The following is a 288,358-nucleotide window of genomic DNA, read 5'->3' as shown; positions in this document are numbered from 1 at the left end:
CATCGTATATATCAAATCCCAAACAGACACCATCAAATAAGGAATATTCTTGAATATGTTTTATTGGTGATCTTTACAAAATTGACCCTTTCAAGCCATTTGAAGGAGCACAGGTGCATTCAAAACGTATGGGGTTCCTAACAGAGCATTGAACAAAAAACAGGCAAACAAACACAAACAATTCATCTTTCCATTTTAGGTAACAGACAACTCATTATGTTGTTATGCATTTGAAAAAGTAGAAAATAAAAGGGTACTAACTAAAGGATCATCTACGAACATTCACATGCATATCATAGTCAGGTACCATGTTATTTATCAGAGTAGTTTAGTTATGACTACTACAGTAACACCAACATGCAGGAATAGAATAGTGGAGATGCCAAAAAGAGTGAATCTCAGAAAAGTCTTGGAAAGGCAATTGTGTATTTCATTACAAACTCTTTAAACATAGGGGATATTCTGAAGAACGTGTGATAATGTGGAGAAGTGTGGCTCACTGGTTAGAGCGGCAGACTCTGAAGCAGAGATCAGGCCCAGGACCAGGGTTCAAGTCCCGACGTGGCAGGGTCTTGGGCTCAATGTCAGCGGACTCGATAATACTCGGACTCGATAATACTCACCTCTGCGCCTACTCTAATCATGGGTCCCACGCTGCAACTCTGGGCAATAGCTTGCTTAATCTCCACAATGGCCCATACAACACTGGGATGCTTGGCTTCACCTTGGGGGTGCCCAGGAGGGGCATCTCACAGGGAGAGCCAGGAAGGGTTCCACAGCGTTAAACAGCGCCGGGACGCCCCGTTGGGGCAGCTGTGCGCTTTACAAAATACACTACATTTACAAAATACACTACTACATAATTATCGCAAAATAAGCTTAACGCAACTCTTCACATCGCAGTGTATCGCGGGAAAATAACACTCTGTTAATGTATTCTCAACACAGTGGTGCCATGCGATAGTCTCATGACAACGTGTCAAATGACCGCGTTAAAATCAACGTGACACCCCAAAAATGCAAAACACGGAAAAAGTGGTGATGTCCCAAACCGCGATACAAAAATCAGCGATAATCAGCGACAGGCATGCAATTCCCACACGTCATGCCAAAAAATGCAAAATGAAAGCAGAAAAAAAACGGTGAGATGACAATGTACGAGTACAACCCTACATCCGTGATGTAGAACAAATGTCCATTGTCGCGCATCAAATAGGCATCTCCTCACAAACAGTCACAATGTACATTGACATGCAGTCTGCATGTAAACTGCGCCAATGCGGAAACATTCATGGAACACACTGTGAAACCGCATCTCCCCTTCACATTGCAGAGGTACAATCAACACCTCCTGCACACAGACATGTCATGTCTATGATCAATGAAGTATGAAAGTATGGACGAATGTAGGGGCAGTGAGTACCCCTTACGTACATGTTGCTCATGTTGTGGGACTTGAGCCACAGGGTGCATCCCTGCATCATGGTGGTACATATTTGATCCCAAAAGAAGCCCTGTTGTCACTTGTAGGTCACAAATAACAGCCTATATATAATGATTTGGGACACATATGAAATGCTGAAGAGTGGAATTCAGTACTATCTGTGACACACAGAACTGGCATTTCGAATACGTGACACCCTAAACAGCATCTCTGTACAAAGGTGACCATTTATTATAAAATTATGAAATTTTTAGCACTACATGTCGCACTTACACTTGTCTGAGTGATGTGATTGTACAGAGGAGTGACATGCACTCAGGGAATGTGTCTTAGAATGTATTTATTTTCACATGCTTTGTCTGTAGTCATTTTGTACTGTCCCATGATTGCTAATGAGTATCACAATGTGACATGCTCATGTCAAGAAATTGTCAATGATGTTGTTCCTTTGGGCTATTCCTGCTGCGGCTGCAGTGGGGTGTGGTCCGCCTGCCTCATCTTCCTCATCATCATCACACCCAACCATCCCCTCTTCCCAGACCTTAACCCAACCCGACCCCCCAACCCAATCAGACACTCTAATCAACGCCAAAAATCATCACAACCACCTATTTTCTTCCCCCTGCCTAGGAGACAATACCCAAAAGCAACACCACCCCACTCAGAAAAGATCACACTGTCGACTAACCCATATTGAAAACCAAATCGACATTATAATACAAGGCCTGAATCTTATCCTCACTAACCTCTCGACACTCCACAACCCCCTCCCTAACACCCACCCCACCACCTCCGCCCACACCCCCACTCACCCCAGGACTACTATATCACCACCCTCAACCTACACACACGCCCCCGCCCCGCCCCAGGCCTGGAGACCTAACAGAGCGGCGAAAGCCATGTCCTCGGAAGAAGCGCTCGAACTAGCCGCCTCCTACACAACCCACACCACCCACTCCCCTCAATCCACTATCCAAGTAATCACCGTCTTCAGAAATGACCTTCCCCCCAAAAAACCCACCAGACCCCCAGCCTCCCGCATCACCATCCCTACCATTCCACTAGGGAAAGACTCTCCCCAGACCAACTGCCTGCTCATAAACTGCAGATCGGCCATGAAACACTCTACAGAACTAGCAGAAACCATCCTCAACCATAATATAGACGTAGCCTTCATCACCGAGACCTGGCTAAAGGACTCCTCCACGCCCATCCTAGACACACTCGTCCCTCCAGGCTTCTCCATCATCAATAAAGATAGGAAGGACCAAAAAGGCGGAGGAGTGGCAATCATACCCAACAACAACTTATCAGTGGTCGAAACCGTTGCCTTTAACTACAACTCCTTCGAATGCCTTACTACCAACATTAAAATCACCAACAATAAGCTACTGCAATGTCACCTAATATATCATCCACCCGGCAACAACTCCATATTCTCGGAACAACTATCAGACCTGATCGCTCACTGCTCTCTCAAAGAGTCCAACAGCCTCATTCTTGTCGATCTCAACATCCACTGGAACAATGAGAATAACGCCACAATACAATTATTATTATTATTATTATTATTATTATGTTTCTTATATAGCGCCTGAATTGACCCCGAAGGGGTATCTCCGCGCTTGCCTTGGGAACCCGTCCTGGCTTTTCCCTGTGAGATAGCCCCTACAGGGCATCCCCAAGGTGAAAGCCAGGCATCCCGCCGCGGGGGTCGTTGTGGAGATTAAGCAAGCTTAATGCCCAGAGTTGCAGAGTGTGAACCCATGATTAGGTCAGGCACCGAAGCGAGAATTATCGAGTCCATGGACATTTGAGCTCAAGACCCTGCTGCGTCGGGAATTGAACCCTGGTCCCGGGTCTGACCTCTGCTTCAGGGTCTGCCTGCTCTAACCAGTGAGCCACACTTCTCCCTAAACAAACTTCTACATTCCAACAACCTTACCCAGCACTGCTCAAAAGAAACACACAACAAAGGGTCAACCCTAGATGCCATCATCGCCCAACATGATGCAATTTCTATAGACCACATCCTTCCAGTAGATTGGTCAGACCATCACCTAATCCTATTCCACCCCACACAACGGATCCTGCAACAAACACCCATCGCTATCCCCCCTACTTGGTCCAGGAACCTATCTCAGATCAACACAGCTGAATTAGAAGAAAGAATAGCCTCCTCCCTCCCAATCCCCGCGGAAGGCCTCTCCACCACTGAACTCACAGCACATTACAACACTACCACATCCGCCATCCTAGAACAATTGGCTCCACAAAAACAAAAAAGACCCAGGAACATCCCATCGAGAACCTGGTTTAACAAGGACATCAACAAAGAAAGAAGACATCTCAGAGCTACAGAACGTCAGTGGAGAAAGAACCCCTCCGACAGCAGTCACGAGGAAATTATAAGAAGCACATCAATAGCGAAAAAAACTTCTTCTTCTGCCATGCGCTTGACAAAGCTAAAAACAGACCAAGAGAACTCTTTGATATCATCAAAAAACAAACTTCCAAACCATCCACTGTCCATCCCCAGCCCTAAAAACACTATGCAATAACTTCGCCACCTTCTTTAATGAGAAAATCACGAAGATTGAACTATCTCTCGACATCAGCGCCCAGCAGCATAACAATAACAACCTAACAACAACTGAAACCACCTCTAGCACCCCTGTCGCACCCGCTTGGTCCTCCTACGACCACATCCACGAAGCCGAGATCCTCAATCTAATCTCATCCTCCAAACCCTCATCACACAACCTTGATCCCATTCCCTCCCAAATGGCCAAAGACTTGATGGTCACCCTTGCTCCACTCTGGTGTGAAATCATCAACAGCTCCTTAAAAACTGGCATCGTCCCTGACTGCCTCAAAATCAGACAGGGTACACCTCTCCTGAAAAAACCAGGCCTTGACGCTAATGACCTGAACAATTTTAGACCTGTCTCCAGCCTCCCCTTTCTAGCCAAAACCCTAGAAAAATGCGTGCTACGTCAACTAAACAACCGGATCGATAACATCAATCTCCTAGACCATAACCAATCAGGCTTCAGAAAAGGCTACAGCACCGAAACCGCAATCCTAAACATAGTGGATGACATATGCAACTCACTGGACTCAGATCACTGCTGCCTAATCATCCTCCTTGACCTGTCGGCGGCCTTTGACACGGTAGACCACAAGCTGCTCATCAAGACCCTCAAAGAGCGAGTAGGTGCGGACGATGTGGACCTCCAATGGTTCTCCTCCTTCTTTCAGAATCGCTTCCAAAGAGTTAAAATCAAATCCTTCACATCTGACCCTCTCCCCGTGACCAGAGGGGTCCCCCAAGGATCTGTTCTCTCTCCGCACCTGTTCAACATATATATGGTACCACTAACCAACATACTGAAAAAAGCCAACATCCCTTTCCACCTATATGCAGACGACACACAGATCTACATTGAAACTTCTTCCTTCAGTGACATTCTAAGGCTCAACAATACTCTCAAAGTAGTCCAAGACTGGCTAACGACAAACCACCTTAAACTTAACCAAGGAAAAACCGAGATCCTCCTCATGTCAAACAAGGAGGATAACACGCAAACCAGTGAATGGATAAAAGCTATTGATGCCCTTGACGGAAACCCCATTTTAGCTAAATCAGTTAAATCACTGGGAATCACCCTCGACCACAAACTATCAATGACGAACCACATCAAGAATTCCGCTAAGAGCGCCTTCCTCAATCTGAAACTCCTCAACAGAACCAAACCACACATCCCACAGAAAGATCTCAAACAAGCCACCCAATCACTGGTGCTATCCAGACTGGACTACGGGATCGCAACCCTCTCAGGAACAGCTTTATCCCACCTAGCACCACTCAAAACGACCCTCAATGCAGCTGCCAGAATGGTCTCCGGTACAAAGAAATTCGACCACATATCTCCCGCACTCAGAGACCAAAAATGGCTACCAGTGGAAATGCGTGCGAGTTTCAGAACGGCCTGCCTCACGCACAAAGCCTTACACACAGGGAAACCAGAATACTTAGCCTCTAAGCTCAAGAAAGCTGTCCAAACCAGAACTCTCAGAAGCTCAAACTCCCTCCTACTCATCCCACTGAAAACTCGGAAACATGAAACTGCAGCCCGCTCCTTTGCAGGCAACACTCCAAAAATTTGAAACTCCATCCCAGTGGACATCAGAACTATCCCATCCTTCCCAGAATTCAAGACCCGACTAAAAACCCTCTACCTCAACCGGGCATTCCCGAACTCAAGCATATCCTGAAACACTGACTACCTCTAAGCCACTACCTCAGCCCCCTCAGGCACCAAACAATTTTAATCATTATTCTTGTATGACTTATTGTGCTTTATTGTGTTACCCCTGTTGTACCCTCTCCCACTGTAAAGCGCTCCGATACCCCCGGGTCTGGCCAGCGCTATAGAAAACTTCTAAAATAAAATAAAAATAAAAAAATAAATCTTACACACAATGTCTAAGCTGTACAGGAGCCTTCCACCTTTGATGTCCAGGCACCTGAAACGTGACTTCAACACGCCAAATGTGTGTTCCACGATGCCCGTGGTGCGTTTGTGGGTACTGCCTCTGAGCCTGTGTGTTCGGACCTCGGAGGGGTGTCATCATCCAAGCACAGAGTGCACATCCTTGATCACCTGTGACAGTGCAGAGAGATATGAGTCAATAATTCGTCCTGCATGATGTGTTGGCAGGCTCACTGGTACATTGGTGTGTGATATGTGTGACTTTGTGATTCCTGTTTGACATGTACTGTTTGTAGCAAATGTGCGGCATCAATGTGTATTACCTAGCCTCACTGCTGCTCCTCCATCCCCCCGGGCCTATTTACAATTGTGTGTAGCACAGTTGCATCACTTGCACTCCTACGGCACACCATTGTCATGCCTGTCTTCGCATGTGCACAAGCCTGCCAACCACACAGTGATGTTGTGTGCTGAAGGCGGGCAGCCACATGTGTGTAGGCCTATGGTAAGGATAGGGCAGACACAGATGTAGATTCATGGCTGGCTGAACTCGCCATGCGTTTGAGGGTAGACATTTGGCTTATGCTGTGGTAATAGCGACACACACAACAGTTGGCTTGTATGATCCCTGACCCTGAACTGACTTGCGCTCCCTCATTTACCCCTTCGGCCGAGCCCGCACTCCGGGGGCATGCTAAATAGCAACATTGTCCATTGCGGAACGGGTAGCGCCGACAATACAATAGAGACACACGCATTAGTTACTTCCTTTTCAAGGCCTAAATTTAACCACGCCCAGAGCCCCGGGTTGATTGCCCACACCCCTAAGCTGGAATGTCGTAAGCAAGTCCACTCTGCTTATGCTCACAGGGGGGTAAAACACAGCTACATGACCCAGGTCTACCCCACTGCCTGAGGTGACATGGTTGCGTCGCTGTACACAGCACAATGTAATGTGGTAGGGCCCTGGGCCCTCATGCATACATAATGACCACATGGACATACTAAGATAGTTTGTGGGACTGGCTATGGGCACGTGCACCCGGCCCCTTTTATTGCCAGGGTCACATGTCCAGTGATACCTGTGCTGAATGGGTGTGGGGTGAGTCTAAGCCACCCCTCAGGGGTTGGTTGGTGCTGGCAACAACAGTGATTAGACAATCAGACGTTCAATGTTCAAATAGCAAGGATCCATGACTTGAGCTGTACAGAGTTAGTGGCCCTGGATGCACTGCAGCTGGCACAGGCACACCGCCACGGGATGGTGACTTGCTTTGCACTGAGGTAGGGCCACGCGAGCTGAGCGGGTCCTCATCGATGTCGAAGGTGAATGTCGCGAAGGGTTGCGGGGGCCAGTGGAAGGTGTCCTTCCAGGGCATGATGCAGAGGGCAGAAGCCGGCAGAAATGGAATGCTACAGAATCATTTTTACCCCCTAGTCAGTATGATGATGAAGACAACCCCCAGGCCATAGACTTGGAGGCTACCAAGGTTCAACCAGAAGGTGTCCATGAATGGGCACAGACTTATTGGCGCCGGAGCTGAAAGGGTATGCAGTCTATGATGAGGCCTGTACAATGATATAAAGTCTGCCATGAATAAATGAAGACTCAGTTCCAAATGTGTGACCGAATCAACCGCAGTGTAGGCCGTAGGCAGCGGACAGCAGGGGTACACAACCACGTGTCGTTGGTTTGCGATGTTCAGAGTTAGTGGCACCAGAGCTGAAAGGGGATGCTGTCTGCAAGGAGGCCTGTACAATTATATAAACTCTGCCATAAATAAATCAAGACTCAGTTCCAAATGTGTGACCTACTCGACTGCTGTGTAGGCCAGAGGCAGCAGTCATCAGAGGCCCACAGCCACGTGTCGTTGGCTTACGATGCACAGAGTTATTGACGCCAAAGCAGTTGTTGGTAGTGTTCAATCAGCTCCGTAACGGTGTTCCTTTTTCCTCCGGACTGAAACGTGTCTTTCTCATACTCCAGTCCTTGTGTACAATTATATGAACTCTGCCATTGAGAAATCAAGACTCAGTTCCAAATGTGTGACCTGCTGTACCGCAGTGTGTGAAGAAGGCAGTAGTCAGCAAGGACCACATGTGTGGTTGGGATACTATGCACAGATTCGGTGGCATCACATCGAAGGGAGTACAGTGATATCAAACGCCCCATTAACATATGAACTTGGCCATCAGGCTATCAAGACTCAGTTCCAAATGGCTGACCTACTTGATTGCAGTGTAGGCCCGAGGCAGCGGTGGAGTACGTCAACTTGTAAGGAGCGCTGGGGGCCTGTGTCGCGGAGGCTAGCAATGGTCTGGGGAGGCTGCCAAGGTTGTGGGCCTTGGGCTTGGATCTTGCACCAGCACATGGTGGGCCCTCTTTGACACACGCCAGTATTGGCATGTGAGCAGTGAGGCCTGGGTGGGCAGGGGCGGACAAGACGGGTTCGGGGACCAGCGGCCCGGCGTGCAGCAGGTGTACAGGATAGCAGGCAACACTGCTCACAGTGTCAGCCTTGTGGCGGGGTGAGAGGCGCCGCCCTGGCAAATACGTTGGCCATTCCGGAAGAGAACCACGCCCAGAGCTACGTCCTTTTTATTCACACCCCTACGCTGGCCTGGGGCACGCCGGGTCAACTCACTCTGCTCACGCTTACAGGGGGGGGGAATCAACAAGCTACATTTCCGCGATCTTCCCCACTGCCTGGGGTAACATGGTTGTATCCACTGCCCCCTACACTCCAAACACCAGCGGTGTATGTCAACATGTACATGTCTGCGGTCTGCATATTGCAGTCTGGCCAAGACATCCACGCCACACTTGGCATTGTGTAAATTCTCAAACATGATTCACTAGCCTCCTTCACACATGCCTGGTTCCTACCTCTAACCACCATCTGCTATTGTGTGGCTGAGGTGCAATGCCGTTGATGGCTCATGTACATGGCTAGCCCAGGTTGCCACAATAAGTTTTGCTGTCTTGTCTGGTGAGTGGGCATGTTGTTTGGCATGTTGCATGTGAGTTTGTAACATGCATTACCAGAGTTGTGAGTTGCATGATTGTGGAGTTGGGGGTGTGTGGTGTGTTCATTTGGTGCTTACCAATGAGCAGTGCATTTCCGTAGGTGCCATCTTGGAAGCCACGGTTGATGATGGACTATCGGAAGATGTAAGGATCATGCACACTGCCTGGGTAGTTGGCGTACGACATTGGTGAAGAGTCCCTGGTGGGCCACTATTGCCTGCACATTGATGGAATGAATGTGCTTTCTGTTGCGGTAATTGTGTGCAGTGTCGGCATAGGGCACAAGTAGGACATGTGTGCAGTCAATTGCCCCCACCACTCGCAGGAAGCCAGCTATAGCGTAGAAGCCTTGCTTGGTCTCCAGCTGTTCCTGCGCAGTTTGAGGGAAGTGAAGGTGCTGGGGTACCAAGCTGATGATGGCCTCCAAGACAGTTGTGAGGAACTTTGATAGGTCTGGCTGCGAGACTCCTCCGACTCTGGCAGTTGTTGGTTGGAAGGTACCAGAGGCCAACAGATGCATCACAGCCAGCAGCTTTGTTTGCGGAGGAATGTTGGTTGTCCGCTGTGTTGGTACCGTCAGCCTGTGGGCAATGATGTTCGGGATGTGAAGGATGGTTGTCCTTTTGAGCCTGTAGTGGGCAATGACATCCTCTGGTGTTAGGTCTGTGAGGCTGGTGCATTTTCTGAAGGTCCGCTGTCTTTGTCTGCGCTGCCTGTGTGGTAGTCCGGAGGGGGTGTGGTGGGGTCCGGGGGGGGGGGGGGTTGTGGGCCAGGGGGTGGTGGCGGTGGGTGTTGTTGCCCTCTTGGGGCTCCGAGCTGTGTGATCAGTAGCTCCATGACATCTGTTGTTCCTGTGGTGTGGCTCTGGGTTGGGCTCCCTTTTATGGTGCGAGTTGTCGTCTGACTTTACACTTTAGGAGCCGGTGTTAAATCCCTGCTGCTAATGGGCCTTATTGCCTGTTTTGGGATCTTATCGTCGATCTGGCTGGTAGTTGATAATGTTGTAAAGTGGTATTTTTGCGTCTTTTTGCATGGGAATGCCTACTCTGCATCTTATTAGCATTAGTTGCTGGGATCATCTGTGGCGATGTTTTTTGCGGCTGCTATCGCAGGTTAACCGGTGATATCGGCTGTTAGCTCCAGCTTGTGAATGGGGCAATGAATTTATCGCTACTTTGGCTGCGATAAAGTGCCAATAACTCAGCGATAAGTCTTTGACAATATGCCCATAGTCTTTCATTATGCTGCCAGGGACTTTGCACATCTAACACTGAAGACTGAACAAAGTCACCAGTGATGAACTCGCTCTCAGAAGAAAGAGGGAACAAAACCCCTAAGCAACAGTAAGAAAGATGTCAAGCCTCCTCAAGTCAAGACCACTTTTTCCATTAATACCTGGTGCCATTCAAGGTCCAGGTCACTGTGAAAGTAGAAAGTGCGAAGGGAGACACGTCCTAACAAAGGTGAGTGAATGGGGAATGTGTAGCATCAGAGATTGGGTCACGGTATGGAGTAGGGCGAGAATCTGGTTCAACATTAGCTTAAAAGTTACGACTCAATTAGATTCAGGGCTACGGAAAAAGGTACAGCTATATTGCCAGTTAGGGTTACATATAGGATTAGGGTTAAAGAGAAGAGAAGTGAAAGCAATGCATATTTAAGTGAAAGTACTGAGAAGTCAACAACTATAAACACCTTCTCAGCTTAGACCTTGACACCTTACCGATCATCAATTGGAAAATAGGCACAAATGTCTCAAATTGTTAAAAACTGATGCCTATTTTTTATTATGAATGATTATGCATTCCGTTCAACTTAATGCTAAAACGATGTTTCCTTTGCATTTTTTTCAAATACTTCTTTTGTGGTGAACAGGAAAGGCCATGGGGCTTCTTCAGTCTTTATGAAGAGGTCCAAATGCCTCCATGCAGATGCTGCTGTTTATTACAGAGATGTGTGTGTTATGTACAGGAGGAGACAAGGACAACCTGAGGTCCAGTTGCGTGCATCCAGCCGTGGGGGCTACGGCTTTGGGGAACAACACTCTCTCCCTGCTGTGTGGAGGACGGGCGCAGCCACCAGCTCCCTTATCATGCCATGAGGGCAACGGCCACGAAACCACAACTCCCAGGTGCCCCAGGACCTGCGTCGCACTTCCGACTCCACCACCTGAGCCAGGAGGTGCTACAAATCACCAGACCGTTTTCTGCCCCGCGGGACTCGCGCAGGCAGCGCCGGGCTAAGCCCGGGCAAAGGGCGGGCAGTCTGTGGCAGTCCGGGGCAGGACGAGGCTGGGCTGGGCCAGAGGCTCTACATGTTGCGGATGCCATCAACCCCTGTACTGTGAGAACTTGTGAACAATTTTTTACTTAGTGTATTTTAAAGTTCGTTGTGCCCCAGGAACTGGCATAATCGTAATCTTATTGTATTGTTGAATTTCATGTTAGCTTTCGGCCACCAGTAGTAGTTTTGTCTTAGTCATATTGTATCTTATTTTGCTTTTCTCTTCCCTTTTAGTTATGTCTAAATCAAAACCTGCGAACAACCCACCGGTTTTGGCTACACTTGATAATTACCTGGTCAAGGTGGTTAGTAAAATGAATAATGATAGGCGATTGTCCTTGGGGTTAGGAAGTCCGCCTCTGTCACCTACCCCACTACTTACATCAGCCCCAACAGTTCTGGTTGACAGTTATGGCCTTAATAATCCCAAAGCTACCGATAAGGAAATCACAGAACAACCGGTGTCAAACCAAGTTGTACTGGATGACTCCACTGACACCTCAATACAATGTTCCCCGATCCCTGCCCCCAGAGTGGTAAGGGCCTGCAGAAAAGTCCAAACCAAACGAGGGGGAACGCGTAACACAAAAAGAAGAGCAGTTACGCCTCCTAGAAATACTATTGAGGAGGGGGGAGTCTGGTTAAAGATGGCGCAGTTACCCTGGACATTGGGCAATTCCAACCTTTTGGTAAGCGCCATTGATTCCAAGATAGAAGGGATTATTAAACCCCTGGTGGCAAAACTCGACCAGCTTTCTGATGAGGTGATAAGATAGGGGGCCTTTTTGAATACCCATTTGGCTTCAGTTAGAGGTACTAAGACCCAAGCTGAGAGCAATGTTGCCAGTGTTAGCAAAGCTTCTGCGAGTAGTTCTAAGGCCCCAGTTGAGAGCATCAGCAGTAATGTCAGTATAGCTGCTGGACAAGAGGGTGGACCATGCGTCAATAAGATTACCACACAGAGTGCTACTTCTGCGGCCTGTTTGGATAAGCAAGCTGTAAAACTAGATGAGAGCAAAGAGGGATGGACTGAAGTAAAAAGTAGGCGTTATATTAACCTCCCACCTGATTGTATACCATATGTGGTGGTCTTAACTAATGTACCATCATATGAAACCCATTCGAGCCAGGGCCAACAAGAATCCTATGAATCATTAAAAAATAAAACTGTTTCCTGGCTGAATAGATAATGTGGGTTCCCAATTGCTTATTCTGATTAGGTGTTGACCACCAGAAGGGTTAACTGGATAGGGAACTCAAGAAAGAACTGCAGGGGCGACTGCGTCATTGTTACTTTTAAACACCCACAACATGCCGCTACCGTCCTGCTTAGAGCAGCTTCCCTACCGATTCTTGATAATAGTGTGTGTGTGTGGTCACTTGGTTTCTTTTATAGCCACCTTAACAAAGCCCCTTATGGTATCAATAGTACCAGGCTTTAAACTCCTTTGCATAGACCACTATATGATATACCGATCCAAAATCGATTTAATACTCTAAACTCCTTGGTTGAAAATGACTGACTTGCCCAGGATGATCAGTGTAAATCTGACGAAACCCGAAGTGCCCCTGCTATATAAGGTGGTTGATAATATCATTGCACCAGAGTCTAATGTGGTGGCCAATTTAAATCCGACCACCGAGAGTGGGACCCAGTGTTCTGGTAACGGGAATGAGGAAAATGGTACCAAGTGCCCTATGACTTTGGATGGAATAGGAATAGGGGCAAAGGGATTACAATTATTAGCTGGAACGTTGCAGGACTAAAATCTAAGTGGAATGTTCTAGGCTGGTCGAATTTTATTAACACCTATGACATTCTTTGTTTCCAAGAAACATTGTGTAGGGAAGAAGTCAGTTATGCGGGATTTGTTTCCTATAATCTGTCAGCACAGGGTACTGGACCAGGGAGAGTGAAAGGTGGCCTATTGATATTAGTTTCTATACAACGCCCAATAGTAATTTTTTTTTTTTTAAATCTGTTTTATTGGTACACTTGGCATACAGTTACATTTCTTGTGTGCATAATTCAAAGGGGAAACAACAATTGGAGCAGCTCGTACATCATCCATGCGAATGTTGGCGACGGTTGAAAGTCAATAAATGCGCTCGTTGTTAAAGAACTCCATCCGTTGTCATGGGGCGGTCACTGCATTCACCAAACCATTCGCTTCACTGCTACTGTACTGTGCAATGCGCCCTGCCTACCTTACTATAGTGCCTGACCTCACCCGTCAGGGCGGGTAGCCTGATGGCCACCCGCACCCCCGGTGTTCGTAACCCGCTGGCTAGTGATATAGCATGATGCCCCTCAGTGGTATGAATAACCTACCGGGCTTGGTTCCGAGCAGCTTGTATGTGCGCTGTGGTCGGCTGGGAGGTTCAGTGGTACGCCTCCGTGAGGTAGAAGGTTGCGGCAGTGGTTTGTATGTGTGCTGCACTCCTGTGTTTCGCCGCCGTGTATCAGAAGTGGAAAGTGTGAGTGGGGAAGGCAGAACCAGCGTGGACAACTGGGGGGTGTCCTTTGCCGTAGATGCCACCAATTCGAACTGGGGGAAACAGGAGAGTGGGGGAGGGTGTAAAGAATCCGATCTCGGGGTAAGGGGGGGGGGGGGGTGCTGCAGTATGGGTCCTGTCTAGGCAGTTTCGGGTGTAATAGTCTCGCAGGGTGCTAGCCTCGAGTGTGCTCGGGGAGGAGGTCCTAGTGTTATGTGGTTGTTCCAGGTCTCGGGTGGGGGCGTATCGGTGGGGTCGACTGTGTATGTGGGCTCCGCTGGCAAGTGGGGGGGGGGCAGGGCAAGGCGGGATGGGCAGAGAAGTTGGGGGGGGGGAGTGGAAAGAAAAGGGGGGGGAAGGTCATGGGGACGAGCGATGGACTGCAGGGGTAGTGTTACATGCCCGTATGCGTGTGGTTCCCGATTCTACCCTTTTTGTCACTCCGCAGCCTGTGGCCCGGACATGTCCCCCCCGTTCCACTGGGGAGGAGCCATCTCCTTACGACACCCCTTTATCGTGGCAGGCCCTGGTGAACGCTCTCAGGAAGCCCTCCCATGTCTCGGCTATCGGTATGGCCCTCCGCCCCGCCGTCTCTTCCCTACGTAGCACCGTGCCCTCTGCGGTTGCCCAGTAGATGAGGGAGGCACTCCAATGTTTCGTCAGGGGTGGTTCCGCGGCCTTCCAGTGATGGGTTATGAGTCTTTTGGCGGTTATCAGCCCCAGATCCCAGAACCTCATGTGTGCTTTGTTATGTTTCGTCCTGGTGAGGAGGCCCAGCACACAGGTGTCCCAGTTGTGACATAGGCCCAGCGCCGTCCCTTTTGTCAACAGCGTGTTAACATCATGCCAGTACGTCCGTAGCTTGGGACATGCCCACAGCATATGCAGGAGATCCGCGTTCAGTAGTGCGCATCGCGGGCATTTGGAGGTATCCAAACCAAAGTAGCGGTTAATCTTGTCCGGGGACAGGTATGCCCTGTGCATGATATAGAACTGTATGATTCTGAATCTCGAATTGCGGGGAACGTGTTGCGGTCCCTCTAGGATCCTTTCCCACTCTTTATCCGACCAGTCCCTCCCCCTGTCTGTGGTCCACCTGTCCCTGAGCGACTGAAGGGAGGCCGTTGTGTGGGATCTCAGCGCCTGCGTTAGCCAGTGCACAACGTGCGATCCTGCCCCCATAACGTGCAGGTATTGTACTAATAGGTGTGTCTCGGGTTCCACTGACATATCGCCCCAGTGTTCCGTTAGGACCCGCATCATTGATGTATGCATCAGGAATTGTCCCGCTGGCAGTCCTGGATTCTCCACTAGCCCCTCGAACCGTACCAGGGCTCCGTCGTCATATAAGTCCGCCAGTGTCTCAAGCCCCACTTGCGCCCAGTCTTGTAGAACGCCCAATAGTAATAAAAAAGTTTATCACTGTGGGGGACCACGTTCAGATTCTTTGGCTCGTGGAAGACAAAGGGCGTAATATCCTATGTTAAATTATTACAATAATATTTTTGATAACACCAGGGTGAAAATTGTAACCGACCTGGCCAGTACAATTAAAAATTTATGTCTAGAAGGGAATGTTACTTTTGATTTTATTTGGTTGGGAGATTTTAATATTACATTATGTGAACTGTCAACACAAAAGGTCTGTGGGGTCACAAATAATGCTGGATGGGACGATTTGCATTTTGGACATAACAGCTATGGAGAAGCATTACATAAATTCATGGGCTGCTATGACCTGGAAATTATGGATTACATGAAAGATGCAAACGGCCAGACCATTCCGACTTTTAAAAAACGATATTCTAGCTCTGTTATTGAACATGTGATTGTTTCTTCCGATATTATCTCGTGCTGTGTACCCCCCCCCCCTCCCCCAGAATCGAAGAAACTACATTAAGTGACCACAATTATATCATTCTGGACACAACTCTCTGGGGTAGTAGCTTGGTTAAAGTAGGGATCACAATCTCTAATGACGAGCCACACAGACCTAACGGAGTCAGATTAAGATGGGCAGGGGACAAGGCCCATGACCTAATCAGCTCTATTGTGAAGGCTAGTTTGGTAGAAATTATTTTCATTCTTGAAAATGGTGCTGATTATGAGAAGATTTTAACCTCTTTTCTTGGCATTAATAATTCTATTGATGCCAGGTTCACTAAACACAATATTGGCCAGCGCAGAAACGACCCAGGCTGGTTCAACCATCTATGTACCATCTCTTTATCTAAACTTAAACAGGCACTTGCAAAAAGCCCAGGGACACTGATTCAATCATAAAATTACGAGCGGATTACAAGCTCGCACTGAAACAGAGGAAGAGTGAATTACAGCAGCTGGCCTGGGATTCTCTCAACCAAGCAGCGGAACTATCCAATAGTACTCTGTTTTGGGCAACGGTCAACTCTCCTTTTCTTAAAGATGAAAAAATACCCAAGCTGACCTCTAATGTCCAGAGCGAAGGGTGGGTTACTCACTTTTCTAATATCTTTGATTCTAATGGAAGTGTAGCTGATGAGGTTGAACTTGGCATACGTGCGAGCAAGGGGGCAAAGCCCAAGGCCCTGACGGGGTGCCAATTGATGTATACAAGGCAGCACCTGAGATGTGGGGACCTCTTTTGGCTAATGTTTTTACCGCAGCTATGTGTTCTGAGGCTCCTAAAACTTGGGCAGAATCTATCATTGTCCCGCTCTATAAAAAGGGCAGCAGGTCTGATGTGAAGAATTACTGCCCCATTTCTCTTCTTGACTCCTCAGTTAAGATCATGAGTAGAGTCATGCTTGTCAGGTTAGAGGAATGGGCCGAGCGAGAGGGCATACTGGCTGATAGCCAGTATGGCTTTAGGAAGAGCAGGGGTACACTCGATCAGTGCATCAATCTTGACTTGCTGATCGGGAAATATACCGAAGCAAAACCTGGCTCACTTTACTTATGCTTTGCTGACCTGAGCTGCGCCTTTGACATGGTAGACCATTCTATTTTATGGTCAACCCTGTTACAGTTGGGGGCTCCAGAGGGCATAATTTTCTTTCTCACCAGGTTGTATGGGAACCTACAAACTTGTGTTTGCTTTGGCACCAAAGGTGAATGCACCCCAAAATTTAGTGTTAAAAGAGGTATTAGGCAGGGCTGTGTATTGGCCCCCCTACTTTTTATATTATTTATTAATGGGATCGATGCCATTCTGAAAAAGATTAATGCAGACGCCCCCCAGATCAACGGCGTCCCTGTACCAGTGTTATTATATGCCGACGACGCCGATCTATTATCTAGAACTCCCCTGGGACTACAACGTTTGATTGATAGTTTTTCTACCTTTATTAAGGATAGGAAACTACTAATCAACAAGGGGAAAACATATACTATGACCTGTGGGGTTAAAAGTAAATTTTCAAATGCCTTTTTTATTGATAGCGAAAAGGTGCAGCGGGTAGATAAATTCTGCTACCTTGGTATTACCTTCTCCAAAGATAGGAAATGGACAGAAGAATGTAATAATATTCGGAACAAAATGGCCAAAAATTCCTTTGGTGTTTTTAGATTTGCTGCCAAGGTTGGGGACCGACGAACCAGGGATATGCTTAAGATTTATCAAGCAAGATGTGTATCCATTGCATTATATGGGGCGGGTGTATGGGGCCACAGTTGCGATAATAATAATTTGCAAATTGAGGAAAATTCCTTCCTAAAAAAGCTCCTGTGTCTACCACCTTCGGCCCCAACTGAGTTAATCCACCGGGAACTAGACATAAACTATTTGATAGACCTGTTATCCCTAAGGCCACTTATGATCTGGCGTTCAATTTGGATTAAGGCGGAAAAATCTTTTAATAGGTCTATAATACAGGATTGCTTGACACTAGAAAAACATCTTAAGATACCTTGGGTAAAATATGTTGTTGGTTGCTTTTCCGAGATATTTAATCTGAATATCCTGCTTGACCTAAGTGCAGCATCTAGGATAACCAAAGCTGAGCTGAAAAGTAAATTTTTGGCCTTTAGGGCAAGGAAGCAGGCTTTAACCTACGATACCTTGTCAACTGTTATGTTCTACACTAGATATAGTCTGGTAGAAGGTTTCCCGTTGTATTTAACCATGGTGACCAGGCCATCCCACAAGTTTGTACTTACCAGACTTAGATTCGGTATGGCACAACATTTGGTGACTTTCCCGTCCATTAAGAAACATCCGTCGGGGCCATGTATGTGTGATGGCGTTTCTACTCAGAGCACTTTGCACTTTCTATTGTTTTGTAAACTGTATTCAAATTTACGCATTGCTTTTCTGAAACCAATGTTTATAAAATACGGTGTACGTACAGTTAATCAGGCAATAATCTTAATCTTTAGTCTGGAATCGGCCGATATTTGTTTTTATACAGCCACGTTTTTAAATTATTGTGTTAATGCCAGGAAAAGCATGTGTTTTTACTGAACTATATCTGTAACATTGCTTGTAAATCTTTTTTTTTAAATTGATTCATTTGTTATTAGAATGTTTTTTATCCTTATGCTTTTATGGTCATTTTACATGTGCTGAATAAAGCTTCATGAATTGAATTGAATTGTCAAAGACACACTGTGAGGCACTTCCGCAAATCAAAACACACTGCGAAGGGAGCCACTGCATCACTTATAATATGGGAATAAGTAAAATACCGATGGCGCAAGGGGCTTGTAAATAAGCCTGCATCTTTATCACAAGGGTATTCTGATTGGTTGCTAATGTTGCGCTCGTCGAGCTGAAATTGGATCCTGAGTTTGGCAATCTAACAAAGGGCTAAGGGGCATATTATCAAGAACAGTGTTAAAATGATCGCCGCTTTAGCGGCAGGAAACTGCTTCTAAAGCGGCGATAATGGGCTTGATAATAGGCCCCTGTCAATTCCCATAGAAGCCAAGATTCTGGTGTGAACCTGGGCTTCCATGGGAATTCACAAGGACATATTATCAAGCCCATTATCACCGCTTTAGCAGCAGTTTCCTGCCGCTAAAGCGGCAATAATTTTAATGCAGTTCTTGATAATGTGCCCCTAAGAAGTTGTAAGTGCAGGAGCGAGAGAAGATTAAACAAGATGATAGAAGGTAGAAAGGGTTGTCCTGCCAAGGCAGTCAACACAGAAACACAGGGCTAGCTGGGAAAGTTGATGTCCTGCTGAGAAGAAAGTTCAGAAATCTGAACGAGAAAGTTTTCTATTGATTTTAAGTGCGTTGGGGCCACTGGAGGATTAAAACCAAAAGGAAATTGATTGTTTCCAATACTATTATCATTATTGGTGAGCTTATAAAGCATATTGGTTACTCCAACATAAGTGTCCCCGTGCTAGGACATAGCTGAACCCCAACAACCCTCCCAAGCTGCCACCGAAAACGTGGGCATCCAAACCAGCTGACACCTTACCACGGAATTCCTCCCTGTGGAAAACGGAAGAGCCATGTTTTCAATTTCTTACGAAACTGAGACTCTGACTCAGTTGTCCTAAGATCCACTGGAAGCTCATTCCAGGCCTTACAATACTATCTAAATCTAGAGAGCTACTCAAACAGATGTCCCTTGTTTGATTTTGTAAAAACTTCATAAATAATGAGTGGCAAATAATAAACTAATACTGTGCACCGCCCTTTGGAAAAGGTGGCTCAAGAGGGCAGATTGGGCTCAGACCAATCTCCAGGATGGTACAGAGCAGGAATATCGTCGTAAAAATATCGACTAATCTAAATATCGCTGCAAAAATATCTACAGGAAGAAATATCGATGACAAAAATATCGTCTGACCAGAATATCGACAGACACGTAAGTAATATCGTTAATATTAATATAGTTGTAATAAATATCGTTTACAAAAACATAGTTTACAATAATATCGTTTTTTAAATAATTATAAGTAATGTAGTGTTTTTAATGAATATTTGTAATCAAAGTAGTATTTTTAGTAGTATATTATTATTTAATAATGTATTTTCAGTTGAATTTAGTATTAATAGTTCTGTAGCGGGTTGTGGGTTTATAGGGGAGTAGGGTGGGAAGTAATTTAAATATAATGAAATAATACATTCATTAATGTTTTAAATGAATATAAATAGTGTAATAAATAATAGTTAATTAATTTCAATTAGTTAATTGAATAATAATTATGTAATTAATTATGTTAATTTTTTAATTAATTTTAGGTGTGTGTACAGGATTTTTTTAGTGAAAATGTTTTTGGGTAAAGGGGTGTTTTTAGGGTTCAGGGTCAGTTTTCAGTTTTTGGGTAAAGGGGTATTTTTAGGGTTCAGGGTCAGTTTTCAGTTTTTGGGTAAAGGGGTATTTTTAGGGTTCAGGGTCAGTTTTCAGTTTTTGGGTAAAGGGGTATTTTTAGGGTTCAGGGTCAGTTTTGGGTTTTTGGGTAAAGGGGTATTTTAATTATATGTATGTATTATTGTTGTTATATAAAGTAATGTGTAAAATCAATTTATATGTCCACATTTATTAAGTTTATAATTAAAAAGTGTAGTAAATTTTTTTTAAATACTTAAAAAATAAAAGTAATGTAATGTATTTTGTTAATAGTACTTATATTTATTTATTATTTAATGTAATTTTAATTATTTTAAAAAGTCGATATTTTTTACATCTATATTAATTACAACGATATTTTGGAGTCGATATTTATGTACTTACCTGTTTAAGTATAGGGTGTCGATATTTTTGTAAACGATATTTTTACAACGATATTTATGTCAGCTATATTTTTGTAATCGATATTTTAACACCCTACCCTCTAGGATACTCAAATATACTACCTGAGCATTCTATATCTATATATTTTTTTAACATTTCCGTCTGTATTTACCCATATTTTTTTTTGGGCCATCTTATTGGTATTTATCGTTAATAATTTCGTGTTTTGAGAATAAACAGAGTCGTAAAATGGTACATTTCCACATGTATTTAACTGATGAGCATGCTCTCTTACTTTGATGCCTGTCTCGTTTTAGCACATGGGCCATCCAAATATAAAGAAAACATTACACCTACAGGTAAATATTACCATTATACTTCATATATATGTTAACATATGCTCTGTACACAATAGGATTGTTGTGGCTGTGAGGCACTGATAACAAAACAAAGAGCTGCAATGACCAGGAGAAGGATGCTTTAATGAATATTAATGTCCCTCCGAACCTCCCACCTCCCCAGGTCAGCAGCTGTTAGGCAGAAATGTAATTTACTGCAAGTGGGATGTCCAATCAGAAAAGCTTTGTGGAGTGAATTTTGCCTCTGAAGAGAAATAATGTTGGAATGTTTGAAAGCTAATGAATGCAGTCAACATTGAGAATTGAGTGTCTTCATTGTAGATGGCCAATGAAATATTGTTTTAAACTTTAATGTGTGTCCATCGTTTGGTGGAGCACAGCTGCTGCTGGCGAAATTGATTGAAGAAGTACTTTTTGTCATTATTAGAGCAAGAGGTAAGGATGCGGCCTAGGCATGTATGCCAAAGTGGCAGCATAAAAATACAGGATTTTTTTAAAGCAAATAGAGAGCCTTGGATACCTCTTTAGATTTCAAATAATGTAATTCTACGTGCACCGTATTTTTGGCCTCCCACGCTGAATTTCCTGCTTTTTACACTGCTTCCAGCACTCCGCCATTACCAAGGTCTTACTGCCAATAACCCATAGTCAGACACCCTTAGCAGTATATACATGCTTACATGCAATAACAGGAGACCAGAAGCAAAGGTAATGGAATCATGTATGTGCAATCCCAGGCGAACCAGCGATGATAAGACTTAAGATGTCTGCCTGCCTGCTTGGCCATCCACCACCAGGACAATATTACTTTCAGATCTGATGCTGATGATTGGTACTTGACCTGCATCTGGACCCAACAGTCCAAAAAACGGTGTGCCTCATTTATGTAAAATGACGCATCGCTGCGTGAAAACAGCGATGCGTCACTTTTCACTGCGCCCTCCTTGCGACACCAATGATGCGTCATATTTACAGTCTGACGCATCATGGCGCAAGGAGTTACAGATACGTCAGTATTTCTGACGTATCTGTATGGTGCAAAAGTGACGCATTGCTGGAGTGTGTCACAAAAGTGATGCAACTTCAGCATTGTGTCCTTTCACATGGGGCAAGCCCCATGTGAAAGGGCCTGCGTCGGTCTTACGCCTGCTGTGAGGCAGGCGTAAGAAATTGACGCATTTGTGTTCTCGAAGTAGCGCAGTGAAATCTTATAGATTTCACTGCGTCACTTCTATGACCCTTTTTTGCATCAGAACACCCCCCCTGCATACATTATACCTGGCATACGTATAATGTAGCGCAGGGGTTTACAAAGTGACGCATCTACTTAGATGCGTCACTTTGTAAATATGGTGCAACAAGGCACATTTTTTACGCTGCTGGCTCGTCACAAAAAGTGACGCATCGGCGGCCTAAAAGTGACGCGCGGCCTCATAAATGAGGCCCTGTTATGCTAATACTGAATAGAGTAATACCAGGCAAGCCCCTCAGTTCTCAGGTTTACAACCACTCCCAGGAATAACAGTGCATGTTTGCTTTCAAATGACATGATTGTGGTTTTATGTCAGTGACTGCAGTCTGGTAAATGTAGTAGAGCAAGAGTTTAGGACAAATACAATCCTAAAATGTGATCTTGATAGGTACTTTATATACATCTCTTTTTCAGGAAAATTGTAGCTGTATACATGGACGAGGGATTTTGCTTATCATTCACTGTAAACTTGGGGGCATATTTATAAAAAAGGAAACTGTCACACAATGGGCTGCCTACCGCCAATACAGGCACCCTTGCACCATGCTATGAGGGAGCCTTCGTTGCATTCAGGATTGCAAGGGGCACATTCATCCACAAAAACCAATCCCCCTCAGGCCTTCTCATCTATCTGTGGGTGATGCAGAATGATGTCCTTCCCAGGGCAGAGTAACACAGCGCTGCATTTGGCACTGTGTTGTGTTACTCCTGATTTATCAACCACACAAAGCACTTTACGAACTTGGACCCGAATGCCTCAACACGCGACTCTCCTTCTACAACCCCCGCCAGCTACGCTCTTCCAATCAAGCCCTCGCTGCTGTACCCCGCATCAACAAAACCACCATGGGAGGAAGATCCTTCTCCTACCTGGCGGCCAAAACCTGGAACTCACTTCCCATTCACCTTCGCCTCACTCAGAACCACCTAGCATTCAGAAAGCAACTTAAAACCTGGATATTCGACAAGTAACTCCCCACCCTTCCTCAAGCGCCTTGAGACCCTCTGGGTATGTAGCGCGCTATATAAATTAATTGAATTGAATTGAATTGAATCAAGGCCACATAAGGTGGCCTTGCATGGCTTGATAAACTGAATTTTGGGGTTGCGTCGCGCATCAACCATGTTGTATGGTGCATGCGTGATGCAACCCCATTTATAAATTTAGTCCTGGTTCTAATTCGATGTGTAAATGATTTAACCATGTTCCATTGCCCTCTCCTCATACAGAGAACACATGATCAGTCTACTTTTGTTCTCTAGTTTGAAAGTATTTGGAACTGTTGTTAATGGTTTCAAGTACTGTGTCCTTCACCCTCAGTTGTACAAAAGTGTCATAAACTATCCTAACTATTTATAATTGATATGTTCTTGATTTTATGAATACATAAGAATAGTTTCTTTATTTTGATGGAAAAGTTATATTTCTTGTGTGTCTATTTCAGAAGCATTGATTGCAATGCACAGGGTTACCAGTACAAGATAGCCACGCATCTGGAGTTTACATCTAGCAATGCTGCTCATTATGTAGCTAGTCTTTATTGTAATATGTGGGATGAGCTTTTATATGTCACTACAGCAAGAATATTAAGCCAGAATCCAGTTCAATACATTGTGAAAATTTGCTACAAGCTTCATTTCATGCCTATGTTGACTGGCTACCAATACTGATTTCCTTCCCAATAAAAGTACTTCTGAAAAGGTGCACTGTTTCAGAAAAAATAGAAACTTAGGTTTGGCAAACCTGCACCCTATGAATGTTCGTATTATTATATAGTGCATACCGCCATGGTCTGCTCCAGTGCGCACCTTTAACCCCTTCACTGCGGCGGCTATTCTGCCGCAGTGCTATGGGGGCGGGGGGCAGCGCGGCGCGCCCATGCTGGTGACGGAACCGGTCCGTCAGCAGCAGCGGTTGCGCTGTGCTCATGACGGAGCGGTTCCATCACGGCCCGCCCGCTCAATGGAACGCTCAGCGCAGGCGCGGAATCCGCGCCGCGCACGCGTGCCGAGTGGGCCGTGACGGAACCGCTCCGTCATCAGCACAGCGCGACCGCGGCTGATGACGGAGTGGTTCCGTCACCAGCAGAAGAGGGGTTAAACGGGTACAATGGGCATGGAACTGGTTAGTGCACGCTTTTGCAGATAATGCACTGTCGCCTGGACAGTAGCAAACATTATTGAATGAGGACTGGCTGTTTGAAGCAGCCAAACCTCGTTTCACAGTGCAAGTTACGCTCCGCCTCCTTTTGAAAAGTGGAAGAGATTCTCCTTCAGGCACATGCAGTGATTTTCTACTCCTACTTGCACAGGAAGTCGGCAGGGTCCATGGGAACCACTTTCCACACTTGCATGTCTCACCCTCTGGGGGTGAAGTGACTATTGGTGCCCTCTTTGTGGAACGCAGTCAGTGCACTTCCTGACAGTTTCATTGCCTCTGCATGTGAATCCATAATATGGTCCAGGTGCAGAGGTGAAGTCTTTCCCTTATTAGCATGGGCCCACACCCCCATGCTAACGAGGGAATGCCCATTTAGAATTGTGAAGGCCCTATGTGTGCACTACTGCGATCTGTATTGCAGACAGTGTCGCATAAGGAACTAGGGGGCATATTAGCAAGGAACCTCGTTAAAATGATCGCCCTTTTAGCGGCAGGAAACTGCCAATAAAACAGCGATAATGGGCTTGCTAATATGCGTTATAGAATTCCTATAGAATCCCAGGTTAGATGTCCCGCACATCTAACCTGGGATTCTATAGGAATTCTATATTGCATATTATGCATTTATCGTCAGTTTCCTGCCGCTAAAACAGCGATAATTTTAACGAGGTTCCTTGCTAATATGCCCCTACATCCCCTTGTATAATAGCAGTGTGCCCCATGGGCACAGACAACAGGTGCACTTACCCGTTCCACCCCAGGGGCACATTTGATAATATGTTCCTGGGCAACAACAGGCCCGGCCTGTGCAGGGCATTATACCGGGGCGGTGACATCAGGCGGGGGAGGGTCAGGGTGGGGGGGGGTTGTAAAATGCGGGATATGGACCATTACAGGTAAGTAACAAAAACATAAATAAAACAAATTTCGTTGCCTACGCTGCATCGCCAAATGTGATGCAGCATAGGCAACGAAATTCGTTTTATTTATTTTTTTCGTTACTTACCTGTAATGGTCCATATCCCGCATTTTACAACCCCCCACCCTGCCCCTCCCCGCCTGACGTCCCGCCCCGGTATAACGCCCTGCACGGGCCGGGCCTGGGCAACAATAAGAGAAGGCAGAAAGTCGTGGCTATAAGAACAAAAGAATTATGGGCACAATTACATAGAACAGAGCTAACTTTAAAAGCTGGATCTCTCACTCGGAAGAATTGTCATTAAAATATGAACTCTGTGGATGACAATACCTACTTGCACCTTGTATCCATTGTGATCACTTGATGGCTGCATACATGGAAGCAGAATGTTGCTTTTCCTTCACTTCAAACTTAGGGGCATAGTTAAGAAAAAGTAAAGCAGAGCAGCAAGTCACCTTTCACGAAGTGAAATTGATGTTTTTTTTTATTTACATATATTTAGTGACATTTAATGCTAGTGAACCACTGAAACAGTTGTTCTTCTAAGTAAGTAATTACGCCATTCAATTTTTTTGTAATGCTCCTTTGTTACATTGAGTGAAATGTGCTGAATATGTCTCATCTAAAGTAATACAAGCATAAAATGAGAAACAAACTAACAGTAATCTGACCACTGTTGTACCTCAAGTATTATGTTTGTGGTGGGGCTGGGAGGAGGGTACATTGAAAATAACAAAAAGAGCAGACATGAGAAGAAGAAGGCTGACCCCATGAATTGCAAAGTCATTTTGAATGCTCAATCTCACTGAGGCAGCATCTGTTGGATGAAAAACTATCAGCCTGATTCATGTACATGCCGTTTTGCGTGTCCCTAATAGCGAATAATAGCGACTCGCTATTGAGAAAACGCAAAACGGCATTCATGTACTTTTCGAGGAAAAAATAGCGACTCGCACGCGGGCGCAAAAGCCGTTAGCGACATACAAAAAACGCAGAATAATCGCTATTTCCGGGCACCAGCGATCGGGATTGCGACTCGCAATCCCGATCGCACGGGATAGCGACTCGCAATCCTGATCGCACGGGATTGCGACTCGCAATCCTGTGCAATCGGGATTGCGAGTCGCATTCTCGCGGGATCCGGAAATACGGGAAGACGCATTCCGAGCACCGTGATGACATCACAGCCAGGAAGCAGCCAAATCCCACCCCCAAACACCACAGTGACGCTATCATCCGAGTGTACACGACGGAAAGCTGCCGCTAAACCGCCGTTAGCGACTCCCAACCCGGCCGAAATAGCGACCGCCATGTCTGACGATCCTCTGCCTGGCCCCAGCAACAGCGCTAGCCGCAAGCGCAAACTGAAGTTCTCCGAGCAGGAGCTGGAGAACCTTATAGAAGGGGTGGTGGCCAAACACGACCAGCTCTTTGGTGCCAACTCCAGGAGGGTCCCAGAACAGGAGAAGCGGAGGATCTGGGTGGGGATTGCCTCCAGCGTGAACTCTGTGGGCGTTGCGGACAGGTCGGTGGAGGAGCTCAAAAAGCGCTGGTACGACCTCCGAGGGCGTGCCAAGGAGAAGGTGGCGGCGCGCCTCGGTGAGTCATCAGGCACTGGAGGTGGTGGACCGACTGTCCCACCCAACACCCCCCTGGAGGACCAGGTAGAGGACACCTTGGAGAGGGAGGCGTGTGTTGGCGTGACCACTCTGGACTCCTCCCGCCCCACCCAAAACACCCAAGGTAAGTGGCATGCGACTGCGACCCTGTCCCCTATGACCGTCCCTGCCCAAATAGGCGCACTCATTGGCCCTTAATCATGCCTATGTTGTGCATCAGGAAATGCCCTGAGGCATTGTGGGAGACGTAGTATGTCCACAATGTAGTAGTACCACAATGCGGCCAGAAAGGTTCCTAAGCGCACAAATCCACAGCCATCCAGGGAATGTCACCCAGCATGCATGTAACATCTGCACGTCTGACAGTCACATGCCCCTAATGAGTATCCACTTACCCTCACAGGTGCGGATGATAGCAGTGACAGCGAGAGGCTGGTGATCGTCGAGGAGGCCCAGGAGGAGGAATCCCTACCCGCTACCCAGCCACCAGCCCCTGCCGCTGCGCCAACAGCAGCAGCCAGGCCCCCCACCTTACCTGCTGCAACTTCTGCAGGCCCACCGGCTGCCAAGGCCAGGCCCCCCACCTTACCTGCTGCAACTTCTGCAGGCCCACCGGCTGCCAAGGCCAGGCCCCCCACCAATGTACCTCCAGTGCCTGCCGCACCTGCGACACCAGCTGCTACAACACCTGCAGCTCGTCCTACACGATCTGGGCCAGCCACATCCGCTACACAGCGGCCGAACAGCAGGAGGGGCAATGGGCATCTCCATGCCTGCATGAGCGTGGAGCGGCAAATGCTCCGTCTACACCAGCGGCAGTCGCAGCAGCAAGGAGCCATCCAGCTCCAGCTGCAGAAGATCGGCCGCAATGTGGCGGGAGTCGGCCAGCGGGTGGACCGCATGACGGCGGCCATTGAGCGCATGACGGCGGCAATGGAGGCCAATACTGCTGCGCTGGGGAAGCAGCGCAGTGTTGCACGCAGGCGACACCACCAGCTGTTGAGCCAGATGTCGACCTATAGTCGCTCAAATTATGTGGCAGCAAATGCCACCACCCAGCTGTCGCGGCGCTCTATGACCCAGCAGCACCAACTGGTCCAGTGCTGCGAGGAGATTACCCGGGTGCTGGAGCACTTGACCACCGCCGTGATCCCACTGCTTACACCTGTGCTACCGGCCATCGTAGGGGGAGATGATGCGAGTGAGGCTGCCTCCAGCGTGAGCAGCAACTCTGCCACGCAGGCCCCCCCCACCTAGGCGCAGCACCAGGGCTACGCCTGGTCCATCTGCCCAGGATGAGGATGAGCCTCAAAGGCGCCTGGGAAATGTGCACAGGAAGCACCAATGACATTGTGTTAGGGACACAGGCGCAGGCTGAAGCTAAGCCTGCCATGAACCTTAACATGCAGTATGCTGGAATACTGAATTTTTTTGTAAATAGTTGTTACCATGACCCTTTTCTGTTGTGAATCAAACAATTACATTTATTTTGCTGCACACATTCGCCTTGTGTAATCATTACATTTTGCATGCAATTGTGATATGTGGGGTGGGGGAAGGGGGTGGGCTAGAAATTGTTAGCTGTGATGTGGTTGCGACGTCTGTGGCCTTCAGCTGGGTTCTCCCCGCGTGCATGGTGCGCATTTGCTGGTGGCCGGTCATCCCCCTCAGATTCACTGCCTGAGATGTCAACTGGTATCCGGCGCTTGGTTGCAATGTTATGAAGCATTGCACAGACAGCCACAATGCGGCAGCACGCTGCAGGACTGTAATACATGGCCCCACCTGTCTTGTGCAGTATACGGAACCTGCTCTTGAGCAGGCCAAATGTCCTTTCAATACAGTTCCTTGTCCGGATGTGCGCAACATTGTAGCGCCGTTGCTGAGGTGTGGCAGGGTTGAGGTAAGGGGTCAGGAGGTATTCCCGTAGGGCGTAGGCACTGTCACCTGAATGAGAGGAGCAGATGTTGATTGCCTGTGCAGCGCAGTTACTTCATAGCAATGTGACATTGTCGACAAAGTGTACTTACCAAGTAGGTGTCCTTCCCCAAACTCTCCCCTGATCAGTCGTGTGTGGAGTCCGCTGTGCCTGAAGATGAAGGAGTCATGGGTACTCCCTGGGTACTGGGCCACAATGTCAGTGATGATGCTCTTGGCATTGCAGACCATCTGTATGTTGAGGGAGTGGTAGGACTTTCTGTTGCGGTACATATACTCCGTGCCAGCTGGTGGGCAGATGGCGACGTGGGTACAGTCTATGCAGCCGAGGACATGGGGAAAATGGGCAACATTATAAAATTGTAGTTTAGTGAGGTCCAATTCCTGTTGGCTCGTGGGAAATGTGATGTGCCGGTGGAGCTGGCTGAGCATGGCGTCAACAAAAGTGTGGAGGCAGCGTGACATGGTGGGCTGGGATATCCCCCCAGCAGCGGCTACTATGCCCTGGAAACTGCCGGAGGCCAGGAGGTGCAGGCTGCACAATACCTGCACATGTGTGGGCACAGAATTGTTTCGCCTTGTTGGGTGCTGCATGATGGGGTCGAGTTCTTGTATCAGCCAGGTGATCATTTCCCCATTCAGCCTGTATTTTGCATATATCTGTTCTCTGGTTTGGCCCAGCAAGGTGACCCGCAGCCGGTAAATCCTTGCCTGCCTCATGCGTCTCCTCCGTGCTGCTCGCTGTAGCCTTCGCCGCCTCACCACCATGTACATCCCAGGCATTGTGGAACGCCTAATGCTGCAGCTGAATGTCCTTATGTGTGATTGGTCAGGCCTGGACCTGTTGGTGATTGGCTAACAGTTTTTCAAATTTGCCTTCATCATGGCTTTTATGGTTACCACCTGCTTTGAGCTGTCCTTAAATTGCGCCGCGCAAACGTGCGATTTTGCGCTTTTTCGCTAATGTATTTCTTTCATGAATGCCGATTGCGACAATATTGCGTTTCGCTAATCATTTCGCAGATTCCGCGGTTGGTCGCTATTTCCGTATCGCTAATGCTCGACTTCCCGGAGTCTGCGACTATTACTGCGTAATCGCTATTCCAATCGCAATTATTTTTTAGCGATTTCGCTATTTCGTACTTGAATGCCGATTCCGTCTTTTGCACCCGCAATTGCGTTTTCGCAGCCATTGCGGGCGCTATTTCGCTTCATGAATCAGGCTGTAATTTACTAAAATTGGATTGCTGAATCTAAGAGGCCTTTCAAGTACTTTTTTTATCTTGAAGGAAAATGTTTGACAGTCAATGAATGCAGTAAGCACATATGTTTGCACAAGACCAGTCCAATAGATCTAATAAGGTTTAGTGGTTTTACATCATTTACTAAAATTAGAATCTCAGTCTCTCTTCCTTTTTAAAAAAAACATCTTCCTAATTTTGGGAGTAATCATGAAACGGATACAGTCCGAAACTACACTCTCCAGTCTACAAACCAATGAATCCAGGTGGTAGCCAGAATACTGGGTGGGAGGGATGCCAGTTTAGGAAATTGAACGAGGAAGGTGGTGCCAGTAGTAATACAGATTACTAATAATTAATTGGGTCACTATGCTCAGGGACCACTTCCTTGTCTCCTTCTGTACGAGATGCAGATAGATAGATAGATAGATAGATAGATAATAGACTAAAATAAACAGTATGAGAAACTAGATACTGCAAATAGACATGCAATTTAGTTATAAATTGCAAAAAGGTGCAAAAGATAATACTCTAGAAATAAATTCCAATTCCTCACCACTATCCATCTGGAGATGGTAATGATGGATCAAAGTGTTAGGAACTGCCTGAGAATCTGCCCTATCTTCAGCCTCAGAAGCACCCTGAAGTTTGACCCGAGAAGCTGACGTCTGTCTTGAATGCAAGAAGGAAGATCAGACCCTTCTATAGATTAAGCAGTTGAGTTACACACCTGACACTTACGCTGAAGGACAAACATAAGGTTTAAGACTCTTCCATGGCAGACCCAAAATTAATAAAGAAGGAGTCACAGCCAGAAATTCAGTCATCCTACTGAGAGAGCGCAATTTGAATAAAATATATAAGTGCACCATAGGTACAACCCAGTTGCACGAATTCAGTTAAAGTATCTAAAAGTGTTGAAAATATATAACCGCATATACTCATGAGTGTTTAGTTAATATAGGAAACATATACAGAGTGTGGAACTAATGTAGAAATGCGTGGAAATGTTTAGAAATGTTAGAAGTGTTAATCAGATTCCATGTTATGTAGCTGCTACTGAAGAAAATGTAATGCTGCTAAACGTAGAAACGCAGGCCTCATGGCAATGTATGAAGAACGAAAACATGCTTTGCAGTTCACACATAACAGATTATTACTTCCATTGTTATTTTGAATATTATTAATCATGCGTTAGAAATCATGTTTGTATAAGTGTTTCATATAACCAGAGTGTATTAAATAGAATTGTTTTAGTTTAAAGAAATAAGGGTTCACTGAGTGTAAGCCACTGCAGGAAATTTAGTAGGCCTGGAAAGATAAAGTGGCTCCTTTGATCTGCACGTGTTAGTTAAAGTCGAGTCTCGTTAAGAATAAATTACCAATTCTGTTCGAAGTTTTATGGCCTGAACAGATAAGTGAAGCCTGGAATTTGGGGCCCAAGTTGTGGGTGTCTGTCTGCAGGTGTGCGGGGGTTCCAATCAAGAGCGTGATGAATAGAGCTCTGTCCGGGGAGACTGGCACAGGCCTGGAGGAGGGTTCAGGAATGTTCTGGGGGGTACCAGCGTGCCGGAGAAGAAGCCTGGGAAGCAAGGCCAACGCTAACAAGAGGCCCAAAGGAGTATCATCATGGAAAAAGCCAGAACCGAGACCACGTGAGATGTGTACGTGAGGGGCGTCTCAGAGGGGCGTTCCAATTACGATTGTGATTTTGTATTAGGGACAGCACCCTGGGGAGGAGTTAGAGCAGATGGCCTGAGGACCCTTAGAGAGTGGATGGGTAGGCAGAGAGGGCATGACTGCAATACACAGATTTTCACCAAAGACTAAGAAAGAGTGAGTGAACTTCTTTGGAAGTCACCACGGCTGACAGCTTTTTAACCTAAAGATTCTGTTAAGTAGGGATGTCACTTAGTCTAGTGTAGGGACAGTCTAACCTGTTTCTTTCCTTTCTGTAAATGACACTTAAGTTACAACTAGTGTCCATTCTTGTGAATTTGCTGATCCTTGAGCTTGTTCTGGTAATATTTTTCTGTCGCTTAAGATCATTCAGAGAATTTATGTTCGTTTTAGTGCCAGTATATCTGATGAACCTTTTATTGAGATGTTTGTATATCCAGTTAACTTTGGCTTTATAATAAAATCTTTAAAACTGAATGGTGGTAAGTGGTTCTTCAGAGTTGTGCCAAATTATTGGTTTGATTAACTTGGTAGTAGATTACTTTTACTCAATGACAGGCAACAAAGATTCAGTCGACCTGATTGGGGATTTAGATCTAGAGTGATTAAATAGGAGATCGAAAATCCCGCCTTCCCAGTTGGTAGCTATAGAGGATGGTTGCCTTCTTGAGGAAGGTGATCTAGACTAGGTTAAGATTACCCCGAGGCCCCTAGAGATCGAGAGATGACCAGCAGAAGAATCGCCTGCCGAAGAAGGTGCTGACGGCGTGAGAGAGAAAAGCAGCAGAGTCGGTCGAGAGTGAGTATAAAGGGCCATGCGTTGTCAGATTGCGGTATTTGTGTTGTATTTGTGTTGTAATGTCATGCGGAGTTGAATGCCTGTAGTGTGATTGAGGCAGGGTTGTGAGCGCGCGCAACCTGGTGAAAATCTTAAGTTCAGAGAAGAGCTTAAGTGGTTCGGGTGTATCAGACATCCAGAGTAATTGTCAACCATTGTGAAGGGGGTCATGAGGTACCATTGATCGCCCCGCAGGACCGTGATAGGGGGAACGAAAGAGTGAGTGTGTGAGTAACGGACGCTGGTCGGAAGTTACTGTGTGTAAGTAACCTATCAGTTGAGGCGATCGTCTAGACGTTTTACGGAAGACGTTTCGTCAGTTGAGGTGACAATTACAGTTAGACTGTGGGCGTACAGTCAAGAAAAGTGATCGCTTGGTCAGAAGTAATCATTTTTCAGAGTATGAATGGGACGTATGCATGACCGGGAGACGAGCTGAGAAAGGAGGGGAACCGCTGCGAAGGGGAGACGAGTGACGTCAGAGAGAGCCGCGCTGTGATAGGCCGGTTGGTGTAAGACCGCGCTGGGATAGGCCGGTTGTCAAGAGCCGGGAAACCCACTGTGGGTAGCTGTGCGCGGTATAAGTTTAAATAAATAAATAAAATAGGTCAGCTAGCAAGAACCGCGCTAGGATTGGTGGATTGTCATCAGGAAGTAAATAAACGTAACGAAGTAGAAAATTGTGAATTTGATCATGAAATGCTTTAGGCGCTTGAGAACGGTCTTTAAAAGAGAAAATAGAGAATCGGTGGACGGGGAAGAGGCCCCGCCGGAGGGTACACCAGCTCATTACATGGCTACGAATGTTGGGTTGCATACTATACTGTGGATCTCTGAGTGGAGTAAGATGACAGAGGGGAATGAGGAATTGACGTTCCCGAAATACGGAACGTTTAGGTTAGAAGCATTGAACCAGTTGAAAGCAGTAATGCTCGCGACAAGACCTCTACCCAGACCAACACAGTTTGAAGCCCTCAATGCGTGGTTTAGGGCGGCGTACGACCGGAGCTTGAACAGGTGTCAAGAAAGAGTGAAACGATCGGTAAGAGCAGTGCAGGATGCCAAATGGGATGAAGAAGCTAAAAAGTCGAGAGTGCAGAGAATCGAAGTAGAGAAACTGTACCCAGTGATAGAAGTCACAGGAGAAAAGAAACCACTAATGGAGGATGATGAGAGCGAGACAGAAGACAGCCTGATAAATAGGTTATTAATGGGCAGACCACATCCGTACAATAGAGAGATGGAAGGTCCCGAGCTCCAAAGGGGGGACGGGGCTGGTACAGGGTAAAATAGACCACCTCCAATAGCAGATAGAGGATACACCAAAGGTGAGGAAATATCTCAGCCTAGTCCAGTACAGAGAGTAGTCGGAAGGTTTGTGGTACAAAAGGTGCCAGAAATGGAGCATGCTAAGTCCTACCAATTGCCAGACGCTCTCCAAGTACCTGTTACTATAGGTCCTATAGTGTCGATTTATGACCCAGAGAAAGCACGGGAAGAGGAACAGGCACGGTTGGACAGGGAGAGAGCAGAAATGGAGAATAGGAACAACATGATTAATTCTCAAAGGCAGTTGACAGGACCTCGAGATTGGAGCACCCCATTAAGTCAAACGGGCGATCCCATAATAGATCAGGGGGGTCAGAGAGGACCGATGGATCTGAGGGGACCACGACCGAAGTCCTTTAAGGAATTGAGGGCTGACCTGAGAAAGTGGGATACCAGCACGGGAACCCAGAGTAACAGGTCAGGAGTGGAAGCTGAATGGGGAAATCGAGCTGATAGAACATTGTCTCACTGTGGGGATAGCGAAAGCGGTCAGGAGTGCGACGACAAGAGTAAAGAGAATAGAGGGGTTACATGCCATTCCCTAATGGAAACGGACAGGAGCAAGAGCATAGAAGTGCAGAATGTGGAAGGGTGTCTGGTCTCATTCAAAGTGAGGGAGACCGAAGGACACCAGAGTACCGGGATAGCTTTAAGTGCACTCACCATGCACCTGGCGATAATAGACAACATTGGGATCGCGGGAACATGGGGAGTTGTGAAGGGTCCTATCATGTGTTGAGTGATACTAGGCAGCAAGGGAGTTGTGAAAACAGAGAGGACAATGGAAGGTCCTATCATGCATTCAGAGAAAATGAGCAGAACAGACAAAGTGGGACCGTGGGAAACCGAGCAGTGTTTCACCACACGCCAAGGGAAGATGGAAGAGCATGGGACCTAGAAAGATGGGAACATGGGAGGACTCCCCATAATTCACCTGAGCCTAGGCGTAGGACTCGGAGCTGGGATGGGAGAGATGTCAATGGACACCCTAAGAAAGACATACTGAGAGCCGAGGTAAAAGCAAGAAGGCTCGATGTAACCAGTTTAAAGTCGGATTTAGATGAAATAATAGATGGAACGTTGCCCTTGGAGAGGATTGACATGTACGAACAAGATGAGGTACTGTTTATAGCAAAGGATATTACTCGGAAAGCGAGAGCAGTACATGAGAAACTATCTGAATTAGCAGACAAGTACATGGTGGACTTGTCGAGAACAAAGGCATTACAGGGTAACCATAGGTTGCATTATTCAGATCAGGACCTCGAAGAAAGGAGAACAATCGGATTAAAAACACACATCAGAGAACTGATTACAGGGATAAGGACATGGAGGGATCTGGATAAGTGGGAAGAAAGGTGGTCCAAGAAAGGAACCGTTAGACGGAGCACAATTGGGATGTCCCCAGAGGGAGGGCTACAGAGAATGGAAGCTTTCCCTTTGCGAGAAATAGCGAATGGGAGCTATGTGCATGTGCCATGGAGTAGGGGAGATTTAGCTGCATTTACAAATTCTTTTCCTAAGCTGAGAGAGAATCCTGTGGAGTGGTATAAGCAGGTAGAGAGGTTTGTAAAAATCTCTAAGGTATTGTGGGTCGACCTGAACACCCTGTTTGACATCGTAGTACCAGGAGACCTGTGGACAGCATGTAAGGTTAGTGTTGAATGGCCCACATCTGAACCGGAGAGGGATGCTCAGACTAATGGACCGTCAGAAAAAGTCATGGAAAAATATGAAAGGGTAATGACTTGGCTGAAAGATAAGGTGCCACTGCAGGACATAGATTGGGTCAGAATAGATCGAACCAGGCAAGAACCCAAAGAGACAGTACATGAATATTATGAGAGATTATTGAAGGCGTTCAAACAATACAGTGGACTAGATGTAATGGATCCTAAAGAAATAGGACAGTTTGTATCGAAATTTGTCTTGGGATTGAGACCTGATATTTGCTTGATGATTCAGCAACATTTGATTTGTTGGCAAAACAAACCATTAGATGACATTTTGAGATACACAAGGTACTGCAGTGATGAGATAGATTCCAAAGCCAAGAAACTTAAGGAGAAGCTGATGATGGTGCAGATGCAGTCGGCTGGAAAGGGTGGACAGCAGCAACAGGGAACAGGGACCATGGGTAGGAGACAAAATAACCAGAATAGGGACAGTGAGGAAAATTCCAATTCGAGACCTAGGTTAGACATTGCGACATTGAAAAAGACGACCAGGTGTCACCAGTGTAACCAGGTGGGACATTGGAAACGCGAGTGCCCCTATAATCTTGAAAATGGAGAATTAGAAATAGAGGAGGAAGAGGTTCAAAGCAGTCCGAAAAAGGGGACAGCGGTATACAAAGGAAAGGTGGTCAAAGGGGGGACCCCGGCTCCTCGAGCTCAGTTCCCTCAACCACCTAGAATTTCAGCAGGGGGAAAGACCTATAGACAAATGCCTCTATTTGTAGGAGGAGAAGAGTGTTACTATGTTGATCCTCTAACTGGACAGCGGGTGGATAGAGAGGAGGACTGTACCCTCGGGGCAGTTCTAGAGGTGGTCCAAAGGGGACCATACGTGGAGGCTGAAGTGGCAGGATGTCCTACGACCTTTTTGGTGGACATGGGGGCCACTCGATCCACTCTGAGATCAGCAGTGATTCCAGGTCTGCCAATGTCAGGGGAAACAATACAAGTGGTAGGAGTTGCAAACAGGAGAATGGCTAACCCTCTGACAGAACCAGTACTAGTGAAAATAGGGAAATACAGCGATGAGCATCAGTTTGTGGTCTGTGACTCTAGCCCTGTGTGTCTGTTGGGAAGAGACTTATTGTGCAAACTAAATTGTACGATATACTACACACCTCAGGGAGTAGAGGTACAGACTAACGATGATGATGCCGACTTTAAAGTTGCAAATTCCCAGATGTGCGTGGAGCTGTATCCCACCTTGACGGTGGAGGAGCTTCCATGGGACTTAAGAGGTGCGGTGTCATCAGAAGTGTGGGATTTCACTGGGGAAGATATAGGACTGATCAAAGGGGTGGAACCAGTGAAAATCATGGTAAAACCGAATGTTGAATATCCGAGAACACCCCAATACAAGTTGACCCCAGAGACGATAGCAGGAATAAAGCCAGTGATTGACTCCATGATAAAGCAAGGAATACTGAAAGAAATCGTGGGTAGTCCATGTAACTCCCCGATTATGGGTTTACAGAAACCTCGTGGGAAATTCAGAATAGTGCAGGACCTTCGAAAGATTAATAACATAGTTGTTTCATGTTGTCCAGTGGTACCGAATCCATCAGTGATATTGTTTCAGATACCATTCCAAGCTGAGTGGTTCACAGTGATAGACCTTTGCCAGGCCTTCTTTTCAATCCCATTAGATGAGGAGAGCCAATTTCTTTTCGCTTTTAAGATGGAAAATCGCGTATTAACATGGTGTCGTATCCCACAGGGGTATACAGAAAGCCCATCGATTTTTAACCAGCTGCTGAAGAAAAATCTCGAAAGTCTAGTACTGCCACAGAACTCGGTTCTAGTCCAGTACATAGACGACCTACTTGTTGCGTCAGAGACTGAGGAAGCTTGTAAGATAGACACCATCACCTTGTTGAATCATTTAGCTGAGAACGGACACAAGGTGTCCCGAGCAAGTTACAGTACTGTTTGACAGAAGTCCAGTACTTGGGTCACAGAATTGAAAAAGGGAAATGGAAGGTGTCACCAGACAGGATAGAGGCGATCATGAAAATGAACTCGCCAACGACACAAAGAGAAGTCAGGATGTTTCTAGGAATGGTTGGGTATTGCCGACAGTGGATAGCTAACTTTTCCCTGAAAGCAAAACCCTTACAAAAACTGACGCACAAGGAGGTGAGTGATCCGGTACCATGGGACAAGGACTGTTTGATGGCATTCTTGCAGCTGAGAGAGGACTTGTGTCGTGCTCCTGCTCTGGGAATGCCGGACTACGATAAACCATTCTTGCTTTACTGCTGTGAAAGAGAAGGTTGTGCTTTGTCAGTTTTGGTTCAAATCCATGGAAATGCCCGTAGACCAGTTGCATATTTCTCGGCTACTTTAGACCCAGTAGCCGCAGCGTTGCCCGGATGTCTCAAATCCGTTGCTGCAACGGGTGTCAGCATTGAAAGGTGTGAGAATATCGTTATGGGACACCAGTTAGTGGTGTATGTACCTCATTCTGTGGAACTGTTAATGACCAGGACCAAGACACAGCATCTGACAAATAGCAGGCTCACGCGCTACGAGCAAGTCATTCTTGCTGCAGAGAACGTGACCCTTAAGAGATGCTATGTTTTGAATCCTGCCACTTTGATGCCACTTCCAAATGATATAGAAGATGATGAATGTGAAGATCACGATTGCCTTGATGTGACTGAACTATGCACCAAACCGAGACCAGATATCGGGGATGAGCCATTGACTGACCCCGATGAAATTTTCTTTGTTGATGGCTCATGTGTAAGGGATGATATCGGTCAGTTGAGAGCAGCTTATGCTGTTTGTACCATTTCAAGAGTTGTGGAAGCCGCTTGCCTGGAAGGAGTACACTCCGCTCAGGTAGCTGAATCATTGCATTGACACGTGCCTGTTTAGCAGGTAGCAAAATTCGAGTCACCATTTACACCGATAGCCAATATGGTTTCGGGGTAGTTCATGACTACGGACAATTGTGGTCTCAGAGAGGTTACATGACCTCTTCAGGCTCACCTATCCGAAATGGGGAATTTGTACGCCTATTGTTGGAAGCATTACAAGGTCCGGCAGCAATTGTCGTTGTCAAATGTACAGCTCATACAAAAAATACAGATTTTTTATCACAGGGAAACCGGTATGCGGACGAAGTTGCACGTTATTGTGCAGAGCAAGGATACTCTTTCACAGAAGTGGAAGTGGGAGGGATACAGGAAAAGACAGAATTAACCATGTTGTTAGAAACTGTAGATACTTGGGATGAGTTAAAAGTCATACAAGAAAACGCAACAGACTTTGAGAAAAAGACATGGGAAACTGCAGGATGGGGTCCGTTCAATCGGATGCAACTAGACTTCATTGAAATGCCAAGATGCAACCGCCTTCGATACGTTCTGGTGGTTGTCTGCATATTTTCCAGATGGGTCGAGGCTTACCCTACACGCAGGTGTGACACACTCACAGTAGCAAAGTTATTGCTTAGGGAGTTAATACCGCGCTTCGGGGTGCCGGCCTCTTTGGAATCAGATAGGGGAACACATTTCAACAGCGAAATTGTGAAGATGCTCTGCTCGGCCCAGAATATAGACCAGAAATTGCATTGTAGCTATCGACCAGAAGCTTCGGGAATTGTGGAGCAGATCAATGGCACAATAAAGTCCCGAATTGCCAAAGTTTGTTCATCAACATCCTTAAGTTGGCCTGATGCCCTGCCACTGGTCCTTATGAGCATACGTAACACACCAGACAGAAGGACAGGACTCTCTCCACATGAAGTGTTAATGGGGAGGGCTATGAGACTGCCATCAGTGCCAACTGCAGCGTTGTTGAATATCACAGATGATCTGATCCTGGACTATTGTAAGGGACTCTCTGACGCCATTCATTCTGTGTCTCTTCAGGTGCAGGCTGCTGAAATCCCATCATCCCAAGACTTGTGCCACGACCTGTGCCCTGGGGATTGGGTCGTGGTGAAGAAACACGTCAGAAAGAATTGTTTAGACGTGCGTTGGCGAGGGCCCTACCAGATCATCCTAACATCGAATACTGCTGTTAAGGTCGGAGGGCTGCCCAACTGGATTCACGCCTCCCATACGCGGAGAGTTCCAGCACCCCTGGAAGAAACAGCTCCTCTCTCGGATGAGAATCCAGCCGTGGACGAAGAAGCCATAGAGGGGGCCATCCAAGCTGTGGGGGTGTCGGAGGAAGCTGGGAGCGCGTCGGACCAAGTGGAAGAAGGGCAAGACGACAGTGAAACTGACATTGCCACAGAAGGAGAAAATAGCTGTGAATACGAAACAGACACTGATCAAGCTGCAAGTGATCAAGAGTCGAGTGTGAGGACAAGGAGCAGGATATCAAGGCGTGAAGAGACCAGTTGGCCTGAAAGAAGAAGGAGGCCGAGCCTAAGGTCAACTCCAGAGAGAACCCTTGCTCCCATATCCGAGGACTCAGACTTGGACGAAGGTGCACAGAGCTCAGAAGCGGAAGGTCCGAGGAGAACAAGGAGAGTGCGTGTGCCCTGCAGAAGATACGCCACCCCTGAGTGGACCTACCTGGCAGCAGATGTCTTATGCGCAGAAATCCGGGAGGGTGAGGGAAGTGACAGTGACCAGCCTTGAACCAATCATAACGTTGGAAGTGAGATTGTTGGTACCTGGAGTTGAGACTGAAGGGTTGCTAACATTCACTATCCCCATCCCTCCGTATTTGAGCAGAATTAGAGAACTGGTATTGAACAGATTGGAATTTCCGACTTTGGGTCATCCAGTACCAGCACATGAGGAAACCATCCTTCGTTTAGAATTGTTAGAATATGCGATTAGAGCCGTCGGAACACGGATCATCGTAGACACCTAAAGACTTTGTAAATAAACAAGATTGAGAAGATAACCTAGCGCCAAGTGGAAGAAGAGAAAATTTAGGGACTTTCATTTAGTTGACGGAGAAGGGCTAGGGTTGTCTGTTGTTGCGATGCAAAAGACTGATTGCAAAAAGAGATTGCAAGCTTCCTACAGTGTGGTTCAAAAGACTGAATGAGCAAAAAGAGACTGCAGAGGAAATTAAAGAGAAAGAACCTTGCTTTGAAAAAGAGACTAAGAAACTACACTGTCTGAGAAACATGGAGGCCGGCAACTCGATCGCAAAACGAAATGCATAATAGGTACACTTTTAGCAGGAGTTATTCTCCTTATAGTTTTAGTAGTTACTGTATCATATATATTAGGACATGAAAACGAAACGGAAGCTACAGAAGCAAAGGTTGAAGTGACATCAAAACCTACTATTGCTAGTAAAAAGGAGGACAATGCAATTCAGGAGAAAGCGTTGCTAGCAGCAGAAGCTCGTAGATTACATGTAGATGAGTCACAGGGCAACTTTAAATCAAACGCTTATGCCAAACTACTGTATGAATACATTGACGCTATGGAGGCGAAGGACTGCTATGTGTGTATGAAATTGCCAGCTTCTGTAGACGAAGGTATCAGGTATCATCACCTTCCATTGACTTATGGAATTTCATGTAGTCTACTGCTTAGTATATTTTATGGACGAGATAGCTTTGAATATTATTTTTCAAATTACGATTCAGTGTTACCAGAAGTCCCGAACTACAAACAGATGAATAAATGGGACTATTACAAGAGTGAAGATAGATTGGCGAAATTCTTTATTCCTGGGAATACCCTAGATACTTCACATGCTCGTTGAAATAATCTGACTTGCAAAGTGTCAGAAATTGAGAAGAAGTTTATAGGGCAAGTGGATGACCGTTACAGGAGGCAAAAGATTTTGAAAATGTCAGGGCAATGGAAAACAGATTGGACCGAAGAGGAGAAGGCACACAAGAGGAAGGGTAGTAACGGTCCAATAGCGTTAGATCGAACACAGAAAGGGAAGTTATGTATACACAGAGGTAAAACCTATTATGAAAATGTGTTTGTGGGAGAAGTCAGTTGTGAACATACCTTCCAATTAGAATATTACACGAAAGACTTCTTAAAGGAAATGCAAGTGATTCCTAATGTGTATTTTGTATGTGGAAGAAACGCCTACGTGAAGCTACCCGACAATTGGTATGGCTCATGTTATTTGGCAATTGTCTTCCCCAAAATTTACCATGCCAAAGATTTGGAGATCATTGAGGGAAAAGCTCAAGCCAGAGGGAGGAGGGATGTAGGTGATGCCGAGGTAGTTGGAGATGTATTCGGCGCTATGTTCCCTCTTCTAGGATTGATACTTAATGATGTCAAGATTAGGAGATTAGCAACAGTTGTAGATAGATTATCTGCCAATACTGCTAGATCATTGATGCTGGTGGAAGGAGAGATGCAATCGATAAGGGCAATGGTTCTTCAAAACCGCCTTGCTCTAGATGTCCTGTTAGCCAAAGAGGGCGGAGTCTGTAAGGCTTTGAAGGTCCAGGAATGTTGCACTTACATTCCAGACAATTCAAAACCTCTTGAGAAGGGTATACAGAATATTACTGAGATCCACCAAGAAACTGAAGACTTGACAAGAGTAAAGGTGTGGGAAAAAGTGGGTCATGGAATGGGTAAAGTTGGAGGTTGGTTCGCCAATCTAGGGAAAAGTATCATATGGTACATTCTGAAGCCTATCATCATAATAATGATTTGCATAATCATACTGTGGGGGTTAGTGAGATTGTACCAATGGTATAGGTCAAATAGGTTGCAAAGATCCATGAGAGAGCAGGAGCAGAGGTTAGCTGCCATGCAAGATAATCAATACAGGAGTCTAAGGGCTCTGGAAACGATAAAGAGAGGGAACCTTGCTGCTGTACTGCAAACGGGGCATATTTAAGAAAAAGTAACGCAGAGCAGCAAGTCACCTTTCACAAATTGAAATTGATTTTTTTATTGATTTAAATATATTTAGTGACATTTAATGCTAGTGAAACACTGAAACAGTTGTTCTTCTAAGTAAGTAATTACGCCAATCAATTTTTTTGTAATGCTCATTTGTTACATTGAGTGAAATGTGCTGAACATGTCTCATCTAAAGTAATACAAGCATAAAATGAGAAACAAACTAACAGTAATCTGACCACTGTTGTACTTCAAGTATCGTGCTTGTGGTGGGGCTGGGAGGAGGGTACATTGAAAATAACAAAAAGAGCAGACATACGAAGAAGAAGGCTGACCCCATGAATTGCAAAGTCATTTTGAATGCTCAATCTCACTGAGGCAGCATCTGTTGGATGAAAAACTCATTTACTAAAATTGGATTGCTGAATCTAAGAGGTCTTTCAAGTACTTTTTTTATCTTGAAGGAAAATGTTTGACAGTCAATGAATGCAGTAAACACATATGTTTGCACAAGACCAGTCCAATAGTTCTAATAAGGTTTAGTGGTTTTACACCATTTACTAAAATTAGAATCTCAGTCTCTCTTCCTTTTTAAAAAAAACATCTTCCTAATTTTGGGAGTAATCATGAAACGGATACAGTCCGAAACTACACTCTCCAGCCTACAAACCAATGAATCCAGGTGGTAGCCAGAATACTGGGTGGGAGGGATGCCAGTTTATGAAATTGAACGAGGAAAGTGTTGCCAGTAGTAATACAGATTACTAATAATTAATTGGGTCACTACGCTCAGGGACCACTTCCTTGTCTTCCTCTGTACGAGATGCAGATAGATAGATAGATAGATAGATAGATAGATAGATAGATAGATAGATAGATAGATAGATAGATAGATAGATAGATAATAGACTAAAATAAACAGTATGAGAAACTAGATACTGCAAATAGACATGCAATTAAGTTATAAATTGCAAAAAGGTGCAAAAGATAATACTCTAGAAATAAATTCCAATTCATCACCACTATCCATCTGGAGATGGTAATGATGGATCAAAGTGTTAGGAACTGCCTGAGAATCTGCCCTATCTTCAGCCTCAGAAGCACCCTGAAGTTTGACCCGAGAAGCTGACGTCTGTCTTGAATGCAAGAAGGAAGATCAGACCCTTCTATAGATTAAGCAGTTGAGTTACACACCTGACACTTACGCTGAAGGACAAACATAAGGTTTAAGACTCTTCCATGGCAGACCCCATGGCAGACCCAAAATTAATAAAGAAGGAGTCACATCCAGAAATTCAGTCATCCTACTGAGAGAGCGCAATTTGAATAAAATATATAAGTGCACTCTAGGTACAACCCAGTTGCACAAATTCAGTTAAAGTATCTAAAAGTGTTGAAAATATATAACCGCATATACTCATGAGTGTTTAGTTAATATAGAAAACGTATATATAGAGTGTGGAACTAATGTAGAAATGCGTGGAAATGTTTAGAAATGTTAGAAGTGTTAATCAGATTCCATGTTATGTAGCTGCTACTGAAGAAAATGTAATGCTGCTAAACGTAGAAACGCAGGCCTCATGGCAATGTATGAAGAACGAAAACATGCTTTGCAGTTCACACATAACAGATTATTACTTCCATTGTTATTTTGAATATTATTAATCATGCGTTAGAAATCATGTTTGTATAAGTATTTCATATAACCAGAGTGTATTAAATAGAATTGTTTTAGTTTAAAGAAATAAGGGTTCACTGAGTGTAAGCCACTGCAGGAAATTTAGTAGGCCTGGAAAGATAAAGTGGCTCCTTTGATCTGCACGTGTTAGTTAAAGTCGAGTCTCGTTAAGAATAAATTACCAATTCTGTTCGAAGTTTTATGGCCTGAACAGATAAGTGAAGCCTGGAATTTGGGGCCCAAGTTGTGGGTGTCTGTCTGCAGGTGTGCGGGGGTTCCAATCAAGAGCGTGATGAATAGAGCTCTGTCCGGGGAGACTGGCACAGGCCTGGAGGAGGGTTCAGGAATGTTCTGGGGGGTACCAGCGAGCCGGAGAAAAAGCCTGGGAAGCAAGGTCAACGCTAACAAGAGGCCCAAAGGAGTATCATCATGGAAAAAGCCAGAACCGAGACCACGTGAGATGTGTACGTGAGGGGCGTCTCAGAGGGGCGTCTCAGAGGGGCGTTCCAATTACGATTGTGATTTTGTATTAGGGACAGCACCCTGGGGAGGAGTTAGAGCAGATGGCCTGAGGACCCTTAGAGAGCGGATGGGTAGGCAGAGAGGGCATGACTGCAATACACAGATTTTCACCCAAGACTAAGAAAGAGTGAGTGAACTTCTTTGGAAGTCACCACGGCTGACACCTTTTTAACCTAAAGATTCTGTTAAGTAGGGATGTCACTTAGTCTAGTGTAGGGACAGTCTAACCTGTTTCTTTCCTTTCTGTAAATGACACTTAAGTTACAACTAGTGTCCATTCTTGTGAATTTGCTGATCCTTGAGCTTGTTCTGGTAATATTTTTCTGTCGCTTAAGATCATTCAGAGAATTTATGTTCGTTTTAGTGCCAGTATATCTGATGAACCTTTTATTGAGATGTTTGTATATCCAGTTAACTTTGGCTTTATAATAAAATCTTTAAAACTGAATGGTGGTAAGTGGTTCTTCAGAGTCGTGCCAAATTATTGGTTTGATTAACTTGGTAGTAGATTACTTTTACTCAATGACAGGCAACAAAGATTCAGTCGACCTGATTGGGGATTTAGATCTAGAGTGATTAAATAGGAGATCGAAAATCCCGCCTTTCCACTACTAAGGTAGATAGATATTGCCTGTGAGCATCAGGGGTATGAAGCGCCTGTTACTCATCTGGTCAAGGTTCTGCTGGTCAGAAGTAGGGCCCAGCCTGAGAACTATTCTATCGGGAAACAGATGTTTGATAGACAGAAGCCAGTAGTGATAGCTGTAAAAAGTGGACTTTAAAAGAAAAGAAATAGAAAGGGATTTCTTTAAAAGGCTTAAACGGAGATTTGAAAAATATATAAAGTATGTATAAAAAACTGAAAATCCTACAAAGGGAAGAGATATTTGGATATGGTCATGCAAACAATAATGACCTGGTCCACATAGGCAGTGTTTTATACTTCCTCAACAAATGTACAATGTGTTGCAGTCATTTACAACTATTTCCCCTTTCTTAAAGGTCTATGGGGTAGAGTGTACACTGTTACCACGCCAACTTTAAAAAGCCTCCATCCCTTCTAGGACAGTCGTGATTAATAGACAACAGACAGTAATGTGTACTGTGAAAAAAATGTGAGAAAGCAAGATGACCCCTCACGGGCGAACCACCAACGGGGAACCTGGTAGGTACTCACCAGTGTAGCCCTGTTCTCATCATCGGCAGTCATCAAGCTTTAAAGAAATGTGTCCCAACAACATAAATGTGTAAATGCAATTAAACTGCTGTGGAAAACAGTGTAAAAACACTCAACAAACAAAACAAACAGTAAAATGCGAAAAGATAGGGAGCTGCACGTGATTGCGACCTTTATTCTATTTCTTCCTGCAGCCTATCTATTTAAAAAACAGGGAGTGGCTATTAATTATTTAACCACAAACCACACGCCAACATGTTTCATTGCCTTGTATACTGTAGGCAATTTCTTCAGGGCATTAATTTTCTTGCCACTGCATCAGTGCTGGACACGCCATTATTCACAACTGTAAAAAAAAAAAAACATATAACATCCTCACAACATGCCCATAAAACTTGAATTCAATCAGACGTACCAGCTGTACAGAAACAAGCACAAAGCTTCTCATATTTACCCCTACGATGCCAAGGTGACTCCTACCGGCCGTAAGGAAAGAATTAAAACAAAGGCACAACCCCTCCTGTGAGTCGTCCAAAGTCTCCTGTCGTTTTCTGACTGCAAAAAACATATAAAAACATATCTATAAGGTAGATACCTACAATGCATGAAAATGCGGTAAAGCCCCATGCTGCTGTCCTGACCATGCTCTTAATCTACCTGGATTGTGCTGGACACCCCCCTCTCTCCTTACCAATCTTAGGGGACCCACGCATGTTTACTCCGCCTGTTAATCCTTGGAGAACTTACGTTGTTCTTAAAACGCTATCTCCGTTTGGAATCCCGTTGGGGACGCGCCTACTTACGCTAGAGGACGCGTCTGCCATTTTGGATAGGGAAACTCCTCATTGATTTCAATTCCACATACCGTACGCACCCGCTTACGCGAGAGGACGCGTCTGAGATCTTTAAACTTGCAGTATTTCGCTCGGTAATGTGTATATATCGATCGTGCAATTTCTCATTACTGGGTGTACCTGCTTAAGTGATTATAAATGATGGCAAGATCTCGTTATTTATTTATTTATATTGTTACAGCTCACTCAATTTTTAGAACTCAGCATAGCTCTTATTATTTTTAAAACGGGTGCAACTGTCCCCACGTGCTTCTGCTATTATCTTGCTGCTGATTCTCACATATTAAAAAGATGCAAAGCTAAAACAGAAGGGGGTCTGCAAGTGTACTGTGGTGGCCATCTTAGATTGTGTTTATTTACAACTCCACCCTGGACTAGCTTGTTACTTAAAGGATGCAGGTGCTGTACAGATGTTTAAAAATGGTATTATTAGACCAAAAGTGTAGTTTGTTGTCACATATCTTTCATTACGGCTGTTTAGCAAACAACTATAGTAGTACCTTGCCTCAAACCCACATGGTAAATGGGGGAAAAGTTCCCAGATACGAATGCTGTGGGGGCATACAAGGAAACAAGGGAACAAGTATTGCATTTAACACCTTCACCAATATCAATAACGAAAAGCCAAATTGTACTGTTGTGGTAAAGGCATGACAGATTCAAAACAGATTTTTAAAATAAAGTTCATACTGGCAATGGAGGAAATACGTGATCATTAATGCACTTTATTGCATTCCAAAAGTTCGTTTAATCCCAGTTTTTCACTTTTCTCTTGGAAAATCCATCTCACCTCTTTAGATATCAACAGTCTTTCCACGCTCTGGGGATCGCCCACCACTTTTTCAAGGACTGTCCAGGTGAATCCATGTCTGGTGGTATGGCAATGCTGGACTAGTTTTGTGGTTAATTTGCCCTTTCTTATCGTGCTAAGGTGTCCCTGAATCCTTGTTTTTATTTTTCTTGTGGTTAGGGCTATATGTTGCAGCCCACACTCACATTGCAACCTGTACACCACATTAGTCGTGTTACAGTTGCTAAACTGTCCCAAAAACCACTCTTTGCCTGATCTTAAAGTCACACTGGTTGTTCTCTTAGTTAAGGGGCATACAGAGCATGTCCCACACGGAAAATGTCCTTTAGGGATAGAACTTACTCACATGTCTTTTGTAGGTGGTGCCCGAGTGTGCAACAACTTATCCTTGAGGTTGCTCGATCTTTTAAAAGCAAACCTCGGGGGGGGGGGGTATTTTGAATTCTTTGTTTGAAAGCAGCGACCAATGTTTGCGGATCCACTACCTAATCCTGGTTGCCAGAGGGTCATAGAATGAATGAATGAATGAATGTTTTTTTTTTTTTTTTTATCCTCATTTGTGTGCATAGCTCCAATCTATCAAAACCAAGAAAAAAAACACCACAGAGCAATAAGCCGACTGGTCATGTACTGTGCTAACTCAGCTTATAGCTGGTAGGGGAATTTATACAACGAGAAGAGAGGCCAGTTCCCATCAGCACCATATACACTGACCAAGCTTAAACCTGCTTTAGGCGGTACCTTAGTTGATAGTGCCCTAATTATCGAGACCCCTTTAGTACCAAGACTGTTAGTCTTGCTAGCTAAGATAGGCAATGCGCACATTAATCATAGGACCTGGGGGAAAAAAAAAAAAAAAAAAAAAAACCCAGGCGTAGTCGCGGCTATCCAAGCATGGCCCAGAACGCTCTGCTATTCGGATTTCCTACCCTGGCTAGATCTAGTTTGGAAATTTGAAGGAGTGATGTTCGCCATTCATGTACTGTAGGTGGTTGAACATCTTTCCAATGTCTACATATCTCCCTACGTGCCGCTAGAATGGAATAAAATATCAATTTGGTTGCTGCGTTACAGGTTTTACTTTTCAGACCAAAGATAACAAGAGCGAGGTCTATAGAGACATGTTCACCCAAAGATTGTGATAGCTTATTCCTAATAGCTTCCCAATATTCCGATAGATTTGGACATTCTAAAAACATATGTATATCCGAGGCTGCAATTAACCCGCATCTAGGACATAAGACTGGACCTGTTAATGAGAACTTAGTTAACCTATGGGGAGAATAGTATGCCCTATGTATGGTAAAAAGGTGGTTCCTACGAAGCCACGAAGGTTTAACTAGGTCCCAAAGCAATGAACAAGAAGCAGTCCAAAGCTCTTCCACATCTAAGCCTGGCATTAGTTCTGCCCACAGTGTTGTCGGTAGCGGAAAGTTGACATCTATTTCATCTAATATTTTATTGTACCAACGCGATATTTCTTTCTTTGCCACTGGGCTGTCTAATAGGCAAGTTACCAAATCGCTAAAACCGCCTTTAGGCTGCTTGTTACTTCGCGTTGGCTGCTCTTTATATGACTGTGCCCAGCTGGAAATCTGGATATATTTAAATCTCGACAGACGTGGGCCTACTTTATTAATTAGATAGTCCCATGGGAGTAAAGTCCCATCCATAAACAAGTCATCCCAACTATTGATACCAGCTTCTATTAGCGGATTATTAAGGGCATCTATTGTCCATAAGGGAGGAGCGGGTAGGTTCCATATCGGAGCCTTCGCTGAGTAATAGCCAATCTTTATCGCTTGCCTAACTTTGTACCAAGTAGATACAATCCCTTTTAGAACTTTCAATTTTATCTTCTTAAAGAATTTGGGGTCGCCAAACTTAAACAAAAAACCAACTTGACTAACTCCTTCGCATTCCAATAATATGGAAAAAAGAGGGCCCATCCCTGTAGATGTAGGGGTTTTAAGCAACATACGCATGTGCGATAGCTGAAACGCCCATGCGTATATTTGAAGGTCTGGGCCAGCCAGCCCTCCCTTCTCCCTACGACGCCTAATTTTTTTCCACGAAATTCTGGGACTTTTACTATTCCAAATAAAGCTGGTGATCGCGCTCTGTAGTTTTGAGATTAGTTTTGGATAAAAAAAAAGTGGAATTGAATTAAACAGAAAAGAAACTTTCGGTAAGATACTCATCTTCACCAAATTAACCTTACCCAAAACAGAGAGCGGAAGATGAGACCAATCTCTCATAAGTTTCCGACACTCTGCAGCTACTTTGTTAAAGTTAAGAGAAGCAATCGCGTTGATATCCTTAACTATGTTCACCCCCAGATAACGAATTTGGTTTTTGGATGTCCCGTTGTTATCAGTTGTATTACTATTCCAGGACATTGACTCTGTCTTTAGGGCATTCATTTTATATCCTGACACTTTTCCAAATATAAGGGCCTGTTCGATTATCTCTGGGTATGCTTCTTCATAACTTGTAGAAAAAATCATAATATCATCTGCATAAAGTGCCACTTTCTTATCCCAGCCACCATAAACAAAAGGTTTAATGAGTATACTGTCTCTGAGAGTTTGAGCGAATGGTTCTATATATACATCAAAGAGAAGGGGAGACAGGGGACAACCCTGTCTGGTTCCTCTCATGACCTTGAAGGGCTCTGTCAAGCCTCCATTAATCAGCAGTGAAGCAGATGGACTACGATATAGAAGATTTATCGTCCTCCGAAATCTGTCCCCCACGTTGAACCTCCTCAAGGCCTCCGACAGGTACAACCAATTCACCCTGTCGAAGGCCTTGGTGGCATCCAAAGTGAGGACAACCAGAGGAATTTCCTCCTTTATAGCAATATCCATTGAACCAATCAATTCATACGTAAGCTCACAAAGCTGTCTCCCTTTTATAAACCCCTTTTGGTTCGGAGCTATGATATCAGGAGCTACCCGGCCCAACCGATTAGTTAATATAGATGTAAAAATTTTATAATCGGCGTTTAGTATAGAGATGGGCCTGTATGAACCACAATCTGAGGCGGGTTTACCAGGCTTCAGGATGAGGGTTATAGAGGCATTATTCCAAGACTCCGGTGGTAACTCGCCATCTCTAAGAATTTGGTTAAACAGAGTAACCAGGACTGGTGAAACCTCTGAGATAAGTTTTTTGTAAATTTCACAAGGCAAACCATCAGTGCCTACAGCCTTTCCCCTCTTTGCTTTCTTTATGGCCTCCTCTACCTCCGTTATGGTTATTTCCCCGTCCAAAGAACAGGACTGTTCTGTTGTTAACGATGGAAGAGATATACCCTCGAGCCAATTAATTATTTCATTCTGATTAGGCTTAAGGTCGTCCTGATATATAGATTGAAAAAAATTTCTGAAAACTGCTCTGATTTCCTCATCCCTGGAAAAGGTGCCCCCCGCTGATGTGACTGAAGATATGTTGTTACGGACCCGATCAGATTTTGTTTTCCAGGCAAGTAATTTTCCTGCCCCCTCCCCATATTGGAAATGCGAGAGTTTACTTGCCTCCCATCTCTGTATGACCCGTTTCTCCAAAATTGCAGATAATGAAAGCTTCAGCCTATCCAATTCTGCGTGTTTTGCGGCAAGGATGTGATTATCTATAGGAGCAGTGTTGTCTATATCGTTCTGTACTGTCAAAATGTTACTTTCAATGGAGGTAATTTCGTCTGTATACTGTCTTCTACGATAGGCTACTTTATTTTTAATGAGACCTCTTAATGTACACTTAAACGCGTCCCAAATTATTCCTATTGAGGCTGTATCTTTGTTGGTACTAAAGAAGTATCTTCTTTCTGATTGTAAAAATTCAATATCCTCTATTGAAGAGAGTAGAGATCTGTCAAAGGACCATATTTTTGTAAGAGGTGTCGTAGCCAGTTTTAGTTCTAACTCAACTGCAGAATGGTCAGAGAGATGCATTGGAGTGTATTGTATTGAAGTAATGTCTTCAGCTAGAGCTCTACTAGTGAGAATGAAGTCAATTCTGGATCTATGTCTATATTTCCAGTTCCTAAATGAGAATTCTTGCCTTTGACCCTCTCTGAACCGCCAGATGTCAATATAGTCGTATTGGTTCATTAAACCTAGCAGACAATTTCTGGATTTAGAAATGATTTTCTGCCTACTATTAGGGGATTTATCCAGAAGTGGGTTCAAAGTTATGTTGAAATCCCCCGCTATAATCACCGGGTCTGGGAAACTAAGCAAATGGTTAAAAAGGGTTTCCAATACTGAGGGGTCATCTATATTTGGGCCATAATATCCCACAAGTGTTAACTTGGTGTCTCCTAGTTCTATTGCTACAATAGCCCATCTCCCTCCAGTGTCTACTTTCTGCTGTTTTATCTTAAATGTAACTGATTTTTTGAAAAAAATCGAGACCCCCCGTGTATTAGAACCTTGTGTTGTTGAAATCGAGGATTCTATCCATCTATTCCTTCGAACCAACTCGAGTATCTCACTTTCAATTAAGTGAGTCTCCTGGAGGATAATGATTCCCGCATCGATATCTCGAAGATATTGCATGATTTTATTAGCACGAGGTTTGGTGCGGAGACCATTAACATTCCAGGATAATATTTTAAGTTTACTCATTAAGTTGTAAATTTAAGTTATTCGTTAGAACTGACAGTAAGAAGAAAAGATTGGACAATTCAAGCAGATTATTGCTGTTTGGCTTAAGATGAATGAAAAACATAGCTTTCAAAAACTTATTTACACAAAAAGATTGGAGCTCATTTTTAGAAGTGTGGTTGTGCCCCCCTACCCCCCCATACCCTCCCCTCCTCCCTTCCCCACCCTGGGAAAACCCCGTACTCACCAACTGGAAAATTTCCGGAAGTAAGTGCCCCTAGCTCTTCCCCATCTCGCCACCACGTGCCTTCCATATTTATAGTGTGACTCGCCTTTACACTTTATGTTTATCTTAAATGCGAGTATAATTGTTGTTTTTTTCCCACTCCCTAACTTTACCCCTTTTATTCCCTGTTTTTTTTTTTTTTTTGGATTGAGAAAGATTTAAAGTTTCCTTTAGTAGAGTGATTATGTAACGCTTAATATCCGAACCTTCGCTCCCCTCAGGAACATTCAGGATGCGTATGTTACTACGCCTCACTTTGTTTTCTAAGATCTCCATTCTCTCTGAGAGGGCTTGATCTTCTTTCCTTATTTTGCGATATCTTCCGTGGTGCCCTCGGCTCTCATCGATATTTGGCCAACTGTTTCCTCCAAAGCTTGAGTTCTCAACGTCAGATTGCCTAATCTCTCATCAAGAGACTCGCAAAAGCTCCTTATCTCTCTCTGATTAGAGGCTGACTCAGCAAAGCCTTGCTTAATCTCTGCTGATAATGCCGCAAACATTGTTTGTACTGAGGCTACGGATATAGTTTCTACACATGATCCAACTGCATCAATTAATTCTTGAAGTGTTTTCAAAGGAGTTTCAGAAAATATTCCAGCCTCAAAGTTATCTTCAATGTTAATATTAGGGATTTCGATGGGATCCTTACTGCCATCTGCTGGAGGAATGGGTAATAACGTTTCATCCACTGCCTTTAACATTTCAGAGTTTATTGTAGCTTGGTCCGCTGTATTTTTAAGCGTTGAACTCTCTACCTCAACCTCATTAAGTGGACACTCCTCTGATTGTAATGTATGAGACAAGTCGATAGTAGCAGTTTGATTATCTACTAGGTTGGCTAAGGTCTCGGGGGACAAAACTTTCCCTTTGGTTTCCATGGTCTCTGAACCGGGTTTGGAAATATTGTTACTAGATTGGGATTGATCTTTTCCAAGGTTCAAGATTTGAGGGACCACCTTGAAATATGAGCGCAGAGATGGGGTAATTCTGGGAATGGGAGCAGTAGTGGGTTTCGCTGTGGAACGTTTCCTTCCCCTTTTTGCTTTAACCTCAGTCGAAAGATAAGAGGATGTTTCCTGATCTGAATATGGTTTTGCGCCGGATTGTGGGCTTTTTCCTAGCTCAGAAACCTTCTTATCAGCCTCTTCTTCAATATCTTGCAATGCGCTTTTTACTTTCTTTTTACGGGATACGCTGGTCCCCACTAAACCCTTTACTACGCTCTTACCTCTTAACTTCCTAGCAGACTCTGCAGCACTCATGTGTGCCAAAGTTAAGCTTGGGGACGTGCAATAACTTCTGCTGTTTATCACCTCATTAACGCTGTTTTCACTTACTGTAGAGATTGCAGAAAATTCGTTGGACCCGCCCTTTTGTGAAGCACTTGTGTACGGGAAGACAAAACCGCCGTCTGATTTATTGCCCGGTGAAACGCTAACTCCAAATGTCAGCTTATTTATGTGAGAGGCTCCGTTAGCGCTGGCAGCTCCGAGAAGACATTGAATCCGTCTCACTCTGCAGAGCTCCAGGGCGTCTTGTTTCCACCGTTGCAGCGCAGGTGAGAGCTCAGCACGAGAAGGGCGTTCACCTCCTCGTTTGCCTCGTTCGCCTCCGCCGCAGCTGATTGAACTGCCGTGTCTGCCGCGTCCTCCCTCCTGAGCGCTGCGCCTTGCGCTGGGAACCAGGCACATCGAGGTAGGAGCGAGATTTTTTTCACACGAAGTAGAAAAATTAAGTCTGCAAAAGGTGCTCAAATAAGCAAAATAGTCTTGTATTCCTTAATAAAGTAAGCGAGTCGAAGTCTGCACAGCTACCGGCCAGGCATCCGGGGGCGAGACGGAGCGGAGCACTGCTGCAGTCAGCCGACTGCCGCCATGTTTTCCCCAACAAGGAGTCGTTGAATGAATGAATGAATGTTGGATTTATAGAGCGCGTGGTTACCCTGGGGCGTCCCAGCGCTGTACCACTGGGGAACCCGTCCTGGCTTCCCCTGTGAGATGGTCCCTTTACTGGGCATCCCCAAGGTGCAGCCAAGCATCCCCGGTGGTGATTGGGCCGGAGTGGAGATTAAGCATGCTATTGCCCAGAGTTGCAGCGTGGGACCCCATGGTTAGAGTGGCACCGAGGTGAGATTTATCGGGCCCGCTGACATTGGTCCTGCACCCGGCCGCGTCGGGAATTGAACCCTGGTCCCGGGCCGACCTCTGCCTCCAGGTCTGCCGCCTCTAACCGTTGAGCCACACTTCCCCACGGTCATCACGACCGGAATGCAGTTGTCTTTCTTTTTCTGATTTACTTCCAACAAGGCACTCCTGGGGGTATTAAGTGCCCTCTTTTTTGCCTGTCTGATGATTTTCGCAGGGTACTTCCTTTCTTGCATATGTGCCCTCAGGTCATAACACAGCTGGATATTGGAAGCAAACCAATGCCGTCGGGGTGGATGATACTGTGGCTACATACAGCAGGCATTTTCATTTTTTAAAACACACCACCGACTGGCCACTAACAACCGTCTGGATTTGTCAAGCAGTGTGTTGTGTGGCCTGCATTGCACTCCTACTTCGCTCTCCATCGTGTAAGCACCAGCACCACGGTAATGTTGAAACAGGGCAGGTGAGAAAGCCGACTACTGGGCAGAGTACCTGGTTGGCATTTGCACCAACAAAGTCATAACCAGATTAAGGAGCTACTAGGATACCCGATTGCGGACTCGATGGCTCACATTCTGCTGGGCCTTCGGGACCCGGATCTCGAACATCAGACTAGAGCAGACAAAAAAATACTGTGGCTGTGTCTTGGTGCTGCCAAGCTTATGCTAGCTGCAGCCTGGAAGAAACCGGGAGCCCCGGCGATCTCCCAGTGGCATGCAAGACTATGGGCGGTTGTTGAGTTTGGAGCGCATGGCTGATATCTTTTTGGGAGATTTCAAGAATTTCATGTTCTGCTGGGGCCCCATGGTCCGCTTTCTCTCTAAAGGGCTGCCATCAGCAGTTTGCCCGTCCATGGTACATGCGCTCCACTTATTCCAGGTGTGAACATAACGAATGATTGAATTAATGATTATGAATGTTGCCACCACCACTGGGGGGGGGGGAGGGAACGGGAGGGGGAATGTTCAAGGGGTTCTTTGTTTGTGACGCCTGGTCAATAGCTGAAGCGACAAGAGGCCTAACACAATAAATATTGCTCATGTTCTTTTGCTGCCTTCTGCACTCGTAGCCACCCACCTTGATTCGATTATAGACCCTATGAGGCGCTACTGAGGACTGAGGGGAACTTTATGCTCCTACTATGGCAGGTTCCTACGGGCTACACGTGGGTAGTTCTATCTGCAGCATGCTTCTGGTCGCTCATCTATATGATTGCCCCATGCGAGGGAAGTTGTGCGGGATTGTCGCATGTATTTTTTTTCTTTGTCTTCTAATAAAAAAAAAAAGAAAAATCATAACCAGGCCCTTGATCTATCCTTGCCTAAAAATGGATGCATTGGTCTTTAGCACAACTGGTACTCATGAGCTCAAGCGCTCCAATACTTTCGGGTCAAGTTTGTGCTATATAAAACTGCAAACAAAAAATATATGTCTAATTGTTGAGCACTGAGCGCACCTCCATATATTTATATTTGACACCGGTGACAGCCAGCTTTTTGGTGAGTCGATTAATGGAGAGATTTGTAGATTTTGCTCCTCCAAGTTAGAAAAGTGTTGGTCCACTTTGCCAAGCATAGTGTCTTCCATTTAGACTCTCACTCATTTGATCCAGCCATTACATAACCATGTCTTATGTTTGATCTATTGTGCTTAAATTCCAAGAAAAGGATTTTCATATCTTCTGTTCTTGCAGCAGGACGTTCAGAGCGGGAAGCCTCTTTATTTGGTAGTTCCTGCTCCATGTATCTTAGTGGCTTCTTTCAAGCATGAGTTTAGTCTGTCAGCTTTGCCCATTTTGAGGCACAGGAGTATCACTTTTGGATGTTTTCACTGTAGAAACATGCCACACTGCTCACACACAGTTCTTCAATGATGCTGAACTTTGCCGTTCTCAGCATTGGTAGCAGAATGGTAGCTACAGGCATCGCCCAGCCATGCAGTGAGTTCATGAGGGATATAGAAACTGCCACAGTAGTTATGCAGCGTACTTCATGTTCGGCAAAGTTGGGAACGTCAAAAAGTTTATATCCTGCAAGCTCTGTTGGAGCAGCATCCAATGTTCACGACAGCCCACTGTTGCCTAAAAGTGCTGCCTCGCAATCTGTACCGCTGGACCAGGGCTACCACCTCCAAAGGTGTGATACTTTGTATATGGCGGCCTTGCCAGTCATGCTGTGTCTTAGGGGACTCACTCCCACTGCCGTCAACAAAGCAGGGGGAGTAATGTGGTCGCGTGGAACCCGGTCCACAGGCAAAGAAGCAGTTCCTTGACCAGGCATGCATGGCTTATAGTATGCTCTACATCGAAAGTGCTGAGATTGATAGAGTCCGCAGTATGTGAGGCTCAGATCAATTAAGTTTAACAGTTTCGGGGGTCACTTGGACTGCATCAGCCACATCAGTAATCCTCTCATGCCACTGGGAAATTACAAATGTAATACCAGAGAGGAGATCCCAAGCTACCATCTTGGCTGCCATTCCCCCTCCCCCCCCCCCCACACATCCCAAGTACCATACCTTGTGGGCTACATGGCTTATATAGGGATGACTTACTAATATTTAAAAGGGAAGTCTTTACCTGTAAAAAAGGTTTATTTTGACAGTTCACACTGTAGCAGTCAGGCTACAGAGACCAGCCTTAAGTCATTGTTTTACTACCACCATAATGAATGGCACATTAGTTGCTCTAGTTTCCAAGTGGTATTTAACTTCCAGGTCTGGGTGCACTTTCTACACCATAATACTAGGGACTTACATGCAAATATAGCAATTAGGAATAAGCCAATTTAACCATTTTTAAAAGACGAGCACCAACACTCTTCTCCAGGGTAGCAGGGGTTACGTGCACATCCACCCCAACCCACCTCAGCGCCTTGAGACCCTTATGAGTGAGTAGTTGCATTGAAACCTGATTGGATGATTGATCTTGTATTCGTTTACTAAGCTGAACTCAGGTCTCTCTTGAGACTGCCTCATTGAGTGTGATAATCGAAAAAGTATCCTTTATTGGCTACAGTAGGCAACATCCAGCTAGTGCAGAGGTTTTCATGAAAAAACTCAACAATGTATGTCAAGATCGGCATTAAGTTACCTTTAATTACTTTAACTTAGGTAAAAATGAATGGTCTTTTAGGTTTTTGCAAGGTTAAGGCATTGATTTCCTTGCAGCAAGGTTACATTGATGCTCCTCCCTCTCCATGGAAGCCAACCCCTAAATATGTGTAGTTAATAATAGATTTCAATTTGTTGCCTTCAAAGTATCACTGACCAGCGTTAGTGTTGCTGAAAGGAAACTTGTGTCCAGGCACCTTGACCTTGGTCTTTTCAATGGTAACTTCCAACATCTACTTTTTTCAATATTTCTCCAGGGAGTTTAATAACCTTTTGGAGCCCATTGTGCATTGTAATGAGAATTATGAAATCTGTGGCATATTGTAAGGTCACGGCCTACTTGCACCCTAGTCTGGTGAGATGACTATTGACCTTACTCATGCAAGGCCCCATATCTGATAGTTATAAATTAAATAGAGGGTGTGCAACACGCACTGTTGTTTCAGTGTCTGATTTGAGTTGATCTTACAAGATACAATTCCCTACAGACCAAGCTAATTCCGACCCATGTATTAGAATAAAGGGCCTGAATGGCTATCAATAATAGTGGGATAACTTTGGTTTGGTGAATTGATAATAGACCCCTCTCAACTCACCAAATGTGACCTGTAAATCTAGCAAAGCTGGCATGCAGGTACTTTGGTCAAATTAATTCTACCATATATGAACATTGAGAGAGTATGCAGATAGTCAGAGTTGGTGTGAACTGATTGACTGCTCATCTGATATCAGGGCAATAGTTGATTATTTTCCACCTACCAGAAAGCTCTTCCAGTAGCTCATTGGCATAGTATTTTACCTCTATTTCCAGCAGGGCTATGAGGGGATGACTGGAGCAATTGTAGTGTATTCCTTTTTGTTTTGGCAACTACCATGATTGGGCAGTATTCAAGTAAAAAAGTAATGACTAAGTAACAGGATTTGATAAAGTTCCAGTTATCTGTACTTACCTTAAACGGCAGCTGGTGCACTTTTCTGCCCTGGGCACCATTTAATCTGCAGCCCTCAATCAGACTCACAACCTGGATTGCATCAAATTGCGGGCTGGAATCAGGGCTAGAATTTGTTGAAAGCTCAACAATCGCTGCATTTTTATAACAAAGCACTGCTTGAGATGTTTTTCCCAGGAATCTGGAAGAATTTGAATTGCCATCTTATTTTTGTTAACCTTATTCAAATTATTAATGTACTCCTAAATCCTATAGGTGTCATTAGGGCCACATACTAGAAATCAGATCACACCATAGGTTGCCGTTGTTTTCCTATTTTGCCTCCTAAACCACTTTCCTATTATCTTTTTGTTGGTTTGTGCTCCTCATTGGCTACACATATAGCCCCTTGATTGACTTTTAAAGTTCTCATTTTATCATTCAGGTCTCCTTCTATGATTCTTAATCCCTACATGTACTACGAATTACTGAATCCATTGATCCCCAACCATTGTTTGGCATTAGTTTGGTATATTACAGATGATACATTGTCAACCACTGAGACCCGGATAAGGCATATATGACTTTGTGTCTATTTAGAGGCTCTGCGGTAATGTTCGAGTGTGCCTATTTTCACAATTTGTTGCACTTTAACTGACAGTTTCCCATTTCATGCCCCAGTTTTAGAAATGTGTCCTCCTTGCTACTTTACTGTGTATTTTAAATGTCTCAAGAAATGTGTGTCATGATTTTAACAGTTGCATGCCCAATTTTTCACGTGTATGAACTGGTGCCACTTTATCAGGATTCTGGCAGAAAAAAAAGAACAATTATTGGCATAGCCAATAGATCTCGCCTTTGAGACCTTGTGTTTAGCCAGAACTTTTGGCTATGTTGTAGAGCATTGTGGCTGCTGTGCATCATGTGGAAAAGTTATAATAAAAAGTGTTAAGTTTTTTATTTACCTTTATTCAAACCAAGACAACATTATATACAACTGAATAACCTGATTAAAAAAAGATGTTAACATAAAAAAATGTCTTCTAGTTTTCTTGTACTTGCACTGCTGGCAACTTCTTCCTGCATGTTCTCATGCTTGTTTGTTATAATTGTTTTTGTTATGGGGGAGCGGGACATAAATAACGGGGGAGTGGAGTTTGTAAAACTGTAATTTAATTAGAACACGAGCAGCGGACGGACAATAGGGGAGAATCAACAGATGCCATATACCGAGGACAGGCTGACGTGATGCTTAGGTGATGTTTAGGTGATGCTTAGGTGGTGCGCTGATTTAAAATGGTGGTGGTGAGTGAAGTTTGGTGCTCAGGTGGTGCCACTATATGGTGTGGATTGGAGGTACGTTGTGGATTGTGGAGTTGTGTAGTTGAAATATGTGGTTTGGTGTATAGTTATGTGTTGAGTATTGGAAATGTGTGGAGTTGAATTGTGTGGCCTGGAACTGTGGTGATGAGTGAAATGATGCTTAGTGAAATTATGTCATGATGTGGAGTGCATTTATGTTGATTGGTGGTATGTGGCATAGACTGCATTTATGTGGAGAGTATTTATGTTGCATTGAGTAGACTGCAATTATGTGGCGTGTAATTATGTGGCACCGAGTGGTATTATGTGGAGTGTATTTATGTTGCATTGAGTAGAGTAATTATGTGGCATGTAAATATGTGGCACTGAGTGATATTATGTTAAGTATATTTATGTTGCATTGAGTAGAGTGTAATTATGTGATGTGTAATTATGTGGCACAGTGGTATTATGTGGAGTGTATTTATGTTGCATTGAGTAGATTGTAATTATGTGGCGTGCAACTATGTCGCACTGAGTGTTATTTTGTGGAGTGTATAGGTTGCATTGAGTAGAGTGTAATTATGTGGCACTGAGTTGTATTATATGGAGTGTTTTATGTTACATTGAGTTAGGTGTAATTGTGTGGCTTGTAACTATGTCGCAGTGAGTGGTATTTTATGGAGTGTGTATGTTGCCTTGAGTAGAGTGCAAATATGTGGTGTGTAATTATGTGGCACTGAGTGGTATGTGGAGTGTGTTTATGTGGCATTGAATTAGGCGTAATTATTATGTGGCTTGTAATTATGTGGAACTGAGTGGTATTTTGTGGAGTGTATATGCTGCATTGAGTAGAGTGTAAATATGGGGAAACATCCTTTACAACGCAACTTTTACAATGCACTGCAATTACGACGCAACTTTTACAACGCAAGTCATTACAACGAATTGCACTGGAGGGCGCTCTAGGATAGGGAATAGTTTAATTACTATCCAACACCTTCCCTACAATCCACTGGAGTTGGAATAGTAAATTAAACTATTCACTATCCAGCACCCCCAACGCAAGTCATTGTAACGACTTGCGTTGTAAAAGTTGCATCGTAATGGCATGCGTTGTAAAAGCATGCGTTGAAACGCCATACAACCCTAAATATGTGGTGTGTAATTATGTGGCACTGAGTGGTATTATATGGAGTGTGTTTATGTTGCATTGAGTCAGGTGTTATTATGTGGCGTGTAATTATGTGGCACAGTATTATGTGGAGTGGATTTATGTTGCATTGAATAGAGTGTAATTATGTGACGTGTCATTATGTGACACTGAGTGGTATTATGTGTAGTGTATGTTGCATACAGTAGAATATCATTATGTGGCGTGTAATTATGTGGCACTGAGTTGTATTATATGGAGTGTGTTTATGTTGTATTGAGTTAGGTGTAATTGTGTGGCTTGTAACTATGTCGCACTGAGTGGTATTTTGTGGCGTGTAATGTTGTATTGAGTAGAGTGTAAATATGTGGCATGTAATTATGTGGCACTGAGTGATATTAAGTGGAGTGTGTTTATGTTGCATTGAGTGGAGTGTCATTATGTGGCATGTAACTATGTCGCACTGAGTGGTATTTTGTGGAGTGTATATGTTGCGTTGAGTAGAGTGTATTCATGTGGCATGTAATTATGTCAAGCATATGTTGAGGTTAGGGACACTAGCCTCTGGACTGGGCTCTCCAATAATAACGAAAAACAAAGTTTTCTCATTAGATTATTCAAGATTTATTCCATTTCGAACACTTCAAAATTGTTCATTTAAACGTGGTATTTATTATTCTTGCCAACATAATAGAAATCTTATGTGGTGTAATACGTCCTTATGTTAATCCATGTTTTCAAAATACCCAATGCATTTCGGGTCAAACAACAGCAATGACCCTTCGTCAGGGGTCTAAATAAAGGAAATCAAACAGGACCAAAATTAGTCACCCCACATAATGGCCGACAATTTAAAAAATATACCATGTACCATTGCTGTAAATCTCACTTCGTGAGAAAGAAGAGCGAAAAAACGGAAAAAGTCGTGATAAAACAAGAACCCAAATGTACCAGATCAAGAATACATAGCGCTCGGTTTAAAAATGCATGGACGAGCAGAAGAGTGCTCCACCTTTATACTGTGAAAAAATCATAGCGCTTGCCACTGTCACTCAATCGAAAACATCAGCGTTCCAAAACAAATCACAATAGTCCCAGAACTTACATGCTTATACTCGCGTTCGCGCTTCCATAGATTTCGGCAAGTTTACAACTAACCAACTACCTTCGTTCTAATAGGATAATGCGTGTGTCACGTGATCGCGGTTGCAACCAATCGCGTTGCGGAGCCGTGGTCACGTGAGGGGAGTATGCTGGCTTCAAAATAAGGAAACAATACCGCGATAATATCGGGGCTTAAGCACAAAAATGCGTCTGTAAACACACGCTTAGCGCTGAGCATGCATAGTGACAAAAGGTGCGAAAAACATAGGGACTCAGGTAAACTAAAATAAAATAAAATAAACGAATTGAACATAACGTATAATCAAACCTTACTGCATGCAAAAATCATCCCATAGCATTTTGACACATATTAAGGGAAACAGGACCTGGGCACAAGTCAATGACAGTGTTAAGTGAGTCATAAGACCCACGCATACTCAATGCGATCGTTCAAACCCATGGGCTGGGAAGAGTTCAGTTTTTTAATCCATTGGAACTCTGCTCTTAGTCTTTGTTTCATGGGATCCATGTCTGGGCGCTGATGAATTACCTCGATTACCATGAATTTTAGCTGTGATATTTGGTGATTCATTTCTTTCCAATGGCACGCTATTGCTGACTTGAGATTGCAGAGTCTAATATTGCTTTTATGTTCCGTGATGCGGATTTTCACTTTACGTTCAGTTTGCCCGACGTATACCTTGCCACATGGGCACTTTATCACATATATACAATTTGCTGTGTCGCAATTACCAGAATACTCCAATTCAATGGGAAAGCCTTTGGTTGGATGCATCATAATGTTTCCACAGATGACGTTGTTGCAATGAATGCAATTAAAACATTTGGACATTCCTTTCCATGTTTTTTTCTCTTTACTTGGAGTGTTCAACACTTCTTTCAGATTTTTTGATCTTTGATATGCGAAGGTCACATGATCGTTATATATGTCTTTCAAATCAGGTTCATTTTGTACCAGGTGCCAATGTTTATTGATAATTCTTTTGATTTTCTCTGAATCTGACGAGTATTTAAGTACACATACAGTTTTTTGGGTGGTTGGTTTAGTTTTGGGTGTCAATAAATCAATCCTCTTGATTTTGTCGACTTTAGCTATGGCTTGTATAAGAATATCATCCGGATACCCTCCAAGTATATGATCTCTTTCGAATTTTTGCATGAAAATATTCGCGTATGACATTTGCCTTTTTCGCAATACACACGACTGAAGAGAATAACATCGGATGAAGAACAAGCTAAAAAATCAATCCTGCAACAAACTGCAAAGTATAAACAAAGAGGGTATCCGGATGATATTCTTATACAAGCCATAGATAAAGTCGACAAAATCAAGAGGATTGATTTATTGACACCCAAAACTAAACCAACCAACCAAAAAACTGTATGTGTACTTAAATACTCGTCAGATTCAGAGAAAATCAAAAGAATTATCAATAAACATTGGCACCTGGTACAAAATGAACCTGATTTGAAAGACATATATAACGATCATGTGACCTTCGCATATCAAAGATCAAAAAATCTGAAAGAAGTGTTGAACACTCCAAGTAAAGAGAAAAAAACATGGAAAGGAATGTCCAAATGTTTTAATTGCATTCATTGCAACAACGTCATCTGTGGAAACATTATGATGCATCCAACCAAAGGCTTTCCCATTGAATTGGAGTATTCTGGTAATTGCGACACAGCAAATTGTATATATGTGATAAAGTGCCCATGTGGCAAGGTATACGTCGGGCAAACTGAACGTAAAGTGAAAATCCGCATCACGGAACATAAAAGCAATATTAGACTCTGCAATCTCAAGTCAGCAATAGCGTGCCATTGGAAAGAAATGAATCACCAAATATCACAGCTAAAATTCATGGTAATCGAGGTAATTCATCAGCGCCCAGACATGGATCCCATGAAACAAGGACTAAGAGCAGAGTTCCAATGGATTAAAAAACTGAACTCTTCCCAGCCCATGGGTTTGAACGATCGCATTGAGTATGCGTGGGTCTTATGACTCACTTAACACTGTCATTGACTTGTGCCCAGGTCCTGTTTCCCTTAATATGTGTCAAAATGCTATGGGATGATTTGTGCATGCAGTAAGGTTTGATTATACGTTATGTTCAATTCGTTTATTTTATTTTATTTTAGTTTACCTGAGTCCCTATGTTTTTCGCACCTTTTGTCACTATGCATGCTCAGCGCTAAGCGTGTGTTTACAGACGCATTTTTGTGCTTAAGCCCCGATATTATCGCGGTATTGTTTCCTTATTTTGAAGCCAGCATACTCCCCTCACGTGACCACGGCTCCGCAACGCGATTGGTTGCAACGGCGATCACGTGACACACGCATTATCCTATTAGAACGAAGGTAGTTGGTTAGTTGTAAACTTGCCAAAATCTATGGAAGCGCGAACGCGAGTATAAGCATGTAAGTTCTGGGACTATTGTGATTTGTTTTGGAACGCTGATGTTTTCGATTGAGTGACAGTGGCAAGCGCTATGATTTTTTCACAGTATAAAGGTGGAGCACTCTTCTGCTCGTCCATGCATTTTTAAACCGAGCACTATGTATTCTTGATCTGGTACATTTGGGTTCTTGTTTTATCACGACTTTTTCCATTTTTTCGCTCTTCTTTCTCACGAAGTGAGATTTACAGCAATGGTACATGGTATATTTTTTAAATTGTCGGCCATTATGTGGGGTGACTAATTTTGGTCCTGTTTGATTTCCTTTATTTAGACCCCTGACGAAGGGTCATTGCTGTTGTTTGACCCGAAATGCATTGGGTATTTTGAAAACATGGATTAACATAAGGACGTATTACACCACATAAGATTTCTATTATGTTGGCAAGAATAATAAATACCACGTTTAAATGAACAATTTTGAAGTGTTCGAAATGGAATAAATCTTGAATAATCTAATGAGAAAACTTTGGTTTTCGTTATTATTGGAGAGCCCAGTCCAGAGGCTAGTGTCCCTAACCTCAACATATGCTTGATTTTCTAAGGCACGTTCAGGCTACGTGCGACGACGAGGGCACCCACCAGGAACTTTAAAGTTAACTTTGTTGAAAAAGTGCACTGAGTGCTCAGGATAACATTATTTGTCGGCATGTAATTATGTGGCATGCAGTGGTATTATGTGGAGTGTGTGTTGCATTCAATAGAGTGAAATTATGTGGCGTGTAATTATTTGGCACTGAGTGGTATTATTTGGAGTGTATGTTGCATTGAGTGCAGTGTAATTATGTAGCATATCATTGTGTGGCACTGAGTGGTGTTATGTGGAGTGTATTTATGTTGCATTGAGGAGAGTATAATTATGTGGCTTGTAATTATGTGGCACTGAGTGGCATGTGGAGTGTATTTATGTTGCATTGAGTAGAGTGTAATTATGTGGCATGTAATTATGTGGCACATCGGTATTATGTGGAGTGTATTTATGTTGCTTTGCATAGAGTGTAATTATGTGGTACTGAGTCGTATTATGTTGAGTGTATTTATGTTGCATTGAGTAGAGTGTAATTATGTGGCTTGTAATTATGTGGTACTGAGTGGGATGTGGAGATGTGGAGTGTATTTATGTTGTATTGAGTAGGGTAATTATGTGGAGTGTAACTATGTCACACTGACTGGTATTATGTTGAGTGTATTTATGTTGCATTGAGTAGAGTGTAATTATGTGGCACAGTGGTATTACGTGGAGTGTACTTATGTTGCATTGAATAGAGTGTAACTATGTGCTGTGTAATTATGTGGTACTGAGTGGAATTATGTGGAGTGTATTTACGTTGACAGGTTTAATTCATTTAAATTTGGACATAAAAAAGACATTAAGTTGTTGTGTCGAATACTTATACAGATTAACACCATTTGCCACATCTAAATAAATGAATACATTGAATGAAAAACCAGGGCAATATTATTGGGCAGTTCCATTTCGTACAAGGTACACCAGTTTCATTTAACCTATGAGAGGCTGTTCTCTCTGATTGTCCTAGTTCACTCTTTTGACACGAATGTTCACAATGTGCTAACCGTCCCCTGTGTCAATGTGACTGTTTGGCTAATATGCCCTTACCACTTGTTTGCGTAAGTTTCAGAACATTACACAGGTGAACTGAGCATTTAACAATATTATGCTGAAAATCCTGTGTACTTTTTAAGAATAGCAATATTGAATTTGATTAATATTAATGCCCACAGTATACTATTTGAAAAGAGGCCAGCCTGTGCTGAGGTAGGCCTACCTGACCGTACAATATGCAGTATTGAGATTTCCACAAGACTTTATTTTGGGGTAAATAAGTTGTATGCCACTGGAGCTTCTTATAGAGTTAGCCTGGCTTAATCGTTCTGATGATTGAACTCAAATGTGGGAATTAATCTATTTCAGACAGCCATTCTCTCTCCCCCTCACCCAGTCTGTGAGCACATTTTTAGAATAGCCTTCGGTCTATGTTTTGTCCTATTTTCATCTGCTCCAATCTCAGCACTTATTTCAGGATGACTGTCATGCGGGAAAGCGCTTCCCAGGGCACATGCTCCAAAAAACCATGTGGCACTAATTAGCAGACAAGCTCAAGTGAAAACCCCTTTCCATAAACATGCATTTCCGAGTCCATTCTTTCATAGCTGGGAATTCTGCCACTCTTTTACCAGAAGATATTGCCGTATTTCCGGTAGTACGTGCTTTATTTAAAAAAAAAATACGAAGACTTGAGGTGGATTGTGTATGCATGCTGTTAAAGTGGCGCCTTTGATTTAGTCCTCTTGCTATGAAAAATGTTTACTTTGCTGGTATAAATAAACAAGTACCTCCTGCATACCAACTGAGGTTTCCTTTTCTTTGAGGCAGGCATGGAGAAATGAAAACAAGCACTGCTGCTAAAGTTAAAGCCCCCCACTGTGTTTAATTATCCATGATGAGGGAGGAATGCATCTGCCAGCCTGTGCTCCTCTGCTCGCTCCCGAGACCAAAATGCCATGGGATTTGACGTTTAGACAAAAGGCGGGACATGCACTCGCCTTTGGCCAATTGTGTGCTTTAATTTCACGCAATGGCCAATACAAGGTGTGTAAAAAAAAAAGCCACTTGCACAAGTTTGGTAAAAGGCTGAAGTGATTCCAAGAGGTTATTTTCTAGAGCAGCGCATGCGCTGCACTAGTCTTGACCTAAAAAGGAGATCTACCCATCATCTGGTCCACTAGTTGAAACGTTTGGGTAATAAGATAAATGTATGCTCATTATGTCCAGCACATAGAACATCCAAACAGCTGATTAGTTGCTCCAATTCTCTTTTTTCTTGGTGGACTGTGGAAATAAAATAGATATTTGTGAGGTTTACTGAGGTAATCTGACGTTTACGGCCTACAGTCTCCGCTAGTTGTATCTTAATGGCTAGAATCTGTGCTTATTTTAATGCCAGTGTTTTTATTTTCAATATGAATATCTGATGAAAAATAAATAGCAAGGCCACCAGAGGGATAGCCATAGTTACTTACTTAGTAGCTCTATTATAAAATTTCACATAACTTAGACTAGATTAAGTCTTATGTGTCTACATCTCCTGAAGCACAGCACGTTACATTTATCGAAGGAAGTCCTGCACATCACTTTCTGCAACAATTCTTACCAAGCCCCTTATGTTACAGGAACAAACTGTTAGACCATCAAAGTTCAAATTTGTTGACTTTGATTTAGTTCCTTTAGCAGCCCTATTTGTTAGCGCATTAGCCAGCCAACTCTATTCAGGTATCTGTGTGGGCCCTATTTACAAATATATCTTTCACTTTTGAGTTTAGTACTTTTTGCTTAGCCACAAAATCTGAGTGCAAATTACTCCTTTAAAAATATGCTAGTAAGCTTAGCACCACACACGGCCAACCACGGGTACCACAGCACCTTCCCAATGAAAATAATGTAGGTAGGCAATTAAAATAAAATACCATATGAAACAATGTTACAATAAATGATTTTAAATAATTAAACATATGAATAGAATGTAATGCTAAAAATATGTATGAAAATATTATAGAAATATGTTATTTAAATATTAAAAAACCTAATATCCTAGTCTGAATTTAAATTTAAATGTAACAATAATTGTTTTTAAAGTGTCACATTTTCTTTATTTTGTTCTACATTTAAAACAATATTTATTTTCAAGTTTTTTTTTCTTATACTATACCATGCAGAGAGCTCTGCTCCAACTCAACTGTGGAGTCCTCCTATGGTAAAGTATAGGGAAATTGAAAATATATATATATTTAACTCAAAAAGAAATATGAAAAATATTTCTTATAAGTATTAAAGCATATCTATTTTGTAAATTGCCATATAATTATTAAAACATTTTTTATTATAAGTTTAACTTTTAGATTAAAAATAGGGGTCTTACTGCTGCCTCCTAGTGGTGGTACACTGTGTGCTGCCAAGCGCCAACGCAGGAACCGTTGCGCCATGGTGCAAGGGTGACTGCATTACAGGTAGGATTGTTTTTGTGCAGAAAGGGACACCTTCCTGCACAAACAGTCCTTAGCTGTGTTTTCCTCATTCTATATGTGCAGCAAAATGCAAAAAATGTGGAAAAGTCAAATAATGAAAAGAAAAAAGATATTTCTCCTTGTTATACCTCTCTGGGGAAGACATAGCATGTTGACACATAGCCAGGTTTACAAGTCTTTGTAAATCTGGGAATGTGGATGCAAAGGAAAGTCCACGCTCCACCCATGGAATGCCTTCTATATGCAAGGTAACACAAAGCAGCACTATGCACTGCCTTGCGTTACTTTTTATTTACAAATTCACGCAAAGCCAATCAAAGTGGCTTAACATGTATTAGTGAATGAAAATTATTTTGCGTCTGGTCCTCACCACAAATGTGGCACAACCCTGACGCAAAATCTTAGGAAATCTTTCTCCCAGTATCAATTGAAGTTCTTATGGTCATCGATTTTGATAATCTTCTAGTTACTAGTTATAATATATATATTTTAGTGGCTTATCTGAGGTACAGGTTGAGAAGCAAACTTGCACAAAAGACAACATGGGATCACAGGAATTTCTATCACTCAGAGTAAAAAAACCTGATGACAGTTAAAAGACCTCTCAGTTCGGCCTAAATTCAGTCAGGGAAGCGGGATCAGAATGAGCCAAAAACAAGCCACAATTGTGTTTGAGTGAGCGACACCTTGAAACAATGATGTAGTTTCTTCTCATCATATTCCAAAAGGTCCACTCTTGACCCAGAGTGAAATCTGCCAGCGGCGGCTCCTCCATTATGGCGGAGGAGCTTTGCACCACCTGCTACAACCACACCTTTACCACGCATGCCTTTGCAACACATTTCATTTTAAAGGCATGATTTGCACAGGTACGTGCATGGCAAAGATTACACCCGAGCCCCCTGCCCTGAGCCCTAAAACTGGGCACCCAGCCCCCCCACCCTGAGTCCTAAAACTGGCCCCAGCCCTTAAATTTCCCCAACCCCCACCCTGAGCCCAAAAACCCATCTCCTAGCCCTAAAAACTGCCAACCCCCAGCAACTACCCCTACCCCCGCCACCCGCCCTGAGCCCTACAACCAGCCTCCAGCCCTAAAAACCACCCTGACCCCCGCCTTGAGCCCTACAACCTGGCTCCCAGCCCTTCGTACCATGCTGCATACCAATCTTTCCTGTTCTTACTTCCATTATCCCCACTGATCCACTCTGACTCTAGAGTGCTAACTGCCTTTGCCACGCATATACGTGGATAAAACAACAGTGGTAACACTTGTGGGGTAACGGAACGCTTTGTTCTGCCTGCGTTGTAAATGCCATTTCCCATCCTGGAAAGGCAATTGAGACTGCTCTAGCTGCAGAATTGGAAGTCAGTGACTTGCCATGATTCTTTTTAAAATAAAGCTGCCTTTATTAAAGTGGTTCAGAAAAAGGGGTGGTGATGAACAGTGTCTGAATTAAGCAGACCACTCTTACCCAGTCCAAAGATCAGGGCTTGATCCATCACAGTTTTTTAGCTAACTGCACCATCCCAGCTCAGAACTTGGCTATATGCAAATTAGTCTGACCCTGGCCCAGTGCATCATGGGAACAGGGCAGACCAAACTACCAAGCCAATTCTTATACTGGGAAGGAAACAAGCTACCGGGGACCGGTTTCTGGCATTTCAGCCGTCTTCGGCCCGGCTTGCTTGAATCCTGATGGTGCAATGAGCTAGGGACTCACATCTGAGTATACCCTTCCACGCTTATGGTGGACAAAAATGATTCAGAAAAGGGGGTGGTGATGAACAGAGTGTCTGAATTAAGCAGACCACTCTTACCCAGTCCAAAGATCAGGGCTTGATCCATCACCGTTTTTTAGCTCACGGCGCCATCCCAGCTCAGAGCTTGGCTATATGCAAATTAGTCTAACCCTGGCCCAGTGCATCATGGGAACAGGGCAGACCAAACTACCAAGCCAATTCTTATACTGGGAAGGAAACAAGCTACCTGGGACCGGTTTCTGGCATTTCAGCCGTCTTCGGCCCAGCTTGCTTGAATCCTGATGGTGCAATGAGCTAGGGACTCACATCTGAGTATACCCTTCCACGCTTATGGTGGACAAAAATGATTCAGAAAAGGGGGTGGTGATGAACAGAGTGTCTGAATTAAGCAGACCACTCTTACCCAGTCCAAAGATCAGGGCTTGATCCATCACCGTTTTTTAGCTCACTGAGCCATCCCAGCTCAGAGCTTGGCTATATGCAAATTAGTCTGACCCTGGCCCAGTGCATCATGGGAACAGGGCAGACCAAACTACCAAGCCAATTCTTATACTGGGAAGGAAACAAGCTACCGGGGACCGGTTTCTGGCATTTCAGCCGTCTTCGGCCCGGCTTGCTTGAATCCTGATGGTGCAATGAGCTAGGGACTCACATCTGAGTATACCCTTCCACGCTTATGGTGGACAAAAATGATTCAGGAAAGGGGGTGGTGATGAACAGAGTGTCTGAATTAAGCAGACCACTCTTACCCAGTCCAAAGATCAGGGCTTGATCCATCACCGTTTTTTAGCTCACTGCACCATCCCAGCTCAGAACTTGGCTATATGCAAATTAGTCTGACCCTGGCCCAGTGCATCATGGGAACAGGGCAGACCAAACTACCAAGCCAATTCTTATTCTGGGAAGGAAACAAGCTACCGTGGACCGGTTTCTGGCATTTCAGCCGTCGTCGACCCGGCTTGCTTGAATCCTGATGATGCAATGAGCTAGGGACTCACATCTGAGTATACCCTTCCACGCTTATGGTGGACAAAATTGATTCAGAAAAGAGGTTGGTGATGAACAGAGTGTCTGAATTAAGCAGACCACTCTTACCCAGTCCAAAGATCAGGGCTTCATCCATCACTGTTTTTTAGCTCACTGCACCATCCCAGCTCAGAACTTGGCTATATGCAAATTAGTCTGACCCTGGCCCAGTGCATCATGGGAACAGGGCAGACCAAACTACCAAGCCAATTCTTATACTGGGAAGGAAACAAGCTACCGGGGACCGGTTTCTGGCATTTCAGCCGTCTTCGGCCTGGCTTGCTTGAATCCTGATGGTGCAATGAGCTAGGGACTCACATCTGAGTATACCCTTCCACGCTTATGGTGGACAAAAATGATTCAGAAAAGGGGGTGGTGATGAACAGAGTGTCTAAATTAAGCAGACCACTCTTACCCAGTCCAAAGATCAGGGCTTGATCCATCACCGTTTTTTAGCTCACTGCACCATCCCAGCTCAGAACTTGGCTATATGCAAATTAGTCTGACCCTGGCCCAGTGCATCATGGGAACAGGGCAGACCAAACTACCAAGCCAATTCTTATACTGGGAAGGAAACAAGCGACCGGGGACCGGTTTCTGGCATTTCAGCCGTCTTCGGCCCGGCTTGCTTGAATCCTGATGGTGCAATGAGCTAGGGACTCACATCTGAGTATACCCTTCCACGCTTATGGTGGACAAAAATGATTCAGAAAAGGGGGTGGTAATGAACAGTGTGTCTGAATTAAGCAGACCACTCTTACCCAGTCCAAAGATCAGGGCTTTATCCATCACCGTTTTTTAGCTCACTGAACCATCCCAGCTCAGAACTTGGCTATATGCAAATTAGTCTGACCCTGGCCCAGTGCATCATGGGAACAGGGCAGACCAAACTACCAAGCCAATTCTTATACTGGGAAGGAAACAAGCTACCGGGGACCAGTTTCTGGCATTTCAGCCGTCTTCGGCCCGGCTTGCTTGAATCCTGATGGTGCAATGAGCTAGGAACTCACATCTGAGTATACCCTTCCACGCTTATGGTGGACAAAAATGATTCAGAAAAGGGGGTGGTGATGAACAGAGTGTCTGAATTAAGCAGACCACTCTTACCCAGTCCAAAGATCAGGGCTTGATCCATCACCATTTTTTAGCTCACTGCACCATCCCAGCTCAGAACTTGGCTATATGCAAATTAGTCTGACCCTGGCCCAGTGCATCATGGGAACAGGGCAGACCAAACTACCAAACCAATTCTTATACTGGCAAGGAAACAAGCTACCGGGGACCGGTTTCTGGCATTTCAGCCGTCTTCAGCCCGGCTAGCTTGAATCCTGATGGTGCAATGAGCTAGGGACTCACATCTGAGTAAGAGTGGTCTGCTTAATTCAGACACTCTGTTCATCACCACCCCCTTTTCTGAATCGTTTTTGGCCACTATTGGTGTGGCAGGGTATACTCAGACATGAGTCCCTTTCTCACTGCACCATCAGGATTCAAGCAAGCCGGACCGAAGACGTCTGAAATGCCAGAAACCGGTCCCCGGTAGCTTGTCTCCTTTCTGGTGAAGAATTGGCTAGGTAGTTTAGTCTGCCCTGTTCCCATGATGCACTGGGCCAGGGACAGACTGATTTGCATATAGCCAGGTTCTGAGCTGGGATGGTGCAGTGAGATATATAACGGTGATGGATCAAACCCTGATCTTTGGACTGGGTAAGAGTGGTCTGCTTAATTCAGACACTCTGTTCATCACCACCCCCTTTTCTGAATCGTTTATTAAAGTGGACCACAATCTCTTGGTTCATCAGCCAGCAGCAGTAGGTCAGCCTGTGGTTTGCCTTTCATGGTTCTCTTTTTTCTCAAGTGGACAGATGAAAATCCTGAATTTCCCTCCTGTAGGTTACTCCCTCTCTTCTATCGCTTTCAGTACCTAATTACAACCACTTACACAGCTGATAAAATCCTTTCGAGTGTAATATGTCTCGTACATGAATGATGCATTTACTGTCCGTCTCAAGAGCAAGAACTGTTCCTTAAAATCAGCCTCAAGGTATTCCAGTGAGGATGAGTGCAAACTTGATAAACCTTAATGCTGGCAAGACTTAGGTCCTAATATTTGGAAAATATGGCCTGTGGAAATCAGAATGTTGTCCTGCACAGAGGGGGCTTCTCCCCTACAGCAGAAATTAACACTTTGGCCTGCACGGATGTGGGTCTGTTACCCAACAGCTCTGATTATGGATAGTACCATGTTCAATAATGAATTTAAGAACTTATATTTTGACTTCACTAGAGATTTATTTGTAAAGATGGACAGTCAATGAAGACGTAAACACATTAGCCAAACTTAGAGTTCAGAAGCATTGAATAATGCCCACGAAAAACAACCTGACTATACCAATCTCTACCAACTCTGATGACTCCTGTGCGGAGTTTACATTCTGACTTAATGTTTTGCTCTCTGTTCAGGGATATTTTTACAAATCATGGGGACTGTCATGAGTGCTACGTTTTCACCCAACTAGTGTTCATGATCTATGATGGGGCACTGCTACATATAAATATTTGCATGGTTGCATAAATCTTACTACTAATGATTTGAATTATACCATGGAATATGGCAACTTTGGGATCAGCTTCCTGATTTTTCACTTTTTTAACGAAAAGTATGCCCTTTACTCAACAGTGTAGAAAACGACCACAAAAATGAATTCTCTATTCTAATACAGGGGCTAGAATACCAGAAATGTGAGTGATATGCTGCTAAATGGATAATTTATCTTCTTTTTATTGTTGAAACCTTCAATAATCCCCAAGCACAAATATTAAGACAAGAAAGAGATAATGAATATTCTAGACAACTATAACAACCCACATTGATATGGCACAACAAGGAGTATTAAATGTAATACCATGTTTTACTTCTCACATCAAGCTGTTAATGTAGCTAAAATCTAGGATTGATCCATGTGGAAAGCAAACTCCACTCTGTTAAATAACAATCAACTAAAGCTTACAACCAACAGCAGCTTGTAGGGGGTGATTTGAATCCAAATTATTGTAAGAATGTCTTGCACCAGTTAAATTAAAACACAAAGGTGGTCGCATAGTGTTTAATGGAGATCTTGGCCTAATAAAATAAGCATGCTTGTGGAGCTAGTCCTTTCACTGGTTAGTTATGTTCAGAAAATCTCTTCTTAATACCTATGAAGTGATGGAAAAGTAGCTACCATATACACAAAATTGCTATGTTAGAGAGTTGGAAACATTATTGGTATATGTGAAGATTGCCCATATATAAAATTGAATGATTTTTGCCAGTGAGATCATGAGACATTTTAATATGGATTTTAGATATGTTATGTTTTGTCCTCTTCATTACTGCTTGGCAATTACTAGCAATAGGAATATTGTACAAAAGGAATTTGCCACATAACAGGGCCTAATAAGCACACTGCCTTTCTGTACCACCTTATATAATTTTCTTCCTTCATTGTCCCTGCTGTTATTGCAGTTGTCCAGAATCCACTTTCCAGAAGCAACTGTGTTTGTTAGATAGCTGAAAATAGAGAATCCTGTGTGATCTGAGACAAGCCATTTGTGCCCCTGGCTTGGTGCACTAATTGTCGCAGGTCAAAGTAGAGTTTACCTCCCATTATTATGAGGCTGATCCAAACTAAATAAACAGCCATTTATCTGGAGCCCCAAAAAACCCAACATAGGGCCTCATTATAATGGTGATCGAACCGCCACCAACAGCCTGTCAGTGGTTGTACGAGCGAGGATAGCTCTTTGGGCCAACCGTCGCATTACAATGTGTGGCGGTCAGCTCACAGCTGACGGAAGCACGACTGCTGCCTCCGACAGGATTTAAGTTCCCAACAAAGCGGCAGTCGGAGCTGCCTCTGACCATGACGGTGGTGCAGAGTCAGGCAGTGCAGTCCAGATTTGGATATCCCTTGCCGACAGACTTTACATTGCGGGAACACCACCATGTAAAGGCTGTCAGAAAGGGTCATTGGGGGGCCCAAATATGGTTCCTGTCCCTCATGCAGGGGCAGATTGTGGGTCCCCATGTACCTCCATGCACCATGTGTCATGCACCACATGGTGCATAGCACGTGGTTCATGGAGGTGCAGGAAGTGCTCATTTACACACCGGCTTGTGCTGCAACACTTTTCATAGGCCGCAGCACAAGGTGCCGTGTACATGAGCACTTTGAGACCATCAGCTCTGCAGTCACATACTAATTGGGCCGTCGGAACGCCACCTGCTTGTCGGTTGGTCACATGACCGACATTATAGAGGGCGGCAGTCTAACTGCCCACCATCGAAAATAGGCCCATAGTGAGATATCCCCATTTTAGGCAATCAAAATCATGGATCCTAAATTCAGGACACTGGCGACACCACCCCAGACTAAGTAAACACACTTTCAGAACTTTAGGGCACTATTGCCTTCCTTTGCCTATTAAACAGTACACTGTGCATTGTTTACCACATTGTTTTACATTGTGTGAGGTCTTCACGAACCCTTGGGTTATAAACCGTAATCATTATCACTTCGCAACAAAGTAACTCTGGGGCTTAATTAGAGTTTGGCGGATGGGATGCTTTGTCAAAATAAGGGTCATAGGCTATAATGCACTCATAATATGGCGATCAGGACATTTGCTGCATTTGTGATAGAGTAGCCCATCTGCCAAACTCTAAATAAGGCTCTCAGTTTTGGTCAGAGAATTTGAGTTCTCAATTTTACATCATAGTGCACTGAAGTCAGTTAGTCATCGCAGTAATTTCATTTATGCAAACATTACTCCTCCTTACCAATACTTACAGAATTACCTTGTAGAAATGCGTTGTTTGCTTTGAGTATTGCATCAATATACACCATAATTTAAGGATCTGAAGCAGGATCGAGTAGTCATAACCCCTGATTATACAATTAAATTAAATTGCATTAGTGTTTGATAATATGCTGTGTACTTGCTATAATTTCAATTGCAATAAATAAATAGAATAAATAAATAAGACGCTGTTATTTGCTTCAGATCGGAAGTTCCAAAAAACAGACAGGAAAATTGCTATAGGGCTGGGAGATCAAAAATACTGACCTTTATCTCCTTAAACAGGAGATAACCACCTTTCAAACTATGATCGCTGGAAAAAAGTAAGAACAGATAACACTCGACGATTCACTGTAGTAAATAAACTTTAATCATGCATTCAATGTCCAATTACCAACCTCCAGTTACTTAAGAATTACACAATTGCCTCCCTTTGGCAAGATTTACAAACATATTAAAAGTTTGAGTTTACATTGCCAATTCAGGTAACACTTAATTTCGTTAGATGTGATTGCCAAAGCATTGATAAAAGATTACCGCACATTGTTTATTCACAGTGTTAAATCACTATACAAAGATAGTACTGAAAGTACAAATATAAGTGCTATTGCACTCTGTAATACTGTCACTTCTCCCTCTGACACATATGCAGCTGTAGCTCACAGCAGTAAAGTCAGTGATTTGCTAAGGCAATCTTTACAACTACAGAGCAGCTTTAATTCTTGTCTTTTGGATATATACACAAAAAGTAATCTTGCATTGAATAGCCTTCAATGAGTACATGTTTATTATACATTTAGGGAAGGAAAAAAAACTATAGAAGAGTGGACTCCATAACAAATAGTTTCTTATGAAGCTACTGAATACACATATAGTACAGATATATTTGGATACACACAGAGCAATTTGAATGAAATAAGTTGCTGTTTGCTGTGGTAATGACACATAGAGGGTAATTTCAGTCCAGTGAATTAAACAAATGAATTGAGTCTGTGATTTATGTTTTGCACTTTCATGATATGCAAATGATCCACATTGTCCAGAAGACTCAAAGCTAAGTTTGGTCTTCAACTATGTAGATGATATTCTGGCTTCCTTTTGGTGCCCCTGGGACTGCCATTGCTACAATTGGTCTTAGGAGTCATGAAGTCAGTGGAAAGAACAGAGAGTCAAGAGGGTTTCTTAAGGGCAATATCTTATTTAACCCTAATTAACCCCTCTTATTTAACCCTGGGTGGTTTTCCGCACTCCGCGTTATGCGGAGCTTGCGGAGTTCCCAAAAACTCCGCTCCGCTTAGCGGACATTACTTTTTTCATCGCTCACACTCGTCAACGTCAGGCTGGCGAGTGCGAGCGTAGAAAATCAACCTCCCGGTGAGATTTGTCAACATGGGCGGTCAGATTTATTATTGCTAGTGGTCACATATGCTTGCGACCATGCGCATTGAGAAAGCTGCCACTCGAGTAAAAAATTTACTCCAGTGGCAGAAAGGAAGCAGCCCCCACTTGCACAGTGCAAGGAGCCATTCGTGATGATTGTACAGTGCGGACAAACATCCGGCACTGAAAATCACTGCGAACAGCATCTATTTAACGCACTCCGCCGCTCGCAGAGCCCCGCAGAGCGTGGCTGAGGTTTTTATGCACTTCGCAGAGTTTAGCATAGCAGAACTCCCCGAACTCCGCCCAGGCTTAATATTATCATTGGGTAAAAAGTATGAACTTCTGGAGATGAACTTCTATGTTATAATATTATTTGAAGTTTAAAATCTATAAGTAATAGGGTTTTAATTATTCAATCCATATGTCAATCAAAACCATGAAATATGCTAAGCAACTTATTTATTCTACCTAATACTAGTAAACTGAGATCACATTGATCAGAGAGCAATTTTAAACATTGTCCTAAAGAAGGCCTGTGCTGGAATTAAGAATGAGACTCAAGCATGTTTCAACGCTCCATCTCATTGCACCAGTAGCTCTGACCCCACAAAGCTTGGAAAGTTCTTGTCACAAGCAAATGTGCAGAGAGCAGGATGACTACATCTCGTTTTAACTCCTCAAGCCTAAAAAACTAAATTCTAGAAAAAGCTGAGTTTATTTGAGGATGAAGACATCAAAAAGTGTTACTGATTGGCGACACTAGTGATATGAGAAGCTTTGACCATTAAAGAACAAAGGGGCACATGGTAATGGATGAAGAGAGGTTTTCATGCCTTGTTTTTTTCTTGTGCAAATTCTAAACTGATAGATCGACCAGGTAGTTAGTATACAGTCGCTGCAGTGCAACAGAAAACATTTTGTCATGACTCTTGCTGCTCACCTGATGGGCCCTGATAGGATCTGGTATAGATGTGGTCAGGAAATGAATGTTAGAGGGGAAGGTGAGGACTTCCAATTCCTACTGATTTAACTCTGACACTGAAATCTTTATCCTTGGAGGAGGCCTTTGTGAGAGGTTTGTGCAATTGGCAATGGAGACATGAACACACCAAGGGAAAGAGGAAAGCGGATGCAAAACACAACATCATTCTAATCCACACAAATTTAAACACCGGCTAATGCTTTGCTATGGTAGATTGTAATAAAACTATGGTAAGTGATAACAATGTAAATCCTGAAAGCTTTACAAACATAAATCTATAAACAAGACTTTGAAAACTAAAGACTAAATAAAAGTTTCCTACGCATAGAAAACCTTAGTTGTGCAAAAGAAAATCGTCACAATAAATATAAAGAAAAACACTGGATTGTGAACCGTTTGCCACAAATGTGCTGCTCAACAGACCTTTTCCTTTTTACAATCAATTTGCTTACCTAGAGTTACTATACAAAGCATGGGAAGAAAGTTGGTAAGAAAACTGTGTTCTGATCTTTGCAGAACATATTTGCCCAATATGCCATTCTGGTTTTATTCATTTGGTCATAAGCACCAGTTTCCCTCGTGCTCATACTGTGCATCATGCATATGACAGCCTCTTCCAAAATTCCATTACATGGTATTGATGTAGTCTCATCCTCATGTTTCAATTCCTTTCTTTCTTGACTCCACAGTAGATCACAGTTGTGATTCTTTTAGGCAAAGGGAGCTGGTGTTGTACACAAGGAGTCTATGTTGTCTTTCATAAAATCCAATTTGATTAAATATGATAGAGCAACACAAAATGATGTTGTGCGCCATCTGTTGAAAATAGAAAGGAATGGGCCATTTGGAAAATGTTATCAGAGATTTTTTTAAAGTACATAAACGACATTTCACTTTGCGCAGCTCATCATTAAGTATACATTATCATTCACTAAACAGAACAAAGCATACCTGAGAACTCTGTTTAGTGGTAATGTTTGTTTCTTCAAGTGTATAAATATTTGTCCCATAAAAACTCATAAAAGGCTCACTATGTAAATCTATGTTTTCTCATTAATATATGATTCAAGATCTAAAGGGGTATGTTAAAACAAAAACATTTATGAACTAGACAAAAATAATAAAATCTATGCCTTGATATGAGTATGTTATGCTAACATTTAGTCCAAGTTTCTAGAATGTCCCATATCCATCTCCACGTGCAGCAACCGCAAAAGCTGGGTAGGCCTCATATGTAGCAAATGTCGCTAGATCTTGTCCCAGTGCCACCGCTTGTTTCAGTTGTGCAGCTGCCACTGTCGCTGTCGCATTGGTGATGGCATATCCTGTCGAGAAACGGGATGAAATAAGAATGTGAATAAGAAAGTCTTCTACCACAATCCACCTATCACAGCCCTTGCACATGGAGACATTTCATTGTAGTTAAAACACTACACATCGTTTTCAAACCTTGAAGATACTTTTGCACATACAGAACGTCTTCAGATGTTCTTGTATCTATTCTGATCCCACAGTTACATAAGGCTAGAAGAATGAATTTGTGTTCAATTTTAAAGGAAAATGATTTATCTATTGTTGTTGTACACCTCACAAATTAATATTGCTGCTGGCTTATTTTTAAAGAAAGTGATCTTTTATTGATTTTATATTTTATGTTTCCGTATGGTTTTGCCATGTGCTTGTCTTAGTTTATATGGACACATATTGTCTAATAAATTAATTTTAATTTTTTTATTGCAATCACATTCCACAAAATCTAAAAGAAGAAAACAATAAAATCTCCTGCTGCCACAACGTTGTGGCCATGTGATTAGAATAAAAGATGTAATTTACAATAAAAATAATTACTGCATATATTTTCAATAGAACAGTACTAACTAGCCAGTGTACTTAAAAGCAGATATAGAAACCCATTCTAGTATTGATGGACAACGCTGAAAAATATGCCTCGTTTTGGTGCACATTAAAAATGTATTTGACTTTAAATTACGGAAAACTCAAGAGATAGTTTAACCAAAAAAGAAAGACTAAAACTCTGATGGAAAGAAGAGTAGGCACACCAGCCCCGGGCTTTGACGCATATGTTGTTTTAGATGGATGTGCACATGTGATTTCCAGTATTCAACACACTGAAAGATCCAGGAAGGCACGCTCACTCAGGCATTCAGAGAGAAAGTGCAAAGGTTTATTCACCCACGACTCATTTTGGCTCCACAGAGCCCAGATAACATGATATTAACCATTGAGTACGAAGGTATAAATATTGCAACATACAAAAACATAGACAGGGGACAACAAATAGGGGCTAAAGGACCACCATTTTGAAACTGTGCAGCCACACAGATATCAATAGCAAATAGTATTGGATCCAAAATCCAAATCTTTCTAAAGAAATACTTTTCAAACTGAAAAAAAATAAATTGATATTGCAGCGTATTGATCTCCAACAGTCAAATGTTACTTCAAAATGTCATACAACAACCTAGTATTGCGTCATACTGAACACGAAATACTAAGCCCAAGTTGGCTAGATTTCCAAATTTTGATCCAATATACTACTATACATACGAAAGTTACAGTGAAAGAAAAATTGCCCAGATGAAAACATGGCCACATAAAAAAACCTGGCCGTAGGGCAAAAAAATATCCTGCATCAATGTGCAAAATATCTATATTGAAGCATGCACAGATAGTCAAATTAAATGTATTATATAGGGAAAAGAATATTGGTGGGAAAACATTATTGGTAGAAAAAACACTAATTGGTTCAGTGAAAAGTATGAGTACTCAAAATTAATATACATAAACAAAATATATCCTTATGAAATACATGAGTACTCAATGTAATATACCTTACAATGATAAACCAAATTTAACATCAAATTTACCAAAATCTTGTGGATTTACATATTGTAAAACATGTGGATTTACATTGAGTACTCATGCATTTCATTAGGATATATTTTGTTAAAGTATAATCATTTTGAGTACTTACTTTACAATGAACCAGTTATTAGGATTTTTTTATATCATATATATTTATATGTTTATTTGTTTGAAGCAATGGGTAGAGTTTAGGGTTAGTAACATGTTACCAGGGTTCAGGGAAGGGTATCTTTACACATCCATCCACCCCATCTCTCCATCTCTACCTCACAAGTCTGTCGTCCTTTCAATCTTTGCCTCTGTAGCATTTGAGCCTCTCCTTTTCTACTGCAGGAGGGTTGGGCAGCAGATCAGGAGGCGCAATACCATTGATGTACTGTGGTGAGTCAGCAGTTCTGAATGCTAGGATTAACTTTACAAAGCAGAGTGTTATTTTCTGCTTATTCTCGATCGAGCACCCTTAGAGACACTTGTCAGTCAGAAAATTGTACTACAGTGCCAAGTAGTTTTTGAGTGAGCTGAACCGAGTGCACATGATGTGAGTACCAGGAATGATAGAGAAGGGAATGAGTTTAGCCGACATGGGCTGTAGTAAGATAGCTCTCTGGTCTGAGGGAGTCCTGTCTGATAGCTATTATGCTAGCTCTATTTCAGCCCCTCCACCCACTTGGAAAAGCACAAACCACAGATACAAGACTTTGTGGCGTTCCACCACTCTGTGTTTGAGCAAGCTTTCTTTGTAGAGGCGCCAAGGAAGAACATGGTTGCAACCATGGTTCTGACATAGAATGCTTATAAGACCTTGTAGAATCTAACCCACCTCATGTCATCACCCTAGTAATCTGATTCGCGTTATGTTACATCTATAAATGACAACCAGATTTGCATGTAGAGTGAATAAACTCAGTGAAAAAATGGTTTGAACACATCCACAAGAGGAACACTTGTTCACTTTCCTCCATAGTACCCCAGTTGGTTTTGATTCTGGCCACTAGTCTAACTACATTTCAGGAGCACTGCCCCATCCTTTTTATTTCTTTTCCTGAAATTGTCATTTTCTGTTATCCTGCTGTTGTTACCCCGTACTCAGTTATGTTAAATGCACTGTTCATGCGCAACAGAATATGTAGCAGACTCTGGGAAACTCCCCCCCACTAAGCTTGATATCACCATACATCCAATGCCGAACACCTAATTTAAATTGTGAGTTTATCATGAATTAGACAGCTGAGGCAAGAGACATGCGCCCCTGCTGAGCTCCTCTTGGCCTCACCCACATTCATGGGCTTGGGCTCCCCATCAGCTTGCCCTGTTTGTTTTGTTTCTTCTATAGCTGAGAGTGGACCTCTCCTTGCTAACATCCATGCTTAGTGGGTGACATGGGAGAAGGACACACAACAAGACCCATTTTTGCCATCTATGAACTAAAGAATAGGCTTACGTCTTAAGAAGCAATTTCTTCCTGGTTATTAATAAATCCCACTCAATGTCCTCTGATTCTCTACCACCTGCAATTGAGGTTATTAAGTCCTACCTCTGTGTGCTATTCTGTTTTCACATGTGCTATCCTTTTTGTAACATCTATGCACATTGGTTTCACTCCTCATATATCTACACGACAACTGGATCAACTGTTTTAATTATACCTGTTTTGCCATTTGCATCTTAAGTCTTGCTTAAAATGCATTTTGCATTACATGTGCACTGTTAAGCATTTTATATCTGTTTTTATTCTGTTGTATAACTTTTATGGTCATTCATTTGACTAAATAAAGACTTTATCTCTATCTATATGACTAAATAATAGCTTTATTTTATGAGATGGACTTTGATGGTAGGCACCCATTGGAATTTACTGAGATATCTCAGCGTTCAAGTTTGATGAATGTTAACATAGTACAGAGTCAAACATTCCTGAGCTAACTCACAAGGTGCATTCAGAAAAAGCTTATGAGCAGGTCAATGAACGTCTTCATGGATTTGTTGCTGAAAAGGCTTTGTTCATTTACTTCTAGGTCGCCATTTTGAGACCAAAGGGGATTGATGTTGAGCGGAACCCCACTACCACCGTGCATTTGCTCAGTGAGCTATAATTTATATTCAGACGTTTCATATCAGCTCCTATTGTCTATTGCCTTTGGCACCTTGAGGGAACGAATGCATTCAGTGTGGGTATTGAATCATCCGATTTGCTTTGTTGTGCCTCCTTGTCTAGCGTTTCAGAACATTCTTAGAAGGGCGAATCGCCGCATGCAACCTCAGTAGTTTTACTAGTTTTGCAAGTAAGAATCTTTTTGAAACAACAGTGTAAACATATTGAGTCCGATATTGCCATTTATCACATTTTAAAGCAATCAAATTCACACTGAAAAATTGTGTAAATAATTCAAGATCAAGGATAAATAATCAGATATTGAGACACACGAGACAAACATGTTTGTTTTAAGAATGAAGTAGGTCAATATATCAGTGAAGACTGATATCAGGACAACTGTCAATGGACCTGCAAGGCAAGTTAGACTGATAGGGCATATTTGTCAAATTAGACCCTGCTTCCCCCTGAAATGGCTGATCAATGGTGGGAAACATCTTGTTTACTAGCATTTTTCAGGTGTAATCAATAGCTCTACAGAACCCCATTATTTTGAGCAAGTATCACCACAATTTAAAGTATATAGCAGAAGAATAGCTTTGTCTTATACAGGTGGCATTTAAGCTAGTATTGGTTGACCGCTGTTCATTCAAATACTCTGTAGATGCTGGGATAGACACTACAACTTTAAAAAACATGCCACAGAAAGTCACTAATTTAAAATAGCTTGTCAAAATATAATCAATCTAGAAAACTCGGGCACAGGACATGACAGTTTTGTATAATGCATGACACCAATACTACTGTTGATCCTTTTTACGTCGAGCGTGAGCCAGTGCTTAAGCGCTGCTCTGTGGAGAGTTGGGGTAGTTTAGTATGGAGAGAAGCTCCACCCACTCACCCACCCTTACTTTTCATTGGCTTGTATGTTTGTCCTTTGTAAATGCTGTCTTTTGATTCATTATGAGGCTTGTTAGTCCCTCCTTTGTAGGGCCATGTCTTCATTTGTAACCTCATATGGCTACTGGCCCCATTACTTGGTTGTTACACAGTACTGTACTATTTTCTTTATTGAGTTTCTTCTACGTTAGGCACAACAACGTGCTTTTCCTCTACAGTGATTGTATTTGTGTTTCGGGAGCGAGCAGCAGCTAGCATGCTGTTTGTGTTCCTTCATCTATTAAGCATATTGCTCCAATTTTATTGTCACCACAGGCGCCCACATGGGAGCTATAAAGTTGTCCGCTGGCATGAAATATTGCTTTTAGCCTCCCAATTTGTTTTCAGCCCTGCCTGCACCCAGAGCACAAAAGTAGAGTTTTCCTCCCCCCACCCTTTCCATTTAGGCCCTTTTCCTACAGGCGATGGCCAGGATATAATGTCATCACATCCTCAGCTCTTTTTTGCAATTTCTTGTGTGGGAGATTCAGGCAGTCCTAGCAATAGTCCATCATTTATGACGCTGGGACCTCAGAGAATAAGCCTTTCACATGAGGATATCACAAAGATACAGTTCAGTGTGGAGTACATGAACAGTCATGGGAGCCGGCTGCATGGCTCATGTGCATGGACAAGGGCATGCCAAACTCCTTTGCTGACAACAAACAATGCCCGAATAAGATTAAAAAAACACTGGTGCAAAAATCCAGCAACTTCTTACTAGAAATATTTTTTCAATTTGTGTGCTAGAGAATTTGAGAAACCGGTTGTGCCAGAGCACAAAGCGAGTCAACAGACTCGGAAACTGCTAAAAAAAAATGGACGGGGCAGTTTTGTTTTACCACTGATTCAACAAAATGTATACCAAAGAAAAAACATTGCTTCATTTGTAAGGTTTTCTCTAAAAAAAATGAGGTAAGTTCATTCTGTATTTACTGTTCCTGTTTTATAAAAAAGAAAGCAGGCTGGTTTTGCTTCAAACACAGGAGGTCATTATGATGGCGGGTGGATCGCCACCGCCCGACCGCCGGTGGCGATCCACCCGCCATTTCTTATTGCCAGGCGGAACTCGGGCACAATATGGTGGCCCATATTAGGATGCCTGGCTGTTCTTGCCTTCCATAGAAAGGCAGGTGGAAAATGCTTTGGGGGCCCATTGCAGGCCCCCTGGTGGGCTGCACTTGAGGGTACCTATGGTACCCCCCTACATTGCCACGCACAAGGTGGCAGGCACCGTGCAGTGCCTCCCACATTGTGAATGGCAAAGTGCAACATGCCATTTTGGCATTTTGGCATTGCGGCGGGTGCTGCTTACAGCAGCACCCTCCGCAATGTTAGGTATACAGGATGCAACCGCCAGGTGGCGGTCGCATCCTAATCGGTGGTGCGGAACCACCACACAGCTGGCAGTCAGTTCCAGGACTGCTAGGTTCCGCCCACCATCCTAATGGGGCCCTAACTGTCAACCCCTCTCTGTGTTAAGTGAATGAAAATGCATTTGTGAGAGTTTGAGCTATTGGCATTATAAATGACAATGCCTTTTATTTATGTGTTTTGAAGACCTGCAAGCGGTGCGTAACCACACACTTTGTACTTATAGTCCTTGCTTATGAGAAGCAAGGCTGGCAGTAAAAGAGGTGCCTTGCTTCTTGTAGGCAACGACTATAAGTACAAAGTGTGTGATAACACTCCGCTTGCAGGTTTTCAAATCACATAAACAAAAGGCATTGTCATTTACAATGCCAATAGCTCAAACTCTCACAAATGTGAGACCTATTACATTGGAAATTCTTGTTCATTTTGTCAGTGCTTTACCCACAGAGCATGGCAAGTCGCCTCTAGGATGTGTTCAGTCATCTTTATAAGTCCAACAACAAATGTGGAACATCAAGGTAGCCTTGAAACGGGTTATGCAATTACTATGCCGTCTGGGTGCATAGATTTTCCTTCAAAGTTGTATTGCTTGGTAAAGCCTGTACTTGTGCTAATGAAGACAGATTCACAGCATACTTTGTCTGGATGTTTAAACACAACATACAAATGGCATGCCAACAACTGTCCAAAGCTCAGAAAACAGATTTTTGTTGGTGGGGGCATCGAGGCATTGTGAGATATGTTAGGAACATCCTCTTCTTAAATTATGTGCACATGTCAGGTTTAATGAGATATGCAAATATACCCCTCATAATGCAAACTGAATGACCTTGCATAGAAATCCTCACATCAATCAGCTGCAAGGCTCTGGTATTGCTACCTTACAGTAAACCCAGACAGGATCAAACTCAAACATTAATATAGAAGTTAGAATAGGAATTTGTTTTTAAAACGTAGTTAATTGAGGTATAGAAAAAATGAACAAGACATGTAGAGGGCCTCTGCACAGTTCCAGCCATATAACCACAGGCATTATCAACATCATAAGAATAGCTGACATATACGTACCATATCTGTTACACAACTAGGCAGATATCTAGTATCTTCAGATTTGCAACATGACGATATAAGTGACAATGCAACATGAGATAGTGTCTATATAATAAACTCCCCTACCTCATCCATCAAAAAACATATCTGCCATACCATTCAGTACATCACCATTTTACAATTACCAGTAATAAAGAATAGCGAAGGTCTCATTGTCAAACTTTCGGAAAAGAGAATACTGCTTGTCAACATTGTTTGAACTATGCAGGAAAGGAGGGGGAGAACCCCAGGAGACAGCAGCCAGCAACCTATGGCACAGGGTTAGTCAATGTCCTCTCCCTGTGTATTAAAGACTTCCAGCATGGGATCCCACTCCATGGCTATGGGCTGCTTATGTATCCCCCTGGCATTCCTCTCTACGTAGCGAGGAGCCCATCCCAAGACCTCCTCCCACCAACTAGCCACCAAGGGTGCAGGGGAGGACTTCCAGTAGCATGTTATCTGGTGCTTGGCAAGAAGAAGTGCGAAGCCCGCAAATCGTGTTTCAGTTTGTAATGTTTTAAGCCTAAGGTATAGTCTCAACTCGCCAAGTTCTACTGTGTCCCAATGTGGACACCCTGTAAGGGATACAAGAGACTCCGTAATTTCCCCCAGTGAGAGACAGGACCACACCATGTGCAGTAGATCTGTGCCGTCAGTACGACAGCACAGGAATGAGGAAAAAAGGGGAGGGAATATCCTGTGCAATTTCAAAGGTGTTAGGTATGCCCTATGTAGCAATGATAACTGAATGAACTTGAACCTTGCGTTTCGGGGTATTAAGCTTGAAATTTCCAGCAAGAATTCCATTCCTTGCCATGGAGTACATGGCCAAGTTCCATTTTCCACTTGGCCCTCAGCTGTGTAAGTGAAACATGTAAGTTGGAGCATGGACCCCTACAGAGCCATTTGACAAAATGCCTACCAGTTCCCATGTCATGTACTGCTTGAACAAACGCATGTGTGGTTGTCTCTGAACTTGTGGGTGACCAGTGTGTATGAATATAACGTACAATGTTAGCATTTGTCATGCAAAGAGTAAGTGATTTAAAGCTTATCCCAGAATGATGAAGGGCATTTGGTGCTCTGGAACCCTAGTGGTTCCAGAACCACTTCAGAAAACCAATTAAATAGCCCCATTTCATGTCAAATGTGCAATATTGTGCCACAGTTTTCATTTGTTTCAAGTTCAAGTTCAAAATTTGTATAGTGCACTACTCACCCAGAGGGTCTCAAGGTGCTTGAGGGAGGGGGGCTACATTACTTATCGAATATCCAAGTTTTTAGTTGCTTTCTGAAGGAGAGGTGGTTCTGAGTAAGGCGGAGGTGGGTGGGGAGAGAATTCCAGGTTTTGGCCGCTAAGTAGGAGAAGGATCTTCCCCCCATGGTGGATCTATGGATGCGCGGAATTGCGGCGAGGGCTTGATTGGACGATCGTAGTTGGTGGGTGGGGGTGTAAAAGGACAGGCGCGTGTTGAGGCATTTGGGTCCTAGGTCGTAGAGGGCTTTGTGTGCGTGGGTGAGGAGACAGAACGTTATTCTCTTGTTGACGGGGAGCCAGTGGAGGTCTTTCAGGTGACCGGAAATGTGAGCTTGGCGGGGGGTGTCCAGTATGAGTCTGGCTGAGGCGTTTTGGATGCGTTGGAGTTTTTTCTGTAATTTGGCTGTGGTTCCGGCGTAAAGGGTGTTTCCGTAATCCAGTCGGCTTGTGACCAGTGCGTGGGTGACAGTTTTTCTTGTTTCGATGGGGATCCAGCGGAAGTTTTTTTGAGCATGCGTAGGATGTTGAAGCATGATGATGAGACGGCGTTGACTTGTCTGGTCATCGAGAGGGAGGAGTCTAGGATGAAGCCCAGGTTACGTGCGTGGTCCGTAGGTATGGGTGCGGTTCCTAGGGCCGGTGGCCACCATGAATCGTCCCAGGAAGAGGGGGATGAACCTAAGATGAGGACTTCCGTTTTGTCCGAGTTTAGTTTTAAACGGCTGTTCTTCATCCACTCGGCTACTTCTTTCATTTCTTCGTGTAAGTTGGTTTTGGCGGTGTTTGGGTCTTTGGTGAGGGAGAGGATCAGCTGGGTGTCGTCTGCGTAGGAGATGATGTTGAGGTTGTGTTGGCGCGCAATGGATGCGAGGGGACTCATGTATACGTTGAAGAGGGTGGGACTGAGAGATGATCCTTGTGGTACGCCACAGATGACTTCGGTAGCCTCTGATCTAAAAGGGCGGAGGCGGAGTCTCTGGGTTCTTCCAGCGAGGAACAAGATGATCCAGTCCAATGCTTTTCCTTGTATTCCGACGTTGCTGAGGCGTTGTATGAGGGTGCTATGACAGACTGTGTCGAAGGCTGCGGAGAGGTCAAGTAGGATGAGGGCAACTGTTTCTCCGTTGTCCAGTAGTGTTCGAATGTCGTCAGTAGCTGCGATGAGGGCGGTTTCGGTGCTATGTTTGGCTCGGAAGCCGGACTGTGAAGGGTCGAGGGATTTGTTGGATTCGAGGAAGGCGGCGAGCTGACTGTTGACGGCTTTCTCAATGACTTTGGCAGGGAATGGGAGGAGCGAGATGGGGCGGTAGTTCTTAAGTTCAGTGGAGTCCGCTGTGGGTTTCTTCAGAAGGGCGCTGAGTTCGGCATGTTTCCAGCTTTGCGGGAAGGTAGCAGAGTTGAGGGAGCAGTTGATGACGTCTCGGAGATGGGGTGCGATAATGGAGTCTGCTTTATTGAAGATGTGGTGGGAACATGGGTCGGTTGGCGATCCTGAGTGAATGGAGTTCATCAGGCGGATGGTGTCTTCAGTGGTGATTGGGTTCCAGGCGCAAAGGTTGTTGGGGGATTAACCGGAGTTTACTGTTTGCGCGCTTGTCTGCAGGCTATGTGCTACCCCACCTTTGGCATGTTAATCAGTAACCTCAGACCTAGGTTGCAGAACCTCACTGACCACGTATTTCTGAGTCAGGGTTGACGGAGAGTTCATGAGGGGCGTGTATGATAATACTGATCCGATTTCGTTCTTATGTGCGAATGTATCATTATAAACATTGACATCAGTTTTATCAATATTAGCACTCCTATTCATTGTATTGTATATGATTTCTAAAGCAAATGGCTACCCGTAGGCATCCCGCAGCTAAATGAGCCACCGTTTTGCATCTAAGCCAATTGGGGGCAATATGACAAGATCTTCCTTAGTAGGGGAAGAGCCAGGATTTGAGCTGTTTCTTAAACCGTGTCTCCTTGTCTAAACTTCTTACTTCAAATGGCAGTGAGTTCCAAAGTTTAAGAATAAGGTGTAAGATGGTTCTTCGTCCCCATCTCGATCTGTGAGTTCGGGGTGCCTTCAGGAGATGGGCGGTAGAAGATCTTAATGCTCTGCTAGGCGTGTATGGTGTTAGACGTGCCACCGCTCATTATAAACTCTACAATTATCTTTTGCGCAGGCAATGACACACTTTGGGCCCCAATATGATGGTGGCTGGATTGGCACTGCCTAGTCGGCTGTGGCGATCTGCCCACCATCTGTACCTGATTTACCCCCTGCCATATTAGTATGGCCGGGGTACGCGGCGGACAGAAGGACCGTCCAATGCTTTTCTGCCGGCTGGCAATCGTTACGATTGCCTGCAGTGCGGATTTGGGGCATAATATGGTGGCAGTGCCGAGCAGACTCCGCCATCCATATTATGATGTGCAGATTTAAAGGCCTTTCCATGGTGGCGGAAATTGCTTTGGGACGCATTACAGGGCCCAGGGGGGGTGGGAGGATGGGGGGCTGCACTTGGGGGTTCCTATGGTACCCCCAACATTGCCATACACAAGGTGGCAGGCACCACGCGGAGCCTTTCACAATGTGCATGGTAATGAAAACCATGCACTTTTGCCATTGCGGACGGAGCTTCACCCAACAGCACTGTGTGCCAGTGTGGCGGGGGCATCCTAATTGGCCTCGTGGGACCGCTGCACCTCTGCCAGTTTGTCCCATTTTCCGTTATGGTCGCTGGTAGACAAAGTCCGCCCGCCTTCGTAATGGGACCCTTAGGGGCCCATTAGGATGTCGGGTGGATTGCCCCCGCCAGGCTGACGGTAGCCACCGCCGGTCTGGCGGGGGCAATCCACCCGACATCCGCAACTGAATTCCCCCCACCATATTAGTATGGCGGGGGGACCGCGGCGGACGGAAAGACCGTCCGCCGCTTTTCCGCCCGGTCGCCTTGCGGCCGGGCCGGAAAAGGATTAATATGGTGGCGGTGTCTAATAGACACCGCCAGCCATATTAGTATTGGCCAAAAGAGATGCCTTTCCGTGGCGACGATGCCGCCACGGAAAGGCATGCGGTCTTCACTCTGGGGGCCCCCTGCAGGCCCCCAGGGTGAAGGAGGGTTGGGGGGTGCACACAGGGGTACCTGTGGTACCACCCAGCATTTGCATACACGAAGCAGCAGGCACTGCGCGGTGCCTGCCGCTTCGTGTATGCAAATGCATGCATACATTTTTAACATTGTGGTGGGCGGTGCAGTGAGCACCGCCCGTCATCCTAATGGGGGCCATAGTCTCTAAACTCTAGTTTTAATAGCGTCTTATACAGATGTTTGAAAACAAATAAAGCCAAAGAAATAAGATGACAACCATGGGGACTAGAAGACAAGTATAAACCCACAAACTTCTTATTTGCTTTTATTTGAAATGTATAAATATCAAATGCTATCAGAGTGAAGCTAGCCCGTAAAGAGAAATGTAGCAGGAAACACATTATAAATATTCTTTGGGTCAATGTAGGTATTCAGACAAAATATTGAGTTGAAAATGTCGACTTGCACAAATATTGAGTTGGAAATATCATGACATAGAAATATCGACAGCAAGAATATCCTGGTCTAGAATATTGAATTTAAGGAAAGAAATATTGTTTAAAAAATATGGAAGTCATTCATAACGTTTTCAAAAAATTTGGGGCCCATTAGGGCTCGTGAGCAAGGGAAACTATCCCGAAACGCGTTGAGTTTATCTGTTGCCGTTTTTGCTAAAATAAAACGTTTGGATGCATTTGGGCTCGTGTTTTTTCATACCTGGAGGAGCGTGTGGAAATACGAGGTGATTGCAGGGCTCGCCACCCAGCACGAGCCCCCATCGTGAGAGGTTGAGTCAAGGCGGCGTTTTCCGCGTTTGCGGAAACCAAATGATTTAATATATATATATATATATTCCAAGCACACTGGACGCAAAAAGATTAAGCAATTCCTCACATGCACCACCAACTATGTCATCTATGTCTTAGAATGCCCCTGCAATATCAGGTACGTTGGTAGCACCACCTGCATGGCCAAAAAGAGAGCTCTAGAGCATCTCAGAGCTATTACCAACTTAGATACCAAATATCCCATAGCCAGACACTTTAAGGATTTCCACAATTCCAACAATTCCTTGCTAAGATACTACGCAGTAGAACAAGTGAATATAGGTAAACGGGGTGGCAACAGGGAACTGGCCCTCCGTAAAAGGGAGTCTAGATGGATAATGGAGCTCGAGACTAGATACCCGGGGGGGCATAACATGGATGAGGAACTGGCAACTCATCTACATAACGAATAATAGATGCATACTGTGTCTGTAATTAATGCTTGTTCTTATCTGCAAAGGTTTACTGCAGGACAGCCATCATGTCCTACTGTGTACAGCTGATCTTTATTTCAAATATCTTGCAAATATTTTGTGTATCAGATATACTCTTGTACATATTTTAAAACATTTTAATCTTGTTTATGTTATGTCTCTTTCAGGAGAGTAGGATGGGGGACTGCACTCACTTCCTCACTTCACCACGGCCCCTCCTTTCTCCAGTTTGAATGGAAGATATCACGTCACCCTGCTTAAGATAAGACTCTCACCTTGGGCACTTTTTTCCTCTCTTTTTTTGAACTTATTATATTCCTGGTTTACATAGATGGCTGCGAGGCAATTTTTCGCCTCTGTACCATTTTTTCAGACACTAAGGCACTAGACCGAATGCACATAATATTGGAATGTAATTTGCTCCTTACCTGGGAACTATGAACTGAGTACTAATAGGGTAACGTACCACTGAGTTCTGTTTTACCTCGTTTATTGGTATTCAATTAATTACCAGCTGAGTAATATGTATACTATTTACTATTTACTGTGGTCAATGGTCCGTTTAAATGTCTTACTTAGACCATATTGTCCAGTATCACCACATGAGTTGTTTTTAGCATACTAGGCGCAATGAAATCCTCTGTTAATTTTCCTAGTTTGCATGTATTATCATTTGTTGCATTGGTTCATAACTGAGATTTCAATCATGTTTTGCTTTGCAACTTATCCATTCCAATATGGGCGATAATTATTTGCCTTGTATGCATTGAGGGAAACGCACATCTTCTATGTTTACCATTCCTGACAACATTCACTGTGTATTTAAATTGTTCATCACGGGGAAAAGGTTATCGTGTGATCAAGACACCTTGGTGTGTCGAAACGCGTAGCGAATTCCGGTGAATAAATAACTTTGACTGAATCTCCTTGAGTGCGCGACCTTGCTTATTGGCAGTATTGTGGATTGTTTATATATATATATATATATATATATATATATATATATATATATATATATAAATATATATATATACAAAAGCAGAATCCAGGTAAATGAATACAGACAAGCCCGTAGTTCATCCGAAAGTTCTTTATTCGGCTAGCACAAAAGTCGAGGGATAACGCATTGTTCTTGGTCACTATATATATATCCTACAACACTGCTGCTAGAGCGATCCTCAGCCTGACAAAACTGGCGCCGTCGGTGGCAGCAGCCGCCACACTATTATAGAACCTGCTTCTGACTGTACTCTAAGGGTACTGACTAGCGGACTTCCGCTTTCGTATCCCTGATATTAAGTCTATAGGCTGCTGCCTTATAATCGTCCTGGGAGATCCCGTGTGTTACAGTCAAGGGGCTTCCTCGAGTTCTGTGGTACGCGCTAGCGTTTGGTTGGTGGTAAGCCTTATGTTCAAGTGCTTGTAGTGAAGGATGAGGGAATGAGGGAATGGTGGGAGGATAAGGTGAGTGTGTGATTGTGTAGAGTTGATAAGAAAGTGAAATTGATTCTCATGTGAATAGTGCAAGGCCATCTAAGGTGTTTAGAATATCAGCTGGGACGAATTGCGTCCCTGAGGTGATTCCACAATTGTGGTTACTCTTCACCCCCATGTGATGAGTTAGATATTCTAATCCTATTGTAGTCGTTGGCCCTGTCCGTTAAAATGTAATGGTGGTTAAAATTTGACATCGTGTGTCATGAACATACTCATCATGCTACAAGGTTGCCTTAGTAATCATTCCCTTTTCTCAAATACCTATATGTGAGGAAAACTCCTCCCCACAGTTCCGCCCCCTAGGGATCTTGCTATCTAGATCTATAATATATCTAGACTCTTTGACCCTTAGCTGTGTTTCGCGATCGCCACCCCGTATGTGTTTGGGGATTTTATCAATGCCATAAAATTTCAAACTACCATTGTTGCTATTGTGGCTTTCTTCATACTGCCGAGCCATCGGATAATTGTGGTCCTTGTTTGTTATAGCACGTAGGTGCTGTAGTATCCTTACTTTCAGTGGATGTTTGGTGCTGCCTACGTACCGGAGGCCACAAGGGCACTCCAGTACGTAGACAGCAAACTCACTATTGCCTTTAATGGTTTGCCTAATTTGTCTTTTTTGTCCTGTGCCCGTTAGAAAATTTTTGCAGGATTTGCCATTGCGGTCCACTTTGCACATGCTGCAAGTTGTGAATCCATTCGGTATGTTAGGCCATTTTGTCTGTGGGGTTTCTATGGGGTAACTATGTACGAGTCTGTCCCGAAGAGATTTCGCTCTGTGGTATGTTACCTGGGGTCTTGAACCCACATATGCTCCTATAATGGGATCTGCTATAAGCAAATTCCAATGGGCCCTCATGATCTTTTCTAGTGCCCACGCCCTTTTACTGAAGTTTGTAATCATGCGTGGTGCATTGGGTCTACTCATTTTGCCCAACTCTTCCCTTTTGGGTGCGCTTGATAATGCCTTAAATAGGAGTTCCTCATGTGTTAGACCTTTCACACTGTTTTGCGCTATCTCTAAGGTCTCATCACTGTACCCACGTTGTTTAAACCATCTGATCATGGCCTCTTGTTCCCTTTGGAAGTCAGTGTCAGTGCTGCGAGCCCTCAACAACTCTCCGTATGGTATACTTTGTTTGAGAGGTGTTGGGTGGTGGCTCGCCGCATGGACCACTGCATTCCCTGCAGTAGCCTTGCGGAACAGGCGGGTGGTGATGTTTCCCTCTTTGATCTCAACTGCTACGTCTAGGAATTCACAATAGATGTTACTTATATTGTATGTGAAACGTAAGTTGAGGTCATTCACTCCTAGATGTTCAATGTATTCCTTTGCTAGCAATTCGGGACCATTCCATATTATGAATAGGTCGTCAATGTACCTGACCCGCATCAAGATGTGGTCAGTGTACATTTCCGATTCCTGCGACCAGACCAATTGCTCCTCCCACCAGCCTAGGAACAAGTTTGCTAGGCTGGGGGCAAAACAAGTTCCCATCGCGGTCCCTGACCGTTGACGGTACACAGCCTTCTCAAAGAGGAAGATGTTCTCTTGTAGGCAATATAGCATCATGGTTTCTAGCATTTTATTATGCTCCCAGTGGTCTATGTGTCTACTTCTTAGATAATACATGCATGCTTCAACCCCTTTCTCTTGGTTGATGCACGCATACAGAGAACATATGTCCATGCTGATCATCAAGTATCCCTCCTCCCATCTCATATCGTGTAATCTTCTCAGAAAGTCTGTGCTGTCTCTATAATACGAGTTCAAGTTAGACACATATTCTGAAAGAAGCATATCCAAGAATATGGAGGTGTTCTCCAATAGGCCCCCATTTGATGAGACTATAGGACACCCTGGTGGTGTACTGGGGTACTTGTGACTCTTTGGGAGGAAGTATATACACGGAATGCGTGGTTGCTCCTTCCTCAGGAATTTGTATTCATCTGTGTCCAATAATCCACTGTGGTACCATCCCCCTAGAAGCACATGATAGTCTCTCATTGTTTTCCTGTATTGCTCCCAGTTTATTAGCTCATAGCACGTTTTGTCTGCTAGTTGCCTCATTGCTTCCAGTTTGTAGTCCTTATAGTTCATAAGTACAACATTGCTCCCCTTGTCGGAGGGCTTGATCACAATTGAACTGTCATCCTCTAGGGTTTTGAATGCCAATCTATGTCCATTCGTTAGATTGTCCCATTTTGAATTCTTGAATTTGTTTCTCATTTTTTTCAAGTCTGAGATAATCGCTGTGTTATATGCCTCAATGTTGTCAAAAGGGACATTAGGATTATACCTGGTTTTCAGCTTGAGGCCACTGTGTTTGATTTGTTTGTTCATGACACCACAGGCCCGTAGAATAACATGTTCATTCCTCTCATTAATGTCTCCGATTTCCAATTCATACATATCTTTTAGTAGTTCCATATCCTTAACCTGCAGGTTCATATCAGTATTCTCCGATGTTCTGGCACCTGTTTGTTTAGATTTGGAGCGGATTTCATACATTTTCATTAGTTTCAGCTTACGAACGTATAGAAATAAGTCAACCCTTGTATCGGTATAGTTCAATACAGTACTAGGGCAAAAAGAGAGTCCCAACTGTAATACAGATAGTTCTGTCTGCGTAAGGTGTCTCTCCGACAGATTCACAACGGTTCTGTTCTTCTCCATTATATTCATGGACAAGTTCCCCATATAGTTTTTTTGTGTTTCCTTTTTAGTCATCTTCTTCTTCCACAGTCCCTCGACCTTTTCCTTTTCCTCTTTTGGCACCTCTGCCTCTTGTTTACCCCCTGGTTTGTGGTCTGTTTGGTTGGCTCTGATCCTTTTTCTGTTTGAGTATCTGGAACTCGTGGTAAAAGGTCAGTGGTTGTGATCCTAAATGGACCCCTGTATTGCGTTCCTCTGAATCTGTGTTGATATCAGAACTGGACCCTGTGGATACTGTAGTCGCTCTCTTATCGGACCAATTGGCTCTTAGATTTTTCTGTGCCCAATCGTATCTTTTAGCATACATGAGTATGCGTCCTTCCGCGTAGTCATGCTTGTCCCTGAGAAATTTTTGCTGTTTCTTTTGTTTATTAGTATCCTCGTAATCTTGTAATTTCTTTGGCAATGTTTTCATTAATTCGTCCAGATTCTTGTCCGTTTTCAATTTCTCCAATTCAATTCTTAGTGCCGCTAGTTCCTTTCTTGTTGCTTCTAAATCGATCTGCACATATTTAACAAGCATTTCCAGCATGCCTCTGGAGGTTTTCGCCATGTATTTTGCCCATTCTGCTAGTAAGTCTTTGTTGGGATTGTCATAGGTTGGGACTATGCTGATTCTTAGTCCTCTGGGGACTCTTCCAACTTCCACGTAATTGGTAAGTGATGCTACCTCCCACCATTTATTGATTTCACGTTTGCTCAGTCTCTCAAACAGTGCTAATTTTTGTTTTAGTGTGGAATCGCCACTTGCTGGGGCAATATTGGTTGTGGTTCTCTTCTGAGCCGTATCCTGCTCTTCACTAAAAAGGGATAATACCTCGGCTTCCCTCGTTTTATCCCATTCACTCATCGTATACCGTAGGACTTCCTCACGCCACAATAATTACTTGCGGCTGTCACGTTTGTCTCCGTACATCAATCTCTGGCGGGCGGTATTATGCGCTGGGGCAGAGGCACTGTGCTACACGCTCTGGATGTGTTCCGTTAGCAGACCCCTTATTGTCAAACGCGAAAGCCGCTACTTCCCACACCCTTTACGCAGCAAGACACAGGCTTACCCGTGATGTTCTTCTCTTCTCACTTCGTTGGAGACGGCCGGAATCGCTGCAACTTTTTCTCCAACAACACTGCTGCTAGAGCGATCCTCAGCCTGACAACGCTGGCGCCGTCGGTGGCAGCAGCCGCCACTCTATTATAGAACCTGCTTCTCATCCACCTCCGTTAGCTGGACACAGAAAACGGCACACCAGGAAAATCCAGCACAAAACCTTTATCGTGCACTTAAGGAACAAGGACAACGCGTTTCGGCCTTTGCCTTTATCAAGTTACCACCATTTTGGTTTGTAACATTTTTAAGTCCTTCTTCAACAATCAACATGGAAGAAATACTATGTTTTTTTTATGCATCTAAACATTACAATTCATATTTTCAATTTGTAAACTATACAATGCTATTGCACTTTATTATTACACTTTGATGCATCCATAGTTCAAACGACTCGCACAATCGGATTGTAACAGATATCCGCTAGCGCGCGATGTATTCTGCTCGCGCTTAACCACATGATTCACGGCCCTTTGTGACGGCCACAATGCCTTATGGATAATGTAGTCCCCACTTGCCGAGGTACGTCTGACTGTACTCTAAGGGTACTGACAAGCGGAATTCCGCTTTCGTATCCCTGATATTAAGTCTATAGGCTGCTGCCTTATAATCATCCCGGGATCTCCCGTGTGTTACAGTCAAGGGGCTTTCTCGAGTTCTGTGGTACGTGCTAGCGTTTGGTTGGTGGTAAGCCTTATGTTCAAGTGCTTGTAGAAGGATGAGGGAATGGTGGGAGGATAAGGTGAGTGTGTGATTGTGTAGAGTTGATATATTTATTCGCCAAATTGGGTTAAGTTTCAAGGAACAAAACAATGTCCAGGCCACTGATTTCAATAAAGCGCGTTTATTCAATAACGCTCCATCGACGCATTTCGAAGGTCAAGCCTTCTTTCTCACGAGCGCGAGTGTATGTGTGTGGGACATTTAAATACATGTCACATGGTTTTCACCACAGTGTAAACATAGAAAGCAGACTTGCTGTAGTTCTAATATTGCAGAGCTAGAAGACAACTTTGGCACGGCAATAGACTAACAATTTTAATCAGAGTTAATGAGGAAAATGCACAGTGGGGAATAATTTGATAATCATATTAACATAAAACTCTGATGGCGTTTTCCAAAACACAAGTAAGTAAATAATATATTGCAAAATGCAGAAAATACAATGTTAAAAATAACATTTAAGCATATAACCACTGCGTGGCCGATTTTGTTTACAATAATCGCGAATGTTGGCATTGGTGTTCCTTGTACGTTCCTTGCCCCAGTGGGCTACAATCGTGCAAAGGTAATGTAATGGGTTGGTTAAAACGCCATATTATCTCAGACCCATTCTGGTACAGTGAAAAATTCATAAGGTGCCGCTGCACAGTCATATATATCCAGTAGAAGGCTGGGAAGCCGAGACGTGTAGACCGTCTTTCTAACCATGTTTTTCACTCTGTGTTTCCGGTGTCTTAGTAAATCAACTTCGGAAATATATATGTATATATATATATATATATATATATATATATATATATATATATATATATATATATATATATATATATATATATATATATATATATATATATATATATATATACATATATATTTTTATACATTTTTATATAATTTTAACATGATAAAATAAATTAAAATGTATAGTTTATCAATTGTTTTAAAGTAAACATATATATATATTATTATGTATGTGTGTTTAACTTTTTTAATTACGTTTATTTGTTATATTTGTTAACATTTATTTTAAATCTACTTTATTTTTTATATAAATGTTATTATTTAACATATTTAATATTCATTATTTTTATATTATACATATACATTTATTTACATATATAAAATCGATATTTTGTACAACTATATTTTTTACATCAATAGTTTTTCTCTCTCAATATTTTGTACTTACCTGTATAAGTATAGGGAGTCGATACTTTTGTACTCTATGCTTTTTACATCAATATTCTGTTGGTGAACTGGTTCAATGTATAGCACAATAGGCAGTTCACTGTGTCAATGAATCAGTGTTATGTACCATTTGGTTAATACTACAGCTGTGTTAGAAGTAAAACTGTCTAGACTGAGCTATAGAGGATTGTGATGCTTTAAGATTTGTATTGAGTTTTTTAAATATGGTTAGCGCAATTCCAACGTATGGATTACTTTCACATATTGAGCTGAACTCTAGACATCATTATTTAAACATTATTATAATTAGATTTAACTCAATAAAGGCAATGACATCATGAAGTGTTACCAGTAAAGGCAGCCGGAGTATGAAGATCCGTTCCTTCTGTCTGAATTCCCAGAGTCTGAAGGGTGTATTCTGCAGCATATGTCTTGGCTTCATCAACAGATGCACACAGTTTGGGAGGTGTAAAGGGGTGACTATAAAGCAAATCACATTGTTAAACAGGCCATTTATTCATATCTGAACTATAACAGATTTTTCATAGAAATATGTGCAAGCCGTGCTTAGTGTTCAAGACCCATTCTTAAGCTTTTGCATCTAGTTCTTGCCTCAGCTTTTAGATTAAACACATTATTTGCCCTCACTCAAGCTCCCACAGACATATCAGAAATGACCTCCCTTGCTAGATAATTGAGGCTAACTCTTATAAGGTGTTGAAATGGACATTCTTAATGTTATTGATGCTGAAGCAAGCGAGCACGGTTCAACCTTTAAAATCAGGTACCACAACCTCCGAGGCATTAACAAGGTAGATTGTTATTGTTATTGCATTTCTTATATAGCGCCAGAATCAACCCCCGAAGGGGTATCTCCGCGCTTGCCTTGGGAACCCGTCCTGGTTTTTCCCTGTGAGATAGCCCCTACAGGGCATCCCCAAGGTGAAAGCCAGGCATCCCGCCGCGGGGGGGCCGTTGTGGAGATTAAGCAAGCTTAATGCCCAGAGTTGCATAGTGTGAACCCATGATTAGGTCAGGCACCGAAGCGAGAATTATCGAGTCCGTGGACATTTGAGCTCAACACCCTGCCGCGTCGGGAATCGAACCCTGGTCCCGGGTCTGACCTCTGCTTCAGGGTCTGCCTGCTCTAACCAGTGAGCCACGCTGAAGTGAATATTAAAGTTGTGCATTATCTTGCAGCCTCACATTCACAACACTCTCTGATTATTATAATTAAAGGCATGTTTCATGGTTGGTGAAAGGTTTAACGTTCAACGTCTAAGGTGCATATTATCAACGGCCAGCGATAATCATCGCTGGCCATGCCTAGCGATACTAATATTATCGCAGGCTATCTCTGGAATGTATCACCCTGGTAGCGCGTTATTAACAATGCGTTTTTCCAGGGCGATAAAAATTCCAGAGATAGCGAGGTTATCGCCCTTTTGCAGGGAACCTCACTGGTTTTCCAGTGATGTTCCCTGCAAAACCGCGATAACCTTGCTGATACGACCCACAGGGTCGTATCAGCATAATACTATGTTAGGGATTACTAAGTCAGGATTTTAGCAGACGCTAGATTTTGGCGAAAACGGCCGTTTTCTCCAAAATCTAATGTGTGCTAAAATCATGTGGGCTGCCTTGTAAATATTGCGATGTAAACATCAGCGATATTTGCAAGGTAGTCCATCCGGGGTATGCCCAGTAACGTCCACTTTGCATCTCATTGGAGATGCAAAGGGAGGCGTTGGGAAAAAGGGTGCTAACATGCGATTATGCATGTTAGCACCCTCTTGTAAATAGGGCGCTGGTTCTATCTCCGCTTTTTTGGCTTTGTAAGCCAAAAAAGCTAAGATAAAGCCCTTGTAAATATGCCCGTAATTTGACAAAGTTAATTGGAAATACAGGTTGTCTTTTAACATATGCCCTTCTGGTATTTCTGCTCATTACTTAAGCTTTATAGCCTGCTGCTGAAGGTTGAAATGGTTGCTAAAGGTCCTAAAACAGAGGTATAGGCCCGAGCCACAGGGAAGAGCCTACAATGAGGGAGAGGACCTTTAACTACCAGTTTATCCCAAGATACAGGGGCTTAAATGCTATTAGTACATGCCACCTTCTGGGGGCAGAATGTTCTAAATCAAAAAGGGAGAAACAGAAATACAGACATTGGAATGATACAGCAGAAGGTCTTAGGCAAGACATTATTGGCTGAGAACCACTCCACTAACTTCCATGCAGTTTCCAGCATTTCAAAGTACTAATAAAGCCTGCTGCAGTGGGCTATGACAGTCGTTAAATGCATCAACTCAGATTTAAGCCAGAGATGCAGGCACACGAGGCGGTTTTCAACACCCAGAACAGCTGAAGCAGAACGCCTATTATAACGTTAGAATATTCCACTTACTGTGTGTAGAATGTTCTAAAATAAACAGGGTGAAACCAAAAGGCAAGCTTTGGAATGTTGGCACTTAACGATCTATACCAGCCATAATTACCCCTGAACCACTCTATTGTCTTCACGTGGAACCCCCAGGATCTAATAATGTTTAACTGCACCAAGACTAAGATCCTGCTCCTTTCAACTCCCCTATAAACACACTAGCTCTTAAAAAGATTGGCTATTACAACACTCTCCTCCTTGGGCCTGCTCACTAATTACATTGAGAATATCGAATTCCACAATATTGCGATTCTAAGGGCCTTATTACGAGTTTGATGGACCATAGGACCACCGAACCCATGGTGGCAGTCCAACCACATCCACACTGCGGGTTGCCTGCAGTATTATGAGCGTGGCGGTTGATGGAGAATCAATTCAATTTCAAAAGCTTTTATTCGATTTGTGCATACAAATCATACAAGCAAAAAGTACATAGTTAAAATATTAAAATCATCATATGAACTCTCATAGAAAATGACAAAGTGAAAAAGTTAGGGTGCAGCAATTAGTAGATGAACATGTCTCTGTAAGTCAACATAATGTAATAAAATGCAATACATTCTTAATGAGCAAACAGAGGATCAGTAGGGGTTACTCAAGAGGCCTTTCCTGGCAGCTGTGAGTGTGGCGGTTGATGGAGAATCCTTTTTGATATTTGATATAAGATGGATTTCGAAAAATATGTTTTTAATATACCGTTCGATACAAAATGAATGTGATTTTTAATATTTATTGTGTTTTTTATGTACTTTTATGGCTTTCAAAAAAATGGAAACCGAATAAAGATGATTTGATTTGATTTGAGTGTGGCGGTCAAAACGCAACTGGACAGCTGTGACCGCAGGGGACCAAGAATCCTGTGTCGGTTGTGCAGTGGTCAGGCATAGTAATATGCTGGCAGTGCGGCTGTGGCACCGCCAAGCATATTAGGAGTTGTCAAACCACCACCCTTTTCATGATGGTGAGCCTGCCATGAAATGGGTGGTGGTGAGGCAACTAAGAGGTCCCTATCAGGGCCACCTGCTACTCTTGCGCCTGGGGGTGCATGAGGGGGTCACCTGTAGTGCCTCCCTTGATTTGCCCCCCTATGTCCTGCATCCTGGCACATGTATGCCACACCACATGCAGGAAGGTGCAGTTGGCGCTCTGACAACGGTGGTCTGCATGTTAGGCTCTTCTATGAGCCTAACAGACTGCCACTGTCAGACCGCCTCAGGCCTGCCTGCCAGACTAGGATTGAAGTCCTAATCTGGCGGGCCCCAGCAACACAGCTTTGGCGGTCCTACACCGAATGAGGTGTCGCACCATTCGCTGTAGGACGGCCAAAGTTGTAATAAGGCCCTACGTACATAAGATGAGCATAGATTTAGACCTCTTCACTCCACATCAACAGGATATACATTCCTACATTCAAGGATAAAGATGTCGAATAAAGAGAAGTAAATCAATATCATACACTTAACATCATATTATTTTGGAAGTTTACATTCTGGATACAATAGTATGGAAGGGCAGTATTTTGGCATCCAATATGGTAATATACATCTGCTACCAGGCAAGAATGTATAAGCTAAGTTAAACAAGACAATTAAAAAAAAATACTTTCTTGAATATAATTTGTAGAAAATATTGATGAAGATGTTGCTTGAACCCATGTAGTGATTTTTTTTGTACTGGCTATAAAAAAAGTAATGAATTGGAATATGTAAAGTGATTACGTACATAGCTGGATGCTGACTGGCGAGGACCGGAATGGTGATTTTATACAAGAACAGTTGTCGTTGATCTTGGCCAATTGCAGAGTGAAGCTGATAAACGGGTTGTCCCCAATTATTTTTCTGACAAATTTCTTCCAAAATCTGTGAGATAAAAATAATAATTCAATGTACATTTACTTTGCCAGTATTTACGTTATATCAACGTTACAACAGTGGTTTACCTAGAAGTTATATAGTCACAATTTCTGTTTTTTTTTTATTTATCATAATATTAAGACTCACTGAAGGTGCTAAAAAGCTCTCCAAGCAGATATGATGTGTACACTGCCACTAAATCCTCACCTAGGCTCACACTGTTGATCAGAGCCCTTCAGAGTCTAATCAGTTATAAACTGTTTTATAAATGCAATAAAATATAAAATGTGATATTGCATATTTGACTGTTGCCCTCTTGTCTAACACTCCGATCTGTATCCATGAACAAAAAAACAATTACGAATAAAAGTGTGTACGAGCCTGTAGAAGAAAGCCCCTGTGAAGTCAGAGGTTGAGCTGGCAGCGACAGCACCTCAATTTCTCATCTCCCTTGGTTCTGGAGAGGCACAGGAGAGGCAGAGAAATGTGGATGCACATTCTGACGTCCAGCAACGGTACAATCCATTAGGCTGTACAGGTGTGTGGTGTTATATTAGGCGTACAGTCCATTTGGTTGCAAGGTGATGTGATGACATCGCAGTGAACAACTTCTGTCAGATTCTGCAGTTACACCTAGTGGCTGCTCATACCTAGGTGCGGGCATATTTTGAGTAAGTTGTAGTACCGCATAGCAGAATTACTTGAAATTAAGTGGAATTATGCAAGGAATCAAACCAGCATTTAGCACAATTCTTAGCGCAAAGTGCACCCAATCGTCTAAAATGGAGCAGAGGATGTATTTTGCACTAAGAGAAAAAGCAATAAATGTACCGGAACATGAACAGTAACGTTCTGCAACCGTTTACACTCACTGGGCCTCATTTATGAGAAATGACGCATCACTGCGTGAAAGCAGCTATGCGTCACTTCTCAGTGCGCCCTCCTTGCGACATTCCTGATGCGTGATATTTAATGTATGACGCATCGTGTCGCAAGGAATTACAGATACGTCAGTAATTCTGACATATCTGTAAGCGCAAAAGTGACGCATTGCTGGAGTGTGTCACAAAAGTGACGCAACTCCAGCAATGCGTCCTTTCACATGGGGCAAGCCCCATGTGAAAAGGCCTGCATCAGTCTTACGCCTGCTATGAGGCAGGCGCATGATTTTGACGCAACGGCGTTCTAAAAGTGACGCAGTGAAATCTCATAGATTTCACTGCGTCACTTCTACGACCCTTCCTTGCTTCAATACGCCCCCCTTGCATACATTATACCTGGCGCAGGTATAATGTGGTGCAGGGGTTTACAAAGTGACGCATCTACCTAGATGCGTCACTTTGTAAATATGGCGTAACAAGGCGCAATTTTTACGCCACTGGTGCCTCACAAAAAGTGACGCACTGGCGGCGTAAAAGTGACGCACAGCCTCATAAATGAGGCCCACTGAGTTTATTGTTCCTCTAGTTCTGCAGTAGGATTTGTGTGCCAAATTACTCATACTTACAAGAACGGACATAATCATGTAATTTTCGTTAATTTTGTGTCAAAAGAGTAACATGAAAAATACCAACATTTGCGATTACCCCGGTGTAATTAAAATTTCGCCAGACCTACTTAACAACAACAAGCAATATGAAGAACATATACATTGGATGTCCTGAAGATGTTGTAACTGTATTTTTATGAAGCAATCTTTTTAAATATACACTATGTATAAACAAATTTTATATTTCTGGGTGATTAAAATGTATTATGAAATGAACCCACAAGGATAGGGTCTCATATTAAAGCACATAAGAATTAAGAATGGAATAAATGAGAAATCCCTAAATGAAAGTTCAAATATTTTAGCCACCAAAGAGAACCAAGGAGACACTTTGTTCATAGCTAAAAAACACAAACCTCCATGGATTGGGCATTGTCTTGTCCAATTCAGTGGAAATCTATGTCAGTAAAAGCCATTCAACTTTAGGTTCTGAAACCACTGGCTGAGTGAGCATGTGGAATTATCTTTGCATAGCACCCATTGACTTTGCTCCAGCAAGACATTCTTAAGGAGAAAATCCCCAGTATCACAGAGTGTCCTTCCATTATCCTTTGGTCATCGAAAAGGCACCTTTTACTGGCGGGATCTTGTGACTTCTTACTTCACCAAGGGTTTCAACTCAATGTATCTGGAAACATGAAAGCCTTGCCGGATTCAACCTTCAGCCACATGCCGCTAGGCTGATTTTTGCTCTATATGGTTACCCCAACTTTTTCCTGGTGTTTTGCTGGTTTTCGACTTAGTTGGCCTGGGACCATGCTATTCTGGGCCCCAGACTATCGGCCTGGACAATAGGTTTCCTGTTCAGGGACTTGCCAGCACCTCCCCAGACAGGGGTTTTGTGTATTGGGCAGTGAGGGCTGCATTAAGTGAATGCATCTAGACACTGCCTGGGGCACACAAGGTGCTCCATGCACAGCCCGGTTCAAACCAGTTGCTGGGGAACTCCAGCCCCAGCTCTGGTGCTAAACTGGACAAAGGGAAAGGGGTGTAACCACCCCCTTCTCTTGGCCACCCATAGGAGGGACATAGGCAGGTAATCCAGCCCCCATCCTTAGAATAAGTATAGGAGCTGTGTCCCCAGGACTTTAGATTATCCTGGAACGAAACTTTGATACAGAACTCTTGGACCTTCGACATTCTATTCTGACTAGAAGACGGAAGACATCTCCCTTGTGGTCAAGGAGTGACCACCCTATTCAAACAGAAACCAACAGCAACTTTGCCCGTCTGCAGTTTCAAGGCTTCCGCCAGAACCCGAAGACTCTGCAACTCAAAAACTAGACTTCCCAACTTCTTTGACCCCGACCCACATCCACAGCAAAGCTGAGATCCGTGGTCAACACGAGGGACGTGGGACCGGACATCTTGCATTTTGCTAACTGCACTCCTTCCTTAAGCCTCAGTAAGTTGTGCATTAAGGTACAAGAAGCCCTAGCCCCGAGCATCATTTGACCTGAAGCCCAGGCCCCCACACTCCGTGAGTGTCTTGTGGGCCTCGCCTTTACATTTGTGCTTGATGCATCTTCCCGGCTCCTTGCCCATTGACTAGTGAGCCCCCAGAAGTCACCATCTTGAATTTGACTTGCAATCCTGGTTGCTCCAGACTTTCTCCAGCTTCCCTAAAAAGGAGAAGTGCCACAAACCTTGCTGGTCTGCAACAGAGCCAATCTTGACATCCTGCATGGGTTGCGGTTGCCAAGGCTTGTTGGGTCCAATCTGGATACCGACACTGCAGTCATCTAGATCCATTGTGGGACAGATGGAATCCAGCTCCTGGTCATCGTCGATGCCTCCTGGACCTCGTGGCTGAAGAGACAAACTCACCTTCTTCACCTTAAAGAACCCAACATCGCCTGGTTCCTTCCTGGTTCCTTCCTGGTCACTGGCTAGTGACCCAGACTCTGTCCCCTCTGCTTTCAGGTTCTCCACATCATCGAGCCACCCTTGGATCCACCCGGACACTTTTCTTCTGGTCGCCTGCAGCACTTCTTTGCAGCTCTCCATAGAAAACGGCGATGAAACCTGACATCAAAAGACACCTATGCACCCGGCTTCTGTGGGTGAGGTAACACGAGTACTCTGGTAGTCTCAAGGGTATTGGCCCTCCTAGTGTCTAAGTCTAAAAGGGTTCCGTCCTAGTCCACCCAGAAGTGTCCTTAACTTGTAACTTTGTAACTTTTACGAACTCCATAGAAAGTCAATGGGAACCTGTGCCTGTGTTTAGACACTGCACGTGGCTCCCGTGGATCTCCGACTTCTTAACCTTTGGTTGTTTAGTGTAGCCCCTGCAATTCTACAGGCCCTAGGCCTGCTTTCTAACTCTCACGTGGTACTTATACCACTTTCTTAGTATATGGTTAGTGAGGCCCCTAGGGCATAACGTATACTGTGCAACATATTGTGTATTAACTGTGTGACTTGTATTGTATTTTTACCTCTGACCTCATAAAGAGTGCAAAAGGGTTGTGTTTAGAATAAATACATATATATTTGATATATATTTGATATATACCTTGTGTGGTGTCCTTTCATTTGGTATTCAAGGGATTATATATGGTAAAACAACTTGCTTAACTCGCCTACTGAAGTCTTAGCCTGAAGACTGCTGGTTCATGCTACCACTAGGATAGCTTTCTATAAGGTTGACTTTACAACCATCATCAATAAGGGTCGATTAGACTGGTGCAAGGTTCCCACTAGAACTAGTGGACATCATATGCCAGGCTAACTTCTCACACCCACCCCATTCAATAAGAAAGTGGATCCATCTGCAATTGTATTTATGACTCTACAGGTACTACATGTATTTTTCAACTGTATTTTATGTCCCGCCCAGTTAACAGCCATGGTCCAACCAGTGTACAGGTCTCTGCCAAAGAGATGGAGATCTCCCTCTGAGGAAGTATAACTCTTTAAAAAATGAACTATTTTAATATTAATATAAATGCGAATAATTCATAACAAAAGGATACCTTGAACACTCCTGGACTGATGCAATGCAAAATTCATTCCAAAAAGTGAAAAAGGACTTACTTATTGGAATACATTTTTTTGCATCAATCCAAGAGTGTTCGAGGTATCCTTTAACTTATTGACCGCGGCGCAAATTCCGCCACGGTGCGGGCATATTAATGAGTGGCCGTGTCTCAGCCGGGGGCCGTCCGACACACGTAACGGGTTAATGTCAGATCTTTTAGATAGATAGATAGATATCTAACAACACGGTCCTTTCCAGGAGGAGCACTTTTCAGCTGGTGTTCGTGGCCGGAGAGGGCCAACTCCCACTGTAATATCTTTCAACAAGAATATTTTTAACATAGCACACTCCACGGCAAGTTTTTAAGTTTCTTTATTCAGATCTCCTTCTCTCCACCTAAGCGTTTCAAACACAGGGTTCTTGATCACGGTAGTGTAGGGAGTCCCTCTTCAGTTTCTGAATTTTATAATGGTTCTCCACTTTTACATATAAAGCAAGATTTTATCATCTGTGCTGTGTTAAAAATCTTCTTGTTGAAAGACATATATATATATATATATATATATATATATATATATATATATATATATATATATATATATATATATATTACCTACTGGCGGTCACCAGTAGGTATATATAGTTAGGATTTTTTCTCTATGGAACTTTTGAAAATTCTATGTCTAATAACTTTGGCGTTTGTGGACGGAATCGGCTGAAATTTTCAGGAAAATGGCACATTCTGTTTCTGAACAGCCCCTGAAAATTTGGGGGGTTCCGTCAAGGGGGGGCCGAGAAAAAAGGGGGGTCCCAAAAAACGTTTTTCCCATTCATTTTTCCATAGGGCGTTTGGCCTCACTTTTAGCTCGAACGGCTGAATGGATTTGTAGAAACTTGGCAAAATTGGAGGGACTGTTAGCCCGATGTGCCTTTGCTGGGTCTCAATATATGTGCTCCAGTGGATTTTGAGAAATTAACGTTTAAAAAAACAGATATATCTGTGACAGCGTCCCGGATAGCGAACCGGTTCGCGTACTTTTCGCGTAACGGAGCTTTGCAAAGCGAAGCTGATTGGCTCTCCGGTGTCTGTCAACATTCTAAACAGTCCGGAGTGGGCGCCATCTTGTCTCTCGGTAGGATCGAGAGACAAGAGGAGGCCAAAACGAAGGGGGAAATGAAGGAAAGGGGGCAAGGTAGACCCCTTCTGACCCCCTAGGATTGATGAGGGGGATATTAAAGTGCCCCGCGGGGCCCAAAAAAAAATAAAAAAATTGTAATTTTCTGTCGTAGAGGCGCATATCTGTACGTGAACCGGGCAGCTAACCGGGCAGCTAACCGGCAGCGTAACGGGAGTCTGAGGAGAAGCTGATTGGCTGTCAACATTGTAAACAGTCCGGAGCGGCCGCCATCTTGTCTCTCGGTAGGATCGAGAGACAAGAGGTGGTGAAAAACGAAGGGGGAAATGAAGGAAAGGGGGCAGGTAGACCCCTCCTGACCCCCTAGGATTGATGAGGGGGATATTAAAGTGCCCCGCGGGGCAAAAAAAAAAATGCGATTTTTCACCGTAGAGGCGCGTCCCGGTACGCGAACCGGGCAGCTAACTGGGCAGCTAACCGGCAGCGTAACGGAAGTCTGAGGAGAAGCTGATTGGCTGTCAACTTTGTAAACAGTCCGGAGCGGCCGCCATCTTGTCTCTCGGTAGGATCGAGAGACAAGAGGTGGTGAAAAACGAAGGGGGAAATGAAGGAAAGGGGCAGGGTAGACCCCTCCTGACCCCCTAGGATTGATGAGGGGGATATTAAAGTGCCCCGCAGGGCAAAAGGAAAAAAGAAAAAAAAAATTGCGATTTTTCGCGGTAGAGGCGCTTCCCGGTACGCCAACCGGGCAGCTAAACGGTAGCGTAACGGGAGTCCGACATCTTGTGTTTTTGGAGCGTCCGGTTTGCGTACCGGGTAGCGTTCCGGTAAGCGTAGCAAGGGGAAAACCAAGAGAAACAGTAAAATAAAATTTAAAGGAATAGATTTCCACCAAACTTGGCAAAATTGTAGGGACTGTTTGTTTGATGTGCCTTTGCAAGGCCTCAAGATATGTGCACGTGTGGATTTTGTCTAATTAAGGTTAAAAAAAATATATATTTATCTGTAAGCGTGCTCTGGCGCGCTTACGTTACGGGTTTTGTTTGCGCTGCAGAGACGATACGTCACGTTTATGTGATGCGTCATGAGGCGTCTCACGTGGCTACGTGATACGTCACGTAATAAAGAATATATTTTACAGCTATAGATATTAGCTTTTAAAAAACCAAAGAAATTCACTGAAAAAACCTTAGGTTGTAGACCATATATAGTTAGGAATTTGCATTTACAAAACCTTGAAAATTCTGTGAAAAAACCATTGGTTATAGACCATATATAGTTAGGGATTAGCATTTTCAAAAACTTAATTTACTCGCACAAAACCATAGAAATTCGCATATATAGTTAGTTGCAATAACTATATATCGCGCACCCGCAATCCACTGCTGATGATGTCACATATTACATCATTCATGACATGGTCAGTGACATCACTGATGACATCACTGATGACATCTCAAATGACATCACTGATGACATCACTGATGACATCTCAAATGACATCACTGATGAAATCACTGATAACATCTCATTTGACATTACTGATCACATCACTGATGATATAATTCATGTGATAATACGATGAACCTCTTCAGACTCTAATATAACCTGAGATACAATCAGTGTAAACAGACACTCACAGACTGTCACTCATCCTTGGAGTTACTCACACACATAGTCAGTCATGCAAAGAATCAATCACACCTCCATTTCCTCAACTGTACAGTTATACACACCTTACTTAATCAAACATATACTAACACATATTTACTCTCTTATACAATCACTGATACAAGTTCACAATGATCCATACAGCCACTCACACATTCACTGTCTCTTATGCACAGTTATTTATATTTGTCAACTCTTACATGCACTGTGTTTTACATATGTACTTACTTTGACATGTAGCACCGAGAAATCCAATCACTCACCAATACACTCATGGAGACAGTCAACCGCCCATACAGCTGTTTCCACATGCACTTTTGAACCCATACATCTAGTGAATCAACTGCTCACACATCTATGCACAGAGTCACACACCTCCCAGCCACCCCCACACACACACTCACTCTCCCATACAAATACTTGGGCAACCAATCAATAACCCATATAGTTACCTTATATAGCTACTGATCAACACATGCAGCAGTTTACAGAACAACAGATATAATGATGCACAAATTAAGACAGTTTAGTCACTAACCCATGCACTCAGTGAGACACATTTAATCATTCTCTCATACAGTCAGTCATGCACCTACTAAATCCTTCATCCAGACACTTATACATCCACTCATTCTTCAATATGTAAGACATATTTTAACTTTACAGAAACATACAGTCACTGGATGTTGTCATCAGTGATGTCATTTGAGATGTCATCAGTGATGTCATTTGAGATGTCATCAGTGATGTCATCAGTGATGTCACTGACCATGTCATGAATGATGTAATATGTGACATCATCAGCAGTGGATTGCGGGTGCGCGATATATAGTTATTGCAACTAACTATATATGCGAATTTCTATGGTTTTGTGCGAGTAAATTAAGGTTTTGAAAATGCTAATCCCTAACTATATATGGTCTATAACCAATGGTTTTTTCAGTGAATATATATATATTCCAAAGCAGAAGAGCAACTTTTATCCTTAGGTCTCTCTTATTGCCCACCGAATAATTTCTCTTATGTGCAGGCAAGGATTGATGTATTCAAATTTATAAGGAAAATCAAGTTACAAAAATATTTCCTTTTACATCCTGAGAAACCAGGGGATACTAGACAAAAAGCTGATCCTTCCACAGATGCGGCTCTTTCAGTCAGGAACTTGCAGGGATTACAAACCCTCATTTCTCTGGCCCATGAAGACAGCTCACAAGAGGAACCTACAGTCAGTCAGGTTGTCACAGTAAACCGCTCACCACCTACGGAATTTCGGGGAAAGTCTACGTTCATGCCATTAATGCCAAAGGACGCTGTTGATGTTTTCAGCGATAGGGTCACCACGGAGCTCAAGATTCTAAATAAGAACATACTGGGAAAGAAAAAACAGTGTGATTACAACAATTCCCAATATACTAAATTGGTGGAAAAAATTCAAGGCAACAACCAGATTATTGTGAAAAGTGCGGATAAGGGGGGGAACACAGTTCTTTGGGCTAAGGACGACTATGTGATAGAAGCAAATCGTCAGCTGAACGACCCCCTTTGTTATTCAAAATCAACAAAGTTTGTGATGCAGAACAGCCATGTTAAAACTAGGAAGGACATTAACACCTGGTCCAAAAATGGTCTTCTAACCAAAGAAGAATCTAAATTCTTAAATGTTTTGCACCCTATCACGCCTTTATTTTATTTGTTGCCTAAAATACACAAATGCACTACCCCAGTCCCAGGTCGCCCTATAATTTCAGCACAGGGTAGCATGAACGAGAATATTTCTAAGTATGTTGACTTTTTTTTACAACCCCACATGAGTTCCCTCCCTTCCTTTTTGAAAGACACTACTGATTTTTTGGGGAAGTTGAGTTATATCACTTGGGGTCCTGATTTATGTTTTCTGGTGATGGACATTGAATCACTTTATACCAGCATCAATCACCACCAGGGTTTGGAAGCAGTCCAGTATTTTTTGGATTCCCGTGAGGCAATCATGAGGGATCACAATCAAATGTTATTGGATATGATCCGCATATGCCTTCATAACAACTATTTCCAATTTGGCAAGGAGGTATATCACCAGGAGCGTGGGGTGGCAATGGGTTCATGTTTCTCCCCCAGTTATTCATGCTTGCATGTTGGCTGGTGGGAGGAACATGTACTCGGCGGCACCCATGCTCACTGGCTTCCTCACTTGCTGGCATATTGGCGGTTCATAGACGATATTTTTATCGTCTGGAAAGGATCGCAAACCTTGGCTGCTGAATTTGTTAATGAAATCAATGTTAACACCAGAAACCTCAAATTCACTGCCACAATTACTAAGACATCTGCTGAATTTTTAGATGTGGTAGTTTACATAGAGGATAACAAGATTCAATCCAAGTTATTCAGGAAGAGCACTGCGGGCAATTCCATCTTACATGCCCGTAGTGCTCACCCCCGCCATACGATCACCAGTATACCCCTGGGTGAATTTATCAGGATTAAGCGCATTTGTAGTGATCCAGTTGTCACTGAACAATGTCTTACAGAATCTAGAGATAGGTTCCTTCGTAGGGGGTATAAAAAAGCAGTTTTAGATAGGGCCCTTAATTCAGTGTCAACACGCACACGGGAATCACTGCTGACCCCTAAGACAGTAGTTGACATTGATGTTAATAAATCCACAACTGCCAGATTTATCACTACTTTTTGTGCTCAAAGCTCCAAGCTTAGCCAGATTATTAGATCTGAATGGCCAATTGTTTTAACCGATGTGATTCTAGCTCCCTTTCTGCCTAAATCTCCAGCAATAACTTTCAGGAGGGCTCCCTCTATGAAAGATTCCCTGGACCGTGCACAACCAGAAATCCAATCTAAGCCACCTTGGTTTCATAAATCTGGTTTTTTCAGATGTACTTCATGCCGTGCCTGCACATTTGCAGTCAACGGCATTGAATATACATCTGCATTTAGTAATCGGCCCATACCAATCAGGGAACATTTGACATGTCGCAGTGACTTCGTTGTATACAAACTGACCTGCACATGTTCACTTTCATATATAGGGAGTACTAAGTTGCAAGCGAATCAACGTATCTTACAACACATTCGGGCAATAGTAAATTCGGACATGAATTACCCGGTTGCTCGCCATTTTAAAACTGTGCATGACAAGAAATTGAAAGACCTGACATATACCTTGTTGTGCTCAGTGGCTAATCCAGTTAGAGGAGGTGATCGAGAGAGACTTCTCCGTCAAAGAGAGGCCTATTTCATTGCCCTGCTTGATACCAGGTCCCCTAACGGTTTGAATGCCTTTGATGAATTGCACCACTACCTATAATTTCCAGTATGTTTTCTTTGATGCATATTAGGAAATGTGTACCTTTGGTTGTCTTTGAAGAGGGAGGGATGTTTGTAGTCTCTTTTAGTTTTTTCAGATATTCTTAAAATGTAATAACTGCTGGGCTCAGTAGAGCCAAGAATTCTGAAGTGTGTGTGTCAAATCTCCATGAATAGAAGTCTTTGCCGCCATTTGTGTCCCCTTATATATAACATCTTGAAGAATTTCTTTTGGTCTAAATTCAGTTGACTTGTATATATTGGCAACGTGTGATTTACTGTTGATAATGGTGAGGGATATGATGAATTGACATATCTTTGAGGAAAAATATTTCACTTCTTTTGCATTTGCACAGTGATTTAGTGGTTTCATTTCCATCATGAATTTTTGTAATTTTTTCCTTATAGTAGTCATGCTATATTATTCCTAATCGCCTATGAGCACTATGCTCTAATTTTGTTGCAAACTTTTTCATTTATTTGTGGAATTTGTTTGTTCATGTATAGATCATTTCACACATTATATTGCCAATGTATGTCGTTATTTTACCCTTACAACCTGTTTCTTTAGGTGTTTGGGCTTTTAATTGTATTTAACCCACCGCCCACTCCTGGCGCGTCATGTGACCAAGCCCCGTCCGCGGGGCGAAACGCGTCATGGAGGGCACTTGCTCTGCACTTTCACCTGCTAATTAAATATGCACTGCAAAACCTAACAACGTTGATGTCTGGCTCATCTATTATCTGATGGAAGATTAAGGAGTTGCTTCTGAGGTCTGCGCTCGCCGAATACTGCGACCATAGCAGTTGGGAGTCTGCTGTTTTCATATATATATTTATATATATATATATATATATATATATATATATATATATATATATATATATATATATATATATATATATTCACTGAAAAAAACATAGGTTTCACATCAGTTATAGTTAGGAATTAGCATTTAAAAAACCTATTAAATTCACTGAAAAAACCATAGGTTTCACACCAGTTATAGTTAGCTGGAAATTTTACTGACATAAAACCATTGAAATTCCCACGTTATAGTTAGTTGGACTCACTATAACTTGCGCACCTGCAATGCACTGCTGATGACGTCACATAATACATTACTCATTACATGGTCAGTGACATCACTCATGACATCACTGATGACACCATCCAGTGAATGTGTGTCTTTCAGTAAAATAAATATGTTTTACATATGTATTTGTAAAGGTCGATGGAAGAATACATTTTTAAATAAGTGTCTAAATTGATGTTTTTTTTAATAAAAAAATGGATTGGTTAACTCGCTTATTAAGTGTATCTTAGTGAATACATATATTAGCGAGTAATGTTTAAATATTTAAATATATGTATCAGTGTTTCACTTTGTGTATAAGTGGCTGCATGGGTTGGTGAGTAGCTACATGTGTGTGTGTATGGGTTAATAGATGTTTTTTTAGTATCAGTATGAGGGTCTGTATGGTTTGGTGGAGGTATTACTTAGCACATAGATGCATCAATGACTGACTCACTGTTTGTATGTGTTTTGAAGACAGCATATGTGCAGGACTGTATGGGTGGATGAGTGTGTATATGTGTGTGTTAGTGAGTGAATGACTGTCTCATTAGTGTCTTTATCAGTAACTACATATGGTGTCATCAGTGATGTCATGAGTGATGTCACTGACCATGTCATGAGTGATGTAATATGTGACGTCATCAGCAGTGCATTGCAGGCGCGCAAGTTATAGTGAGTCCAACTAACTATAACTGGTGTGAAACCTATAGTTTTTTCTTTGAATTTCATAGGTTTGGTAAATGCTAATTCCTAACTATATATAGGGCCTCAAACCTATGTCTTTTCCTGTGAATTTGAAAGGTTTTTTATTAGCAAATTTCTATAGCTATGAAATGTAATATTTTTTATAATGAATCCTATATTGTATATTTATATAATACAACATTTTTTTTTTGCCCTGGAGCGCTCCCGGTGCGCGCCCCGGTGACCGCACCGGAAAGCGCAGTTTTCCGGCGCGCCCTGGGGCATGCACCGGTGAGCGTCCCGTTAGCGCTATTGCCGCGAACGAAAACATCATCGTGACGTATTGCGTAGCCGCGTTCGCGTGATATGCACGGCGTAATTGCACCCGGAAGCACTTCAGCGAATACGCTCGCGCAACGTAAGCATCCGACGAGCTTACGCGACGTGCCCCAGGGCGCGCCCCCGGGCGCGCCCGGGGGTGCGTAGCGGAAGCGCGTCGGGTCATGTGACCTGAAAATAACACTTTTTATTGGTGCAGAACAGTTTTGGTTTCCAAATGATGAAAGCCCGGGCCATGTGACCTGAAAATAACACTTTTCATTGGTTCAGGACAGTTTTTCTTCCAAATGATGAAAGACCCCACCTTTTTCCTTATTCTGACTTTGTCCTTTGACTGAGGAAGACCTGTTTGGAGATCTGTGAATATTTTGTACTTTAAAATGGCTACAGTAGCAGCAGCAGCTGGAGCATCTGCACCACCACCACCACCACCACCACCACCACCACCAAGAGGACCACCACAACACCACAGTGGTGGAGATGAAGAAAAGGAGGAGGAGGAGGAGGAGGAGGAGGGGAGTAGGAGATTCCTACCAGAAGACAATACCCCATATAGGCCAAAGCAGCACATTGTATGGGAGTTTTTTTCCATCCCAGAGGGCAAGAAGAAAGTGAATGCGCCAAAGGTGACTTGCCTAATATGTAAGATAGAACTTTCAAGGGGTAATCCTAATAAAAAATACTCATTTGGCAATAACACCATGATTCGGCACATGCAGCGCAGGCATCCCAACAACTATGCTGCGGCAGAGGTGAGAGAACTGGCCAGCAACCCTCCCCAATCTTCACCCAGCACCTCCAAACGAAAGCAACCCACTCCATCGGGACCAGAGACAAGGGAGATGGTCCCAAACATTCAACCAAAGTTTGGGCAATACAAGATCACTTGTATTTTTCGTGGTAAGACCATCACCTATGGTGAGCAAAGCATAACACTCATCAACCGTGCTGGTGACAACCACAAATGCCCCAAAAATCCATAATTTTTTCCTGATTTTTTTTTGCTCCAGTTGAGCCGTTTTCAATTCCCTGTTTTTTGTTTCTCCCCATAAAAATAACAAAAAAAATATAAAATAGTTCATAAAAGCCAAAAAAGTACAAAATGTTCAAAAAACATTAAAAAAATATAAAACAACAAAAAGAAGAAAAAAAGCCGTTCTTTTTAGAACTAGCTTCAAATTATAAAAAAAGGCTACATTTTTTGAAAACTATCATTCTTTTTTCCCCATGGTATGCTCCCCGGTGCGCTCCCCTGTGCGCGTACCGGGCGCTCCCCCCGCGCAAATCGATTAAAAAAATTATTTTTTTTGCCCCGCGAGGCCCTTTTATAGCCCCCACATCAAACCTAGGGGGTCAGGGGGGGTCTACTCTGCCCCCTTATGTTCATTTCCCCCTTTGTTTTTGCCACCTCTTGTGTCTCGATCCTACCGAGACACAAGATGGCGGCCGCTCCAGACTGTTTGGAATGTTTACAGACACCCGAGAGATAATCAGCTTTCCGTGCGCTAACTCGCGTAGCGCGCTGGTTCGCGCCCCGGTGCGCGTACCGGGGCGCGCTTATAGATATATATATATTTTTTTAACCTAAATTACTCAAAATCCACTGGAGCACATATCTTGAGACATAACAAAGGCACATCGGGCTACCAGTCCCTACAATTTTGCCAAGTTTCGTGGAAATCCATTCAGCCGTGACGTCGACCGCCCTATGGAAATTAACATGGGGAAAACACATTTTGAGACCTCCCTTTTATCTCGACCCCCGCTTGACGAATCCCCCCAAACTTTCAGGGAAAGACTGGAGCGCCGCGAGGCACATTTGAGGACATTTTCAGGCAGATTCCTCAACTGGCGCCAAAGTTATTCCCAATAGAATGTTGCGATTTCCCTATTGAAAATAATCCTAACTATAACTACCTACTGGCGACCGGCAGTAGGTAATATATATATATGTATATGTATATATTTCAATCATTGAGGTTTTGTGTAAAGTGTTGTGTAGTGCTAAATGTTTCTCATTTCCCTTTCCATCTAATATCTACCTAATTGAAAAAAATATATTAGGTTCTTCTGATCGCCATGTTTTTTGAAAATGTACATTTGCAAATATTTCTCATTTCTTTTGGTCCATTGAGAACTTGGGGGCCCATTAGGATGGCAGGTGGATCGCCCCCGTCAGGCCGGCGGTAGCCACCGCTGGCCCGGCGTGGGTGACCGCCTACCATCCTTGCCTGAATGGCCTCCCCACCATATTGGTATGGCTGGGGGGGCCCGCGGCAGATGGACAGACCGTCCGGTGCATTTCCGCCTGGCGACTCGTCGACCGGGCGGAAAAAGGGCATAACATGGTGGCGGTGTCTGCAAGACACCGCCATCCATATTACGATTAGGGCAGAGATGAGCCTTTCCATGGTGGCATTGCTGCCATGGAAAGACATGTGGTTTCCTCTTGTGGGGGCCCGTTGCGTGCCCCCTGAGTTTTGGGTGGTGGGGGTCCACTTGGGAGGAACCTGTGGTACCCCCCTACATTGGCATGGACAAGGTGGCAGGCACAATGTGCAGTCCCAGCATTGTGTACTGTGAGCACCACCCGCCACAATGCTGGGAATGGGGGATGCCACGGTGGCGGTGGCATCCTAATTGCAGATGCGGGACTGCCGCATCACTGGCGGATGGTCCTGCATACCGTTACGGTGTCCTCCCGCCATCTTAATGGTACCCTTAATCTTAATCTATTCCATCATCATTGTAATGTGCTCCCTTTGGATTCTATTAATTGCACTCCTACCCAAAAATATACTTAATTGAGTCCAACGCATTAATGCTGATCTCACTGCCTCTTTGTTTGCAGGTTTTACATCTATAAAATATAGCCACGTAATACACAAATTACACAATAAAATCATCAAAAAACTTTTAAATCAATACATTATATCATAGCTTTTTAAAATCCTACTCACGAATAATTTCCTAATGTACAATTTTGAACATGCAAAATATTTAATTCAAACATGCAAAACGATGCATTCTAGTGAAAAGGCTCCAATTTTATAAACAATACAAAAAAATGCTAACATTAACAATCATCTTAATTTGTTATCAGTATTTTCAGCTATTCACAACAGATGCATTTACTACAGTTCTCAATGTTTTGGTATCCTCAATCTTGTTAATTTGACCTAAAATTAAACTTGGTTCTGTAGTGCCATGCCCCTAGATTGTATGAATTTTAAAGAGATGTTTGAGTGCTCATACAACAAAATGTTAGATTTATACACGTATGCCGCTGCTGCTGAGCATAGTGAAACTCCCACAGATTACACTCCTAGTCTAGGCAGCTATCTGCACCAAGAGGCCCTGTAAAGGCCTGACAGTGTTTTAGCAACAACAAAGCAAACAAAAGAAAAACTGCTAACTGTTCACTGGAAGACTTTTGCAGTTCATCACATTTTAGTTATGAATGTCCGTTATTTTATAGCCACTTTAATTATGGCAAAATGGTTGTAATATCTGAGAGCGATTCCTTAATCATGCCTTAATTCACGTACATTTAACATTTTTGTTGGAGCTTTAAGTAGAGGTCCTGTTTTATCCACACAGATTGCCGTCTATAGGTAGGGACAGATGAAAAAAGATTTGGGGCCATATGTATCAAAATAGCATTTGGCGATTCTCAAATAGCGATTTTTTGCAATTCGCTATTTGAGAATCGCAAAATGGTATGTATGTAGAAATCAGCTTCTTTTTAGCGATTTCTTAAGATTCCTTAATTGCGATTAGCAAATTGCTAATCGCAATTAAGGAATAATTTCCCATTCATTCCTATGGGCCAGGAGGCCCATAGGAATGAAGGGGAAATTTGCGATTAGCAATTTGCTAATCGCAAATTGAGAATATTCGCAAGGGTGCAGGGGTGTCCAAAGGACACCCTGCTGCACCCCTGAAAATGACATGTGTGCGCATATGGCGCACATACATGCCCTAAGGGCATGTATGAGCGTCACATGGCACCTTTTGTTTTTTCAAAAAATGCTTTTTGAAAGGAATTCGCAACTTACCACCAACTTGAAGTTGGTGGTAATTTGCGATTCCTTAGGGACAATTAGCAATATTTTTTTGCATGAAACGTTGCATTTAAGGAATCGCACATTGTGCGATTCCTTACATGCAATCCCAAAATAAGGAATCGCAAATTGTGCGATTCCTTATTTTGAACCACATTTGCTTCATACATACCATATTGAGAATTTGCATTCGCAAAGGCCGAAATTCGGCGAATTTCGGCCTTTGCGAATGCGAATTTCAATGATACATATGGCCCTTGATTCTGAAAAAGCATTCACAAAATGCACACTGACTTTTTGCAAATGTACTCAGATTTTGCGAACCGACCTATGTAATAATAGGTCAGTTCGCAAAATAGGGATTCATATGAGGTGAGGGTACTAGCTGACTAATTAATAATCATTAGTCAGGTCGCATTTTGCAACACCCTGGAATTTACTACAATCAGAGGCATGCGGGCCTCCAAGGGACAGCCAACCGTGGTCCCTGAGATTGCATTCCAAAAATGATATTTTTTTTTATTTAAAGGAACAGGGGTTGCTCTGAAAGCATTTTTCAGTTTTGGAAAACTTCAGTAAGAGCAGGCCTATTCCCCCCAAAGTGCCCCCCTCCAGGTTCCGAAGGTGGACCATGTCCAAATGCAACATCTTTCTCTCTGCAAATGAGTTACGCTCAATTTAGGAGTTAGTAACTGATCAGTGGTTTGCCACTGGAATTGTGGTCACAAACCAATAATACATTAAAGTGACTTGCAATTTGGAAGGTAAGCCCTTTGTACAGCCCTTCTAATTTGTGTTTTGGTATGGGTTGGAAACCCATTTTACGATTTTGAAAATCTTTTCTGAATTGTAAATAGGGATTAGTACATACAAGAAAGGGGTTGTACGGTTGCAAACGATTTGATTTTGTGAATTGCAGGGATTGCAACTGCAAAAACATTCTACATCTGGCTCCTATTGTCCAGAGTAAGTTCCCCAAGAAGGTCCGAAAATTTAAATTTTATATATAGCACTCTATACAGGCATCTACCCTGATTCATGCCAAACCCAATTTAACCACCATGGGAAATGGGGCACAAGATGCCAATAAAATTTAGCCGGATTCACTCAGTTTGTACGCTGTAGGCATCAGAAATCTAGCCTTCCACTCTCAAAGTCAAAATCTTAGTTTCCACTTCACATTGGTGAGGCAACTGAACGGGGTAGCAGAAAATATCATGAAGCTCCACTTTCTAAACAATATTGAGTGTCAACGACACGACCAGTGTGATCCTGCCATGTTAGAATAGGGCTGAGCACCTGAAACAATGTCACCAATTCATGATCTGCTTTTTATTTCCATGTTGGTGTGGCGCAAAACGTACCTGTGTTGCTTGCTTAATTCCTTGAGGTTTTAAAGAAACAGTATTCATTGGGGTAATCTCCATTCCAGGCAAAATGTCGAAGAGCTTGTCATCTCCTCTCTTGTCTCCTTTAACCTGGTATCCAGGAAAGCCGCGTCCCAAGCCCGTGTATGCCAGGTATCCGCGTCCTCCTAGTCCTCTAACTCCCGCAGCCCCTACAGGTACACTCATGTAAATGTCTAGGAATGTAAGAAGGCATTAAACTGAATCAAATCACAGGAAAATCACCCTGATTTCTATCGCAATGGAACGGTTAGCCACAAGAACAGATCGGCATTACAAAAATGGGATTTAACATTGGCAGCTGGACTCAAAGTCAGATCATGTGAATGAGCAGGAAGTTCCCTTTTGTATCTCCACAATTTTTTATTTTCTCCAAAAGGTCTTTATTTAAATTTTTCAGATGTTACGCCACATACGAATGTATGAATAAAAACCACTGGAGCCATATAGCGAGCAAGTAATAATAAGGTATCACTATAATTAAGTGACACAATAGGAATTGCTGTTTTTTTCCCAGCAATGTAAATTTTTACCATTTGGTGTACAGTGTTTTTGTGTCTTCCAGGATGATGAGTTAAATCTAATTAAGAATCACTTGAGACGCGGTACGTGAAGGTAACATCGGGGGGGCGGAGAGGCCATGTAAGGGAGGATTTCGAGGGACAGTGCCAAGGGAAAATTATATATAAATAATAAATTTTCCCTGGACATCGTCCCTAGAAATTCCCCCTTACCCAGCCTCACCACCCCACGATGTTACCTGCATGAACCGCGTCTGATCACTTGTGTGAGAAAGCTGTGAATATGTTCAACAAATAGTCGTGTAGGGCAGTACTTAACAGTTGTTACTGAATGGTGGGACATTAGAGGGTTGTGAATTAGGAAGGAAATATTTTATTGTTCCCTGCTGCATTGGTAGTACATTTTAGATAGAAGTGCTTCCGTTGAAATAGCTGGGGCATTTTTGTTGAGAATGTTATGCGTGGGACCACCATATAACGGTGGATTGCTCAGCAATAATATTACTTCTCAAATGCAAAACTCCAAAGCAGCATTTTGTTCAGAGGAAAAAAATGCATAAACCAGCCAGCACTAAATAGGGCAGTCCTTCTAATGGGCAGATTCTGTTGTCTGGGGCAAGAGACAATTATGGGGGAATGAGTAAGGAATCTCAAAGGACATGGCCCTTGCCAAGCTATTGCAGGACCCCCACTGTGCTGGGAAGACAGGGAGGCACGTCATCCGCCCATTAGCCTTGAGCTGCAACACTGGGTGGGATCTTCCTCTGTGGCAGGCCCGGGTATGACACGGAGCAAAGTCTCCATCACTCCACTACCCCAAACACTGTGTGGGAACCTTTGGGCAAGTCGTGCTGCGGGTTGATTTCAGATTCAGGAGCACCATGGGCAGTATAAAGAAGCAGGGAGGTGAGTAACTTAATCCATCAATAGACAGTGCGGCTTCGGCCACACAAAAGGATATCAACTGCAGCCACCCCTGTACTTCTCCCCAGCCACTCCTTACAGAGGGGAAACAATGCTGCACTCCCAGCATGGTAGTATAACAGAACCCAATCACAAGGAAAAGCGGAGAAGGCTGCACGACGATCACAGTGCTGGTGCCAAGGAAGTTGAAAGCACATGCTTGCTTTGGTCAACAGCGGCTTTGAGTCCTTTAGAAATCCTTAACTGAGCAGAGAGGGTGCCAGTCCCCCATCCCTGGAAAGCACTGGGGCAAGAAGCAGGAAGGTAGGCAACAGGCCAGGACACAGGATCCTTGCAGGCAAAGAGGCAGCACAATAAAGCAAAGTCCCAGTCGTGTTTTTCCTGGCAGAACAGCAATCCTCCGGTGCAGTATGTAGAGCCAGCGGCATCTTGTTACAAGTCCCATGCAGTGTCTAAAATCATGCAGTCAAAGCCCCTGTACTTATACTCAAAATGTCTTTGATGTAGGGGTAACTCCAAAAGAAACCTTAGAAGTGCACAACACCCCCATTCAATCCCAGCCCTGGCTCTAGACATACTACGGGGGGTGCAGACAGCAGTTTGAGAGGACAGGCACAGCTCAATTCAGGTGTCCATGACAACTCCTCCCACCACTCTAGCTCAGGAAGACCCAGCAGTCGGTTGATGGGCCATCGGGATATGCAGGGCACACCTCAACTCCCTTTGTGTGACTGTCTAGACTGCATGGACAAAAAGGCATTTGTTTAATTCGTACCTGCTACCCTTGGTCTGGTCTCTACATGAAAGAATGGTTGAAACCTTTAATTATGCCGACGACTTACAGCTGGTGTTTGACATTAATTCTTCCACTTCCTTAGTGCTTAAGTTCCAGTCTACCTTGAGCTCTATCAGTGACTGGATGAATGACAACCAACTGAAATAAAATCCTGATAAAACTGAGCTCATTCTTACAGGTGGACCAGCAAACCCACGGAGCTTAGAGCTTAGGGATTTTGATCAGTAACAATCTATCCATGAAGGCCCGGATTGGTTCTGTGGTCTCCACTTGCTTTTTTCACCTGCAAAGAACCCGGAAGATCTGCAGATTCTTGACCACTGAGGCTTTGACTCTGGTCACCTTAGCCTTGGTAATCTTGCTTACTGATTATGCCAACTCATTATATGCTGGCATTCCTGCATATCAATTACAACGTCTGCAGTTGGTGCAAAACCATGCAGCCAGGTTAATCGCCCGCCAGCCTAGACGACCTCACGTTAAACCTCTGATGAAGAGTCTACATTGGCTCCCAGTGGCTAAACACTGTGCCTTTAAGCTGGGATGTACCATCTTTAAAGCTGAGGAAATAAAGGCCCAGCCTTTATTTCCTCAAGGATACAGCGCTTTATTCCTTGTCGGGAACTGCGTTCTTCCAATCTAACTCTATTGACCACTCCCTCATTTAAATGCAAAAGACACAGGGCTCCGATTTGCGGTCTTGGCCCCACAATTTTGGAACTCGCTTCCAGTAGAAAATCAGGTTGACAACTCCTTATGCACAGTTCAGGAAAATGCTTAAGACCCATCTATTCTCCTAGGCATGTCAGTTAGCCAACTGTCTCGTCAATGCAGCATTCTCCTTGCTCTTAGCGCCATGAAACCGCTTGGTGTACGTGCGTTCAATAAGTACTTTTAACATAACATAACATAACAAAGGCCCCTGTCAGTCTAAACCAGACATTGATTAGAGACAGGTTGCAAAGCACACAGAGTCATAAGCAAATAGAAATTCCCACTTTCTAAAAGTGGCATTTCTAAAATAGTAATGAAAAATCAACCTTCGCCAATAAGCAGGATTTATCGCCACTATACCAAACATACCAAACATGGCAACACTACTCCTTTCAGATCAGAAATGATCAAGGAAAAACATGTCAGGGAATTCCCAATGTAAGCCTATGATAGGATCAGGCCTCCCAGCAGTGAGAAACCTAATAGGCTGTTTGTCACTACCATAACATGCCACACAATGAAGGCACATGTCCTACCTTTTACCTACACAGCACCCTGCTCATAGGGCTACCTAGGGCCGGCGTTAGGGGTGACCCATGTGTAGTAAAAAAGGGATTTGAGACTTGGCAACTAACATTAAATGCCAAGTCACTGTGGATGCAGTAAACTGCACACGGAGGCCCTGCAGTGGCAGACCTGAGACAGTGTTGAAAGGTTACCTCTGTTGGGGGTGGCAAGTAGCACTGCAGGTCCACTAGTAGTATTTAATTTACAGGACCTGGGGATATGGGATACCACTGTACAAGGGACTTACAGATAAGCTAAGTATGCCACACAGGTGTAAGCCAATCATGCCAAGTTTAAAGGAGAAAGCACATGCCCTTTAGCACTGAATAGCAGTGGTAAAGTGCACAGTCCTAATTCAACAAAAACAGGTTCGCTGTACAATACTGTGACCAATAGATCGAAAAACAAAAAATTGAATAGTTTCGTGCACAGGAGTTGTAGATGTACTATTCTTAACTCCACATCTACGCATCTTGAAGATAGATACATCATCAAGGTAGAAAGATGTAGAGTTCCACATAGAAAAACTAAAGATACTTTTCTTTACATACTTATGTGCCTCGATTTTGGTTCTCGATATTCTAGTCATAGTATTGTGATAATTCAAGATTCCTTCTGTGATATTTCAGACCCACACCATCCTACCATTTTTAACCAGGTTAAACTGGAGTTAGCAGACAAGCTTCCATTTTTTTCTGTATAACATAAGGTAGTCAGTCTACAATTGGAGTCTACGCTCTGTCGGTATCTAGCCACTGGGGAAACATCATGATGTGTCTTCCTTTGTCATATACAAAGCCCTTAGAACACAAGTATCCATTTATTGTATTTATTGCTTGTTACATTATCTTAATGATATTTGTATATGATACTGATTTACACTGGTATCGAAACAATTTCCTAATTTAAATACATCACATTATCCTCTTTATGAGCTGCTCCTCCTTATGGTATAGTATAGAATCAGTTATTACTCACATGCTGAGAAGCATCTCTACACCTCATGGTTTTATTTGTGTGGTATTTTGATGCACAACTGGGTTTTTTGGATTGACAGTTACATTATCATATTGCACATAAAATAAATTGTATTACAGATATCACTTTTCAATATTGTCTCTGAATGTCACGATTTATTTTTCAGATTGTTGCTTTGAATATTAAACTTTTTCAGTTCAATAAACTTAGACTTTGAAAGGGACATTGGAATAAATATAGAATCTATTAATGGCCTTCATGCAGGGAGTTGGAACTGACATGCGTGATTCATGTGCCCAAGAAAGGAAACTATAATCATTTGTGAACCGGAAGTACCACTTCTTTTTTTGTGCGGTGTGCCATTCAGATATCATTTAGGTGAGGGGGGAAACTGAGTCAGTGAGATGCAGCTGCAATGTTCCCAGCTCTCTAAGATCTGTTCAGGTGAAGCTTACATGTCCATCATATTAATGCAAAGATCACTTGTGATTTTACTCACCATTATGCTTCTAAACTGAATTACAATTCATGAAAGTGATCCTTTATAACATCACATATTAAAATTGATTATCAAAAGTGAATTCCTTAAATAAATGAAAGATAGAGCAGGCAGAAAAATATTTATATATGTAAATTCATTGTTACATTCTTTTATATAAAGCCTTTGTCCTGTTAAAACTGGTTCCTTTCTTAAAAGCTTTTCTAACTTGATTCGTTCATCAGAGGATGATCACACAGCATTCCCTTTCTTGAGTGATTTGTTAAGAGTGGAACATACACTGGGAAACCACTTCAAATCTATTAAAATGCAAAAGCTGCAGTTTTGACAAAAGGCAGACTTTGTACATAATGACTATAAATAATGGTTTGATAATAACAGAATGACAAATTGTGCTATTTCATTTGCAGAATCGACAGTATTAAGTACAGATAGCTCTATTGTCACCATCATTATATCCCTGAGTCCCTTATTATGGGTGGACCTGAGGTTGACCAGTTTTGACCTTTTCTCCAGAGAGCCATCCGTGGGGGAGCCTCCAGACAGTTGCTCCACTTCAAAGCTGGCACCAGGTATACATAGTAAACCCTCAAATCCACTCTTTGGTACACTCTTGGACGTTTTGAAGACTTCAGAAGGACTGTCTCTTACTTCAGAGGGCTGCCCTGCTGCTTTAGGCCTGCTTTGTTTCTCAGGGGACTGCCCCACTGCTTGAGGCCTGCTTTGTTTTTCTGAGGACTTCCGTGCTGCTACCAGAACACTGCCCTCCAGCTTGGTCTTCAGAGGACACTGCTCTGCTTCTTAAGACCTACCTTTTTCTTCAGAGGACTGCCTTGATGCTTGATACCTGCATTGCTTCTTGAAGGCGAGTGGACCATCCTCCTAAACCCAAAACTACCAGAGGGACTCCAAGGGTCAGTTGGCTGACCTCCAGTTCTGAGCTACAGGGTCACAACAAGCTCCAGAGCCGTCCTGCAAGTGCCCAGATGACCTGCTGCAACTGGTCCTTCCTAGACCTGCATCTGCACTGGCCTGGACCTGCCTGAGCACTGCTGGCCTTTGCTGTAGTGCGATCTTGATTCTCAAGAGGTACCACTGTAGGTCCTGGACCCTTGTCTGTCATCAGTTGAAATGAAGTTTTGAACTCTTTGCACCGTACTTTGAGATGGTAACTTTTTCAGGAGGACTAACTTGGTCCCTGTATCCAGCCGACACTCCATCCCAATCGGCCTGAACTCGTGACTTTGTCCCGGTATCCGCCAACCAGATACTCACAGTTAACGCTTTTTGGTGCTATTCCTATTTAAACCTTTAAAATTGCATATCTCTGGTTCTACTGGTTAAATTTTTCTTGTTTTGGTGTCAGATAATTTATTCACTTTATTAAATTGTACTGTAGATAGATAGATAGATAGATAGATAGATAGATAGATAGATAGATAGATAGATAGATAGATAGATAGATAGATAGATAGATAGGTAGATAGATAGATAGGTAGATGGATAGATAGGTAGATGGATGGACAGACGGGCAGGCGGACATACAGATAGATGTTTAAAAGGAGAGGTTAGTAATTAAGACGGCTGACTAATATGCTAACAACAGGTAAAATGAGTGGTGAGCTACAGAGGAGACAGGTTACAGTCTTTTAAGAGCTGATACTGAGGTCCGAACTGTCCAGACAGAAGGACTTACAATGATAAACCTCTGTTCCTGATGGGTATGTATGGATAAACTTTAGTAACTTCGCCTGACAGCAAGACCAACCGTCAGAAACATTTGTGCATGGCACTAGATAAAGGAACTCCTAAAGAAAATATCTCCCTTCATCACAGACCCGAGAAGCTAGCTAACCATCACAAGCTATCTTTCCTATAAAAAAATCAATTCAAATATGTGCCTTCTAATAGCAGATGAACTTTTCCACCAACCACCAACTGCAATATTAATAGTAACAGCAATTCTAAACCTCAGAAAGAACAGAGGATGCACTCATATAACTGTCAACCGTGAATTTCCTAGTTTGCCTCGACATTGCACCAGTGTTTGGCTCAACTGATCACTTGAACATCATCAAGCTTCGAATAACCACATGGACTTCAGCGAAAGAGTATTTGAGTTCTTGACTTACTGACTGAGTCTGTTCTTCCCTGCACAGTCATCATCCATGGATAAATCATCTCCAGTCCATTTTATTCAAACTATATATAAAGTCTCTGATAATCATGATCGGCATCTGGACATGCCATCACACTTCATCAATGCTCTGAAAACATATTGGTACATTAAAGTAACAGAATAACAAAAGATCACACTTCCAAACATGTTAAACAGAAATGGGGAGCAGGGAAATTTGAACCACACCATAGGAAATCAAGCTCCAAAAACAACTGCTAATGTGATCTAGTATGGAACCTGACAGTGTGCTGGATTGGATCTGCTTTGTCCACACAACAAAGATTTAGGGCAAGATGTATTAATGGGTTTTACCCATTTTGTGTCTATGGGAAAATATGTTTGTACACATGGTCCTTAATGTCTTACTGATATGTTTCCCACTCTGTGTGTTGTCATAACGACAGCTCTCAGGTTCTATGCCCTTTTCTCGTAAATTCCTGAATACATACAAGCCCAGTGCAATAATTTTGACTTAGTGGAACTGGAAGTAGGAATATGGGGGTGCTGCAGCACCCCCAGATATCCTTGATGGTGTTCTAGAGTGCACTCAAGTACATACCCCCACATGACAAATACTGCTCATTTTCATAATACTCTCTTATAATGAGATGTATTTAACGTTCCTTTCTCTGGTTGCAATGGGTGTGTTTTTTAAAATGTTAATTTAAAAAACTCCTGCTGAGGTAAGGCCAAAAGTTTAAAAAACTTTTTCTAACACATTTGCAACTAAAAACACTTGTTTGCTTTACAAAAGAAAGAACAAAAATCTCAGAGTTTATACAAGTAACATGGAGCAGTGCAATGGCAAAGGCGCAAGGTCCCTAATAGAAGCAAGGAAATGGGCCTGTTTGCTATACTTTGATAATTAAACACTGCCATCATTGTAGTCTTGGGGGTCTTCACTCCCATGGGCACTGGTGACACTACAGTTGGTGCACTATTGAGGATTAGATCCCTGGCATGGAAGTTACAAGAGAGGACTTAACCTTTTCAATGCGTCGGACGGCCCCCGGCTGTCCGACGTCACACGGGCGTATGCGTCGGACGGATTGGTGGCCGTCCGATCTGCGCACACGTCGGATTCGGCCGCACCCCGGGAGAATGTCCGCCGCGGCGAAGCGGTTAAAGGGTGATGTTGATGGCCAGCCAAACCTCTCTGAAAATTGTTCCAGCACCACTGCCTTGAGTGAACATTGAACTGAAAAGTAGTGTTTCTAAGCCATATAACTCGTACCTGGGAGCACTTAAGAAACTGAAGAAGCACTGGAGGAAAGGGACATTTTTAACTCCTTCGAACTAATCTCTCCTCAGCAATGCCATTTTCTATTGTTTTTTTCAGAAAAGAGGACGTTTTAACATTTGTGAATTAATAACTTTAAAGTTGATCACCAAATCAGTCTATAAAGTGTACTTTCACAATTTCTGATATATGCTTGCATAGCCAAAATATGATGACATATCTAATATGAACTGTAGATGTAACTGGAAAATACGTGTTACTTTTCATTAACACAGTTATTTAAATTTGTAGACTGCATCCTAGAATTTTCCGTGCGCTCTGCATTTATACATACATTGTGACACAAATACTCTTATAGAATAGTGTTAAATTTCCTCTTATATAAACAATAAACTGATTCATTTCATTTCCTGGAATTGATGCACATTGACCCATACTAAAGGGTGTGTTTTCAAACATACTCCAGAAGAGAGAATTGTTACTGACCCTGAAGAGAAGTTAATTTAAATAATTGCCCTAATTACTGTCCTTGGTGAACCCTCTGACTGGTCATACGTCACTGACTTCAACAAAGCCCTTAGATGGTAACCTCCAAATTTACACCTGCATAAGCCAAAGCATCATACCTGATCTCTGACACATGCTACAACATACTCCTAAATTCCAAGGTCTTCCTGATAACATTTGTTGTCATTTTTAGGTTTGATCATTTGCACAGAAATTGCCTTGAACATAATGCTATTGTTTCTGGGGTAAATTAGAAGTGTTCTTTTCTAAAAGTATTTTGGTTAAATAAACAGTGAACATGTGAGTAAAGGACAGGGACGTTTAGTGCCCTGTTCAGTATTTGCTAACACAGGGCCACACCCTTTTGAACACTACAGCAATTTTACGCTGAAATTATCAATATTCTGGTGAAATTTGACATCTTGCTTGCTTTTCACTTGCTAAGTTTTGGTTTTGTGTTTTATAGTAATTACATAACAATGAACCACTGCACTCGGAACCAGTTTGAACAGGAGAAAGAGACTGCTTTGAATAATTAAATCAAATAATGAAATTATCACATTTTAATTTAAAATTTGCATTAAACCGTTAAATTTATTTAAATTTTTTTTTTGCCAATTGGTATTCTGAGAGCTATTTGCTGTCCGGTCACTGGTTGGAATTACCTCTGATGGATGGGGGCCTAATTAGCCCTCTGCTGCTGATTTGTCCCTTTGTGGCAGGGAAGTGAAGGCCGGGGATGGCGGCAGCAGCAGCATAAGCCGGCGGTGCATAAAAAACTGGAGCGCCAAGATAGGCTGTCGCTGGGTCATACACATGTCCAATTGTGTAGGCATATTCTCCTTGTACTGCAGGGCCACGCCCACCAGTGCCTCTGGTGTACCGCACATAATTATCCTTATCCACAGGTTTGGCTAATGTCACTTCAATGGGCGAGCCGTCAATCAACTTGAAAGCAAGTGCAGGGCAAAAAAACAAGTATATTATTGAAAAAATGTAATGTGGGCATAAACGTGATTGACATTTGTACTTCTTTAGTCCATGATTGTAACTCACTTTATCTCTGGCTTAAATGGACGTTTCCTAATCTAATTTAACTCAGGCAAATACATATAATGAAAATTAATTTCCAGCACAGTTAAACATAGGAGCAGAGGGGGGTGCAGCAGAGGGAAAATGGAGTCAGTGTTGGTTCGGAGCCAGACAAGCCTAGATAGAGGGGAGCACACTGATTACAAGCCAGTAAAAAGGCCAACAGAACTAGATGTAATGGGGTTAATAATGCATGCATAGTTAGCAAATTAGAGTGAGGCATTCTAAAGGGAGCAGACAGAGAGGGATATAGTTGGAAAGTAGTCCCATATCCATCCAAAGCAAGTATTAGAGTGGGGGTGGAAGGATACCGCCAAAGATTCAATAGCATTAGGTGAGAGATAAATACTCCACTGGGTTAAGCTAAGATGCTGTATAAAAAGTTTCCAACACATGGCTGAAAGACGCCAGTCAAAGAAAGCTAATGGTTGAAAGTGGCGGACCCAAATCCCAAACTGTATATTTTTAGCAATAGGCATAATGAAAGCTGCAATGTAAAAATATAGACAAATTGCATAAATGAAGTTGAGCAAGAGGCCACAGCACACCCAATGGAATTCAATATTTTAGCACTCAAGCTTTTGGGTTCAAGATATTCAGTCCTGGTTTTTGACATACACCCACAATCTGATCTGTTCCTACCACACTTCAGGTTTGATAGTCCAATATTTTTAGATTGCCCTCTGATTTCTGTGAAAAATGCCATGCAAGTATAAACAATTAAAAATTGTCAATGGGTTAATCAAAACTGAGCAGTCATAGTGAATGACACACCACAATGATAGAAAGTACCGGGACTAAGACAATTCGAGAGTCGGGCTCCCCTCCCGTAGTTTACTCTTTTCTTGTTTACTGCTGGAAAGTGGCCATTTTGTTGGCATGGTAACAGGGTGATTTTGAAGTGGCTGAACTCTTCAAGGGGATGGTCTAAGAGTGTGGTTTGGATTCTGGAAGGCTTGAAAGACTGAACAACTCTAAGCCAGCCCACTTTGTGTCTGTTTGCTTGTGTCACTTGTCTGCGCTGAGAAATTTCAAACTCATTTCAATGTGTTAGTGGTTCCTGAGGATGTAAGTAGGAAAGACTGTAATCCAAAGTGGAAGGGAAGGCATATTGCACCATTTGTGTATTAAAACTATTATGAGAATTACTTTGATGTGGGATTGGCAAAGGTGAAGGTCTTCATTTTCTGGATGGGGTGTGATCTCCCAGATGTTTGAAGAGAGTTTTCTAAGATTCCTATAGCACCCCAGGGTATGATACTTGACCATGCTGGTGTAATGACACCCCACTCACTAGTATTCTATGCTCATCAGTGGCATGTCCTTCCACCCTGGACACCATGACTAACGAGTCGGTGCTTCAGTCAGCGGTGCCCATGAGGATGAAAATGCATCAATATTTTAGTACGGAATTTATATCATCCAATATATGTTTATGACTTGTCATAGAATAAAGCTTGTAATTTACCATTTGTGAATTTTATTTCACCCAAGCTCATTGCGCTTGTGCACAAGATAACCATAAGTTCAAGATGGCCCTGACTTTTCCTGATAATTTTCATGAATATGTTTTGGAAATGAAAGTTAAGGACACTGCCGACAATCCAACGGCAGGCCTGTCTTCATGTGTAGGGTCTGATACCAGTGTTCCAAGAAAATGGTATATTAAAATTTACGCTGATGTTGCAGCAAATTTATTTGGCTTATATTTATTTAACTTTGTCAACTAGGTTTCAATGAGAACATCTCTAATTAAAAAGTGATGGCAGATATACAAGGATACCGCTCAAACAAAACCATTCCAATTTCACGGTACCTTCCCGTTTGTAAGATTCATAGCTTCTACAGCATCGTCTCGGTTATTGAAATGGACGAAAGCATAATCTCTGATTTTCTTTATTCGTTCAACAGCACCTGTGAAGAACAAATGCAGGACACAATGTCATCATGAGCTTCTGAGATGGAAACTTTGAAATACTATCTGCATATCAAATGTTTAGGAAATAGTTTTCAATAGTATTACATGTTTTCACCATTGCATGTGCTATTCTATATGTACTTGGAGATATTTAGTTTTCCATAATGCTTCTACCCCTGTTGTGGACGCATTGACCCCATTACAAAGTTGGGAAGAGAATTGATGTTTATACAGTAATATAGTCTTAAAGCTCACCACAACAATCTGTACCAACCTATAAAGCATTTCAGTCCGAATAATCTAATCAAAACACACCTGTTAGATATGGATGGTGAAGAACACTCTACACCTTGATCACTTGAGGTGTCAAACAGCAGGCTGGCACCAGTATGCACACCCTGATGCTACCCAATTTTTTTTCACTGGAGATCCCAAGAATAGAACACTCTAACACTGCATAGTAACCAACGTCCAAGGGCAAAGTAGTTGAGGCCCTCGCATAAGTTTGAGCTAAAGGGGAGGGCCTTGCAAGCGCAAAGTTTTATTCGATAACAAAATGCTTACATTAATAATGTAAAAAGGTCATATTTAAGTAAAACATATGCTAAAAAGCAAAACATTTAAAAGGTAATCATATTTAAATGTTATAGGCCCACAGATAAATAAAATGTGCTGATTTAAGCTAGCCTAACTGTTGATGTCATGTTGACTGAAAAATAATGTATTAACACTGAAAGACCTGTTTGTTCACATTAAATAGTTGTTTGCAGACAGTATTAAATTTTTTCTAATGCTGTACTTTTTCAGAAGCCTTTAGTTAGCCACTGAATAGGTGTTTGTTATGTATTAGACAACTGATAGTAAGGTTCTCACCGGGAGAGGAGTACACCAGAAGAATAATTCATGGGAAGACTATCCGTACCGCAAGACATCAATGATGTAACTTTTCAAGGTTTAATGTCTGAAAACCTATTGTACCAGCCTGAGAAAATGGGGAGTTTGCTTATTCTCAGGAATATGCTGAGATTCTATTGGAGGATAAAGAAGACTATAGGAAATAGTATTGCAACATAGATTTTGTGTTTATATTAGTGCGTGTTTCTAGATAAGTGAGTGGATTCCTTTCCCAACTCTCTGACTGTACACTCATCTTAGAGTTTCTGATACCTTTCTTCATGTGAGTCTACATTACTTATATTATACCTAATTGTCTGGTGCAATTTTAGGGCTGAGAAATGGTTGTATAATGGAACAACGCATTCCATTGTAACGTATGCCTTTACCACGCATGTGTTACAACGCAAATGCTTTCACCATGTATAACCTTTACCACGCATGATTTTACAACGTATTTTGTTGTAAAGCATGTAAGGTAAAATCTGCCCTTTAAAAAAAATACATGACCTTACTCTAAGCCATGAATCTAGACCCCCGCGTGCCCCTGCCCTGTTTAAAAAAATACCCGTCTCTGTCCTAATCCCTAAATCTACACCCCAGCTCGCCCGCTCCCTCTTTATAAAATACTCGTTGCTGCCCTAAGCCCTAATTTTTGTAGGGATGGGTATGCCCAGACGTGGGTTCCTTGCTCACTGCACCACTGGATTCAAGCTAGCCTGGCTGAAGAAGGGTGACATACTCTCGAACCAGTCCCAGGATGCTTGTTTCCTGTCCAGGGAGGACCTGGCCTGGCAGTCGGTCTGGACTGTTCCCATGGGGCACAGGGTCAAGATTGATTTGCATATGGCTGGGTCCAAAATGGGGTGGCATAGTGGGCACAGGAACGATGGATTTAACCCAGATCTTTGGACTGGGGGAGAATGTTTGCATTGTCAGCATTCCGTCCATCATTTGTTTGCTGTAACACTTTTCGCCCTAAGTGGATGGGTATGCCCAGACGTGGGTCCCTTGCTCACTGCGCCACTGTATTCAAGCTAGCCTGGCTGAAGAAGGGTGACATACTCTGAAACCAGTCCCAGGATGCTTGTTTCTGGTCCAAGGAGGACCAGGCCTGGCAGTTCGGTCTGGTGTGTTCCCATGGGGCACAGGGTCAAGACTGATTTGCATATGGCTGGGTCCAAACTGGGGTGGTGTAGTGGGCAAAAGAACAATGGATTTAACCCAGATCTTTTTACTGGGGGAAAATGTTTGCATTGTCAGCATTCCGTCCATCATTTGTTTGCTGTAACACTTTTCGTCCTAAGTGGGATGGGTATGCCCAGCCGTGGGTCCCTTGCTCACTGCGCCACTGTATTCAAGCTAGCCTGGCTGAAGAAGGGTGACATACTCTGAAACCAGTCCCAGGATGCTTGTTTCCTGTCCAGGGAGGACCAGGCCTGGCAGTTCGGTCTGGACTGTTCCCATGGGGCACAGGGTCAAGATTGATTTGCATATGGCTGGGTCCAAAATGGGGTGGCATAGTGGGCAAAAGAACGATGGATTTAACCCAGATCTTTGGACTGGGGGAGAATGTTTGCATTGTCAGCATTCCGTCCATCATTTGTTTGCTGTAACACTTTTCGCCCTAAGTGGATGGGTATGCCCAGACGTGGGTCCCTTGCTCACTGCGCCACTGTATTCAAGCTAGCCTGGCTGAAGAAGGGTGACATACTCTGAAACCAGTCCCAGGATGCTTGTTTCTGGTCCAAGGAGGACCAGGCCTGGCAGTTCGGTCTGGTGTGTTCCCATGGGGCACAGGGTCAGGACTGATTTGCATATGGCTGGGTCCAAACTGGGGTGGTGTAGTGGGCAAAAGAACAATGGATTTAACCCAGATCTTTTTACTGGGGGAAAATGTTTGCATTGTCAGCATTCCGTCCATCATTTGTTTGCTGTAACACTTTTCGTCCTAAGTGGGATGGGTATGCCCAGACGTGGGTCCCTTGCTCACTGCACCACTGGATTCAAGCTAGCCTGGCTGAAGAAGAGTGACATACTTTGAAACCGGTCCCAGGATACTTGTTTCCAGTCCAGGGAGGACCTGGCCTGGCAGTTTGGTCTGGCCTGCTCCCATGGGGCACAGGGTCAAGACTGATTTGCATATTGCTGGGTCCAAACTGGGATGGAGTAGTGGGCAAAAGAACAATGGATTTAACCCAGATCTTTTGACTGGGGGAGAATGTTTGCATTGTCAGCATTCCGTCCATCATTTGTTTGCTGTAACACCTTTCGCCCTAAGTGGGATGGGTATGCCCAGACGTGGGTCCCTTGCTCACTGCACCACTGGATTCAAGCTAGCTGGCTGAAGAAGGGTGACATACCCTGAAACCAGTCCCAGGATGCTTGTTTCCGGTCCAGGGAGGACCTGGCCTGGCAGTTCGGTCTGGCCTGTTTCCATGGGGCACAGGATCAAGACGGATTTACATATGGCTAGGTCCAAACTGGGGTGGTGTAGTGGGCAAAAGAACGATGGATTTAACCTAGATCTTTTGACTGGGGAGAATTTTTGCATTGTCAGCATTCCGTCCATCATTTGTTTGCTGAAACACTTTTCACCCTAAGTGGGATGGGTATGCCCAGACATGGGTCCCTTGCTCACTGTGCCACTGGATTCAAGCTAGCCTGGCTGAAGAAGGGTGACATACCCTGAAACTGGTCCCAGGATGCTTGTTTTCAGTCCAGGGTGACCCCCCTCCCTGGTAAAAAATACCTGACCTATCCCTAAACTAAATCGCTAACCCTGCGTGACCCCCTCCTAGCCTCCAGCCCTTTTAAAAATTACCCGGCCCCGGCCCTAAATCCTAAATCTATCCCCTGGCCCCCAGATGTTTTAAACTAAAATCAACAATCCCCCTTACCTTTTCCGGACGAGGCACTGCACACACGTCGATAAGAGGAAGCCGAAGTACATCTTCGGTCCTCTAACGATACCGATTGCCTTTACCACGCAGGTGGCGTTACCAGCATATGCCCTCACCACATACGTTGTTAAACAAATGGGTGGTGATGGCTATGCTTGGTAACAGTATGTGCGTGGCAATGCCTGCGTGGTAAAGGCCCTGCGTGGAAACTGCCGCGCTGTAATGGCTGTTTACCCTGAGAAATAATTCCAGCTTATAGTGCAAAAGCTTTATGCTTGGGCACTGATTCTCTCATCAGTGCTCTTTATGGGGTTTGAACTTACACCTTTTTGTCTCATTATCCCAGCTTATTTAGAATAGGGAATTTCCTTTATGGAACATGCTTGCTGTATTATTACTATATTGATTGTGATTCTAATGAATATATTTTTTTTATTTTAGGCTCAATATTGATTTATGGATTTTATTAACTTTTAATGATAAGTTGTAAATAATAATACCTAATGAATAAAAAATGAAAGACTAAAAGGATTTGAAAAATAAAACCCTTTAACTCACACTAATTCTCTTTACTGACTAAACTGAAAGTCTTTAATGATCTATTATTTTGTAGATGATTGCTCCTTGTTTCTCTTTGTCAACAAACAAAGGTCCATACAGCCAGTGGCGGGGGTTATTTAATGATTAAACACAAAGATTGAGATATAGAAAACCCAGCTCCCTCAGCCTAAAGCAGGGAAGAGTGCCACAATGTGGCTTTATGGCCAGAGCAGCTGACTTTGTAACTCGGGAACCAGAATTGAGTACTGTACGTTGGCTAGGATTCTGGGCAAATCACTTAATCTCCTGTGCCTCATAAAAAAAACTGACAGTATCCAATGTAACTGGTCCAAAACAAAACTGTGAAGCCATTGACAAAAGGGCTATAAAACAATTAGAAGATGCCACCCACTTAGGTGTGATTAAACAGAGAGATACAAAAGACAAACATTATAATGTTGGAAAATAATTAAGCATTTGCCTTTTGGTCTTCTGATGCTCTGTTGACTGGAGTGCAAGATTCTAATGGTCTAAAGCAGAATAAACTGCTAATGAGAATTTACACCACTCACAATTATGAGTTAGAAACTATGTGAGAAACATCTACAGTGAAGTAGTGTGGCTCACTGGTTAGAGGCGGCAGACCAGAGAGCAGAGGACGGCCCGGGACCAGGGTTCGATTCCCGGCGCGGCAGGTTTCTGGACCAGGGTCAGCGGACTCGATAATTCTCTCGCCTCGGTGCCCACTCTGATCAGCGATTACACTCGGCAACTCTGGGCATTAGCTTGCCTCATCTTCACTAACGGCCCCACCAGACCGCCGGGGATGCCTGGTCTCACCCTGGAGATACCCATTAAGGGACCATCTCTCAGGGAAGCCAGGAAGGGTTTCGCAGCGGTCGAAGCGCCTTGGGACCCTACGGGTAAGTAGTGCGCTATATAAATGCCTATACATTTACATTTACATACATACATCTAGATGAGGACACCATGTATGTGCCACATTATAATGGTCTTACAAAAGTACGACTATTCAATTATAGCATGAGTCTTGTGAGATGTCATTGGAGATGTTTTATCAATATTGTATCTTAAACCAATATGATTATCAAATGAAAGATACAGGAAACTGATAGAAGACAGGGGAGGTGAGCAAATGCAGCAACTAAGGACAGGAAACTAGGCAGAAGACATGAAAATTTAATTTCCTTGAATTTAAAGCATTCATAAATGGAATCTTGAAGTAACAACTAGTGATTCTGGTAATCTGAGCTACCTGCAGAGATCTTGCTGCTTCCCTCTTCGCTCCCCATATAATCTGGATGAACAAAGAGTTTCTTTCCTATATATTTAAAAGGAGAACAATACTACAAGAATATCATTAGAGAAGAAACCACTGACAGCTCATAATTTGTACAGAAAAGTATTGAAGATTTTTCAGTCTTCAGCTCAGTATAACATGCTGTTCTGCTCAATTCACAAAAACCAGAAAACATCATATTTAGTACGTTTTTGAAGTCATTTTACTATTTATGAGCTAATAACCTGAAAGTAAGGCTGGGGCACTCTTTTTAATGTTGGTTATCTTAGATTGAATTACCTAATAATTCTGCATCCATGCAGATTAAACTTCATCTAGAAAAAGGCCACACCGACAATGAATTACCTGGCTGAAACAGAGACACACTACAATGTCACTATAAAATGTAAACAATAGATGCAAGAGTATTTGGACCAAGAAAGGCATATCCTTTATAGTAGTTCATGGTTTGATTTGTGTTAAAATGTTTTTAAATCATGTGTAACTATTTGGAACTTGTACTGTGCGTCCGCAGAAAATATTTTTTTTCACTTGATTCTTGCATCTAATTTAACTACATTTTACCCACACTAATATGATACTTGCATTACATACACCACATAAGGTTATATAGACACATTTGGGAGAGATGTGTACATTTATTTATGGTACACAAGAACAAGAGTAATTTTAGCTCATGTGCACTCTACCATAATCTAATTAAATGCCACATAATGCCAGCTACGAAAGGGTCCCAGAAAAGGTGACTCACAAAAAGTGACGTGGATTGGTAGTGGCAACTTTGCTTGGATTATTCATTGGGAAAGATGTTGCTAACATTTTCAGCTGCGAGGAAGGCATTGAAAGCAAAAATATGGATTCTTTAAACGTTTTCAGACAGGACCAGTAACGAATACTAGAAAGTGACAGATGGCCTTATTTCTATTCACAAAGAAACATTCCACCATACAGAAGTAAGCACTGAATCTTAAACTATTCAGGACATATTCATATGATGGAAGAAAATAATGTGGGGCAGTTTTACAAAACAAGCAACAGAGCACGCCGTTATCCTTGTTGGCTTAACGCCGTACTCTGCCACTTCAGAAACGCAGGGCTGCAACGTTTCTAGAAGAATACAGTGCAACCCTGCGTTTCTCTCTTCACTGGCACTAAATATAGCAGCCTACCGCCAACACAGGTACCCTTGAACCATTGTGCAAGGGTGCCAGCATTGAGGGAAAGGATTATTTATGTGCAGGAAGGAACACCTTCCTGCACATCAACAATAAATGGTGTTTTGCTGTTTCTATTAGTGCAAAAACAACAGTTGATGGGCAGAATGCAGAACAATGTCATATATTCACCCCAGTACAGAGATCTTGGCCCAAATCCATCGTTTTTTTGCACTCCACACCACCTCAGTTCAGACATGGCCATATGCAAATCAACCTTGACCCTGTGCCTCATGGGAACAGTCCAGCCCGAACTGCCAAGCCATGTCTTTCCTGGACCAGAATCTAGCATCCTAGGACCGGTTTCTGGCTATCAGCCGTCTTCAGCCAGGATAGCTTGACTCCAGTGATGTGGAGAGCATGGGACTCACGTCTGTACATACCCATCCGACTCGGGGTGACAAATGCAAAAACAACAGTTGATGGACAGAATGCAGAACAATGTCATACATTCACCCCAGTACAGAGATCTTGGCCCAAATCCATCGTTTTTTTGCACTCCACACCACCCCAGTTCAGACATGGCCATATGCAAATCAGCCTTGACCCTGTGCCTCATGGTAACAGTCCGGCCCGAACTGACAAGCCATGTCTTTCCTGGACCGGAATCAAGAATCCTAGGACCGGTTTCTGGCTATCAGCCGTTTTGCAGCCAGGATAGCTTGACTCCAGTGGTGTGGAGAGCATGGGACTCACGTCTGAGCATACCTATCCCACTTGGGGTGACAAATGCAAAAACAACAGTTGATGGACAGAATGCAGAACAATGTCATACATTCACCCCAGTACAAAGATCTGGGCCCAAATCCATTGTTTTTTTGCACTCCACACCAACCCAGTTCAGACAAACGTAGGTCTGCTCAGGCGCTTTTAAAATACATGCTAATTAGTCAAATAGTCCGTGGAGTGGCAGGAATTGAAATATGAACTGGACATTGCTTATTCTGAGGCCCACTGGAGGGCCGAAAGCATGGGTAAATCACTGTTTCATACGTGGGACCTACTAAAGGGAAATAATTGGGTTCAGGCCAACTACAAAGTCCAGTATGCAGCGCACCAGCAGTGACCCACTGAAGGGTAATTATTTGACTAATTAGCATGCATTTTAAAAGTGCCTGAGCAGACCTACGTTTGGACAGCTACGCCTTTGAGAAAGGAGCTGAGGGCTCTGAAACCGGTTAGTCGCGATGAATATCAGGATTGCAATACTGGTTCCCCTCATTATTAAAGTTCGGATGAACTCCTGTCACTGAGTGCGTTCTCATGCTTTTGGACCCTTTGGAAACAAATATCACAGCACTCCAAGCCGTGGAGGATGCACCGCCGAGGGTCCACATGGGTTTGAATTATGCGAACCCATTCGGTGGAGTGGCAGGAATTGAAATATGAACCGGGCATTGCTTATTCTGAGGCCCACTGGAGGGCAGAAAGCATGGGTAAATCACTGTTTCATACGTGGGACCTACCGAACGGAAATAATTGGGTTCAGGCCAACTACAAAGCCCAGTATGCAGTGCACCAGCAGTGACCACTGAAGTATAATTATTTGACTATTTAGCATGCATTTTAAAAGCACCTGAGCAGACCTACTTTTAGACAGCCACGCCTTTGAGAAAGGAGCTGGGGGCTCCGTAACCAGTTAGGCGCGATGAATTTCAGGATTGCAATACTGGTGCCACTCATTATTAAAGTTCGGATGAACTCCTGTCACTGAGTGCGTCCTCATGCTTTTGGACACTTCGTTTTGATGTTTTCTGTTACATAGTATTGCAAGTCTTTCAGAGATGATCTCACATTTCATTGTGTAAATTGGGCATAGTATTACATTTAGTAGAAACAGCTACTTTTGTTGGCTCCCATGGTTTACCAAAGTTACATGCCTTTGTGATTATACAGCTCCAAAAAAATGGGGACAAAAGGCCTGATAATTATAATACCCTATTAAATTTGACACAAAGGAATTTGTCTGGTGCAATAGTTATTACATATTCTTGGCCCAATGAAATCTATCAACAAGATTTTTGTATATGGAGATATTTCAGGTATGCATGGGCAGATATCTTTGAACAGATGGAATTCACCAACAAATCTGTGTGGAAATGCTTGACAAGTACTAGGATTCACAAGTTTCCCCCCATTCATGAGTTGGTATCAACTCGTACGACAAAAATTATGACTGCTAAGTTACAACAACTAAAATTCTGACTAGTTTCGTCCAAAGAGATGGACTTCTTCAGGGCTGTGAAGTGATATATATTTATATCACCAAAACCTCCTCCTCACGGACAGAGCAGAGGCCACACATGGGAAAGTAGGGAAAGCACTTTAATTACAACGGAATGCATTTTCGGCCAGTCGGCCTCATCAGCGCCAAACAGTGTCCAGGAAAATTCAAAGCGCCACCCAAAGTAAGTCCTGCTTTATAGTCTGTTGGACAAGGATATCTCCGCCCCCAAACAAATGTCTTTGCTCACCCTGCAGTAGTTAGAGACCGTGCTGAAAACTACGAGTCCCAGAATGCAATGTTGTTCTGGGTTGGTGGTACGGGGGTGAGGGTTGTGTTGCCAAGTAGTAGCAACGAGTGCAGGACAGTTCACGGTGCCTCTGTTGTCATGTTCCTGCCAGGAAAATTCAAAGCGCCACCCAAAGTAAGTCTATATATATGAGGCATACAACGTCTTCTGCAGTTCGTAGAACAAGCCAAGACGAACCCGTAACTGGTGCATTACAAGCCTAACACCAAATCCGCCATAACGTTTCAGCCCGCGAAGAGCCTTGATCACACACACATATATATATATATATATATATATACAGGACTAAACACACATGTATATAGATGTTACCAAATATGTCTCATACAAAGACTTTTTTTCAGACATATAACTTAAATACCAAGAGAAAGAAAACATTTGTTGACAAATCAACAAGCCAGGTAGAAAAACAGGTATATTTTGGTTTTTAGTTTTTAAGACTTTTAAGGATGTTTAGGAAAGGACTCATACTAACAAAAAAGTGTCATTGTCACTATCATACCCCCATATAGAGAGTAAGTAGCAGGAGAGTCCAAAGGAGATTAAAAATCACCCTAGGTAAGAAAAAACAAAACTCCAAGGATATAGAACAGAAAGGTATAAGCCTTAGAATGAAGCATAATTATTTGAGGTAAGTAAAGACATCCAGAAGGAGGGGAAACAGTTGAAGGCAGTTACAGCAAGAAAATAATACCAAATGGGAAAAATGATGGCAATATTCATGGACAAAATGATGGGAGAGATGAGAGAGAAATTTTCTATCTCTGAGGGGAACCAAAGCAAAATACAGGAAGCATGTGAAAACCTGGATCAAAAACTAAACGACCTGGCAGAAAGGGTCACTACAGTAGAAATGACAACTGGAACACTCAGTAAAAAGATAGACATAAATCAAAAAGACATAAAGCACCTGAAAGAAAATGATAGAATTATCAAGGAGAAACTAGAGTCTCTTGAGAATCAAAGCAGAAGGAACAACCTCAGGGTGTTAAATGTACCCGAGAACCTGGAAGGGACAGACATAAAGACCTTCAGTATCTCTTTACTTGAAGAATTTTTTCCATGGACTAAAGATTGTAACTTAGCGGAAGACATTCAGCGGGTTCACAGAGACCCTTTTAGGAAGAGTAAGGACAGAAAAGCTCAGAAAAAAATCCTAATCAACTTCAAAACCTATACCCTAAAAGAAAAGATTCTAAGTGAGGGTCTAAAAAATGGAACTCTAAATAAAGATAACTGGTCATTTATGATCCGATCGGACATTTGCAAAACCACCCAAGATAGACAATGGGAATTAGGGCAGCACATGCAGGAACTGAAAAATTTGGGAGCAACCGTACAAATGAAATTCCCGGCAGCATTAAGAACTATGTGGCGCAACAAGATGCATAATATTAAAGACCCACAAGAAGTTAAGAATCTTATACAACTGATTAAAGACCAGATACGATCTGAAAAAAACAATTAAAGAAGATTCTTAAAAGACTTTTAAAAGGAAAATTGGTGTCCGTAAGAATCCCTGAAATTACAAGCATAAGTAAATACAAACAAGCTGCAAATACTACAAAAATATAAAAGAGTCGCAAAATAGAATTAAAAAATAATAAATAAATAAATAAAAGGAAAGCGACTACAAAATTGTATATAAGTCTGTATATAAGTTTGGTGACATCGGAGCACGAACAGGGTGGGAAATTCTACCCAAAAGAAGAAAAGGGTAGCCTTCCTCAGGGTGGGAACAGGGAAACACACTTCTATTTAAAAACGTTAGAAATGACGATACATGTGTGGGGTGCAAAATAGGGAAAAAAATAGTAAAAATATCCTCAAAAAACTAAAATAAAGGAGTAAAGTGGGATTCAACTGATCTATATAATACATGTCCCAAATTAGTAGGGAAAGAGGTAAAAACAGACTTACATTGATAATAGGAAAATTAGTTAAAGTCCTCTCATGGAATGTAAATGGGCTTAGAACTCCTAATAGGAGAAGAAGGATCCTGGAATATATAAAAGAATCTGAAAATGAGATTATCATCCTCCAAGAAACTCACCTTATAAGTTCCGAATGGGACAAAATAGTTAAAAATCTTAAATGGGTAGACACCTGCATCTACACTACACAAGATTGTAACATAAAAGGAGTAGCAATTATCATAAAAAAATCTCTAAAAGCTAAGATAGAAAAAAAGGTAGTAGATAATAAAGGAAGGTGGGTAGTAATCAAAATTAGGATTGAAGATAACATCTTAACTATAGCTGGATATTATGGTCCGAATTTGGATGACTCAACACCCCTCCAAAAGCTTTACACGGAATTGATAACAACTACCGCTCCCATAATAGTAGGGGGGGACTGTAATATAATTCCAGATCCTAAATTAGATAGGTTACCCCCAAATAAACAGATGAACCTTCCCAAAATGAGAGAGTGGTTAGGAATATATAAAAAAGACCTTGACCTAGAAGACATGTGGAGACAAAAAGGGGAGAAAACTCGTCCTTACACTTTTCACAATAAAAAGCTAGGTCACAGATCAAGAATCAACTTTTTTCTAGTAAACAGACTCCTCCAAGATAGTGTGAGAAAAATCGATCACATCCCGGCTCACCTATCAGACCACTCCGGTGTACAATTAATTCTCACATTACCAGAAAACAAAACCTCTCCTAGATGGACGGTAGAACGATCCATACTGAAAGATGCACAAAGTGTGAATCAACTTGAAATAGCTTCTAAGCAATATTTTGAAGAGAACACAAGTGGGATGTGTAACAAATCAGATGGGACGCGTACAAAGCTGTGATTAGAGGTAAACTACTCAGCTTGGGAGCACATAAAACAAAAATTAAAAAGCAGGAAATCAAAAAAATTGAAGAAGAGATCAATACAATAGAGAAAAAACTGCTCTGTGGAAACTACTCAGAAAAAAGGGAAGAGCTAATAGAAAAGATCTGTAAACTTAAGGAGGCTCTGAATGATTATCTGGAGAATATAGTTCAAGAAAAATGGGAAAACAGCAAATTGTCAAATTACGAATATGGGGAGGGATGCGGGAAAATGCTCGCCTGGAAAATGAAAACTGAACAGGTAAGGAACAATATCCCATGCATCCAGATTCAAAATCAAACTTCGCAAAGTTCGAACGATGATATAATAAGACAAGAGTTTACAAAGTTTTTCTCCAACTTATACAAAGAAAGCTCAAACCCAACAAAAGAAGAAATCACGAATTACCTGGAAACCATACCACTCCCAAGCTTAACAGAAGAAGAAAAGGTAGAATTAAACAGGAAAATTGAACCTGAAGAAGTTAGAGCGGCAATAAAAGACCTAAAAAAAGGAAAAGCAGTGGGCCCTGATGCGTTACCAAACGAATTCTACATAACATTAAAAGAGTCCCTAATCAACCAACTAACAGAAATCATGAATAACACATATTTGGACCATGAAAAAATACCCGAATCATGGAATGATGCCACGATTAGTATTATTTTAAAACCAGGTAAAAATCCCAAAATCTGTGAGTCTTATAGGCCTATATCACTACTCAATTGTGATTATAAGTTATTTATGCAAGTTATTGCCAAAAGACTAGCCAAGATCATGCCAACTCTGATTAACCTGGACCAAAAAGGTTTTATTAAAGGGCGAAAAATTCATGAAATCACCCATGAACTATTTGCAGCTGTCGATATTGCTATCTGTGAAAAACTACCCTTAACCATTATTACTTACGACGCGGCTAAAGCTTTTGACCGAGTTAACTGGTCCTTTTTAAATGAAATCATTGAAAAAAACAATCTGGGAGACTGTTTCGGTCATATGGTAAAGGAGGTCTATAAAAATCCAAGAGCAAAAATAATAGTAAACAGAAATCTAACTAACAATATCGATATTCAAAGAGGTACGAGGAAAGGCTGCCCCCTATCACCCTTACTCTTTAACCTCTACATTGAACCACTAGCTTGTTCGATCAGAATCCATCCTACAATAACTCCTTTCAAATATCATACCTGGTCAAAAAAAGTGGCACTTTACGCAGATTATTTAATGATATTCACAAATAACTATGAAGAAGCTAGCCAAGCAATAGAGGATATGATGATAAAATTCAGCAAAGTTTCAGGATACCAAACTAATAAAGAAAAAACAGAAGCAATGAATTGGAATACTAACCCCAACACGCCCTTTTCCAGAGATAAAATAAAATATTTGGGAATTACAATAGTAAAAGAACTTGGAAGTATCCCACAACTTAATCTAAACATAGTAATGAAAGAAATGAGAAGACTTTTCAAGATTTGGTCAGGACTCCCCTGAGTTTTCTAGGAAGATCTAACACTGTAAAAATGACCATTATTCCCAAATTTAATCACCTTTTCAACACCATCCCACTAGAATTTAAAAAAGAAACTCTAAAGAAGATACAAGGAGACATAGCTAGTTTCATATGGGCATCGAAAAGTACAAGGATTGCTTGGAATAAACGTAGGAGAAGCAAAGAACAAGGCGGAATAGCAAGTCCGGATATATATGAATATTATAGATCTTTTCAATTAAAAAACTTTAGACCTCTCCTAAGAAAACATCAAACATATCCAAACTTCCTGCAAACTATGACTGAAAAGAGAGACCACTTCCTATTTAAATTTGGCCATCTCAAATACTTTAAAAAAATAAAACTAAAGATTCTATTCAACGCAGCGAAACTTTGGAGCCAAATAAGAACAACAGTAAAAATCCCGTATTACAGTAACACAGCTCCAGTTTGGAACTCGCCCGGGACACCGGACTGCTTAAAAGACTCTTTAGCGATCCCACTCAAAAATGCAGGAATTGAAAGATGGGTACAATTACTGACAGAAAACACTCTAACAACGTGGGAACACCTATTTTCAATTACTGAAGGCAAACTATCAAAATTTAAATTCTATCAACTAAGCAGTTGGACTAACAGTTTACCAAAAAATAAGAGTAACTACGACAATCTTGAAAACGAAATGAGCGAAATAACACCAATAAAGAAAGAAATAGCAAAATGGTACTGGGCTCCTATCGAAGCAGGTGAGGAAGATTTTTCAACCCCGGAAAACATATGGAGAAAAGACATGCCAGAACAAGACCTGGATTTAAAACTACTCTGGAAGAAATCTATGGAAAAAGGCTGGTCCTGTATAAAACCTGCCCCACTATTTCTCATTACATAGAGCGTACTGGACCCCAAAAAGATTGTCTAAATTTAAAGGTACGAACATAAAATCATGTCCAAAATGCGGAGAAGCAAAAGCAGATGACGTCCATATGTTTCAGAAATGCCCCGCACTTGACACCTACTGGAATGAGATCGGTATGACACTAACTACAGTATTAGGAGTCAACATAACTGTAAGTACCTCTCTCGTTATCTTTGGAACACATAATAATAGTGCTATCAGTAAAGAGAAACTAAGTACAAGGCAAGAAAGCTTGATGTTCATGCTAATCCTGCTAGCACATAGAGAGATTTGTATAAATTGGATAAAACCGGGACCGCCTACACATGAAAACTGGCTAAACTCCATAATAAAAATAAATAAACTTGATAGAAAAGGGAAAAATACCAAGAGAATGGAAAGGGGCGACCACTCGGTCCCCCCGAACGTATGGCGGAGTGCCTCGATCCCCCCGGGAAGCCATTTTTGGGCGGGAGGCGCGTCTCGGCTGGTATGCCCGAAGCGGCGTAGCCGGGGCGCGCCTGTTCCCGCCCTAGAGTGGGCTGGCCTAGACACTGACGCAGCCAGCCACGCCCTCGGAACGGGCAGGGGCGGGTTTACGCCCGCCCTGAAGACGGATAAAAGGAGACGCAAGGCCAGAAGACGTCCTCTTGTTCTTGTGCTCCGAAGCTGCACCTCCTCGCTACACGTGAGCTCGGGACAGAACAAAGAGCCAATTTTGAGCGTTTTGATCTTTTTCTTTGTCTTCCAGATACTTCGTCGAAGAAGATGCCCAGGAAAGGCGAAAAGAGAATGACGACTGACCAGATGGTTCGGGCACTCTTTAAAGATATGTCCGACATAAAGAAACGGTTGGCGGAGCGAGATGGGGAGGAGGGTTCGGGCCCTTCGCCGGCTGGAGGGAGACCTAAGAGGCCGAGAAAGGTTCCAGCCGGTGGGGACGTCCCGGTTCCCTCTGCCCCTCTCGAGGCGCCGACCCCAGTACCGATAGAGGGGAATCCAATCCCGGGGGTCGTCTCCCCGACATCCAAGGAAGACATGCCCCCCGAGCTGGCAGCACAGCTAGCAGCGTGGTTGGGGGATAGTGGTGATGGCGCCACGGCTGCCGAGGCACAGGCGCTGATAAAAGGGCTTCGTGAGAAGAAAGAGGCAGCTAGAGTGGCGGGGATAGACAAGCCGCAAGCGGCAGAAGCTGCGTCCGGTGCAGGTAAGCGGCCATTGCCGATTGCGAGGGACGAGTCAGCACCCTCTCGTAGAGAGAGATTGGGACAACATGTGCCGTTAGCTATAAAAGAAAAGATCTGGGCGGGAGAGTACGTGAATATTTTTTCCCTGCTTGTTGATCATTATGATGTGGAGCATGTGAAAAGTCAGAAGGACTTGATGCATCCGAGTGTTTGGCGCGCAAAAATGGCCGCCTTTAAGGTTAATGAGAACATTGGCAACTGGGGCAATGCATGGGGTATTTTCACATCGATTTTGGGGGAACGTAGGCCCGAGTTGCTCCCTGAGTTTCCCGTTTACCAATCACGAATCATGGGTTACTCGACAACGTATCAAGGTAACCATTGGTTTTGTTATGACAATCTGTTCAGAAAGGAAAAGGAACATAACAAGAGTTTGACTTGGGATTGTTACGATTCGTTAACTTGGGACAAAATGAAAGAATCAGGAATGTTAAGAATGCCATTGGTCGGGAGCAATGTTGTTGATTACTCCCGCCAAAATGTGGGGACGCCCTTTCGACCAAGTACGAGCACCGACGACCAGTCAAGGCCCGCAGGCAATACAGGGAAAAAGGGTTTCTGTTTTAATTTCAACAAGGGGAAATGTGCCAGGCCTCCGGGATCGTGTAAATTCAAACATGAGTGTAGTACGTGTGGGTCGTCCCATCCTGAGTCATCGTGCAGAGCCAGAACGGGTGAGAATGGGGGTAAGGGGGGCGCCAAACAGGTCTAAGCTAGGCCGAGGGGCGCCTTTACCAACCCCGATTGATACCTTGGCAATGATTCCCTGGCTCAGCGAATACCCGGATCGTACTTCTGCCGGGGTGCTACGGAACGGTTTTACACATGGTTTCCGCATCCCGGTAGGGGACTTTCAGGGTGTAGGGACGCGCAAAAATCAACTTTCCGTTTTACAACATACATCGGTAGTGCAAGAGAAAATTCAGAAAGAGGTTAGCCGGGGACGGGTCGCCGGCCCGTTTAGTGAACCCCCGGTACCAGGTTTCGTTTGTTCTCCGTTAGGAGTGGTCCCCAAGAAGGACCCGGGTGAGTTCCGTTTGATCCATAATCTGTCTGCTCCACGAGGTCTTTCGGTGAACGACGCAATTGATCCAGAAGTTTGTTCGGTGCGATACGCATCTTTTGATGAGGCAGTAGCCATCTTGAATCGCCTGGGGCACGGGACGTTGATGGCGAAATCTGATATCGAGTCAGCGTTCCGGTTGCTCCCGGTACACCCAGACGATCAGCGTCTTTTGGGATTCGGGTTCCAGGGGTCATTTTACATGGATAGGTGTATGCCAATGGGTTGCTCTATTTCTTGTGCTTACTTTGAGCAATTCAGTACTTTCCTGCAGTGGGTGTTCACTGAGACAGCGGGTTTCCGAAATGTAATGCATTACCTTGACGACTTTCTGTTCCTTGGCCCCGCCGGTAGTCCCGAATGTGCCCAGGCTTTAGACGAATTCTGTGTGTTAATGGGTCATCTCGGCGTGCCGTTGGCACCGGGTAAAACTATGGGTCCCACGACTTGCCTCGAGTTTCTGGGGATCGAGTTGGACTCAAGGGAGGGGTGCTTCCGTTTACCAGCTAGCAAGGTGTCGAAATTCAGGGCAGCCCTCCAAGTATGTTTAACTGCATCCAAGGTTACAATGCATCAGTTGCAACAGTTAGTGGGAAAGTTGAACTTTGCCTTGAGAGTGATACCAATGGCTCGCCCCTTTTCCCGCTCAATTGCCCAAGCGATGGTTGGCCTGAAGGAGGGTCATCATCGCACAAGGTTATCGACTGAGGTCCGCCAGGACATGCGGATTTGGTTAGCATTCTTGGCGGACTTCAATGGCCGAGTTGTCTGGAACAAGCCAGTCATGTCCTCCGATGAGCTTGGGCTATGGACAGATTCAGCAGGAAGCGTAGGTTTTGGCGCCATCTTCGGCACAAAATGGTCGGCACAGAAGTGGCCCCTATGGTGGCACGAGAAGGGGCTGACAAGTAACATCGCTTTCCTCGAATTATTTCCCATTCTGGTGGCCCTGAGAACCTGGCCAGAAGGGTTCAGAGATCATTCTGTTGTGTTCTGGTCCGACAATATGACCGTGGTAGAATGCATCAATAGTCAGGCAGCCCGTTGTAAATTGATTTTGAGGCTGCTCAAAGAAATTGTCTTACTGTGTATGCAACTGAACGTGGTATTCAGAGCAAAACATGTCCCTGGGGTGATGAATCAGGCCGCTGATGCACTGTCTCGTTTTCACATGCAGGCTTTCTCGGGTTTCCTTCCTTCAGCGGACCCGGAGCCGGCACCCTTCCCCGAAGCTCTCTGGTCTCTCGGTGCCCCGAACTTCGTCACCTCGTGGGAGAGAGTCTAGCACCCAGGACAAGGAAGGCATATGAAGGGGCGTTCCAGGCCTATTTAGCCTTTTTGGGGGCAGAGAGAGGGGGACTTTGGGGGCAGGAGGAGTTGGTAGTACTTTTCCTGATGTCCTTACGTAGGGCTGGGAAATCGGTGGCCACGGCCCAAAGGCATCGTGCCGCCATTTCCTTTGTTGCCAGGGCCCATGGCATCCTGGACCCGACAGCGTCTTTTACGGTACAGAAAGCGCTGCGTGGGTGGCAACGTCTGGAGGGTCGCAGAGTAGACGTAAGACGACCGATAGGTCTAGACAGGTTGTCCCAGTTGCTGACCACACTCCCTAACACATGCTCGTCCCCGTTCGAGACCTGTTTGTTCCGGACTGCATTTATGCTGGCATTTCACGGGGCTATGAGAGTTAGTGAGCTAGTTGCAAGGAACAAACGGGATGTGACGGGGGGCTTGTGCAGGGAGCAGGTTCAGATCAGGGGTGATGCGATGATTGTCTCCTTTCTCAGGTCCAAGACTGACCAAGATGGGAGGGGGGACTGCACGATCATTCGCAGGATCCCCGAGTCATCCATGTGTCCGGTTCAGTGCTTAGAAGATTACCTAGCACGAAGGGTGGCATCATGGGGGGGGACATTGTTGAGGCATGTAGACGCCACCCCGCTGACGAGGTTTCAGTTTCAGCGGGTGCTTGCAATGGCCATTGCCGCAGCGGGCTTGGACCCGGGTGAATTTGGGACCCATTCCTTTCGTATAGGGGCTGCCACAGAAGCTACAGCCAGGGGTCTTAATGTAGAACAAGTGAAACGGGTGGGGCGTTGGTCCTCCAATTGTTATAAGAGGTATGTGCGATTGCACATGTTGTGAAGCTGTAATCATGTACTCACGCTTCTTGTCTTTTGTTTGTTTTCAGTTGCGCAAGCCTACGCGGCAGGGCGGACTGTGCAGTTGACCCAACACCAGGCCAGCGGTCACACATCACCGGCTGAGAGAAAGGAGGTGTGGGTTGTAGGCCACTCATACGTGAGACGGGCCGCAGACGTATTCAAAGCAGGTGATATGATTCACGTACCTGGGGAATACGGGTACAGAGTGTCCTTCTACGGAAGGGGCGGTCTCTGTATTGACCAGTTTCAGGCATTTTTTGAGGGTTTGTTAGAGCGGATGAGGTCACCGCCGTCCATAGTCATAGTACATTTGGGGGGCAATGATCTAGTCACCACCGGTAGACGACTTCTCCTGGAGGCTATGCTTTCCACGGTAAGTTGGTTAGCAAGGAGAGTTCCGGGGTGTACAATTGCGTGGTCTCATATGATCCCACGAAAAGTGTGGCGGGGGGCTATCTCGATCCCTGCTTTGAATCATTCCGTTAAAAAATTGAATAACAAAGTGAGTCGGTTGTTCCGTTCCAAGACATTGCATTCGATCTCGCATAGTTGTATTAATGATGACAGTATGTATTTGGGGGATGGTGTGCATTTGTCGAGGGTGGGCAATGAGTTACTCATAGGTGACTTCCTAGCTTGGTTAAAATCGTTAAAACATGACCTTTAGGTAGGAGTTTGGTGGGGGGTCCGGATAGCCGGTCAACTATCCGGACCTGTGGCGGTAAGGTCATGATCGGTGAGCACTAATTGGTAGATCCCTATGAGTGGGCGTCACCCAACACGGATGGGAGCGCTCGGGGGAGGTGGCCATTGGCCCCTCAATGGGGAGGCGGTCCCGTCTAAGGGCGGGTCGCCGGAAGTTAAGGAAAGGCGGTCAAGGCCCCTTCCTGTGTAGGAGGGGTTACAGCCCCCTCCTGAGGAATTTCCCGGGGCCAGGGTCATCTGCGACGGCAGATGCGGTAAGTTGTGTGGGGTGGGGGGAGGTCCACGATACCTTCTAGATACCACACACAAGTATTCGAACGACCTTTAAATGGCGTCGAGTCTTAAGTGCCCCCGACAAGTCAAGGGAAATTGTTAGTAGTTGCACTTGAGGTAAGCCTCTGTGCTGTCGCCCTTCCCAAGTGGGAGGGGTAAGTCTGGTTAGGGATCTTGACACCGGTTATGACCTTGCCGTTGGCCCTTAAACGTTAGGATGTACAATTTCAGTGTTTATAGAGAATGTTTCTGTAGGATGCTAGTTCGGCTAGGAGAACCTCTGTATTAGAGAATATGTTAAGATTAGCCAAACATCGCAAATGTGATAATGAAATTGTACATAATATGAAAACGTTTAATGTTTAATTTTTTGTTTTAATAAATACGGCCGCGGGAGGGTCACTCCCTCCCACATCCAAAAACTTTGAAGAACTGTTTCCGGTTTCCCTTCTTTTGGGGATCGTGTTGAGAGGGGGTGGCGGGTATCTCAGCCATATGGAAAGGGGCGACCACTCGGTCCCCCCGAACGTATGGCGGAGTGCCTCGATCCCCCCGGGAAGCCATTTTTGGGCGGGAGGCGCGTCTCGGCTGGTATGCCCGAAGCGGCGTAGCCGGGGCGCGCCTGTTCCCGCCCTAGAGTGGGCTGGCCTAGACACTGACGCAGCCAGCCACGCCCTCGGAACGGGCAGGGGCGGGTTTACGCCCGCCCTGAAGACGGATAAAAGGAGACGCAAGGCCAGAAGACGTCCTCTTGTTCTTGTGCTCCGAAGCTGCACCTCCTCGCTACACGTGAGCTCGGGACAGAACAAAGAGCCAATTTTGACCCACCCACCAGCCCCTGAGGACAGCAAGTTGTTGTGCAATAAAGTGGATTTTTCTAAGTATGTTCTTCCTTTTTCGTTTACAGGTTGTGAAAGTATCAGTTTTGTTGTTTTTCATAATAAAGTATGGTGAATATCATTTAGGTTGTTACGATTAAAAGGACTTGATGTAGTGTTGCTTTTTGAGCATGCTCTTTCGGTCGTAGCGACCAATGTTTTCATAAGTTCGAATTGTCGTATTTATTTTTGGTAGGCGGTAAGGTCATGATCGGTGAGCACTAATTGGTAGATCCCTATGAGTGGGCGTCACCCAACACGGATGGGAGCGCTCGGGGGAGGTGGCCATTGGCCCCTCAATGGGGAGGCGGTCCCGTCTAAGGGCGGGTCGCCGGAAGTTAAGGAAAGGCGGTCAAGGCCCCTTCCTGTGTAGGAGGGGTTACAGCCCCCTCCTGAGGAATTTCCCGGGGCCAGGGTCATCTGCGACGGCAGATGCGGTAAGTTGTGTGGGGTGGGGGGAGGTCCACGATACCTTCTAGATACCACACACAAGTATTCGAACGACCTTTAAATGGCGTCGAGTCTTAAGTGCCCCCGACAAGTCAAGGGAAATTGTTAGTAGTTGCACTTGAGGTAAGCCTCTGTGCTGTCGCCCTTCCCAAGTGGGAGGGGTAAGTCTGGTTAGGGATCTTGACACCGGTTATGACCTTGCCGTTGGCCCTTAAACGTTAGGATGTACAATTTCAGTGTTTATAGAGAATGTTTCTGTAGGATGCTAGTTCGGCTAGGAGAACCTCTGTATTAGAGAATATGTTAAGATTAGCCAAACATCGCAAATGTGATAATGAAATTGTACATAATATGAAAACGTTTAATGTTTAATTTTTTGTTTTAATAAATACGGCCGCGGGAGGGTCACTCCCTCCCACATCCAAAAACTTTGAAGAACTGTTTCCGGTTTCCCTTCTTTTGGGGATCGTGTTGAGAGGGGGTGGCGGGTATCTCAGCCATATAACATTTTGGGAAATTTGGGAACAACATTTTTAGAGATGCCATTAACTCCTTCTTAATCACCAATAAATAAAATCCAATGATTAAAGCGGAGACAATAATTCCAAGCAGGCTGAATACTGCTGAGTAGCCAAATAGGCTAGCTCCCTTCCCCAAACCATGGAATTATTGGTAACGATATAAGGTTACAGGAGTAAAATGAATGGTCACAACACACAAGGGTATACTCCCCAAGGAGAACTCGATAATGGGGCAGTGAAGGACTAAGAACCAAGAACCATTTGACTCCTTAAACCTCATTATCCATACTACCGCAAGATGAGGATAAAAGGATAAAAAAAAGCAAATAATAATAGAAAGAAAGTCAATGAAGCGATCAAGTGCAAAAGGAACACCCCTAGATGTGTATAGAAAATCAAGATAGGCAGTGTTCATGGTAGTTGTAACCTGAGAGGGATCCTACTACCAGTGTGTGAAAAAAAGAAGGGGGAAAGGGGGAAACACTCAGTGTTGTGTAAAATGCCCCTCACACACCAACAGGCCCCTTGGTGTCATGCTTCATCATCGGGGTCTTCGCACCCCGCTAAAGGGATGCGGCACGCTGCGACCTGCGACTACGCGGGAGCGTTGACAAATCAGACTATGTGTGGTGTGTGTTGAGTGTAAGTGAAAGGAAATAGATGTGAGTGGGAGGTGTAGTGAGAAAATTAAAAAGTACCTGGCTAGTGGGTAAAATGAAAAAACTTTATTTCGTACCCCTGGCTGGTGCTGTTAAAAAGTGTGCAAAAGAGCGAGGTTTATTGTCTTACTTAGGGACAGAACCTCTGGTGTGCGTCGACATGTTTCGGTACTGGTGTACCTTCTTCAGGACGGGGCACAACTCCCAACCCTACTCACGTTTTTCTAAGAAAAATGGGGTTATTTTAATATTTCTAAAAAGTGATAACACTCATTAAGGACGGCTACAATGTGCCTACAGCGGTTCTCTGGACCATGTAATTACATGTCCTGAAAAAGAAAAATCCCATTAGGTTTGGTTGCCATATAGGATTGGCTCAGACAGGTGCAGTCACCTGGAGCCCCAAACTATTAATTAAACCTGTAAAGGAAAACAGACATACACAACACACAACATATAAGACACATTTAGGTTTTTTTTGTACTTATTGTCTTTGGACATACTCATGGTCTTTACTGTCTATTGCCTCATGAGCAAGTCCTGAGCATCAAGGTAGGTAGGTGGATCCACAATCTATAAGGATAGAGAAGTGGATTCAGTGTTGTTGCTTTTACTCACTTTTCAAATCCGCCATACACCCAGACCGGCTGGATTGGATGTGTTTCCATTGGTTGATTAGCGGAAATGGCAAGTGACCATGTATGGAGGATACCCATGTTGCCGCCCCTTCTACGCATGTGGTCTAGTCACATGTAACATGTAACCCTCTGTTATTCGTTTATTACCGGGTTTTTGTATGCCCAAATATGGACTTTCCGCTCGTCAGCCACTCACTGGCTGTTCTTGTGACTCGCGTTGATCGAGAGCCCACTTGAAGCAGCTGCCGCTCGGCTGTCTCTCGTACGCGCATGCGCATACGTGGTTTATCGGTCCATTTCTTCGAGCATGCGCAAAGCCGTTTGTAGACAGCGCATGCACGGTGATGTTATATTAATAGCGCTAGTCCACGAGGGTACTCGCTTGTCAGTTTATTATCATCATAAAGGGTGCATCCTTTTGTTGTTTGCCAGTTAGTTCTCTTAATAAAAGAGCCTCTTGTTTAAGTATGAAGTGACCATGTCTCCTTCTGTGCTTACTTTTTCGCTTTATTTTTCAGGGTTTTGGTGCGCTATATTGGTAGTTTGGAGGGAATCCTGGGGGTGATCAGGTCATTTGGCTCCATGGTATATCATCATTGAGTCCTGTGATATGAGTTGCCAGGCGGAACACCCAACGTTGTTCCTTTTGGAACAGGCCTGCTTCCGAGGGTAGTCGTTCGATGACAGTCCAGCGTAGATCATTGATGCAATGCTGGTGTGACAGAAAATGTGTTGCCATCTTGGTTGTTGTTTTCTTGCAGCGTATATTGCTTTTATGTTCACCTATCCTTATTTTGACGGGTCTGGTGGTCATGCCTACATATTCCAGTCCACATGGGCAAGTTATTATGTAGACCACGTTTCTCGTATTGCAGTTGGAAAACTGGCGTTGTTCCCATGTTGTGCCATTTCTGAATGAAAGGTTTTTACTTCTCTGGGTTTGGTGACAGCAACTGCAATCTCCACATGGAAAATGACCCTGTACACCAGTTACATTTAGTCTTGTCGTCTGGTTTTCCCGTGGTCTAGTGTGGACCACGATGTCCTTAATGTTTTTGCCCCTCCGATGTGCATGCATCGGTTTCTCAAAGGTTAGGTCTCCACAGTTCAATATACCCCAGTGCTTATTGATGACCTTTGATACCTGGTTTGATATGGTAGAGTACGTTGTCACACAGATCGGCCTCTTATTTGCTTCTTTTTCTTGGAGATTTTCTTCTATGAGTGCCTCCCTGTGATTGTTCTTTGCGCGTTTCATCGCTTTTTCGATGGTTCTGGTGGGGTACTGCCTTTGCATAAGCTTAGTTTTTAGGTCTTTTGCTTGTCGGTTGAATTCGCTCAGTTCTGTGCAGTTCCTCCTTAGTCTCAGAAATTGCCCATATGGCAGGTTTTCCCTTAGATGTCTAGGGTGGAAACTGTCGTAACGTAACAGACAATTCCTGGAGGTGGGCTTAAAATGGGTAGTGCTTTTTAATCTTCCATCCTCACTGTAAATGTTTAAATCTAGGAAAACCATCGATGTGTTTGAAACGGTGCTGGTGAATTTTAGATACTCATTCTGGTTGTTTAGCCAGGTCACAAAATCCATGGCGCTGTTGACGTCACCGTTCCAGATGATGAAAATGTCATCTATGTACCGTTTCCAGGTGTCAATCTGGGAACGGTAGGGGTTACTTTCATGTAGAATTTTTTGTTCCTCTAGGTGGTGGACGTATGGTCCCGCTAGGCTCGGAGCAAATGTACTACCCATGCTCGTTCCGTGGGTTTGTAGGTATAGTATCTCCTTGTACTGGAAGAAATTGTCTTTCAGAGCCATGGTGATACACTCTAAGACCAGATTTCTTGGTGTCTGATATTTCCAAGTATGGCTGAAGAGTACTTCTTCAATGATCTCTAGTGTCTCTTCATGGGGCACGCTTGTGTATAAGCTCTCCACGTCGAGGCTTACTAAGAGCTGTGTAGATGAATCAAATGTTTTATCTTCCAGGAGTTGTAGGACCGATTTGGTGTCCTTCAGGTACGTATTTGTTGCTTGTACCATTGGTCTGAGGAAGGCATCAGAGAATTTTGATAGGGGCTCCAGGATAGACCCAATCCCTGAAACGATTGGTCTTCCAGGTGGGTTGTCGATGTTCTTATGTATCTTGGGGATACAATAAAAGTATGGTATTCTAGGAGTGGGTTGTTGTAGGAAATCAGCTTCCTTCTTGCTGAGCCAGTCATGGGCTAGTCCTTCCTCCACCATGCCACCGATCCGTGTTCGAAGTCTTTCTGTTGGGTCACTGTCCAACCTTTTGTAGTTCCGTTCATCAGACAAGAGACGTTGGCATTCTTTGTCATATGTCTCCAGGGTTTGTAGCACTATTGCTCCCCCTTTGTCTGCTGGTTTGATGACTAGTTCGCTGTTGGCCGTTAATTCTCGAAGAGCTTTCTGTTCCTCTCCACTCGTATTGTAGAAGACATTTCTCCCTTGTGTGTTCAATTTGTTGACCTCTGTGATCACTGCCTTCTCAAAGGTCAGTATCTCAACAGGGATGCCTGAGTCGGGAGGGGTGAAGGTTGACTTTAGCCTTAGACCCGTGTCTGTCTTCTCTTCTGGCAGAGGCTTATCCTTGAAAAAAGCCTGCAGTTTCAGTTTTCTGAAGAAGTCTTGTAATTCCACATTGAGTTTGAAAACATCAGGTTTCTGAGTGGGTACGTACCCCAGTCCTTTGTTTAGGATATTCTTCTGCACCACTGTTAATGTGATGGGTGTGAGGTTCACCACTAAGTCCCTCTCTTGCTGGTTGATGGTTGATTGGGAAGTGATCCCGTCATGCTCCGAGTTGTTCTGCCATTGGGCTGTTCCTGGTCTTCCCACACTACATTGTTCCCTTTCCGGTTCTTCCCACGTGTGTTCTGGCGTGCCCCTAAAAAAGGCTGCTGTTTCCCTCCATAGGGTTGTTGTTGTCCGTAATAACCATCATTGTATTCCTGGTTCCACATTGGTCCAAACTGGAAGGGGTTAAATTGTGGTGGACCCATAAATTGTTGGAAATGGTTTGGTGGTTGGTATCCCCGCCATCCTCTTTGTCTAGGGAACTGTTGGCGCCTCTGTCTCCATCCTCCTCTGCGTTGTCTATTTCCTTTGTTTCCGCTTGAATTGGAACCTGACGAGCCAGTATCTGAAGTGTCGCTGTCTGCGTCGCTGTAGTTGTTTTTCGAGACATAATCCACTTTTGTGTACGGATATGCACTCTCAAGAGTAAACTTTGCCACATCTTTGGTCAACTTGTTGGTTTTACTCTGTTTTAAATTGAACTCGAAGTCGGTCATCTGTTGATTTAATTCTTCGAGTCTGGTTTTCAGTTCTTCAGGTGATATATATGTTTTCAATTGGATCTCAATTTTATTTATTTCAATTTTTAGTTCCTGTGTAATCCTGGCAGCTGTTTTGATTATAAGGACTAACCAATCTCTTGAGCAGTGCCAAGAGATTAATGACCACTCTTTTTTGAAGATCATATCATGCTGGAAAATTAGTGGTTCGTTTTTCACAATCAGGCCTGGGGGTGCCATCTTGTTACGGAGGTACTGGGTCATGAACAGCCCATGCAAGGCTGCTTTTATTTGGTTACGCCTGAGGTTCAACAGTTCATTCCAATCATTGGTTTGTGGACCTGTATCCTGATTGCATAGGCCCTCAAAAAGGTTGCTGTCTGCTAGAATTTTGTCAATCTCGTCCTCTGCAAAAGTGAGGCCATGTTCATCTTCCATTATGATGGGACCGCTGGCTTCTTTTGTTATACCTAGGTGTGTGTCTTTCAATGTGTGTGGTATAGTATGTCTGTAGGGAAAACTCCCGCAGCTGCGCGCTGCCTAGAAACTATATTTAACAAAGAAGGGAGGTAGAGTACAACGTAGGATTCCTACTCCACGGGCACTGATAAATAAACAAGAAGAATCCTACTACCAGTGTGTGAAAAAAAGAAGGGGGAAAGGGGGAAACACTCAGTGTTGTGTAAAATACCCCTCACACACCAACAGGCCCCTTGGTGTCATGCTTCATCATCGGGGTCTTCGCACCCCGCTACCAAGATGGCAACACATTTTCTGTCAAACCAGCATTGCATCAATGATCTACGCTGGACTGTCATCGAACGACTACCCTCGGAAGCAGGCCTGTTCCAAAAGGAACAACGTTGGGTGTTCCGCCTGGCAACTCATATCACAGGACTCAATGATGATATACCATGGAGCCAAATGACCTGATCACCCCCAGGATTCCCTCCAAACTACCAATATAGCGCACCAAAACCCTGAAAAATAAAGCGAAAAAGTAAGCACAGAAGGAGACATGGTCACTTCATACTTAAACAAGAGGCTCTTTTATTAAGAGAACTAACTGGCAAACAACAAAAGGATGCACCCTTTATGATGATAATAAACTGACAAGCGAGTACCCTCGTGGACTAGCGCTATTAATATAACATCACCGCGCATGCGCTGTCTACAAACGGCTTTGCGCATGCTCGAAGAAATGGACCGATAAACCACGTATGCGCATGCGCGTACGAGAGACAGCCGAGCGGCAGCTGCTTCAAGTGGGCTCTAGATCAACGCGAGTCACAAGAACAGCCAGTGAGTGGCTGACGAGCGGAAAGTCCATATTTGGGCATATAAAAACCCGGTAATAAACGAATAACAGAGGGTTACATGTTACATGTGACTAGACCACATGCGTAGAAGGGGCGGCAACATGGGTATCCTCCATACATGGTCACTTGCCATTTCCGCTAATCAACCAATGGAAACACATCCAATCCCCCTTTATATACCGCCTAGCTCATCCGCATCTCAGTCACGGCGGAGCAGCACAGGGTGGTAGAAGGAGGCCAATAGAGGCGGATTTCGTGAGTATTTTTCTAACAAAATCCAGCCGGTCTGGGTGTATGGCGGATTTGAAAAGTGAGTAAAAGCAACAACACTGAATCCACTTCTCTATCCTTATAGATTGTGGATCCACCTACCTACCTTGATGCTCAGGACTTGCTCATGAGGCAATAGACAGTAAAGACCATGAGTATGTCCAAAGACAATAAGTACAAAAAAAACCTAAATGCGTCTTATATGTTGTGTGTTGTGTATGTCTGTTTTCCTTTACAGGTTTAATTAATAGTTTGGGGCTCCAGGTGACTGCACCTGTCTGAGCCAATCCTATATGGCAACCAAACCTAATGGGATTTTTCTTTTTCAGGACATGTAATTACATGATCCAGAGAACCGCTGTAGGCACATTGTAGCCGTCCTTAATGAGTGTTATCACTTTTTAGAAATATTAAAATAACCCCATTTTTCTTAGAAAAACGTGAGTAGGGTTGGGAGTTGTGCCCCGTCCTGAAGAAGGTACACCAGTACCGAAACATGTCGACGCACACCAGAGGTTCTGTCCCTAAGTAAGACAATAAACCTCGCTCTTTTGCACACTTTTTAACAGCACCAGCCAGGGGTACGAAATAAAGTTTTTTCATTTTACCCACTAGCCAGGTACTTTTTAATTTTCTCACTACACCTCCCACTCACATCTATTTCCTTTCACTTACACTCAACACACACCACACATAGTCTGATTTGTCAACGCTCCCGCGTAGTCGCAGGTCGCAGCGTGCCGCATCCCTTTAGCGGGGTGCGAAGACCCCGATGATGAAGCATGACACCAAGGGGCCTGTTGGTGTGTGAGGGGTATTTTACACAACACTGAGTGTTTCCCCCTTTCCCCCTTCTTTTTTTCACACACTGGTAGTAGGATTCTTCTTGTTTATTTATCAGTGCCCGTGGAGTAGGAATCCTACGTTGTACTCTACCTCCCTTCTTTGTTAAATATAGTAACCTGAGAGGGGCCAGAAACAGAGAAAATCCATGACAAACAGAAAAAGAGTGAATAATGTCACTTCCCAAATGACAGAAGAACAACAAAGGAGGGTCTCATGATACCCATCAAGTATCAAAAACACTCCTGATGTGACACAATACAATATCCAGAAAAACAATGAGTGCGACCAGGTATGCCAAAGTCCGTATTCAATTTATCTGGGAATAGAGGAAAGTATTGGTCTTCAAAACTTTTTTGAATTTGAATGATAATAAAAGAAGCTTTTGAAGAATACCTTTGGACACAGACTCTAAAATTCTAGTGTATATGCCTTTCTAGTGGTGCACTATCTGTTGTGTATGTTGTTAAAAATGTGTTAAGTCCAGTTGTGGACTGCACCATGGCAGTGGGTGCGTACAAAGTGTGCACACAATTTCTGGGTACTTCTTATGTATTAAATAGGGGACAGTAGGTTAGGTGCGAGTGTGTAGTAGGGTTCCACTGTCAGTTAGCTACATTGTAACATTTTGACTAGATTTTATATACATCCATACAGGAGAAGATCTTTGTAATGGAGTCCGGAAAAGCATAGAACAGAATTCAACTGACCTTAATAACATAGATCTAACAAACATATAAATTCAGCTTACACCCTCATTTTAGTCTTTTCTCCTTGAACTGTGTAACTTTACTACCTGAATGAGACCCACAGACCAGCTACAGCTATGAGAGTTCAGTCAACCAGCCCCACTCACATGGAAGAGGAACTTCACTGAGGAGGAGCTACACCTTGTGTTTGCCTTTGTTGTAGAGCACTGGAGAGTACCACATGGTCTGCCTCAGTACACCTTCAGTTGAGCAGAGAAGGAGGCCATGTGGCAGGAAGGGACAAACTCTGTCAGTGCATTTGGGGAGAGGTTTAATTTAAAGAAGACATGGAGGAGGATATTGGAGGTGGATAAAAGAGATGTTTCCTAGGATATAGGTCTCAAAGGCTCTTTATGGAGGTGGACCCAATGCCTTCTCTCCCTCACTTCCATTGATGAAAGCATCCTCTCTACCATGCACCCTGTGCAACTATATGGCCTGCCTGTTCCTGGAAATCCTGATATCAGGCCAGGTAAGAAACCAAAGCCCTCCACTTTGCCAGTAAACTTCTCACTCGCACACAGTTTAACCCTGCTTTTATATTTCATAATGATTAATGTTATTGTAACACACTCCTTCTTTAATACAATCCCCATCTCAAGTGCATTGGCAGCAATAGGAGCAAAATTACCATTATTGTGGCATGACAGCAATCAGTGCACACATCTAAACACTTCCACATAAGCTGGTATGCTATACTGATATTTATGATGCTATAGGTTTATAACACTCTAGAGAGAATTATATTGGATCTGACAATACATCATCAAAGATTACATTCAGTTGCTGGCCAATGGATACATTATCCAGGCTCTGCTCATAAGAACACAACAGGTTTAAGAGATGATTTTTGCTCTGACATAGAGGACAAGTCTTGAAAAAATAGCTGTATGTTGATTCTTGGTCTCTTTGTAAATATTGACATGAAATCCCAGTATTAGAATTTAAGTAAACACATAATTGATGTGGACTCCAGGTGGGGGGTGAGCTGTGCACTGTGTCCTGCACTACTGGGGAGAAAGACCACAACTCTCAGCATTCCTGCTGCCGCCTAAGGCCTCACGCATAACAGTGTGCCTCTGTCCCAAGGCCAAGGGCGGGCCTGTCGGAGCCCAGAGGAGGCTGGGCCATCCCTTTAGTGCCTCCTACTCTGCCATTGTTTGTTTGCTGTAACTGAAAGCTTGACTGAGATGGGTACAAAGAAAACTACAGCGATGGCTACCCATGGGGCAACTATAGCCACCCTTGACTTAACTAAAGTCACTAATGCAATTTCTTTGGAAATTGCTATAGCAGAGCGAAGGCTCTCATTGGGGGATGGTGCTTGTGTTTCTTTGGAAGGTCCCGAGGGTTTGATTCTTACCCCCAAGCCTGACGTTAATCTTGGAAAAATGGGCCTTGAACTCTCAGAATCTGGTAGTCCGCCATTAATGGTTCAGTTGCCTTCAATAGTTAATGCCACAGATTATGTCACAGATAATGTTACACTTATTACTCCCTCCATTACAACGAATACTACCATTCTACCGCCCACAATCGGTAAGAGGAAAAAAGGTCCATATAAAGAGTCAGCCAGTCCAAAAACTAAAAATGTTAGAAAAATTAACCCCCCCAGTCAAGCCTAGTACCTGATTCTGTCAACTCGGATTTATTATGGCTCATGGCTCCTCCGGAAAATCTCTATGTTTTATTATCACCTTTGTTTCAACCAATTTAGTCCTGTTTGGAGTCCACTGAACAGAAACTACAAGAGCTCTTAAGTCATATTACAGCTCCTAAACAAATAATAGCTCTTGTTAATGATGTCATACAACACAGAGATAAGCCCTCTAATGTTCATTCTCCGCATTTAAAGGTGGATAGCTCTTCAACTGTGTGCACATCGGGGCTCAGAGCGGCAAAAACGCCTTGTATTACAATAACACAATCGAATACTAGTGTGTCGTCAGAGACTTTCCACCAATGATCAGATCTTTGGATGAAACACCCCTACGCCCTTCTCCCCTTGTTGTTTGCAAGGCTCAACCATCTATTAGAAGTTCGCAGAGAGAACCTAATCAGCCACAGGGGGGCTCCTGCAACCACACATTGAACCTTCCTCTTGCGGCTTGCCCATATGTTTAAGTATTGGTCAATGCTCCAGTCCTTAGATGCTCCCAAAGAGAATCTACCTCACAGCTTATGGACAAATCTCGGCATTGGCTTTTTAATCACACAAGATCGGGGCACCTAATACGGAATCAATTAATAATGGTGAGAACACCCTGGGTTGGTCCAGCAATAAAGGTCTTTGAGGGTGATTGTATCGTATTAAATTTTGATAATCCACATATTGCAAGAGACCTACTTTTTCAACCTTTGTTGACTCACAAGGCATCCACTAAAATTCCATTTCTACCCCCTGGTGTTTTCTATAACCCACAGACCCTGCAATGTGGGTCGGTCTCTAGTAGCAGATTGGTTCTCCCTGTTTGCGATAGAATTTTAATAATAATAATTTCCCAAATCCCGATGCGGTACCCCAGCACTTAGAGTCTCATCCCAATTCTTTGAAACTTATTTGGCTGGGAGATTTTATTCTAAAGGTATGTCCAGGAAATACTATGGAAGCTTGGGGAATTTTAGATTTCAGGGAAGACCCCAACATATATTTTTTTCATGATTCACAGGGTGATGTCGTAAATAATATCTTGATGAAATGGCAATTGGAGTTCTGCAATTAAATAGGCCATATTATGGGGCAGCATTTCCCCACATTTTATAGAGCAGAGCACTCCTCTACAATCGATTATATTATATATAGGCACCCTTGAAATAGGTTTCTCAGAGCTAAAACCTCAATTTACAGTACTTAGTGATCATGCCATGCTCTCTTGTGTTCGATGTTGCCATGATCCAAAATCAAGTAATGGTATCAGAATTCCCGAACCTACTTAAACTAGGAAAAATGACTTCTTGTTAAATTGGGATAAAGATGATGACACAAAGTTTTTTATGAATCTTATTTTCGCAAATCAAGAGGATATTAATCCCTGTCTGGACCCACCGGTAAGCCAAACCCAGGTAGTCGAGGCGTTCAGTAATCTTTTAACTAACATTAAATTACAACTGACACATCCAGTGTCGACAAGAGCCATTCCTCAGTACTGTTAGTTTGATAAATCCTGTGTTATAGCCTCACACAACCTACGGTTAGCTCTTAAAACTTTATCAAGGGATAGAGGCCCTTTTCATACTTTGAGGCACGATTATGAAACTGCAAGAGCTTTAAGATTAAAACAGCTTAAATCGGATGCCTGGGACAACTTAAAGCGTGCTTCCGCTCTTCGCAAAAATAATGCGTTTAAGAAGGTGATTGACACCCCTTTTACAAATAATCATGGAGGACCTTCTATGGATATATATATTGATGAAGAATCCTGTATAAGGTACTTCCAGGAAACCTTTAAACCCCCAGATATTTGTAATCTGTCAGATAGCTCCTCACACAATAAGTGCCTTCCTACCTTTCAGCTTGAAGAAATCACACTGGCACTGACAGAATCGCCACCCATGAGAGCATCATGTCCTGACGGGGTCCCTATGGACACTTTTCTTTCGAATATCGCTTTTTGGGCTACTTTGTTAAATGTGGTCTTTAATGCAATAGCTCAGTTTTGTCGCCTGCCCTTATGGAAACAATCTGTTATTATCCCAATTTTCAAGAAAGGGGACACTTCTTCCACTGCCAATTATCAACCAATCTCATTGCTAAACAGCACGGCCAAGTTAATGGGCAGGTTACTGTCAAACAAATTGGAAGCATGGGTGGAGGATAACAAGATCCTCACAGAAGTACATTATGGGTTCAGGAAGGGCAGAGGAACCATTGACCAGTGTCTTCATTTGGGTAAACAGTGTTTACCATGCATGCGAGACAACGCATGCCATTACAACGCAGTCATTACAACGACCGGGTTGGTACATCGCATACCGTACAAAGCAAGTCTGAACAAAGACTTGAATTGTAAGGGCAGAAGGTGTTGGATTTAAAATCCAACACCTTCCCTACTGTTGCACAGGCTGGAGTTGGAATAGTAAATTATACTATTGCAACATCCAGCGCCCCATACAGCAAGTCGTTGTTCTGTTCTGACTTGCGTTGTAAAGATATGCGATGTAACAACGCGGTCAATGTAACAACCACATTGTCAAGGCATGTAGTTGGAAACGCATGCAGACTAACGTGCCATATTCCTTAATTTGTTCTTGATGGTAGGAAAGTACACTCTGGCAAAAAAGGGTATCATATCCATGGCCTTCATGGCCCTTTCCAAGGCCTATGATTGCGTTGTGCATAGCAAAGTCTGGCTCATCTTGAAGGAGGAAATGGGAGTGAACGAGGCAATCATAGAGTTTATTGGGGACTTATACAAGGATGCTACCGCCATGGTTCGCTATGGGAGGCATGGCGAATGCACAAATTCCTTCAAAATGAAAAGGGGTATCAGACATGGGTGCGTTTTGGTGCCGTTTTTGTTTGCCCTTTATACTAATAACTTAAATACTACCCTGAGTAGCACTGCAAAAGATACTCCACATGTACTGACGACCCCCCCTAACAATCCTGCTTCATGCAAATGATGCTGTGTTGTTGGCAAGGACCCCACTGGCTGTGCAAAACTTGATTGTACTATACTCCGCTTTTATGACTAATCTGGACCAACATGTTAATAAAGCAAAAACATTTATTATGGCATCGGGTGGTGCAAATATGAAGCAGATAAGTTATCATTAAGCCGGGCACGAAATAGAGCAAGTTCATTGTTTTAATTATTTAAGGGTTGTTTTTTATTCTAAGCATAACTGGAAGGAGATGCTGCAGATACAAACTAATCTCATGGCCCAAAGTTTTGCTGCCATTTTTATATTTTCCCAAAAAGTGGTATGCAAACCATTATTGGAAATGTCCAAAATCTATCTGGCCAAATCTGTATCAATCGCCACATATGGAGCGGCTATATAGGGGATATAGGAGGTGAGGGCACTTCAAATCATAGAGGATAAATTTGTCAAAACGTTGCTCTCACTCCCTTTAGCAGGCAATGCCTTTATCGCTCATAAGGAACTAAGTCTGCTGTTTATCACTGATGCTATTAAGCTGGCCCCACGCACTCGACCGCTTTCCGTCTGGAAAAGAAGCTCAGTTGATTAGAATCAGAAGATCCTGATAGATATTATGAACCGAGATCAAGCTTATAAAATCCTGTACCTATCATATGCTCAACAAACTCTTATGTCATTGGGGCTTGCATATTTATATGACACTCCATCCTTATGCTAAAAACTCTCCAAAACAAGATTAAAATATATTTTTATAAAGAAAAAGGTTACAGAAAGATGGGATAGATATGTGGAAACTAGCAGAGATCGCTGTTAGCATGAGCTGAAGACATTTTGTTTTTGGCAGCCATTTTAGTTAGCCATGTGCTCGCCATGTGCTTCTCCCATCTTCACTGTTGCCTGCCCTTGTATTCTGCTTGAGTCATCAACTATAGTTAACTCCTTCAGCACTGAGCAAGAGCAATGTATGATCAGAAAGGCCTGTAGCTGCCAGTATGCATCTGTCTTAGAATATAACTGTAAGGCTATTCCAACTGATGTAAAGATTTTTGTTACTCCTCTCACTCTGTTGACTAAGTAGTTTCCAGTTGGCCATTAATGTGACTAACTATTCTGGTGTATATTTGTACCACCTCTTTTTGAGTCTTCATGCTTACTCAGCTATAAACTGGCCATAAAAGGCCCATGGTTTCTGTACTCCTTGGACTTCCTCATACAGTGGCCTGAGGGTACAGTATTGACGTTGTTTCCCTCATGAGACGTTAATAAATCTATATTCTTTGATATTACAGCTTCCGTGCCAATCTGTATTCTGTTAGTCTAAGGACTTAAGGATAAAGAAGGGTGAATCCCTGCACCAGTGGGCCCCTAAAAAGGCTCACCCCCACAGACATACGGGCACATAATCCATTAAGATCTATGACAGTCTACCGCATATTCCCTTGGACTCTAGCTCTTATCTTGTGTTCATAGAGAACAGACAGCGTCACCATATTTTGATCAGATTCCAATAAAATTATATTTTGCTAATGCTGGGCCACACCCAATAATGTATTTTCTATAAATGACCTACCGCCTTGCCCCTGTGACGATAAGGCATTTCAAACTACAGTGCATGTACTTTTTTTGTCAATTTTATACTATAGAGAGAAAGAATTTTATTGTGCCACTTTAAAAAAATGTAATTCCATTCTTCTGCACTCGCACTTTCCTCATTTTATCAACTAGAATCTACGTTTGTGTGTTGCACGTTGTCATCATTCTTACTGGCAGCTATAAAATCTCGCAAAGCTCTATAGTACACCCTATCTAGTATTTTAAAAATATTGTTTGAATAGAAGCTGCTATTTTTATCTTTTTTTATTATGAAACCTTTATCCTAATTGTTAATTGGCTCCTATGTACTGTAATTATTTCTCTAATTAGGATTCTTTGTATCATATGTAACAATATTTTTTATGTAATTTTATGCATTCTTCATTGTAATGCAAAATTAAGTTATGTGAGGAGGATGATGATGATGATGATGATGATGATGATGACGAGTAAACACATATGAATAGCATTGATATTGTTTTAGGACGACTTGTGATGTATAGCATGACAACAGAGTTACAATACCTGGTTTTATATTGTTGAATTCCTTTTCAATAGTCTCCTCAGTAGTAGTCAACATTAGGTTCCTCACATACAGGATTTTAACCGATGACATTGTATCTTCATCAACTTCAACCTCAGGCTCCGCCCAGTCCACTGCAATTGGATGGCCCCATAACTGGATCCTTCCTATGAAAGAAATTCACACAATGCAGGTGCTTAGAGTAAGGTCTCCACAACTGAGGGAAAGCCAAAGTACTGTGATCTTAATTTGCAGTGCACACATGTGATGTTAGTAATAAGAACTAAAAAGACAACACTTTGACAGCGATTTGTAATGTATGCAGACTTCACAAATTGTTCATTAGTAATGTAGATCAGCAACAGTGTGTCATTGCTGGGTATAACTGCATGGAGGAGATAAGAGATACAGACATTTTCAATAGACTGTGAACAGCTTATCAAATAAATTCGCTGTACAAATTCGATTCAATGTAGAAATCATTTAAAATATATTACTTCAAACATGGTGTAAAGTACTACACATTTGCAAGAACATGTGGTTCCTCTCTCTTTGTGTTCTCCTTATTCGTTGTGTTGTCTTGTCTATAATTGGGATTTTTCTGTGGGAGGCTGTGTTATCTGCAGGCTTAAACTGGGACTTGGGCGCCTATTAGGATGGCGGACGGACCTGCGTCCGTCCGCCACCCCCGAGGTGGAGGGACCGTCCGCAGGGGCAGCGGCGGTCCCTCCTGTGGAATTAGGATGTGATCGCCACCCTGGCGGTCACATCCCGTATATTTAACATTGCGGCAGGTGCTGCTTTACGCAGCACCCGCCGCAAAGTTAAATATGCATGCTGTGCATTTGCATGAACAAAGCGGCCAGCACCGCACGGTGCCTGCAGCATTGTGCATGCAAATGCAGGGGGGGGTCCCATAGGTACTCCCCATGTGCACCCCCACCCCCCTGCACCCTGGGGGCCCGCAACAGGCCCCCAAAGAAAAGACCGTATGCCTTTCCGTGGCGGCATTGCCGTCACGGAAAGGCATGTCCTGAAGCACATCCTAATATGGCTGGCGGTGTCTGATAGACACCGCCACCATATTAGAGCTTTTCCGCCACGGTCGGAAGCCGACCGCGGCGGAAAAGCGGCGGACGGTCTTCCCATCCGCCGATGACCCCCCAGCCATCCTAATGTGGCGGGGGGTCTTTTCATTCACCGCAGTGGTGAATCCGCATCCTCCGGGCCGGCGGTGGCTTCCACCGGCCCGGAGGATGCGGATTCAATGCATCCTAATTGAGCCATAAGTTCGGAGACTGTGATGGTGTTATTTGGAATAGGAAAGTTCTAATGTTAAAAGTGCTACTTCAATTTGAGTTTTTGCTTCTTAAATTCTGTCACACCTAGAAATTATAATTATGTTTGGATGTGCCCACTATTAATCAAGCTACATTGCCGGCATAATTAATCAGGATACAATTATCCATAAAAACTCTATAATTGCACTGAAAAGGTTTAATGCCAATCTAATTTTGCGTTCACTGAAAACTAATAGCCAGTGTTGTCTGCTTGCCAAATTTAGACAGAAAAAGGATAGCAGCCTAATTTTCAGAGCTGTTTATGAAGACAATTGTACTTGCATATATAAACATATTCACCCTGACAAAACACAGCAGTGCCTCCTTAATTTACATATATTTCAAATGACCAACAGCACCTTCCTTCCCCTGGTCATCTTTGAAAGTTGGTGTGTGCTTGTGTTCTATTACTAGAACAACAAGTCAACACAAATCATGTTTTGATTATCTCACAGGGTGCCGCTTCGCAGAGAGCTGGGAGAGAGAGAGGTCGTGCACAGAAGGACTTGCTGGAATTGCATTGAACGGGACTCGAAGTCCCAGGGGGCCAACAACCTTCCTCACCTGTGTTAGAGAGACCCGCCCACAGCCGCCGTCTCTTAGCTCCTCGCTGCACTCGCTTCACGGGACGCGCGCCGGGCGAATCCCGGGCCAAGGGCGGGCCCGCTTTAGCCCGTTCGTGACCGTACGAGGTCGGGCCGGGCCCCCCCTCTAAGTCATCCTTTTTCAAAAAGGTCAGTGTACCCTCATAGCACACCTGAAATCATATAAAGTGAATTCAATTCGGGCTGCATATTCTTTTATTTTAAGCCTATTGGATTTGTTATAAATAACATAGAGAGAATGAATGTGTGTGAGGGAAAGGGAAGATCTGTACAGCCAACTGGTAGTATTGTGGGCACCTTGGACCAGTTTTTAATTAGAGCCGGTTCAGTTCTTGCCCACGAAATCACACTGACTGAAAGGTGTCTATCGCTTGATATTCAAACTGCAAAGAGGTCATCTTTGGGCGCTATAGCCTCCGCATGCACCCCGGATCGCATAATGGCCACTGACATTGTGTCGATTGAAGAAGATGGCGACTTGGGTTTGCCAATTAATATATCAGCAGAGGCACAAGGTGGACAAGGTGGACAGGGCACCCAGAATATATTGCCACTCGTAGTCCTGGTTGTAGTGGGTAATGAAAATTCTCAAAGCCTCCCTTCACCTCGCATTGCTACTAGATCTGCCCAACAGGGTAAACACTGTGTTCTTGCAATTAACCAAGACTCTTTGCAAAAAAGGAAGCGGGTGGAGGGCCACAGAGACAGAAACCGGCTAAATTAAAGAAGCCAAATAAAGATAGAGGGGCTACAGCACTTCAACCCCTTCCATTGGAGGATTCGCAGTCAATAAGGTCGAACATGTCCAGTACTTTGAATTCAACTGCTCCAGAAGATTTTTATGTAAAAACCTTTGATGCTATGTGGGGTAGATTGGAAAATTTGATTACATCGTCTTTGTCCCCAATTCTGCACAGGTTGACTAAAATAGAGGACAAATTAATTGCCTTTGATTTAAAGATTATGCAGAACGGTGGGGGTTTGGAGGAATGGAGCACATTGTCAGTGGTTGGTAGGCCTCGTATCGCGGTACCTGGAAATCCCCCCCTCCCTAATTCCCTTGCAGTAGGGCAAATACCTGTTGCTCCAAGTGTGACAGGAAGGAATTTAGATGCTGTAGATATAGATAACATCGACAGAGTAAATGGCACCGTTGATGTCTGTGGCCAGGGAAGAGGGATAAGTGGTCCATGGCCCAAATGTGAGGCTTAGGAGTGTGGTCCTGCCTGGTTCACCACCGGGGGCTTGGGCTCAGACACTGCATCAGATGCCGAGGGACAAGGTTCATAGGGAGGTCCCAGTGGGCCACCAGGTTTTACATCTCCCCCCAGCAGCAGCCCCATTGGTAGTGGTTTACGGAATGTCCCACCCCTTCGAGAGGGCCAGATAGAAAACACCGATCAATCAATGGCTAAAACCATGCATTGGCTCTCTAATCAACTGAAGAATTCGGGGGTGGTGGGCCCGGATATTTGGAAGGATATGATAATGGCTAGACGATGTCCTTGGATTGGGCAATCAAGGAAAGCAGGAGGAGGAGATTGCATAGTTGCAAATTTTAACAACAAGCGCGCTGTGGGATTTCTCTTGAATTGCCTGGGGATTACTAAATTAGATTGTAGTTCCGATAAAATTGATCTCTTACCACTGGGGGTTTTTTATAGACCACATTTAATCCAGAATAGTTGGTGGACGCAGGGGGAACAAAATAATTATAGAACACATCAGGATCCCAGCCAAAGATTGCCCTTTCTAAATTTAGAGAATAGATTTGCTCCGTTGTCAGGCTTAGACTGTTGTGATTGACTACACTCTATAAGTTCAATACCTTTGGCGAGTTCCGTCACTCAGCGACTAGTGTACTTAGTGACTATCCCGCCCACGCAGTTGGATATTCTAGAGGCTGTGGGGGAGAGTTCGAGCAAAGACAGTATAGTGACACACAAGAGTAGGACTTTACCAGAGGGTGAGTTAAACTCCATGAGTCGGCCACAGTTAGATTGATTACAGATAATGACATGGAATGTGGCAGGGGCTAGGAACAAACTACAGGATGCGAACTGGTATAAAACTTTTGAGCACTGTGATTTGGTTTTAATACAGGAGACATGGCTTACGGATGCTTTCTTTGGAAATGGTTTCAAGACTATTGCAACCAATGCAACCCCTTCACAAGCAGGTAGGGCTAGCGGTGGTTTAGCAGTACTTATTTCATTGTCTTCTAGGTTGATTTCAAAGAAATATTATACCAAGTCGCTGTATTTTCAGTTCTTATTTTTTACAATAGAAGGAATACAGGATATAATACTTATCAATTTTTATAACAATATTGTCAATGCTTCGAGACATGAGGTCATCACTTCGTTAGATAATGAGTTGACGGACTTCATGAAGAATGTAGGACGGGATCGCTCCATCATTTGGGTGGGGGATTTCAACTTAGAACCATGTGACCACATAGCTGAAATTCAATGTGGTTATAAAGAAGAACAAGGCGGCGCTCTGACACATTTCCCACATAATAATTACGGGGAAAATATTAATTTTGTTATGTCTAAACATAACTTAGAAATTGCGGATAAGATTTTACAAGGTAGTAGATGGGAAGATAGAGATATCTTTACCTTTGAAGGTGCAAGGTCATCTTCATGCATTGACCATTTTATTACTTCAATAGATTTAAGGTTGATAACTTTGGAATGCCTTATTGTCCCCAGCCTATTGAGTGATCACCACCCAGTATTGATAACTGTAAGTATTCCGCCTAGAAAATCGTTCCAATCAGGTACTTGTGAAGTGGACATAAAAACACACAGGGAAAACAGGATCTCAATCAAATGGGCAGGTGTAGATCCAGATGCATTTACAAATAGAATTTTATTAAAAATATCAAATCATATTGACACTTGTTTGGACGATTCATCAATAAGCCTTGATATTGTTAAGGCCTTCCAACTTATTTCTACTGTAATTTCAGACAACCTACGAAGAAAAAGTAAGAAACTTGTATCAAATTCCCCGAGGTGATTTGATAAACTTTGTTCTAAACTGAATTGGGAATTAAAGTTCTACGCTTAAAATGATTCCACGCAACAGGGAGAGGATCAACACAGTACGAAAATTATATAAAGAAGCCCTTAATAAGAGAAAAATGGAGAAAAGGGAAAATGCATGGGCGTCTTTAAACAAGGCTGCAGAGCTAAAAGACTCAGTTCTCTTCTGGAAAACTCTGGATCAACCTTTTTTTAAAGAGGCGCAATCAGTGAAGATTGATACCGTAGTGGCCCCTGAGGACTGGTTAACTCATTTCGAAGCAATTTTTAACGAATCGAAACAGGGTCTTTTAAGAGTTCAGGATAATGCTGTCATAACCACATATAATATTAATTTAGAGAGTATATCTCAAGACAAAATTAGAACAGCCCTTAAGAATAGTGCCAGTGGTAAGACTGCTGGCCCTGATGGTGTCCTAATTGATGTATTTAAGCACAACATAGACCTTTGGGTATTTGTCTTGTTTAAATTCTTCAATGCAACAATAGATGGGGTGATACCGGCCACATGGGCGGAGAGCTTAATAGTCCCTATATTTTAAAAGGGAGATAGAGGTTGTCCGAGTTGCTATCATCCAATATCCTTGCTTGATTCAACGTCTAAAGGCATATTGTTGGCCAGGCTAGAGCTTTGGTCAATTGAAAACAATATATTATCAAAGGCACAGTATGGCTTTAGACGGGGCGTTGGCACTGTTGGGCAGTGCCTGAACTTGGATCTAATAATAGGAAAATATACCCTTGCGAGGGAGGGCTACCTTCATCTCTGCTTTGTGGATTTATCAAGCGCTTTCGACTTGGTGAACCACTGAAAGCTATGGGAGACACTAAGGGGAATGGGCGCCCTGGATGATATTCTTAGTTTCCTATCACAGACTTACGCACGGTTATCGGCAAGGATATGATATGGAATTCAGGGGGAAAGCACAAAGCACTTTAAAATTACCCGTGGAGTAAGACAGGGCTGTACTCTTGCCCCCTTATTATTTTCACTTTATATAAATGGGGTTGACTCTTTATTACAGAACAGCGGGGTAGATGTCCCAATGATTGGTAAGCGGGCAACACCCCTTTTATTGTACGCCGATGACGCCGTCCTGATTTTAAGGACGGCAAATGGCTTACAGACCCTGATGGATAATTTTAATAGTTTTATGACGGAGAAACATTTGAAAATTAACCAAAGTAAGACACTGGTAATGCCCTACGGTAAAGGGAATATTAAAATAAAATCCCATTCTATCAACGGGACACAGATAGAGAGAACATCTACGTTCTCTTACTTGGGGATCCTTTTTAACAGTAACGGCAATTGGAAAAAGCATATAACCCTAAGCAAGCTGAAATTCGTAAAAACGGTGGAGGCCATATTTAGATTCTCCAAACAAATCGGTAATAAACCTGTCAGGGAGATTCTCAAGTTGTACGGAGCAAAGTGCATCGCAGGGAGTTGTTATGGGGGGGCCCAATGGGGCCAGACTGATACTTCTTCACTGCAAACTCTCGAAAACAACTTCCTTAGACGCTTGTTAGCCATTCCTGGTGCTACACCTTCTATTATCGTTCACAGGGAAACTGGATCTCCGTACATATATGACTTAATAAGTATGGCCGCATTAAATCTATGGCATTGAATCTGGGTTAGGGAAGAGACTCATTTTACGAGGGATATTGTTTTAGATTGTATGTCTCAAGATGGTTGTAAAAAAATTCCCTAGTTAAGTTACATTGTTGGCCTTTTAGAGGACTGTGATTTAACTGCAAATAACTTTATCCTGGGAGATGCTCAATATCCCAGTAAGGCTGAATTAAAAGGGAGGTTGTTGAGTGTAAGGGCCGCTCGTAGAGATGAGGCCTCAAACTCTATGAAAACAGTCATTTGTTATCTCGAGGGTCCCATGGCCAGGATTTTACAACCATATCTTGCCTTTTAACTAATGTACAACATAGATTCTACCTTACCAGATCAAGATTGTGCTCTTTGCACTTTTTATTTGCATTTCCTAAAAGGGTTAAGTGGTGCGCCATTATGCCGAATTGTCCATGTGATGGCAGTTCCAAACAAAGTACCTTTCATTTTTTATTGTTTTGTAAGTTTTATACTCAAATTAGAAAAAAATGTCTCCGGACTATTTTTAAATCTAATTGCCTGTTTACCTATAAAACTTCTTTTAATTATTTACAGTACTTGGATAATGTTCTAGCTTGTAACGCCGTTATCAGTTATATCCTCATGGCAATGAAACAAAGGAATGAACTTGCTTATTTGGAAAGACTGAATTATGAAGCAACGTAAGCATATTTGTTCTGGTTTGTGAGGGGATGGCTCCGGAGTTCCACGCCTCCGGGTAGCCGCCGTGACTCGTGGCCCCGCCCCTCTCCGTCAACGGCAGTAATGGCGAGCAAGGAGAACAGGAAAGCTGCACGAAAGTGAGCGGCGAGCTGGAGCCGCCGCTCAGTATTTAGAAAAGAGAAAAGACGCACACCTGACGGACCCCCTCGGAGTTTCAAGTCCAGGCTGGGGAGCTTTGACACTACATCGGTGTAGTCTCGGCACCCTGTAGTTCTGTTGCGGCGTTTTCCGAGCACTGGCGAGCCGGATGACTGGAGTCTCGCCTTCAGCTACTTCTGCTGACTCGCCCCGGTGCCCTGTTTTGATTGGCACAGTGGAGGGTTTTGGCCGACGGGCGCAGCAATTCAATTAAAGTTCCCTGGAGTTCTTTGGTGAAAGACAAGGAAGCGGAACCTGACGTCTTGGAAGGTGAGGCGGAGAAAGGGGACAAATCTGTCTGTTTTGTCTAGGACACTGACACGTGGGCAAATTTATTGATCTCCCTCTAAGGCTTGAATCCGAAGCCCTCTGCTTGCGCAACAATGGGAAAACAATTGAAAGATGGCAATGTTTCAAACAAAACTTGCAAGACGGAAATAGCCGCCCGCCTCAAAAGTAAAACTCGGCAGGCTTTGGCTAGAAAAACTGCACGGCTCGCAGCAAAAGATAAAGATAAAGATAAAATAGGGAAGGTAATCTGGTTTCCCCAGCCCCCGCTCAGGATACAACGCTAGAAAGTTCAGAAGATGAACTCCCTCTCACCTCAATCTCTCTACAAAATGAGGGTTCGGGAGAAGCAATATCGGGAGGACATCGGGTAGAGAACGCAACGGAAAATGTTTCGACTTTATTAGAGGTTATATCAGAGGCGGAGTTGTCTCAGGTAGTCTCGTTAAATCTGGCTCAAGACGACCAAAGCAGCCAAAGCGGGAAAAGTACGATCGGAGGGAAAGAGATGAGAGACTTTCCTCTGTTCGCAAGGAAGATTACTCCCAATTTACAATCACCAGTGGTTCTGTCCAACTCTGCCCTGATAGAGAAGAATTCCCTAAACTCTGCCTTGCCACCAGCAGCAGTACAAGTACCACAGGGGAAACCAGATTCTCTGCAAAAACCGCCTGAGAATGCAACACAAGCCATCTTTGAAGCTCCTCAAATACTAGCGCAATCCCAGGGTCAAAACTGTTCTAACGAGGCAGTAAAGGCTGATACAATTAATGAAGATCCTGTGGTAGGGGTGGGTCCCAGCACAATCAGTGAAGAATCAAGGATGGAGATATTAGCAAATCAGAGTCTACCTCCAGCTGCAGTTTTACAATCTCCCTCCCAGCCACACGCTTTACCATTTCAAGAGGGGTCCCTAGGTAGTCCAATATCTGCAACTCATTTTGCTTCAGCAGATCCCATAGCCCCTCTAAGTCAAAGGGGGAAAGGCGATAGCTCTGACAAAGAGATAAGATATCAACTTAACATTCGCGAGATGCTGAATTTGATTCTCGATGAGATTCGTGAAATGAAGTTGAATCAGCAAGTCGTGATAGCCGCCCTGTATTCAAGGCTTGAAAAATTTGAAGAGTCGATGTCAGGACTCCCAAATAGATTACAAGAGGCGGAGGAAAGAATCTCGGCTCTCAAGGATCATATGATCCAAGCAAGGGTAGAGGCCAAGGAGGCAGCAAGGAAGAAGAGCCTTCTGGAGAGTAAACTGGAGAGTAAACTCGAGGAACTCGAGAACCACTCCGGAAGATCCAATCTAAGGAATATAGGGGTTCCTGAAGGTTTAGAAGGATCCGACACGCTACAGTGGGTAAACTCATTTATCCACCAAAGGGTATTGCCAGAGTTTGAGGGTGACTTAACTATTATGAGAGCTCATCGCGTTCAGGCACAGCGCTTCGCCAATTCAACCTTCCCCAGAACTATTCTGATGAATTTCGCAGACTATCGGATTAAAGAAAAAGATTTTATCTAAAGCGTTTCAACAGAGACGGTTTCCGGTGACCGAGACAGCCAAATGTAGAATATTTTCGGACATGACCGCCACGACAGCACGACGTAGGAAAGAATTCGTTAAAATCCTCCACCTCTTTAAGTCTCATGGTGCCTAGATTGCTCAGCAATCCAAACTAAAGGTCCTGGTAAAGGGAACGTTTTATATGTTTTCAGACCTTGAGAAGGCACAATCCCTCCTCAAGGAAATCTCTTCAGGGGCTAATGTCTGAGCAGTGTGTTGGATTGGTTTGTTTAGCGGTAATGGTAACCAATGACAAAAGGGTGAGGCGAAAAGGTAAAAGAGAGGCGGCAAAAGGTTATGGAATATGCCTCTTTTTTCTCTGCTGTGGGCAAGATTACTGGTTTTCATATTTAAAATACCGAAAATATAGAGGGCTTTTGGGTTGTAAGAGTTTTTTAACTATGTATGTGTCCGGATCTCTTCTTTTGATACATGATTGTGTTCTTTTGCTTTCTTAGAAGTTGGTTTTCACTAGGGGTGGGAGAGGGGGGGTCGGGGTGAAAGCAGTAAAAAAGAGCAGGAGCCTTAGGCATGGGCAGTACTCAATCAAGAATCTAGGACTTACAGTTAGAAAAAATCAATATGGAAATGAATAAATGTAGCATGTTGTCAGGTAATGCCAATGGTCTTTTAAATAAACAGAAATATGGCGCCCTCATAAAATGGTTAGTATCCCTGAATCCCCATGTGTTATTTCTTCAGGAGACCCATTTAAAATCTGACGCCCCTAAACTATTTATTCCCCAAAAAATTTCTCACGCATATTTTGCGTCAGCTGGGGTAGCTCAGAGAGGTGTCACCATCTATTTTTCGAGAAGACTACCCTGGGAATTTTTAAAAATTCAAAGGGACCCTAAGGGTAGATGGATTTGGATTGTTGCCAGAATACAGGGGAAAGTCATGAATTTTGTTAACTACTACGGCCCGGTATCCGATGATGTCTCCAGTATCATAGAAATTAATGAACTTTTGAGGGGGGTTCCTGGGCAGCTCATTTTGGGAGGAGATTTTAATTATATACAAGACTTAAAAAAGGATACTTCCAATAAAAATAAGAAACAACTAAAACCCAATACTAAAAAAGTTTTGGGTGCCTTACTTTCAGATTACCAACTAATAGACCCCTGGCGTTCTACGAACCCTGATCAGGCATCCAGAATCGATTTTTTTTTATATCAAGATCCATTCAGACCTTAAGTTCATCTATCGGATGCAATCCCTTTTCCGATCATGGGAAGATAGAGCTAGAAATTAGGCTTAGGCTAGAAAGCAGGGACCAATCCAGGTGGCAGCTGGATCGTACTTTGCTTCAGAAACAGGATTGGGTGGCTGGTTTTGGAGAATGGATCTCAGAGTATTTCAAAATTAATAACGACACGGCTAAACCATTTTCAGTGTGGGGGGGATTCAAGGCAGCAGCCCGCGGCCAGATTATATCTAACACATACGCCCTGGCAAAAGAGAGGAAACAAAAATTAACTATGCTCCAAAAAGCAGTAGATAAAGAATATGCCCTACAGTTTCGCCTATTCCCGAATCATCTTGAGCAGGCGAAAGCGGAGTTAAGGGATTTCTTTATCTTGGAAGAGATTAACAGCTCCAGAACTTTCCAGCAAAAGGTTTACGAGATAGCCAGTTGGTAGGGAAGCTCTTGGCTAACTCCGTGAGAAAGAGACAGGAGTCTGCAATGATCGTTAAAATAATGGACCCCTTGAATGGCCAGGAGGTAGTGGACAGCGACTTGATTCAAAGGTTTTTTTTGGAGCATTTTAGTCGCATTTACACTACAGAATATTTAGTGGGAGAAGAACAGATACAGGAATATTTTTCGAACATGGGGATTCCAAAGTTTACGGTCAATCGGGCTACCCAACTTGGGCTAGAAATAAGTATAGGAGAAATTGCAGATTCCATCAAAGCAACAGCCGGGGCGAAGGCTTGTGGTCAAGACGGGTTTCAAATTGAATTTTATAAAACCTTTTCTAACGAATTACAGACACCCCTGAAAAAATTATTTAACTACATCAAACAAGGTGGATTGGTACCTGCTTCCTTTAAAGAAGCAACAATAGTATCTTTCGTTAAAAAAGATAAAAATCCAGAGGACATTAATTCATACAGGCCCATTAGTCTTTTAAACTCAGATTATAAGATTTTAATGAAGGTCTGGGCCCATCGCTTCACATATGCTGCACAAGAGGTTATACACAGCGATCAGTCAGGTTTTATATCAGGCCGATCAATGGCATCTAATACCGAATTTTTAATACAGGCCCTGGATTATTTTAATATCAATTTAACCCCCGCGTGTATTTTAATGGTCGACGCCGAAAAAGCTTTCCACTTGGTAAATTGGACAACCCTGTTTTATTCCCTTGCCCAATTCGGGTTTCAAGAGCAAGTTACTAAGATGTTACGTAATATCTACCAGGGAGCATCGGCCCAGGTAGTAATAAACTCGAATAAGGCCGGTTCTATCAAGGTTAATCGAGGGACTAGACAGGGCTGTCCTCTGTCTCCTTTGCTTTTTACTTTCTTTATTGAGCCCCTAGTGATTAAAATAAGAAATAACCCTTCGCGGGCGACATCATTCTTTACTTACAGCCAAATAAAGAGAATATTGAAAGTATATTGAGGGAATTTAAAGCACATGAACAAATAGGGGGCTACAAAATTAATGCTAAGAAAACGGAGGTTCTCTCTTTAAACACCAATCTGAGCCTTTTTCCATCTTGTTTACGTGCTCAGGCCGCTAGTCAGGATCCTGTCAGATACTTAGGCATATATGTGACTTGCGATTACCATCAGCTTTATTTATTAAACTATGTGAGAATAAAAAATAAAATTAAGAGACTCCTCGCCCAATGGCTTCTACTCCCTCTCTTACGGATAGGCAGGGTATCATTGGTCAAAATGTCAATCCTACCCCTTCTCATATTCCTGTTTTGTAATGTCCCAATCAGATTAAATTCATCTTTTTTCAAAGAAATGAAAACTATGATTAGAGGTTTTGTTTAGGGTGGAAAAGCATCCAGAGTCAAGTTGCCAGTGATTCAACTACCAGTTGAACAGGGGGGATTGGCTTTACCACATCTCAAAATATATTATGAGGCAGCCTTTTTAGACATAGTGGCAGGATTGTTAGGATCAAAAAAGAATCGAGATAGCTTCTTCCTAGTAAAGATGTTACAAGAGGTGGATTCTCAAAGTCAGGTATTTTTAAAGATCGCAAGGTTCCCAAAAAGGATGAGATATAAGACACTGAGAGAATATTATTCAGGCTACAGTCCTTTTTTAAAAACTCCTGCTCCTCAGGCTCCCAATCTTTAAGCCTACAAGAGTGCACCTGTCTGGGCCTCCAAATTAGAATAAGCCATATAATAAAGTGGGAAAATTATGGATTTCGGGAGTTGAGGCATTTTGTCATTCAGAATAGAATTATTACATGGCAAGAAGTGATTGCAAGAGCAAATAATCCCAGGCGACCTTTTTTTTTTTAATATCTACAAATCATCCATTTTCTAAGAAAAGATATAAGTGGCCTATTTGACTCCACAGATGTGTCGGTAATGCTCCTTTATGGAGCCAAAACCAGCGGTATCGGGAATTGGTACAAGTTGCTCCACCGTCCTGGGCAATTAGCTATGATAGATCGCCATCTAGATAAAATAAGCCTTTCAACACAATGCAACTTGACGCGCAAAGACTGGGAGTCCTTATGTTTGTTGGGCTATAAATCTATGCACGCAGCAAATTTTAAAAGGATGGCTTTTCTATCTCGTTGGCTAGGGTATTTGACTCCGGAGGCACTAGGGAAAAGGTTCCCGAGGTCGAGAACAAGTGCTTCAGATGCCAAGCTGATGGCCAGGGTGGATGGCTTCACATCTTTTTCACTTGTTCTCAGCTTAAACCCTTCTGGGAGGCTATCTTTTCATGTATCGAGTTGGCTACAGGGAAAACACTTCTGCCTACGGCCAAACTGGCCCTCTTCGGTATATGTAAGGACAGAAGGTTGCTAAAAGATGCTGAGGAAATGTATGTATTTGTATCTTGCTCTGTTGCCCTCTCCCTAATACTCCAGAATTGGAAGTCTAGGAAAGCTCCATCCATCTGAGATGGCTTAACAAAATGAGGAGTTCCTGGAATTTTGAAAAAGTTTATGCTAGCAGAGTGGGAGCAGTTAGGAGATTCGACAGGAATTGGAAGTATTTTGAGAATCTTGAGGAAATAAGGGGGGTTAAGAACCCAAGATTGAATCTTTGAAGTGTGGCTCAATGGTTAGAGCGGCAGACCCTGATGCAGAGATCTAGCCCGGGACCAGTGTTCAATTCCCCGCCTCGGCGGGTCTTGAGCTAAAAAATTCCACGGACCTGATAATTCTCGCCTCAGTGCCTATTCCAATCATGGAGTCCCACTCTGCAACTCTGGGCAATAGCTTGCTTAATCTCCACAACGGCCCCCACAACGCTAAGGATGCCTGGCCTCCACCTTGGGGGTGCCCAGGAGTGGACGCCTCACAGGGAAAGCCAGGATGGGTTCCACAGCGGTATTCGTACAAGCGCCTTGAGACCCTTGCGGGTGAGTAGTGCGCTATACAAGTATCAATTTACATTTACAATCTTGATACAATGTCTAAACCGTTTTTAAACTGTCATAAAGCATCGCTATGTCGAGTTAATAGCCACAAACGCATGGTTGAATATTTTCTGCAGATTTTGCACTATTAAGTACTATTAAGCACTAGCACTTTTTTCCTGTTTGATTGTATTGTACTGTATAGCAGTAGCACTTTTTGCTCGTATTTTGTGGATTTTTCACGTTGCTCCTAATCAATTATTATTAATGACATTGACTGCTACTGGTTTGACAATATCAAAACCCTCCTTTTTATCCAGAACTTAATAGAAGAAGCTTTTAAATGTTTTGTAAATGCTTTCTTAATCTAAATTGACTGTGTAATGTATTGTATTGTCCTTACCTAAGCTCTGCTCAATAAAAAATAATTTAAAAAAAAAGCTTTGTGCTTATTTAATTTAAATGATGAACTGATGTCTCCTGATGTTTTTTCTTAATATTAGATGTGTCCTCTTTTTAACTATAAATGGATTTTAGTCCTTTTACTGTATAATATGCTTTTGTGGACAATTTGTATGATCCTAATAAAGCTTGTTTTGACTTTGACTGCTGAACCTGCGAGGGGATTTCCTGACACCACTGCTGAACCTGCGAGGGGATTTCCTGACACCACTGCTGAACCTGCGAGGAGCCTGTAGTACTGGCTGAAGGGAGCCAGCTGCCCCAGAACTCGTTGAAGCCCACGCCTCGCCGGACCCGCTTCGCGGGTCCCGCAGCGCGGCTCCGAGCTTCTGTGTGACTTTCTTTGCTGAAAGGGCATTTTCCTGACCGGCAGGGCTGCGAGCATTCGCGGGGACTCCGTGGACCAGGAGTCCCTGCGCGCCCTACGACCAGCAGGGCTGCTCTCCCTGCCGGCCCCGCCCACCCGCTGACTGCAGATAAGCCATTCTCACCTGCTTATCGGTGGATTTCCTGACACCACTGCTGAACCTGCGAGGAGCCTGTAGTACTGGCTGAAGGGATCCAGCTGCCCCAGAACTCGTTGAAGCCCACGCCTCGCCGGACCCGCTTTGCGGGTCCCGCAGCGCGGCTCCGAGCTTCTGTGTGACTTTCTTTGCTGAAAGGGCATTTTCCTGACCGGCAGGGCTGCGAGCATTCGCGGGGACTCCGTGGACCAGGAGTCCCTGCGCGCCCTACGACCAGCTGGGCTGCTCTCCCTGCCGGCCCCGCCCACCCGCTGACTGCAGATAAGCCATTCTCACCTGCTTATCGGTGGATTTCCTGACACCACTGCTGAGCCTGCGAGGAGCCTGTAGTACTGGCTGAAGGGAGCCAGCTGCCCCAGAACTCGTTGAAGCCCACGCCTCGCCGTACTCTCTTCGCGGGTCCCGCAGCGCGGCTCCGAGCTTCTGTGTGACTTTCTTTGCTGAAAGGGCATTTTCCTGACCGGCAGGGCTGCGAGCATTCGCGGGGACTCCGTGGACCAGGAATCCCTGCGCGCCCTACGACCAGCTGGGCTGCTCTCCCTGCCGGCCCCGCCCACCCGCTGACTGCAGATAAGCCATTCTCACCTGCTTATCGGTGGATTTCCTGACACCACTGATGAACCTGCGAGGAGTCTGTAGTACTGGCTGAAGGGAGCCAGCTGCCCCAGAACTCGTTGAAGCACATGCTTCGCCGGGCTTCTGGGAGGCTATCTTTTCATGTATCGAGTTGGCTACAGGGAAAACACTTCTGCCTACGGCCAAACTGGCCCTCTTCGGTATATGTAAGGACAGAAGGTTGCTAAAAGATGCTGAGGAAATGTATGTATTTGTATCTTGCTCTGTTGCCCTCTCCCTAATACTCCAGAATTGGAAGTCTAGGAAAGCTCCATCCATCTGAGATGGCTTAACAAAATGAGGAGTTCCTGGAATTTTGAAAAAGTTTATGCTAGCAGAGTGGGAGCAGTTAGGAGATTCGACAGGAATTGGAAGTATTTTGAGAATCTTGAGGAAATAAGGGGGGTTAAGAACCCAAGATTGAATCTTTGAAGTGTGGCTCAATGGTTAGAGCGGCAGACCCTGATGCAGAGATCTAGCCCGGGACCAGTGTTCAATTCCCCGCCTCGGCGGGTCTTGAGCTAAAAAATTCCACGGACCTGATAATTCTCGCCTCAGTGCCTATTCCAATCATGGAGTCCCACTCTGCAACTCTGGGCAATAGCTTGCTTAATCTCCACAACGGCCCCCACAACGCTAAGGATGCCTGGCCTCCACCTTGGGGGTGCCCAGGAGTGGACGCCTCACAGGGAAAGCCAGGATGGGTTCCACAGCGGTATTCGTACAAGCGCCTTGAGACCCTTGCGGGTGAGTAGTGCGCTATACAAGTATCAATTTACAATTTACATTTACAATCTTGATACAATGTCTAAACCGTTTTTAAACTGTCATAAAGCATCGCTATGTCGAGTTAATAGCCACAAACGCATGGTTGAATATTTTCTGCAGATTTTGCACTATTAAGTACTATTAAGCACTAGCACTTTTTTCCTGTTTGATTGTATTGTACTGTATAGCAGTAGCACTTTTTGCTCGTATTTTGTGGATTTTTCACGTTGCTCCTAATCAATTATTATTAATGACATTGACTGCTACTGGTTTGACAATATCAAAACCCTCCTTTTTATCCAGAACTTAATAGAAGAAGCTTTTAAATGTTTTGTAAATGCTTTCTTAATCTAAATTGACTGTGTAATGTATTGTATTGTCCTTACCTAAGCTCTGCTCAATAAAAAATAATTTAAAAAAAAAGCTTTGTGCTTATTTAATTTAAATGATGAACTGATGTCTCCTGATGTTTTTTCTTAATATTAGATGTGTCCTCTTTTTAACTATAAATGGATTTTAGTCCTTTTACTGTATAATATGCTTTTGTGGACAATTTGTATGATCCTAATAAAGCTTGTTTTGACTTTGACTGCTGAACCTACGAGGGGATTTCCTGACACCACTGCTGAACCTGCGAGGGGATTTCCTGACACCACTGCTGAACCTGCGAGGAGCCTGTAGTACTGGCTGAAGGGAGCCAGCTGCCCCAGAACTCGTTGAAGCCCACGCCTCGCCGGACCCTCTTCGCGGGTCCCGCAGCGCGGCTCCGAGCTTCTGTGTGACTTTCTTTGCTGAAAGGGCATTTTCCTGACCGGCAGGGCTGCGAGCATTCGCGGGGACTCCGTGGACCAGGAGTCCCTGCGCGCCCTACGACCAGCAGGGCTGCTCTCCCTGCCGGCCCCGCCCACCCGCTGACTGCAGATAAGCCATTCTCACCTGCTTATCGGTGGATTTCCTGACACCACTGCTGAACCTGCGAGGAGCCTGTAGTACTGGCTGAAGGGATCCAGCTGCCCCAGAACTCGTTGAAGCCCACGCCTCGCCGGACCCGCTTCGCGGGTCCCGCAGCGCGGCTCCGAGCTTCTGTGTGACTTTCTTTGCTGAAAGGGCATTTTCCTGACCGGCAGGGCTGCGAGCATTCGCGGGGACTCCGTGGACCAGGAGTCCCTGCGCGCCCTACGACCAGCTGGGCTGCTCTCCCTGCCGGCCCTGCCCACCCGCTGACTGCAGATAAGCCATTCTCACCTGCTTATCGGTGGATTTCCTGACACCACTGCTGAACCTGCGAGGAGCCTGTAGTACTGGCTGAAGGGAGCCAGCTGCCCCAGAACTCGTTGAAGCCCACGCCTCGCCGGACCCGCTTCGCGGGTCCCGCAGCGCGGCTCCGAGCTTCTGTGTGACTTTCTTTGCTGAAAGGGCATTTTCCTGACCGGCAGGGCTGCGAGCATTCGCGGGGACTCCGTGGACCAGGAATCCCTGCGCGCCCTACGACCAGCTGGGCTGCTCTCCCTGCCGGCCCCGCCCACCCGCTGACTGCAGATAAGCCATTCTCACCTGCTTATCGGTGGATTTCCTGACACCACTGCTGAACCTGCGAGGAGTCTGTAGTACTGGCTGAAGGGAGCCAGCTGCCCCAGAACTCGTTGAAGCCCACGCCTTGCCGGACCCGCTTCGCGGGTCCCGCAGCGCGGCTCCGAGCTTCTGTGTGACTTTCTTTGCTGAAAGGGCATTTTCCTGACCGGCAGGGCTGCGAGCATTCGCGGGGACTCCGTGGACCAGGAGTCCCTGCGCGCCCTACGACCAGCTGGGCTGCTCTCCCTGCCGGCCCCGCCCACCCCCTGTCTCCTAGGATTTCCTCATTAAGCAGGAACATTCCCCGCTGCGCGGGAGCGCGCGGGAGCGTCCCGGGAGAAGCCCGGGACAAGGGCGGGACCGTCTGTGGCCGTCCGGGACCACAGGAGGCCGGGCTGGGCCAGGTCTCTTTCTTCTTGCTGTATGCTGGTGTATGCTGTGTTTTTTGTATCCTCTTACTGTGTATAGTCAGTTGTGTTTTTATTAGTTTGTTTTACCAAGTGTTGATAGCTTTAACTATCCGCCCTTGTCATGAGCCACTCTGCCCCGCCCGGTGTGAGTGTCTCTGTTCTTGGCCCCTTAGATACATTTTTTAAGAAATCTACCAAGGAGGTAGATATGGACTTACTCCTTGTAGAGAGCAGAGCAGAGCGCCGACGCTCAATTGAGCAGTTAAAGAAAAATCCTCTGCCAACACTGTTAGTTACAAACAATACCCATGATTTAGCCGTCCAAGGTTTGAGCCCTATTGAGGTTGATGTTACTGACCTTAATCAAACCCCTAGTATTTTTAGGTTCCCTGCTATCTCCCCGCCGTGTACTAGTGCCACTAGCGGAGGCCACCTAGTTTGTCCCCCTATTGATCACTCAAGCTTCGTCGAACCAAACATCCCCGAAAACCATATCAGGGTAACAGAACTAAGCCCCATGTTGCCCAACTTGTCTCTGGTTTGTATCGACCAAGGCGAGAGCATACCTGTAACGAGTATGTGTAAAAGTAGAATCACGCCTGAAAAGGCAAAGAGGGCTGTACATTCCCCACTGAGGAAAAAAAGGAAAAAGGGCGGAGTAAAAAGGAAAGGACGCAGCTGTCAGACACCACCACCACCCCTACCCAAATCAATTATTGAGTTAGGGCCCCCACAATCTGTAGAGCCACCACAATCAGTTACACACGATTTGGTACCCCCTGAGTTAGCTACTGTAGGGGTAAATGAGATGTCCTATGATATTATAGAGAAGCTCATTAAATCATATATGCTACCCCTGCTGGAGCGTGTTAGGACAATGGGTGAAAAATTGGATCGCCTATTGGCGACCATTGAGCCTACACATTCCTCTAGTCTGGCTAAGAATAAGGGCCCATCCAACAAACCCTCCGGATCTACCACTGTTGCTGGCAAAATAACTAGCACCACCAGTCAACAAACTATTAATGCTACCAAAACGGTCACCATTCCAAATAAAGTTTTGTCTGTGGCTGCTAAATCTTCTACAACAAATACTAGTGCTAAAACAAACCCCAGTGTGGTAGTTAACAAACCAGTTGCTAAGGGGGCAGCAACGCAGCCAAAGAAAGGGATGGGTAAACCTGCTGTTTCCAAAGGAAATACTAAAAAACCCCTACCACTGAAGAAAAGTGTAGACCTGCCCCCTGACTCCCTGAATTTTGTCATAGTTATTGTTGCGGAAGGGGATAGAGAAAACAACGAAAGCTTAAAAAATAAAGTCATCTTTTGGCTGAAAACAAATAGACCCCTTCCTCCTAATCTTAATGGGGATATTGTTACGGTCAGAAGATGTCAGTGGGTTGGGGTTCGCCCTAAGGATATAGAGGGGGATATAGTGATCATTAACTTTAGGGACCATAGAGTTGTTTCTCATCTAACAGATTGGTATGTGGGTAACAATGAGGGAGGGATCTCCACAAGGAACTTAAGTTATTTCTATCCTGAGACCCTGATTAATCCAACAGATAAACCCCCTGGTAGAAATAATAAAAACATCAAAAGCCTCCTAAAATGGACCAATTTTACACCAAGTTTTCATGGACCCCGGTTTAATCCAGAGGCGCAGTATCGTTCCTACATACAATCTAGTTATAACTGTCCTATACAAACGCCGGGCTGGGCCAAGTTTAACACCCAGCCCTTTGGTCCCCCTGCCTTATTGGATCTGCCATATTCCAACAAGCCCCCGTATCCTATGGTTCCTACAACACCTGCCTTCACACAGTTACAACAGCCCCCAAGCTTCTACCCAGTAAATCCCTATCCCAATATGCCTACCCATCCCAAAGAGCTTTGGAACATCCCACTGAGAAACCTATACGACCCACTATCAGGGCTGTCGACTAATGATTGACCAGCACTTGCGACAAGGGATAATGAACCTAACTCTGAGTGTCCGAGTGTGGGTGATGTCACGAGTATCCCTCCAAGTAACGTCGAAAGTCCAAAAGACAGACCTCAGTGTGGTGAGGAGGGATGCATAGTCTATTTAAGAGAGCATGACATACCAGCACTGCAACCCACCCCACCGCACCCCATGGACGTTTCTCTCACGGGCATACACCCTGAGTCAACTACACAGGCTGGGTTAACAAGCTTGACAAGGGAAGGGCTGGTTATAGATGTACCTCTGCTTGCAGAATCCTCTTTCCAGCCCAGAGTTCCCCTTCAAATTGAATCAACAGTATTGTGTGACCAAGTCTGTGAAAAGGGTACCACCATGGGATGTTGGAATGTGGCTGGAATTGAATCTTGTATATGCACTCCTGATTGGGCTGATTTCATCCGACAAGGTGATGTTTGGTCTTTTCAGGAGACTTGGGCAACCCATCCAGTGTATCTTCCAGGCTTCCTGAGCTTTAACAAACCTGCAGTTAGAGGCAAAGAGGCAGGGCTATGGGGGGCCTCACTACTTGGGTTCGTCAAGTTGCAGGTGTTTCTGTAAAGGAAATTCATATTGATTGCCCTGATATATTGATACTCAGCATGAAAACAAACAGTGGGCTGGACATTTTGTTGTTTAATGTATATGCTAGAGGTATTCCGGGTGGTCGAGTTTCACCCACCCTAACATGTTTGGATGACTTCCTAGGCTCTACTCAAACAACAGGGTATGTGGTTATAATGGGTGATCTCAATACTTGTTTTGAACCGTTAAGCAGGGAGGATGGGCTCTTAACTGAGGCAGAGGACATGATGTGGGGGATTCCACAACTTGAGCTAGCCCCGATTACTAAGTTGACTCAAGCCGCTACCTTTATCAAAGGTCTCTGCCTGAATTGGGGGTTGCGTGCCCTAAACAATCGCGTAAGCTCGGATAGGTTGGGCAACCCCACATTCTTCAACGGCAGACATAGCAGTCGCATTGACTACATCTTAGTCGACATCAATCTGTGGTCCACAGTATTAGACATGACAGTTAAACAACGACCAGAAAGTGACCACGAACCACTTTTAGCAGAATTGAAGGACTTTAGTTTTGCTGGGCCGATTGTGCGTCAGCCCAACCCTGTACAAGAGGCTATGGTATTAACTAATGATATGAGGCGGGTTCGATGGCCAAAGGTAGCTGTTGATATGACTGCACGTACAAAGATCAGATCTTTGGTTTCAAATTCTTTAAGGGAAATTGAAAAGTGTAACAACCTGGATCCGACAATCTCTAAAATTTCCGATATCCATGCCAGCCTGTTTCTGTCCCTAAAGTCACTATTTGTTAAATTTGTAGCTAACAAGGGTTTAGGGAAGGCGAGGAAACCTGCCAATTGGTATAACGAAGCCTGCCGCGAGTCCCATACGCATTTGTTTAAGGCATTAAAATCAAAGAACCCAGGCCTTATCAAAACCTGTAAGAAGGCATATAATGAAGCAAAACGGCGGGCTAAAGCTGCTTGGGATGATGAGCGCTGGACTCTACTAACTGAGGCCTGTGGCTCTAAGAATCTCCAGCAGTTTTGGCATCTCCTCAGGTGGGGTCAGTCACAGGACGATCGCCCAAGCCCCGCATCTGTTGATCAACTGAAATGGGTGTCCCATTTTGAGGAACAGTTTAGATGTCGTGGTACCAGGCATGACCCCATTAGTTGGCCTTTAACCTTTGACACTCTTGTGTTTTCGGCCAAAGAGGTCGAAACAGTCCTGAATGCCATCCCTAGGGGTAAAGCGCCTGGTCCGGATTGCATCCCAGCAGACATTTTCAAGCAAGATCAAGATCTATGGGTACCATATCTATTGCAACTGGTAAACGCGCTGGCCAGGGGTGCCAAGGTACCTGATTCCTGGGCTGGTGCTGAGATCCAGCCCATCTTTAAGAAGGGTGACCGGTCGGTTACATCGAATTACCGGCCGATAAGTCTTATTGACGCGGTCCAGAAGATCATAACCCGTCTTGTCCTATCAAGGGTTCAGGCCTGGATAGAGGAATACAACATTCTTACGCCCCTTCAAGCTGGGTTTAGACCCATGTGAGCACCCTGGACCAGGCATTCCGCTTCATGCTCCTACACTGGAAGACGGTTACCTTGGGCAAAGGAAACTTATTTGCGGCCTTTGTTGACCTTAGGTCCGCGTTTGACCTTGTCCCGAGGGCCGGTCTTTGGAACTGCCTTTTAGATATGGGTATGCCTTCCATCTTGGTCCGCCTTATAGTGAACCTCCATGCACAGACATACGCATTTGTTAGATGGGGCAAACCTGGTGAGGTGACAGAGAACTTTCCAGTGGCCAAAGGTGTCAGACAAGGTTGTGTTTTGGCACCTACCTTGTTTTCTCTATATATCAATAGAGTTACCAAGTTCTATGACAACTTTCCCACGGATGCTCCTAGCTTGGCTGGCATGAAAATCCCCCTACTCATGTTCGCTGACGATACTCTCTTGATTTCACGAACTAGACAGGGCTTGCAGAAAGCACTGTCAAGGTTCGAGAGTTTCTGCAGCGAACATGAGTTGGAGGTGAACGTATCCAAAACCAAATTTATGGTTTTAAGGGGGCACAAACAGGTTAAGGCCAGGGTTACCATGGGGGATACCCCCCTGGAGCAGACAAAGTACTTCACCTATCTGGGAGTTACCTTTAGTGAAACCTTGAGTTGGACCCACCAGATCGAGCTTATGACCATGAAACACCAACAATTGGGCGGGGCTCTGATCAAAGAACATAAAGGGTCATTCACGAGGCCTATGTCGCCGCTCATTAAGATCTATGGAGGAAAGGTTTTATCAGCAGTCCTATACGGCGCGGAGCTATGGGGGGGATGTAATTTGGATTCGTTAAAACATGCACAAAATAAATTTTTAAGAATGGCTACAGGTCTGCCTCAGTCGACCCCATTAATCCCCCTTCTTTATGACCTGGGGTGCCACACGGTGGAGGATCAAGCAAGACTTCGTCCATTAACATTCTGGCGCCGCCTGTGGACGACGCCAGAACTCCATCATTATGCCGAAGCTTGCCTGGAGGTTAAAAATAGCTTGGGCGCCACAAAAATTGGATGGTTTAGAGACCTTAAGGCCACCCTATTTTCATTGGGCCTTGGCGAATTATGGTCCTCGCCCGAGTCAGCCAATTTCCCATCAAAAAACGAACTCAAAAAATGGTATTGGAAATGGGTGACTCATAATATGTACTCAAAAATGAGCTCGAGCAGTCTCACTGGTCTGTTTTTTGTACATAAGGACAACCCCATGTGACACTATCACAATACCTCAGGACCGCAAACTATATTTTCAATTTAGATGCGGTTCACTTCCCATAGGGGACTTCACTAAAAAGTGGGGAACGGATAGATTGGGGTTTTGTCCTATGTGTCATGGCACAGGGGAAAGTCTGTATCATCTGCTATACGTGTGCCCATTATACTCAGACCCCAGAGCCAAATGGCTTAAACCGGTATGTAGAATTTTAGGCACCAGATCGGCTGTGGAAGCAATGAGATTGTTAAAAACTAACCTGGATCCGCTTATTGTTGTGGGGGTTGCTAAGTTTCTCGGCTGGGCTTGGGTGCTTAGAAGCAGGCATATTAAAAATAATCAAGTGGTGATTGTTTAAATACCGTGTATTCTATGGATGTATGGTCGTGCTCGACCCTTTTTTTTAAAAACTTTTGTATAGTTCCATAAGAAGCTGATTAGATGTCAATGATTTAATACTTGTTTTAAATGTTTTATGTGTTTATAATGTATTTTATGTCTTTTATGATGAACTAATCGAATAAAGACTTCTTGAACTTGACTTTGACTTTGGATTATCTCACAGCTAAAAACCACAGCAAGGCAAATAGAAACTTTGCTGGTGATGTGTGTATGCCTTTAATCATCATAAATGCTTATCTGTGAGGGAGAAGCAGAGCTGGTGGCTTTCTCTAGAGACTGTATAGTTCATACCCGTAGGCTGGCTTAGTATGAAATGTATTTATAAAATGCACACCACAACTGTATTGATTCTTGGAAGCAGCATCAGTAAAGACTAAGTGAGCGGCAAAATACAGAATCTTGAAAGCGACCATGCATAAAAAACATGGGAGTAAATTTGGTTCTTGAACAGGAATATTTTAATTCCTTTCTAAAGGCCAACCTGTTTTTATCCAAAACGTAAAGGGAGAAGGTTACCAATCCCTGGGCCTATAATTGCAAACTATCATTCTCTTTGCGATCAAAGTTTGGTTCTAGGATATGCATGAGGCCTAAAGTGCTTGACTGTAGATTGTGAGTAGGCGTGCACCTGGCATTGTTGTCCTGCAAATATATTGGACAATTCCTATAATACACTTATTTCAAGCATTCAATTTCAAATGTGATGCACTTGTTTACAGTAGCCTGTACATCAATTAAACCACACGAACATATGATTCTGTGCTTCTGAATTTAAGACCTGGGGCCGTGTTACTCACAGGGCTTCTTCCCCCCTTTGCTGCACCTTTCAAAAGGTGCGCCAGATGTAAACAGGGAAAGTGGGCCTTATTATGGTAAATGCACTCTCCTCAGGGCAGCTGCAAGCTCAAGCTGCCCTGGAGGCAGCACATTCACGTAAACTACATACCAGCTGTTTACAAGCCGCCTGCACTTTCAAGAGGAGAGAGAGATCACCTCACAGTCGGGTGCAGTGAGTGACTGCACTTGCCTTCAGGATGGTGTCTGGGGTCCATTGGAACCCTTTCCCCCTTCTTGAGAATTGCTCTCTAGGGACGCACTGATAGTGTGCCATGTTTTTGTGGCACACTGTCAGTACTCCTCCTGATGGCTTTTTTACTTTTGCACCCTTAGCAATAATATTGCCCTGGTGCAAAGGCTAAGTGATTAAAACATTGGCACAGGGCTATGCCTCCATGGAAATAACAGAACTCCCTCTCACAAAAGCACTAGCGCACATGTGCAACAGCACTATCAGTATTACAGAAGGGCAGGGATGAGTTTCTGTGGCTCCTCTGAGAAATACCAAATTCCCCTGGGGGTGCACAAAGCAGGAGCACCTCCCTGTTGTACCCCTGAGGACACTTTTTGCAGTTCGGCCTCAGTTTTGTTGACATATATTTTACATGTTGTTTTTGCACTCTTTAGTTTCTTTGACTGTACATTCAACAAAGCTTTAGAATATTTCATTTTTGAAGTGAATAAACAACTAGTAATGCTTTTATGGCATTACTTTTCAACATGTATCATGGACTTGGATTATGAGTTTGCTGAGATATAGGAACTTAAACAACCCTCAGAAGAACATACAATTATAAACACTTTTTGAAAAAAAGGCATACCACTTCACCTTCAGAGCGAACATCCCCTGCAGATGCCCATCCCAGTGCCAACTCCGGAACTGGAACAAGAACTCCGATGAGCTGCTCACTGCCACCCTCAGCAGCTCCGCTCCCACCACCTCAGACAACGACCCCACCACCCCCCCCTGTACCCTACACAAGTAGATCACCGACTGCGCCAACACCAACCCCCCCTCAAGAAACCCTCCAACCCTCACGCCAAGAAGGCCAGCTCATTCTCCAATGAACTCTGAGAATCCAGGAGAACCTGCAGACGTCTTGAAAAACTATGGAGGAACTCCAAAACCCCAGCGAACCTAGAAAACTACAAAACAGCCACCACAAACTCATCAGACACTCAAGGAAGCTCAAGGACAGAATCTCCGCCCACGTTCACAAGAGTAAGGAACTCTTCAGGATCATCAAAGAATTTGCCAAACCCAACAGCGAGTCAACCGACATCCCACCCTTCCTGGACCTCTGCGACAAACTCAGTGCCTTTTTCCATCACAAAATCAAGACCATCTACAACAACTTCGACAACAACAACATCCAAGAGGAACCCACACCCAACGCCTATTGCACCACACAGCCTACACTGGACAGCTGGACCGCCCTCAGCATAAAAGACACCCTAAAGACCATGAGGAACACCCAGTCCACCCCCACAAACCCCTCCCTCCCACATTTACCACAGAGCCGCAGACACCATCACCCCCATGCTCCAAAGTATCATCAACCAATCCTCCGAGACCGCCTCCTTCCCCGATGATTGGAAACAAGCCAAGATCAACCCTCTCCTAAAGAAACACTCAGGGCACCCCCTCCGACCTTAAGAACTTCAGACTCATCTCCCTGCTCCCCTATCAAGCGAAAGTCATCGAAAAAGCTGTCAACAGCCAACTCGCCTCCTTCATTGATGAGAACAACATCCTCAACCCCTCCCAATCAGGCTTCAGGAAGAACTACAGCACAGAGACGGCCCTCATCGCCGCAACAGACGCCATCCCCTCCCTCCTCCTGGACCTCTCTGCAGCCTTCAACACAGTCTCACACTGCACCCTAGCCCACAGACTCCACAATGCAGGAATCCGGAACAAAGCCCTCAACTGTACGCACTCATTTCTCTCAGGCAGAATGCAACGGGTCAGACTCCCTCCTTTCATCTCGGAGCCCACGCCAATCACCTGCTGAGTCCCTCAAGGATCCTCCATCAGCCCCACCCAGTTCGATGTCTACATGGCCCATCTCGCGACCATCGTCAGAGCACACAGTCGCAACATCGTATTGTACGCAGAAGTCACACAACTCATCCTCTCACTATACAACAAACTCAACATCTCGAAACACAACTTTCAAGAAGGAATGGAAGCATTCGCAAGATGGATGAAAAACAGCTGACTACAACTGAACAAAGACAACACCGAAGTACTCATCATAGCCCCTCATCCCGATGCCTGGAATGAAACCTGGTGGCACCCCCTCTTGGAGACCCAACTTCACACATGGACAATGCATGCAACCTCAGAATCATCTTGGACTCTGAACTCAAAATGGACCGTCAGATCAACGCTGTCACCTCTTCCTGTTTTCACAACCTCCGTATCCTACATAAGACTTTCAACTTGATCCCCCTAGAATACAGGAAAACTGTCACCCACACCCTCATCATCAGCAGACTGGACTATGGCAAGGCACTCTACATCGGGATCAACAAGAACCTCATCCGAAGGCTCCAGAAAATCCAGAATGCCACGCCAGACTAGTTCCCAACCTACTGCGCCACTGCCACATCACCCAACACCTGCGGGCACTACACTGGCTCCCTGTCAAGAAGCGAATCACCTTCAAGCTTCTTACCCACGCCCACAAGGCCCTCCACAACATCAGTGCCACCTACATCAACCACCGCCTATTGTTCCACTCACCCTAAGATCCTTTGACTTAGCCCAGCTTTCCCTTGCCAAGGTACCACATATCAAGAAGACCAGAACGGGAGATTGTTCTTTCTCCTTCCTCGTAGCTAAGACATGGAACACCCTCCCTCTCCACCTTTGCCAGACACCTACTCTCTTCAAGTTCCTGAAGGACCTCAAGACCTGGCTCTTCAATGAATCAACATAATCGTCCAGCACCCCACGTACCCTGACAGGCCATAGTAAAGCTCTGACATCCTAGGTCCTTGCTGATACTTCGCGAGTACTTATAAGCCATGCGCCCCCCCTTCCTCCAGCACCTTTGGACCCTTCCGGTGAGTAGCTGCACTTCACAAATAATTGATTGATTGATTGATTCAAGTCATTTATGTATTAAAAAACATGAACCACCGAGGTCATTGTATTTTTTGCTATTTTCATAATGTGGGATTTGTTGTAGCCAAACCTTCTAAGAAGAGACAATGTTGGAACACTGTCTCATGTTGTTATTTATCATGCAGCATCTTACTGGGAGGCAATTTATATAAAATATTTGTATTTCTACTAATTTCTAAGAGCAGTGAAAGGCTAATTTGAGAACAATGTGATGCAATTGGCATCCAATGAGAAACAAAAAACCTTTACAAAGACATAAAAGAACTGTTGCATGATGATGACTGGTCCGAGATAATGCCATGACATGATAAATAGCTCAGGGAAGGCTGGATGAAGCTGGGATATATTACAAAATATAACGTAGATGGCACTGATCTCCCAAAGTTTCGCATGATGTTGGTCTCCTTCGGGGGCACAGTACTGGAGATGCGTGCACCAGAATAATGACACAGTATGCCTCTGCTGGGACTGCCAATACTTATGCTCTTATCGGGCGTGAATTTGGCAAGCAACGCGAGAGACAGTAGACTTAAATAGACCCCTGAAAAAGTCAAGCAGTCCTCCTACACAATGCGAGCCAGTACATGGAAATTTCACATCACTGAAAGATATGGTTTGCAACAGCCATGGCAACAGCAACACTTTGTATACTTAAACTGTGGAGAACCAATAGTAACCCTGATACTGAGCAATTGTGGTTGTGACAAATGTACAAAGTAGCATCATATGAAAGCGTGTTAGACAGCCTAAATGATCAATTAGAGAATTTTCAGGAGATATGGGGTGGATTCAGCACCGATACATAATGCATGGGAATATTGGGCTGTGTTGCATTTCCTTATTGCTGGTGGGGGACCTATACGTGTATTAATGGCTGAAAGACGACCACTATACTCATACTCTTGCTTGTCCTGAATCTGATTATAGTACTATGTGGTGTGGGCAAGTCGGTTTGGAGAAAGTTTCAGGAGCCTTCCTATGATGAACATGTAGGGATGGCGTTACATGTAAGCAACTCTGGGGGGTGAGGATGTATGTATTGTTGTGTCCTCTATCGGACACTTTTGGGTTTACATGGAAACTATGATAATTGGGTTGTAATCAATCTAAAATCTTTAAAAGAATTGTTGAAACACAAAACAATATGCCATGTTGGGTGATTTCATTAGGAAACCTTATTGGATGCTTGGGCATTCTACACATACCTTAAGTTCATGATAATACAAAATAATTAGACAATAGTTTGATGAAGGTTGGCACACTGGAAAAGTGTTTTTTTCATTTACAATAAGAAAACTGCATATCATAGGGCACCGACTTGACATTCTCGTGCAGGTAACAGATTGGGAGTCATACCTGGTAGCAGCTTTCTCCTGGCCATTGCCGCAGCTCGATGACTTTCGTATTCCACAAAGGCGAATCCTCGATTCTTTGATTTATCCGCAGCACTGGGGTACACAATGACATCCAGCACCCCCTCTGTGACTTTTTTCATCTCAACCAGTATTTCTTCACGTTTCTTTGTTTTAGGAATACCACCAACAAAAAGACGGCAGTTGTCAACACTTGCACAAACCCCAAGAAGTCGCCCGTTTCTGGTGGTGAAAAACAGCTTAATTAACACAGCTTAGGTATAAACTTTCTTTGATACACAGATTGTGAAGTAAAGTCTATTGCGCTATTAAAACCACCATCTATTGATATAGCAGACATCACAAACTGAATTGTCTCCACCGAAAAAAACATAGATGCCATTATTTTTTTGGGGAATTTTATATAGCGCAAATTTGACCAGAGGGATTCAGGGGCATATTATCAACAACTTGCGATATTTATCGCTAAATGAGCTTAGCATCGCCAGATTTTATCGCAGAGATAATGTGCTATTAGCAACGTTTATCTCAAATGCAATAAAATATCCGGCGATAGCGGCGAAACGCGTGAAAATCGCTGGAAAACCAGCGATATTCAGGCATTAACGCCAATAGGGTCTTAACCTGAATATCCAACTCCCATTGGATATACAGGTTAAGAAGTGGTCTGAGCAGGCGTTAGTTTTTGGCGATATTAGCGCTAAGCGCAAATGTTTTTATCGCTGTGCCTACGTTGATAATAGGCGATAGCGATGTTAGCGACTGCTTTCAGTCGCTAACCGGTTGGGTACGCCCACTCTGCATGCCATTAGCGATAAATATTGCTGACATGAAAAGCAGGCCCCAAACCGCTCGCTATTGCCTAAAAGCTGTCGCTAACTGATGTTAGCGACAGCTTGCTAATAGGGCGATGAAATAATCGCCGCTTTTCGGCCGAAAAAGGCAGCAAAAGCGGCGATAATTTTATATCGCCCGCCTTGCTAATATGCCCCTCAGTTATCAGAGTGCTTTACATGAGCACCAGTTGCATTGCAAAAGGACACATTCATTTTTATTTTTCGTAGGCATGGGGAGATTAAGTGATTTGCCCAGAATTACAGGATGTTGAGTGTTGTTGCCAAGACTCGAACCCGGTTCCCCAGATTTGAGGTTGACCGTCCTAGCCCTTAGCCCATATCCTATCTCCCTATTGTTACTATCCAACTCAATACTACTCATTTAATCGATTATGCCAATGATACAAGGATGAATCCCAATGTTCAACAGGCACCATTTTACTGCACCATTTTACTGAATTCCTGACAAGGCTCATCACTAAATGCATAGATGACCTGCTCGCTAGACATTCGCACAAAAATACCAAGATTTTCATTGCCCACAGCTGCATCACTTTATTTTGGTACAACGGTCTAAACACTCAATGGCCCTTTACAGTTGGAATTACAAGCATCAGGAAGTTACGCCAGACTTTGTTCATACTGCTAGCCCACCCAGCCTCACTTGATAATCCATACAATTCACATGCCTATGCTAACACTACAGCCTCTAGGCCTGGGTGCTGGATGCTATTGTGTACCCCACTGCAAATCAAAGAATTAAGAGTTTGGTGAATGGGTACTCCATCACAAACATGACTAATATCCCTTTCTCCTTATGTCAAGTGCATTAGGATCTTGTCCACCTTATTGCATGTGTATAATATTATTATGTAATAAGTCGATGGAATACCTGCCACATTTGTAAGGAGTACCCTGTCTGCTACACTCTAAAGCAAGCCCATGCCATATGTTTGGCAGAGATCACTCTCTGAGTTATGAGACAGCTGTTTGTGTCTGGCTCAAGCTAGAGCTATCAGTGCTACCACGCTTCGTCAGTGTGAGTGCTCTCAGATCCATTTCACAGTGTTTTGGTTAACCCCATAGACTCAATAACAGACAAGCAAGTAATGCGTGTTAGTCTACAAAATATATTTCTGACTGCCATGGAAAATAATCCACATTGTTAGGTAAGTCTGTAGCGCACGGCACTGTGAGATCAATTATCAGGCATGTGGCATTTTCATAGTAGCACCATTCAGGGTTCATGTAGCTTGGTACAGGTGACTATAGTCAAATGAGGAGCTTGCTGTTTCATGGATTAAAGAAATTCAAGCTCCTAAATACCACTTTTTTCAACATCAGGGGATAAATTAAAGAAAGCACCAGAATGCAACCATTCGTGTAGCTGTTTTTTGTCCCTGGGACACTATAGAAGGACTCTGGAACAATTGTGTGGCCACTTCTGTAATATGGATCATGGAGGTGCACAGTTATGATATTATGGGGGACATGTATTCATTGCTTGGGGGTGTGGATCCATGCAAATGAGGGAACACCTTTGGCCTTGCCTCCCACCATTTCATAGATGTGGGTGCAGAGGTAAACAGGCTCACAAGAGGCTCCCTGATGTTGTGCTTCGTCAGAAGTGGCCCAATGTCAGAGTGCCACTTGAGGCGTTCCCTATAGGAAGGAAGGCACCAGGATGCAAGACACTCTCCAAGCATCCTGCTGCAGGTGTGTGCAGACACAGTTTGCTCCTGGATGCAGGGGGTCTTTATCTCCATCTTAATGTGGTGCCGTCTCTGCATTGAATATTAATAAACTGCTAGTCCACTTTTCAAAGCTGCACAGATCACCGGTGCAGACAATAAGTTTTGCCTGCTATAGGGACAAATCATTTTGTAATGTGTATGGTGTACGAACCCTGCATATGGTGCTTACATTTGGCAGATGGTTGAGAACTTCCCCAAAACATGGCTTTCTCCCTCAATGGTGTTACACAGAGCAGCAACAAGTTATTAATAGGTTGCATAAGTAAGAGAAATGTGTCCAGAGAAAAACCCTAGAGAAGACAGAAACTCAGGGCTAGTTGATGCTGAATCGCGCATAGTGTCTCCACACAGGATAAGTTCCACACAAAGTTACCTGTTTGTGTATTCAACAGATGGCATGGGGCAAAACCCTCAGTTTCTTTTCAATACTATCAGATTCTGATCACATCTGCCCTCAATAGGCAAAGGTGAAAACAATAGGCAGGCTTATATGGCACCTAAAATCTTGAGACCGAGCCTTTAGGAAGGTACATTGACCCACCTACACACTACATGAAGCTATAGGTTGACAGCATAGTGATGGTAACAGTGGTTTACAATACTTTTGCAATTTTCATATAAAACTTGAATTATTGTTTTAGGTAACACATTTTTCAAATGTATTTCAAGAGGAAAATGAGACGTTTCAATATGTTCTTTTTAATCAGCCAATATCTTTAATTTCTATGACTGACTTCACCAACAATGTGTAGCTGCTACCCCTATGACAGTAATCTGGAAGGGTAAGCTTTTATCCTGGCTTGAGTCAGGAAATTAGACTGTTCAATCCCTCAAGACAAGTGACATAAAAGGAGCAATTCAGACTTATTTAGACTTATTCCCAATATCTCAATGGAAAAAACATGATCATGTCTTCTGCATTCGTATTCGTATTCCATAGGGAGTCGATTGGGGCATTGCTACACTATACGTTCGAATACGACCAGCACTTGATGTATTTTCCACAGGAAATCAGAATGACAATAGCACTAGTTTATGTGAGATGCTGTTTATTAATTACAGTAGTCTTTCACTTGCCTGCCCTGAGGTTAGTTGAACACAGAAACATTTAGGATTAGGGGGGTCATTTAAAGGCGGGCAGCAAGGGAGAATCCACCATAAACTGTTAAATGTCAATGCCACCCCTCACTTGGATTCCCGGGCAGGTTTAGAGGCAGGGCCGGACTGAGAGCCAAAACCGGCCCTGGTAAAGTGCTCAGCGGCCCACTGGGAGTGCGACCGAGCTCTTTGCCGGAGCCGGTTTCGGCCGATTTTGTTACACGGCCGATTTTGCAGCTATGCTGCTAAAACGGCCCTGTAACAAAAACGGCCCCCAGGGCCCAAAACCGGCCCCACCCCAGCGGCGCACCGGGGGATTGCCCGGTGCTCGCAACAGCCAGTCCGGGCCTGTTTAGAGGTCAGAGGATGCCAGTGTTCCTGACAATGGCTCCCCCTGACTCAGGTATCTAGAAAACCCTCACTGCTGAGCATTCACTGGTGTTTATATTGTCTGAATGCAGCACACATAGAAAGAGGAAAACACAAGGAGAAGTAATGTTATTTCTCCTCCTTGCCCCTCCCCTACACCACTTGACGCATGTGTCAAATGCCATGGGTGTTACATGGGAACACCCACCGTACCGTCCATGGCACGCCTCCCCATCATAGTGTGAATCAATGCAGCGACTTGCGCTTCATTGCCTCACTCCACATCTACAAGGCCATGAGAAGCCACGCAGGGTGGCTTTATGTTGCTCTGTAGATATGGCTAATCCCTGTGTGCCACCGGAATGTCACAAGTGACATTCTGTTGGTGCACAGGGCTTGTAAATGAGTTCCAGGATATAATCTGCAATTTCATTATAACAATGAAATGAGCTGACAGCCAGTGTTACACCTGTTTTGCTTGAATTAATACAACAATAAATAGTAATGATACAAACAATGACAAGTTATTGTTATTTTAAAGACCTGAACTAAATTGATCTGTATTGCCATTATTGTTAGAAAAGCTCTTACCTAATTTCATAATTATTCAGTTGCTTGATTGCGTTTTTGGCTTCTTGTTTATTGAAGAATGTTACGAAGGCATATCCCCTATTATTCCCATTGAAGTCCATCATCATTCTCATTTCATAGATATTGCCAATCTGTGAGATAAAAAAAGAAAATATGGAGATCCAAGAGTATTTGTTAGTGAGAGATATGTTTTAAGAAATGTGTTTTGATTATATTTTTTATAATTTCAGCGTATTAACCCCATTAAATGGTTAACGGCCACATGCATCAAAGTCCTTTTTTGCGATTCCTTATTTGCGATTTTTAGGGAATTGCAAATAAGGAATCGCAAAACGGGATGCATGATTGAAATTGCGGTTTTTACCGAATCGCAAATATTATGCGAATTCCAATTTGCGATTTCGATTTCGCAATTCCCATTGATTCCTATGGGCCAAAAGGCCCATAGGAATCAATGGGAATTGCGAATTCGCAAATTGGAATTCGCAAAATGTTAATGCATTCCATGGGTGCAGGCGGGAGGTCCAATGGACCCCCCCCCTGCACCCCTGAAATATATTTTAAAATGGATGTTTCACACACACATGTCCTAAGGACATGTGTGTCTGTAACATGACAGTGTTTAAAATGCTAATTTGAGCATTTTAAACCTTTTTCGCAAATTACCACGAGGTTCACCCTCGTGGTAACATGCCCCCCCTAATTGCAAATTCGCAATTTAAAAACAATCATGCATTGCTTTTAAGGAATCGCAAATTTGCAATTCCTTAGACGCAATTGCATTTTTGGAAAGCGCTAAAAATAGCGATTTTTCCAAAAATGATTGATGCATACTACAAGGTATTTAGGAATCGCAAACGGCCGATTTTACCGAACCGCACCGTTTGCGATTCCTAAATACCTTGATGCATGGGCAAGGTTGCAATCAATGAAAGAACAATATATGAGGTGACCCTTCTAAAAGGACACTGTTTCCGCCTTTTCCTACTGTATAAATAGATAATCATCTGTTATATTTAATCCTCATTTCTTTTAATTTTTCATATATTTTTATTTTATTTTGTAAGCATATGAAAAAAACCACTCCCCTTTCCTCAAACAATAGGCATGTATATAAATGCTTGTACGCTCTGAGCAATTATACTGCATGTTCAAGCAGCAACACTGCTCTGGAAACATTACATTTGCTTGCAAAGGGCATCATTAGCTTAAATCCACTTACATTTTGACAGATATGTTGAGCAATATCATTGTTCTGTGGAAAACGAAACAGTGATGGGTGGAAGGCTTGCATTAATCTCACCCACTAGTAATTACTTGGGCCACATTCCAATCCATGATTGTGTGCCCCCATTGTACCTCAGACAGGAACCAGCCATATGCAAATCAGCTTTGGGCCTGCTCTAATTGGAACAGTCCAGCCACAATTGCCAGGTTGGGTCCCCTCTGAACTGGTCTGGGGTTGCTTGTGTTCCAGCCGCGGTCGGTAGCGGTTGTGCCTGCCAGGGGGTGATGTTGGGGGGGAGGGGCAGGGTGGGGGCTAGTAATCTATGGATTACGGAGCTTTACAGGTAAGTAAACATATAAATAAATAAAATAAATGTAGTTGCGCGCACTGCATCGCATTTGGGGATACAGTGCGCGCAACAACATTTGTTTTATTTATTTATATGTTTACTTACCTGTAAAGCTCCGTAATCCATAGATTACGACCCCCAACCTGCCCCTCCCCACTTCCCCGCCCAGCATGTACTCCCACTACCGACCACCGCTGTTGTGTTCCCATGCGGATGGTAGTGAACCTGGCAGGTAAGGCTGCACTGTTCCTATTGGAGTAGGGCCAAGACTGCTTTGTAAAATCTCTTTCTAGAGTGATATAGTGGGTGAAAAAGGATGATCTGGAATGAGCCATGAGCAATCACTAGTGGATGAGATTCTTTCATACATTCCTTACATCATCCTATTGTTTGTTGTAATACCATTGCACAGATCTGTAAATCCCATTAATATCCATATCAATGCAGTACAGTAGGAAAGTGTCATATCAGGAGTTTTCCTTTTCATCATCAGCGTATATCATTGTAGATTCCTTAATTTGCATACTGCCTGCTTCCATTTTATAACATCGGATAGTAAGCGATGGGCTCCTCAAGGGTATCCAACCAATAGCTATCAGCCATTTGTCCACTGCCAGTTCAAGTGCAATCAACTAAGGGCCTGATGTCTTAAGAAATGTAACTGTCACAAACACTCCAATTAAGCATTGACAAAGGTTAAAATGCTTTTTCCTATGTATTAATCCTCTTTTGGGAGTAGGAAATGTTTTTTGACTCCCAAAATTGGATTATGAATGGCTATGATTTAGTATCTGGAAGGGGTTGTTACAGTCTAGCTTCCAAATACTGAGTTGGTATCTTTCGTATCAAAGTATTTTTTAACAAAGTCTGGTTGCAAAACATCGAACATTTTCTGAAACCTCAAAGGAGGCGATAATGGTTTGAAAAAGAGAATGGGTACCCTTGGGATCACTTCCCCTTTATGAATGTATTAAAAGTATTTGTTGAAGAGGGGGCAGTGTTTTATAAAGAAAAAGAAAACTTTTTTATATATAAATGCAGCTCATTTCCTATAAGGATATTGGGATACACTTGAAAAAATAGTTTGATTTATTTAAAAGCAACCACCGACTTCGTAGTCTGCTGGCCCCAGCTGGCCACCATTTATGTGACGGCCTCCAATCAAACTTTATAGCAATTTTCAACTTTCCTCATTAGTTTTCATGAGGTAGGTCTGGCTGAGCCCCACCATGATTCATATTTTCAAGAACCTACCTATTTGTACATAGATCTGTCATTTCAAATCTTCACTGGTTGCAAAAATACTAGTCGCAATTTGCGACCAGATATTAGTACATCTGGCCCTTAGCTGAATTCTTCTCTCTTTTGGGAGTAGGAATTTCACCTAAAAGGAGACATGGGAAGTTAACACTACATACAATTGGTCAGTTCATTCACTTTCAAAACTTCTACCTACCTGGGCTAGTTTAGCATCTTGGACACTGTTCACTGTTGTTGGGTCGATTTTGTGCATCAACTGTGAGAACAGGTATGCCTTGTGGGCACCCTTGTAGTGCCTAAGTGTGAGAAAGTGAGTTTCTGTTGCAGTACCCCCACTTTGTGTCTGATGCACTTTTCCTTGGTGTGCCCTGGGTCCTCGCCAATCAGGAACCCAGGGCCTGTGTTCCTTCCCTAAAAACTTTACTAAAGCCTAAACCCAATTGGTATCTCTGGCCACATGTCAGCCACCAGTAAATGGTACCCCTAGGTACCAAGGGCATTGTGACTAGAGAATACCCCTAAGGGCTGCAGCACTTACTGTGCCACCCTTAGGGGCCCTGTACCCTAACACACAACACACTGCCTTTGCAGACTAAGTGTCCTGGTGCAGAACCAAACACAGAGTCGACATGGCACACAACCCTGTGTGCCATGCGCAAAAAACCCACTGCCCTGGCATACATCAGCCACCCCTCTAGCTGGGTGCCGTATGCCAGTGGTGTGGGCACAGATGCCTGAGCCCTGTGCCCCTACAGCACCCAGGGCCATTCCTGGGCACTGTAAGCGCAGTGATGCCATTAGGAGTATATGGTGCTGGGAGGTTGTCATTACGAACTCCACAGCACCATAATGGCTACACTGAAGGCTGACAAGTTTGATATTAAACTTCTCAGCACATTAAACACACACTGATGGCAGTGTGGAATTTAATGTAAAATGCACTACAGAGGGCATCTTAGAGATGCCCCCTGAAATCTAACCTACAATCCACATCTTGTCTGAGAGGCTCCCTAAGCTGCCACATAGCAGACATGTTGCTGGACCCCTGGGAGGAGAGCTCCCGCTCTCCTGGACCTGCAACAATGCACATCCTGGGACGATGTGCAAAGCCTCCTCCCCCAGGATGGGCAGGGTAAGCTTCAAAGGCATTCCGCCTTTGTGAGCTTCTCCAGACCACTTGCTGTACTCAGCAACTGGCCCCCACCAGTTCTGACCCCCATTCTGGTTGAAAGACTGTCGAGAAACCCTACTTCAGAAAGGGGGTGTGCCAGCCTGTGCCAACCCCACCCCTCAGGTGGGAGAGGCGAGGTGATGCACGACCCCGGGCTCCGGCCATCTTGAAGATGGGGAGCCCTGCCCAATCACAGCTAGGCTCCTGCCCCCCTCCCACAGGAGAGGAGCAGGCTAGGGGGTGTACCCACTCCAAGACAGGGACCCATTGATCCCTGCCCCTGCCCTACCTGTAATACCCCTACATTTAGTATTATGGGGCATCCTAAACCTTTCTCCTTAGATCCAGATTCCGAAACAAGAAAGAAGAACAAGGAACAAGAAGACCTGCAGTGCAGCTGCCTAAAAGAGGAATAAACCAACTGATTTGGCCCCAGCCCTACCGGCCTGTCGACCCTCGAACTTGCTCCTGCTAAACCCTGGCGTCTCCAGTGGTGAGCAACCTCAAAAACCCCAGAGGACCCGACTGCTTGTGACTCTGACTACCTGGGTCTCCCCCGAGCAGTGGTACTGCTCAAAGCAAGTAACAAGCTCTGTAATCAGCCCGGAACTGCAAACCCTACGCACAAGCTTGGCCTGTGCTGGAGTGAATCAAGCACCTGAGGACGTCCCCCTGGCGATTCTGACCTGGAATCCAGTGCTCAAGGACCCTCCTCGACGACCCCGATGACGCCAGTAGCCTCAGGACAAGGGACCCCTCCAACCGCGACCAGCAGGGGTAAGATTTCCTGACCTTAAAAGATACCCCTGCACCCGGAGCCCCACGGCCCCCTGTGCCCAACTCTTGGGTGCCTACCTATCCTCCAAGATCCCAACTTACCGCTCAAACTGTTGGTTGCACCAGAAGATCCTCCGTCCCCGAGCCTGCAGCCTTTGTTCCCTTTACAAGATCTCCATTGAATAACATTGAAAGCCCAACAGCTCAAAAGCACCCTGCACCCAGTCGCCCGAGTGCCCCTGGCAGTGCAACCTCTGTCCTTATCTACTTCCCCATTTGCCCTGAGCAAGTGACCAAGAGCCCAGCTCCCACAGCCCCGTGGCCTGCTAGCCAGCAAATTTATATGAATGCTAACGAACACGGTAGCAACACTGTGCACTGTGCAATTTGGTCGCCAATGGACCCTCGTGGTATCTTAACAGAATTAGCGTGGTATGTCAAAAATGAAAAACATCAACAAAGGTGTACTTGTAAATGTATATCTTTACAGGTAATTATTGATAAACAAAACGCAAGTCATTTAGTACTTAACCAACTTATCTACAAATACGTTCAAAAGCCACGTAATATCATTACAATATGACTTTGCAATCATTCACATGTATGGATATATATACAATCACATGTTAGCAAGAATTCTTGTAACGGCCCCTGCTAGCCAGCAGCCACCAACCGAAGGCCCCCTGCCTCGCATTGGATAACATTGGGCCTAACTACCTCTGCACCCGGCTGCCCCTGAGCCGTTGAGGGTGTACCACCTGTACATACCTGACCTTGGGGGACCCCTGAGTCTACGCCCAGAACCTTAACTTCACCAGTCAAATACTCACCTGAAAACCGTTAGTTCACTTTCCTTCCATAGGATAACATTGACTGGTTTGACTCAAAAAATCTTCTAAGTGTGAAGTTTTGAAACTTTAAAATATTCATCTAAAATCAGCCGAATAACAAATCCCGAAGTACTCACCTGTGATCAGGAGAGAAGCCAGTACTGTACCTTTTAACCCAGTACTGAACCGCAAAATAATCCTAACCGTGTTTACTAGTAACCTAAATTTTCTTCCATAGGAAACCATTGACTGTTTTTCTGTGAAATTTCTTCTAAGTGTCTATTTTTACAAACTACATATATTCTTTAAAAATTATTCCAACTACTAAAACGTAATAACTTACCTGTCTTATGTTGAGACCCCAGTGCTGAACCTAGGAGTCCAGTACTGGATTACAAAAGTAACAAGAACCTACTTTACCTGTGACTTGAATTTCCTTCCATAGGATAACATTGATAGTTTTTCACTGAAAAGTTTCTGTCAACTTTGAAAATATATTTATATTCTTTAAAAATAACTGCAATAACAAAAACGTTTTTACTAAACTGTTTTCAGCTTAGAGCCCGGGACTGAATCTAGGATCCAGTCCTGAAGTTACAAAAGTAATCTATAAAGTAATCAGTTGCATTCATGTAGGAAAAACCCATTGAGCTCAATGTTAAATTGTGTTTAGAATTGTGTTGCCTACTGCAACCACTGTACCTATTGTGTTTACAAAGTTCATTGCCTCTTGGCAAAGTAATTACCTGAGAGTGCTCATATTGAGAAAAGTATATTTTGATACCTGTTGGTTCTAAATATAAAACAACTATATCTTTTGATATACAAACAATTGGCCTAGAGTTCAGTTCTTGAGTGTGTGAAACCTTTTGCTGACTGAGTGTGCACAACAAATGCTTTACACTGTCCTCTGCTACTGCCTTACTGCTCGAACAAGCTACCACTTTAGAGAGTAAGGTCACACCTGACTTTAACCTCTGTTATACCTCTGGGGATTGTGGACTCTATACACACTGGGGCATATTACCAAGCAATAGCGATAATTATCACTATTGCTTGGTTAGAGACAAAAAAGTACCGCTGAGCTGCGTCGATTTTTATCGCAGATAAACCTTGGTATTACCAAGGTTTATCGCAAATGCGATAAAAATCGGCCGCAACGCATGAATATCGCTGAAAAGTCAGCGATATTCATGAATTACCGAGCTAATGCTCTTAGCCATGTTATCCACCTCCCATTGGATAACATGGCTAAGACCTACTTAGGGCAGGTTTTAGCTTTTGGAGATATTCGCGCTTAGCGCGAATATCTCCAAAAGTTGGTAATAGGAGATAGCAATGTTAGCGACTGTTTCCAGTCGCTAACATCTTGGCACGCCCACTTTGCATGTCATTAGTCATAAATATCACTGACATGCAAAGTGGGGCCCAAGATGGTCGCTATCTCCTACTAGCTGTCGCTAACTGGTATTAGCGACAGCTAGGTAATAGGGAGATAATTTTATCTCCGCTTGCTTGGCTTTTAAAGCCAAAAAAGCGGAAATAAACCCCCTTGATAATATGCCCCACTATACCTTACTTTGGTCCAGTATATATAGAGCCACTTTCTCACAATAAGGTTTAACCTGTTTTACCTGTATCAGATTTACAAAAACAGTGCATTTTATCACACTCCAACATTCTATAGGAGTACTTCCAGCTCTTCTTCTGAACTGTGGGGCATATTATCAAGGACAGGCGATGTTAGATGTGTTCACATCTAACATGGGCTTCGATTGGAATTCATAGAGCATATTATCAAGGCCATTATCGCCGCTTTATCGGCGGTTTCCTGGCGATAATGTATCGCCTGTCCTTGATAAGATGCACCTGTATATTTTGTTTGTGAGACAGTAGGTTTAACCTTGCCCTAATGAGCATCGGTCAGGGTTCCACCCTCCTCGTTTTCTGCGATTTTTATCTACACTAATTAGGAATATTATTCCATTATTTACTATTAGTCTAATATAAATGGAACACAGTTAGCTTAAATGAGACCTTGGCTAACAGCTCAGGTAAGTAGAAAATCCTTTTAAATATATTTCGTTTGCATGCCTTTCAGGGGGAAAGTGTTTATGTGAGAGAGGGCGTGTGAGTGTGCGTGTCTGTATGTTGAAGCAGTTGTGTAAGGGTAAGTCCAATTTGCATCATGTGCAGATTCTCCCCACACCACTGCATATGTAGAGCTTCTGTGTCGCACACTATTGAACCATTAGTGGCGTCAGGTAAAGCATGCCAAGTCTCTCAGCCACTGTCTTGGTGACACCTAACAGCTCAGCCCAGCAGCGGCTGCTCCTCCGCTATAGCAGAGGTGCAACCCCCCATCATCCTCAAAATTTTAAAATAAAATGATAATAAAAGCTTTTATCGTCCTTTTATTTTTCCTATAGTAGCCGAACCTTGGGGGCGCGACCGTCATGGAGGTGGAGTGGTGAGCAGGGCACTGTTGTCAGTGCGCATGATGGGTTGGCCGGCTGTCTCAGTCCCGCCAAACTGCAATGCACACTAAAGCTCTCGCCAACCCTAGCTGCATTGCCGGGTTGCAGAGAGCAAGCACAGGCCCCCAGACTCCCTGGGAACGCAAATCCTCGTCACTCAGGCCAATCATGATGCTGATTTAAGCCTCATGAAAGCAGCATCAGGATTGGCCGCAGAGGATTCTGGGAGCCTGTGCTGGTGAGGATGGAGCAGAAGAGCGGAGATGCGGGGATGCGGGATGTAAGGTATGTATTTTTGTTTTGTGCGTCCTTTGTTTGTCCTCTGACCCCCCCCCCCCCCCCCTTCCCCCTCCGCCTTACCACTCTGCAAGGACACGAGCTGTTACTGCAGCCCAGTCAATCCTGCGTGGCTCCCACCCAATCAGAGGGCAGGTCCCCTCTTCACCTGTGTCCCTGCTTCATCCCCTGTACCTGTGCAGTCTCCTTCGACCCACTTCACTTACTGTTTCTGGCTTTACCTTGCCTGTGGGACAGGCCGTCCTCTGACTAGCCCACCTATCCCTACAACACTTGCGGCCATCCATCTGCCCATTAGCAGTGCAGTAGGCAACCACAGAAGCAGCCTGCATCTGTAGAGCTCTCCCAGCAGACCACACCTCACATGCCTGGTCCGAGCAGCTTGCAGTTCCTCTCTCATCCGTGAACAAACGAAAACCCAGGAGCCGCCAACAGAGGGACTGAAGCAGGAGACATAGCCGCATCCAGGGTCCTCACCTTGCCTTACTATGTTACTATAGAAATGTCAGCTGTGTCATGGCAGAGTGCAAAGAAAATGCACCCCTTCTGGCAGCCAACTTCGATACATTCTATTAACTTCATTCGAGCTTCGTTTTTAATCTTGAAAAATATGTTGTAGACATAGTACAGCCCAAAAGAGAAAAAAAAAGTGAAAAGATTTGTCGGTTAAAGCACCAGGAGAAAATGAGCAACCCTGAAATTCGGAGTAGATTCATCCATTGAAAATCTCTTCTTATAAACATTTTGACATAGTTTTAATGAATATCACCCAGCCATAGGTGCGTTCTCTGCAATATGCTATGATTCCCTGCTAACCCATTACGTGTTAATATGTGCTTTGCAAATTTTTGGTACATATGTCCATACTTATACACTTCAAATGAAAATGGTCTGAAATGGAACGATGTAAACCAGTATTATTGAGTATTAGTTTGCCTGTTAGCAGGCATTTTAGTACAACATCCAGTAGTTGTGAAAAAAAGACACATCCTTAGAAAAGTTAACACACATAAAATATGAAATATGCACATAAAATTCTAAGTTCCCAGATGTGTGCGAACATTAAGAAACATTTAAGGTTCGGTCAAACCTAGAATTAGTGTGGAAGCTCTCTTTCTTTGAAAGGGCTTCCACTGACAAGGATGTCGATAAAAAAGACAATGCCAGTGGCCTCCCATTCCGTGGTGACGTCTTTTATTATGTTTGTCCTCTCTAGATTGGAATGCTTGTCTCCCTGCTCGGAGTGCCATTACAATCTAACAAGCCTAACCAGGAATTCACCAAGGCTCTCACTGTGGCAGAATTTACTTCCTTTAGAATAAATGCTAAGATTTGCTTTACGTACTTACGTTGAAAACAGTGGATTTCGCCATATTTGTGTCTGGGCATTCAGCCTCAAGTCTCACCTTATTTACAGAGTCCACTCAAATTTTGATTTTAACTGCTGTACCAAAAATGTGGAATGAGCCATCGACTCCGGTCTTTCCGGAACACATTGGCAAAAGCTACCAATAAGATCTCTGGATTTTCACCATTAGCCAAGCGTGGTACTGTAACATTCCTCCTCAACAGACCTTGTAGTGATCTAGCTAGGGGCCTAGCGCTATTGTTAAAAGAATCACTGCGGAGACGTAACTAGATTAGTGACTAGCCCTCAACAGCCACACCCAGGGTCCCCCGGGCTATTTATTCATTTACCACACGTCGGGCTGGCGTACGCCTAGCCGACATACTTTGTTACGTTGACGGGGGGAGGTTGTCAACAGGACCACCCCCAACACTGGAGGAGACGTGGACTCTTTCAGTCTCCAGAACACTACATTCCTCCTTTACCAGGAGAGACATGTCAAACGAACATAAACAAAAGTCCAAATGCAGGATACCAAGTTACGGAAAACAGTTCAGGAAAAACCACCACCTCTGAGGTGAGGTGCTAACAAGAACAGTTTACTTGGTATTCTTTTCTTAACTGCCCAACCGGCTGCGACTCGATCCGGTGTTGCCTACTAGCCACAGGATACGTAGTCCTTGAATATCTGGGATGGCTTCGGAAACGGCCTCAGGTTGTATCTGATTTGGCTGCTCTGCGACTGAGGCATTGGGGACTCTTCTAAAAGGCTGCTGCAGACAGACGGACTCTCGTCTATGTAGGCGAAGGGTAGGCGGAATTTTCCACCAGGATGGCGGTCTCGCACTAGCACTCGGTCGCCGACAGCAATCGGACTCTCTTTAGCATGTCTCTTCAAGGTTGCTGCTTTATTGTTCTTGTCATGTTGGCAGTCGGACTGGTTTGGGGTGTTGGGTGTTTCTGCCCATGTCGGGTGATGTGGTATGGAGTCAGTCATTGCCTGACCAAAACACAGCCGACTCAGGGAGATACATATGGTGCAGTGTGGCGTGACCCGGCATTCATGGAGGAACTGGCACACTGCTTGCTCCTGATTGGCTCCATCGGCTATGGCAATTTGTATTGTTTTGTTCAGAGTCCGCATCAGCCCCTCCACTTCACCATTGGCCTGCGGCCATCTCGGTGTGATTTTGTGGTGCTTCACTTTCTGGGACGTAAGGTAGTCGGTTAGCTCTGCACTGGTGAATGGCGGACGGTTGTCTGTACAGATCTCACCAAAAGTCCATGGGTTGCCATTAATTTCTCAAATTTTGGGATTACTTCCGCCACTGACGTTGACGTGACAAACTCAACTTCTGGGTGTGCGGAGAAATTGTCTATTACCACGAACATGTACTTCCCGCCTGGTAGGCTGCCAAAGTCAGCACTCACTCTCTCCCACGGGGAGCTCGGAGCGGGTTCCGTGATGACAGGTGCTGGTTTGTTTGGCAGGCTCGTTGCAAGGCACACTGGACAGTGCCGAACAACCGCTTCTATCTGTTGATCTAGGCCTGGGAACCAGACCTTGCTGCGGAGTCTGTTTTTTGACTTCACAACCCCTTGGGGAGCACCATGTGCTAGAAGCGCTGCTTGTTTAGTCAGGCTCTCCGGTAGGACAAGGTCTGGGCCTCGTAGTAGGCAGCCGTTGGCAGACGCAGACTGTTTGTGCCGGACTTGGTGGAGTGCTTTCAGGGCTGCTTGAGCTGTCTCTGTTCTCCGAGCTGACGGGCTCTGCAGGAGTCTCCAGTCACCTGACTTGACTGCTTGGATGGCTATTTGGAGGCAGACGTCGTCTTTTGTGGCTGCGACGACTTCTTGTAGGGACATCGCGAGGGGCCGGGATTGATCTACCACTAGCCTCACATAGTCCTCTGTGGCGGCCGCTTCAGCAGCTTCTGGGAGTGTGGCAGGACGGGAGTGTCGCTACAAAAAGTCAGCTGGATTCCGGGTGCCGGGTCTGTACTCCACAGTGAGTTGGAACTCTTGCAGCTGAATTATCCACTTTTCGATTCGTGGGAGAGGGCGAGACGAGGAGCCTTGGAACAGTGGGATCAGTGGTTTGTGGTCCGTGATGATGGTGAATGGGTGGCCATACAAGTATATGTGAAAATGGCGGCACCCCACAGGATCGCGATGGCCTCCTTCTCAATTTGAGAGTACAGCTGCTCGGTAGGTGTGAGGGTCCGGTTTGCTTAGGTGACAGGTGCCCATTCACCACAGTCTTGTTGTTGTGCTGAAACAGCACCTAGGCCTGTGGGCTGGCGTCCACTACCAGCTGGGAGTCCTGCCGCGGGTCAAAGTAGACAAGCATGGTGTCTGCGAATAGTGCTGCCTTTGTTTGCTGGAATGCCGTCTCTTGCTCCAAGCCCCATGTCCAGGGGGTGGTGGTCTTGGTGAGGTCACGCAGAGGGCCAGTCAGATCTGATAGGTTCCTGATGAAGCGTCCACAGTACGTGACCATGCCCAAGAAGCTGCTGACACCGGACACTGATGTGGGGGCTGGCGCATCCTGGACCTCATTTACTTTTGCTGGGTCAGTCCTGATGCCTTGGTCCGAGAAACCGTACCCAAAGAAGCTGATGTCTCGTCACAGGAATTCGCATTTCTCTCTGTGCAGGGTCAGCCCACAGTCGCGAAGGCAAGTGAATACTGCCGTCAGGCGGATGATGTGCTCTTCTAGGGATGGAGCATGAACTATGATATCATTGCTCACGTTGAGCAAACCCTCTAGCCCTTGCAGGACGGTCTTGATGATGTTTTGGAATACCTCGGCTACGCTCGAGATTCCGAAGTTGAGGCATGTGTAACGAAAGAGACCGGCGTGGGTAGAGAAGGTGGTGATTGGGTGAGACTCGGGTGCAGAGGGATCTGATGGTACCCGGAGCGGAAGTCCATCTTCGAGAACCACTTGGACCCTACCAGTTCGCCAATGATGTAATCTACCGTGGGTGTCAAGTGGCGGTCCCGCTTGATGGTGAGGTTCGGGACTCGCATGTCTACATAGATGCGGACTGCATCAGGCTGCTTCAGTTTCCTCGCGACTACGATGGGGGACACTCACGGGGTGGGGCTGTGCACTCGCTCGATGATTCCAGCCGCTTCCAACAGACGGAGTTCAGCTTGGGGCAGAGATGGAAGGCGATCTTCCTGTGCCTGAGGGCAATCGGAGCTACAGACTTGTCTATATGCAGCTTGACGGCTGGGCTCTTGAGGCATCCAATCCCATCAAAGAGGGGTGTGAACTCGGTCAGCAGGCGTTCCAGACCGTGGGCCATCACAGTAAATGCAAAGTGAATGAGACGAAAGTCTTGTGCTGTGCGGCAGCTGAGTAAGAATCTAGATGCCTCCTGTGAGACGTAGACTTTGGACCATTGGTGAATCTGGTCGTGAGATAGATCGGCTTGAAAAACACCACAGATCCTAGGTGGGGTGCGGGTCCCGAAGGCGTACACTTGGACTTTAGTGTTGCGGAGAGCTGGCTGGTTGGGTAAGAGTCTGTAGACGCTGGCAGCCATGAGGTTGATGGTTGCACCGGTGTCGATGAGTGCCACTACTGGGTGGCTCTGTACCTTGATGGTGCAAATGGGCACAGCCTGCGGGGAGCTCGAGAGGGCATGTAGTATGTGTACCACATGCACAGTGGCAGCCTCGTCTTCATCCATGTTGCTGCTTGAGGGGTCTTCTGGGAGTGGCTCGAGCGCACGCATGTGGCGAGGTGGGCCTTGTGGTTGCCGCTGCAGCTTTGAGCGGCAGACTTTGGAAAAATGGTTCAGTTTTCCGCATGTGCTGCAGGGTTTTCCTAGGGCAGGGCAGGCGCCGTCGTGTGGGAGAGGGATGCCACACCATCCACAGAGGCGAGGCTTTGGGCTCTGTCTGGAGTTGTGGGCTGAAGGTCTTCTGGGCTGTTGTCGGGTGTTCCGGGTTTCAGTGAGGACGGAGCAAACTGGTTCCTCTTTGACGGCCGCTGTAGCTTTGGTTTCCATGAGTGCTGCACTGGCCTTGGATAGTTCCTTGGAGTGTCCTAGAGTTAGGATATCCCTCATAGGCATGTTGTGTTCTTGTAGGACACGCTCGCGTAAGTTAGTGGAAGTACAGTCCTGAATGAATTGCGCCCGGATCTCGTCATCCTCATCAGGAAGGGTGCAGGTGCTGGCTAGGCCTTTGAGGCGGGCGTAGAACACTTCTACGGATTCGTTTGGGAGTTGTTTTGCTTGGCGAAGGAGGAAGCGTTCATATTCCGGGCTGGCGTAGGGCTCAAAATGTGCAGTGATGGCGTCGCACATCGAGGCGTCGTTTCTCGGAGGGCCCAGCCTCGCGAACAGTCTTCCCAATCTTGTGGATCTCCGCGCCACCAAGGTGGAGGAGCATGGGTTTCTGTCGCGGGCAGGATGTCAGAATCATCAAAGAAAGTCTCCAATCTCTCCACCCATGCCTTCCACCGCGCAGCTTGAGATGGCGGCGATATGGTAATGGTGAAGGGCTCCAATTGCAGAATGGACGACATGCCCGCTAGCAGGGGGGCAGCGACGTAAGACCACAGGCGTGGGCGAAAGCCGGGCGTAGGGTGGCGTAGTCACACTGTGGAGCAGGGCGCAGCGGCGTGTCCTGGTTGAGGCAAGTGCTGGTGAAGTAGGCCGGGTCAGGCGGCAGAGGCCTGGTGGCTGTGCCCAGCGCTGAGGCGGTGAAGCAGGCGGTGGTAGCAGGGCACCTGTGTGGCTCACGTAGACTGCCAGGGTGGGACAGGGAGCAAACCCCTGGACCAGTGGAGCCACTTAAAGAGAAGTGCATGTGATGGCAGCAGGGCGTCTGGGCTGGAGGAGCAACACAGAAGGCGGTGAGGGGCTCCAGGAGCCGTGGGCCACGTGGGCAGTGAGCAGTGGCAGTATCCTTGGTGGAGCGTGGACGTACGGCGCTCTGTCTGAGGCACCGGAATGAGGGCTGAGGGCCGGTAGGCTAGGAGGCAGCAGGGCTATGGTATGCGTCTTACCGGGGTCTGCAGTGGTGACGTCAGCTGCGCGCTGAGGCTGGGAGCGCTGCAGGCACGCGCGGGCGGGATGCCAGGACTCCCTCGTGTGTGCACACGCTCACTATGATCTGGTGGTGGGGTGGGCTCAATGCAGTAAGTGGGCCCACACTGCGGAGGTCCGGGCCGGATGTGAGGCCGTCAGCAGTCCGCAAGTCCGTCGTCTCTCCTGTTGCGTTCGGCCACAGGCAGTGGTGTGAGCCAGGCCACAGCTGGGAGGCGCGGCAGGGTGGCTCACACCGGGCGGAGTTGCTGAGCACGGTAGGTGACAGGAGAGGCAGGGCAGCAGGTAGCCGCACCACTTCATCGCCATTGTAGTGATCTGGCTAGGGGCCTAGCGCTATTGTTAAAAGAGTCACTGCGGAGACGTAATTAGATTAGTGGCCAGCTCTCAACTGCCACGCCCAGGGTCCCCCGGGCTATTTATTAATTTACCACACGTCGCACTAGCGTACGCCCAGCCGACACACTTTGTTACATTGACGGGGGGAGGTGGTCAACAGGACCACCCATAACACTGGAGGAGACGTGGACTCTTCCAGTCTCTAGAACACTACAGACCTCATCGCTGTTGACACAGTGGGAAATGGGCCATCAGAGTAATACACTACTAAATTAACTTGCCTGACAGCAACATGGGAATGGAAGCTGATGTGGTCATTTCTTTAGGGGTCTATTCTTTTAGTTTCTATATATTGAGTTGACCAAAATGAAATGGTTTAGCGATCGGTTGCATGTGCACTTGTCATCATCATGTTTGCCACACACTTTTCGTATCTGTTCTACTGGCAATGTATTTACCCCAGCTCTAAGAAAAAGTTGCTTAATCCAAAAGTTCCTTGCCAATTGAAGGTCTTCAAGTCATCAATCTCTTTCATTCCTGCTCTTATTTTGAAAATACTGTTTTATTTTGCTTTACCTAGGAGCACTGTCTTTCCCCACTGGCTGCCCTCTTACTGATTTCTAAACTTCACTCATTCTGATCTGTTCCAATTCTTGCCAGTATTTTTCAGTATTGATCAGGAACATTCGGAAAATCTCTGTCAAGCTTTCATCCATATTTTGTGTTGAGGTTGATTGCAGGGGTGTAGCTTAGTCAGTCAGATTCGGGAAATGCGGGGGAGGGGGAAGGGGGGTTAGGGAATCTCAAATTTCCCAACTAAAAAAGCAGGGGGTAAATGGGTAAGGTGACCAAGGTTGCAGCATCGACTGTTCCCATTACTGATTTGCATTAGGTGGGTCTCTGGGGCTCATTAAGAGTTTGTTGGGCAGGTGGCGCTCTATTGCATTGCAATGAAGACACCGACTCTGATTCGGGCAGAGTGCAAGTCTTTAATTAATGCCCATGAGCCCCTTTCATCTTTTCGGAGACCCAAATAAGGTTAATTTTTTTTCACCTTCAAATGTTTTGTTGATAGCAAAATTGTATTGCAAGGCTTTCTTTTTCCCTTGCTCATAAACCATTCATTTTTATTTTTTTCTCATTGATTTTAGAGTATTAATGTTGCAGTAATGTTTTGTTTGCTGTTCATTTTCATTAGGACATTGGGGGACATATTATACATAGTGTTGCTTGGGCACAGCTGGCTTGTTTGCCCGCTTTTTGGGCCTGGGGCACTGTGGTGTTACATAAGGGGCAACGGACGCTTGTGTGTTCCTTTCTGTAACATGGCCTGCACCAGTACTAATTGAGCACCATCGTGGTCCTAATGGGACATGCGTTCATTTGCATGGAGAAAACAAATGGAGGAAAAACCTTGGCCATTTGCCCACCTGCCTTACCACAGATGTGGGTATTGAGCACTCTGGGAGGCATCAGTGTTCCAAGGACCCCTCTGGCATCGACCTGCAGGCGGGTGCAGTAAGTGACTGCAGTGGTATAGCTTACCCATTTGAATTTGAATGCAGGCCGAATTTGGCACCAGCAGTGAAAGGTGGACCGTCGGCCTCAAATAGCTTGTGTGCCTTTCACTAATGCTCTACTAGTGAGTTCAAGCCTGCATTCTGCATAGCACATTTACAATAGTAGGATGTAGGGGCATATTATCAAGAATGGAGTTAAAAATTATTGCCGGTTTAGCGGCAGAAAACTGCCGGTAAAGCGGTGATAATGGGCTTGATAATATGCCCTTGAGAATTTCAATAGAAGTCCATGTTCTGGTGTGAACATGGGCTTTTATTGGAATTCTTCAGGGCATATTATCCAGCCATTATCGCTGTTTTAGCTGCAGTTTTCTGCTGCTAAACTGGCGGTAATTTTAACGCCGTTCTTGATAATATGCCCCATATTGTGTCTTGGTTTGCGCCGTGGCACACCGAGTAAAATGAGTGTGCAGGCAAGGACAGTATACCCTCTATGCGTAATGCGGATCACGGTGGTGGAGCACTGTCATTATGTGCGCTCGCTTGAAGTAAAATTGTAGTCCTTCTTCTATTTTTGTGAAATATCCAGGTTTTTTGCTTAAAAATGTTGGTCACTCTAAGTTTAGACAACCTCACAGGATTGCTCTGTCAGATACTGGAAAGGTCAGGACTGGCTTTAGGGCAGTGCGACTGGTGCAGCTGCACTGGGCACTGACTTTTGGAAGGGGCGCTTACCTCAGAGGGGGCGCTGTGTTTAGCTATAACTTATGATTAGAGAGATGAGGGGCACCTTCGCCTGGTGGTAGTCAGAGAGTCCAAGGAGGTGGTCATGGTATGTGGGGGTGCCAAAACGGATTGTTTCACCGAGCGCCACCGGCACTAAAGCCGGCCCTGGGAAAGGTACATTATTGACTTCAGCAGAGCAAGCTTTGCTATGCAAGGACTGTCCAAGCACAGCCAGTAGTGCAAGCTTCACTCCTTCACAGAGTGTGTGCACCATAGGCAACAGCAGTGTAAGTTCTTCTCACGCAGAATGAATACAGTATTAAGGATTGAGTCTTCCAGAATCTCCTGCGAAAGGTAATATGTAACAGCCAGTCTCCTTGGCCTGTGCAGTTATTACAGTGTTATACCCTGGACTTTGTAGCTTTGAAAAGTAACAGAATGATCCTTGGAATCTGTAGTTATCACAGTGCCACACTGCACCTGGGCTAAAGGTTATCATTGTATCACCCTGTGCCTTGGCCTGTGTAGTACACTCTATTCTATTCCACAATGCCTCTTTACTAACACAACCTAGAGTCCAGTTACAGAGGGTTCTGTGAGGGGCTGCTGTCAAGCTGCCCTGCAGGAGACACTGCCCTCTTTTCTAATGGCTGCTCCTTAGCCTTCCCTGTATTCAGTGACTCTCTCTTCTAGCAAAAGACGCTCACCCATTGCTAGGGAAGGGAGTGGAACATGATGAAAAAAGCCTAACGTGGTGCATGGACATCAGTAGTTGGATTACAGAACTGCTCCTATGATGCAAAGGGTGTTGTTCCCCACTGTTTGGGCCCTTGGGGAACATCAGTATTACAGAAGGGGTTGCAGGTGCCTGTGCATTTCCTTCTGTAATTTTGTGGGAACACTTTTTAGGCCAAGACAATGTAAAAAGGGGTATTCCCTAATTTGCATGTGGTACTGGCACAATGCAATGAGGGAATGCCTTTGCCCCGAGCCTACGCCATTTAACTGATGCAAGTACTGGGGTAAAAAGGCTCTTATGATGCACACTAACTGTAAGTCACCCAACAGTGGTGCAAAAAAGCTGAAAACTATTCAAAACATGGCAGCAAGAGTGCTGCTGGGCATCCCAGGCAGATCAAGTACAAAACAACATCTCCGGGACTTGCATTGGCTCCCTGTGGTGCAACGCACTTTGTTCAAGGCCCTCACCCTTGCCCACAGTGCACTATACAAATCCGGGCCGCCATATCTTAGGAGATGCTTTGACTTCTATGTACCACGAAGACATCTGCGATCAGCGGCACAATGCCTTGCAGTTATTCCCTATTTTTGCTTTGCTCGAACTGGGGGTAGCTCTCTTTCTTTCAAGGCTTACAAAGCTTGGAATGCCCTCCCATCAGGATCTCAGGCTGTTTAAAAAACAGTTAAAGACCTTGCTTTTTAACTAACGTACAGCTCCTCCTAATGCCTTTTTTTGCCTGTCTCCTGTAGTTGGCTCTCGCACCGCGACACTCTTGAGTATCTGTGCGCTCTATAAGTGCTGCCTAACATAACATAACTGTTAACGCTACCACTATTGGGCATTAGTTCCAAGGACCATTACATCCCTATCCACTAAAACATTGAAGCCTGTGGTCTAGTGCAGACTCACACTCTGGTGCTGTCAGTGACACTGTAGAGGGGGTACATTTAGTGTAATCTGATGCACAATCACTGGTGCATCGGATGACGGTGTGTAGCAGAGGCTGGGACGCTTATACGGTTTAGTGTAATCTACCACCAGAATAGAATGCTGATAGATCTAGGAACACATTTTCTAAAGGCTTAAAAGAACAATGTGAGTTTTTAAAGGTGACAATTTGTTTTTAGACTTGCAAGATTCATTCAACCCTCCTAGCCACGACTTGTTACATCCCTTTGTGACCACAAACACAAACCAGATTAAAATATTAGCCTTGTGACATAAACACAAGAGCTAGAAAGCCACACTGTGCAAAGAAACCTAATCACTCTGCCAGTCTGATACAAACAGGCTGCACCTTTACCATTCCACAGATGCTGGGCCCTGGATAAGGAAATACCATTTTCCTGGGGCAGGGACCTCAATTAACTAGTCAGAAAGCATGAATATACTCTAACTTGAGTCTCCATTGTGTCATGATGAAAGTCAGCTGTTTAAAATACCTGCAGCTTAGTGGAAGGATTTAACGGAATGGAACTTATGATGGAAGTACACACCTATATTGATAGGTGCAGTTTTATGTTAATACGCTAACCAATTTGCAAAACTAAGGGGCTTATTTACAAGTCGCTTGCGCTACTTTTGCGTCATTTTGTAACATGGGAAAAGTGATATACGGGTGGTGCAAGGGGTTTGTAAATAACGCCCTAAGTGTTGGAACTGACATCCTCAGCATGGTTTTCCCCAAGAATTTTGTCTTCCAACCTCCTGTTTTGCTGACTCCGTTTTTGCTTGCTTTAAGGCTGTGGGCACTTTACCACTGCTAACCAGTTACATGTGTTTGTCTGCTCTCCTTTAAAGGTGATCAAATTGGCTTACAGCCAACTAGAACATTTATTGTACTTGTAGGGTCCAAGTAAAGTGGTACTACATGCAGACAGGGCCTGCACATTACATTAAATGCTACTAGTTGGCCTGCAGCCCTGATTGTACCACCTACTTAAATAACTCTTTAAACATGTCTCAGTGACCGTCTGGACCTCTGTGAAAGCGGTTGCTCCCACCACGCTCCCTGCCTCAATAGCTGTCTGATTCCCTTTGAGAGAGCGCAATTTGAATAAAAAGTATATCCGAACCATAATCATGAGCATATCACACAAACGTAGAAACTATAACGTGAGATAGTACTTACAGTATGAATTAGCCGATGTAACAAATATAATAGGAAATGTATTTGTATTCACTTTAGAACATGCTATGATTTAGAAGCCCGTATACGTAGTGGGCTATTGTAGAAATGTATAGAAATGTTTACGAACAAAAGAACGTGCAAACAGAATTCATGTACGTGTATAATTCTAAATGGAGAAGTGGCGAGAAATGTAAGCGAAGAAATGTGCAGAGCATATATAAACGATGTAACAGGAGAATATAACTTTATGTTCTATGTATAGGGTTTATATTCTATGTACAATGTATTCACTTATACGCAAAGGATTTGCTAAATGCGGTTATATATAAATATGTGTTAAAGGTTATACTGTGTAGAAGGGTTTGTAGGAATGTTAGAAGAGTTGGGTCATGTGTGATTTTAACCTGACTGACCAAGGGTTCGCAGGAGTGTAGTCTGCTGTATGTAATTTAGTGGGCTCACAGGAGTCGTGGATAGCTTTGATCTAAATGTGCGAGCCAAGAGTCAAAGGTCTTGTTAGATTTAAGGTGACAATGCTAGACGAAGTTTATGGCCTAAACGTGAGAGGAGACGCTTGGAATTTGGGTCTTGTTTAGAAATGACCGTTCACAGGACCAAATGAGGTTAAGAACATAGTCGTAAAGAATGAAGTTCTGATGAGGTGATAGACTTTGCTCTGAAAGTGTCAACTGGAATGTCAATGAAGTCACCAGCAAGAAGACGAAGATGGCGTATAAGAAGAAAGGTCAACTTAACGGACGACACGAAGAGACGAAGCTATGGAAAGAGCTAGAAAATGAGCTCATGAGAATGTGTATGTGGTGGGCGTCAAGGGGCGTTCCACCTATACGGTGATTGTGTATTTAGGGACAGCACCCAGGGGAGAAGTTAGCTCAGCGCAGATGGCCTGAAGACAAAGGGAAGGAGCGAGCGCAGAGAGGGCAGAGCGCAAGAGAGCAGTAGGCCGAGGACCCTTAGAGAGCGGATGGGTAGGCAGAGAGGGTACTGCTTCTCGACATAAGTTACCATTAGAGGCTAAGAGAGTTTGAACTTCTTTGGAAGTCAAATTGCTGACACCTTTTTAGGGTAATAGAAACTTGCGAAGTAGGGATGTCACCTAGCATAGAGTAGGGACAGATTTAACTTGTATTCTTTTCTTTTGTAGATGACGCAACGGAACCACATTGTATCTATGCTTTTTAATCTGTTGATTCTCGAATTGATTTTGATTGTATTCTTTTGTAGACTGAGGTTCTTTAGGGAATTTATGTTCCTTCTAGTTCCTGTATACTTATTGAATCTTATCTTGAGAGGATTGTATTTGCAACTTATCTTGATTTTATATTAAACCTTTTAAACTTTATCAGTCGTAAGTGGTTCTTCAGAGTTGCGTCAGTTTATGGGGTTGATCTAACCTATGTGGGGTTTGTCTTTTACTCAATGACAGAAAATAATCGATCCAAATAGACGAATGAGATAGATATCAAAGTAATCAGAAAGGGTATCAAAATCTCATTCCCCGCACCTGTGGTATCGTAGGCTGTCTTTCATGATAGAGCATTTTAGCGCTGAATCTCGCATTCAACTGTAGTCTGTTTCGAAGCGCTAGTTTAGCTCATTGAACCTGCTGCCGCCTTTAGCATTTTTACATCGTGTGCTGCTTTGAACATTGTTTATTTAAGCTACCGCCGCCATTAGCATTTGACATTTGTGCTGCATTGTATGCTTTGCTTTTGATTGCATCTCCCTCAGCCCAGTTTCACTTTCCCAGGAGACATTTTGTTGTGCTTGTTTTTGCCTTCCTTTGGCCCGCCTACCCTCCCCGATACCGCCTCCCAGCTGACCCGCCCACCCACGAACACTAAACGCTCCCCCTCCTCCCTGCAGCTGTGACCGTCTGGACCTCTGTGAAAGGGGTTGCTCCCACAACGCTCCCTGCCTCAAGAGCTGTCTGATTCCCTGTGGTATCGTAGGCTGTCTTTCATGATAGAGCATTTTAGCGCTGAATCTCGCATTCAACTGTAGTCTGTTTCAAAGCGCTACTTTAGCTCATTGAACCTGCTGCCGCCTTTAGCATTTTTACATCGTGTGCTGCTTTGAACATTGTTTATTTAAGCTACCGCCGCCATTAGCATTTGACATTTGTGCTGCATTGTATGCTTTGCTTTTGATTGCATCTCCCTCAGCCCAGTTTCACTTTCCCAGGAGACATTTTGTTGTGCTTGTTTTTGCCTTCCTTTGGCCCGCCTACCCTCCCCGATACCGCCTCCCAGCTGACCCGCCCACGCTCCGCCCCCTCCACCATCCATTTATGGCCAATGCCCCCACGCGCAGCGTCCACGCGCTACGGCCGCGCCGAAGGTGCGCCAAAGGTAAGCCCGTCTACGCCCGTCCGCGCCTGGACTGCGCCCAGCGCCAGACCCCCTGGTCCTCGTAAAGTCAACCCCTCCCGCATTACTTACGATGCCACCACCCTCCTAGCCCTCAACCCCGGTCGCTCCCTCAACTGCGTCCAAGCTGCTCCTGGACACACTCATGGACCCTTTTCCTGCTTCTCCTGCAAGTTCGACGGCACCAAGAACAACTCCTCATCTACGAACTCACAACAGATATACGATCCCAACCACCTACAATGCATCCTGCTCAACACCCGCTCGGTCCACAGACACGCCATTGACCTCTGGAATCTACTCGACACCATCTCTCCGGACGTCGCCTTCCTAACAGAAGCATGGATGAATGCCTCTTCAGCCCCAGACATCACCATTGCCATCCCGGAAGGCTACAAGATCATTCGCAAGGACCGTACCGGCCACACAGGAGGAGGCATCGCTATCGTCCATAAGAAATCCATCCGCATCTCAACCAGCTCAGACGTCAATCTCGCCAACTCTGAACACCTTCACTTCCAGATCCACATCGACCCCAAGACCACACTCAGAGGCACCCTCCTTTACAGGCCACCAGGACCCCGCGCACAATTTAGTGAAGACATCACGGACTTCATCACTCCACACGCGCTCCCCTCCGAGGACTACATCCTTTTGGGCGACCTCAACTTTCACCTTGAAAAGAACAACGACCGCAACACCACCACCCTTTTGCACAACCTCGCAAACCTCGGACTTAAACAACTTGTCACTACCCCCACCCACGTCGCAGGTCACACACTCGACCCTATCTTCCCCTCCAGCAAACATGTTTCCTTCAGCCACACCACAGCTCTCCTTTGGACTGACCACAGCTGCGTTCACTTCACCTACAACAAGCCCACATCCAACAACCACCCCCAACCCACTCTGCAAAGAAACTGGAACAAAATCACCATCGACCAGATCTCCTCATCGCTTCTTCAAAAGCCCCCCGCCCACTCCTCAAACCCAGACCAAGCAGCCACCAACCTCACCCAATGGTTATCCAACAGCGCCGACATCCTAGCACCACTGAAAAAACGACAAATCAAACTAGGCAGCAAGAAGGCCTCCTGGTTCAACGATGACCTTAAGAAATCCAAGAAACTCTGTCGCTCCCTCGAGAAGACCTGGAAAAAAGACCCAACCACCAGCACCAAGGACGCCTTCAAAAACGCCACCCGCACACACCACCAACTGATCCGGAATGCCAAGAAAGCAGCCTTCAAGGACCGTCTAGATAACAACGCCCACAACAGCAAGGAATTATTCAACATCGTCAAGGAATTCACCAACCCCTCAGCCAACTCCAACGACATCACCCCCTCTCAAGCCCTCTGCGACTCCCCAGCCTCATTCTTCCACAACAAAATTGCAGACATCCACAATAGCTTCGACAACCAACCCGGAGACCAACCCACCCAATCCCCTGCAGGACCCCCACTTCCCCTGAACATCCTCAATGACTGGAAGCCAATCTCCACTGAGGACACCATCCACTCAGGATCCCCCACTGACCCTTGCCCCCACCACATCTTTAACAAGGCAGACTCCATTATTGCACCGAACCTCCGAGACGTCATCAACTGCTCCCTCAACTCCGCAACCTTCCCGGAAAGCTGGAAACATGCCGAACTCAGCGCCCTCCTGAAGAAACCCACAGCTGACCCCACCGAACTCAAAAACTATCGCCCTATCTCACTCCTTCCATTCCCGGCCAAAGTCATCGAGAAAGCTGTCAACAACCAACTCGCCGCACTCCTCGAAACCAACAAATCCCTCGACTCCTCACAGTCCGGCTTCCGAGCCAAGCACAGCACCGAAACCGCCCTCATCGCAGCAACAGACGACATTCGAACTCTACTGGACAATGGAGACACAGTCGCCCTCATCCTCCTCGACCTCTCCGCAGCTTTTGACACAGTCTGCCATAGCACCCTTCTACAGCGCCTCAAAAACATCGGAATCCAAGGAAAAGCACTGGAATGGATCACCTCGTTCCTCTCCGGAAGAACCCAGAGAGTCCGCCTTCCACCATTCAAGTCAGAGGCTACTGAAGTCATCTGCGGCGTACCTCAAGGGTCCTCTCTCAGTCCCACCCTCTTCAACGTTTACATGAGCCCCCTCGCGGCCATCGCACGCCAACATAACCTCAACATCATCTCCTACGCCGACGACACTCAACTGATCCTATCACTCACCAGAGACCCTAACACGGCCAAAACCAACCTACACGCAGGAATGAAAGAAGTAGCCGAATGGATGAAGCACAGCCGTCTGAAACTGAACTCAGACAAAACAGAAGTCCTCATCTTAGGTTCCTCCCCCTCCGCCTGGGACGACTCTTGGTGGCCAGAGGCCCTTGGAAATGCACCCATCCCGACGGACCACGCACGGAACCTGGGCGTCATCCTGGATGCCTCACTCTCGATGAACAGACAAGTCAACGCCGTTTCTTCATCTTGCTTCAACATTCTTCGCATGCTCAAAAAAACATTTCGCTGGATCCCTACCGAAACTAGAAAAACAGTCACCCACGCTCTGGTCACGAGCCGACTGGACTACGGAAACACCCTCTACGCCGGCACCACCGCAAAACTCCAGAAAAAACTACAACGCATCCAGAACGCCTCAGCCAGGCTCATATTAGACATCCCGCGTAAAGAACACATCTCTGAATACCTGAAAAACCTCCACTGGCTCCCCGTCAATAAGAGGATCACTTTCCGGCTCCTAACCCACGCACACAAAGCACTCTACGAAATCGGACCCGAATGCCTCAACACGCGACTATCCTTCTACGCCCCCTCCCGCCAGCTATGATCCGCCAACCAAGCCCTTGCCACTGTACCTCGCATCAACAAAACCACCATGGGAGGTAGATCCTTCTCTTACCTAGCAGCTAAAACTTGGAACTCACTTCCCACTCACCTTCGCCTTACTCAGAACCACCTAGCATTCAGAAAGCAACTCAAAACGTGGATATTCGACAAGTAACTCCCCACCCTTCTTCAAGCGCCTTGAGACCCTCTGGGTATGTAGCGTGCTATACAAATCTTTTGACTTGACTTGAGGCCTGCCACTGCAGCCTGTGTGTGCAGTATTTAAACTACCATTTCAAACTGGCAAAATAAACCTTTTGCCAGGCCTAGACCTTTCTTTTTTAATGCATATACTTTTACGTTTTACATGTCCTAGTAGCAAAAAACACATACATCTGCTTGTAAGTGCTGCAAGGTCTAACTCTCCCATCAAATGTTATTGGGTTACCTTATTGCATTTAATAAGTGATCATTTTCAACCAGGAGCAGGCAGACAGTCCGAGTTTGGTGTCTAGAGAGTTATTATTAAAAACCCTTTTTAATAGTAAGTCAGATATTTTTATCACAATTATGAAATGGCCACTTTCAGAGAGTTGGCATTTTATTTTTCAAATGTTCTGGGGCCTGCAGTCTAATCTGGGGTCACATGATTAGATGTAGCTGGCAGTGGTCTTTGTGTATTGCTCTCAGACAGTTAAACAAAGGGAAAATTTGTGCTGGCAGGACGGGCCACTCTAAGTTGATGAAGGGGAGGAGCTGTCACCTACCACACTTGCCCATCACAAAGGTTCAGCCTGACCATTCTCACTCAGGTTTCACCACTGGTCTTTTGTGACCCCACACAAGTGGGGACAAGGACAGCGAGGAAGGGGATGCCTGACATCTAAGGGGGCAGGAACATCTAGAAATTCTCCTACTTCAAAATATGCACCATATATAATATTGGACCTCAGACCCTAACTCTTCAGTACACATCTGGACCTGTGGGAGACTCAGAACTGCTAGGACTGCTAGGACTGCCACTCTGCTCTCCTGCTGTGCTGTGCTGCGCTGCCCTGCTCCCCTTCTGCCTGAGTGAGCAGGACTAAACTTCCTACTTGAACCCGGGACCATCACAGTGATTCCACGGTCTAGTTGCCTGGCAACCTGATTAGAAGCCTCCAGGACAGGCTTCCTCCGTCTTGAATCCAGCACCTTGACTCTGCCAGCTGTGAGTATTGTCCTCCCTAGTGGTGTCACACCAAACCTGGACTCTTGAAAGTGGGAATGAAGGTGCTCTGCAAGCCCAGCTGTGGTCCTACTGGAACCGATTCAATGGTTTACCTCCCGAAAACTCTGCATCGGAGCTGGTGCACGACGCATCTTCGATGCTGGTCCTTGCACCGCAAGCCCCTCATCAACAGCATTCTTGATGCAGATGCAGGACTCCATATCGCAAGCCCTACAGCTTCTTCGGACAGCAGGTACGCAATGAATTCTCAATGCAAGCCTTTGCATCACAAGCCCCTCGTCGACGGGATCCTCCATGCCAACGTAGGACTCCAAACTGCAAGTCCTGCAGCTCCTTCAGAACCAGCCATTGGCAGCCTCCTCGATGCAGGACCTTGCATCGCAGCCTCGCAGTTTCTAGGAATCGGTGCTGAGTGATGCATCCTTGACGTGGAACTTCCCAATGCTTCACAGCAAGAATTTAAGGTATTCTTGTTGAGTGGGCCTAACTGGGTTCCTGTAGCTGGCCCGTGCTCCTGTAGTTGGCCTGAACTTGTGACTTTATCCCAGTCTGCTGGGACCAGATAACCACAGTTGGCATGTTGGCTCTATTTTCACTTAAATTTTTTAAATTGCATATCTCCAGTTTTAGTGATTGGATTTTTGTCATTTGGGTCTTAAATTGTTTATACAATTTAAGTCTATTTGTCTGAAGTGGTGATGGATTTTTCTTGTGTTGTGTTTCACTTTATTATACTTTGAAGTACTGCATAAATACTTTACACATTGATTCAAAGCTAAGCCAGACGGCTTTAGTGCGAATCTACCAGAGTAATACGCACAGGTTATTTTAGAGTTGCTTGTGGCTTCATCCTAACAGAGAATTATGATTGCGGGTTGAGAAGGCTTTCACCCCACTCAACCCTATTTCTTACACTAATTAAACTCAGACTATACTCATTAGAATATGCACCACATATTAGCCTATTAATGTAGAAGTTCACCTATTAATATAGGTGTGAACTTACATTATTATTTCGATTGTAGAACTTGGTTAACACTGCTTTTATTTTATATTGACACCACCTAGTTCTAATTACATTGGTTTTATTATTTTGGAACTAGGGGGCATATTATCAAGGAGAGGCGATACATTTTCGCCCCTTTTATTGGCAGGAAACTGCCGATAAAGCGGCGATAATGGCCTTGATAATATGCTCTATGAATTCCAATCGAAGCCCATGTTAGATGAGTCCTAACTTTACTACTCATAAACTGAGCAAAATCCTAACTTTGAGACTTTCAGTATTCACAGAGGGCATTTAGGAGTCCTAAAGTTAGGAGTCCTAACTTTGCTACTCCTAAACTGGGAAAAATCCTAACTTTAAGACTTTCGGTATTCATAGAAGGCATTTAGCAGTCCTAAAGTTAGGACTCCTAACTTCTGTGAATGCCGAAATTAGTAAGTGCTTTCTGTGAATACCAAAATGAGTAAGTGCCTTCTGTGAATACCAAAATGGTAGTAAGTTTAGGATTTTGTCTTAAGTTAGTTCTGTGAATTGGGCCCAGAGATTTGGTAACAGAGCAATGGTTTGTGACTGGAATTTTGGTCATAACCATTGACACATACCTTACCTAGTCCAATTCAGTTTGGGTTTCAAACCCTGTTTTGCTATTCTGAAAACATTTTCAGAATCGCAAAAAGTAGTTAGCTTATCATAAGAGGTGATTTATTGGTCTCTAACCCTGTAATTCAGAGTTTACAATCATGAGATCCCTTTGTACATCAGGACATATATTCTTGGGCTAGATTCACAAACAGCATGTTGTCGTATGTAAAGTAGTACTACAGTAGTATACTAACTTTGTACAAAGTGCTATTCACAAATCTACGAGTCACAATTCTCCACCTCCTCCTTTCCTACCCTTTTTATGGGAAGATCTATAAGCATGCAAGTTTAGTACTTCATAGTAGATGTGGAAGGACCAAGGATGTGATAATGACAAATATTTACTATAAACTCAATAAATCAATCAGTGACACTTATAAAGCGCGCTACATACCCGTAGGGTCTCAAGGCGCTGGGGGGGGAGCCGCTACTGCTCGAACAGCCAGGTCTTCAGCTTCTTCCTGAAGGAGAGGTGGTCTTGGGTCAGGCGCAGGTCGGTCGGGAGGGAGTTCCAGGTCTTGGCGGCCAAGTAGGAGAAGGACCTTCCTCCTGTAGTCGCTCTTCGGATGCGGGGGACGGCGGCGAGGGCGTGGTTGGCTGATCGGAGGTGGCGTTTGGGAGCGTAGAAGTTGACTCGGCTGTTGAGGTAGCTCGGGCCTTGGTCGTGTAGGGCTTTGTGTGCGTGGGTGAGGAGGCGGAAGGTGATTCTTTTGTTGACGGGGAGCCAGTGAAGGTCTCTCAGATGTCCGGAGATGTGGCTGGTTCGTGGGATGTCGAGGATGAGTCTGGCTGAGGCGTTCTGGATCCGCTGGAGTCTCTTCTGGAGCTTGGCGGTGGTACCGGCGTAGAGGGCGTTGCCGTAGTCCAGTCGGCTGGTGACAAGGGCCTGGGTGACGGTCTTCCTGGTCTCGGTGGGGATCCACCAGAAGATCTTCCGTAGCATGCGTAGGATGTTGAAGCATGCCGAGGAGACGTTGTTGACTTGCCTGGTCATGGAGAGGGATGAGTACAGGATGAAGCCCAGGTTGCTTGCATGGTCTGTCGGTTTGGGTGCGGTGCCCAGGGCGGGAGGCCACCAGGAGTCGTCCCAGGCGGAGGGAGAGGAGCCCAGGATGAGGACCTCCGTCTTGTCCGAGTTCAGTTTCAGGCGGCTGGTCGTCATCCACTCGGCTACCTCTTTCATCCCTTCGTGCAGGTTGGCTCTGGCGGCGGCGGGGTCGTTGGTCAGGGAGAGGATCAGCTGGGTGTCGTCGGCGTAGGAGATTATGCTGAGGTTGTGTTTGCGTACGATGGCCGTGAGGGGGCTCATGTAGACGTTGAAGAGGGTGGGGCTCAGAGATGATCCTTGGGGGACGCCGCAGATGACTTCGGTGGCCTCTGACTTGTGCGGTGGTAGGCGGACTCTCTGTGTTCTCCCGTCGAGGAAGGAGATGATCCATTCCAGCGCCTTGTCTTGGATTCCGACGTTGCTGAGGCGCCGTACTAGGGTGCGGTGGCAGACCGTGTCGAATGCCGCGGAGAGGTCCAGGAGGATGAGGGCCGCTGTTTCTCCGTTGTCCATCAGGGCTCGGATGTCATCGGTGGCGGCGATGAGGGCGGTCTCGGTGCTGTGGTTGGCTCGGAAGCCGGACTGTGAGGGGTCGAGGGATCCGTTCGTCTCGAGGAAAGCGGCCATCTACTTGTTGACGGTCTTCTCGATGACTTTGGCTGGAAACGGGAGGAGCGAGATGGGGCGGTAATTCTTGAGGTCGGTGGGGTCCGCTGTTGGTTTCTTGAGTAGAGCGCTGAGTTCGGCGTGTTTCCAGCTCTCGGGGAAGATGGTGGTGTCGAAGGATGTGTTGATGATGTCTCGCAGGTGGGGTGCGATGACAGCGTCGGCCTTGTTGAAGACGTGGTGAGGGCAGGGGTCGGTCGGTGATCCGGAGTGGATGGAGTTCATCGTGCGGATGGTGTCTTCGGTGCTGATCGGGGTCCAGGCGTGGAGGGTGGTGGTGGGGGGTGGTTGTTCGGTCATGGTGTGCGTAAACTGAGAGAGGTTTAGGTAAAAGTAAGGAGGGGTTTAGGGACAGGCTACTACACACTGGCCCACAAAAGAGTAAGGAGATGTATAATCTCAAAATACACTTTTAAAGTTACTACTGGACCAAACCAGTAGTAAACATACATAATCCCAGCCCTGAAGTGAGTCAAGCACCACAAGTAGCCACTCCCTGTTACTGCACTACAGGGGTTTAAAATAACACCCAATAGGAAATAACGTTAAATAAATAAAACAAATGTAAGTCTAAAGTATATTTTGTTTATTATTAAAAGAAATATAAAAAATAAAATTAAACATTTAAACTATTGTTAATTAAAATCAATAGCAATTTAAATAATTCAACACATAACTTGTAACAACATGCAATACATATTAAATACAAATAGATACATTACAGGGAGTAAGTCTTTTAAAAATTATCATTGATGAAATATTATTTATACATGAAATGTATGTATTTGAATGTATTAATTATTTAATACACATTTCACGTAATGAATTAATTTGATATACTATTTTATTTTATTAATAATTATTTTAAATGATGTTACACTTATATTTTATTTTGAGATATTTGAAATCATTTAATTAAAGAATAATAATTTACATTTTCACTATAGTTCCCATTTTTCAAATTCTTTTTATTAGCAGAGTAGATGTGGATGTTACATCGTGTTGTGGCATAATCATATTTCAAGCATCCTTGTACGTACACATATCCATGTTAAGTATCCCAGCATCATTTAAAATTTTCGTTTTGATTTTGTCATATAGCCCAACCATATATAAACTAAACTCCTCCCCCTCACCCTCCCTCTCCCAGCACTCGATTAGTTATATTGAAAATACATGTTACATGGCTACAACTAGCACAACGGCATCACATGTTTTAATGCACCACGTATCACTTGGGGACGATATATCTCATGATAAGTCTGTTAGGTTCTATCTGTGCACCTAGACCTGCTGGGTCTGCCGAGGTACGTATCGGCATTGGCCGTCTAGGGGGTCAAGTCAACTCTCCTCTTGTCTCCCAGCCTCTACGCAAGTGATAGCTCAGAGTCCGACTCAGGGGACCCATCAGCCTCGAACGCCTCAAGTGTAGTATTCCATTCTAGGGAGGATAAGTTCTTCCTGAGGCCCCTACGCTCCTCACGTTGTAGTGCCTCGCCCTCTGCTCTTCCCCAGCTTATCACCTCTGCCCTCCGTACTTCCGGGTTTGGCGGTCTAGCTGACTTCCATCGCATGGTTATTGTGCGTTTTGCTAGTAGTAAGGCCAGGTCTGTGAATCGGGTGGTGACACTTTTTTTACGCTCTGTAGGCCCAAGCCCTAGTACAGAGTAAGCTAGAGTGGCATATGGCTTGGAAGCTGCCAGTTTAATTAGGGTAAACAGAACAGGTTGGCTGGACAGGATAATTAACAAAAAATTCTGAAATCACGCAGTCAATATGTACTACGTGACCACTGGATTTGTATTCCAAGCAAATTTATTTTCTTTTTAACTTGGATTCCCAAAGTTTCAAAAAACAACAGGCACAAACAAGAAACTGTCAGTACAGTAGGTTCATGTGTACAGTATCTACAAATATACAAATTTACAAATATACAACACTTATAACAACGAACCAAACGAAGCAAATATTGACACACCAAAAAACAATAAAACACATAGTGATCCAAATAAATTGCAATTATATACAGTGCATCATTAGTGCATGAAAGAAGAGAAATCCAGTCCTTAGAACTAAAAACCAGGAGACAGGCGGGATTGAGATGGAAAGGTGTGCCTGCCTGTCAACCAAGACCTGTGGTCGAGTGTTTTTATAGGGTTACACTGCTAGGGTCCAAAATAGTGATATAATTTACGCCCTAGCGGCGCCCTTTGATCTTGTCACAGGGTGGAAGTGTCGACGCGTTTCGAACCTAGATGTTGTAGGTTCTCTTCAGGACAGGGACTGGGGATGGTAAGTCTGCAAAGGAATACGGAATTGGTGTCAGAATTGTACATCATAGTACTGCAAGAGCCTCCTCTGACAACGAAAGAAAGGGAATTGATTACCTGCACAGGGGCACAGAAGTTGCCGTAGTGTAGGTATATCGCAGTTCGCAGTTAGGTCTGAAAAAACATATAAAGAGGTGCTCAGAACGATCACAAACCATAATGTCAAAGATAGGGGAGCAACGTGGAGTGGCGCAAGGCCTGTGTGAATGTGAATCATACCTGTAATTCACGCAGTGGTAGACTGAAGACGTGATGCCCGCCGCGCGGTGCACACTCGGGGTGGAGAAAAGCTCACATTTTGTAGAGCAGGTGTTGTTGGCTGGGTGAGTAACAACAAGAGAAGGATTCCCATGGTCAGCATAAGTGTAAAGTTTAAAGAAACCCAGTTTGAAACAAGCAGCTAGCCCTAGGCACGGAGCAAAGGAAAAGGTTCCTACCTGAGTTCAAAAGCGGTAATTAGGGCGCCTGGTCACTGAACCAAATTCAAGTCAGTAGCGGTAACGATTTCACCGCGGCCCGCTACAAAGAAAATTGAAACGGGTGTATATTAATTGCATTGTCTGATTGCAATTTGGTACTAACAGGAAGGCAGTTCACATTCGAATGGCACGGGGCACTTACTCGTGTGGAAGGAGTCGCTCAGTTGCTCCAAGAGAAGTTCAGTCTGTGGGTCAGGCGCGGCGCCTGCACGGTGTATTTAAAACAACCGGGTCGGAGTGCCGGGGGGCATGGCAAGTGAGGTAGAACTACACGAGCGTCTATGGAATGCTGGTAGATGTAGTTTTAGGTATGACACGCTAGCGTCAGTGAAGGAGCGCAGATGTAACAGTCTGAAAGCTAACATATATATACATATTCTAGTAGTCTAGCATATCTCATTGGTATCAATTTTCTTGTCAGTGACATAGTGATCAATACGACGATCCAAAAATAGGAAATTCGACTTCATTGTACAATCTTACCACCCAGGAGTTATTCTGCGGCACACATAAATGGATCATCACAAAAGTGACACTTCATAGGCATATTCACAGCACAAGTCTGTTATAGTCACTAGCATAGATATGACAAATTTTCACTGCCTCTTAAACACATAGATGTGTGAACACAACTCCATAATCTCGTGGCCGGTATTGTAATCGTGTATGAAACTGGATATATAGAACCCAACAGCAATTAGAAATAGTGAACAAGGATAAGGCAAAGAAAGGGTGCAGCTCAGCCAAACTCAACAGCATAGATCGAAAGAAGTTCATAGACTCGCAGTTTCGGACATTTCATTCAGACCAGAATTGGATGTATCGAATTTCAGTATGAGGTACGCCTCATTTTGGGAAAGGCGAAGGTCAGGGTCACCACTGCTCCCCCTGATAACAGCCAGGACAGTCCATCTTATGTCATGACAGGAGTGTTTTTGCTGCAGGAAATGAGAAACCAAAGGTGCAGTCAAGTTTTTATTATTTATTCTCGAGCGATGTTGGATGATTCTTTGGCGGACCTCCTGCGTGGTTTTGCCGATATACAGCTTCTTGCACGGGCATTGAATAGCATACACAGTGTATTTGGTCTTACAGTTCGTGTGTTCATTGTGACGCCAAAACTTGTTACCATCCGTAAAGAGCGAACATTCTATTGTGAGGTCGCAGACGGAACATGTCCCACATTTGCGATGCCCCTTGAGCGGATTGGCTCCGAAAATCGTGCTTTGTGAGTCCCTTTTTGGAGGTGGTCGGGTAGATGTAATCATCTGGCCAATACTCCTGTTCTTTTTTAGGGCAAAGAGAGGTGCACCTATGTCTGGAAGGATTTCCTGGACCAAATGCCAACTTTTTTTGATGATTTTTTGAAGTTGGTTGGTGTGGGGGCCAAAGGTTGATACACATACCATTCTCTCAGTCGCTGGTCTTGGTCTCTTCTCAAGAAGATGTTCCCTGGGTGTCCATCTCGCTCTCTTCATGGAGTGCTTTAATAGCTTATGAGGATATCCTCTCTCTTGTAACTTTGAGGTCAATCCCTGTCCGTGCAATTCAAACTGCTGGATAGTGGAACAATTCCGTCTCACCCGGAGATATTGTCCATAAGGGAGATTATCCCTTAAACTCCGCGGGTGATAGCTCTTATAATGGAGTGCATTATTCTTATCTTTTTTCTTCTGGTATAGTGAACATGAAAGCACATCATCCCTGACTGATCTCTCTACATCCAAGAATGGTAAGGATCTGTCATGGTAGCACAGGCTGAATTTTATGTCCGGGCTCCTATCGTTCAACCACACATGGAATTCTTCAAGTTGTGTCGACGTTCCGTTCCACACTCACCACACGTCGTCTATATATCGGAGCCATTGTCCAATATGGTCTCTGTAGGGGTTGTTGTTCAAAACATACTTCTCCTCAAATTGGCCCATATACAAAATGGCCATTTCGGGGGCAAATGGACAGCCCATTGCAGAACCTTTGATTTGTAAGAACATCTCGTCCTCGAAGGTGAAAAAATTCTTCTTTAAAGCCAAGGTTGCAAAGGAGATTATAAGTTCAGTGGGAACCCTATGTGGACGTGGTCGGCTTTCCAAGTATAGTTCCATGACGTCAAGACCATCTTGCTGGGGAATCTGTGTATATAAAGATGACACATCCATAGTGGCTAACAGCTGACAAGTGGGATCAAACGCCAGGCCTTCGACTTTGTTTATAAAATCCATGGTATCCCTCAGGTAGGATGGCACCCGAACCACAAGGGGTTTCAAGAATATGTCCACGAATTTGGAAATGGGTTCAAAAACAGAGTCACAACCGGACACTATCGGACGTCCTGGGGGTGTTTGGGGGTCTTTATGTACTTTAGGGAGAAAGTACAGATGCGGGGTCCGAAGATATTGCTTGACGAGATATTCCGATTCTTTGGGTCCAAGTATCCCTGCTTCTTTGGCAGCATTGCCAAGTCTTCTGACTTCACCTTGAATCTGAGCAGTTGGATCATGGGTGATCCGGCGGTAGCACTCCTGATTGTACACATGATTCCGCCCTTCAGTTCTATGCAACTCTTTAGACCACAGGACCACCGCGCCCCCTATGTCTGCTTGCCTGATGATAGCTTCTTGTTGGGTCTTCAGTTCTTGAATAGCTTCTCTATGTTTTTTGGTGATGTTTCAGGGTACAAAAGGACGTTTCTTCTCCAACATATTCAAAGATGACATGACTAAGCGTTCAAAGGCTATGATGTTTTTAGAGACGTTGTGGTTGGGGGGACAGAAGGAAGATTTATTCCTCAAGCCTGAGCCTTAAAAACTCATCTCAGACGGACCTTGCGAAAGAATTCCATGAACTCCAATTTGATTTTAGTGAAATCCATGGCGACCCCAGGTACAAAAGAAAGGCCCATTTCCAGAACTTCTTGTTCAGCTCTTGACAAGATTTTTTCAGAGATGTTAATAATGGCAGATGATTTCACGAGTTGTAATGTTTTTTGCGTGTGGTCATCTCCCATTGGGGTTTGAATCTCGTTCGTTTCTGCTGTTGGCCCTGGCTTAAAAAAGGCCTCTTGGGAGTATTTCTGTTCTGTTGGTTCCTGTTCGAGGGGCCTTCTCCTGCATCGGAGTCCTCCATTGATTCAGAAGAGGATGTCTCAGAGAATGTAGTAAATCTTCTCTTGGATCTCCCTTGATTGGTATTCAGATATCTGATGGAATCAGATCTACTGTAAAATTCATCTTTCAAGTAGGGATACACGGTCTCGATCTTAAAGTTTTTTTGATCTTTCTCGAACTTTGAGGTCTTGAAATTGATGGTGTTGTCTCTAAATGTAACCAGTTCTTTTTCAATCTTTTCTAAGAGAGCTTTTGCCTCAGTTTCGGTGTGGTTATCTCTAATAGCTTGGAGTTGTTCTTCGATTTCCTCCTCCTCTTTTTTGAGAATTCGCTGGGCAGTTTCCACCGTGTGTACCATCAAATCCCTACTGCATTTGGTACTGATGAAGCTGAACCCTTTACGGTAGACTGGGTCATCAGTAAAGATGACCGGGACATTCTTGATTTGGAGACCCCATGGAATAGTTCCCGCTCTGAGATTAGCAAGTAAGAAATGACCATGGAGCTCCGTTCGAACATGTTTTTTTCGAAGTCTGGTCAGTTTTTCTGCATAGTTGAGCTGTTTGGCTGTGCTGAAACTGAGGCAAAAGCTCTCTTAGAAAAGATTGAAAAAGAACTGGTTACATTTAGAGACAACACCATCAATTTCAAGACCTCAAAGTTCGAGAAAGATCAAAAAAACTTTAACATCGAGACCGTGTATCCCTACTTGAAAGATGAATTTTACAGTAGATCTGATTCCATCAGATATCTGAATACCAATCAAGGGAGATCCAAGAGAAGATTTACTACATTCTCTGAGACATCCTCTTCTGAATCAATGCAGGACTCCGATGCAGGAGAAGGCCCCTCGAACAGGAACCAACAGAACAGAAATACTCCCAAGAGGCCTTTTTTAGGCCAGGGCCAACAGCAGAAGCGGACGAGATTCAAACCCCAATGGGAGATGACCACACGCAAAAAACATTACAACTCGTGAAATCATCTGCCATTATTAACATCTCTGAAAAAATCTTGTCAAGAGCTGAACAAGAAGTTCTGGAAATGGGCCTTTCTTTTGTACCTGGGGTCGCCATGGATTTCACTAAAATCAAATTGGAGGTCATGGAATTCTTTCGCAAGGTCCGTCTGAGATGGTTTTTTAAGGACTCGACTGATCAAGTCTCCACCGAAGCCTCAGGCTTGAGGAATAAATCTTCCTTCTGTACCCCCAACCACAACGTCTCTAAAAACATCATAGTCTTTGAACGCTCAGTCATGTCATCTTTGAATATGTTGGAGAAGAAACGTCCTTTTGTACCCAGAAACATCACCAAAAAACATAGAGAAGTTATTCAAGAACTGAAGACCCAACAAGAAGCTATCATCAGGCAAGCAGACAAAGGGGGCGCCGTGGTCCTGTGGTCTAAAGAGTTGTATAGAACTGAAGGGCGGAATCATGTGTACAATCAGGAGTGGTACCGCGGAATCACCCATGATCCAACTGCTCAGATTCAAGATGAAGTCAGAAGACTTGTCAATGCTGCCAAAGAAGCAGGGATACTTGGACCCAAAGAATCGGAATATCTCGGCAAGCAATATCCTCGGACCCCGCATCTGTACTTTCTCCCTAAAGTACATAAAGACCCCCAAACACCCCCAAGACGTCCGATAGTGTCCGTTTGTGACTCTGTTTTTGAACCCATTTCCAAATTCGTGGACATATTCTTGAAACCCTTTGTGGTTCAGGTGCCATCCTACCTGAGGGATACCATGGATTTTATAAACAAAGTCGAAGGCCTGGCGTTTGATCCCACTTGTCAGCTGTTAGCCACTATGGATGTGTCATCTTTATATACACAGATTCCCCAGCAAGATGGTCTTGACGTCATGGAACTATACTTGGAAAGCCGACCACGTCCACATAGGGTTCCCACTGAACTTATAATCTCCTTTGCAACCTTGGCTTTAAAGAAGAATTTTTTCACCTTCGAGGACGAGATGTTCTTACAAATCAAAGGTTCTGCAATGGGCTGTCCATTTGCCCCCGAAACGGCCATTTTGTATATGGGCCAATTTGAGGAGAAGTATGTTTTGAACAACAACCCCTACAGAGGCCATATTGGACAATGGCTCCGATATATAGACGACGTGTGGTGTTTGTGGAACGGAACGTCGACACAACTTGAAGAATTCCATGTGTGGTTGAACGATAGGAGCCCGGACATAAAATTCAGCCTGAGCTACCATGACAGATCCTTACCATTCTTGGATGTAGAGATATCAGTCAGGGATGATGTGCTTTCATGTTCACTATACCAGAAGAAAACAGATAAGAATAATGCACTCCATTATAAGAGCTATCACCCGCGGAGTTTAAGGGATCATCTCCCTTATGGACAATATCTCTGGGTGAGACGGGATTGTTCCACTATCCAGCAGTTTGAATTGCACGGACAGGGATTGACCTCAAAGTTACAAGAGAGAGGATATCCTCATAAGCTATTAACACCTTGGCTGCTAAGGGGTTTTCCCGCTGGGTGCTGCATTACCAGATTTTCCATTGTTCATGACAAGGTCAACTCGTCATAAGCACAGGGCAGGTAAAACCCATGACGAGTTGACCTTGTCATTAGCATGGAAGGGGTTAAAGCACTCCATGAAGAGAGCGAGATGGACACCCAGGGAACATCTTCTTGAGAAGAGACCAAGACCTGCGACTGAGAGAATGGTATGTGTATCAACCTTTGGCCCCCACACCAAGCAACTTCAAAAAATCATCAAAAAAAGTTGGCATTTGGTCCAGGAAATCCTTCCAGACATAGGTGCACCTCTCTTTGCCCTCAAAAAGAACAGGAGTATTGGCCAGATGATTACATCTACCCGACCACCTCCAAAAAGGGACTCACAAAGCACGGTTTCGGAGCCAATCCGGTCAAGGGGCATCGCAAATGTGGAACATGTTCTGTCTGCGACCTCACAATAGAAGGTTCGCTCTTTACGGATGGTAACAAGTTTTGGCGTCACAATGAACACACGAACTGTAAGACCAAATACACTGTGTATGCTAATCAATGCCCGTGCAAGAAGCTGTATATCGGCAAAACCACGCAGGAGGTCCGCCAAAGAATCATCCAACATCGCTCGAGAATAAATAATAAAAACTTGACTGCACCTCTGGTTTCTCATTTCCTGCAGCAAAAACACTCCTGTCATGACATAAGATGGACTGTCCTGGCTGTTATCAGGGGGGGCAGTGGTGACCCTGACCTTCGCCTTTCCCAAAATGAGGCGTACCTCATACTGAAATTCGATACATCCAATTCTGGTCTGAATGAAATGTCCGAAACTGCGAGTCTATTAACTTCTTTCGATCTATGCTGTTGAGTTTGGCTGAGCTGCACCCTTTCTTTGCCTTATCCTTGTTCACTATTTCTAATTGCTGTTGGGTTCTATATATCCAGTTTCATACACGATTACAATACCGGCCACGAGATTATGGAGTTGTGTTCACACATCTATGTGTTTAAGAGGCAGTGAACATTTGTCATATCTATGCTAGTGACTATAACAGACTTGTGCTGTGAATATGCCTATGAAGTGTCACTTTTGTGATGATCCATTTATGTGTGCCGCAGAATAACTCCTGGGTGGTAAGATTGTACAATGAAGTCGAATTTCCTATTTTTGGATCGTCGTATTGATCACTATGTCACTGACAAGAAAATTGATACTAATGAGATATGCTAGACTACTAGAATATGTATATATATGTTAGCTTTCAGACTGTTACATCTGCACTCCTTCACTGACGCTAGCGTGTCATACCTAAAACTACATCTACCAGCATTCCATAGACGCCCGTGTAGTCCTACCTCACTTGCCATGCCCCCCGGCACTCCGACCCGGTTGTTTTAAATACACCGTGCAGGCGCCGCGCCTGACCCACAGACTGAACTTCTCTTGGAGCAACTCAGCGACTCCTTCCACACGAGTAAGTGCCCCGTGCCATTCGAATGTGAACTGCCTTCCTGTTAGTACCAAATTGCAATCAGACAATGCAATTAATATACACCCGTTTCAATTTTCTCTGTAGCGGGCCGCGGTGAAATCGTTACCGCTACTGGCTTGAATTTGGTTCAGTGACCAGGCGCCCTAATTACCGCTTTTGAACTCAGGTAGGAACCTTTTCCTTTGCTCCGTGCCTAGGGCTAGCTGTTTGTTTCAAACTGGGTTTCTTTAAACTTTACGCTTATGCTGACCATGGGAATCCTACTCTTGTTGTTACTCACCCAGCCAACAACACTTGCGCTACAAAATGTGAGCTTTTCTCCACCCCGAGTGTGCACAGCGCGGCGGGCATCACGTCTTCAGTCTACCACTGCGTGAATTACAGGTATGATTCACATTCACACAGGCCTTGCGCCACTCCACGTTGCTCCCCTATCTTTGACATTACGGTTTGTGATCGTGCTGAGCACCTCTTTATATGTTTTTTCAGACCTAACTGCGAACTGCGATATACCTACACTACGGCAACTTCTGTGCCCCTGTGCAGGTAATCATTTCCCTTTCTTTCGTTGTCAGAGGAGGCTCTTGCAGTACTATGATGTACAATTCTGACACCAATTCCGTATTCCTTTGCAGACTTACCGTCCCCAGTCCCTGTCCTGAAGAGAACCTACAACATCTAGGTTCGAAACGCGTCGACACTTCCACCCTGTGGCAAGATCAAAGGGCGCCGCTAGGACGTAAATTATATCACTATTTTGGACCCTAGCAGTGTAATCCTATAAAAACACTCGACCACAGGTCTTGGTTGACAGGCAGGCACCCCATTCCATCTCAATCCCGCCTGTCTCCTGGTTTTTAGTTCTAAGGACTGGATTTCTCTTCTTTCATGCACTAATGATGCACTGTATATAATTGCAATTTATTTGGATCACTATGTGTTTTATTGTTTTTTGGTGTGTCAATATTTGCTTCGTTTGATTTGTTGTTGTAAGTGTTGTATATTTGTAAATTAGTATATTTGTAGATACTGTACACATGAACCTACTGTACTGACAGTTTCTTGTTTGTGCCTGTTGTTTTTTGAAACATTGGGAATCCAAGTGAAAAAGAAAATAAATTTGCTTGGAATACAAATCCAGTGGTCACATAGTACATATTGACTGCGTGATTTCAGATTTTTTTGTCAATTATCCTGTCCAGCCAACCTGTTCTGTTTTCCCTATTGTTGAGATCCGGGCTGGCCAGATGTAGGATCCAATACCTTCACTGTTCCACAGTTTAATTAGGGTGTCATGCACCGTGGTCCAGTAATACCCCAGTTTCGGGCAACCCCATAACATGTGTATCAGGCGCACGTTCGCCATACTGCAACGGGGGAAACTATCAGGTGTGTCAGGGAACCTTACGTGTAAACGGTGTGGTGATAGGTATGCCCTGTGTAAAATCATGAGTTGTATGAATTTAAATTTAGGGTTCCTTGAAACTTTTTTGGGGAATTTGAGGATACATTCCCATTCTTTATCTCTGAACGGCCTACCCACATCCTCCTCCCATTTAGCTCTTAGGGGTTGTAATGAGACCGCCCTCCCGGTTCTTATGCCGTTTGTGATCCATTTCGTCAAATGACTGCCCGTCCCCATGAGGTATTGCATTGTAAATAGTGGGTTCGTGGGGGGTTCCTCACCTGTGGGCGCCCACGTCCTGGCTATGTACCCGCGCACCCGGGCATGTAAGAGGAATGTGCCCCCCGGCGTATGATGAGTCTCCCGAAAGTCCTCAAAACGACATGACCTGGCCATCTGCAAACAGGTCTCCTATATGCGTAACCCCCGCTTCCTGCCACGTATTAAGTGTTTGGTTCGAGAGCAATTCTGTGCCTAGTGGGACTCCCAGAAGTGGTATCAAGGGGGCATACGAGGACGTAGGGGATGTGTATATCACCGCCCTCCTCCAATATGTGAGCGCTAGTCGTAGTAGGGGAGGGGTTTGCCTGGGGATCTCTGACCCCGGTAGCAACAGGGTGTGGATGGATCCTTTTGACCAGTCCGATTCTGACATACTAATTTCATGTAGGTTGCGGCCTGCCAGCCAGTAGGCCAGCCACTGCAACTTGCAGGCATAGTTATATGCTCGAAAATCCGGTACCCCAATTCCGCCTGTCGCAGTGGTAAGTTGCAGTTTGGTCAGACTAATGCGCCTTCGTCCCGACCCCCATACCAGTTCCGTTAGTATTGTGTTCAATTTCTGGAATACAACGGCTGGGATCCCAAACGGTAGTCCCATGAATTCACTATAGTTCCCATAAGGAGATTTACAACACAGGTGTAATAATATTAAATCACCTACATGTGATAAAATACTAGTAGTGATCTCATACTTATAAATGTAGTCTTAGACGTCTTCACCCCCTAGTCTTAGAGGAGGCTGGAAAGTCTACACTGAGGGTTAAATCTACACTGAGAAAAGTGAATAGCACAGAAGTGTAGACTTACACCCAGTGGATGAGTAAATATATACATGAGTAAATCTACAGGTGTAAATCTACCTTTGTAAATAGGACCTATTATGTCTATTTCAAGAACCCTTAAAAATCCCAGTTTACAAAAAAGAATATATGGAATTGACTTACATTGCAAAATTTTCTTTTTCTGACTTCAGTTTCATAAATGTGCTTTAGTTGTGCTTTTTTCTAAAGTCAATCCCATCTGGATCTTTGCTCTTCACTTGTGTATGTTGTTTTCATTTTCAGATTCACTTTATCAGTGATCGTTATTCTTTTTGTGTCATATTTTTCTGTGTAAGCACTCTTTCACCATTACAAAAATCAGTTTATCAGTTTTCAACAGGTTCACTATTTCAGATAAGTTTAATTTCTTTTCTATTTTCCCAATCATTTCACCCTAGAAACCCATGATATTATTTCTAGTGTTGTCGTTTTTACTAATTGTTTCTTTAATATGTCTCATTGCATAGTTGGAGGCAGGGACACTGTGATATTCATTTCAGTGTTGTTAAATACATTGATTTGGGGTAACATCAAATTCATGGAAATGTATGTATTTGTACATTCATTCAGTCACATTTACAGCACATACAGAAAACCTTAAGTTATGGAACAATGGTATTATGCAAGTTAAATTTGGATAGGATAGCTCAGTAGAAAAAGTGGCACGTGCTAAAACCGTTTTCTGATCACAGTTTTTAAAAACCAATTTAGAAAGAAGGTGCATTACTTTTTCACATAATGGTATGAGTTCGTCTTCAAAAAGGTCGCGGGGTAATTTGCCAATGAAAATCTCACATCCCCTCTCTGGCATCGGGCCATCCCATCCTGGTGGAGGTCCACCATACCTTCTCTGCCCATTTTCCTAGTGTAAAAAGAAATGGTAAATATCAGTAAAATCAGTGTAGATATCAGCAAAATGACTTGTTGACTGTTTAAATATTCAGCTCTTCAACATCTGGGAAGATGCAAATACTGAATGTATTAATGAAAACATTTTGCTTACAGTCAGTATCACTTTTGTTTGTATTATAAATGCAAAAGCCACAGAAGATCAGAAATATTTTAATGACATGATCTAAACAGTAACTTGTTTTAATGCTTTTGTTTCCTGTTAATCATTTGTAGCATTTGTTACTTCAATACATTTTTCCAACAGCTTTTTATGCCTATGAATATATATTAAATTATATTTGTTGCTCTTGGAATATAAAATGCAAAATGATTCAATAAACATTTAAGACATGAGTTTCTAGTAGATCCTGACATAGGTCTTGTAAATATCAACACTGACACCTATCTGCAGAGACTTGTGGCTAATGGACAAAAAATAGTAGATGGTGCAGGCAGAGCCTCAGCCCTGTTCTCCCACCTCTCTCACATTTATGGAGAACTGAGAGATGCAGGAGAAAGTGGGGAGACGGAAAAGTGACAGTCACTACTCCCGTCACTGGAAATATGGGTGAGGTGGGGAACACATGAAAGATGTGAGAGTTCTCTAGGCAATATGAGAGTTGTGCAAAATAACCACTTTATTTACTGTTCTGATGTAGAAACAATGAATAACATGATTTCAAATAAGCTATTCATATTATTAGCTCTCAATCAGTGCCATGCATACCAAAACTGTGCTTTATGATTTGGAAACAAACCCTTCTCTAAAGTGGATATTACATTCAATGCTCCAAAAATATAATATTTCAGGAAGTAGCCCATTTCAATGATAAATCTAATAAGTGAATCATCTTCATCATCATTCAGAAGGTATACATTTACTAGCATATTCACTTATTCAGTGGTTTTCCTGTAGGTTTTCTTTGGAGAGTTAAGTGAAATACCAAAATATCCGATCAGTAAAAGAAGGTCCTATATTATTCAGTCACTGCCCCCAAAGGTGAGGAGATTGTTCAAATGCCCATGGGAATATTTCAGTTTTCAGGCTTTTCCAGAAATGATTGTAGTTTGGTTGCAGCCTGGACTATGTTTCAGTGAATACCACAGTGTGGGTGCCTGACGTTGAAGGATCTGGTTCAGTGTTTATTCCATCTAAAGACTGGAGTTCTGGACTTTTTGGTTCCGTCCAGAGGTGTCAGGGTACAACACCCAAAGACCCCGGAGTCCCACCTGCCTTGGTGCACAAATGAACAGAAACACGGGCTTCTCGATGGTGGCGTCAAAGACCAAAGGTTTATTACTGCAGGGACACAGAAGTCATAGATACTACACACGGTCAGTACCCAGGAGCCTGTTCGATTTGTACATTGAGGGTTGCTCCTTATATACCAAAAATTGTGCTCTAGGCAAATATTTCACATGTCGGTACATTCCCAAACCTTTTGTGTCTCTAAACAATAAATATTTGGCGTTACACAGGAACTGTCGATAATATCTGATACCAAACATCGCGAAGAGGGGTTCCCACCAGTCCATCACAATCCCTTGTCAATATTGCATTCAAGAGCCGGACCGCCTCATCATAAAGTTCGTTACCTCCCCCTAATAAAGGCCCAGAAGGAAAGGAGCAGAGCCAGGTGCAGAAGATAGAAAAGCGGGATAAGAGATGTTTGTAGGTTGTAAATGGGCAAGGCTACCGGCTTCGGCCGCCTAATCATGATCAGGTATAATGGACAGGAAAACCAGTTCAGGTAGGCTGGCCTCGGGCAGAGGAGGCAGCCTTTGTCAAGTCATGCAGCTTCAGCGTGATCTGGTTTAAGATGCACGTGTCATGTAAGAGGTGAATCTCCGGCTAAGGCTACGTGTCCTTAATCAAAGTGAATGAAATGATCAGAGGCTATTGCATATGTGAGGGCAAGGAACCACAAAATGGCGGCCATAATCTAAGATGGATGCCGTGTGTATATCAGAAATGTGTCAGTGGGAGGAGTGCTCTTGCTCGTAGCGTAGCGAAAACACTGGGATATACTAGATGGATCATTTGCGGTTCGCTGATACTAATTTTATGTATTTCCGACAAACTTGAAAACACGGGTTCAAGTCGTCACGGAACCGTCACGGAACCTCAGACCCTCCTTTTGCCCTTACATAGGCAATTACTCAATCTATGTCTGAATCTAGTTCTATGTTCATCAGGTCAGTGACATGTTGTTGTATCATCATCCTTTCTCGTGTCTTTTCTCCAAACGCAGGTGGTTTTCTGAGACAAGTTGCAGCACAAAGACTACACAGAGCAGGACCACACTGGATAATCAGACAACATGAGAATAGGAATACTAAGATGACACCAATGACCATTAGAACCTTCCATCCCCACGCTGAGATCAGAGTCCAAACCCACTCCATGAAGGACCAGTTTCCCTTGTCTACATGTATGGAGTCTGAAATCTTGTGCAACTTAGAGATCGCCTCGTAAACTGTTGGAGCATTATTAGGAATAAAGACACAGCAGCTCGATTGGATCATTCTGCATACCCCACCTCGATCTGCAAGTATAACATCTAGAACCATACGGTTCTGCAATGTCATGAGTCTATCCGCCTGAAGCTCAGCTGTCAGATTGCTAAGGGCACCAGCAGTTTCGGTAATAGTAGATTCAACTACCCGTGTTAGCTGGCGTATGTTTCTACTATTGGCCATTGGCCCCCAGAACGGAAGGAAGCCTTTGAAGAAGTCTCCAGCTTCCTGACCAGCGGTATCTTCCCTGCTGAAAACACCTCTAGCTACTCTTGTTCTGTGGTAATCCGTTGAAGCAGTGTATGTCGGAGGCAACAATCGAGCAATATAACATGAACCTGAAAAGTCAGCAGGCAACCATGTATAAGCTCTGTCTCGACAGATGAAGTAGGTACCCCTAGCAGTAAGGAAGGCAGGGGAAGAGTTAGCCGGAAACACATAAGTCTCTACGCACTCACTCCTCCCTAGCTGAGCTGTCGGATTTCTCCCATTACCTTGCAAACAGACCTGACCTCGGTGAGGTACGACCCAGATTGGAGTTGAGCTTTTACGCTTGCTTTCTCCTAAACCAAGGCGATACTCTGAAGTATTCCAACTTAAATATACTCGCAATTCGTCTCTAGGGTAAGATGGAGTATTATTGACGTCCTTGATCATGTCAATAATTCCCTGGACTAAAGCTTTGTTGGCAGAGTTATATTTAGTGGAACGTGGTGGACGTGGAGGATAGGTTTCAAGGGCATAAGCAAAGATGGTTTGGAAGGCCTGAAATGATCCATTATAGCTGTAAGGTAAAACCAAATAGGGAATACCTTTATCCATAGTGTGAGGTATCAAGCCACACACCCAGCAGTCTGTAGTGTTAACTACCAGTTGGTGTTGGTGCAAGAGCTGTACAAAAGTATTATTAATGAATTCTGAGCGTCGAGCTTGCTCATGTTCAGGAAACGAGTGAAAAGAATGTATAGAAGAAACAGTAGAAATAGCTGGATCAAGGGGAGGCACTGTAGAAACTGGCACAAAAATCAAATTTATGCTAAAGACAATTCCACCCACCAATGTTGCTAAAACAATCAAAAATGTAATGGCACATTGCATCAAGAAACATTTGCTGTGAAGAATTCTATTTAGTCTGTTTCTGCGAACATAAATCACATTTTCTCGTTGCAGCGCAGGAAGTTCCATCTTCTACAATCCGCTCGCGACCACTGATGATGTGTACGTAGATGAAAATGCCTCTGTCAGCCCTGGGAGTTCCCAGTACTAACAGAAAGATCGACCTTGTGTCAGACCCCTGCAAATTCAAACTAGGCACACAGCCACGACCCTACGGCTACCCAGACGGCAAGGCAATTTATTAAAAACAATAAACAATAGCAAACTTCCTGGCTGAAAAGCAAAAAGTCCAATGTATATAAATATCAAAATCACAATATGCAGTTGCCTGCTTTATTAGTTCGTTTTATGGCTTCTGAGGTTGTATCTTTTCTTTGCTGGTACTGTTTGATCGGAAAATAGTGTATCACTAGCAGCTGTTGCAGAGTTTACGTTCGCAGATGGCAAAGTTTCTTTTGATGCTGGAGACAAATGTTCAATGTTCAAAACAGTCTTTTCAGGAGGAGAGTCAAGTTTCAAAGTGTCAGAAATCAAATCGGCATCGCTGAAAGGGACAAATTTTGGAGTTATTTCAGATTCGGAGGCACCAATTCCCTTCTTCACCCAGTCGTCGTAGGGCAGCGGCAGTGGAACACGCTTTACGTGAGAAGCGTGGATCCAGTTCTTCCGGCCAGCAACACGTACAGCTGTCCTCGTTGCCAGCAGGATCTGGAAGGGGCCGATGTAGCGAGGCTGAAGATTCTTTGTCCTCGCGAAGTTCCGGACCACTATGAAGTCACCCGGTTTCAGTTGATGCCCTGGACTCTCCGGAGGCTTTGGCAAAGCATCAAAAACCTGTTGATGAATAAGACTTAATTTAGCAGTCAAGTCGTAAAGGTAGTCTATCAACATAGGATATTCAATGGAGCAGAATTGTTTAGGCCTTGGCACACCCCAGACATTTGCCGGGCGGCCAAATACAATCTCATATGGAGAAAGCCCTATTCTAGAATGCACTGTTGCTCTCGTTGATAACAAGGCCAAAGGAAGTGCGTCTGGCCAAGCCAAACCTGTGGATGCTTGTATTTTGGCTATTTTAAGCTTGAGGGTGCCATTGTAACCCTCCACTAGACCAGCTGACTGGGGATGGTTCGCACTATGAAATTTTTGTTTCAATCCTAGACCAGCACACACACTCTGCATAACTTTCCCTATAAACTCACTTCCGTTATCTGACCATACAATCCGTGGCATTCCATACCTAGGAAAAAATTCTTTGAGAAGAATTTTGGCAGTTGATAAAGCAGTGTTGTCCTTTAGTGGGTATGCTTCTATCCACCTGGAAAAAGCACAAACTACCACCAGGACGTATTTTAAATTGTTGCAGCGTTCCATGTGAATGAAGTCTAACTGTATTACTTCAAAGGGACAGGAAGGAGGAGCAAAATGACCAGCTGGAGTTGGAGTTCCCTTGCCAGGATTATGCATCAAGCACACCATACAATTTTTCACCACTCTCTCTGCACACTTACTGATTCCCTCATTTTTCCAAACCGGAGCTAACATCTTGCATATCCCTTTAGAACTTATGTGCGCCACTCCATGCGCCATCGTCACTACTGCAAGCACATACGCATCAGGCAACATCCAACGCTGCTGTTCTGTCAAATCGATCCAACATCCATTCGAGTCCAATTTGCCCGTACTTTCTCTCCATACGCGTTTCTCTTCCTCAGTCGCTTCTTTCTGAATCTCTTTCACACTTTCCACTGTGTCTTCACACATTCCAGACTCAGCAATCCATCTTGCAGACGTAGCAACATACATTCTACTCATCATGTCTCTAGCTGTCTGTTTAGCGGTTTCATCAGCAAAGGCATTTCCCCGACCAACATCATCCGTGATTGCTTTATGAGCACTGCACTTCACAATTGCAACTTCAGTCGGTAAGGTTAGAGATTCTAACAAGTCGTTAACTAGCTGACCATGTTGAATCTTAGTCCCATGGGACGTAATGAAACCCCTTTCTCTCCACAACCGGCCAAAACTATGGGCCACGCCAAATGCGTACTGACTATCTGTAAACACATTCACTCTCTTTCCCTCAGCTAAAACACACGCTCTCGTAAGAGCTATTAACTCTGCAGCTTGGGCAGAATTCTGACTCACTCTTGCAGTCTCCACAATCGTCTTCAAAGTCGTTACCGCGTAGGCAGCAGTCACATCACCATTCTCCAATTTAAAACATGACCCGTCCACATACAGCGTACCATCCGGGTCGGATAGGGGAGTATCCCTCAAGTCGATACGACCTTTTGTCTCTTCCTCCGTTTTGAAATAACAGTCATGTGGCTCAGAATCACTCGACTCTTGATCAGTCGGCAACAATGTTGCTGGATTCAATACATTGCATCTTTTGATCTGAATATGACTCGCTAATAACGTCAGCTCGTAACCAGATAATCTCGCACTAGTAAGGTGTTGTGTCTTCGTTCGGTTCATGAGTGTGTCCACTGCATGAGGAACCATGACCACTAGCATATTGTTCATCACCAAACCAGCAGATTGTCGAATGGAAGCTGCAGCTGCCGCTGTAGCCCTCAAACAACTAGGTAATGCTCTAGCTACCGGATCTAATGTTGATGAGAAATACGCACAAGGGCGTTGTTTATCACCAAACTTCTGTGTCAGGACACTCAACGCGCAACCTTCTCTTTCGTGAACGTAGAGCGTGAATGGCTTACTGTAATCAGGTGTGCCCAATACAGGAGCTGAACACAAAGCTTTTCGTAATTCAGTAAAACTCTCTTGACATTCATCAGACCATGGTACCGGACTCGGAACATTTTTCCCAGTCAAAGCTACCAATGGCTTCGCTAAAAGTGAAAAATTTGGGATCCATTGCCTACAGTAAGAGGTAATACCTAAAAAGGCACGTACTTCCCTCTGTGTGCGTGGAACACTCATCTGCGTAATTGCTTTTATTCTTTCTGGGGTCAACTTCCTTCCCTCCTTTGATAAGAGGTGACCTAGGTAGGTTACTTCTTGGCAGCAGTATTGCATTTTGGAAGGTGACACCTTATGATTTAAATTAGACAAATGATGCAATAGTGAAATCGTAGCTGCTTTGCAAGTTTCCTTGTCATCGGCAGCCACCAAAAGATCGTCTACGTACTGTACTAGGGCAGAGCCTGGAGGAAGGACAAAAGAATCTAGCTGACTTTTTAATGCTTGACTGTAAATGGATGGACTTTCACAGTAGCCTTGTGGAGCGCGTTTAAATCTGAAGCTTCGACCTCCTAGACAGAAGCCGAAAATATCCCTACTTTCTTCAGCTATCGGAATGCTGAAAAATGCATTCTTGAGGTCTATAACTGAAAACCACGTAGCTGTGGCAGGAATCAATGTTAACAAGGCAGTAATGTCTGGCACTACAGGAAACTGCGGAATTACAATCTTATTAACTTCTCTAAGGTCTATGACAAACCTATAAACTGGAGGCTTTGTAGGATCAGTTCGTTTCAAAATCGGTAATACAGGACTATTACAAACATTTCCTCGCGTTTCTTCAACCACACCTTTTTTAATCAAATCTTGCACAATCAATAAGAGTGCACGCTCACCTTCATTCGATATTTTATATTGAGGAATTCTTGGAAATTTCACATTCGCTTTCAAAGTTACTACATACGGTGGAATCTCTAGTAGACCTACATCATTGGGACCAGTCGCCCAAAGAGAATTTGGGAGTGAACGTAGCTCCGGCGGGAGTGCGTCCATTGACAAGTACATCGGAGAGGTGATTCTTTTACCCAAAGTAAGCTGTACTCCTTCCGGAGAACAGTACAATGTCGCATATAGTCGTTTTAACAAATCTAAACCAAGCAGATTTTCATTACAACCTGTCGTCAAAATCAAGGGTGCTTTCAATTGACACGGTCCAACAGAAATAGACAAAGGACCAGATATCGGGTTGTACACAGGGGCGCCTGAAAAACCTACGGAAACATTTGTTGAGCCAGACAAAGGAGCGCCAGGGAGTTTCGCATGAATTATAGAACTTTTCGCGGCACCAGTATCCAACAGAAACGGTTCGACTATACCTGATGTTGCTACTGCGACATAAGGCCCACTCTGATCCACTGGAACTGATACTACTCCCTCTCTCTGTCCATGGCTGTCCTAGTACCCATTTTGTTGAAATCCCTCTTCAACTTCACAATAATCCTCAACAAGATATTGCTGAGATCTATTCTGTTGAGCTGACTGTACATTTCGTTGATCAAAGTGATTAGAGGGACGATCATTCGTTTGCGGAGGCATAGCACCTCGTCCTCGTCCTCTAGAATTCTGTGCAAAACCACCACGACCTCTCTGAGCTGCTGCCGCATTATTTTGCGCTAAAATCTGACAATCATTTTTATAGTGACCCTCTTTCTTACAGTACGCACACTGATTCCACTGGTATTGAGGCCTTGATGTACTATAATCTGTCCTTTGATATGAGTTTTGCTGCGTATTAGTCTGATTCGTGCGAGGCGGATACGCCTGCTGTAAAAGAACTTTAGTTTTTAAATCTTTCGTTTTCTTCTCTGATTTCTCCTTTTCCTCTTTATCCCTATTTTCGTAGTACTGTGCAGTCGCAAGTATTTGCGCTGTCGTAGATACAGCCCACGCACTTTCTGAGTCTTTCAATTTATTGCATAATTCAGGTAACAAATTATGCACAAATTTATCGACAAACAATCTCTGTCCTCCTTCAGTGCTCATGTCCTGACCACTATGATCCACAAAAGTCTCTTCGAACCTCGTGAAGAAGTCAGAGACACTTTCGTCTTTCTTCTGCTTGCATGCGGATAATTTATCCCAATTAACACGCAATGCTGGCATCAGAGTCTTCATTAAATCTATTATTCTGCCAGGAAGATTAGCAATTAGGGGTTCGGGTTTCGCACCACCCGTTTGCTGAGCATCTGCTGCAGTGATAGCTGCCCAATCACCACCTAAAGCAGCCTGATGATCTTCTCTACGAATTTTAGCCCACACTGGTTGTGGAACTACATTACCAAACAACATATCAATATCGGCTAAGTTCATTATACAAGCCTCAACTGTCTGTGTCAATTCTTTGTAATATCCGGCTGGATTCTTACGCGGATCTGGCAAGGCCTGTTTCACTGCTAACACTTCTGCTCGCTTCCATGGAATATGTATCCATACTCTTTGGAACTGTGCTGGAGCAGCTGCAATACCTGCAACCGCATTAGCTTGCACGGCTTCGCGCCAAATTGGAGGAACCTCCCTCATAGGATATTGGCGACTTAGCTTCACTTTACCTTTCTCTAAATCTCTCGGTGAACGAAGAGATGGATCAATCCTAAAACTCAAAATGAGTTCCATCGCTTCCTTTATATTATCGCCCACTATCATTCCAGCAGCAAACTCTTTCTGCACTTTAATTAAATCTTCCAAATCTGATTCAACATCGTCTTCTTCTATTTCCTCACGCAACAACGAGCACATCTCGTCAAAGACGTATCGCTGCGTTGGCTCTCCCCATTGCATAAATGTCTCTAACACATCTCTCGTACTATATCTTCTAACTTTTGTAATCCATCTGAGAGCCGTGGAGTCTAAAACTCCCCGTTCCTCAGTACTTGGAAGCTGACTCCGTCTCTGAACAGAGTCAGGAGTAGGAGTCTTAATCAAGGTTTTGTATATAGGCGACAGCATATTAGTAACAGAATCAGTGATTCTTCGACGAACAGAAAGTGGAGTTAGTACACTCCAGGAGTAGGAGTCTTAATCAAGGTTTTGTATGTAGGCGACAGCATATTAGTAACAGAATCAGTGATTCTTCGACGAACAGAAAGTGGAGTTAGTACACTCGCAGACATAGAGAATGCAGTAGAGGTAGGAATAGATGACGAAACAGTAGGAGTATCGAGGAAAATAGTTTGAGGACCAATAGGTACAGTGGTAGGTATGGGAGCGGGCAGTGCGGGAAGAGGAGGAGCTGTAGGAACATTTACATTCACCACAGGAGGTATAGGAACTTGATTCTGAGGAACAAGGACACCAGGTTGTCCAACAACCGGCAATTGAACATTCGGGATCAGTGGAGCCGTAGCACCTTGTGCGTACGGTGGAGGCGACCGTAACAGATAAGATAGCAGAGGATCGTTTTCAGAATCCTCCAGTATCTTAGCCATTTTCGATGGCAAGGCAGGATAGCATTTGTCAATCGCTAAGTTATGCTCTCTAATGGCTACATCTATGGCTTTCTCACACTCGTCAGCCTGCAACTGTTTAGTCGCTTGCTCTAGAGTTAACTCTTCTTGCTCTTTTTGCTCTTTCTTCAACCTTTTCATTTCTCTCTGTTTGGATTCTTTTCGCCAGTAACGAAAAGAGTCAAACATTGCCGGCCGGGCTTTCTTCCTAAACAATTTCGCTTCTAAGTTGTCGAGAATCTCTTGTTCAAAACTACCATGCAGTGGCCAACTAAGGACACCATCCTTCTTACAATAACGAACCCATATCTCATTATAAGTTATAGGACCCACACCATACTTACAGTATAAATCATAAAGGGGAGTCCCAATCGGAGGAACCAGACAGGAATCCTCTAATTGTGAGTCACTGTTGCAACTAAAACAAGACAACATTTTCCGACTTACCATTTTCAGTCCGGAACACAAAACAAACAAACACGAAACAAATTGTGCACTTGAACCAAGAACTTAGGCCTACCAAAAACGAACTGATGTATCGATACCCAAAACTGAACCAAATAGATTATCGTAATTAGAACAACCAAAGATAATCTTACAAAACCAAACCAAACCAAGAACCGATCAAGGATTTTTAACAATCCTCACAAAAGTAACCAACTAGCTATCACTAAATACTTAACTGAGTCACTGAAGACGTCACCAGGGAGAAACCCGTCACGTTTCGCCGTACTAAGGACTGCACCACTTCGGGTCCAAGACAGGGCGACGGTCAAGGCAACGGCCCACTGCAGCCGTCTTGAACGGGAACCCTCGTGGAAGAGAACTTCAGGGCCACTTTTGCGATATGCCGGGATCGATGAAGTGGGGCGCCTCCCTCAGGAATCTTCACACGAAGCTTCTCGAACTCTTCAGGCTTTTGGACCGGTACCGAATGACGTCACCCCACGTTGGGCGCCAATTGGAGTTCTGGACTTTTTGGTTCCGTCCAGAGGTGTCAGGGTACAACACCCAAAGACCCCGGAGTCCCACCTGCCTTGGTGCACAAATGAACAGAAACACGGGCTTCTCGATGGTGGCGTCAAAGACCAAAGGTTTATTACTGCAGGGACACAGAAGTCATAGATACTACACACGGTCAGTACCCAGGAGCCTGTTCGATTTGTACATTGAGGGTTGCTCCTTATATACCAAAAATTGTGCTCTAGGCAAATATTTCACATGTCGGTACATTCCCAAACCTTTTGTGTCTCTAAACAATAAATATTTGGCGTTACACAGGAACTGTCGATAATATCTGATACCAAACATCGCGAAGAGGGGTTCCCACCAGTCCATCACAATCCCTTGTCAATATTGCATTCAAGAGCCGGACCGCCTCATCATAAAGTTCGTTACCTCCCCCTAATAAAGGCCCAGAAGGAAAGGAGCAGAGCCAGGTGCAGAAGATAGAAAAGCGGGATAAGAGATGTTTGTAGGTTGTAAATGGGCAAGGCTACCGGCTTCGGCCGCCTAATCATGATCAGGTATAATGGACAGGAAAACCAGTTCAGGTAGGCTGGCCTCGGGCAGAGGAGGCAGCCTTTGTCAAGTCATGCAGCTTCAGCGTGATCTGGTTTAAGATGCACGTGTCATGTAAGAGGTGAATCTCCGGCTAAGGCTACGTGTCCTTAATCAAAGTGAATGAAATGATCAGAGGCTATTGCATATGTGAGGGCAAGGAACCACAAAATGGCGGCCATAATCTAAGATGGATGCCGTGTGTATATCAGAAATGTGTCAGTGGGAGGAGTGCTCTTGCTCGTAGCGTAGCGAAAACACTGGGATATACTAGATGGATCATTTGCGGTTCGCTGATACTAATTTTATGTATTTCCGACAAACTTGAAAACACGGGTTCAAGTCGTCACGGAACCGTCACGGAACCTCAAGACTCATTGATGGATAGAGTTTGTCAATGTTGATAGCATTGAAATTAGACAGTTTAGGTGGCCCATTTCACAGTCATCGTTAGCCAGAGGGTGTTGTGGAAGGTACATAGCACTTTAAAGTTTTTTGTACATTGCTGATGAGCCAGTTGTTATGTAGGGCCATATCAGGAGCATCTTCGGTACCCATGTGATGCTGCAGAAGGGATCCATGCTCCGGCTTTGCTGAAACAATGCTGCCTACAATGCATACATGAGCTTGTGAGTACATTTCAGAAATATAAAAAGGCAGACAGTGCAATTTTAGTAAAAGCAGGTGCACGGATCCCTTCGGAGCTTGCACACTGACGTAAAATGTCTTTTTGAGATGGCCACATAACTAAGTTCAAATTGAAGCTTGGGCCTATGGTGCGGAAATTATGACCGGACACTTGACAATATTACCTATACAAACCAGAGTTATTACATTTAATGGTAGCACACAGAGCAGTCCTCCTTGCGATGGAAAAAGCATTAGAACAGTGCACACTGCACCGAAGATAAAGTGTCCTGTTCAACTCTCAAACATTCTCAGTAGGTGGATAGCCCCTGCAATTCTTTCTGACAAACAAAGGCCCGCGGTTCTATAAAAATCAATTTATAGTGCTCTTTGCCCTAGCTTCCAAATAAATACAAAATCCCCTAACCACTGTCCAACAATGCAAAATAAAGTGTATTCAGGTGTCAACTGCCATTGCAAAATATCCAGGGCATCCTGCAGGTCCGTAAGATTATTTTCTTTCTTGGTTGCTTTTTCATGCAGGAGCTGGGCTGGACTGGCCGTAGCATGTACCGGTCATTTCCCTGGTGGACCACCAGGGTGGGGCAGGGTTTGGGCCCCTGGGGTGCCTAATTTGTTAAAGGGCCATTTTTGCAGCATAGCTGCAATATAGGTTCCTGTAACAAAATCGTCCGAAACTGGCCCAGGCAAACAGCTCGACCATACCCCCAACCCACTCCGGGGCCGGCCGAGCCCTTTGCCAGGGCCGGTTTCGGTTCCCATTCTGGCCCTGTGCAGGAGCAGTTTTCTGTCACCAAGGGAATGCAGCTAAACATATGCATAATATTTCCTTAAGAGGCTTCTCCCCTATGGCAAGTTAGCATAGGAATAGGCTAAGATCAGAAGTAATAGTACAATTATTAGCCGAGTCCTTTCTTGGCGTCTTGAGACAAATAACATGGAAGTGTGACACTTGCTTGCGTTAACAGAACATCAAGTGTCTTATAATACATATGTGATTCACTAAGTTGAAAATCCTTATTGAGCTAGTGTTTTATGTACTTGAATTAAATCTTATTTAGGTGCAAACATTTCTCCATCTATGCCCATTGCTGACATTGTGTGGGACTGGACTTCTGGAAAGAGGAGTTTGAATGTTGGAAAACGAAACATAGGAAGGTGAAAGATATAACGAAAAGTTACTTGAAAAAAACAAATACAATGAAAGGGTATGGTGGAGGGAGCAGGGACCAGGCAAAAGGGAAGGCCGAAATGGCAACAGGAATGAATAAGAGAAGAAAGAAAATAAAAGCAACATTTGTGTGATTTATACAAGTAACAAATCAGTTTACGCTGGGAACTATTAATTTTTGAAAATTTTTAAACCATTGGCAAACACTTAAAAATGCTGGACTTCACAAAAAATAGAAAATGAAAATAGTAAGGCCTAAATATGTATAAAAGATGGCTTTATACCACATATGGGTTAATGTGACGAAGGATACATGACACAGAAAATCTCATTGCTGAAAAAGCTTTGGGACAAGTTGTAGCAATGAAATGGCATTAAATATGGAAGATATTTTTTAATGTGTGCTCTTTCAATTGCTAAAATATCAAGCAATGAACATATACAGGACCTTCACTTGAGACTGAGATAAGGTTGTGCAGACACTTTGGGCCTTATTACGATGCCGGTCGGACGAGCATTAGACCAACATCGTTTCAGGAGTGGAACTGCCCGACAAGTAGTCGGCGGTTCCACTCCCGATATTATGATGTGATTGTCAACATGGCAGTCGGAAACATAGCCTTTTCCATTGCTGCTTGTGCTGCTGCCTGGAAAAGGTCCTTGATCCTGTTGGAAGTAGCGGTCAGTCACTGGCTCTGACCACCGGCATCGTAATCTGGTGGGCTGACCAATGTATTGGATGTCGGACGGAGTGTTACCGACGGCGTGTCGGTGGCAATCCCTCCAACATCCTAATAAGGCCCTTTGTTAACTTTTTAGTCAGAGATAACTCAGCTGTAACTAGATTATGAATGTCAGTCTAAATGGGGACCTGGGAATATCAGCTGTAACAACTGACACATGTGAGATCGGCCCAGAGTACTTGCTTAATTCTGTGTATCACAGATCTATCACTTCCCATCTGACATCTATTGAGTATTAATGTTTATAGTCCTACCTTGACTAGAAACTATTGTGTCAGTGGTCTGTCAAAGCACACATGTCCACCCACAGCCTCTCATGATGATTGCCAGTGAGTTACTAGTTCATGTCAGCGACTGCTGTGGAAGAGTTTTGACTTTAGCGTGGTGCACCATTTAAGCTCTGAGTAGATCGTGCAAATAGCACCCACTCCTCACAGTGAAGTGCTAGGCCTCAGCCATCTGCTATGTGCAGAGCCTTTTGAATCCCTCTTGAGCACTATCAGAGAATTAATTGCTCTGAGGTACTTCTTTTGAGATCTGAATATTGCGACATTAGCAGTGATAATCTGCTTCGCAAAGCAACACAGCTCAACTGAGGAAGTGGAACACATTCAGCTCGAGATATCTACCTATCTGAGAAGTGACTCCTCTGCAGCACCGTAAGGTGTTGGGGTGCAGCTTTTGTTGGTAATAATGTGCAGCAGAAGTAGCCTAATATAATCTGGGGAATTATCCTTAGGGAGGACCGAATGGGGGGTGAGGGCTTGGGGGGGAGGTCTGGGGGGGCGTTCCGACAGCGCAAAAGTGATGTTTTTTGTATAAATATTGATTTGATTTGACACATTAAAAAATATTGATTGATACATGCATTACTTAATCTAGAATCTGCAGCATAATTTGAATATATAAACAACAGTAATTTTATTGCAGATGGATTAAAAGGTAATAACATTTTTGCAACACATTGACAGGCACTGCAGATTTAACAGGTCGCCTTTCAGTTGTTGATAGTGACAGTTTTTCTTACCTAGTGTACAATTCTACCTCGATGGTGGGGCAACAGCATTTGTCTTGAGCATGAAATAAAGACCTCAAACACATAAATGTAATTCAAAGTTCAAAGAATTATTTCGTATTTGCTATGAAGTGCTGTTTCACCTTTCAATCAAATACAGACTTTCCAAGAATCTCAAACAATTTGCATATTTTTAAGGTCTTAGGTGCTCATTATGATAGCGGAAGTACCGCCACTGCCGGGTCGGCGGTGGCGGTCCCTCCGCCATCTGACTCCCATTTCCCCCTCGCCACATTAGGATGGCGGAGGGAATCGCTTCGTGACGCAATGGTCGCAAAGACTGGCCTCCACGCTTCCGCCACAGGCAATCATCACGATTGCCTGGCGGAGCGGTCAGCATGTGTAAAATGGCAGCGGTGCCTAGCAGGCACCACCCGCCAGATTACACTGCTGGCGACAGCCAGCTTTTCCATGGCTGTCGAACATAGTACACCCCTACATTTCCATGCACAAGGTGGCAGGCACCGTGTGGTGCCGCCACGTTGTTCAATGAAATGCACAACATGTGATTTCCAACACCACTATGGTGCTGCAGCTAGCAGCACCGTCCGCAATGTAAAATAGATGAATGCGACCGCCACAGTGGCGTTCGCATCGTCATTTGGAGTGCGGGACTGCCGCCTTACAGGTGGGCGGTCCCGTACCCGCTATGATGGCGGGTGGTCTCAAGTCCGCCCGCCATCGTAATCGGCCCTTAAGGCTTTAAAATCTAAAATACCACTTAATGAGATGTTTTGTTCTCCAAAGAATGCTCTCAGCATTAAAAGGGCACACGACCGCGCCCCCACCATCTGGCATTTGTTACCTCGCTGCAGCTTGCCCCAAGATGCCATCTATTTCCTCATGGCCGACGCGTTTCAAGGCAGAACGCCTCTTCTTCAAGGGCAGGAAACAGGCATTGCAACATCTCATTTCCGGTATCTTTTTATTTTTGGAAAATAGCCCTGATTGGCTTTTTCTTCGTGCATACATAATGATTAGAGCATTATGGATATTTGAGTCCCGTGAGATGAGTGACAGTTCATTCCTATAGAAGGTGCAATGTGCGTTACAAATTAAAAGCAAATCTTCACCTTCGTAGGGTAGGCACTCTCGAGGCAGGCTTAATGAGATGTTTATATATATTAAAGGAAACTACCACACTCCTCTTCTGGGCTGTTTCTTATAGGAAACATTTATGGAAGCCCTCTAGTGTGAACCCATGTTAGACTAGAAACTACAGGTTTTAAAACATATTTAGGGACACTAAAGAAATAAATGAGAAATACTTTTATTTCAAGAAGAGTGTACATGTAAGCATCTAGATTGTGCTGCCGAGGAGCTAAATCCTGGTTAAAAAAACAGCATGTATGCATATTTCCTATGGAGCAGATTCACAAATGCAGGAAAATCTTTTGTTTTCTCAAGATAGCTTCAGAAAGGATATAGCTATGAGGGAACACGTCAAATTTTCCTAGCTCTATATATGAAAGGCAAAATACCACCTGCCATACGTTAAAAGGCTATTCGTAGGACACCGAGTACCATAACCATATAGTGGAATAAGGCCGAAGGCCCAGGTCCCTTACCCAGTCATGGAACATCGAGGTGACTTGCAATATTTTTAAAATATGTGGCAGAGGGTATGTTATTCCTCATAATACACGATGACACCATGATCCTCTCAGGATCACTCTTTCATATGAAAGAGGTAGTATGGTGCAGACATCAGGAATAAAAACAGTATCTAGTGTGAAATTAAACACATCGAAAAGCAGGTGGTAATTTGTAGCAAAAATATTAGAATCAACTTAATGTAAGGCAGAATAAAAATATTGCTGAGGCTTTGAATGTGTAAACAATGATTGATTCTAATTTTGCTGTAATGACATTGAGTGTGAAAAAAAAATCCTTAAATAACTTCTTTCAATTGAATAGTTTTCCTTTTGGAAAACCATATCAGAAGAACAAAACGCCAGTTTTCATTTTTGTGTAGTTGTTTAAAAGTGCCGCTTTATTTATGCTCTTTGATCTGCCTAACATCGTGGCTGCTGACAGAAGGCAGCATGACCTCAGAACACAACTGTAATAATTCATTACAGGTGAGCAGCTCCATCATTTAACTTTTTTAGGGTACTGGAAATCTCATGTCACCTGTAATATGGAAATTAGTGACCGCCTTTGATATATGGGGTAAAGAAACCCCCTGTCGTGCATTATAAAGATACTGCAAGTCACTGAGTAGTTTCATGACCATATAGAAGAATGAGGGCAAAGGCAGAGCTCCTTTATAAAGTTATGGGACTCCGAGGTGACTTATAATATCCTTATCATGTACCAGAGTGGTAGTTTGTTCCTTTTAATACATGGACACAGCATCAGCTTAGGCACAAACCACATTGCTCTCTGATGTGAAAGAGAGAGCATTTTTGCAACCATTAAGAATAAAAATAGAATTTCTAGTTCAAAACAAAAACGCATCAAAAAAGTGGTAGATTTTTGTTGCAAAAAGATATTAAAATCAATTCAATATAAGTATTTTTTTCTCAAAAAATAAGCGGAAGCTCCAAATGAGTACATGATGAAAGGTTTTACATTTTATATAATTACCTAAAGAGTGCAGAAAATAAACATGTTTCAGTAAATAGTAGGCCTTGGGGGAACTCGCAGACTAAAAAACTCTGAAAAATTCCACGAAATCCAACCACATCCGAGCCCCAGAAATCACCCACCAATAAGGGCGGGCCCCTCACTTTACTGTACTGGTGTGCGATGGATGATTCAACTAATCAGAGTGCATATTTCTATCACTAGCACAATTCTCTTCTCTCGTAATATCACCGGAAGCAAAAGCCAGAATACTCTCCCACACAACTCTAGCCAATGGCAGTGTTGGATTTTTCCTTGATTCTTTCTTTTGTCTTCGCAAGTCAGAGAAAGCCGGGAAAGCTAGGCTTTACACCTAATTTTAAAACTGTGTGTGTTTTTAAAATTTTGCTTTTTGCACTACTCGCTGTGTTTATTTCATCCGCATCGCTACCCCGATTCCCTCGCAGCCGAGTAGGTGCTGCTGTGGGATTGACTCGGGGCTAGACGCCATTTTGGGAGGACTTTCTGGGTTGCGGCCTAGTTGTTGGGAGACTCACGCCCTCTTCCAGCTCTCATAAATGGCCACCAGCATCCGACCGCGCAGCGGGCGCGCCGATGGCGCGCCGAAGACGCGCCAAAGGCAAGCCCGTCTGCGCCCGTCCGCGCCTGGACATCGCCTCTCGCCAAAACCCCTGGCCATCTTTTGAGGAAACCTCTTTGCTATGATAGAGAGACCCTTGTAGCATTGAATCCAGGTGTCGGGAACTGCGGTGAGCCACCATTGTATATGGGGGAATCACACCTTAAATGCGCTATATGAAACTTTAATACACCTGCACCCTGCCTTGTGCGAGGAGCAGTGGGAAGAGCTCATCAAGTTCATCTTGGGACCTCACGATGGTGTCCTATGCTGATGACACCCAGCTTGGTATCACCTTAGCTGAGGGACCATCAATATCGGCCACTAGATTCAGAGACGGGATGACAGCAGTGGCTCAATGGATGGCAAAGAACTGTTTACAGTTAAATGCGAGTAAAACCGAGGTTTTACTGGTGGGAAAGAATACCGCCCTTTGGAATGAACACTGGTGGCCGGCGTCCCTTGGTACAATGCCAACGCCTAAGACATTGGTAAAGAATCTAGGAGTCTGGATGGATTCCTCGCTTAGTTTCCAGACCCACACAAAGAGAGTCGCGGCCACCTGTGTTGGCTTGTTAAGGGGCCTCAATCCTCTCTTGAAATTCTTTGACTCAGTAGTACGACAGCTCATTGTGCAGTCTACCATACTTTCTTGACTAGACTATGCTAGTTCTCTCCTCCTAGGGGCTAACAAAGCAGAGATACAGCAACTACAACAAGTTCAAAACTCGGCAGCCAGAACTCTGGTGGGACTCCCCCGTCGGTGTTCGGTCATGGCCATTATTCAAAGGCTGCACTGGCTACCGATTGACACCCAGATTCAGTTCAAAGCTCTTTGCCTATCTTTCAAGATCTTAAAATCGGGGAGCCCGGAAGTGCTGGGCAATCTTTTGACCCAGTATGTGCCCCACTGACAACTGCGCTCGCTGGGACAGCACATGGCGGCTGTCCCGCGGTTTAAACTTTGCCGAGTAGGAGGTCGTTCATTCCAGTATCTGGCAGCCAGGCTCTGGAATTCTCTGCCGGTACATATTCGTGGGATGGAGGACCTGCTTGCATTTCGAAAAGCCATTAAAACCTTCCTCTTCCCTTCAATATAGCTATAGCTGTGACAACTCCTCTGGGCAGCGTGTTATTCAGATTTGGTAGTGCCAGTACGCCCCTTTGCTGGGGCAGCTGTTGCGCTTTAGAAAAACTACTAACATAACATAACATAACATAACTGAGAGCGCGGGGTTCTGAGCATCGTCCAGACATCAAGAATGATTGAAAATAAACCTGCATTATTGGCATCCGTGATGTGTTTGGGCAATAAGGAAGGGGCGGAAGAGTGAGGCCAGCACGACTCATTTGCGTCACCATCTTGTTTCTGTTTTCCATAGGTGAGAGACAATTTTGGGGGTCACAACTAGTAGAACAGTAATAAGTAGGGTTGAGCACGCCGGTGCACTCTGCTCCACCAGCAGAGCGGAGTTTACCACCCACCCCTAATAAATAACTGCTTTCTGCTTGTCACTATACAGTCACTATACAGATACAAAAACAGAAACGAAGAAAGAAAAGCCACGTTTTGTTTGTTTTCAAACAGCTGCTTTTGGCCTGCCTTTCCCCTCAGCTGTTGTCTCTGGAACAGGCATTGTGATGTCAGAACTTAATTGTAATGTTATTATAGCTGAGCGACTACAACATTTCTTTGTAATAGGCGGATTGGTGTATCATAAGTTGCCTGTTATAAAGAAATTAGACCCTAAAAAAAACGGAGGATCCCCTTATGACAGATGTCAGGGAGGGGGAGTTGAACTTATGGAAGGAAAGTCCCTGTTTAGCGTAGCAGACTGTGATTGCTGGGAAAAGCTATACCTAGGGGGTCTCTGCATGGTTATAGAGGTGATCTGAACAACAATCTAGTGTAAGCAAGCAACTGAAATGCACTATAATTGAGTAATGGGCACATACAAGGAAATAAAATTAATTTCGAAATTTGTTAAAGCCTCCCAATTGGGTTACAATCTAAAACAGAGTTAAAAACCAAATAAAATACACCTCCAAAAAAGGTGTCACAATAAATAAAATACAGTCAAAGTTTCCAAAGAAGTCGACGCGGCGTTTCGGTGCTATTCAGTCTTTACACCTTCATCAGGACATTAAAAATATTTGACGTATCTGTGTTTTGACTAAAATAAAGTTTATCAATTGCTTCAAGTCGTTGTCTTGTCGTGGACTTTGTTCTGAAGGTTGTCACACATTTAAAAGCTTATAATTTAAGCCACAGAGCCTTCTCTTTGCACGAAGGAACCACCGTTATTGGTAGAAGAGATTTCTAAAATCGGGATTTCTTGTTCCCCAATCAGGGATTGGTTAGATGTGACGATGTGCTCTTTCAATTGTGCACAGGGACTTGATAGTCTTGTCGTCAGAAATAGCGATATCTGTAATGTATCAGACGGCCTCCCTGTTCCTCCGTGCGTTCGCCTTCGTGTTCATTCAAAGCAATCACAGTCTGCTACGCTAAACAGGGACTTTCCTTCCATAAAGAAATTAGAGACAGGTTTTTATATAGGGATTGCAGAACCTATGCATTATGCAAGGCCAGCAGGCTACCAGGCATTACAGATGTGACAAAGCAGCCTTACAATAATTAGGGATATTGCATGTGACAGAGGTGTACTGAGACTGTATAAAAGCATGAGGTGGCAGTGTAAGTATCTTTATAAGATGACGGAACTTCGAGTGACGTATGTACTGGTGGCAGTATTTCATTTCTTATAATCGGTTGTACTCAGAGGCCCACATGTTGCCACTTTCATCCCAATTGCTACTGTAGTTGCCAAGTGAGCCAAGCCATGTTTGACACCTTCAGACGACATTACTTGGCAATGTGGGATTGTTTTAACATGAATTTACAGGTAATGCTGGGATATGTAGGAGTTTGCATGTTTCTCTTGGTGTTTGGTGCACAGAGAGAGTACAATGCTGATGTGAAGAAAACAAATAGAGTTGAGTGGAATTTTTCAAATTAACCACTGAGAATAACTTTGTGTTGCGTCCAGTCCATCATTTTCTGATCAATGTACCTTTCCAGAAATAGAACTATATGTAACCTTTGGGCCTGCTTCCAGAGTAACAGTCCAGCCCAAGCTGCCAATCCAGACCCACTGTGAGTGTGAGCACAAGTAACTGCAGACCAGTTTAGGCCTTCATGGGCTTCATTATTGAGATGTATCTTGAATCCTAGGGCAAAGTAAGCTAGGGGATCCACATCTTTCAATACCCATTACACTTAGGGTGTCATATGGAAGATGGGACACTATAACCTAACTATTTACTTGTAAATTATTACAATAATATTACAGGCACATCCCGTCAAAAGAAGACTCCTATAATTAGAAAATAAACTACGGGAGACTATAAAGACATACCACACATCCATATATCTTAGTAACAAAACCTAAATATCAGAACTGCCTAATCACGATTGATCCTATAAAGAGACCTCAAATCCTCCGAATTGTAGTGCAGATTTGTCTTTGCTTTTTGTTCAGTGACATATATTAATAAGAGGCTAATTTTATGTTTTAATTCACATTCAGTAACAACTCATGCTAACACTGAACATAAATGAAAGAGACACATTTAAGAACATGACCATGAATTCCTACCTGTGTCAAACTATATCCTGTGCGCTGAACCAGTGCACGCAGGGCAGCTTCTTTGTGTGTGCCAGCCAGTCCATCCCCGAGCTTTTGATTTGATTCCATTGTGAGTGATTAGCAGCAAAAAATCAGGTTAATTAGGGGTGCTCACTGCAATCAAATTTAAGATAAATTAAATTAATTAATAGTGTGCAACACATTTATTTGAAATTCATTAAGATTATATTAATTATGCCATTTTCATAATTTACTACATTGATTCTATTAACAGACCTCTTCTTTCAAAGGATTATGAGAAGATCTTTCAATAATTAGTGATTGCCTGTACTGAGTTAACATTAATGATCTTGAACTACACGCATGTCTTGAAGGTTATTAAATAATAATTTTCTTACTGTGGCTAGTATACAACTGATGGTGCTTACATCAGCTGGATATATGCTTCTAAACTTTCTTTGGAAAATTGCCTAAATTGACAGCCACTGATTTATGGCAACGTTCAACTTGTTGAAATGCATTGATCAGTATTCCATCTGTAGATGTGTTAATACTGTAGTCTTAAAATTTGGGACAAACAAACTGAATTATTCCTTTTTATAATGACATTGATTTTCAACTATTTGTAATTGTAATGCTGTAAACTCTTTATAATACCATATATACCATATCCTTGCAGATTTGTATACAGCACACAAGGGCTGGGCCTTATGTCAGAAAGCATCAAATGGAAACTTATCTGCTTGGAATATATTTTTTTAAATTTAAATAACGCTGTGGTGGGAAATGGTAAATTCAACAACTAAAGGGGCAGAATGACCAGCAACATATTGCATTGAGAGGCTTTCAGGGTTCTCCCAGACTGATATTGGGAAACATGCTTCAACTTAAAGCATATTTTCCAAAGAAAGTGACTAAACATTCAAAGGAAATTAAGGTGAACTCTTGAGAGATTTAATCAATGCAAAGATTGAGTATGGCACTTAAGTACCATGCACTCAGGCATAGTCAATCCAAAGACATGAACAGATACCATAATGCTTTAAACACCGTGGGGGACCATTCACCAAAGTATTGACTAGTAGTAGAAGAAGTAGTACCAGCCTACTTCTTTTACATACTCTTACGTGCCTTTCTGAATTATCCAGAAAAACCAAACTCCCTTTTGTAAATGTGTGAAGAGGGCACAGTCTTTTCTATTAGTAACAAATGCATATGAACACTCCCTAAATGTTCCCGTTTTATTCCATTTTACACATTTTTGGGCCAATTCACAAAAGAAAGTAAGAGCCCAGAAAAGAGTACCACAAGAGTACTACTTTATGTTGTTCAATATACCTTTGTGAATTGGATCCACAGATCTTCCAAGAGGCCTATTCATAAATTGCATTTTGTAGTGTTTAGTACTACTGAAATAGTACTTCTAAAGTACTCCAAAATGCTAATTACAAAGCTACAAGTGTCTATCTCCAACTCTCTTACCTTTTCTATGGGGAGATCCTCACGCATGTAAGTTTACTAATATGGGGTCGATTTGGATGCTGGTTGGAAAGCCTCCGACCGCAGGTCAGTGGCTTTCCGACCAACATCCAAGGTTTCAATTCTGACAGCCTTATTACAATGAAGGCTGTCAGATTTGAAACTGGTCATTCCAGCTGGCTTCCAATGGGCTCAAGGAGCCCGCCGGCCATTCGGAACCGGCATGTAATCCTATAAAGAGGGTGTTTCCGATGTTGGGATTATAATGTTGGTTTCCAACAGGCTTTCCATTTCGGGCTTTCCGACATGGAAAGCCTATTGGAAAGCAACTTTGGAGCCCCCTAGAAGGGTCCCCTTCTTCCTGTGACCTCCAGTTGGGGCGGAGGGGTCACCTAAGGTCCCCCCCGGTTAATCCCTGCACCGTGTGACAGGCACAGTGAGATGCCTACCAAGCGGTGCAGGAATTATCAAAAACTCACATTTCTCTATGGGAGCTTGTGCTACGGCTGGGTTACGTGTGCAGCTCAAGCTCCCATAGAAAAATGGGAGTATGCGACCTCACCATAAGCGGTCACATTGTAATTGTGGAGTCAGGACCCCCGACCAGAGGTCGATTTTTTCCGAGACCGCTGTGATCTCCGCCATGACATCGTAATCAGCCCCTAAGTAGTAAATGTGGTAAGGACCCAGGAGACTGGCTGCAAAAGGGGCATACTTATTACTAAATGGGAAGGATTTAGAGAGGGGCAAGGAAAGGTGTAGCAGGGTTTAAGAAGGGGTTTAGGGAGGAACATGCAACCATCCACAAAAGAGTTAGCAGATTGCTATACTCAAACTGCACTTCTAAAGTTACTGCAGTCACGGAGGGACCTAAAACAATAGTAAATTGCAGTGCTACACATGGCCAACCATTGGTAATGTAACACCTTCCCATATATAATAATGGAGGTAGGGACCTTAAATCAAACTCATAGGAAATATTGTTAAATTAAATTAAACTATTTTACATGGATAAATATGTAAATAAATATAATATGATATTAAAAAGTAAAACATAGTTATTATTTAATGATAAATTATTTTAGAGAACACTTTTTGAATTTATAATTATTGTTATGCTATTTTTATTTTTTTACTTTAAATGGGAATTTATTTTTCAATTTAAAATTTGGAAAATATATTTTTATTTAATTGAATATGTTTAAATTAGATTGAATTTAAAGTTGAGTTAATAGTGCTGTATTTGTTTTAATTTTATTTCACTTTAAAATAAATGTATGCAATTAATTAACATTGATAATTAGCATTAAATATTTTCATGATTCCTTTTTTGTTAAATGTACTTATTTATTTTTCACTCTGTCATAGGAAGACCCCACAGTTGAGGTGTAAAAGAAAAGGGAGAATTAAAAAAGTGTATTCAACTTTTCAATACATTAGTAAAAACTATGCATATGTTAAACATTAGTGTAAATAATTTTACAATAATATTAATTTACAGCACTAGTTAGTTATTTTTTAATTAAATATTTATTACATTTAAACGTATAAATTTAAATCTAATTATTTTCAGAGTTTTAAAATAAATAATGCATTCTTTAAAAAAAAGTACTGTTACATTAATTTATACATTAAAAAAAGGTTGTTAAAACATTTTAAAATTAAATGGTATTTTTTATAATCCATAATATTGTACCTGTTAACTTTTTAACTGTTTTAACCCCTTCCATGCTCATGACGAGCTCAGCTCGTCATGCAGCACAGTGCTCGTGTGCTCATGACGAGCTGAGCTCGTCATGACCACACCCGTTTTAATTGTGGTCCAGCACAGGAGGGGAATCCTGCATGCAGCGATGTGGTTAAATAATTTAATTAAATTCAACATTGTTTCCTGTGAGGTTTTATTCTAAATCTATATCTCCATTATTTTCTATGGCAAGGTGTTGCCATATCAGGGGTTTGCACTGTTTGTTGCTGGACTTACTTCTGTTTCCTTTGGGCGGTAATAATTTACACTCATAAATTTAGCTCCACTCCCTTTTTCAGGAGGTGGAGACGTATAAGTCATCACTTTTGAGTACGTTCCACCAGGATGTTGTGAATGTCCAAAAACAGTACCGTTTGTTAAAAGTGTAAGAGTGAATTACACATGTAAATTACTCGCAAGTGTAACTTACCTCTCTGAATAGCCCCATAAATGTTGCAGACTTTACACCAAATGATGGTCAAAGTCCAAAATGTATGCGATGGTGTATGGAACTCTGACAGCTAAATTGTAATGATGACTCCTAGCCTCTTCATCTGCAGGCCCCCATATATAGTCTCCTGCTTGTGCTTCTACTAGGCGCAACACCTGTGATTTAGCAATATCCTATAGAGAAGAAATGCTTCAAACCTATTTAGTTTACATACTAAGCACCTATAAAGCAAACAAACGCCAGTAAATGCTTAAAACACTGGTTCCACAATCTTTGAAGCTGCATTTATCAAAAGACACCGTTCACAGCAGATAATCAATTACCATCCTATGACTGCTGCAGATATATACCTTTCGTAGGTAGGCATTGATAAATTGTTTGAAAAACGTACTCCATTTTATAATGTGTCATTTTATAGAGGCTGTTGGCATCTTATTGACTTCTTGCCCTTATATGCTTCATACTTCAGCATGACAAACTTCAATATTTCTTGTGAAGCACGTTCTCCAGAACACAATGTTTCCATGCTTTTCTATCAATAATGAGTTCAAAAATATTGAAAATATATGTCATTGTATGTATCCTTGATTACTTTCAACATGCGCCATGCCTGCTTTTTCCTAATTGTTTCTAAAAGAAGCTGGAAGCAATTACACCTTTCATGGGCACCAATATGTTATTAGGCAATTAGCAAGGGTTTTCTAGTTATACTAATCTCATTTTTATGAGCTTCCTGATTCCAAATCCAACATTACTGCTGATTTGACAAGTGCTACACAAGGTACACTTGCTCAATAGAATTTTAATAGCTTGTGAGGGTTTCCATGATGTACATACAGCAAATATATTCTGCTTTCAAAGTTTTGTTTGTTGTTCTTACCAAATTTGAAGTCAATGACTTAATATCTCTGGCTTTTGAGCAACTCAATATGCATCTCATTCAACAACAGGCTCTTTTAGAAAATGACCATCCGTCTCATCCCCTAAGGCAGGCAACTTTCAAAGCGGGTAGCATTCGCCCTGACCGAAAAGGCAAACCACTGTGGTAGAGTATGGTTAGGTAATGTTGTCGAAGAAACCAAACATTTTACAAGACACTTGCCAGTGGAGAAAGTAAAATCTCTACACCAAGTACGAGAAAAAACAAATAAGAAAACCAAAATCTGATGGCAGAAATGAGACTGATATACATGGGAGAAATAAACAGAGCAAAAAGAAAATAGTTTTTCTAAAAGATATTTCTAACCTTGTTTGGCATCACCTTGTATAAAAAGAATACCAATATGTTCAACGGTCTCAGTAAAAATACATTATTGTTGTAATGGAAATTGGCTACCTCTAGACATCAGAACACCGTAGTATTGTGTGATCATGTGCAGTGGGACCCTATGGTTGGAGTATGTGGAGTCAAAGCACCACTCTAGCTCATACAAGGCCCTCAAAGAAGGTCCTACAGAGGAGCACAATAATGAAGCCTACTAGAAGCCTACTGGTAAGGCCCAAAGAAGAGATACTGTGCCACAGCGTAACACAGAGCAACCATCCATTTAAAGCCGAAATGCCAAATGCAGAGACAGCCAGGTATAAAAAAGCACTTAAGCAGCACCGCCAGGTGCAAGAAAGTGCTAAAGACAGAGAAGACAAGGTGCAAAGAAACAGTAAAGGCAGTGACAACCAGGTACAGAGAGTACAAACACACTTACCAGCACAAGCGAGGGAAGTGCCACACAACCTCAAATTGGGTGTGACAACCAAGTCTGTGTGAGCCGCCATTGCGTGCAAAGTAGCAAGTGGCATCCAATACACCAAAAGGCCTTCAGAATTGTGAAGTGTGGCGCAGATATGTTCCTGAAACCCCTACTGCCATTCGAAACCGCCAAAAAGACAAATACTGGCGACATATGGACTGCATGGATCAAACCGTTTGATGACTTCATAGGTGTTCTAGAAGATGTACATGACAAAAAGATCATCAAATACTTAAAGAATCTTGCAGATGAGGGAGTGAAAGAAGTGATAAAGAAAATATCACAACCTGATGAAGTATCGTAGTGCCAAATCAAAGAAACATTGGAAGCCGAGTTCAATCCAATGCAGAATTTCGACTATGAAAGATACATTTTCAACCAAGCAAGACAGCAAGCTGGTGAAATGATGGATGAGTTTGTCAAAAGACTTGATACCCTCATTAAGCACTGCAAAGTCAGTGAATTCAATGACGAAAAGTCATGTGTCTCAGAGTCATCGATGCTTGCCTAGCCTATTTGTTCAGACGACGCATGCTGAGAGAGACACTCTTTTTAGAAAAGGTACTCATGGCTGTGAGAGCTGAGGAATGTGCAGATCGACAGGCTGCTAATATGGAAGGTGGAATGGCCTAGAATTAATCAGTGTTGATCATGAGAAGTAAGCAGAAACACAAAGTGGAGCCCCAGAAGATGATGCCTCTAGAGAAAAAAAAATTGTGTTTCCGATGTGGATTCTCATTTCCACACAAAGGTAAATGTCCTGCCATTGGATAGATATGCAAAGGCTGTGAAAAAGAAAACCATTTTGTATCGGTCTGCAAAGTGCTTCACGATGAGAAGAGAAAATGGGCGCCAGAAAGATCCAGAAGCAATCTAGCTATGCCAACAAGGCCAAACTGCAACATCTATTGAGGCAAGTAGAGACTAAATGAAGTTGATCATCATCAAATTCATCTTCCAAAATCTCTTCAATGTCATCATCGAGCGACAGTGAAGAAGATGGATGTGCAATGGTGATACCGACCGCGGAAAACAAGCACATGTAGGAATGACTGCTTGCAAAGAAGAACACAAGTTAAAGAGCGATCGCCACATGAAGCAACCAAAATCATTTGGCCAGTGCCCCAAGTTCACGCTAAAGGTGGATGGCTGTCTATGTTTTATTATAGACAGTGGTGCATCAATCAGTATCATGCAGGAAGAAAAATACAATGAACTGTCTCCGATACCACATCTAACGGCATCAAAAATAAAGGTGGAAACAGGAGTTGCTTCTACGCAATTGCAAAGTCAAGGGTCATTTGTAGTGACCCTGAGGCTTAAGAAAACAACAGTACAAGCTCAAATTCATGTCCTCTAAGGTACTTCATCAAGTGCATGTCTACTCAGGTTCAGCACTGCTGCTGGCATGGGACTGATATCCATCAACTATAACCTCAATGCACATTATGAAATAGTAAGTTGTTTCACATTATTGTCCCATAGACTTGGAAACTAAAAACAATGAAGGTGCAACTTCACATTAATGAGGACATTCGTCCTGTTGCTCAGCGACACAGTTTGGTTGCTTTTCATTTACAGGAAGCCGTCGAGAAAGAACTAGAAACATTATTGTAACATGATATCATCGGTCCATCCATTGGGCTGACACCATGGGTTTTATGCATAGTGGCAGTGCCAAGAAAGGACAGTGGAGGTGCAGTGCGCATTTGTGCTGATATGCGCCAGGACAACCGAGAGAGAAAGACATCAAGGCCCCCACATAGTGGACATAAGTACACAGCTGAATGGTGCCAAAGTATTCTCTCATCTTTATTTGAAGTAGTGTTTTTAGTTGACAGCTGCATGCCAAAGAATAAAGTCGTGTATTACAGAGCTCCATGTGTGGTGTGGTCATTTGCATTGTTGCATTGTCCAGAGCTGGGGTAGATGCAACAAACACCAAAATTCACTTAGCCCAGGGATGCTCAGATAATGGAAGTGTTAGATTGAAATGGAATTATTTGCTGCTATTTGCTGCTGGTTCTGTATGGAAACATTGTAGGCATTCAGTGTTGAACTCTTTGAAGAATCTGCCTGACAGATTTCAGTTGACTCTGTGCATGTGCAGGACTGGTTCTTCACCCATCACTGCGAAAAGACACATACTGATTTCCACACTCCTTCTTTAGTGGACATCCAGCACAGGTCGTCAGCTTCCTCTGGGCACAAAGGACCTTCCCTTGGAAGCATCTTTCACAAGCATTATAAATGTATTTTCATAACACTATCAAGTTGTTGATGTATTCCAAGTTTGTAGAAAGTCTTTTTTCAGAAAAGAAAATTCAAGTGTTTGGACGGAAAACTCCAAACAATAGCCCCAAAGGTGTGCAAAGAATCCTTTTCCCCTTCACTTCTTCAGACTTTAGATAGTCATGTTGTCAGTTAACATATTTAATTTCATATTGACCAAACCTCACACAGAAGTTGTTGAAAAAAGCAATCTGGGAATATGCTTCAAAAAGCATATCGATTTATAGAAAGTCTCAGGTATACCTCATCAGAGAAAAGAGCTCTCAGTTGGTTCATTAGCAGATTTTTGCAAGAGGGGTGTAAATCTTCAAGGCAATTCTTTCTCCTAGACACATTAGTATAAAGTGACATCACTGGCCAGAACCATTAAAAAAGTTGATGATTTTAATTTATTCTCTGAAACACGTACCACACTGCTGACAGCGTACAGCCTTCTACTCTTGGGCAAACAGATTCAATTATGTGTTATTTCGTAATGTAGCATTTGGGTAAACGGGAACACGTTATGATGTTTTCACCCTTGTAATATGACATTTATTCATTCTGATACCTCGGTTCGTGCTAGCCTTGTCATTTTACCTATTGGTAAAGCAGACCCTGCAAGAGCCACGACTGCACTGAAATTGTAGTGAATTGTAACACAGAACATTCAGCATCTGAGCATGTTTAGCCGGCTTCAAACCACAACAGAGGTTCAATCTAAACTGGTGGCATAGAGTTGCAGGATCTGGAAACATGAGGAAATGAAGAGTCCTGCCAACCTCAGTAGACATATCGCAGTTAACAGTGAGGGGGATATTTAAAATATAGTGTCGGATAGCAGTATTACTCTAAAATTGAAAATGCAGCGCTCCAACATTTTTTTAAACATAGGGATGAGCTGTATTTATAAAAATACGGCACACCCCTGCATTTCCTCTAGTGCTGGTGCTAAAATAGCTGCCTAGCGCCAAAGCAGGCACCTTTGTGCCATGTTGCAAGGGTGCCTGAGGTGCAGGGGTGATTGTGGATGTGCAGGAAGGGACACCTTCCTGCACACAAACACCCTTTAAAGGCGATTGGCTGTTTCTATGTCTGCGGCAGAATGTAGCACACATAGAGCAAAAAACGAGGAGGAATTTATAATGTCTCCTCGTATCGCCATGTTAAGTTCAAGTTTTCACTGGTCTTAGTTTTTGGCTCTGCTCCATCCGTAGGGCAGAGTCAAAAAGCAATTGGTGTTGCAGCATGGTGCTGTTATTTCTAGGCACTTGCTTATGGGTTCCGCCCTTCATCAGTAGAGAGCAGAAGTAGTAGAATGCAGAGAAAAGTCATCTGGGGTTGCTGAATGCTGCCCAGGTCTTCACAGGTCACAGTACCACTCCACCAACTTTGGTGAAAAACTGCAGCAACTTTGAAGTAAGCGTACTGCATTTGACAGAATGCAATGCGGCGAACTGTGCTGGGATAAGAGACAGCATGCTCCCTCTCCACTTGAGTTTAAAAGGCTCCCTTGAGCCAACTTGCTGATGAGCTCACCTGGGATGCACCTGGGTGCCTGTGGAGTGGTACTGTGACCTGTAAAGACTTGGGCAGCATTTCAGCATTTCAGCAACCCCAGATGACTGTTATCTGCTCTCTAATACCCCTGCTCTCTACTGATGGAGGACTAACCCAGATAACAGCCCTACCTGCACCAACTTTGGTGAAAACTACAGCAACTTTGGAGTAAGCATACTGCATTTACTAGAATGCAATGGGGTGAACTGTGCTGGGATGAGAGTAGTGTGCTCCCTCCCCCCTTGTGTTTACAAATTATTATATTTTCAACCTTGGCATGCTAGCACAACATACCTGCCACACACAGGTTTTTTCTCAAGGAATATATACCTAATGTCCTCCATGTGCTGGGGGGTTTCTCTGGGTGTGTATGGACCTTTCAGAAATTGTTCTGTCTAGAATTGACGTAGCCTAATACAGCATTCTGAACAGAAAGTGTGCTGGTGGAGATGATGTTGAGAGAGCCAACTTGGGCTTGCCAGAAGAGTGCTTCCTATGAAAAAGCTGTGGTAACTTTAGCATTAGAAACATTCAAATCCCAAATATTCTAAATGAGATGGGGTGGAGGGTACAGCTGTGCTCTATCTTCTTTTTATGCTGATGTCCTATTGGCATCTTCTTCTAAATGAAGCCCTTAATGCTAGAAGTATACTTAGTTCTTACAGTTCATTACTATCTCTTGGGGAGATGTAAACAGAAATCTCCCAAATCATTCTTTTATATATAGATTTTTTTATTTTATTTTTATACACACAATTATTATTTTATCAAACATTATTTATGTGCTCCTTTTCATACACAAAAACATTAACAACATATCTAAACCAACAATCTATAATTCATCAGTACTATTAGTCCATCAAATCTCCTGTTGAACATTTATTTGGTTTCTAATGCCATATATCATTAGATTTTATCACATATCGAAACCTCACCCTTCCTTATCCTTTTTATAAAAACGATGAAAGAAGCCATATATGTGTTCTTCACATATAAGGTTTTATTGGAAAGACGCTAGATTTTTTTTTTCTTGAACACACCCAATACACGTTTTACATAAACAGAACTTCTTCAAGGCTAATATCAAGATACAACTGAAGTTTATTTTGGAAGACCCATTTCCAAAGAAACTTTTGCCTTGTGCTTCTTTGCTCTTTACATTAAAACCTAAGTTTTTCCTCATAAACAGCATTTCATTAGAGGTTCAAAACTCATTTGTTCAGTCCCTTATAATTTATAGTTGCCTCTGTGAAGCTCCCTTCAGTTTACGCAACATACTCCTTTGAGCACTGTTTTAAAAATCTTTAGTATATCGAATTTTGTTATGAAAATTTCTGTTAAGATCTCCCCAAGAGATAGTAACAAGATATGTGTCAGGTGTATCGCTTGCTGACTTTCTTAGGAATTAATTCTTTGATTAGAACAATTCAAGGCGTCTTTTTGTACTTAGGTCCAGATTTAGAGTGTGGTGGACAGGGTATTCCATTGCAACCAGAACAGAGAACCCTGAAAACCAAACCCTCAGTCTGCCTGCTTCATTTAGGAATGGGCAGACGGTAAGTATCCCATTGACTGTGCCCTTGTTGACTGCATCAATGGAATACTTACTCCGACAGCCGGATGTAGTAGGGATCTTCAGAGGGAGAACATTATACCATCCGTGCTACTAAGGAGGGACACTGTAAGGCCTTTTTCCTGTCTATTACCGGGAGGAGAAACTTAGTGGTAAGGGCCTGGAGAACATTCGTAATGGACCCCACACTCTGGGAGAAATCTCTATTTATGCTGCATTCTGAAGCACACATAGAGGTAGCAAATCGTCAATATTTAATGATTATGTGTGCAGGAAGGGACACCATCCTGCACAAAAACACTAATTAATTGTGTTTTGCTCTTTCGATCTGTGCTGCAGAATCCAGCAAACATAGAAAAAGCAAAAACGAGGAGAAGTATAAGTATTTCTCCGCGTTGGACCAATCTAACACCTGCTTTTGCATGGCGTTAGTTTTTGCCGCTGCCTCAGCTTTATATATCCTTGTAAATCTGTAGCAGCGTCAAAAAGCAATGAGTGTTGAAGTAGAACGCCGACAGCAACACCCATTGCACGCCTCTTACATGAAAATACCTGCGTGAAAGGGCACCATATTGCAAAGCGGCGTTAAGCAATGCAAAGTGGCTTAACCCTACTTTAGAAATATGGTGCAGGGCATTGCGTCACCGGAGCTTTGAATAAAGTGACGTTCTGTTGGTGCAGTCTCCACAGCCAAACTACAGAAAAAACTCCAACGCATCCAAACAGCCTCAGCCAGACTCATACTAGACATTCCCCGCCAAGCTCACATTTCCGGTCACCTGAAAGACCTCCACTGGCTCCCCGTCAACAAGAGAATAACGTTCCGTCTCCTCACCCAGGCACACAAAGCCCTCTACGACCCGAATGTCTCAACACGTGCCTGTCCTTTTACACCCCCACCCGCCAACTACGATCGTCCAATCAAGCCCTCGCCGCAATTCTGCGCATCCATAGATCCACCATGGGGGGAAGATCCTTCTCCTACTTAGCGGCCAAAACCTGGAATTCTCTCCCCACCCACCTCTGCCTTACACAGAACCACCTCTCCTTCAGAAAGCAACTAAAAACTTGGATATTCGATAAGTAAAGTACCCCCCCTCCCTCAAGCGCCTTGAGACCCTCTGGGTGAGTAGTGTGCTATACAAATTTTTTAACTTGAACTTGAACTTGAAAGTTGAAATCAACTATATATAGCTAGTCTCTAAACGGAGCAAAAACTAAGCAGGCAAAGGGTGAAACCTCTCCCCTGGCTACTTCGTTCTCAGTTAGGCTGTAGAAGAATCAGTTTTCCCCACAATGTTATAACTCTCTCAGAGCTCACATTCGTCTCTGAAATTGAATTTGGTTTGCTGTGTAACGGAGCGTTGGATACATGACGGAAATCATGCTTAGTTACATTTCTGGGGTTCTGTGGTTGATTGCCTAACACATTAAACTTGACGGTGTGTACAGTGACCAAAACACAATTGTCACTATTTGATGAAATAAACGGTTATTTAAAACATATTTTAATAGTCCTCACTTTTATCAAACTCAAAACATTGATTTGCTCTTGCAAGGATTGTGACCTTTGACCCATGGGCCTGCACGGGCAGTCAGTCCCACAGGCATCTCTCTCTCTTCCGATGTTAGTGAAAGGAATTAAAAGTCCACGTTGTAGCAACATGAGCAGAATGTCCCCGAGAAAGAGAGCAAAGTTCTTAACACAATAGCCAGCTTTTCTCCGTACCAGAGTGTGCCATCAGGCGCAGACGTGCGGACGTGCAGGGCATTTGGAAGATCTTGGCCAAAATCCAATGAACTACGCAGTTTTATGTCTCTGCACAAGCACAATATTAATGTGTGAACCGTTTTGTGCAATCAGGATATACTTGACTATATTAATGGTGTGACATTTCACAGGCCCTTGTGATTTAGTCCTTTTCATGGTCAGTTTCTGTCTTTGATGTAAACTGAATTACCGCGTTGCCTTAAGTGTAGCTTTAAGTTCGGTTTTGTTATGTTTACATCTGACTTCCTCCATTTTCACAGATTGAAAGTGAGGGTTTGCTTTGTTGGCAAGCATGCTCTTCAGAGAAGCCTAGTTACTGTTTCTATGAATTAGATAAGAAAATGATGTTTACCTTGGGTAAGTCAATATTGTCTTGCTTGAGCTTATTGACACAGCCTGAATCCTAGCAATGGTGGCCGATGAGTTGCAGTGTCTCAAAATACATCCAACCTCCAGTCTACCCGACACATTTTGGGAAGACACTCACAAATCACAAAGTGCTTAACTCGTTATTGATACCACGCACTGGGACACTTATTGTTCTGTAAAGAACTTTTGAAAGTATTTCCAAAGTCACCTGGGGTTTTCCAGCATCTGAAATAAATGTTGCATTGTATCTGCTGCATTCGAAGCGCAGTACAAGTTTAGATCATCCAGAAAAAAGGAAAGTAAAAGAGGATGTTTGACTAATAACAAAGGTATTTTTGGGAATGTTTTGTTTTTATTGCAAATGCGCTTATAACATCTACAGGTGAATCGACTTGCACAGAGTGCCATCATAATGTCTTTTCTTCATCAGTTTACCAAGGAAACATGATGTAACAAGAACAACAGCAATAATAACAATTAACAGTTGGATACCACATTTATTAGATTGTGGATTCGTCAGGAAAACACAAACTCCTGCATTAAACGTGTCTAGAAAGCAAGTGCACACAAAGGTAGTTATTCAAAATTCGACAACTTTTTTGTGATTTAGGAGTTCCTCAATCGAGGTTGTTCCATTTTAGGGATAGCGCAGGCACCTACTGGTATTTCTTAACACGTTGGTTCATGATCTTTTCAACGAAATTTAGTTGCGACCCTCTGTTTCTAATTTTATATAAAATTGTTCACCTGCAATCTCAGACCTACCTGGCTGTGAAGAGTTCCACTCTAGTAAATGTGTGAGAGCTTAAATCGTTATTTTCGACTAACAATGCCACAGTAGTAAAACTGCTCAAAATAATTAGACAATGTGTATGATGCTTTCACCAATGAAAATGTGTCTTTGGATTCTGTACAGGTAGTGCTGCTAGAATTTTGCAGCAGCTATGGACCAAATAATGGGGCAGGGATAACCAAACTATGAGCCAAGGCAAAGCACATTTCGAGGCATAAATAAGCACATTTTTTGGCAGTATTATTTCAATGTTTTGTCTTTTTCAGCGCCGTACTTTGGGATTTCTATCTGTCCCGACGTCATGATAACTCCAGGTCGAGTTCTTTGTTGCTAGAGACTTCAAATAAGAGAATAACATATTTTTGTTGTTATTTTGATAACTGTATTGTGGATTTTTGGCATTTGGTTTTGTTTTGGTTTAGCTAGAGATTACTTATTTTTCTAAACTGGTGTAGAGTCCATTTGTAGTGTTTATCACTGAATTACTGTATGTGATCACAAATGCTTTACACACTGCCTCTGAGATAAGCCAGTCTGCTCATGCCAAGCTACCAAGGGGGTGAGCAAGGTTATTTTAAAAGTGTATCGCCCTTACCCTGACTAGAAGCAAGCGTTCCTATTTGGACAAAGTTGAAACCCATTGCCGACTAGAGACCCCATTTCTAACAGTGGCCAATAATAGTTAAGTTCAAAATAAGTTTATTAAGATGAAGGATTAAAACAATGTAAAAAACAGAATAATAACAAGCAAAAAAGAGTTACACATAAAATGTCAATGTAAAATGAATAAAGAAGAGAAATCTAAATAAAATACAGTCAGCTGTAGCATATACAAATAGGAGAGCAATAATATATAGAATATCGAGTGAGAAAGGAAACTTAAATGATAAACGAAAATTTTCAGTATAAAATACAATTTAGAGTCAACTACATAGTAACAGCATGAGGGAAGTCATGGAGGTTTAGGTACTTCTTGTTGACGAGGAGTACGGGACAGAGAACGAATGGCACTTATGTCAATGAAAGTCGTAACAGGTGACCACAAATGCAAACGTTTCGTTGCCATGTTTAAGGGATATAGAAATGACGTATCCAGTCTGTGATTATAACAAACAGCATACCACCATGCCTGATAGGATAATTTAGTAGAATCTTTCCAATTTTTGGTGATTTGTTGGAAGGCCACTGCCAGTAATAAATCTATGATCTTAACATTAGAGGTAAAATCTATCCAAATAGGGGACAAACTCCCTAGAAAGATATGTGGTAAAGAGAGAGGGTGAGTAGAATAAAAAATAGAGTTGATTTGAGACCACACTTTTCCCCAAAAATCTTTAACCTGTTTGCAATGAAAAAGCATAGGTCAGCACGTGGTGAGGAGCAGGACCAACAAGTATCTGGAAGATGAGAGTGTCGTGTACTAAGAATTAATGGAGAAAGTAAGAGCCTATTATAGATAAAGAAAAGTGTCTGTGTGGTATTTGCAGCCCTAGAGGATTTCCTAATTTTGAGCCATATGTTATCCCAAAATTCCACAGTCCAGGAATATTAAAAATCTTTTTCCCATAACGTCGCTATTTTGTTTTTTCCTCCTGATTCACATGAGGTATGAAGAAATGTATATATGACGGATGCCTTAGAATTATTACTAATAAGGGATCTCAATTTGTTTCTATGTGGAGTAGATGGTGTAGAGGAAATGTAATGTGTGGAAGCATCTTGAATAGCCTTCAATAAAAGAGAATATTTAGAACAGAAATCAGAAGGTAAAGAAAATAAGGTGCATAACTGTGAAAAAAGTTTAAAGGTTGACCATTGTGATACAATTGATGTACCCAAATCAGGCCTTGTTGCCTCCAGGATTTCCAAAATAAAGGTTTATTGTTAATCACAATATGTTTATTATGCCATAAAGGAAGATTAAGAAAAGAGGGCAAGGGAGCAGGCGGGAGTACTTTACAAGTACATTTCATTATAGGAGTAGATACTGATTGTGGATTACGTGTGAAAGACAGATATTCCTGAAATGAAAGAAGAGATTGCTCAAGAGTAGTCCAAAGAGGGCAACTAACAGAATGTTCAGAAATCCAGTTTGATGCTTGATGCAGTAAAAATGATTTGTGGTAATTAGGATAGTCGGGGAAGTTTGTTCCACCTTCCGTTTTTGGACGAATTAATTTTGATAGGGACATACGCGATTATTTATTACTCCACAAGAAGGAAGATAAGATGGAATTAAGCTTTCTAAAATACTTTTAAGGGATAGAAACTGGAATGTTAGAAATTGTGTATAAAACTATGGGAGAAAGCATCATTTTTATAGTGTCTAAGCGCCCCCACCAAGACAAATATAAGGGGTGCCATCTTGTCATTAAAGACGAAAGCCGTTGTATACAATCATCCAAGGCCAATAATAGTTACATGAGTAAAATCGTATTAAACCTTAAGCTAACTGTGACAGAGTTGTTTATTTGAGAAACCCTATCAGTTTCAATGAGAGGAAATGATATGCATCCACAGATCGTCTCATCTTTACCAGTACTAGAGGTGCTGGTAGAACAGTGACTTAACTCTGTTTTTTTTAAATTTACATTTGTTTTTATTGTTGCAGCAAAGTATATCATTACAGTGTAAACAATCCGCCGACGTGGCCTCAACATTCAGCCACGAACAGCTAGGCGTGCAACGTTTTCTTGTTTTATATAACTGGTACATATATACATGTCTTCAGTTAATCAGTACATTATGATCGTGCAAAGACGCCTGCAGGCTGGGAGACGGTGGAACAGCGTCGCCATGGGGACGATGAAGAATGACAGGCAGGCAAGTTCCCGCCATAATAGCGCAGGATCAGGGTCTGTACTGTCCATATAACGGTGTTACCAGTGAACAGGGGGGGAACAAAACTGTGGGAGGGAAGCATGTAGGCGCTAGCAGGGTCTAAGCAGGGGGATATTGGCGGCGGGTGTCGGGGGGGGGCCACGGAGCCATGCAGTCTGCGCTCCAAAATGGGGGGGGAGAAAGGAGGGGATTGGCAGGGGGGTTGATGCATTCCGCGTAGGCGAGGTACTAGATGGGTGGCAGGACATATGAGAGTTTGATCAGGATACAGGGGGTTATCGGGACTCGACCCTGGGGTGGCTTACACCAGGTAGAGGCTACCGGCCTTCTCGGGCGGTGGGGGAGGGGACAGGTGGGTCTCCTGCCTGCGTGGACTGCCGGAAGCTGTGGAGGACCATGGCCCATTCCATGGAGATGGGAATTTTACGCGCGCCCCTGGCTTCTTCTTCCCTCAGAGCATCTTCCTCCGCTGCCGCCCATTTACCAACCGCCCCCTTCCATTGTGCTATAGGGGGGCCCTCCGGGGACCGCCAGCGCATGGTTATGCATCTATTTGCCAACAGGAGCGCTAAGGACACGAAGCGTCTATGCACCGGTTCTTGCTTAGAGACGTGGAGGATGCCTAGTGCGCCAGACTCCCAGGTGGACAGTGTAGTGAGACCCGTGAGTTCCGACAGTGTGTCGTGTACCGCCCGCCAAAAGGGTTGAAGGTTGGGACAGCCCCAAAACATATGACGGAAATCTGCGGCAGGGGAACAGCACCTGGGGCATAGGAATGGTGTGGAGGGGTAGAACTTCTGCAATCGCGCTGGGGTGAGGTACGCCCTGTGTAGTATATAGTATTGGATGTTTTTGAAGCGGGCGTTCCTAGAGACGCGTTTTGGGGCCTCAAGTGCTTTAGTCCACTCTGAGTCGTGTAGAGCGCGGCCTATGTCCTCCTCCCATGTAGCACGCAGGGACGTCAGGGGAGCGTGTGAGAGTTCCCGGATGGATTTATATAGCCAGGTGACCAGGTGGCGACCCACCCCCATATGTAGGATAGCATGTATTACTGGATGCGTGTCTGGCTCGCCAGTTTGGAGATTGAAATGGGGCCGGTATCCATCGAGCAGTTGCCTATATCTGATGAATTGGCCCGGGGGGAGCCCGTATTCCGCGACCAGGTGGTCGAGTGGCTTCAACTGACCCTCCTCGAAGAGCAATTCCAGATCCGTGATGCCACATTGGGACCATTCGGCGAACAGTGGAGCCGTGAAGTAGGAATCCTGCCTAGGGCTGCCTATCAACGGTAGCAGCGGGGAGTACGGGAGCCTACCGGGGGATAACCGGTGGATCCGCATCATGCACCGGCGCGCTATCGCCACATGGAGGGGGTATGTGCGCCGTGGCTTGGTGCCCGGGAGGAGAAGACGAGTGAGTTCCGGGGTCGCGATTCTGCCGGTAGAGGTAACAGTCTCCTGAGGGTAACGGTCCGCCGTCCAGTAGGACAGCCATTGGAGCTGTGCCGCGAGGAAATATGCCTCGAAGGACGGAGCCCCAAGCCCCCCCTGCGTCATGGGGAGTTGCAGGGTTTTCAGGGCGACCCTGTGTCGGCCTGCACCCCAGATAAGGGTCCCTAAGAGGGAGTCAACGTCGCGGAAGAAGGACCTGGGCGGTATCACCGGTAGATTTGTGAAGTGGTAAAGGAGTCGGGGAAGTATCACCATTTTAGCTAGGGCTATCCGCCCTATCGGGGCCAACGGTAGCTTATTCCAGAAGGCGACTGTCGGGCGCAGACTAGCCAGTACCTTGCGGTGATTGCCCTCAAAAATGTCTGCTGGAGAATGGTACAAGCGGACACCGAGGTACCGGGGAGCCTCCGCGGACCATGAGAGGTTATGCGGCCCGAGCTCGAC

General features: G+C 43.9%; 1 protein-coding gene across 4 annotated transcripts; it reads right to left on the bottom strand.

Annotated features, from left to right (window-relative positions):
* Positions 1–76,491: 76,491 nt before the first annotated feature.
* Positions 76,492–270,020, bottom strand: A1CF (APOBEC1 complementation factor). Of its 4 annotated transcripts, none has more exons than XM_086948308.1 (12): positions 269,870–270,011; positions 247,800–247,934; positions 204,571–204,701; positions 199,906–200,144; positions 170,619–170,783; positions 134,074–134,171; positions 131,831–132,113; positions 122,199–122,416; positions 103,881–104,017; positions 100,068–100,198; positions 79,663–79,829; positions 76,492–79,320 (listed from the first exon to the last, which is right to left on the bottom strand). In XM_086948308.1, exons 1-11 carry the CDS (start codon positions 269,966–269,968, stop codon positions 79,678–79,680), a joined length of 1,788 nt encoding a protein of 595 aa, XP_086804434.1. In that variant the 5' UTR covers positions 269,969–270,011; the 3' UTR covers positions 76,492–79,320; positions 79,663–79,677. The 4 variants fall into 4 exon arrangements, with proteins under 4 accessions (XP_086804434.1, XP_086804436.1, XP_086804435.1 ...); XM_086948310.1 differs by having other exon boundaries at positions 122,199–122,392; XM_086948309.1 differs by having other exon boundaries at positions 76,492–79,829; positions 122,199–122,392; positions 269,870–270,020.
* Positions 270,021–288,358: the final 18,338 nt, after the last annotated feature.

This window comes from Lissotriton vulgaris, unplaced genomic scaffold, assembly GCF_964263255.1.
Source record: "Lissotriton vulgaris unplaced genomic scaffold, aLisVul1.2 SCAFFOLD_2003, whole genome shotgun sequence".
In the NCBI taxonomy this organism is placed as follows: Eukaryota; Metazoa; Chordata; class Amphibia; order Caudata; family Salamandridae; genus Lissotriton; species Lissotriton vulgaris.
This window is presented reverse-complemented; position numbering and strand designations above follow the sequence as displayed.

Coding starts and splice junctions, on each gene's coding strand:
- A1CF (XM_086948307.1), bottom strand. CDS start 269,968: ATGGAATCAAATCAAAAGCTCGGGGATGGACTGGCTGGCACACACAAA. Junction 122,417..131,830: donor TAGGCCCCCATCCATCAGAG/GTAATTCCAACC, acceptor TTACATTCCTAG/ACATTTACATGAGTGTACCT. Junction 100,199..103,880: donor GCCAGTCAGCATCCAGCTAT/GTACGTAATCAC, acceptor TTTGCTTTATAG/TCACCCCTTTACACCTCCCA.